The 288,358-nt window shown below is 33.4% G+C and overlaps 11 protein-coding genes across 15 annotated transcripts; 8 read left to right on the forward strand and 3 right to left on the reverse strand.

Moving 5' to 3' along the window:
- Positions 1-15,723: 15,723 nt before the first annotated feature.
- On the reverse strand, positions 15,724-100,891 carry LOC139510058 (G-protein-signaling modulator 2-like). Of its 2 annotated transcripts, XM_071296278.1 has the most exons (16): positions 100,782-100,891; positions 86,842-86,904; positions 39,878-40,098; positions 35,624-35,759; positions 34,102-34,121; positions 33,927-34,055; positions 31,366-31,489; positions 30,509-30,624; positions 29,488-29,752; positions 29,028-29,113; positions 26,729-26,766; positions 26,221-26,288; positions 24,843-24,968; positions 23,595-23,730; positions 20,089-20,276; positions 15,724-19,299 (listed from the first exon to the last, which is right to left on the reverse strand). In XM_071296278.1, the coding sequence occupies exons 2-16, from the start codon at positions 86,854-86,856 to the stop codon at positions 19,123-19,125; spliced, it is 1,845 nt and encodes a 614-aa protein (XP_071152379.1). In that variant the 5' UTR covers positions 86,857-86,904; positions 100,782-100,891; the 3' UTR covers positions 15,724-19,122. The 2 variants fall into 2 exon arrangements, with proteins under 2 accessions (XP_071152379.1, XP_071152381.1); XM_071296280.1 differs by lacking the exon at positions 34,102-34,121 and having other exon boundaries at positions 33,927-34,069.
- Positions 100,892-101,097: 206 nt separating this feature from the next.
- On the forward strand, positions 101,098-143,777 carry LOC139510057 (pre-mRNA-splicing factor SYF1-like). Its single transcript, XM_071296277.1, has 23 exons — positions 101,098-101,244; positions 104,357-104,505; positions 104,916-105,039; positions 106,676-106,873; positions 107,267-107,401; positions 107,816-107,980; positions 108,556-108,700; positions 109,424-109,496; positions 110,581-110,659; positions 113,141-113,260; positions 113,697-113,797; positions 114,263-114,338; positions 115,046-115,132; positions 116,983-117,183; positions 118,099-118,174; positions 122,362-122,471; positions 122,912-123,015; positions 124,358-124,457; positions 124,722-124,838; positions 134,434-134,494; positions 137,170-137,272; positions 141,320-141,426; positions 143,469-143,777. The coding sequence occupies exons 1-23, from the start codon at positions 101,206-101,208 to the stop codon at positions 143,531-143,533; spliced, it is 2,535 nt and encodes an 844-aa protein (XP_071152378.1). The 5' UTR covers positions 101,098-101,205; the 3' UTR covers positions 143,534-143,777.
- Positions 143,778-157,171: 13,394 nt separating this feature from the next.
- Positions 157,172-159,613, forward strand: LOC139511220 (E3 ubiquitin-protein ligase TRIM71-like). The gene has a single exon (XM_071297799.1). It carries the CDS (start codon positions 157,223-157,225, stop codon positions 159,548-159,550), a length of 2,328 nt encoding a protein of 775 aa, XP_071153900.1. The 5' UTR covers positions 157,172-157,222; the 3' UTR covers positions 159,551-159,613.
- Positions 159,614-164,134: 4,521 nt separating this feature from the next.
- LOC139511221 (E3 ubiquitin-protein ligase TRIM45-like) lies at positions 164,135-166,296 on the forward strand. Its single transcript, XM_071297800.1, has one exon. The coding sequence runs from the start codon at positions 164,162-164,164 to the stop codon at positions 166,139-166,141; it is 1,980 nt and encodes a 659-aa protein (XP_071153901.1). The 5' UTR covers positions 164,135-164,161; the 3' UTR covers positions 166,142-166,296.
- A 1,764-nt stretch (positions 166,297-168,060) lies between these two features.
- LOC139510400 (E3 ubiquitin-protein ligase TRIM33-like) lies at positions 168,061-169,416 on the forward strand. Its single transcript, XM_071296982.1, has one exon. It carries the CDS (start codon positions 168,061-168,063, stop codon positions 169,414-169,416), a length of 1,356 nt encoding a protein of 451 aa, XP_071153083.1.
- Positions 169,417-173,570: 4,154 nt separating this feature from the next.
- Positions 173,571-175,621, forward strand: LOC139511222 (E3 ubiquitin-protein ligase TRIM36-like). The gene has a single exon (XM_071297801.1). It carries the CDS (start codon positions 173,625-173,627, stop codon positions 175,227-175,229), a length of 1,605 nt encoding a protein of 534 aa, XP_071153902.1. The 5' UTR covers positions 173,571-173,624; the 3' UTR covers positions 175,230-175,621.
- Positions 175,622-177,715: 2,094 nt separating this feature from the next.
- LOC139510401 (E3 ubiquitin/ISG15 ligase TRIM25-like) lies at positions 177,716-178,969 on the forward strand. The gene has a single exon (XM_071296984.1). The coding sequence runs from the start codon at positions 177,716-177,718 to the stop codon at positions 178,967-178,969; it is 1,254 nt and encodes a 417-aa protein (XP_071153085.1).
- Positions 178,970-185,927: 6,958 nt separating this feature from the next.
- On the forward strand, positions 185,928-187,175 carry LOC139510402 (E3 ubiquitin-protein ligase TRIM56-like). Its single transcript, XM_071296985.1, has one exon. It carries the CDS (start codon positions 185,928-185,930, stop codon positions 187,173-187,175), a length of 1,248 nt encoding a protein of 415 aa, XP_071153086.1.
- A 2,567-nt stretch (positions 187,176-189,742) lies between these two features.
- LOC139511223 (serine/threonine-protein kinase Nek7-like) lies at positions 189,743-204,857 on the reverse strand. Of its 2 annotated transcripts, none has more exons than XM_071297803.1 (9): positions 204,748-204,857; positions 203,577-203,781; positions 202,709-202,771; positions 201,923-202,033; positions 201,245-201,353; positions 198,363-198,470; positions 196,317-196,411; positions 195,576-195,689; positions 189,743-194,181 (listed from the first exon to the last, which is right to left on the reverse strand). In XM_071297803.1, exons 2-9 carry the CDS (start codon positions 203,763-203,765, stop codon positions 193,921-193,923), a joined length of 1,050 nt encoding a protein of 349 aa, XP_071153904.1. In that variant the 5' UTR covers positions 203,766-203,781; positions 204,748-204,857; the 3' UTR covers positions 189,743-193,920. The 2 variants fall into 2 exon arrangements, with proteins under 2 accessions (XP_071153904.1, XP_071153903.1); XM_071297802.1 differs by having other exon boundaries at positions 204,739-204,857.
- A 2,368-nt stretch (positions 204,858-207,225) lies between these two features.
- Positions 207,226-247,967, forward strand: LOC139511224 (nuclear pore complex protein Nup214-like). 2 transcript variants are annotated; one of them, XM_071297804.1, is made up of 32 exons: positions 207,226-207,352; positions 208,021-208,147; positions 209,382-209,608; positions 211,089-211,272; positions 211,591-211,719; positions 211,994-212,097; positions 213,257-213,354; positions 213,949-214,018; positions 214,561-214,687; positions 215,307-215,462; positions 216,186-216,413; positions 218,857-219,561; positions 221,619-221,726; positions 222,070-222,113; positions 225,880-226,029; positions 227,834-228,099; positions 228,337-228,498; positions 229,168-229,328; positions 230,300-230,362; positions 231,278-231,438; positions 231,987-232,122; positions 232,927-233,109; positions 234,990-235,466; positions 236,069-236,203; positions 240,930-241,007; positions 241,831-243,394; positions 244,270-244,427; positions 244,754-244,894; positions 245,254-245,467; positions 245,777-245,934; positions 246,828-246,849; positions 247,754-247,967. In XM_071297804.1, the coding sequence occupies exons 1-32, from the start codon at positions 207,314-207,316 to the stop codon at positions 247,785-247,787; spliced, it is 6,609 nt and encodes a 2,202-aa protein (XP_071153905.1). In that variant the 5' UTR covers positions 207,226-207,313; the 3' UTR covers positions 247,788-247,967. The 2 variants fall into 2 exon arrangements, with proteins under 2 accessions (XP_071153905.1, XP_071153906.1); XM_071297805.1 differs by lacking the exons at positions 207,226-207,352; positions 208,021-208,147; positions 209,382-209,608; ... (4 more) ...; positions 213,949-214,018; positions 214,561-214,687 and adding an exon at positions 214,710-214,769.
- Positions 247,968-260,577: 12,610 nt separating this feature from the next.
- Positions 260,578-263,421, reverse strand: LOC139511225 (uncharacterized). Of its 2 annotated transcripts, none has more exons than XM_071297806.1 (2): positions 263,223-263,421; positions 260,578-262,418 (listed from the first exon to the last, which is right to left on the reverse strand). In XM_071297806.1, the coding sequence occupies exon 2, from the start codon at positions 262,416-262,418 to the stop codon at positions 260,739-260,741; it is 1,680 nt and encodes a 559-aa protein (XP_071153907.1). In that variant the 5' UTR covers positions 263,223-263,421; the 3' UTR covers positions 260,578-260,738. The 2 variants fall into 2 exon arrangements, with proteins under 2 accessions (XP_071153907.1, XP_071153908.1); XM_071297807.1 differs by lacking the exon at positions 263,223-263,421 and adding an exon at positions 262,896-263,129.
- Positions 263,422-288,358: the final 24,937 nt, after the last annotated feature.

Raw genomic sequence — 288,358 nt, forward strand, 5'->3', positions numbered from 1 at the left:
TAAACGACAATTATTATTTATTTAAACATCATACAGTTAGGGTTTGAATGAACATCATGAACATCATGGTAATGGAAGCTCTTAAACATTTTCAGCTCCGCAAAATTTAAAACTCGTTCTTTCTTTAAATTTCTATGAAGAATTAAAACAATAAGATTTCCTGTTTGCTCAAATTTTCTTTTTAAAAAATCTCTCTCAAAAACATTTTATTCGCGAAAATCTTAAAACCAGTCTCATATATATCTGATAGATGAATTATTTAATAGAAAATGTACGCTTAGTACCGCTTACAGTGTGGATTTTACATATTATACTTGTTTTGCCAAAGGGCATATGGCCTGAGAAAAAATATATTTTGGTCTTCAATGCTGAGTTTATCTGAGAAATGCTCGTGTAAACCTTTTTTAAGGCAAAGGCTTACTGACCAACTACACGGGGGAATACATACAGGGGTGTTTTCAACTTCACCATTTAGAACTTTTGATTTAATAGCTTCTTTGTGAGGATCAACCTTATATTATGGCAATCACGATAGGAAATACAAGCCTATGATTATAGTATTAATTGGGAGATATATGTATATACCAAATAAGAAGCGCTGCTGGAATATTGCTATAACAAACGGAAAGTTCACTGTTGGGAAACTGAAATCATCTCTTATGTCGTAAAGTTTTATGTTCAACCGACCCTCGTTAATTTCTAGATGTAAGTCATAATATTAGACAGACTTAACTGTAACAGCTGTATCCTTTTACTAAAATTCGACCGAATGGATGCGTTCATCATATTAAGAGTGCACACGCTGAAATGTCTCGCCATCTTTACTAATCATTAATATTATGTTGATAGTCCTAAATATAAAGCTTTATTACAACTGTCATATAAACTTAACATTAACCAAGAAAACTAAACATTGACCAATGAATCATGAAAATGAAGTCAAGGTCAAATGAACCATGCCAGGAAGACATGTACAGTTAACAATTCTTCCATACAACAAATAAAGTTGACCTATTGCTTATAGTTTTGGAAAAACAGACCAAAAACACAAAAGCTTAACACTGAGCAATGAACCGTGAAAATGAGGTCAAGGTCAAATAAAACCTGCCTGACTGACATATAGATCATAAAATAGTTCCATACACCAAATATAGTTAACTTATTGCATATAGTTTTAGAAAAAAGACCAAAACTCAAAAACTTAACTTTGACCACTGCACCATGAAAATCAGGACAAGGTCAGATGATACCTGCCAGTGGAACTTGTACACCTTTCAATCAATCCATACACCAAATATAGTAGACCTATTGTTTATAGCATCTGAGATATGGACTTGTGAACCAAAACTTAATATTGTTCACTGATCCATGAAATGAGGGTGAGGTCAAGTGAAAACTGTCTGACGTGTATAAGGACCCTGCAAGCTACGCACATACAAATATAGTTATCCTATTACTTATAATAAGAGAATTTAACATTACAAAAAATCTTAACTTTTTTTTCAAAGTCGCTGAACCATGAAATGAGGCCAAGGACATTGGACATGTGACTGACGGAAACTTCGTAACATGAGTATATACAAAGTATGAAACATCCAGGTCTTCTACCTTCTAAAATTAAAAGCTTTTAAGAAGTGAGATAACGCCGCTGTAATCGCCGCCGACTCCGCCGCTGGAGCACTATCCCTATGTCGAGCTTTCTGCGACAAAAGTCGCAGGCTCGATAAAAACCAAATTTTGATTTTGTATAGTGAGAAAACATCATCTATGTAACGGAAATTGAAGTAAACGAATACTGCTGACTTCTTTTCTTTATTCCTAAAATAAAAAGTTCCTGTATGACGTCAGCATCATAAGAAAAGTCGACAAGAGGGCAACAGTAAGTTTCCATGGGAAGGTCGATTGTTTTTTTTTAAAACACGTCCACCAAACGTAACAAATTTGATGTCAATCAAGAAATCAAACCTCTTGATAACGTCAGTTTCAGACTGTTTTGATTTGCAGAGTAGGTTTTATTCCTTCCTAAGACAGATACTTGTATCTACGTTGGTCATTCTTTTTATTGAAACAAAGCAAAACCAACTCTTTCAGCTTGTCGGTTAGAATGGAGAATACTTGTCAAAAGTGTAAGACAATTCAAAGTTTAAAGAGTCTTTGTTTGAATGTACTCTAAAAGATCTTTGAACTTTTTTTTGTATCCACATCTGATTCACGTTCCCACTTGATTAGGCAGTTTGACAATAACTTTAAAGCCCGGCTTTGATTGCTGATATAATTGATTAGAAAAAGGTTTAAATGAGCACTTTGAAGACACAGCAATATACTTTTGTTTGTAAAACCTTGAACTTAGTAGTTAAGGGATTCAATACAGTGATGGAAGATCCAGTTTTTCATCTTCAGTTGACATTCAAAAGGAACATAAAACAGACCTAAGATTATCCAGGATTTCCTCTTTGGTAAGTATCGTGGCAGTATATGAGTTTCCAAGTGAATTGTAAATACCTAATTCATTTATCAAGAGTCTAGTGATATCATTTACACACAAATACCATGTTTTTTGTTAATATATCTGCTGTGACAACATATTTGTCATGGATGTAGGACAATTGTTTTGCATCATTTAGATCATCTAAGATTGATGTAGCATGGATACTGATAGACCCATTCAGTTTCTTAGTTCTTATTTGTACCAAAGACCTCACAGCCTTAATTCATTCGGAAAGATTATCTACGTCTTCTTTTCTTGTCTAACCCATTGCTTGGCATAATCATCTACTGAATCTATCAGATGTGTTTCCGATTGATGGATTTAGGCTTACCATATTTCGGACCTTTAAAATACATTTTTATCAGGTAAGTATTATTGAAAATGTTGAGGACACCATCAAAAACGTCGCTAGCCAGATTATATATGAATTGGGAATTAGCACAGGCGCAATCTGGAGGTCGTCAATAATGAGATCCTGAGATACGTGTTTGTAATTGGAAATTTTAGTTTGGTATAGGTTTAGTTTACCAATCACATTTTCATACCTTTCTTTCCTGTTTACATGATATAATGACCTTAAACCATCATGTTTCCAAAAACCTTTAAAAATAAACACCAAATAAAACAAAGGTGCTTTAAACACATAAACAAATACAAAAATAAGTAGGCAATGAATGAGATTGTTGTTGTGCTTTTTTGTTAAATATGTAGGACTCAAATCTATGGTGGGTTCCAAATCTATGGCAGATTCCTAATCTACGGTAAATATTACGTCATGCCATCCCAGATCTATGGCAGATTTTTTAAAGCCCTAATCTATGGCAAGTTTTGTAATTTCCTAATCTATGGCGGATTTTTGTTGTTTCCAAATCTATGGCAGATTTTGTGCAAATGTAGAACAAGGCAGTACACATACGATCACTAACGTGTGTTAAATAAGTTGACATGTACGACAACGGGAGAATGTCTAAATCGTTTGTGAAATAAATATTCCATAATTGCGAACCAAATCGTGGTGTCAAACATAAAAAAAGTGTAAAAGTGATATACCATTATATCGAAAATAGCTTTTCTTAATTTGAGTACGATACCAGTCTAATCCATTGATTAAAACAACTAGAAACTGAAGTATATTTAACAATCAAGAAAGAAGTTTTTGTATATACAAAGAAAATGAAACGGGTTGACTTTTCACATATATTTATTTAAGCGTTAATCAATCTTTTGTAACTGGTGACGATTTAAGTCAGCTTGGTGGTATCCTGTTATTTCATTTTCTCAATTTTCTCAATTTAAGGACTTTGGTAACCGTAGACGCTAAATTATTTACTATAACTCCATTCCTAAAATTTCCCCAACTAAATCAGCTTTGCCTTTCTTCATCGCGGAATTCGAACGGTACATCAAAAAACTATTATCCGTCCTTTAAATAAAGATCACATCTTTCTTTCAAAAATCGGCAAATTGTTTTTGCAGGAAAACGGAAAGTGGTTTCCTGAGTATTTTAAACACATGACTTCAGGAAAATAGGAGAGCCTTAGCAAATGGAAGTGTTTAACGACCTTGACTGGCTATACAGCCCTTACACGGTCGGTAAACCTTTGCTGAAGTTGGCGAAGAATTATATGTGGCGTTATTTTATTGTGACGTAATAGTTTACTCTTTTTCCCAGAAATTAGGTAATTCAAAAATCTGCCATAGATTAGGAGAAAACAAAAATCTACCATAGATTTTACGGCTGTAACGTCATATTTGCCATAGATAAGGAATCTGTCATAGATTTGGAACCCGCCATAGATTTGAGTCCTACAAATATTTGTTTGTTTTTGTTGTTATAACGATTGAGACACGATGTTGACTGCTGTACCCCTGTGTTGACATTTTTACCTAATATGTCGGTTTGTTAAGTTCACTCATCGTTATCAATATAATATAATCTGATGCGACTGTCATACAAGTGAGAGATTTAGACTTTCCATTTTGAATTTTCCTCGGAGTTCAGTATTTTTGTGATTTTACTTTTTAAGATAAATGTTAAGCTAGGTTCACACGGCCGAGCAGACCAACTTGATCAATCTCGATCAAGACAAATTAAGCCATCGGGAGATTGGTCCGTCTCAATCGACAAGAATGTTCGGGGTGGTGTACCTTGGTCGTGATCGATCTGACTTTTTACCCGAGAGTTTTTGACATGTCAAAAACATTCGAGTAAGGATCGAGAAGCCAGTGACTCGAGAAGAGATCGAGAATTCGTCGAGTAGCGATCGAATTGATCGGGAAAGGATCGTGTAGAAATCGAGTTTGGTCGGAATACAAATAGTTTACCGATCAGTACTCGATCATTTCGATCTTCGCTCGACTAATATCCGATCAATTCCCGATCAACGACAACCTGTACGATATGTGGTAAAGATTAACTCGACTAGTACCCAATCGCTTAATGATCACTGCGACTTCTATATATTTTTCATCACAGATCAACTCGACCAATATCCGATCTCTACGCGACCACTTTTGACCATTTTACGATCTTTACTCGGCCATACACGAGTATACATAACTGCTACTCGATTCTCTTAACTCTCATAATTTTGCAAAAATATCTGTCACTATTTATTTTTAACTGTACACAAATTCCTCCATGTCCAGTACGCGTCTTAACTTATGCATGGAGGTGTAAAAGTTTAAAAAGAGAACACATATACCAAAGGATTAATCAAACCTAAAGCTCAAACCGACACAGCCATAGCGAAAACTACTGCTGACGAGAAGACAAACAAAAGTGAACATAACACAACACACACAAAAATAAAAACATAGCAACACGAAACACAATAAAACCAGGGATGATATCAAGTGTTTTGGAAGGGAAGTAGATTCTGCATTTTGGTCCCAGAGGATTTTTCAAAATGCTCGTCAGCTTATTTTTCTTTAACAGAAAGGGCACTAGACGTTTTAAATATCTAGTTTTGGGCAGAAATTCAGCTTACTTTGTGCAAAATCATACAGAGTCAAGGAAAAAATACACCGAATAGGATATCGCTGCCATGCTGGACTTTTTAATTGACAAAATATTTGTTGAATTTGGAGGTTTAATCTTCCAACAGACTATTGGAATCCAAATGGGAACCAACTGCGCTCCTCTACTTGCAGATTTGTTTTTGTATTTCTATGAAGCAGAATTTATCGAAGGGCTTGTACAGAAAGGAGAAAAGAAATTAGCCCAGTCTTTTAATTTCACCTTTCGGTATATTGATGATGTACAGTCTGTTAATAATAAAAGATTCACTGATCACTTACATTTAATATATTCAAGTGATCTTGAAATTAAAGATACTACCGACACAGATAAATCTGTTTCATATTTAGATTTTTTTTCTCGGAATGACTACTGATGGTAGGTTGAATACCAAAATTTATGACAAACGCGATGATTTTAATTTTCCTATAGTCAACTTTCCATTTCTGTGTAGCAACATCCCAGCGGCACCAGCATATTGAGTAAATGTGTCTCAATTGATACGTTACTCTAGAGCTAGCTCAAAGTACGTTGATTTTGTTGAACGAGGAATACTTCTTTCTCAAAAGTTGCTAAAACAGGGCTATGAATTAATCAAATTAAGGTCGTTACTCAAGAAATTTTACGGTCGCCTTCATGAGCTGATTGGCCATTATGACTAAAGTGTGTCAGAAATCATATCTGATATTCTTCCTCAGTCATACTAACCTTCATCATTACCAAACTGAACAAAGCAATAACACGACGGGTGCCGTATACGGTGCAGGAAATGCTTAACCTTCCAGAGCAATTGATTTTACTCCCGGTTTTTAGTGGAGTTCGTGTTGTTTCTTATTTATTATTTTTAACTGTTGATGTAAATGTCCTTTGGTTTTTTGAGTCTTTGTTTACCCCTTGGTTTTGATTGTTATTGTCTTATGATTTTGCTATTTTATTAGGGACTTTCCATTTTAAGTTTTCCCCCGGAGTTCAGTATTTTTGTGATTACTTTTAATACTGCCCACACAGTCTGGCCGATATCAGGCTGATATCGAGTATATTCGATTAGTGGTCGGGTTTGAGTCGTGATGGAGTCGTTAAGGGGTCGTGAATGGTCCGGTTAAGGTCGTGTATAGTCGGATATCAGTAGGGTGGAGGTCGTAAACAGGACCGATCAAGAATTGGGTCACGCTTGGTCGTGGAAATTTGGACAATCGGGATCATCGAGTTGATCTGATCGGCAGTGTGAACCTAGCTTTAATGGCTCAGAAATTTAATACAAAGAAAACGATATTTTTTATCTTTATTTTTTTTATTTTGTATAATGTACCTTTTTTTGCGTTGTATCAAATATGAAATATAGTTTTTTTCTATTATTTTGGGGGAGTTTTAATAGGTAACTGTTATTTTCTAATTTCTTTTTTATATGTGGAAAAATTTTGCATATCGGATATATAAATATTGGTTCCTTTTTTTCTGTAGGCAAATTTCGTGTTTCGCTGGGCACCTACAAGGTTATTAAAGAACCTATCTCGCGAGTGCCAGGTACTCTCTTATCAACGATACCAGGTTTATAAATGTGTGCGTCAGACACGCGATCCGTCTACATTTAACTCATCAGTGGCACTCATATTAAACATTTGAACCAAATATCTCAAAAAATAAACTGATTAGGACTCCAGACAACAGACTTTTAAATGTGATGACAGAAATTTTTGTGCGTATAACACTTTTTTTATACTAAGTATTAGATATGAAACAATGATCTAAACATATAAATATGTATATCTGTATATGCCATTAAGAGGAAAGTTACTAGATAATTTTTTTTCATTGTTGTGATTGACTAACAAGTAAGAGAAAAACTTCCAGTTTAAATGTTATGAGTTTCATATGTGGGAGTATTCTTGGAATTGTATGAATTCAATTCATTTTGAAGAAAACCCCAGTTACATCAACTCAATATAATCCTGATGTAGCCTTCAATGTTGTTTTGCTTGTGGAACTTTTGAATAGAATCTAAGTTATGTACAATTAGCAAAGCTTGCATGAATCTGTATTTTCCGACCCGAAATGTGCTTTTTTAGAGGGTTATATATGCCATTTTGTGCTTCTTTGTTACATATTTGTTTGTTTTTAAATTGATTTAGATTATAACAGAATGTTGACTGCTGTACCCCTATTTTTGATATTTTTACCTATTATGTCTGTTTGTTTTGTTCTCACATCGTTGTCAATATAGTGGAATTTGTTGGGACTGTCATACAAGTGAAACGTTTAGCGCTATAAAAGCAGTTTCAATCTACCATTTTCTACATAAGAAAATGTCTGTGCAAGTCAGGAAAGGACAGTTGTTTTCCATTCCTTTGATGTGTTTGTGCTTTTGATTTTGCCATTTGATTATGGACTTTTCTTTTTTAATTTTCCTCGGAGTTCAGTATTTTTGTGATTTTTATTTTTAAGATACATGTTAATGGCAAGAAGTTTTAGACTACAATGAAAATGATATTTTTGATATTTTATTTTTTAATTAGTATAATGTTGAGTTGTATCAAATATGAAATATAGTTTTTTTCTACTATTTTGGGGATTTTTTATTTTCTTTTTTCTCTTGCTTATATGTGGGAACTTTTTTTGCATATCAGATATATAAGAATTAATTCATTTTTTCTTTTGGCAAATTTCGTGTTTCGCTAGGCACCTACAAGGTTATACAATGACATATAAATGGTAATCTCACGATTGTCAGGAACACCTTCGTCAACAATACCAGGCTTATAAAGTGCATCAGACACGCGATTCGTCTTCATTTAACTCATCAGTGGCACTCACATTAAACATTTGAAGGCCAAAACAAAAACGAAGTAAATATACTGATAAGGACTCCAGACGAAAGACTATTGAATGTGATGGCAGAAGGAAATTTATGTACGTAAAACACAGTTTTTATATTTGATATGAAACAATGACTAACATATAAATAAAAATCAATGTTCCATTAAGAGGAAAGTTACTAGATAAAATCTTTTATTTTTGTGATTGACTAACAAGTAAAAGAATTTTTTCCAGCTTACATTGTATGAGTTTCATATGTGGGAGTATTCTCGGAATTGTATGAATTCAAGTAATTTTACAGAAATCCAAGTTACATCAACTTTATATAAACCTGACGTAGCCACTAGTGTTAGATTTGTTTTGCTTGTGGTGCTTATGAATTCAGAATGTAAGTTATATATATTTAGCAAAAACTTTTATGAATCTGTATTTTCTGACCTGAAATATGCTTCATCAGACAAGTAAACGGTATCCCATTTCTCAGCAGTAACTTACCCTCTGTCCCTTCGTATCGTATGGTGTCTTCATATCTCAATTGATACGTTATGGTCGTGTATGTTCACACTATACGGACTTCATATACAGGAGTGTTCTCCTAACACAGAAACTGCTTCAACAAATTTATGAGGATTCCTGTATTTAGTTTTGAGGTAATATTTGTTATTCTCATCGGATTTTGTCAAATGTCTTATCGTATGTAGTTGTAAATCTTATTTTGTTTCTGTTGTATTCGTGTGTTATGGTAGGAAAAATAAATCATTCAGTTCAATTATTAGATTTTAGTTTGGTTCAACTAAATTTATACGATATATTTGGTTTACAGTTTGATTTAGAAGAAAAACCGACATAGCTAGATAATAAATTAATTATCTAATTACTACCACAATTTTCATTGTTATTAATAAATGTTATAACAACATTACAAACCTAATCTTGAATTCTATCCTAGTGCTATCCTTTTTTTAGGGGAAATTTTTAAAAATTCAAATGTGACGTCACTTAAATTTTCTGCGTTTATCGATTTGGCTAACGTGGCTGTGAATTTTTATATGCTGGGTTAGGTTATTTATCTATCCATTTTTATTTTGAAGTTAGTCACCGGTTTTATCATTTATATATATCATATAGTCATTTTATAAAAATTTACTGTTTGCAAAAGTATGAATTATTCTAAATGATAAGGATGTTCTTGTCCCAGGCAGAAAACCCTAACCGTATTTGACTTTTTTGGAACTTTTTGTCCTCAATGCTCGTCAACTTCTTACTTTTTTGACTTTCGAACTTTTTTTTCATCAGAGCGTCAATGGTTAGTCTTGTGTGGACGAAACGTGCGTCTGGCGTATTAGGACAATAACAATCAAAACCAAGGAGTAAACAAAGACTAAAACCAAAGGACATTTACATCAACAGTTATAAATGATAATTAAGAAACAACACGAACTCAACTAAAAACCGGGAGTGAAATCAGGTGCTCCGGAGGGGTAAGCATTTCCTGCACCGTATACGGCACCCGTCGTGTTATTTCTTTGTTCAGTCAGGTAATGATGGAAGGTTATTATGGCTGAGGAAGAATATCAGATATGATTTCTGACACACTTTTGTCATAATGGCCAATCAGCTCATGATAGCGACCGTAAAATTTCGTGAGTGATGACCTTAATTTGATTGATTCATAGCCCTGTCTTAGCAACCTTTGAGAAAGCAGTATTCCTCGTTCAACAAAATCAGCGTATTTTGAGCTAGCTCTAGAGTAACATATCAATTGAGACACTTATACTCCATATGCTGGTGCCGCTGGGTATTGCTACACAGAAATGGAAAAAATTGACTATAGGAAAATTAAAATCATCGCGTTTGTCATAAATTTTGGTATTCAACCTACCATCAGTAGTCATTTCGAGAAAAAGGTCTAAATATGAAGCAGATTTATATGTGTCGGTAGTATCTTTAATTTCAAGTTCACTTGGATATATTAAATGTAAGTGATCACTGAATCTATTATAATTAAGAGACAGTACACCATAAATATACAGAAAGGTAAAATTAAAAGACTGGGCTAATTTCTTTTCTCCTTTCTATACAAGCCCATGGATAAATTCTGCTTCATAGGAATATAAAAACAAATCTGCAAGTAGAGGAGCGCAATCGGTATCCATTGGGATTCCAATAGTCTGTTGGAAGACCAAACCTCCAAATTCAACAAATATGTTGTCAATTATAAAGTCCAGCATGGCAGTGATATTCTAGTCGGTATATTTTTTCCCTGACTCTGTATGATTTTTCACAATGTAAGCTGAATTCCAGCCCAAAACTAGACGTTTATCATATTAAATACGTATCTTGCAGCCAGATATTTATCGACAGTAATATTACGTATATAGTTATCACAGGTATCAGGCTTATAATTTGATTAGCCAGACGCGCGTTTCGTCTACACAAGACTCACCAATGACGTTCAGATTAAAACAGTTGAAAAACCATAACAAGTATAAAGATAGACAATTGAGGACCCAAAATTCAACAAAAAAGTTTTTTACACTTTACACAAGTATTCCCCGTTCCAAACTAAAAGACAAATTGAAAGAGTTGCTATCGACCCAGTGGTGTAAAAAGTTAACAGGCTTATAATTTGAGACCCATCAGTGCAGCCCAGATCAACATAGTTAAAAAGGCAAATAAGTATTCAGTTAAAGAGCATTGAGGACCCAAAATTCCCAAATACAGCTAAGGTTATCTATACCTGGGATAAGAAATCTTTGGTTTTTCTAATAATTTATACTTTTGCAAACAGTCAATCTATAAAAATGACAAAATATTTGAAATTCATGTCAAAACTAGGAATTATTTCAGAAATATTCTCTGTTGCTAAATAGTTGTGTTGATAAATGATGAAGCTATACGGTAGTGTTTCAACCACCATGTTGGGTACTTGGGGACGACAGACTTTTTAATGTGATTGTATGAAAAAAAAATCCTTTCGTAGTAAAACACTTCTATATGACCTATGAAACAATCAATAAAAATATAGATAAATAGATATCTATAAATAAATAATAACGTGCTTATAAAGAGGAAAGTTACTAGATACGTTAAGTAAGAAAAATCTTCCTTATAATTTTAAAGTGTATTAGTTTCATATGTGGTCGTGTTTTACAAATTGTCAAAATCAAAATAAAATGTACACAAACTTTAAATAGTACCCAGATATAGCTTTGTTTTTGTTGTTTTGCTTGTGATGCTAGATAATTTCAATTCAGAATGTAAGTTATAAATAACAAGCTTGTTTTAAACTGTCAAACTTGTACTTTATTCCCGTTATGTAATGTTGTCATTTTAGCGGGAGCAGGATCTACTCAGTCTTTAGTTTTTTATTTGTTTCTGTACATTTTATTATTTTTGTTTTGATTCCCTGAAAGGATTGGGATACCTGTATTGATGAAAATCTCCTGTTTTCCTCCAAGTAAAATGAGTTGGAAAGTAACAGCAACAAGTTCCTTTAAAATCTTTGAAAATGTTATTCTTTACTATATCCAAAATTATTGAATAACTTAATCTTAACTTAGATTTAGACACAATTGGTCTCAATCCTTTTTGGATTCATGTTATTTCCTCAGTTTGTTTTTTGTCTTTATTTATTCATAAATTGGAACATTGTTGTACACTTAATTCAGACATTTATTCTTCAAATATTATGAGTCTTTGAGTATAAAGTACAATACTTGTATTATGAGATTTTAGTATGAAATTTTGGGTTAGTGCTGCTTTAAAACTAATTCTTGAATTTTATGAAAACATGACTTGATATTGAGATCTTTCTAATAAATTACAAAAAGCCATCATTAAAAATGATATTGCAACAGGTATAGATTTGAATGGGACTTTGTTTATTTATCAAAGGCCTTGGTAAAGAACTTATTTTACCACACATTAGATGTAGAATTTTTCATGTGATGTCAATTGGTTTTTTTTATATATCATTTTGACATTGCAGAAGATATTTAGACAATAACATTCTTGGAAGATTGTAAAATAATTTTTGAGTCAAATAAGCACTTTATGAAAATCTTTAGAGCAGGATCTGCTTACCCTTCTGGAGCACCCGAGATCAATCAAGCACATTTGTGGGATTAATCTAGTGCAGTTTTAGTTTTCTGTGTACTGATTTTCTTTTTTGTAATCCTTGCAATTCAGGAAAATGACAGTTGTTTTTCCTTCCTATGATAACTTTGAGCTTTTGATTTTGCCATTTTTAAAGGAACTTACCGTTTTTAATTTTCCTTGGAATTCAGTATTTTTATTATTTTACTTTTTGTTCTACGTCATGGAGTTTTGAATTTTCCCATAGTGTCTTCAGCCTTTTAAGTGTGTGGAAGATTTACATTTAAAGGGTTGACATCAAAAAATCAATGAAGCATAAAAAACTTAATTCAAATAGTTTGGGGGGGGGGGGGGGGGTCAAAATTGCTGCAAGTTTTTTTTAATTGACATCAATTTTATAAATATCCTTAATGGTCAAACAATTTTTCTAAAATTAATCAATTTAAGAGGGGGTAGGGGAGGTCAATGAGAAAACTATATTAATTAAGTTTTTTTTATCCTACATTGAACTTTTGATGTCGTCCATTAGTGTGTATTTGTAGCTGAATCGTCTTTAATCTCATGCTTAACTTCTCATTGGGTAGCAACCCAAACAATTACTCAAGACTAAGGCTTAGACCCCAACCTTTGAACAGAACATATAAGCAGAAGACCATACAGTTGGTTTAAAAATATCAATCATTTTTATTACCTTCTTAATATTTTGTCAGATATATCTAGATGAACCATTCATTTAATATGTTGGTTAATTTCATGACCTCAATAAGCCCTTTTTTCATTTTTGTGTCATTCCTCAATAACATAATGCATGCTATCTTTCAATAAATAAATTATGGAAACATATTTTTAGAGAAACAAGAGGCTCTCAAGAGCCTGAATCGCTCACCTTAATTTTTTTGGTTAAATCTCTCATCAATGATTATTTTGGCTTTTCAATTTATTTAAATGTTCTTTGAATCATCCTATTTTCTTCAAAAGCAAAAAAAAAATCATTTTCTCCTATGTTCTATTTTAGCCATAGGAGCTATGTTTCTGACATACAAGGAAATGAAATATAAAATTTATACTAGATACTCTGAAACTCATTTAGCCTAAGTTTGGCTGAAATTGATACAACAGTTTCAAAGGAGAAGATTTTTTAAAGTAAGTCAACATGATGAACAAATTGTGAAAAAAGTCTTTAAAGGGCAATAACTCCTTAAGGGGTCAATTGACAATTTTGGTCAAATTGACTTATTTGTTGATCTTACTTTGCTTAACATTTTTGCTACGAACAGTTTATCTGTATCTATAGTAATATTCAAGATAATAACCAAAAACTGCAAAATTTCATTAAAATCATCAATTCAGGGGCATTATACCTGAAAAACCAGTTACCCAATTCGGCTGAAAATTTCAGGACAGGTAGACCTTGACCTAATAAATACTTTAACTTCTTGTCTTATTTGCTCTAAATGCTGGAGTTTTTGAGATATAAGCCAAAAACTGCATGTTACCCTGTGTTCTATTTTTAGCCATGACGGCCATGTTTTTTGACGAAATAAAAAATAAAGCACAAACTTTATTTTATACACCCTACTGATCATTCAGTTGAAGTCTGGTTGAATTTGGTTTAGTAGTTTTAGAGGAGAAGATTTTTTAAAGTTAGCAAATATGATGAACAAATTGTGAAAAATTGTCATTAAAGGACAATAACCCCTTAAGGGGTCAATTGACAATTTTGGTCATATTAACTTATTTGTAGATCTTACTTTGCTGATCATTTTTGCTGTTTACAGTTTATCTTTATCTATAATAATATTCAAGATAATGATCAAAAACTGCAAAATTTCCTTAAAATTACCAATTAAGTGGCAGCAACCCAACAATGGTTTGTTTGAATATCTGAAAATTTCAGGGCTGATAGATCTTGACCTAATGAACATTTTTACACCATGTCAGATTTGCTCTAAATGCTTTCGTTTTTGAGATATAAGCCAAAAAACTGCATTTGACCCCTATGTTCTATTTTAAGTAACGGCGGCCATATTTTTTGACGGATCATAAATAGAAAAACACACTTTGTGCATGATAATCTAAGGAACAATCATGCTAAGTTTCATCCAAATCCATTCAGCAGTTTCAGAAGAGAAGATTTTTTAAAGTTAGCAAATAAGATGAACAAATTGTGAAAAATTGTCATTAAAGGACAATAACCCCTTAAGGGGTCAATTGACAGTTTTGGTCATATTAACTTATTTGTAGATCTTACTTTGCTGATCATTTTTGCTGTTTACAGTTTATCTTTATCTATAATAATATTCAAGATAATGACCAAAAACTGCAAAATTTCCTTAAAATTACCAATTAAATGGCAGCAACCCAACAATGGTTTGTTTGATTCATCTGAAAATTTCAGTGCTGATAGATCTTAACCAAATGAACATTTTTACACCATGTCAGATTTGCTCTAAATGCTTTCGTTTTTGAGATATAAGCCAAAAACTGCATTTGACCCCTATGTTCTATTTATAAGTAATGGCGGCCATGTTTTTGACGGATGAAAAATCGAAGCACACACTTTGTGCAGGATAATCTAAGGAACAATCATGCTAAGTTTCATTCAAATCCATTCAGTACTTTCAGAGGAGAAGACTTTTTAAAGTTAGCAAATATGACGAACAAATTGTGAAAAATTGTCATTAAAGGACAATAACCCCTTAAGAGGTCAATTGACAATTTTGGTCATATTAACTTATTTGTAGATCTTACTTTGCTGATCATTTTTGCTGTTTACAGTTTATCTTTATCTATAATAATATTCAAGATAATGACCAAAAACTGCAAAATTTCCTTAAAATTACCAATTAAGTGGCAGCAACCCAACAATGGTTTGTTTGATTCATCTGAAAATTGCAGGGCTGATAGATCTTGACCTAATGAACATTTTGACCCCATGTCAGATTTGCTCTAAATGCTTTCGTTTTTGAGATATAAGCCAAAAACTGCATTTGACCCCTATGTTCTATTTTAAGTAACGGCGGCCATGTTATTTGACGTTCAAAAATCGAAGCACACACTTTGTGCAGGATAATCTAAGGAACAATCATGCTAAGTTTCATTCAAATCCATTCAGTAGTTTCAGAGGAGAAGATGTTTGAAAAATTGTTAATGACGACGACGACGGACGCCAAGTGATGAGAAAAGCTCACATGGCCTTTTAGGCCAGGTGAGCTAAAAAGAGGCCCTTCGAACAAATTCTCTGTGTATTAGAATTACACAGATTATAAACCGTACAAGGCTAACTTCAACAGATAACAAGAAATTAATGTTTTAAATCTTTATGTAGTTTGTTTACATAATGTACTTCTACTATAACAATGAAACAATTCTTAGTTTTACAATATCCTTCTAATCAGAAAATAAATAAACAAATATATCTACATCTTTTCTGTATTCATTTAGGTGTACAGACATACAATTTGAAGTTTTTTGTAATTATTTCTTTTCAACATGCTACAAAAACTAATAGTTCCAAGTTAATTGTGGACCTGCTGTTCATAATCTGGTCTCTTGTTTTAAATTGTGTTTGCTATGATAGATTAAGAACCAGTCATCCTTTTCATCACTGCCTTTTATGATCATGGCAAATATTACTAATCAGTACAAATATTCTGACATAAAAAATATGTCCTAGTTCATGGTGTCCCAAACCTAGTTAAAAACTTAACTTGTGGGAGGGAACCATGCAAAGAACTGAAGCACACGTGTAGTCTCAAAATTAAACAATAAAACGTTATAATGGGCAATGAGATGACAATTCGTCACACCAATTGACTGGTTTGTTATCAAACAAACATGGTAAACAGTACAACAAAACCATCAAAGGTTACCCAAATTAGAAACGGGATATGGTTCATTTTATTATTCACACTATTACTGGTACATGAATTTTATTGCTTGGAAACAAAAAAAGTATATTTCTAAATACGCTTTCTGACCAGAATGCATTGAATAATGAATCATTCTAGATGTAAAGAAAAAAGGGAGTATGCAACAGATCTCTAATAAGTTTACTTGAAGTCATAATTCACTAAAACACTAAAATTTCTACTTTGTTTTACTTACTTAACACAATAAGCAGGAAATACATATTTACAATTCATAAAAATTTCTACCGTGAATATTGCACATAACATGAACTTTTGACTGATAAGAGTGTTTTACATGATTAATTCAATTTAAGTACTGAACACAAAGTTTTATTAAGTATTACTCCTTTCCTGGAATTTTGATAACAATAAATTATTATTTTCTAATCTTCAATCATAACATGTTTAAATATAACATTTAAAAATTCAAAGATGAGCGTATAATATTAAACAATATAAATATTAAAAGAGGCCCAAGGCTGTTCCATAAAATCATGCATGTGATCCATGAAAGTCCTTAGAGTTTTTATTTATAGGTAGATGTCAAATACTTTTTGTATACCAGGTAATAGAAATACGAGTGAAATATAAAATTGCCTGTTTTATTTCCGACCCCATTTTCATTGTGTCTTCCCTGGGTACCATGTATTTAAATGAAACAGCCCTTACATTATAATTCCTGGGGTTTTAAAATTACCATGTAAGTATTTCTATAGTTCTAAAGAGAATCAACAAAAGTATTCAATTGTTACAATGTTCTAAAGGTAATCAAAATACAACAATGTAATTTGAAGTGTTAAAAGTATATAGTTCATCCTTGTATAAACGTTCAGATTCATCACTACTTGAGAATTTTTTTTATTATCTAATTTGATTTGATACCTTAATTTTATCAATTGAGAGAAGATACATCTATTTTTTTTTTACAACTCCCTCAAGTATTTTAAATTATTACCTGTATTTATATAGAGACAGAAAAAAAACCATGCAGCAGATATTTTATTATTGTGTCTGTCATAACTGAAGTATTGTCATTAGTGTGTGATTTTATTCCTCCATTGAATATTAAATGTCAAAGTTCAGCTCTGTTTTAACAAACAATTAACTAATTATTGCTTAATGTACAATGATTGTCAACATCCTGAACAGTATGAACTAAAACCCTATTTTTAACTAGTTTTGTATATGTGTTTCCATGAAGACTAAATATAATATTTTGTGACTGACTTAACATTTAATACATGTAAAAATATACAAACTGTGAAAATCACTGTTATAAAATAAACAAGTCAACATAAAACATCCAAACATAATTTACCATGCAGTTTTAATGCTAATTTAAACAAATGTTTTTCATTTTTGTATCTTGTGATTTAGCAATACAACTATAAATCTCCATGTTGAGAGTTGCAGAGATTTATTTAACTACTTATCAATCACTTTCTTATTAAAACATAAGAAAAAGAAAAGATTTATTGAACAAAAAATCCTGTTACATACATATATATTTGTGAGATTCAATCCTTATTTGTAGAATTTTTATTTGTGTAGAAATATATTGTCAGATCTGGCACATTTCCCCCTTTATAGGGGATATCCCCAATGAGAGGGGTTGACCTGACCCTTATAAGTCTCAAATATTAAGACTAAATATTTTTAAAAAGGACTTCAGAATAGTGAAGATACATTCAGACACGTGCATACTGATTTAAAACAATTGATGTTCTGATTAGGTACACAGATGACAGGGGGAAGTATGCGTTAGGACCTCTTGTGTTTAAAACCCCTCATCTGATAACCCAAAAAATTCATTTTATCTCTAAGCAAACAAAACTAAACCCTCTTAAGCAAAAGCAGCAAATAATTTCCTTGATTGGATATTAAAGCAGAAAACTGTTTTTTTTTTACCTAATCACGAGAGAGTCTGTGTAAAGATGCTCAACATTATAACCTATTTTACTAACCAAATGTCCACTTAAAGCCTACCCTATTTATACAATTCAAAATAAAATGTAAAACTTCAAAAATTAACTTCCAAAGTTGCTAACCTTCATGAGTTTTTTAAATGATTTTTGTTCTTTTTCTTGAAACACTTACAAAAAATGTAAGTGGTATATATTACTTAATGAGACAGAACTTTTACATACCCAGAAGCAGATAGCACTAACAATCTAAAACACAGAAAATGGATTTGATAGGTTTCTTCCAGTTGTTGCAGAATCATAACCTTACTGCTAGCATTTAATTAGAAAAGTCATCCCAGGTTAAAAATGGAACGAACTATGTAACACTGAAGAATCATTCCTAGGGTACTATTTTTATTTTTCATATTTTGTAAATTGGTGAACTGCAAATTAAAATGTTAAATAACTTTTTGTGAGACCATGTGCTAGCTACAATACTGCACATGTCTAGGTGTATCATGTTGGTCATATTAAATGCTAGCACTTGATATGGCCATGGTTTACTTTTAGAGGACCAAGAAATTTATGAAGGCCCTTGATACAATGTTCCATGTTTCCAGGTCTTAACATGACCTACATTTACTTTTAAAGAAATCCAGAACAATATGTAGGCTTTTGATACAATGTTACATATTCCTAGGTCTTGACAAAGCCTTTGTTTAATTTTAAAGATATTTGGAACAATATTATAATACAATGATACATGATTATATCTAGCACTGAATACCACCTTCGTTAAAGGAACCTTGAAGTTACAATGATACATTTTCAAAGATGAAATCAACAAAAAACAAATGAAAAGATGATAACAAATTATATAAAAATAAATTATTTCTTTCGATTTTTCTTCCCTGGATCAGGAGGTTGTTTTGGTGCTTGAGTCCTTTGTTCGTCTAATCTACTGGATTGTACTTTCTGAATTAAACTGAAAAAGTCTTCATCTGGTACTGTAGGAGCTGGCCTTGAAACAGGGATTGAGCTTCTCTGATCCTCCATTCTGGTTCCCTGTTGAGAACAATGTAATGCACAATAAATCATAACCAGCTAGAAACAAGAGTGTTACCGTATTCAGTAATTTTTTATATATTTAAATGATCTAAAATGTTTGCAGTAAGGACGATTGTAATTTCAAGTTGATTTGAATTCTTCATTTATGACTTAAATTAATCAGACATTGTATGTACATTTCTGAAAGGTGTCTTTTAATTTTGAATTCTTTATTCATGACTAAAATTTACCCAATATTGCATTAACATTTCTGAAAGGTGTTGTTTTATTTTGAAATCTTAATTAATGACTATAATTTACCTGATATCACAATAATATTTCTGAAAGGTTTCAATTTAATTTTGAATTCTTATCATTTATGACTAAAATTTCAGCAATTGCATCTACATTTCCAAAGATTGTTGTTTAATTTTGAATTCTTAATTAAAGACTTATATTTACCTGACATCACATTACATTTCCAAAGATTGTTGTTTAATTTTGAATTCTTAATTAAAGACTTATATTTACCTGACATCGCATTACATTTCCAAAGATTGTTGTTTAATTTTGAATTCTTAATTAAAGACTTATATTTACCTGACATCGCATTACATTTCCAAAGATTGTTGTTTAATTTTGAATTCTTAATTAAAGACTTATATTTACCTGACATCGCATTACATTTCCAAAGATTGTTGTTTAATTTTGAAATCTTAATTAAAGACTTATATTTACCTGACATCGCATTACATTTCCAAAGATTGTTGTTTAATTTTGAAATCTTAATTAATGACTTAAATTTACCTGACATCGCATCAACATTTCAAAGAAGTTATCATCTGGGACATTTTCTTCTTTCTGTTGTAGAATTTGGTCAATCACATCCTGAGAATTTAATCCTGGGAATCGTAAATCTGCTCGCTGATCATCCATTCGAGAACTCTGGATCCCAGCTACCATATCTAAAAACTCTTGAGCACCAGGTGAGGACACTATAAATATAAGTCAATAAAAAAGGTTTAAAAAAAACTGTTTATAAATAATTTTCTGAGAAGTAATTTCATATTTCAGTCTGGAAAATTTTCTATCCTGTATTGTTCATTCTTATCAAAAATAAATCATTGGAAAGGTTTCTGTACTGTAATTTTCATTTTATAAAATAGTTGTTTTATCACTAAATTTTAGATTTAATTTTAAAGATAAAACAGACAAATAGGTTAGAGTTTAGAAATTGAAAAATGAGCTATTTTCTTCAAATTTAAACTCTAGAACAATGAATGACCTACTGCCAAATTTATACCCTGGCTGTGTGATGTGGCTCTCCTCATTGTGCATTGTTGTGTATGAGTTTCATAAAATTTTGTTATTTAAGTTAAAGTTAAGAGTTCAGAAACTAAATAAAATGATTTGCTGAGCACAGCCTAATACAACCGCAGAGGTCGAACCCTGAACAGTTGGGGCAAATTTGGATACAACATTCAAGCTTGATACAATCTGGATTTTTGATTGTGATCAAATTTTTTGACATAATATAGGTTTCTGACACAAAATAAATGTGGTCAAAGATCTTATAAATCTATTGCACAATACTGTGCAATTGAGATTTGTTCTTGAAACTTTTCAAAAATTTGACAATTTTTGAAAAAAATATGAATTCCTTTAAAAAATTGGGGAAAAAATTCTTTCCCCCCCTTTTTGAATCCCCCCTTGGAGCAATTACCCCAAGACTCAATCCAATTCTTACCTTTATAGTACAATTTCAGAGAGATCCATACACTTAAACACAAGTTATTGTTTGAAAACTAGAAAAATGCTTGTTTTTGGCCCTTAATTCCTACATGTTTGGGGCAATTACCCCCAAACTTAATCCCACCCTTTCCTTTGTGATATGGAACATTGGGGTACAATGTCAGAGAGATCCATACACTTACACACAAGTTATTATCCGGAAACTACAAAAATTGTTGTTTTGGCCCCTTTTAAACCCTTAATTCCTAAACTGTTGGCCCCATAACCCCTAATATGAGTCCCAACCTTCTACTTGTCGTATTAAACATTGTGGTACAATTTCAGAGCATTCAAAATACTAATACATAAGTTATTATCCTGAAATTAGAAAAATGCTTGTTTTTGGCCCCTTTTGTGCCCTTAATTCCATCATCCCCAAAATCAATCCCAACTTTCCTTTTGTGGGATTGTACCTTCTTAAAAACTTTCATAGAGATCTATTCACTTGTCTGGAAACCATTGTGTCTTCGGACCACGACAACATCATACCATTACCGGTATACGATCCCCAAAAAATGTTTGCTGTCGTATAAAAATAGGGCAAATAGTAAAGGGAAACCATAATGCCCCTGTTGCCTACATCAGTGCCAGACAAATAGTGCTTTTGATATGATTGTTTACTTTAATTAGTGAATAAATTTATATGAATGATGAAACTTTTGCTGAAAGAGAAACATAGTTTTAACTAAAAAATTTACCTGTGCAAGAATTAGCATAACAATTTTAGTGTAGATGTGGTACATAGTATGCTTATTAAGACTTAAGTGCTATCTTTAGACATAGGTTACTTCCATAAGGTCACGTCTCGCTAAAAGACTTTCAATATTGGTTTAAAATTTGCCCAGAGAAGTATAAATTGTACAATTCAAGTTATAAACATGATTCTCATGAAGTTAAACTTATTAAGAAAGACTTAGAGAGCTGTTAAAATTGAAAAAGTTTGATTAAATATATAAGGATTTGAATCGGTGGTGTGACACCTGAGAATATGACCAAACCGAGGGTCAAACTGACCACAGCTGATAGGCTGCTGTTTAAATTGTGAATACGTGACTAGCTGCCTTTATCCCTCAACACTATCTGGTTATACAACAGTACCTTGCTAAAATTAACATCTCAATATTTAAATAAGTGCTGTGAATATCAATATGAAACTACTGTGAAGTTGATTGCAGGAAAATATTCTACATTTATTGTGAACACAAGTTTTCAAGTGTCAAGGAAGCTTGGTTTTACATCAATTACTAGTTAATAATCTGAGTGACATCTAAATGTAACATTTATTTTTACCTTTTAGTTGTCTTATTAGTTTTAACATTTCTAGACGTGAAATATAAAAAAAAATATTTGACGAAGTAATTATTACAAAAGTCATTATCTAGACACATTAACAAAATTATATTCTAAATTTTTATTAAATCATTTTATATTTTCAACTTTATGCATTCATATTTGTGACATTGTTCGCATTAATAATAAACAGCTGCGCCATGAGCGCATAATACGCCCGACATCTTGTGTGGAAGTTTAATGCAATAATCATAAATAGTTTCTGAGAAAGTTTTAAGCAATTACCATTTATTGCTTTTGAGACATGGTGGGACATGTAAAACCCCCCTTCACCCTGTTTTTTTTTTTAAAACAATTATCACTAAAATAAAATTCTGAATCAAACCAAAAAGTATACAGATCTTTAGATTAATACAACAAAGAAGTGTGTACAGTTTCAAGCAATAATCATAAATTGTTTTTGAGATACGGCGCAACATGTAAAAAAAACCCTCCCCTTTTTTACAAAATACTCAATAACTCAAAAATAAAATTTTGAGTCATCACCAAAAAGTATACAGATCTTTAGATTAATAAAACAAAAAAGTGTGTAAAGTTTTAAGCAATAATCATAAATCGTTTTTGAGATACGGCGCGACATGTAAAAAACACTCCCCCTTTTATACAAAATACTCAATAACTCAAAAATGAAATTTTGAATCATCACCAAAAAGTATACAAATATTAAGATTAATATAACTAAGAAGTGTGTAAAGTTTTAAGCAATAATCAAGAATCGTTTTTGAGATAAAGTGTGACATGTGAAAAAAAACACACCCCTGTTTTAGTTGTTACAAAGTGCTGTAACTCAAAAAGTTTAAATCTTATTTTCACCAAAAAGTATACAGATCATTTGACCATCATAAAAAACAACTATATTAAGTTTCATGAAATTTAGATAAGTCGTTCTCAAGTTACGGTGCGACATGTTTACGCCGGACAGACGGACAGACAGACAGACGGACGGACACCGGACATTTGTATACCATAATACGTCCCGTCAAAATTTTGACGGGCGTATAAAAACAGAGAGTCTTCATTTACCCATATGTGTTTATGCATAATCAAATCATGACTATTGAACAGCAATATACTACCGTTGCCTTTATTTATTACCCCCTTTGTAACCTGATATTTTATATCATACTATTTATTTATAATATTTATATTAGTACTAATATTTTAGACCATACCTGTTACACGTTTACTGTTATCTGTACCAGTTCTCGGGGTAACAGGTTCTACTTGGATTGAACATCGTTGGTCATCGAGTCGTCTGCTTTGGAATTTTGACAACAAATCAAAGAAACTTTCATCATCAAAAGATACCTGAAGCAAATGAAAACTCATAAAAATAATATACCACCTCAGACGGTCCTTTTCATTGGCTGTGGTAGTAATGGATAAAAAGCTAATGTAGCTTTATCTAAGCATTGATCTCATATCCATTTTTTGGGGAGTGATTATTTCAATTTTGCTTGCTATCTGTTCAGCGGCAAACATTTCATGCATACTTGAATCTTGTACTCATATCCATTTTTTGTAGTGATTATTTGAGTTTTGCTTGCTAACTGTCACTGCTATTTCAAGCATACTCAAATCTTAAATTCATTGATAATAAAGTCAATAGCAAGGATGCTGACTTGAGAATATTCAGTTTCTTCTTTAAAAAGAGGTTACTTTCAGTAAAAGCCTAAATTTTACCATACAACAGGCCTTTTCACGATCCTTCAAATTGACATGGACTATTTTTGTCAGTAAATATCAGACATGGGCTATTTTTGTCAGATAGTAAATATCAGACATGCTCTATTTTGTCAGATAGTAAATATCAGACATGGTCTATTTTTGTCAGATAGTAAATATAAGACATGGACTATTTTTGTCAGTAAATATATTAGACATGGACTATTTTTGTCAGTAAATATCAGACATGGACTATTTTTGTCAGATAGTAAATAAAAGACATGGACTATTTTTGACAGTAAATATCAGCCATGGACTATTTTTGTCAGATAGTAAATAAAAGACATGGACTATTTTTGTCAGTTAAATATCAGACATGGACTATTTTTGTCAGTAAATATCAGACATGGTCTAGTTTTGTCAGATAGTAAATAAAAGACATGGACTATTTTTGTCAGTTAAATATCAGACATGGACTATTTTTGTCAGTAAATATCAGACATGGACTATTTTTGTCAGTAAATATAAGACATGGACTATTTTTGTCAGTAAATAAAAGACATGGACTATTTTTGTCAGTAAATAAAAGACATGGACTATTTTTGTCAGTAAATATCAGACATGGACTATTTTTGTCAGACAGTAAATAAAAGACAAGGACTATTTTAGTCAGTAAATATCAGCCATGGACTATTTTTGTCAGATAGTAAATAAAAGACATGAACTATTTTTGTCAGATAACTAGGAAGCCTTACTTGTTGTATTGACTGAAGTTTCTCTTTATTTCTGTTGTTAAGTGACAAATCAGACTCAGTGGCTACACTTGCAGCCTTCTGAAATTTAGGGACTTTTGGTCTTGCTCCACCATTCATTAACTCCGCCTAAAAAGAAAATCAAGTTAGTATATGTCATTGAATAAAATTAGTTTGATGTAACTCATGTTAAAGAGTAGATTGTCATTTTATTATATTTGTCGAGAAGTATTCAACAGACAATAACAAACCAGATTACCCCCCTTTGTCTCATGTCAGACAAATCTTTCAAAAGATCCCAGATCTTGCAGATTTTATATATTTGTAAGTTTTACAAGTAAATGATTGCCTTTAAAGTTTAACAAGTGAAACTGCGAGCTACTGCTCACTGATGATACCCCCACCGCAAGTGGATAATATTAATAGTGTAAAAATATGCAAGTGTTCGGTAAACAGGAAGTTGTCGAGTGATGAATCTGAAAACTCATCACACGGTATAGCTGACTTATAAAAATCCTGAAACCAAATTTCTGAAATCCTTGTATTGTAGTTCCTGAGAAAAATGTGACGAAAATTTTCAACTTGGTTATCATGTGTAAAATCATACAAGTGTTCGGTAAACAGGAAGTAGTCGAGTGATGAATCTGAAAACGCATCACACGGTATAGCTGACTTATATAAATCCTGAAACCAAATTTCAGAAATCTTTGTATTGTAGTTCCTGAGAAAAATGTGACGAAAATTTTCAACTTGGCTATCATGTGTAAAATCATACAAGTGTTCGGTAAACAGGAAGTTGTCGAGTGATGAATCTGAAAACGCATCACACGGTATAGCTGACTTATATAAATCCTGAAACCAAATTTCAGAAATCCTTGTATTGTAGTTCCTGAGAAAAATGTGACGAAAATTTTCAACTTGGCTATCATGTGTAAAATCAGACAAGTGTTCGGTAAACAGGAAGTTGTCAAGTGATGAATCTGAAAACGCATCACACGGTATGGCTGACATATATAAATGTTGATACCAAATTACAGAAAGGGTGGATGTGTAGTTCCTGAGAAAAATGTGACGAAAGTTTCATGGGACGGACTGACTGACGGACGGACGGACTGACGGACAGACAGAGGTAAAACAGTATACCCCCCCTTTTTTAAAGCTTTTTTAAAGCGGGGGTATAATTAGTTAGTTGTTTTTTGAAATAATGGGTATTTAACAATCATGTGCCTGTTTCATTTAACCTCAGTAACAGCTCTCTAGGTTCAGCAAGACTTTTGTTTAAAGCAATTCCATATCATTAAGTTTAAATACTCATAGAAGAGAGTTCTGAAAAACTTTTCATCTAGAAATATGAAAATAAAGGAAAATATCTAAATCCCACCTTCTTGTCTGGAGTCAATTTCATCAACTCCATATTTTCCATACTGTGTCGTCTAAATGGCCTTCTTGCTGTAAATATATGTATAGCATATAAATTTATCACAATTTTATGTCATTTTATAGTAAGCATGTAGCTTTATGTCTTTTCCTAATGGATGGTACAACTTTTCAGGGCCAATATTTTTCTGCTTTCAAAAGAGGCCACAAAAATGGGTCAAAACCCATAACTCCATAAAAATTGTCAAATAAAACTAACCCTATAGTATGGTCAAGTAATAGCCATAATAATCAAATAATTCTACCAGGTTTGCCAACTTTGGGTCAGATAGTTTGAGCATTGAAGTAGCACAAAAATACATAAATTGACTTTTTGAGTTCATTAAAGTATTTTAACTTTGATAGAATGAAATAAAACAAATCTGTTCTTGCCAGAAACAGACCAACTTCCTAGAAGATTTTGGAATCTTTATATTTATCCAAAATCAAAAATAATGTTGAACAATACTCACACAGTGGTAAGTCTGTTTCGTCTTTGGTTTGTAGTTTGCTGAAAAAAAGATAATTAGGTTATTTCTCTATTCCTCAATCTCCAATACAGGTATAAATCATGGCAAACATATTAAACAGCTTCTTGACAGGCAAATTATTACTGGTTTACGTTAATTCATTTGTTTATAATTACATTAGATGTATATTGTATTATAATACGTTATTCTGATTGGTCAACAGCATCTCACGGCTTGCTTAAATAAATCTTCATTTCAAAATGAATTGTAACATTCATGATGACATGAGCTTCTGCAGTAAAGTGCAAAGGTAAATAAAAAAAAAATTGATAGAAATCGTGTAGCGAAAAAATGTAATAATAATTATCACATATTTGTTATGAATGCGTCGGGTTTTGCATATGCAATTACCTCAAAATTGCCTCAAGGCCGATATGGGAGTCTCGGGATGATACCAGGGCCAATATGGAAAAGGGCATATTATAATCTATACATATTGAATGCTTCTTTAGTAATTTCATAGAGTTGCAAAAGCATTAACCATGCGCACATTCTATAATGAAGCACTTCTTCACTTCATACGAAATGTACTTTGGTTAACACTTTTACAACCCAATGAATTTACAAAAAGAAGCAGTCAATTCTTAAAAGGAAATTAAGTAAAATTAAATCTACATTTAAAAACTAAATGGAACTATTTAAGGACTAAAACATGTGTCTCCCTTTCATTTCTAGACATCACTTAAGTGAAGGAAAGGTCAAACACATTTAGTCCTAGAAAGGTATTATGTAGCAACTAAAAAAATCTTTTGGAAAATGTTGTTTGTGCTGTATTTAGACCCTTCTACAATGAAATTTGTTTTACATGCACACATATAAAAATTGCGGTTTTTATCCAACGCAATCATAGGTTTGAACATAGTTTTCAATTTAGACTTGCAACTAAAAATAATACATATATTGTATTTAGGGTAGGAATATATTACTAATATAGACGATAGGTGGGTAGGATCATTTAATTGCTTAACTTCTAGTATCTATGATAAGAGGGGAGAGGGTACGACCCTTGCCTCAACCCCTACAACCAACAAAATCTATGATGGATTCAAATGGTCTTATCATAGCAGTTCAGAATATTTAGTTTTGGGATTGGGATCTGAACAGTCTGTGATATATGTAACAAGCATTCTGTCAGCATAGCAATACATTGTTCCCTACCGGTTATAAATAAATAAATTGTATTGGAACAAAACTCAAACTTGATATATGACATGTTATAGCATCAACTATCAAGTCAATATCTTCAAGCATGACCAACAAAATGTGTTGAAACTAATTATTTAAGTGAATTTTTTAAGTTCAAGGACCATAATTCTACACAAAATCATCAGACCGGAAAAAAATTCACACTTGATCTGTAATTTAGCATGATAACACTATATACTCATTTTCAAATCAAAATCTCTAAGTATGAAGATAAAAAGTTTGGAAAACTGAATTGCCGGACTGACGGATGGACAGACAGATGGAGTACAAACTTAAAGACTAATTATAATTGAAGTGTAAGGGGACAAGAATGTATGGTGATTGTTTCTAGACAACATTTTTATCAGATCATTCTGTGGTAAAAAATGAACAGATAGATCTATACTTCTAACTTGTTGATGTTGATTCATCCAAATAATCTGAAAGGCTGAAGGGAGATAACTCAGATTTTTTTTCAAACATTTATAGGGATCCAGTACTAGTGTTACATCACTTTGCAACTGACTAATGCAGATTCTGACAAAGAAATGTTTATTATCTTTAAGATCTGGTAAAAACTTGATATTTTGAAATTTTGGAAAGGGAAAAATCTTCATTTTAACATGGGGAAAATTTTAAAAAAATGTTTAAGGTTAACTATGCTATATTAGCATGATTATTATCATTATCATTATTATTTACGGTGCTTATATAGAGCTTATTAAAAATAAGCACTTTACAATGCATAAAAAAAATAAAAATAATAATATTTAATATCAATTTGAGAAAATGATTATTTTTTATAATATCAAAGCCTTTAAAAGAGTTACATTAAAAACAGGATACAATGAATCTTAATCTTAGTTATAAAAAAGCTTTTCTGATTTTGAATACCTTATCTTTGTAATACAATATACAACGATTATCCTTTGTATAATCTATACACCATTTGTTGCACTTCATGCAGTTTTTGCTGTATTTATTGTGGATTTGTATTTTTTTTTTAAATATTTGAAATAGCTTTAAACTGAATCCTTTTAGTAAAGTAAACACTCACATATCATGTAAATCAGTGATACCTAAAGCTGTTTGTAAGTCAACTAAATTCATTTCTGCTGTTAACTGTCCAGTTTCATCTCCTATCTACAATCATATCATTGTACATAACCTTTTAATTCACAAATTTTTTGTCATTATCTTTTTGTTGCACTATTAAAATGACATTAATTGTATAAAAACTCATATTTTAAATTAAACATCAAAATTAATATGTAAATTACCAGAACACATATTAATTAATTTTGTATTTCATTACCATTCATCAATAATCTAACAAATGCTCGCGTGCTATTTCTACTTTAGACTTACCTCCCTTGATATCTGTAAGTGTTTATTTGCATATGGTAATGCCTCCTCATGGTGCCCCAATGCCTTGTGTGCATTTCCAAGACTCCAGCATGCACGACCTTCTCCTACTCTGTCCTCTAACTCACATGCTATTTCTACTTTAGACTTACCTCCCTTGATATCTGTAAGTGTTTATTTGCATATGGTAATGCCTCCTCATGGTGCCCCAATGCCTTGTGTGCATTTCCTAGACTCCAGCATGCACGACCTTCTCCTACTCTGTCCTCTAACTCACGTGCTATTTCTAAATGTCTTAAATGATATTCAATAGCTTTTTCATAGTCTCTTAGTAATGTATAAGTATTGCCTAAACTGTAACAAGCTTGGGCTTCTAAAGCTTTGTCTCCTAATTGTTTGGCTATCTGTAAGGATTTCCTGAAACATATTCAAATATATTAATAAAATTAAAATTGAGAATGGAAATGGGGAATGTGTCAAAGAGACAACAACCCGCCCAAATAAAAAACAACAGCAGAGGTCAAATATATTAGTTTACAAGTCCAATAGTTTCTTTGAGATAAAGGTTCAAAACTAATGATTGGTGCTCTTGTTGTAGAAACAAATTTAGGATAGACTAGATATAATTATCTAGATGTTAGCATTTAAAAGTTGCAAAATGGCCCAACAGATCAGTCAAAATATTTAGATAGTGTTGCACTAGTTAACACATCTTTATCCAATTTTTTTTACTTATGAAAAGTGCAATGAAAGCTGTTTAAAGGGACCTCTTTTAACTAAATATTATATAACTCTGACAACTGCTACCATTTCTAAGCTCCCCTAACTAAAAGTTAGGTGGCATATTGTTTTACCCCTGTTCGTCCAATTATGGGTTTATAGTTATTCTACATAACTCTCCTGTAGTCTAAATGCTAGAAAGTTTTCACTTAACTGGCTGTATCATTGGAAAAATGCCTGAATATAGCTATGATTTTGCACAACTTTTTGGAATTTTGGGTCCTCAATGCTCTTCATCTTTGTATTTCTAACTTTTTTTTATCTGAGCGTCACTGATGAGTCCTATGTCTGGTGTATCAAATTATATGCCTTTCATTAATACACATAATGATCATAACTCAGATGCTATTCTATCCACGAAAATTGGTACCCATACAAATAAATTACTTATACCTATAATCATCGCAGGCAGTCTCAAATTCATTGAGAAATATGTGAGCATTTCCTAAATTACTGTAAGCCCTTCTCTCTGCAGACTTGTCTCCAAACTCTTTAGCAATGGACAATCTCTGAAATATTAAGTTTGTTAAATAATGAATATAATTCGTTAACTGACTCAATATGTTATATTTTTGTTTATTTTTTGTTGGGTTTCTGTATCATTGATGTAAACACCACACCACTATTTATTCGCAATTTATGATTATGGTGTATAAAAGTATTTTTTTGGGGAGGGAGTTACACATTTTTATTTTGGCCAAATTCTTCATTTCAAATTAAATAGCTTGGCAGATACTGAAATTGTCCAATTGGTTGCAGTTTAAAAGTTGAAAAATTGTTAGGAAGAAAATAGTGAAACATGTCATTGCTGTAGTTACGATAAATACAAGGAATTTAAAATATGTTTGATCATTTCTTGTTTTCTAAATCAATTTAGGAACGATACAGTGATTGCTTGTTTAATTAGTGTTGAGAACCTAATATTCAAACTTGCACACAAAACCATTTTTGTTTATTTGTTAGTGTACATATTGAGTAACAGAAAATGTCCATAGTACACGGATGCCCCACTCTTACTATCATTTTCTATGTTCAATGGACCGTCAATTGAAGCCATAACTCTAATTTGGCATTAAAATTAGAAAGATCATATCATAGGAAACATGTGTACTAAGTTTCAAGTTGATTGGACTTAAACTTCATCAAAAACTACCTTGACCAAAAACTTAAACCTGAAGCAGGACAGACAGACAGAAAAATGAACAAACGGACACGCAGAATGAAAAAATTATAAAACAAGAAATACTTACTTCTTCATGGTAGCGGATCGCTAATTTAAAGTTACCCAGCAGGTAATGTGTGTTACCAAGGTTACCACATGCTCGACCTTGAGCAGCTTTATCACTAAGTTCTTTAACTAACCGTAGGTTTTCTCTGAAATAGATATACATAATCTGAAATGTTAACCTTAAAAAAACATTTTGCACATAACTTGTAGTCGATACATAACACATAACATGTAGTTTGTTGAGGCAAACTTAAGTTTGAGAATGGAAACAAAATAATTCAGTATTTTTCATGTTAAGACGGGGGGGGGGGGGGGGGGGGGGGGCATTACACTCTAGAACAGTTTAATTGACACCATTAAAATTTTAACTTGATCTTTGTTTTGTTTTTATAAGCATTGTATATAAAATTTCGTTTGATGCATAAAATTTAAGTTAGACAATGGAAACGAAAAATTCAGCAATTTTTCCCATTTGTAAAGGGGCATAACTCTAGAATGTGAAATGGCATGTGGGTGATGGAGCAGGATGCTTACCCTGTCAATGTAACTGGTCTTGCTCCTTTTAGAGTTCTTGCGATTCACTCATTTCTTTTTTTGTTTTGTTACAACGCATTGTCTCTTCCTTATGGATGAGATTTGAACATGTGTTAACTCCTGTAGAACTAATTTACCATATTTATATTCTGAAGAGTCAAAGCTATTTGTATAGGCACAGTAAAGGACTACTTGATTTGTATAATAGGATTAGTTTACTGGGCCACATCTAGGTTAGAATCCTACACAAGTCTATGGTGACAAGTGAGAGAACTAGAGGCTCTAAAGAGCCTGTGTCGCTCACCTTGGTCTATGTGAATATTAAAGGAAGCAGATGGATTCATGACAAAATTACTGAACATTCTTGCTGCTTAAAATCATCTCTATCTATAATGAACTTGGCCCATTAGTTTCATTGGAAAATGTTAGTAAAAATTTACAAATTTTATGAAAATTGTTAAAAATTGACTATAAAGAACAATAACTCCTAAGGGGGTCAATTGACCATTTCAGTCATGTTGACTTATTTGTAAATCTTACTTTGCTGAACATTATTGTTGTTTACAGTTTATCTCTATCAATAATAATATTCAAGATAATGACCAAAAACAGCAAAATTTCCTTAAAATTACTAATTCAGGGCCAGCAACCCAACAACGGGTTGTCCGATTCATCTGAAAATTTCAGGGCAGATAAATGTTGACCTGATAAACAATTTTACCCCATGTCAGATTTGCTCTAAATGCTTTGGGTTTCGAGTTATAAGCCAAAAACTGCATTTTACCCCATGTTCTATTTTTAGCCATGGAGGCCATCTTGGTTGGATGGCCGGGTCACCGGACACATTTTTCAAACCCTACTAACCCAAAAGATGATTGTGGCCAAGTTTGGATTAATTTGGCCAAGTAGTTTCAGAGGAGAAGATTTTTGTAAAAGATTACTAAGATTTACGAAAAATTGACTATAAAGGGCAATAACTCCTAAAGGGGTCAACTGACCATTTCAGTCAAGTTGACTTATTTGTAAATCTTACTTTGCTGAACATTATTGCTGTTTATAGTTTATCTCTATCTATAATAATATTCAAGATAATAACCAAAAAGAGCAAAATTTCCTTAAAATTACTAATTCAGGGCCAGCAACCCAACAACGGGTTGTCTGATTCATCTGAAAATTTCAGGGCAGATAGATCTTGAACTGATAAACAATTTTACCCATGTCAGATTTGCTCTAAATGCTTTGGGTTTTGAGTTATAAGCCAAAAACTGCATTTTACCCCGTGTTCTATTTTTAGCCATGGCAGCCATCTTGGTTTGATGGCCGGGTCACCGGACACATTTTTCAAACTACTAACCCAAAAGATGATTTTGGTCAAGTTTGGATTAATTTGGCCCAACAGTTTCAGAGGAGAAGATTTTTGTAAAATATTACTAAGATTTACGAAAAATGGTTAAAAATTGACTATAAAGGGCAATAACTCCTAAAGGGGTCAACTGACCATTTCAGTCATGTTGACTTATTTGTAAATCTTACTTTGCTGAACATTATTGCTGTTTACTGTTTATCTCTATCTATAATAATATTCAAGATAATAACCAAAAACAGCAAAATTTCCTTAAAATTACTAATTCAGGGGCAGCAACCCAACAACGGGTTATTCGATTCATCTGAAAATTTCAGGGCAGATAGATCTTCACCTGTTTAACAATTCTACCCCATGTCAGATTTGCTCTAAATGCTTTGGTTTTTGAGTTATAAGCCAAAAACTGCATTTTACCCCTATGTTCTATTTTTAGCCATGGCGGCCATCTTGGATGGTTGGCCGGGTCACCGGACACATTTTTTAAACTAGATACCCCAATGATGATTGTGGCCAAGTTTGGTTTAATTTGGCCAAGTAGTTTCAGAGGAGAAGATTTTTGTAAAAGTTAACGACGACGACGGACGACGGACGACGGACGACGGACGCCGGACGCCAAGTGATGAGAAAAGCTCACTTGGCCTTTTAGGCCAGGTGAGCTAAAAAAATAAAAGTCAAAATTCATTTACTCATAGTATTCAGCAGCTTTTTGTAAGGCTTCCTTGACCTCTAGAGGGAATTCCCCTGGATCTTGATCTCCACACTTCCCCATATGTTTGCCTTTTGCATGATAAACATTACCAAGGTTGTACAAAGCCCTGGCTTCTCCTACCTGTAATTAGATAAACATTACCAAAGTTGTACAAAGCCCTTGCTTCTCCTACCTGTAATTAGATAAACATTACGATATCACCAGCCGAGTTACTTATTGTCGTTTGATCATATAAAAGCTTCTGTCCAAATTTCATAAAATCCCCTGATGTTGGACAAAGTTATTGATGACAAAAAAACTTAAACTAAATTTGAATGTTAAAAACTTAAAAAAAAAAAAAAGAAAAAAAAAGTCCATTTATCAGTAAATTACCAAAAAAAAATATTTCAAAATATTTCTCCTGATTCAGTATTTTGGTTATAAACAAGCTTTCTTCCAAATCTAATGAAATTCCATGAAGGTTTGACAAAGTTATTGATGTGTAATTAAACTTTAACGTGAAGCTGTTGACAGAATCTAGGCTATGTCTTGCTTTCCCAACATAAATGTTGCAGCCTGACAAAAATTGCATATCAAGAAATTTCGCCTCCTTAAATCTAAATGAAAATTGATCGATGATTGTCATCCAATCAGATCTATTGATACAAAAACATTGCAATAGAATTATCATTGTCAAGTTATTTCGTGTCTGTTTAAGCAGGTGATGTCTTCATAAGACTTACCTTATCTGAAAGCTGTCGTGATATTTCTAGGTGTCTGTTACAGCAGGTGATGTCTTCATAAGACTTACCTTATCTGAAAGCTGTCGTGATATTTCTAGGTGTCTGTTACAGCAGGTGATGTCTTCATAAGACTTACCTTATCTGAAAGCTGTCTGGATATTTCTAAGTGTCTGTTACAGCAGGTGATGTCTTCATAAGACTTACCTTATCTGAAAGCTGTCTGGATATTTCTAAGTGTCTGTTACAGCAGGTGATGTCTTCATAAGACTTACCTTATCTGAAAGCTGTCGTGATATTTCTAGGTGTCTGTTACAGCAGGTGATGTCTTCATAAGACTTACCTTATCTGAAAGCTGTCTGGATATTTCTAAGTGTCTGTTACAGCAGGTGATGTCTTCATAAGACTTACCTTATCTGAAAGCTGTCTGGATATTTCTAAGTGTCTGTTACAGCAGGTGATGTCTTCATAAGACTTACCTTATCTGAAAGCTGTCTGGATATTTCTAAGTGTCTGTTACAGCAGGTGATGTCTTCATAAGACTTACCTTATCTGAAAGCTGTCGTGATATTTCTAGGTGTCTGTTACAGCAGGTGATGTCTTCATAAGACTTACCTTATCTGAAAGCTGTCTGGATATTTCTAAGTGTCTGTTACAGCAGGTGATGTCTTCATAAGACTTACCTTATCTGAAAGCTGTCTGGATATTTCTAGGTGTCTGTTACAGCAGGTGATGTCTTCATAAGACTTACCTTATCTGAAAGCTGTCTGGATATTTCTAAGTGTCTGTTACAGCAGGTGATGTCTTCATAAGACTTACCTTATCTGAAAGCTGTCTGGATATTTCTAAGTGTCTGTTACAGCAGGTGATGTCTTCATAAGACTTACCTTATCTGAAAGCTGTCTGGATATTTCTAAGTGTCTGTTACAGCAGGTGATGTCTTCATAAGACTTACCTTATCTGAAAGCTGTCTGGATATTTCTAGGTGCCTGTTACAGCATGCTATAGCTTCATCAAACTTTTGTAGAACTTTGAGCGTGTTGCCTAAATTGCCACTGGCTTTGGCCTCACCAATCATATCTCCTAAGGTTCTAAAAATAACAAAGAGCCCTTCAGTTGATTCAAAACAAATAAATGTGTTCACATATGATGCCTGGCTTGCATAAAACATTATAAAGGAGCATCACTTCAGAATGTATAAGTGACACCACCAAAAATCAAACTTGATCTGTGTGATTTGTGGTAATAAGCATTGTGTATAAGTTTCATAACACTTGGATGAGGCAAATTAAAGTTAAGAGAACGGAAATGAATTTTGAGAAGTCCATATAGACAGACAATGATTAAACGTAATGCCCTGCCTGGGTCATGACAGGGGCCTAAAATTTGGGTCTTTTTTTAAGCATAAAATTTCATAGTTATTTAATTTTTTCCATTATTCAACTACTTAAGTATCTGATATAATATGTAGAACATCACTTATCACGGCAGAATCTCACATAATGATTCAAAATTAATCTAATTCATAGCTATCTTCTTTTCTTTCTGCTTGCTTTACTCTTTTAATTGTTTGTTACATACTTCTAACATGCATATTTTAAATGACATACTTTTCATTGAAAACTGAGTATGTTTTTGCTAATTAATTCTGTTGGTGATTTTCTTAATAATGTTATCTATAGGTCATCCATTTTTAACAATATGTACCTTTTCAAGGGCTTATTCTCAGAAACTCTTTTTACGCATCGCAGATTAATACTAACAAGTGAAACTGCGAGCTACTGCTCACTGATGATACCCCCGCCGCAAGTGGATAATATTAATAGTGTAAAAATATGCAAGTGTTCGGTAAACAGGAAGTTGTCGAGTGATGAATCTGAAAACGCATCACACGGTATAGCTGACTTATAAAAATCCTGAAACCAAATTTCAGAAATCCTTGTATTGTAGTTCCTGAGAAAAATGTGACGAAAATTTTTAACTTGGTTATCATGTGTAAAATCATACAAGTGTTCGGTAAACAGGAAGTTGTCGAGTGATGAATCTGAAAACGCATCATAAGGTATAGCTGACTTATATAAATCCTGAAACCAAATTTCAGAAATCCTTGTATTGTAGTTCCTGAGAAAAATGTGACGAAAATTTTCAACTTGGTTATCATGTGTAAAATCATACAAGTGTTCGGTAAACAGGAAGTTGTCGAGTGATGAATCTGAAAACGCATCACACAGTATAGCTGATTTATATAAATCCTGAAACCAAATTTCAGAAATCCTTGTATTGTAGTTCCTAAGAAAAATGTGACGAAAATTTTCAACTTGGCTATCATGTGTAAAATCAGACAAGTGTTCGGTAAACAGGAAGTTGTCAAGTGATGAATCTGAAAACGCATCACACGGTATGGCTGACATATATAAATGTTGATACCAAATTACAGAAAGGGTGGATGTGTAGTTCCTGAGAACTAGAGGCTCTGTGTCGCTCACCTTGGTCTATGTGAATATTAAACAAAGGAAGCAGATGGATTCATGACAAAATTGTGTTTTGGTGATGGTGATGTGTTTGTACATCTTACTTTACTGAACATTCTTGCTACTTACAATTATCTCTATCTATAATGAACTTGGCCCAGTAGTTTCAGTGGAAAATGTTAGTTAAAATTTACAAATTTTATGAAAATTGTTAAAAATTGACTATAAAGGACAATAACTCCTTAGGGGTCAATTGACCATTTCCGTCATGTTGACTTATTTGTAAATCTTACTTTGCTTAACATTATTGATGTTTACAGTTTATCTCTATCTATAATAATATTCAAGATAATAACCAAAAACAGCAAAATTTCCTTAAAATTACCAATTCAGGGGCAGCAACCCAACAACAGGTTGTCAGATTGATCTGAAAATTTCAGGGCAGATAGATCTTCACCTGATTAACAATTTTACCCCCATGTCAAATTTGCTCTAAAGGCTGCGGTTTCAGAGTTATAAGCCAAAATCTACATTTCACCCCTTTGTTCTATTTTTAGTCATGGCGGCCATCTTGGTTGGTTGGCCAGGTCACGGGACACAATTTTTAAACTAGATACCCCAATGATGATTGTGGCCAAGTTTGGTTTAATTTGGCCCAGTAGTTTCAGAGGAGAAGATTTTTGTAAAAGATAACTAAGATTTACGAAAAATGGCTAAAAATTGACTATAAAGGGCAATAACTCCTAAAGGGGTCAACTGACCATTTCAGTCATGTTGACTTATTTGTAGATCTTACTTTGCTGAACATTTTTGCTGTTTACAGTTTATCTCTATCTATAATAATATTCAAGATAATAACCAAAAACAGCAAAATGTCCTTAAAATTACCAATTCAGGGGCAGCAACCTATTAACGGGTTGTCCAATTCATCTCAAAATTTCAGGGTAGATAGATCTTGACCTGATAAACAATTTTACCCGTGTCAGATTTGCTCTAAATGCTTTGGTTTTTGAGTGATAAGCCAAAAACTGCATTTTACCCCTATGTTCTATTTTTAGCCATGGTGGCCATCTTGGTTGGTTGGCCAGGTCATCGGACACAATTTTTTAACTAGATACCCCAATGATGATTGTGGTCAAGTTTGGTTTAATTTGGCCCAGTAGTTTCGTAGGAGAAGATTTTTGTAAAAGATGACTAAGATTTACGAAAAATGGTTAAAAATTGACTATAAAGGGCAATAACTCCTAAAGGGGTCAACAGACCATTTTGGTCATGTTGACTTATTTGTAGATCTTACTTTACTGAACATTTTTGCTGTTTACAGTTTATCTCTATCTATGATAATATTCAAGATAATAACCAAAAACAGCAAAATTTCCTTAAAATTACCAATTCAGGGGCAGCAACCTATCAACTGGTTGTCCGATTCATCTGAAAATTTCAGGGCAGATAGATCTTGACCTGATTAACAATTTTACCCCTTGTCAGATTTGCTCTAAATGCTTTGGTTTTTGAGTTATAAGCCAAAAACTGCATTTTACCCCTATGTTCTATTTTTAGCCATGGGGGCCATCTTGGTTGGTTGGTCGGGTCACCGGACACAATTTTTAAACTAGATACCCTAATAATGATTGTGGCCAAGTTTGGTAAAAATTGGCCCAGTAGTTTCAGAGGAGAAGATTTTTGTAAAAGCTAACGACGGACGACGACGACGACGACGGACGACGGACGACGGACGACGGACGCCAGACGCCAAGTGATGAGAAAAGCTCACTTGGCCCTTCGGGCCAGGTGAGCTAAAAATGTGACGAAAGTTTCATGGGACGGACTGACTGACGGACGGACGGACTGATGGACGGACGGACGGACGGACTGACAGACAGAGGTAAAACAGTATACCCCCCTTTTTTAAAGCGGGGGTATAAAAAGAGTTAAATCTGCTTACTTGACAGATTCAATGTGATCAACCTTTTTGATTATAAACAAATATGATCACAGAAATGGGACAAGGATATGTGTAGTTCAATCATCTAAATGTGCCTACATTGTACCATGTATCTACGAAATTATACACTAAATGGGCCTACATTGTACCATGTATCTACCAAATTATACACTAAATGTGCCTACATTGTACCATGTATCTACGAAATTATACACTAAATGTGCCTACATTGTACCATGTATCTACGAAATTATACACTAAATGTGCCTACATTGTACCATGTATCTACCAAATAATACACTAAATGTGCCTACATTGTACCATGTATCTACGAAATTATACACTAAATGTGCCTACATTGTACCATGTATCTACCAAATTATACACTAAATGTGCCTACATTGTACCATGTATCTACCAAATTATACACTTATCATTGTTTTTGTATGCACATTTCTTGACATGTATTCATTGATTGATTGATTGTTGCATGTTTAATGCCAAGTTTGGAATTATACGTTGGTAAATAAATGACATTTTGGCAGGACCTTTAAGTTTCCTTGCGTTCCCTAGAATTAGTAAGTGTAATATTACTATTTCTAGCTATAGGTATCTGCATGGTCTACAGGATAAGTGTGAGCTATTGCCCTCACTTAACAACAGTTGCTCATTTGTCTGAAACTTTTCTCTAATTCATCCTCTCCTACAAAATACAACTTTACAACTCCCCTTACCTGGCCAAAATGAGATCTAATTTGTGATAATCCAGTGCCTTGTCATACTCCTGGCTTACCTGGCCAAAGTGAGATCTAATTTGTGGTAATCCAGTGCCTTTCCATACTCCTGGAGGTAGAAATAAGCATTGCCAAGCTGACTGTATATGGCACTGAGAGTTTTCAGATCATCTGTTCCTGCCTGGACGGCTGCTTCGAAAAACTGGACCCCGGTCTGACAGTCTCCAGCCTTACATAGCCTCTCTCCCTCCAGGGCTAGTTCCATACAGGAACAGTCCATCTATAAAAGAGGAATTTGTGAAGATAAACATTTATTACTGAATCCTTTTACATTATTCACATTCAAGCACTTCTTGACAACACAATGATCATGTTTAATTACTTACATCTACTTCATGTGGTGTCTGGTGGATAGTTGTCTCATTGCCAACCATACCACATCTCCTTATTGTATAATTACTTGCATCCACTTCATGTGGCGTCTGGTGGATAGTTGTCTCATTGGCAACCAGACCACATCTCCTTATTTCTATTTATAACAAACTTTAGAGAAATACGTATTACTTTGTTGTCTTAAAGAAAAGGATGATTTTTTTCAGGGCTAGTTTATATACAGAAATTGGAACAAAGAACAAATAGGAGGGTTGCAAAAAATATTTCTGTAAACAACAGTGAATTGTACATAATGAAAGTTAAAAAAAAAAAAATACTGTAAGTTCTGAAATTATTGCGAGGTTTTTTGTAATGCGAAAAATGCAACTAGGCGAGAACTCACATTCTCACATTTGTTGCATATATCTGTATGACACTTTTTCTGAAGTCGCAAAAATTAATCTTGCATTGTATGTGACCATTCTTAAAATATCGCAATAATTAATGCACACAATGATATCTGTATATGGAAATATAAAATGGGAAAATGGGGAAAAAATATTTCAACAACTCAGTACAAGAAAGTTGAGAAAAATTTGTATGGGAACAAAAGGAGACTTGTATATCTCCAATATCTTTGTCCTACATTAAATTTTGTGTGTATAAACTGATAAAGGCTACATGAAGCCTGAATTGTTAATCCGGTAAACATAATTACCCATATTGATAATCAAGTTTACTGGTAATTCAAGGGGAAAATGATAAACAAAATCTTCAAAGCCTCCACCCCATCCCTTTGGATCACAGATATTGTCAGTTTATGTTATTCAACATTAAGAGAGGCTTTAAGCTAGTTATAAAAACAAGGTTAGGTCCACCATTTCCTACACAAGAAAATGCCTGTACAAAGTCAGGAATATGACAGTTGTTATCTATTCTTTTGATGTGTTTGAGCTTTTGATTATGCCATTTGCTTGGGAACTTTCAGTTTAAAATTTTCTAGTAGTTTGGTATTTTTGTTATTTTAATTTTCATCACTAAAGGGACTTAAACTATACACTGACAAAAATGTCACACATGTGAACATGCATGACACATGCATGGCATTTTTGCCCTAGAAAGGGGTAAATATTTGGTTACATATATATTGGCATTTTTGTAGATTGAAAAGACTACATTTGAAAGTTCATCTTATCTTTAACTTCCAGGCTGGACGTTGTATTTAAGGAACCAACTCAGAGAACTAACAATAAAAGTCCTCTTGTATGTCTTGGTTTTTGGTGTATTGACATTAGGTTGGTGTCATACTGAAGAATACTCCTATGTTCATAAGAAAAAAAAATTAAATGTCAGTAAACTTTTCTATTTCAGAATAAAAATGTCCACAGATAAAAATCTATCAACTAATTACTACAAGTACCTCTGTCAAAAGATTGGATCTGAGGAAGATGTAAAAGTCAGAAGATTGGCTAACATAATACATGACATTGGAACAGAGAACCATATAACTAGTGGTAGTAAAGGTGAAGGACTTAATCTTAGTGGCAGTGATTTAGATATAATGTTTGTTGATCTTATATTTAAAGTTTACGAGTCTGATAGACATTATAGAGAGGTTAGTTCCAATCATAATAACATTCCTCTGATTATGGATACAGATGACACTACACCCTGTTTCACATTGTTACGTCTTTTCAATAATATTTATGAGCAACATACTGAACTCAAACAAATGGTAGAAGATACATCTCAGGGAAGTCTACTTTCAAATGAACTATACAAAATGTATATTTTTAATGTACCATCATTGCCACGTAAAATTCATGGGCCTTGTTTATCAGACGAAAAGGATATGTATGATTTTGCATTTTGCCTAAAATGTGACCAATGGATATCTGAAGCTCAGCCATGGATATACAGACCACGTACAACATGGCCACCAGCAGACATCATTTCAAAAATAACCTCATGTGGTGTATTATTTGTTCCAATTGGCTTGAAAGGATCCTGCAATGAAAGTCTGCAATGGAGAATTTCGTTTTCGGTAGCTGAAAAATTTCTCATATTTTCTTTCAGCCATACCCAGTTGTTATGCTATGCTTTATTGAAAATCTTGCTCAAAGAAATTGTGGATAAAAATGAGGATTTGAAAGGTTTATTGTGTTCCTATTTTCTGAAGACTTTAATGTTTTGGATCTCAGAAGAATCAGACCCATCAATATGGAGACCAGACAACATCATACCATGCTTCATGGCTTGTTTAAAGAGACTATTATACTGTGTAGAATATGAGACACTGTTACATTATTTCATTCCTGACAATAATTTGTTTTATTTAAGATTCAATACTACAAACAAAGACAAATTAATTGGAATCCTGAGTAATTTAAATAAACAAGGAATTCAGTGTTTTAAATATTCACAAACTGTGAACGATTATAAAGGACTAACTAAAAAAATTGATTTAATGAAAGGAAAAATTAGAATAATATACGAAACACCAGAATGGACTTTACTTTCTAAGTATCATAGCCTGCTATATAACTTGCTACATCATTGTAAAACTGTTCTTTCACGAGATATATTTACAATACATCTGCCCAGGGCACACCAGATTGTTCCACAAAACCAACTTGTATCAAACAACAAAGAGAAGTACTACAAGTACAGACGTGACCTCAGTCATCTGGTGATAGGAACACAATCAGATGCATTATCAGGATGGCTGGTTCTAGCTTCCTTCTTCTATAGTCATAAACATTACTTGATATCATTAGATATCATTTATTATGCTTTAAGCAAATGCACTGATGATAAAAAACTTGTTCCAGTCAAAGAAATCCAGTTAAATCAAAACCAGATATCTGTGTTCAATTTCATGAATCAAGGCAACTGTTTCACAGCAATCAAATTAATAACAGTCCGATGGGTTAAATTTATTTCAAATCCATCATTTTTTCCACAAGAACTACATTTAATGTACCAACTGTTGTTTAAGAACTTAAATCTTCCTCATCTTCCTTTTTACTTTCCTCCTGTATTTTTTGCACATATGCTGCAATTATTTTGTTATCAGCATTTAGATGACTTATCATCATGTAAACAAAAGTCACAGCTGTTAACAAGGCTTTTACGAGATCATTTAAATAGTAAAGACTTATATGGCACCAACATACTTGAAGAAAGTTACAATCAATTATTTTTTCCAAAACAAATAATATAGCTAATTCCAGATGATGGATGATACAAGTGAAGCATCAAGACAGTGTCTACATGTAGTTGATATGAATGACAACAAGAGGCTGTCAGAGAGACAGAAAACCAGATTTCCTGCAGAGGTTGAACACTGAATAGTTGAGCAAGTATGGACACAACATCTAAGCTTAAAACAACCCTGAATTGGGATTGTGATTGAATATTTGATAAAGCATAGGTTCATGACACAAAATAAATATGGTCAAAGAACTGAAATGTAATGAAATGTATCCTTTAATAAAATAAATTATCTATATTATCTTATCAATTTGCAAATTTAAACCTCAAACAGAAGCAAGTAAAAATTAAAGTTAACACAACAAATATAGCATTCAGAAAATTAGTTTATACAGAATAACAAACAAACTACCACAAAATGACCTTCAATTTAACCTATTAGCTATAGGGATTGGTTAAGCATGCTTTTGTCAGTCATGTTCCATGTTCGATTTTGTTTACCAATTCCATCAATAAAATTTCATTCTAATATAGTACATATCTATACTATTAAACGAGAAGACCTCATTTTGGGTGTCGCTTCTCCTCTTTCCACAATAAATTAATCAACACGCCTCTGTGTCCTATAGGTATAGTACATAGTCTCATTTGTCATCTATTCATATGATTATTCAGATTGAGTTATTTTGGGAGAAAAACGAGAAAAAAGGCATCCGGATATTGTCCCGCCATTGGACGAAATTTTAGATTAGACTTCCGGTTTGCGTTTTTCTGTATACTTTGAACATACATATACAAAGAATAAAGTGTATTTTCAGAATTCTATCTGCTATCATTTTCAAGTTTACTACCAACGGCGGTCACAGAGTTTATTAAATAGAGAGGATCTGTATACTATATCAATGACCACCATGGACCGATTAGTAAACTTAGAATTGAAAGTAAATACACTATATTTATAAGTAATGAATTTTCATAATATACAGATAAGCGCTAAAAATATTCATGTGAACTTTTGATACCTTTTCTGAAATTCGCCAGTCATTAAATCTTTTACAAAAAAAAAGAAGATGTGGTATGATTGTCATGTTGAGACAATTCTCCACAAGAGACCAATATGACACAGAAATTAACAATCACTGTACGACCTTCAACAACGAGCAAAGCCCATACCGCATACTCAGCTTTAAAAGGCCCCGAACTGACAATGTAAAACAATTCAAACCAGAAAACTAGCGGCCTTATTTATGTACAAAAAATGAACGAAAAACAAATATTTGACACATAAACAAACGACAACCACTGAATTACAGGCTCCTTACTTAAATGTCCATAACATACTAAATGTACTAAATGTATGTTCATATTGAAATTGATAGAAAACCAAAAATTGGAAATTTGGAAATAAAGGAGGAGGGATGAAAATAAGCATTTTCCTATGACTTATGATACTTTTGCTGAAATTCTCCAGTCATTCAATATTTTACAAAATTCTTCCAACAACACTTTACTTTAAACTACGCTCTGAATGTCCGCGATTTCGCGGGTGTGTTCTAGTACAGGTAAAAATGAAGATTTACTTGGCTTTTTTTTTTTTAAACCAAAAACATGAAATCAAACAGAAATGAAAAGTCCAATTGCATGATGTTGCTTTATTTTCATATTAATGCTTATGTTTATATTGGGTTGTCACCTAAGGCAGTCTTCAGGAGGTCATCTCATTATATGTTATTTAGATGGCATCTAGACTAAAATATGCAAGCTAATGCCCCTTTAATAAACGTTAGCCATGGCGGCCATGTTTGTAAACCGATCAAAACTTGTGATACAATTTATAAACTAGATACCATAAGTAACATTCAGTTAAAGTTTAAAGGTTTTTGGCCCAGTAGTTTCAGAGGAGAAGATTTTTGAAATAGCTTATGAGGAAAACAGAAGACGGATGCCAAAGGGCCCTGGTGAGCTAAAAACTTGATGTGTTGATCGGGAAAGCCTCCCCTGCTATACACACCATAAGTACCCTGATGCTTTATTCTCTTAAGGATGTACTTCGGTGAGGTTTTGGAATTCGTGTTAAATGTTAAGACTCCTTGGTGTTTTTCCATACATAACAAGGTAAAATATTTTGCCCCATAACACCCATTTATTTTTTCATATAAGACTTTTAAATAGCTCATGAAAGATTATTTACCAAAATTTTAGAAGATTCTTGATTTTCTTTCTTTTGTTTTGAGACCCAAATAATACCAATACAAATATAAGATAAAAGTCTGAGTCAGCCTTTTCCCGCCATATTTTAAATCTCAAATATCTCGAAAAGCAGGTCCATGACCTATCAATATTTTTAGCTTATTCTTATCCTTAAAGAATGCTCTAACAGCTTATATATTCAATTTTAAATTCTTGATTTATTAATTTTCACCAAACCTCACCCAAGTACATCCTTAAGTGGTTCTATCTTGGAAGATAGTATAATAGAATGTAAAGGGGCCATGGTGCGTAATTTTTAGAATTTCCAGGGTGCTTTTTAAAAATTCAGGGGAGAACACTGCAGTATAGGTCTGAATTATCCAGTCATTTTTAAGAAATAAAATAGCTCGAAGAGGAGCTCCATAACCAAGTTCAAGTTTATTCTAATCTTACCACTATGTAACATACAAGAATAAACACAATATGACATATAATACACAATAAAAATTTAGAATGCATGTGCATTCTTAAAGAATTATGAGAGACTTTTATATACAGTATCAAAACATAAGAATAAAACACAGCAATATCACCATCCACCAGGGTAGTTCAAGGATAAAAATCATACATCTAGTCATAAAAGTATCATCTTCAAATTTCAATAATAAGAAAGTATTTTGTCGCAATAAAACATTATGGCAGGTTTTGGCAACAGAACTACAAACATTTCCTATTTTGAATAAAAATATAAATCAAACAATATTATTATATTTTTAGCTTAGTATTTATTTCCTTAAAAAGGGCACTAGCTACAAGATGTAAAAAAAATTTAAATTATGATTTTTTTTTTGTGCAATCATTAACGAAAGTGAAGTAATATAAATTTGCTTTTAGCAGCCTGTATGGTTTGATTTTGTCAAAATAAGCAAGTGAATTATCCTACCTCATTGAATCCTTATTCATGTGACCTCCAATTTAACCTCATAGCTTTAGATGGATTACGCATGGATTATGCGTGTTCAGTTATTAAAAGGAAAAGAATGTCATAATTGAAAGTGAAACAAGGGTGGTTCATTTGATTGACTGACACGATCCATAAAAACTCATTTTGGTAAAAACAATAATTAACTTATTTTTTATCCTATAACATAAAATCAAACAGACATAAAAAAAAATCGAATTGCACGAGATTGCAATTTATTTGTATTCATGTGTATGTTTATGTCTTGCTATGTGACCGTTGGTAGTTTTGGTAGGTCATCTTGATAGTTAATTAGATGGTGTCTAGACTGAAATACACACGAAATTCTGATATATATTATCTAGTATATGCATTGTTAACTGTTTATTTCAGACTTATTGTAATTTGAATATGTGTTTTAGTATACATGTTATAAATCAAATATGAGAATTTGAGTCAAATTAGTGAACATGATTTTGACAGCTAGTATTATTAACTCTATAACAGGTCAGGACCACTACCTTATATGGAAATGCATAAATTAGCATACTTATGTTCTCTCACATGTACCTGTTTATTTACATGTGACGCAATTTATTTTTACCTAGGTTTTTGACCAATCCAATAAATGAGTAACAATGCATGATGGACTACTACGTGTTTACAATCAACCGAGAACATGTGTTATTTACTGAAATACAACACATTTTTTCGTGCAATGCGGGATTCACAATTTCACTTAGTTTTTCATTTTGTTTATCCTCATTTATAGTTCGTGATACAAAGTATTCCTTCCATGCTCAGATTAACAAAGAGTTGTTTCTATGCGAAGAAAAAAGGGTTTGAATTACCCGATATATAGCCATTAATATGTTTGATGATGGCACGGAGATTTCATGTATTCGTCCACCAGACAGCAACGAAACAACAGCGAAAAACACAATTACCCATGAGACAAACTTACTAGTGTTAAGTAAGCCGTCGATAACAGCCGGTGCTAATATTCACGAGTGCAGCAATTTCCGTATAGACAATTAAAGGCAAATGTGTGATCCTTGAATTTTGTGTTCGTAAAAAAGGCGAAGAAATATTAACATACATGGCAGTGTTAACAAAATCTACAAGTATTTATTTTTGTCACATTTCAGTATACGAGACTTCCAAACTGTTCCCTTTTTTGTAAGGTAGTTAAGTCAGCAACTATAGTTTCATTTTGTTTTCGTTTTTTAACGGGCTCGGACATTAGCCAAACTGAATACAATCATTACAACTGATTTCCTAATGCTTGCAAAGTAAAACTTTGGTTGGCTTGCTTGCTTTGTGTGTATAGTTGTTTATACAAGCTTTGAAAATAAGATTGACATCTTTAAACAATATATATAGGCATAGTTTAACTCGTATATTTTATATTTGAATTTAATTGGTTGTTATCCTTATATGCTTGTACAATATACAAAGCAAGCAAGCTAACAAAATTTTGCTCTACATGCATTAGGAAATAAGCTGTAATGATGTTATCCATATGTATGTGCGACGAGGTGGAAAATTTGATATGTTTTGTGAAAATTACAGCATTGGATCTAATATAAAAAAAAAGTTGTGGTATGATTGACAATGGGACACAAGAGACCAAAATGACACAGAAATTAACATTTATAGGTCATCGTACGGCCTTCAACAATGAGCAAAGCCCATACCGCATAGTCAGCTATAAAAGGCCCCGATATGACAATGTAAAACAATTCAAACGAGAAAACTAACGGCCTTAACTATATAAAAAAATGAAAGAAAAACAAATATGTAATACATAAACAAACGAAAACCACTGAAATACAGGCTCCTATATATACAAACCTATATACATTTTTATTTATTAGATAGATTTCTTCTCCCTTTGTATATTATATTGGCCGTTTTTTTGGGGGATTTTTTTGCTGTTTTTTTTGTTTGGATTGTTTTCACAAGTAAATTTTGGGTTATTTATAGCGTACTATTCGGCATTTTAAACCTATGACTGCTTACTTTACTAGATTATGTCTTTTTTGGAAAAATGTCTCATTTGGCACTAATACCGCATCTTCTTATTTCTATATACAAAGCACGTTTTAGAAGAAAAAAAATGATAGGTAATATGGCACCCATTATGATCCAGAGACTTTTAATATTGTAGATATTTTACATATGTCAACAGGACAGCAGCCGAACGATAAAAAAACCTCTGAGGTATATTTTGTGATAAAATTAGCAACAAACGGATATTATCGATGGATGAATTTAAACTATAAAAAATTTATTGAGCTATATACCGTACCCGCTCAGTGGCGGATCCAGGGGCGGGGGTTCCGGCGGATGGACCCCCTTTTTTGGACGATCAGTGCATTTGGATGGGGACATGTATTTGGAACCCCTCCCCTTTTGTCCAGGGTTAGGACCCCCCTTTTTAAAATGGCTGGACCCGCCCCTGCCTCCTTCATAACACTTCTTTTTAGCATACTGAATATTATGATATTCTTACTATTAGTTCAGGTCCTGATAAAAAAAAAATACACATTCAGTACAGAAAGAAGTGTTTCAATGAAAGTTTCGTGTTTTTCTAGGCAGAAATGATTTTGCAATGACATTATCCAGGTTTAAAAGAGCTCAAATGATTTTCTTACTGGACAGTGGTCACTTCATTGGATATTTCACTGTGTCATGTCGTGAAACTAATGCAGGTTCAATTTATAACAATGCACAAAACCGGTTCAACTACTTTTGCAAGGCGAAAAAGAAAGTCGAATCGTGCAGCCAATAAACAATATTTTTTTAATCTGAGCATGCAAATTGAAGATTACGTTATATATTTTACATTAAATATATTTGCAGAATAAAAACTTTGGTAATGAGAGTCCCAGACAATGTATTAATTGACTGTTTTCCCACTAATTCCACGTGTTTTAAGTTGTAGTTTACTCGTAGTAGCCCACAATGCATTGTAGTTCATTGAGTCGATTGGTCAGTTTTTCAAGGCCATATTGGTCTTGTGTTTTGGAAATTACTATGCAAATATATTCTGACGTCAGAAAATCTAGAGTTCTCGACCTGTATAATATGCTCTACCAATTCATAGTATCAATTTTAAATTCTTGATTTTTAGATTTCACCGAAGTTCACCCTTAAGAATCAAAACTTATCTATTATGTAATGGACCTTGCATTGTAATGTTAACATTTAGATAAGATTTCATCACAAGTTTAAGTGAATACCAATACAAACATATTCTTCCAAAGTTTCGTTGTTTTAGCTTTCACAGACTACTTTCAGAAAATAATCTGCTCATAACATTCTGATAATGAAGGAGGACAAGTTCTAAACATGAGCCCTCTGAATACATATCCTTCAGATAATTCCCAAAAAAGAATTTTTCATTTTCATTTTTATTTATTTTTATAACATATATTATGCACAAAATACCCCCCCCCCCCCAAAAAAAAAAAATAACATTACTATTATCCATAAAATTTAATCCCTTTGAAATCAATTTCAGTTAAAAATAAAAATGTAAATACCAAAACTAAAATGTGAAATTAGCAAGATATATATAGTACTCACATTTACAGGCATTAAAACAATGAAAATATGTCCACAAAAGTGACCAAAGAACACATGTAGTCGTAGTTGATGTCATGGATCCATTAACAAGTTATACAAATTGATTCCCAATAATTCTCAATAATATTAGCAGGTATTAACACTCAAAATAATTACATTAAATGGGTGTAAATTACAAAATAATATAATTAATGGATTTTACTGTAATACAATCAATGGGTTTTACTGTAATATAATCAAGAGGTTTACTGTAATACAATCAATGGGTTTTACTGTAATATAATCAATGGGTTTACTGTAATACAATCAATGGGTTTTACTGTAATATAATCAATGGGTTTACTGTAATACAATCAATGGGTTTTACTGTAATATAATCAATGGGTTTACTGTAATATAATTAATGGATTTTACTGTAATACAATCAATGGGTTTTACTGAATATAATCAATGGGTTTACTTGTAATACAATCAATGGGTTTTACTGTAATACAATCAATGGGTTTTACTGTAATACAATCAATGGGTTTTACTGTAATACAATCAATGGGTTTACTGTAATACAATCAATGGGTTTTACTGTAATATAATTAATGGATTTTACTGTAATACAATTAATCATCATGGGTTTTACTGTAATACATTCAATAAGTTTTACTGTAATATAAAATCCATAGAAATTACTGTAATATAATCAATAGATTTTACTGTAATATAATCAATAAGTTTTATTGTAATAAAATCAATGGGTTTTACTGTAATATAATCAATGGGTTTTACTGTAATATAATCAATGAGTTTTACTGTAATAAAATCAATGGGTTTTATTGTAATATAATAAATGGATTTTAATGTAATACAATCAATGGATTTTACTGTAATACAATCAATGATGCCTTTTTTTCAGCCGTTTCTCTGGCGCCCTGTTGTTTTTATAGTGAAAATCTTGTCCTATGCCCCAAACTAGTGAAAAATTTATAAGGACTTATTAATATTTGCAAAACTATGTTTGGACACATAAGAAAAATGTTGGAATATTTGTCTATGGATTAAAAATTGGAAAGGATTTTGGTGCAGACTGCCCAAGGTATATGTTAATGATTCAGAAAAATTTTCAGCAATGAAATGCATGGTTAGTTAGGAGTTAACTGTATTGTATTTTAAGCTCCAACGGCATCAATTGGGGATTTGATGGTCGCAAATTAAGTTTACTGGCGACGCGTTAGCGGAGACAGTAAACGGTTATTTGCGACCATCAAATCCCGAATTGATGCCGTCGGAGCTTAAAATACAATAAGTTATCTCCATTCTAATGAAACTGACAGAAAACAACGTTTAAACATGTTTTTAAAATCTGTCATATGCCGTCTGCGCTTGAGCGTACGTCCCATAGCATCAATTGTCAATTGATGCCATGTAAGAAAGTGACTTTATCCAATCAAAATGAACGTTACAAACGTTGTTGCATTAGAATTTCCTATAACTGTCAGACACAAGGGAACTTTTTTTTGCTCAACCCGTAATTTGTATGAAACTGAATGTGACGTATCACATATTGGTGCTATTACAACTTGAAACCTTTAACATGAAACAAGATAATGGGGAACATATCATTGAGACAGCAACCAAACAATACAGATAACCAAAAGACGTTGGTGGTATTACACCTTGAGACCATAAATATGAAACAAGATAACGGGGAACAAGTCATTAAGACAGCAACCAAACATAAAACAAATAAGCAAAAGACTTCTAAGGTACACAGTCATCAACATTAGACATATGTCCTGAATAGATTTTTCATTCTAACAATCAAAATCTAATAAAAAAAATAGATGAAAATAGACGATAATTTTGTCTTTTCTTCTTTTTCACATTGTTTCGAGTAGCAACATCATGGGAATTCTGTTCAATATTTTAATTAAACTAAATTTTGTTTGACAATTGCACATATAGTCAGTCTATGGGTCTTCTGATGTCGTATTAAACTGCAGCCAATCAACTAATCAGTTGATCTCATAGAGATTGGTACACCCAATTTCAGTTTAATTCCAATTGAAGAATTTTTAAAATAAATTTGATCATCATACCTTTATAAACATCAGCAAACTTCAGAACCTTAATTAAGATAATCATTAAAACAACTAAATTGATACCAAAGTGTGCTAATGATAAAATACATTTAATTAAGTACTTCAATCAATACCAAAGTGTGCTAATGATAAAATACATTTAATTAAGTACTCCAATCAATACCAAAGTGTGCTAATGATAAAATACATTTAATTAAGTACTCCAATCAATACCAAAGTGTGCTAATGATAAAATACATTTAATTAAGTACTCCAATCAATACCAAAGTGTGCTAATGATAAAATACATTTAATTAAGTACTTCAATCAATACCAAAGTGTGCTAATGATAAAATACATTTAATTAAGTACTTCAATCAATACCAAAGTGTGCTAATGATAAAATACATTTAATTAAGTACTTCAATCAATACCAATCTTTAGGTTCTAATTATCTATTTATTTATATTAGATATGTTATTTCCTAAGAAGTATTGAACTTCAAAACTCCAAGAAAAGTTTTTATCATATTATTCATTAAATAAATTGACTTGTTTATTTTTGTTATAAAAAATCAATATCATTTAAAACTATCAAAGATTATGCTGGCCACCTCCCTAAGACTTTTGGTTAAGTTGTTGGGTTGCTGTTTCATTATATATAAACACACAATTCTGCTGATGACAATGTATAAGTATACTATGGATAGAATTTATCAATGTATCATATTGTCTTGCATTTTAAATATAAAAGGAGATGTTGTTTGATTGTTAATAAGACATTTCTCCACCAGAGACTATAGGACAAACATGTAACCAACCATAGGAGACTGACATGGCCTTCAAGGGAACAATTAGACATTTCTCCACCAGAGACTATAGGACAAACATGTAACCAACCATAGGAGACTGCCATGGCCTTCAAGGGAACAATTAGACATTTCTCCACCAGAGACTATAGGACAAACATGTAACCAACCATAGGAGACTGCCATGGCCTTCAAGGGAACAATTAGACATTTCTCCACCAGAGACTATAGGACAAACATGTAACCAACCATAGGAGACTGGCGTGGCCTTCAAGGGAACAATTAGACATTTCTCCACCAGAGACTATAGGACAAACATGTAACCAACCATAGGAGACTGCCATGGCCTTCAAGGGAACAATTAGACATTTCTCCACCAGAGACTATAGGACAAACATGTAACCAACCATAGGAGACTGCCATGGCCTTCAAGGGAACAATTAGACATTTCTCCACCAGAGACTATAGGACAAACATGTAACCAACCATAGGAGACTGGCATGGCCTTCAAGGGAACAATTAGACATTTCTCCACCAGAGACTATAGGACAAACATGTAACCAACCATAGGAGACTGCCATGGCCTTCAAGGGAACAATTAGACATTTCTCCACCAGAGACTATAGGACAAACATGTAACCAACCATAGGAGACTGCCATGGCCTTCAAGGGAACAATTAGACATTTCTCCACCAGAGACTATAGGACAAACATGTAACCAACCATAGGAGACTGGGGTGGCCTTCAAGGGAACAATTAGACATTTCTCCACCAGAGACTATAGGACAAACATGTAACCAACCATAGGAGACTGCCATGTCCTTCAAGGGAACAATTAGACATTTCTCCACTAGAGACTATAGGACAAACATGTAACCAACCATAGGAGACTGCCATGGCCTTCAAGGGAACAATTAGACATTTCTCCACCAGAGACTATAGGACAAACATGTAACCAACCATAGGAGACTGCCATGTCCTTCAAGGGAACAATTAGACATTTCTCCACTAGAGACTATAGGACAAACATGTAACCAACCATAGGAGACTGCCATGGCCTTCAAGGGAACAATTAGACATTTCTCCACCAGAGACTATAGGACAAACATGTAACCAACCATAGGAGACTGCCATGTCCTTCAAGGGAACAATTAGACATTTCTCCACTAGAGACTATAGGACAAACATGTAACCAACCATAGGAGACTGGCGTGGCCTTCAAGGGAACAATTAGACATTTCTCCACCAGAGACTATAGGACAAACATGTAACCAACCATAGGAGACTGCCATGGCCTTCAAGGGAACAATTAGACATTTCTCCACCAGAGACTATAGGACAAACATGTAACCAACCATAGGAGACTGCCATGGCCTTCAAGGGAACAATTAGACATTTCTCCACCAGAGACTATAGGACAAACATGTAACCAACCATAGGAGACTGGCATGGCCTTCAAGGGAACAATTAGACATTTCTCCACCAGAGACTATAGGACAAACATGTAACCAACCATAGGAGACTGCCATGGCCTTCAAGGGAACAATTAGACATTTCTCCACCAGAGACTATAGGACAAACATGTAACCAACCATAGGAGACTGCCATGGCCTTCAAGGGAACAATTAGACATTTCTCCACCAGAGACTATAGGACAAACATGTAACCAACCATAGGAGACTGGGGTGGCCTTCAAGGGAACAATTAGACATTTCTCCACCAGAGACTATAGGACAAACATGTAACCAACCATAGGAGACTGCCATGTCCTTCAAGGGAACAATTAGACATTTCTCCACTAGAGACTATAGGACAAACATGTAACCAACCATAGGAGACTGCCATGGCCTTCAAGGGAACAATTAGACATTTCTCCACCAGAGACTATAGGACAAACATGTAACCAACCATAGGAGACTGCCATGTCCTTCAAGGGAACAATTAGACATTTCTCCACTAGAGACTATAGGACAAACATGTAACCAACCATAGGAGACTGCCATGGCCTTCAAGGGAACAATTAGACATTTCTCCACCAGAGACTATAGGACAAACATGTAACCAACCATAGGAGACTGCCATGTCCTTCAAGGGAACAATTAGACATTTCTCCACTAGAGACTATAGGACAAACATGTAACCAACCATAGGAGACTGGCGTGGCCTTCAAGGGAACAATTAGACATTTCTCCACCAGAGACTATAGGACAAACATGTAACCAACCATAGGAGACTGCCATGGCCTTCAAGGGAACAATTAGACATTTCTCCACCAGAGGCTATAGGACAAACATGTAACCAACCATAGGAGACTGGCATGGCCTTCAAGGGAACAATTAGACATTTCTCCACCAGAGACTATAGGACAAACATGTAACCAACCATAGGAGACTGGAGTGGCCTTCAAGGGAACAATTAGACATTTCTCCACCAGAGACTATAGGACAAACATGTAACCAACCATAGGAGACTGGCGTGGCCTTCAAGAGAACAATTAGACATTTCTCCACCAGAGACTATAGGACAAACATGTAACCAACCATAGGAGACTGGTGTGGCCTTCAAGGGAACAATTAGACAATTCTCCACCAGAGACTATAGGACAAACATGTAACCAACCATAGGAGACTGTCATGGCCTTCAAGGGAACAATTAGACATTTCTCCACCAGAGACTATAGGACAAACATGTAACCAACCATAGGAGACTGGCGTGGCCTTCAAGGGAACAATTAGACATTTCTCCACCAGAGACTATAGGACAAACATGTAACCAACCATAGGAGACTGCCATGGCCTTCAAGGGAACAATTAGACATTTCTCCACCAGAGACTATAGGACAAACATGTAACCAACCATAGGAGACTGCCATGGCCTTCAAGGGAACAATTAGACATTTCTCCACCAGAGACTATAGGACAAACATGTAACCAACCATAGGAGACTGGAGTGGCCTTCAAGGGAACAATTAGACATTTCTCCACTAGAGACTATAGGACAAACATGTAACCAACCATAGGAGACTGGAGTGGCCTTCAAGGGAACAAATAGACATTTCTCCACCAGAGACTATAGGACAAACATGTAACCAACCATAGGAGACTGCCATGGCCTTCAAGGGAACAATTAGACATTTCTCCACCAGAGACTATAGGACAAACATGTAACCAACCATAGGAGACTGGCGTGGCCTTCAAGGGAACAATTAGACATTTCTCCACCAGAGACTATAGGACAAACATGTAACCAACCATAGGAGACTGCCATGGCCTTCAAGGGAACAATTAGACATTTCTCCACCAGAGACTATAGGACAAACATGTAACCAACCATAGGAGACTGGTGTGGCCTTCAAGGGAACAATTAGACATTTCTCCACTAGAGACTATAGGACAAACATGTAACCAACCATAGGAGACTGGCGTGGCCTTCAAGGGAACAATTAGACATTTCTCCACTAGAGACTATAGGACAAACATGTAACCAACCATAGGAGACTTGCGTGGCCTTCAAGGGAACAATTAGACATTTCTCCACCAGAGACTATAGGACAAACATGTAACCAACCATAGGAGACTGGAGTGGCCTTCAAGGGAACAATTAGACATTTCTCCACCAGAGACTATAGGACAAACATGTAACCAACCATAGGAGACTGGAGTGGCCTTCAAGGGAACAATTAGACATTTCTCCACCAGAGACTATAGGACAAACATGTAACCAACCATAGGAGACTGGAGTGGCCTTCAAGGGAACAATTAGACATTTCTCCACCAGAGACTATAGGACAAACATGTAACCAACCATAGGAGACTGCCATGGCCTTCAAGGGAACAATTAGACATTTCTCCACCAGAGACTATAGGACAAACATGTAACCAACCATAGGAGACTGCCATGGCCTTCAAGGGAACAATTAGACATTTCTCCACCAGAGACTATAGGACAAACATGTAACCAACCATAGGAGACTGGCGTGGCCTTCAAGGGAACAATTAGACATTTCTCCACCAGAGACTATAGGACAAACATGTAACCAACCATAGGAGACTGGGGTGGCCTTCAAGGGAACAATTAGACATTTCTCCACCAGAGACTATAGGACAAACATGTAACCAACCGTAGGAGACTGGCGTGGCCTTCAAGAGAACAATTAGACATTTCTCCACCAGAGACTATAGGACAAACATGTAACCAACCATAGGAGACTGGGGTGGCCTTCAAGGGAACAATTAGACATTTCTCCACCAGAGACTATAGGACAAACATGTAACCAACCATAGGAGACTGGAGTGGCCTTCAAGGGAACAATTAGACATTTCTCCACCAGAGACTATAGGACAAACATGTAACCAACCATAGGAGACTGCAATGGCCTTCAAGGGAACAATTAGACATTTCTCCACCAGAGACTATAGGACAAACATGTAACCAACCATAGGAGACTGCCATGGCCTTCAAGGGAACAATTAGACATTTCTCCACCAGAGACTATAGGACAAACATGTAACCAACCATAGGAGACTGGCATGGCCTTCAAGAGAACAATTAGACATTTCTCTACCAGAGACTATAGGACAAACATGTAACCAACCATAGGAGACTGGCGTGGCCTTCAAGGGAACAATTAGACATTTCTCCACCAGAGACTATAGGACAAACATGTAACCAACCATAGGAGACTGGAGTGGCCTTCAAGGGAACAAATAGACATTTCTCCACCAGAGACTATAGGACAAACATGTAACCAACCATAGGAGACTGGAGTGGCCTTCAAGGGAACAATTAGACATTTCTCCACCAGAGACTATAGGACAAACATGTAACCAACCATAGGAGACTGCCATGGCCTTCAAGGGAACAATTAGACATTTCTCCACCAGAGACTATAGGACAAACATGTAACCAACCATAGGAGACTGCCATGGCCTTCAAGGGAACAATTAGACATTTCTCCACCAGAGACTATAGGACAAACATGTAACCAACCATAGGAGACTGGCATGGCCTTCAAGAGAACAATTAGACATTTCTCTACCAGAGACTATAGGACAAACATGTAACCAACCATAGGAGACTGGCGTGGCCTTCAAGGGAACAATTAGACATTTCTCCACCAGAGACTATAGGACAAACATGTAACCAACCATAGGAGACTGGAGTGGCCTTCAAGGGAACAAATAGACATTTCTCCACCAGAGACTATAGGACAAACATGTAACCAACCATAGGAGACTGCCATGGCTTTCAAGGGAACAATTAGACATTTCTCCACCAGAGACTATAGGACAAACATGTAACCAACCATAGGAGACTGTCATGGCCTTCAAGGGAACAATTAGACATTTCTCCACTAGAGACTATAGGACAAACATGTAACCAACCATAGGAGACTGCCATGGCCTTCAAGGGAACAATTAGACATTTCTCCACCAGAGACTATAGGACAAACATGTAACCAACCATAGGAGACTGGAGTGGCCTTCAAGGGAACAATTAGACATTTCTCCACCAGAGACTATAGGACAAACATGTAACCAACCATAGGAGACTGCCATGGCCTTCAAGGGAACAATTAGACATTTCTCCACCAGAGACTATAGGACAAACATGTAACCAACCATAGGAGACTGTCATGGCCTTCAAGGGAACAATTAGACATTTCTCCACTAGAGACTATAGGACAAACATGTAACCAACCATAGGAGACTGCCATGGCCTTCAAGGGAACAATTAGACATTTCTCCACCAGAGACTATAGGACAAACATGTAACCAACCATAGGAGACTGGCGTGGCCTTCAAGGGAACAATTAGACATTTCTCCACCAGAGACTATAGGACAAACATGTAACCAACCATAGGAGACTGGCATGGCCTTCAAGGGAACAATTAGATATTTCTCCACCAGAGACTATAGGACAAACATGTAACCAACCATAGGAGACTGCCATGGTCTTCAAGGGAACAATTAGACATTTCTCCACCAGAGACTATAGGACAAACATGTAACCAACCATAGGAGACTGGCATGGCCTTCAAGGGAACAATTAGACATTTCTCCACCAGAGACTATAGGACAAACATGTAACCAACCATAGGAGACTGGCATGGCCTTCAAGGGAACAATTAGACATTTCTCCACCAGAGACTATAGGACAAACATGTAACCAACCATAGGAGACTGGCGTGGCCTTCAAGGGAACAATTAGACATTTCTCCACTAGAGACTATAGGACAAACATGTAACCAACCATAGGAGACTGGCGAGGCCTTCAAGGGAACAATTAGACATTTCTCCACCAGAGACTATAGGACAAACATGTAACCAACCATAGGAGACTGGCATGGCCTTCAAGGGAACAATTAGACATTTCTCCACCAGAGACTATAGGACAAACATGTAACAAACCATAGGAGACTGGCATGGCCTTCAAGAGAACAATTAGACATTTCTCTACCAGAGACTATAGGACAAACATGTAACCAACCATAGGAGACTGGCATGGCCTTCAAGAGAACAATTAGACATTTCTCTACCAGAGACTATAGGACAAACATGTAACCAACCATAGGAGACTGGCGTGGCCTTCAAGGGAACAATTAGACATTTCTCCACCAGAGACTATAGGACAAACATGTAACCAACCATAGGAGACTGCCATGGCCTTCAAGGGAACAATTAGACATTTCTCTACCAGAGACTATAGGACAAACATGTAACCAACCATAGGAGACTGGCGTGGCCTTCAAGGGAACAATTAGACATTTCTCCACCAGAGACTATAGGACAAACATGTAACCAACCATAGGAGACTGGAGTGGCCTTCAAGGGAACAAATAGACATTTCTCCACCAGAGACTATAGGACAAACATGTAACCAACCATAGGAGACTGGAGTGGCCTTCAAGGGAACAATTAGACATTTCTCCACTAGAGACTATAGGACAAACATGTAACCAACCATAGGAGACTGCCATGGCCTTCAAGGGAACAATTAGACATTTCTCCACCAGAGACTATAGGACAAACATGTAACCAACCATAGGAGACTGGAGTGGCCTTCAAGGGAACAATTAGACATTTCTCCACCAGAGACTATAGGACAAACATGTAACCAACCATAGGAGACTGCCATGGCCTTCAAGGGAACAATTAGACATTTCTCCACCAGAGACTATAGGACAAACATGTAACCAACCATAGGAGACTGTCATGGCCTTCAAGGGAACAATTAGACATTTCTCCACTAGAGACTATAGGACAAACATGTAACCAACCATAGGAGACTGCCATGGCCTTCAAGGGAACAATTAGACATTTCTCCACCAGAGACTATAGGACAAACATGTAACCAACCATAGGAGACTGGCGTGGCCTTCAAGGGAACAATTAGACATTTCTCCACCAGAGACTATAGGACAAACATGTAACCAACCATAGGAGACTGGCATGGCCTTCAAGGGAACAATTAGATATTTCTCCACCAGAGACTATAGGACAAACATGTAACCAACCATAGGAGACTGCCATGGTCTTCAAGGGAACAATTAGACATTTCTCCACCAGAGACTATAGGACAAACATGTAACCAACCATAGGAGACTGGCATGGCCTTCAAGGGAACAATTAGACATTTCTCCACCAGAGACTATAGGACAAACATGTAACCAACCATAGGAGACTGGCATGGCCTTCAAGGGAACAATTAGACATTTCTCCACCAGAGACTATAGGACAAACATGTAACCAACCATAGGAGACTGGCGTGGCCTTCAAGGGAACAATTAGACATTTCTCCACTAGAGACTATAGGACAAACATGTAACCAACCATAGGAGACTGGCGAGGCCTTCAAGGGAACAATTAGACATTTCTCCACCAGAGACTATAGGACAAACATGTAACCAACCATAGGAGACTGGCATGGCCTTCAAGGGAACAATTAGACATTTCTCCACCAGAGACTATAGGACAAACATGTAACAAACCATAGGAGACTGGCATGGCCTTCAAGAGAACAATTAGACATTTCTCTACCAGAGACTATAGGACAAACATGTAACCAACCATAGGAGACTGGCATGGCCTTCAAGAGAACAATTAGACATTTCTCTACCAGAGACTATAGGACAAACATGTAACCAACCATAGGAGACTGGCGTGGCCTTCAAGGGAACAATTAGACATTTCTCCACCAGAGACTATAGGACAAACATGTAACCAACCATAGGAGACTGCCATGGCCTTCAAGGGAACAATTAGACATTTCTCTACCAGAGACTATAGGACAAACATGTAACCAACCATAGGAGACTGGCGTGGCCTTCAAGGGAACAATTAGACATTTCTCCACCAGAGACTATAGGACAAACATGTAACCAACCATAGGAGACTGGAGTGGCCTTCAAGGGAACAAATAGACATTTCTCCACCAGAGACTATAGGACAAACATGTAACCAACCATAGGAGACTGGAGTGGCCTTCAAGGGAACAATTAGACATTTCTCCACCAGAGACTATAGGACAAACATGTAACCAACCATAGGAGACTGCCATGGCCTTCAAGGGAACAATTAGACATTTCTCCACCAGAGACTATAGGACAAACATGTAACCAACCATAGGAGACTGCCATGGCCTTCAAGGGAACAATTAGACATTTCTCCACCAGAGACTATAGGACAAACATGTAACCAACCATAGGAGACTGGCATGGCCTTCAAGAGAACAATTAGACATTTCTCTACCAGAGACTATAGGACAAACATGTAACCAACCATAGGAGACTGGCGTGGCCTTCAAGGGAACAATTAGACATTTCTCCACCAGAGACTATAGGACAAACATGTAACCAACCATAGGAGACTGGAGTGGCCTTCAAGGGAACAAATAGACATTTCTCCACCAGAGACTATAGGACAAACATGTAACCAACCATAGGAGACTGGAGTGGCCTTCAAGGGAACAATTAGACATTTCTCCACCAGAGACTATAGGACAAACATGTAACCAACCATAGGAGACTGCCATGGCCTTCAAGGGAACAATTAGACGTTTCTCCACCAGAGACTATAGGACAAACATGTAACCAACCATAGGAGACTGGCATGGCCTTCAAGGGAACAATTAGACATTTCTCCACCAGAGACTATAGGACAAACATGTAACCAACCATAGGAGACTGCCATGGTCTTCAAGGGAACAATTAGACATTTCTCCACCAGAGACTATAGGACAAACATGTAACCAACCATAGGAGACTGGCATGGCCTTCAAGGGAACAATTAGACATTTCTCCACCAGAGACTATAGGACAAACATGTAACCAACCATAGGAGACTGGCATGGCCTTCAAGGGAACAATTAGACATTTCTCCACCAGAGACTATAGGACAAACATGTAACCAACCATAGGAGACTGGCGTGGCCTTCAAGGGAACAATTAGACATTTCTCCACTAGAGACTATAGGACAAACATGTAACCAACCATAGGAGACTGGCGAGGCCTTCAAGGGAACAATTAGACATTTCTCCACCAGAGACTATAGGACAAACATGTAACCAACCATAGGAGACTGCCATGGCCTTCAAGGGAACAATTAGACATTTCTCCACCAGAGACTATAGGACAAACATGTAACCAACCATAGGAGACTGGCATGGCCTTCAAGGGAACAATTAGACATTTCTCCACCAGAGACTATAGGACAAACATGTAACAAACCATAGGAGACTGGCATGGCCTTCAAGAGAACAATTAGACATTTCTCTACCAGAGACTATAGGACAAACATGTAACCAACCATAGGAGACTGGCATGGCCTTCAAGAGAACAATTAGACATTTCTCTACCAGAGACTATAGGACAAACATGTAACCAACCATAGGAGACTGGCGTGGCCTTCAAGGGAACAATTAGACATTTCTCCACCAGAGACTATAGGACAAACATGTAACCAACCATAGGAGACTGCCATGGCCTTCAAGGGAACAATTAGACATTTCTCTACCAGAGACTATAGGACAAACATGTAACCAACCATAGGAGACTGGCGTGGCCTTCAAGGGAACAATTAGACATTTCTCCACCAGAGACTATAGGACAAACATGTAACCAACCATAGGAGACTGGAGTGGCCTTCAAGGGAACAAATAGACATTTCTCCACCAGAGACTATAGGACAAACATGTAACCAACCATAGGAGACTGGAGTGGCCTTCAAGGGAACAATTAGACATTTCTCCACCAGAGACTATAGGACAAACATGTAACCAACCATAGGAGACTGCCATGGCCTTCAAGGGAACAATTAGACATTTCTCCACCAGAGACTATAGGACAAACATGTAACCAACCATAGGAGACTGCCATGGCCTTCAAGGGAACAATTAGACATTTCTCCACCAGAGACTATAGGACAAACATGTAACCAACCATAGGAGACTGGCATGGCCTTCAAGAGAACAATTAGACATTTCTCTACCAGAGACTATAGGACAAACATGTAACCAACCATAGGAGACTGGCATGGCCTTCAAGGGAACAATTAGACATTTCTCCACCAGAGACTATAGGACAAACATGTAACCAACCATAGGAGACTGGAGTGGCCTTCAAGGGAACAAATAGACATTTCTCCACCAGAGACTATAGGACAAACATGTAACCAACCATAGGAGACTGGAGTGGCCTTCAAGGGAACAATTAGACATTTCTCCACCAGAGACTATAGGACAAACATGTAACCAACCATAGGAGACTGCCATGGCCTTCAAGGGAACAATTAGACGTTTCTCCACCAGAGACTATAGGACAAACATGTAACCAACCATAGGAGACTGGCATGGCCTTCAAGGGAACAATTAGACATTTCTCCACCAGAGACTATAGGACAAACATGTAACCAACCATAGGAGACTGCCATGGCCTTCAAGGGAACAATTAGACATTTCTCCACCAGAGACTATAGGACAAACATGTAACCAACCATAGGAGACTGGCATGGCCTTCAAGAGAACAATTAGACATTTCTCTACCAGAGACTATAGGACAAACATGTAACCAACCATAGGAGACTGGCGTGGCCTTCAAGGGAACAATTAGACATTTCTCCACCAGAGACTATAGGACAAACATGTAACCAACCATAGGAGACTGGAGTGGCCTTCAAGGGAACAAATAGACATTTCTCCACCAGAGACTATAGGACAAACATGTAACCAACCATAGGAGACTGGAGTGGCCTTCAAGGGAACAATTAGACATTTCTCCACCAGAGACTATAGGACAAACATGTAACCAACCATAGGAGACTGCCATGGCCTTCAAGGGAACAATTAGACGTTTCTCCACCAGAGACTATAGGACAAACATGTAACCAACCATAGGAGACTGGCATGGCCTTCAAGGGAACAATTAGACATTTCTCCACCAGAGACTATAGGACAAACATGTAACCAACCATAGGAGACTGCCATGGTCTTCAAGGGAACAATTAGACATTTCTCCACCAGAGACTATAGGACAAACATGTAACCAACCATAGGAGACTGGCATGGCCTTCAAGGGAACAATTAGACATTTCTCCACCAGAGACTATAGGACAAACATGTAACCAACCATAGGAGACTGGCATGGCCTTCAAGGGAACAATTAGACATTTCTCCACCAGAGACTATAGGACAAACATGTAACCAACCATAGGAGACTGGCGTGGCCTTCAAGGGAACAATTAGACATTTCTCCACTAGAGACTATAGGACAAACATGTAACCAACCATAGGAGACTGGCGAGGCCTTCAAGGGAACAATTAGACATTTCTCCACCAGAGACTATAGGACAAACATGTAACCAACCATAGGAGACTGCCATGGCCTTCAAGGGAACAATTAGACATTTCTCCACCAGAGACTATAGGACAAACATGTAACCAACCATAGGAGACTGGCATGGCCTTCAAGGGAACAATTAGACATTTCTCCACCAGAGACTATAGGACAAACATGTAACAAACCATAGGAGACTGGCATGGCCTTCAAGAGAACAATTAGACATTTCTCTACCAGAGACTATAGGACAAACATGTAACCAACCATAGGAGACTGGCATGGCCTTCAAGAGAACAATTAGACATTTCTCTACCAGAGACTATAGGACAAACATGTAACCAACCATAGGAGACTGGCGTGGCCTTCAAGGGAACAATTAGACATTTCTCCACCAGAGACTATAGGACAAACATGTAACCAACCATAGGAGACTGCCATGGCCTTCAAGGGAACAATTAGACATTTCTCTACCAGAGACTATAGGACAAACATGTAACCAACCATAGGAGACTGGCGTGGCCTTCAAGGGAACAATTAGACATTTCTCCACCAGAGACTATAGGACAAACATGTAACCAACCATAGGAGACTGGAGTGGCCTTCAAGGGAACAAATAGACATTTCTCCACCAGAGACTATAGGACAAACATGTAACCAACCATAGGAGACTGGAGTGGCCTTCAAGGGAACAATTAGACATTTCTCCACCAGAGACTATAGGACAAACATGTAACCAACCATAGGAGACTGCCATGGCCTTCAAGGGAACAATTAGACATTTCTCCACCAGAGACTATAGGACAAACATGTAACCAACCATAGGAGACTGCCATGGCCTTCAAGGGAACAATTAGACATTTCTCCACCAGAGACTATAGGACAAACATGTAACCAACCATAGGAGACTGGCATGGCCTTCAAGAGAACAATTAGACATTTCTCTACCAGAGACTATAGGACAAACATGTAACCAACCATAGGAGACTGGCATGGCCTTCAAGGGAACAATTAGACATTTCTCCACCAGAGACTATAGGACAAACATGTAACCAACCATAGGAGACTGGAGTGGCCTTCAAGGGAACAAATAGACATTTCTCCACCAGAGACTATAGGACAAACATGTAACCAACCATAGGAGACTGGAGTGGCCTTCAAGGGAACAATTAGACATTTCTCCACCAGAGACTATAGGACAAACATGTAACCAACCATAGGAGACTGCCATGGCCTTCAAGGGAACAATTAGACGTTTCTCCACCAGAGACTATAGGACAAACATGTAACCAACCATAGGAGACTGGCATGGCCTTCAAGGGAACAATTAGACATTTCTCCACCAGAGACTATAGGACAAACATGTAACCAACCATAGGAGACTGCCATGGTCTTCAAGGGAACAATTAGACATTTCTCCACCAGAGACTATAGGACAAACATGTAACCAACCATAGGAGACTGGCATGGCCTTCAAGGGAACAATTAGACATTTCTCCACCAGAGACTATAGGACAAACATGTAACCAACCATAGGAGACTGGCATGGCCTTCAAGGGAACAATTAGACATTTCTCCACCAGAGACTATAGGACAAACATGTAACCAACCATAGGAGACTGGCGTGGCCTTCAAGGGAACAATTAGACATTTCTCCACTAGAGACTATAGGACAAACATGTAACCAACCATAGGAGACTGGCGAGGCCTTCAAGGGAACAATTAGACATTTCTCCACCAGAGACTATAGGACAAACATGTAACCAACCATAGGAGACTGGCATGGCCTTCAAGGGAACAATTAGACATTTCTCCACCAGAGACTATAGGACAAACATGTAACAAACCATAGGAGACTGGCATGGCCTTCAAGAGAACAATTAGACATTTCTCTACCAGAGACTATAGGACAAACATGTAACCAACCATAGGAGACTGCCATGGCCTTCAAGGGAACAATTAGACATTTCTCCACCAGAGACTATAGGACAAACATGTAACCAACCATAGGAGACTGGAATGGCCTTCAAGGGAACAATTAGACATTTCTCCACCAGAGACTATAGGACAAACATGTAACCAACCATAGGAGACTGCCATGGCCTTCAAGGGAACAATTAGACATTTCTCCACCAGAGACTATAGGACAAACATGTAACCAACCATAGGAGACTGCCATGGCCTTCAAGGGAACAATTAAACATTTCTCCACCAGAGACTATAGGACAAACATGTAACCAACCATAGGAGACTGGAGTGGCCTTCAAGGGAACAATTAGACATTTCTCCACTAGAGACTATAGGACAAACATGTAACCAACCATAGGAGACTGGAGTGGCCTTCAAGGGAACAATTAGACATTTCTCCACCAGAGACTATAGGACAAACATGTAACCAACCATAGGAGACTGGCGTGGCCTTCAAGGGAACAATTAGACATTTCTCCACCAGAGACTATAGGACAAACATGTAACCAACCATAGGAGACTGGCATGGCCTTCAAGGGAACAATTAGACATTTCTCCACCAGAGACTATAGGACAAACATGTAACCAACCATAGGAGACTGCCATGGTCTTCAAGGGAACAATTAGACATTTCTACACCAGAGACTATAGCACAAACATGTAACCAACCATAGGAGACTGGCATGACCTTCAAGGGAACAATTAGACATTTCTCCACCAGAGACTATAGGACAAACATGTAACCAACCATAGGAGACTGGAATGGCCTTCAAGGGAACAATTAGACATTTCTCCACCAGAGACTATAGGACAAACATGTAACCAACCATAGGAGACTGGCATGGCCTTCAAGAGAACAATTAGACATTTCTCTACCAGAGACTATAGGACAAACATGTAACCAACCATAGGAGACTGCCATGGCCTTCAAGGGAACAATTAGACATTTCTCCACCAGAGACTATAGGACAAACATGTAACCAACCATAGGAGACTGGAATGGCCTTCAAGGGAACAATTAGACATTTCTCCACCAGAGACTATAGGACAAACATGTAACCAACCATAGGAGACTGCCATGGCCTTCAAGGGAACAATTAGACATTTCTCCACCAGAGACTATAGGACAAACATGTAACCAACCATAGGAGACTGGCATGGCCTTCAAGAGAACAATTAGACATTTCTCTACCAGAGACTATAGGACAAACATGTAACCAACCATAGGAGACTGCCATGGCCTTCAAGGGAACAATTAGACATTTCTCCACCAGAGACTATAGGACAAACATGTAACCAACCATAGGAGACTGGCGTGGCCTTCAAGGGAACAATTAGACATTTCTCCACTAGAGACTATAGGACAAACATGTAACCAACCATAGGAGACTGGCGAGGCCTTCAAGGGAACAATTGGGTCAGGATCCCTAATAGACCTTGAGATGAGGAACTCAGATGACGTAATTAAAAAAAATATTAGTCCGCCATACAATTGTGGATGCTGTGATTTTAAAAATGGACATAAATGAACAATAAGAACTGTTTTATAGAGCTGGTGTGATGAGAAAAGAAAGATGTAGATTTGACCTGAAATAAATTATTAGAAAGGACAATTTTTTTATTGAATTTTATGATCAGAATTTTGGGATTATTTCATGAGGAGAGTGACATTTTTCACCATCTTCCGGGGTCCATCAATTTGCGAAAAAAGTAATCTCACTTGCCACCCCGAAAATTTAACCAGACATGTATAAATGTATCAGCTTCGATATGAGCCATCATACATGTTCAAGTAAACGATATGGACTGAGCAACGGAGGAAAACGTTACCATTACGGCCTATGGAGAATTAATTGTAAATGTATACCCAATTAGACATTTCTCCACCAGAGACTATAGGACAAACATGTAACCAACCATAGGAGACTGGAGTGGCCTTCAAGGGAACAATTAGACATTTCTCCACCAGAGACTATAGGACAAACATGTAACCAACCATAGGAGACTGGCATGGCCTTCAAGAGAACAATTAGACATTTCTCCACCAGAGACTATAGGACAAACATGTAACCAACCATAGGAGACTGCCATGGCCTTCAAGGGAACAATTAGACATTTCTCCACCAGACTATAGGACAAACATGTAACCAACCATAGGAGACTGGCATGGCCTTCAAGGGAACAATTAGACATTTCTCCACCAGAGACTATAGGACAAACATGTAACCAACCATAGGAGACTGGCGTGGCCTTCAAGGGAACAATTAGACATTTCTCCACCAGAGACTATAGGACAAACATGTAACCAACCATAGGAGACTGGCGTGGCCTTCAAGGGAACAATTAGACATTTCTCCACTAGAGACTATAGGACAAACATGTAACTAACCATAGGAGACTGGCATGGCCTTCAAGGGAACAATTAGACATTTCTCCACTAGAGACTATAGGACAAACATGTAACCAACCATAGGAGACAGGCATGGCCTTCAAGGGAACAATTAGACATTTCTCCACCAGAGACTATAGGACAAACATGTAACCAACCATAGGAGACTGGCATGGCCTTCAAGGGAACAATTAGACATTTCTCCACCAGAGACTATAGGACAAACATGTAACCAACCATAGGAGACTGGCATGGCCTTCAAGAGAACAATTAGACATTTCTCTACCAGAGACTATAGGACAAACATGTAACCAACCATAGGAGACTGCCATGGCCTTCAAGGGAACAATTAGACATTTCTCCACCAGAGACTATAGGACAAACATGTAACCAACCATAGGAGACTGGAATGGCCTTCAAGGGAACAATTAGACATTTCTCCACCAGAGACTATAGGACAAACATGTAACCAACCATAGGAGACTGCCATGGCCTTCAAGGGAACAATTAGACATTTCTCCACCAGAGACTATAGGACAAACATGTAACCAACCATAGGAGACTGGCATGGCCTTCAAGAGAACAATTAGACATTTCTCTACCAGAGACTATAGGACAAACATGTAACCAACCATAGGAGACTGCCATGGCCTTCAAGGGAACAATTAGACATTTCTCCACCAGAGACTATAGGACAAACATGTAACCAACCATAGGAGACTGGCGTGGCCTTCAAGGGAACAATTAGACATTTCTCCACTAGAGACTATAGGACAAACATGTAACCAACCATAGGAGACTGGCGAGGCCTTCAAGGGAACAATTAGACATTTCTCCACCAGAGACTATAGGACAAACATGTAACCAACCATAGGAGACTGGAGTGGCCTTCAAGGGAACAATTAGACATTTCTCCACCAGAGACTATAGGACAAACATGTAACCAACCATAGGAGACTGGCATGGCCTTCAAGAGAACAATTAGACATTTCTCCACCAGAGACTATAGGACAAACATGTAACCAACCATAGGAGACTGCCATGGCCTTCAAGGGAACAATTAGACATTTCTCCACCAGACTATAGGACAAACATGTAACCAACCATAGGAGACTGGCATGGCCTTCAAGGGAACAATTAGACATTTCTCCACCAGAGACTATAGGACAAACATGTAACCAACCATAGGAGACTGGCGTGGCCTTCAAGGGAACAATTAGACATTTCTCCACCAGAGACTATAGGACAAACATGTAACCAACCATAGGAGACTGGCGTGGCCTTCAAGGGAACAATTAGACATTTCTCCACTAGAGACTATAGGACAAACATGTAACTAACCATAGGAGACTGGCATGGCCTTCAAGGGAACAATTAGACATTTCTCCACTAGAGACTATAGGACAAACATGTAACCAACCATAGGAGACAGGCATGGCCTTCAAGGGAACAATTAGACATTTCTCCACCAGAGACTATAGGACAAACATGTAACCAACCATAGGAGACTGGAGTGTCCTTCAAGGGAACAATTAGACATTTCTCCACCAGAGACTATAGGACAAACATGTAACCAACCATAGGAGACTGGAGTGGCCTTCAAGGGAACAATTAGACATTTCTCCACCAGAGACTATAGGACAAACATGTAACCAACCATAGGAGACTGGAGTGGCCTTCAAGGGAACAATTAGACATTTCTCCACCAGAGACTATAGGACAAACATGTAACCAACCATAGGAGACTGGCGTGGCCTTCAAGGGAACAATTAGACATTTCTCCACCAGAGACTATAGGACAAACATGTAACCAACCATAGGAGACTGGCGTGGCCTTCAAGGGAACAATTAGACATTTCTCCACTAGAGTCTATAGGACAAACATGTAACCAACCATAGGAGACTGGCATGGCCTTCAAGGGAACAATTAGACATTTCTCCACCAGAGACTATAGGACAAACATGTAACCAACCATAGGAGACTGCCATGGCCTTCAAGGGAACAATTAGACAATTCTCCACCAGAGACTATAGGACAAACATGTAACCAACCATAGGAGACTGCCATGGCCTTCAAGGGAACAATTAGACATTTCTCCACTAGAGACTATAGGACAAACATGTAACCAACCATAGGAGACTGGCGTGGCCTTCAAGGGAACAATTAGACATTTCTCCACCAGAGACTATAGGACAAACATGTAACCAACCATAGGAGACTGCCATGGCCTTCAAGGGAACAATTGGGACAATACCCCTAATGCGCCTTGAAATGAGGAACACAAAAGTCACGTGTAAACAAAAAATCTCTGTGTAGTGATATTTGACACATTTCTATGATAAACAAATGACTGAGCTGAACCATTAGTGTTAATTTAGAAAGTAAGGGAACACAGAATAAATGTGTAAAAACCATGGAGCTATGAAATGTGTTCAAAGTATTAAAATTTCAAAGAACTTATTGTGTTAAAATTGGGATTTTTTACCATGAGGAGCCACATCGCAAAAGGATACTCGGGGTTTGCTAAATTACGGAAAAATGAATCACACTTCGTACCCCGAAAATTTTACCACATATGTAAAAATGTCTCAGCTTCGAAACAAGCCATCATACATATACAAGTTTACGATATGGGCTGAGCAACAGAAGAAAACGTTACCATTACGGCCTATGGAGAAACAATTGCGCATATTGCCCCAATTAGACATTTCTCCACCAGAGACTATAGGACAAACATGTAACCAACCATAGGAGACTGGCGTGGCCTTCAAGGGAACAATTAGACATTTCTCCACCAGAGACTATAGGACAAACATGTAACCAACCATAGGAGACTGCCATGGTCTTCAAGGGAACAATTAGACATTTCTCCACCAGAGACTATAGGACAAACATGTAACCAACCATAGGAGACTGGCGTGGCCTTCAAGGGAACAATTAGACATTTCTCCACTAGAGACTATAGGACAAACATGTAACCAACCATAGGAGACTGGCATGGCCTTCAAGGGAACAATTAGACATTTCTCCACCAGAGACTATAGGACAAACATGTAACCAACCATAGGAGACTGGCGTGGCCTTCAAGGGAACAATTAGACATTTCTCCACTAGAGACTATAGGACAAACATGTAACCAACCATAGGAGACTGGCGAGGCCTTCAAGGAAACAATTAGACATTTCTCCACCAGAGACTATAGGACAAACATGTAACCAACCATAGGAGACTGTCATGGCCTTCAAGGGAACAATTAGACATTTCTCCACCAGAGACTATAGGACAAACATGTAACCAACCATAGGAGACTGGCATGGCCTTCAAGAGAACAATTAGACATTTCTCTACCAGAGACTATAGGACAAACATGTAACCAACCATAGGAGACTGCCATGGCCTTCAAGGGAACAATTAGACATTTCTCCACCAGAGACTATAGGACAAACATGTAACCAACCATAGGAGACTGCCATGGCCTTCAAGGGAACAATTAGACATTTCTCCACCAGAGACTATAGGACAAACATGTAACCAACCATAGGAGACTGGCGTGGCCTTCAAGGGAACAATTAGACATTTCTCCACCAGAGACTATAGGACAAACATGTAACCAACCATAGGAGACTGGCATGGCCTTCAAGGGAACAATTAGACATTTCTCCACCAGAGACTATAGGACAAACATGTAACCAACCATAGGAGACTGCCATGGTCTTCAAGGGAACAATTAGACATTTCTACACCAGAGACTATAGCACAAACATGTAACCAACCATAGGAGACTGGCATGACCTTCAAGGGAACAATTAGACATTTCTCCACCAGAGACTATAGGACAAACATGTAACCAACCATAGGAGACTGGCATGGCCTTCAAGGGAACAATTAGACATTTCTCCACCAGAGACTATAGGACAAACATGTAACCAACCATAGGAGACTGGCATGGCCTTCAAGAGAACAATTAGACATTTCTCTACCAGAGACTATAGGACAAACATGTAACCAACCATAGGAGACTGCCATGGCCTTCAAGGGAACAATTAGACATTTCTCCACCAGAGACTATAGGACAAACATGTAACCAACCATAGGAGACTGGAATGGCCTTCAAGGGAACAATTAGACATTTCTCCACCAGAGACTATAGGACAAACATGTAACCAACCATAGGAGACTGCCATGGCCTTCAAGGGAACAATTAGACATTTCTCCACCAGAGACTATAGGACAAACATGTAACCAACCATAGGAGACTGGCATGGCCTTCAAGAGAACAATTAGACATTTCTCTACCAGAGACTATAGGACAAACATGTAACCAACCATAGGAGACTGCCATGGCCTTCAAGGGAACAATTAGACATTTCTCCACCAGAGACTATAGGACAAACATGTAACCAACCATAGGAGACTGGCGTGGCCTTCAAGGGAACAATTAGACATTTCTCCACTAGAGACTATAGGACAAACATGTAACCAACCATAGGAGACTGGCGAGGCCTTCAAGGGAACAATTAGACATTTCTCCACCAGAGACTATAGGACAAACATGTAACCAACCATAGGAGACTGGAGTGGCCTTCAAGGGAACAATTAGACATTTCTCCACCAGAGACTATAGGACAAACATGTAACCAACCATAGGAGACTGGCGTGGCCTTCAAGGGAACAATTAGACATTTCTCCACCAGAGACTATAGGACAAACATGTAACCAACCATAGGAGACTGCCATGGCCTTCAAGGGAACAATTAGACATTTCTCCACCAGAGACTATAGGACAAACATGTAACCAACCATAGGAGACTGGCATGGCCTTCAAGGGAACAATTAGACATTTCTCCACCAGAGACTATAGGACAAACATGTAACCAACCATAGGAGACTGGAGTGGCCTTCAAGGGAACAATTAGACATTTCTCCACCAGAGACTATAGGACAAACATGTAACCAACCATAGGAGACTGGAGTGGCCTTCAAGGGAACAATTAGACATTTCTCCACTAGAGACTATAGGACAAACATGTAACCAACCATAGGAGACTGGCGTCGGCCTTCAAGGGAACAATTAGACATTTCTCCACCAGAGACTATAGGACAAACATGTAACCAACCATAGGAGACTGCCATGGCCTTCAAGGGAACAATTAGACAATTCTCCACCAGAGACTATAGGACAAACATGTAACCAACCATAGGAGACTGCCATGGCCTTCAAGGGAACAATAAGACATTTCTCCACCAGAGACTATAGGACAAACATGTAACCAACCATAGGAGACTGCCATGGCCTTCAAGGGAACAATTAGACATTTCTCCACCAGAGACTATAGGACAAACATGTAACCAACCATAGGAGACTGCCATGGCCTTCAAGGGAACAATTAGACATTTCTCCACCAGAGACTATAGGACAAACATGTAACCAACCACAGGAGACTGGCATGGCCTTCAAGGGAACAATTAGACATTTTTCCACCAGAGACTATAGGACAAACATGTAACCAACCATAGGAGACTGGCGTGGCCTTCAAGGGAACAATTAGACATTTCTCCACCAGAGACTATAGGACAAACATGTAACCAACCATAGGAGACTGTCATGGCCTTCAAGGGAACAATTAGACATTTCTCCACCAGAGACTATAGGACAAACATGTAACCAACCATAGGAGACTGCCATGGCCTTCAAGGTAACAATTAGACATTTCTCCACCAGAGACTATAGGACAAACATGTAACCAACCATAGGAGACTGGCGTGGCCTTCAAGGGAACAATTAGACATTTCTCCACCAGAGACTATAGGACAAACATGTAACCAACCATAGGAGACTGGCATGGCCTTCAAGGGAACAATTAGACAATTCTCCACCAGAGACTATAGGACAAACATGTAACCAACCATAGGAGACTGCCATGGCCTTCAAGGGAACAATTAGACATTTCTCCACCAGAGACTATAGGACAAACATGTAACCAACCATAGGAGACTGGCATGGCCTTCAAGGGAACAATTAGACAATTCTCCACCAGAGACTATAGGACAAACATGTAACCAACCATAGGAGACTGCCATGGCCTTCAAGGGAACAATTAGACATTTCTCCACCAGAGACTATAGGACAAACATGTAACCAACCATAGGAGACTGGCATGGCCTTCAAGGGAACAATTAGACAATTCTCCACCAGAGACTATAGGACAAACATGTAACCAACCATAGGAGACTGGCATGGCTTTCAAGGGAACAATTAGACAATTATCCACCAGAGACTATAGGACAAACATGTAACCAACCATGGGAGACTGGCGTGGCCTTCAAGGGAACAATTGAACAGAGCAGCCTGATTTATACTTCAATAACATGGACCATTGTTTTATATAAACTCTCTAAAATAATTTTTATGTATTTCCTTATTTCAATCAACATAGGAGATCTGATGGTTTAGCTGGAACAAATAGTTCAAGCACTAGTGCATGGGATATCAACAAAATTTGTGATAGAATTTTGTACATTTTTGAAACTCTACACAATTCTACATACATTTTCAAAAACTAAAATTTGCAGCTACCTAATTCATGTGTATTTCAGCAAAAATAATTTTTCTGGAGATGTGAAATACAGTTATTTCAGAAATTATTGTGTCTTTTTCATTTTTTTTTAATTATAAATGCTGATAACTGATACAGGGGTGGATCCAGCCAAAATAAAAAGGGGGTTCCAACTATATGTCCCCATTCAAATGCATTGATCGTCCAAAAAAAAAGGGAGTTCCAACCACCGGATCCCTCCCCCTGGATCCGCCACTGTAATACATTTATCTTTATGATGAGGTTTACCTCAAATCCACATATTAATCTTCCAAATATAAATATTAGGATTTACTATGGCACAACATGTGAAAATTAATAAAACAAATAAATACCTCTTCATTAGAGTCTGAATTAACTTCTAACATTTTTATGCATCCAGTTTGTTATTGCCTATGAATTCATTTTAATCCTAACATTTAACTTTTCATGAAATACAAAGTTCATATAATTGTTTGTTTTTATTGGAATTTCCTGTGATTTTAAAACTAAAGTCCTATTTCAGAAAATTCTAAAATAATTTTATTTTATTAATTATGCCATACAATATTGATTTTTTTTTAATATTGATTTTTTGTATGACTAATTTGATACAGAAATACTTTTAAACTTTTGATAACATTATATATCAAAGCCTTTAAAACATGTTAAATAAATATCATTATGAATATCGGAAAATATACATCATAAATTCAGCAACCCAACCCAACAAAATTATAAATCTGTTTTAACACATTGATATGCAACAGTTTAGATCATTTCAAACATTCTAGGATGACTAAATTGTTTGTTGTTAATGAATTTCAAGTCACATGAAAAAAACATTTTTAAGGGAGATTACTAACAAGTTGCTTTCTTTAAAAAAAGAAAAGCAATACATGAACCTAAGACCGCTGACTGCCGGGTCACCAAAAGATTGTTGCTGAATTTGTGTTTGCTTTTGAATTGAAATAATTGACTGTGAATAGAAGAAGCCAGTTGAAAGTTTATATTTACAGCTTCTATTTGAAAAGTTATTTTAAAGCTCGACTATTTTATTTATTACTTGGGAATGTACATATTTTTTCCGATTATAACCCTTTGGCAAATCCTAATTTCTACTAACCGCGAATGACTTATGCAAATTGCACAAACCTATCGCAATATAAATTTATGCACTCAGTTTGCTTTATAATCTGGAATTCTGGATGCAATTATTTTATCTATCACATCTTTATATTTTGTTTCCTACATGAATGCCTTTATATTCTCAACTCGTATTTGAAGCTGTCTTTACTCATGGTAGTTGTATGCCGTGAAACCTGTGGCATGCAATTGATTGGGACCTCTTATGAAAAGACTAATTTTGGTCTCATAAATCATCTCAAATTTTAAGGATTTCCTTATTTTACTTAAATCAATTCAAACATTCTACAGGGAAACTTAGTTTTGCCGAAGAATTTCTGAATTCAGAAGTTTATGAATACCTGTACACACTATCAAAATAACCAATTTATATAAAAAAGTATGTATATATAAAAAGATACCATAATTAAAATGATGTACGCCAGACACGAGTTAAGTCTACAAAAAAGCATCAGTGACGCTCGAATGAAAAAAGTTAAAAAGGCTAAATACAATTACAAAGTTAAGGAATCCTATTCCTTGGGTAGACAATCCTTAGCTTTTCGAAAAGGTCAAAGTTTTTAATAGGACAGTGACTCAAAAAAGAATTAAAAGAAACAACTCGGGGTTAGTATACCGTTAGTAATGATGACCGTGCTTGAAAGTCACATGTAAAGCTCTTTCTGCCGTGTCCTGAATTTAACAAAATAGAAAATAAGCTTTCACGAGTGAATTTAATAGTATTGCATGCAAGTTGTATTTTAGCGCATGAAATAGTAAATAGAAAGCATCTCACTGATACTCAGGAAAAGAATATGCATTTGCGTCATCACATATCTTAATCTAATAATTGAATTTGAATGTCAAACGGCCTACATTAAATGTTTTGACTCCGGATTCATTGACATTTTTCGGAATTTTTGAGAACGCAAACCGATAGAGTGCTTTTGAAATGTGATCCATAATGTGAATGAATCAAGACGTGAAGGATACTAGTAGTTGGTTAACACAATGAATACAATTTTCAAAACCGTACCATAGTACAACTATGTAGATGCTATAAGGTTAAACTATTAAAACAAACAAAACTTTTATAATAAAGTAACGTTCCTGTTAGTATTTTTTTTTCAAATTATATTGAATATATATATATAATATCAATAAACATGAACGTCAAGTATTTTATACGGATGGACAGTTTATTTATCGGATGAATCTATTTTTAAATTCTAACATTCCACTATGTGAATATATTACTATACAAAAATATAAGCAAAGACTTCTAAGTCCATACTAAAACAGTATAAAATAATCAACATTATGGTTGTAATTAAAGTTTGTTGTGATTATGGTAAATTATTTTTACGGTTGTTGTGAGCTGCAAGGATTTAAAATCATGCTTTAAGAATTGAAAACACACAAGTATTTTTATTCACGACCGTTTAAAATTTTAATATTTAATAAATTTATTTTACTTTCTGTTTTATGGATATATATTCAAATACAAAAAAATAAATAATAATTACTCATAAAACCTAAATACTAAATGGTATGAAATAATTAACGTAAATATATAATGATTATTGTTTATAAACAATTTTTTTTGTAGGATGAAAGAATTTATTTAGATTTAATGTTTATGCTTCCTTTACAAATGAATATTTAAAAATACCAAAACAGTCAAGAGTATCTTGTCATATAAAAAACTTATTTCTTAATTGCAACTCTGAAAATATTCTGATTTTAATCATTGTTAGTTTCTTCAGAAACACAAATACAGTTATATTTTGTATATATTTCTTCGATTCCAATTGAATTAAATACTTTTGATAAGAATATTATCTTTCTGTTTTCCGATCTAATAATAATATTTTAACCGGAATGTTCTCTCCCGTAAGTCTATGATGAAATACACAGTATCCCGTGGTTAAATCTTCAAACATAATTAGTTTACATGTTATCGAGACAACAGACAATACCACGTTATTATTGACCCAGATACACACAGTGTACAGTGGTCGTTTTAAAACAAATATAATTGCGTCGTCAAGGGCCATCAAGGGACCATATCAAAGACGTAGATAACAACCTGTTAAGACCTGTATAAATGACCTGAAAACTTTCAAGACGTTCCGAGAATTTAATTCTGACTTCCGGCCCAGAGATATCGAGTGGCCCAAAGACACATCCAAAACTCGCCAATATATAAGCATGAACCCCTCAGGGGGTTCATGCAAAAAACATCTCCATGGCAATGTATATATTACCAACAACTCTCAAGTGGTTCCACATTAAAAAGGACCTCAGGACTCAGGAATAAAGAGGAAAGATCCATCAGAAGGGAGTTCTAATATATAGGGGTACACATTGATGTCCAAACCATCAGAATTTAACTTGAAACTTCAGTCTATTTTGTAAGATGCCTGAGAACAAAGTGGACATTGTTGATCCTGATCATGTTTGTAGGGAGTCTTGGCCTCTATTTTTCTATAATTAATCATTCAGAACCTAAGGTCTAGGTTTCCTTGGCCTTAGTTTCTCTCAATAACTTTAAAGGCATATTATATTGTCTGTCAGTTGATCAAAAATTATGGTTTGGTTTAAAATGCGCCGAAATCGGTAGCATATGTAACAATTAACGTATTTTATTCATAAATATTGAAATTTTTTAAACCTTTAAAATTACATTTCGCTGATTTCGGTGTCTAAACCTTTAAAATAACATTTCGCTGATTTCTTGTCTAAGGATGATAAAAATTCATTATGTTACCGCCTTTATTCATATGAACTCCAGTTTTAACTTAATCGGAACACTTATTGCGCATGCTCAACCCGGTAAACATAAACAAAGATGTCGGAAAGTAGCAAAGAAACAGAGATCTAAGTTGCCTTGGCCTTTTAAATCAATAACTATACAGATATGTAAATTAGCTATTATTTTATGATGTACAGCAATCTGTTCTAACTGAATTCGAAAAGACTGCATCAATAAAATGACTGCTAAATTCCATTAAAGTTTCCCAGACAATGACAATTCCTGCTTGTCCATTGGGACTTTTTTGTTCATTTATTGTTTTTTTTCAGAATCTAGACTATTTTACTACTTTGCTCTGTTCTGTTCCATTTAACAAAAAGACATATTTGTTAGTGAGATTACTTTTTAGAGTAAATACCCAGAGGAATATTTCAGACTGCAATTCTAATAACAGTTTGCTTCAAAATAAACAAATATTAATTACCTACTCAGATGAACTCTGTTTTTGTTAAAAGGGAAATAGTTGATTTTATCTTGGTGAATCAGCTGATTAATTTGGCAGTAAGTATACCCTCTATTCATACACTATATATATTGCTTTATATGTGTATTATTGTATCAATCTTCATTTAGGGACAATTACTCATATAAGGATCAACATTTGAGGGCAATAACTCCTATTGGATCAATCAACATTTAAGGGCAATAACTCCTATAGGATCAATCAACATTTAAGGGCAATAACTCCTATAGGATCAATCATCATTTTGGGGCAATAACTCCTATAGGATCAATCATCATTTTGGGGCAATAACTCCTATAGGATCAATCATTATTTAAGGGCAATAACTCCCATAGGATCAATCATCATTTAAGGGCAATAACTCCTGTAGGATCAACCATCATTTAGGGGCAATAACTCCTATAGGATCATTCAGATCAATCTTCATTACAGGGCAATAACTCATATAGGATCAATCATCATTTAAGGGCAATAACTCCCATAGGATCAATCATCATTTAAGGGCAATAACTCCTATAGGATCAACCATCATTTAGGAGCAATAACTCCTATAGGATCATTCAGATTAATCTTCATTACGGGGCAATAACTCCTATAGGATCAATCATCATTTAAGGGCAATAATTCCCATAGGATCAATCATCATTTATGGGCAATTACTCCTATTGGATCAATCATCAGTTAAGGGCAATAACTCCTATAGGATCAATCATCATTTAGGGGCAATAACTCCTATAGGATCAATCATCATTTAGGGGCAATAACTCATATATAGGATCAATCATCATTTAGGGGCAATAACTCATATATAGGATCAATCATCATATTCTTTTAAGGACAATTACTCCTTTAGGATTAATTATCATTTAAGGGCAATAACTCCTATATGTTCAATCATCATTTAAGGGCAATAACTCCTATAGAATCAATCATCACTTCTATGAGGATCATCAACCAATGTTAGCCAAACAAACAAATTCCCAAATTAATCATTACAACATTTATTTTTTATTTCCAAATGACCACAATATTGCATAAACACTTTGAGAATGGAACTTTCTCATCTAGAATCTTATCTGTCATAGTGTCATATATACTTAAAGTGAGAACAGATTGTATAACAATCTTTATAATTGTCCATTTCCTGTGTTATGACTGAGTATTGATCTGACTTTCCTGTTAGACAGATGACATGAAACTAATCCTAATTTTGTGTTGAAGTCAATTAACCATTGGCCTCACAGAATTTTTATCTGTTCCATCAATGATACATGCATTGTATCCAAAAGTCTGCCGAAGAAATGCCGAAGAAATTTTAATGTCAATCTGTTATTATAACATAAGAACTATATCATATACATCATGTACATGTTTTATATTTCTTACCAAATATCAGGAAAGTCGTTATAGTGCCTGAGAAAAATGTAAACCAGTAACCCCTCTACTTCAGGGGAGTGTATTATAAAAGGAAATATCAGGTTAAAGTTTATGTGACAGCAATCTAACAGTCAGTGTACTCCCTAGACATTTCATATAGCATCTTGGTAAAAAATGAGACTTGAAATACCATCATGTTTCTCAAAATTATAGCATCAAATCCATAACACAATCTATAAGAAAATCATTTCACAAAGCATCACATTACCATGATGACTCTGGGAAGAATAGTTATCAAAGGTACCAGGATTATAATTTAGTACGCCAGACGCGCGTTTCGTCTACATAAGACTCATCAGTGACGCTCAAATCTAAAATATTTATAAACCCAAACAAGTAAAAAGTTGAAGAGCATTGAGGATCCAAAATTCCAAAAAGTATTTTTTTAAAAAGTATTTAAAAGAACATTGAACAGTACAATACCAACTAAAGGACACCAAAGATTTCATTTATTTGTCAGACAGTTTATATAGCACTATAGTACAGCATGGGATTGTTTCTGCTAGGTCTCAATCAAAATGATTCTATTTTCTGTTTGCTGTAAAAATTTATAAATCTATAGCTTTCAAAACCAGTATACAAAATCACTATACAAGAGATAAAACATATTGGTTTAAAGAAAATAAAACACATTGAAATTCTTTTTACAATCCACTGAATTGATTTTTTAATGAGTCCATATTTAAGGAGGAATAATGAAAAGGTCTCTACAAGAGTGTTGACACTGTAACACAAATTTATATTGTATCATGATATTTAAAGTTTTTTCAAAAACACTTTTTCTTAGAGTTTATGCAATCAATTTAAAATGGGAAAATAAATAAATAAAAAAATCTGCATGTTTTTAAACATTTTTTAAATTTTAGAAAATCATGTATAATTAAAAATATTAAACACTGTTAATAAAGTCATTGAATTGAATGCTAAAGCAAAGCAGTTTACATTTAAGCTCACTGCTAAAGATTTCATGTTCGACTTTCAGTAAATGTTTTATCCTATGAACTGGGGACTTGAAAGACAAGCTTCTTGTGACAATTATAAACATGATAAATATCTGTTCAGTTTTTTTCAAGTATCTTTAGAAATTTTTTTTTCCATTTTTAACATCTATTTGCTCAGTTGTTCTAAACAGTTTTCAAAGTAGACAAAGATACAAAGATGATAAATTCCTTAAATTGATAAATGGTCGCATGTCGAGTATAAAGCAGATATTGTAGAGAAAATAACTTACATGACTGACATATAAGTAACCAAAATCCTGCATCGTAGAAGATGATGATATTGATTTATTAGGCAATCATATCTGGTATAGGATTTATTCCATTGCTGTTCGTTCCCCCCAAAATCTCAGTCAACCAATCAATACCACTGTTTAATTAGACTGTATGCTTAATTACAACAATCTGATGTTCGTCACAAAATGTTAATATCAAAAATGTAAATACATCTCCAAAATTGTCAAACAAAGAAAAGCCTTTAAGAACACACTGTTGCAGAAATAGATGAATATTCCATTAGTAGAGTTTGTTTTAATCAATTGGCGACAGAAAAATCAATAACAGTCCCTTCACCATGTTCACATACATCAAATTTCAATCCTAATCATTCCAGGGAGAATCAAGCTTCCTTTGTGTTGTCAACCAGATATTCTTTAGTATTTTATATATAAATAAAAGATGTCGGGTATTAATTATCAATGACAGCAACCTGATGACACAAACAAACATAAAGATCAACAAATATTCTTCAATAATCAACAGCTGACTGAACAATATGTCAAGCTCTAAATTGCCCCATGATATTAACAGTTAGTATCATAAGTTATAAATTGTCCTTTGTCATTATCATGAGCTTTAAATTGTCCCATGTTATTAACAGTCTAAAAGCATATACGTTAATACTACCGCTTGTATTCGTTTGAATGATACTTTGACGGATTGGTTTAGTTGTAATTCCAGTGTTCGACAAGGCGATAATCTTTCGCCGACACTTTTCTCCATTTTCATTAATGATTTAGTGCAGGAAGTTAAAGACCTTGACCTTAGTGTTAGTGAAAGTTGCTACAAATGGTGATGTTGGATGGCTGCCATGTAAAGAAAGACACTGGTACAATATAATTAGACTATGGAACAAGCTTATTGGAATGGACGATTCACGCGTATGTAAACAGGTTTTCATCTGGGACCTTGAACGGTGTTTGAACAATTGGTCATCAGATATAAAACTTATTTTGTCACACATTGACTTGGAAGATTATTTCCACCAAAAAAGGCAAAAACAAACTTGATATTTCTCTTGTAAAAGACAGACTTTTCATGTTGTGTTCCACTGAATGGGAAAACTCTATTACAAACTTTCCGAAATTTCAGACATATAAAACATTCAAATCAGAATATAAATGTGAAACATATGTTGCACTGAACCTCACTCATACTGGGCGTTCTATAAGTGGCACAATTTAGATGCAGCATACTTTCTTTGAGGATCGAAACCAGACGGTTCGTCCGAGAAGCAGAAGCTGACCGCATTTGCAAAATGTGTGACTCACGTGATGTTGAAAATGAACGCCACTTCTTGATGGACTGTGCTTTTTACCGATATCTAAGAAATCAACTTATATTGGATATAGAACACTTTTTTGAAAACATTTCTAAAGATGAACAATTTAAACTTCTTATCTGCAAATATCCTAGAAAAACTGCTAAATTTTTGAACAATGCATTTAATAAGAGAAAAAACTTTTTGTATAGGAACAATCAAACATGAATTCTAACTTTGTCCGCTGTTAAATGATTATTATTTTTTATGTATAAATGTTTAAAGTGACTTATAGGTCCAAAGGGCCGGATGTTGATACATGTAATTACAACTGCTTATTGATATATTGTATATTGTCATAAAACACATGTAACTATTTGGTATTGGTATTGGTATTATATTAACAGTCAATATCATAAGTTTTTAATTGTCTCATGTTATAAACAGTCATCATAAGTTTTAAATTGTCCCATGTATATAATTAACAGTCAGTATGAAAGTTTGCAATCATCAAAACATTCCATAACAGAAAGAATCATAAGGTTCTTGACTTGAGACAGGCACAATGAGATCTCGGTAAACATGTTTGCGCCCGTCCCAAGCCAGGAATGCCTTTGTTAGTCTTGTATGATATTTTTAAAATTTTAGTTCTTTTATATATTTGGGAGTTTAGTGTGACATTCTAGAAGACATAATTTGTGTGGCCAACACGATGGATGTTATATGATTTAAGGAATGTGGATGGCATGTATATATGTCAATGAGGCATAAACGTGTTCAAACAATTATTACCATAGGATTCTTCATAATATTTACATTAATATTTATTTTTTAAATATATATTACTGTACCAAAAAGCTTTTCACTTTCAAATTTATAAATATTCATGCAGATATTGAGGCTCTGAAATTTACATAATTATCCAGCATATATGCATGTAAATATTTCACCAGATGTAATATAGATGTTCTAAAGACAGTAAAGAAAAAGAACATATATATATGTGTTTAATATGCATGATATGTACTTACAGCAATGTAGATATAAAATTGGTTGTCACAGACAACAATATTGATTACATTATTTCAGATGGGAAGATTTTGGAATGTCTTTTTGTCTGACATGAAGTCCCAGAGAATATTGATGTAAAACTTGTTGTATACATAGAACCATTTCATAGCAGGAAAAAATCACATTATTTCTTTTGAATTTAGCAAAACTTTCAAAATACAACTTTTATGTCTACTTTCAAGTGGGTAACTGTAACCTACTTTTTTTAATTGTGTACTTAGTTCAAAGCAAACAACTAAGATATATATGTCAGATAAAAAATTGACCTAATATGCAAATCAATATCAATACATCTGGTAATCAATTGTGCATTGAAAAATATCTATCAGTGGCGGATCCAGGGGGGGGGGGGGTTCCGGGGGTGCGCACCCCCCTTTATTTTTGCCGATCAATGCATTTGTATCGGGACATATGTTTTGCACCCCCCCTTTGCCCTGGGTGCCCTGGGTTAGCACCCCCCCTTTCGAAAATTCCGGCATCCGCCCCTGTCTATGCACAGTATGTGACGGTTTGAAAATTGTTTTGATATAATTAAACTTCAAAAATCCGATACAGCTACAAAACAGACCAATTCATTCATCTTTTATATTGTATTTGAATGTTCCAAAATCAAGTCTTCTACATGAACATATATGTATAAGAATGATTTCTATCATCCTAAGTTCATACATACATGACATATAGATAGATAGATATATTTTATTTCCAATAGTGGACCCATTACGGGCATAATCAGTACATTGATTTTTTATCACACAATTGCAATAGACAATAAACAAAAATAAAAATAGAAATACGTTTGACAAAAAAACATTAAAAATAAATTAAGTTAATAATACATGTAGTCACATATCGAAACCTGTATGTTTAGTGATTATTGACCATGCACCAGAAGCAGCATCACATCCATTATAGAAAAAAAACCAAAAAACTTTGAGTTAAGTCCTTCCTTGTGGCTGATGCATATGAACACATAGTATTGTTGTTCATATGCAGGAGTCACCAAGGGCAGGTGCTTTAAGGACACTCAAGCCTCATAGAAATCTAAAAAATTTAAACATTTTACAACACAAGCATAAACTAATACTTAAAAAAGAATAACTATATTATAGTCCTCCTTGTGGCTGAAGCACATAAATAAGATTAATATGTAGTTATCCAAATACAGGAGCCACCAAGGGCAGGTGCTTAAAGGACATATATAGTAATATATTGTGTAAAATTTCTGTGTAAAAATATTTGGATTTGATGATACATGATCTTATCAGCATGAAGCAAGTATATGTGTATACCTGTACTGTACAACAACCAGCAGATCATTCTTGTCTGCCTTTTGCCAAGATGAGACAATTGGGGAATCAATGATTTGGGTTGGCAAAAAAACTTTTGATGTCCTTTCAGAATCAATTTTTTCATACAATATATTATAACATGTATACAGATAACACTTTTACTTATATATACATGTATAAATAAGTTTCCGCTTGTTATTTGTAATGATTCTTTTCACAATCTTGATCCAAATTATCTCTGAATAATGCATGAATCTTATTGGATAAAATAAGAAACCTTTACAATCTATTTGTAAAAGAAAGCACTTACCATTTTAGATTCCATGGACTCTATCCCTGTTTGTTTAGTTCTCTTCCAGTCATTTCAGATATCCTACAAAGAACCAATCAATATTATAGATTGCTATGGTCTATATATTTTCATAGCACTTCCTTTATATCCATGTTAAATAGTGACATTGTTTTAATTTTATAAAGACAGAAAAACATAATGTGTACAAGATATTATCTTTCTGTTTTGGTTGAAACAAAATCAGTTTCATTGATCAGATTTCGGTATGATGTCAAAATTTACAAATGTTTCATGTTTTTAGTCTACTTATACATGTTATAGCAGAGTTCAAAAAATGTACAGGTCACTGAATATTCGCAATATATTTCAGATCGTCTGTAGTTTTAAGGGGGTAGGCCTTGGTAACACAAACATTTTCCTCTCGTTTAATTTTTCTTTTATTTACATCATTGAAAAGGTAGAGGTCCATGCATCATCTGCCGAAGTCTTGGTGAAATTCACGGTTTCATTTTGTGTGTAGAGTATATTAAATATGACCAGTTTTGATGTGACATTTAAACAACAGTTAAAAACACTAGTAGTATGTATATAGCATTGTGTATTTTTGCACATACAATGTATGTAATCAGAATACCCATGACTCTTAAAATGCATAGAAGAAACATATTTTAAAATAAATCTAAAATACATGTATCATGATATTACTAACATGACTAATACATGTAATAGACAGAATGTAAAAAAATAATTTTATTACTGATAAGGCAAAAATTCTGGCAAGCTCTGATAACTCATTTATTTTTTAAATTTTGCCAGAAAAAAATTGCTAAAATATTTTTTAGTTATTAATCTGGAAAATCACAAACTTGTATCGAATTTGACCATTTGAAATTTTCAAAATCTTTTATGTAACAAGTTGCCTTACAGGGCACAAGAAAATAAGAAAATTTTGGGACAAAATTCATTTTCCCAACAAAACTTTCTACAGACTGTCTTTGCAATCTTTTTATGTGCATATATAAGTCAAAATTGTATACTGTCCAAAAATTAGCTGAAATCAAGTTTATAAGGAAAAAAAGTAATATTCAATATGGGACTAGAACTCTTGGGAGGAATTGACATATATATATCACAATTATGTATTAGTTTCTCTCCCCAGACTACCAAATGCATCTTTAGCAAAGCCAAATGTAAATATTTTTTCCATAACATAACAAATATAAGTTAACCAGTCTGAAAAGACATGGTTATATGGATTTTAATTCTGAAAAGCTCAAACAGCCCTCAATGCAGCTTTCTGAAATGGTTGCCTGGGCAACTTTAAAAGCTGATTGGCGACTTAACATTCATAACTGTTTGCCAATTGGGCTAAAAGAAAAATGAAGTCCTGGCTACCGTAAATTTGCGGAAATTTTGCCCTGACTTGAGTCAGGTTTAAAAAAATTGTCTAAGCACTTAACAGTAACACAAATTTATATTGTTTTTCAAGCGCCGTTTATATTTAAGCTTGATCTTGTCAGCGCTTTATTAAATCAGGTAATTGTAGGTCATTTGTATTAAAGCTAATGGCCCAGATCTATCTGTCATCATGTTTTAGCCCACTCAGTCACAACTATGACTATTAAGTGCCGTTAGAAAGAAAACCATCATGACCATTGTCATTTATTGCTTATGTTTATTGAAAGCACATTGCCAAGCTTCATTCTGGATTTGGTCAATAAACAGATGAAACAAGGTCGGCAACAATTTTGTAACTTGTTCTCAGCGATTCAATAAAATACCGGCAACAATTTCGCTAACGATTTCAGGTGTTCATGTTGACTGATGGGGCAATCACCAGTGCTTCTGCACAAGTGTGATGAGAATTTTTCTTGACTTGGGCTCCAGACTACCGCTAAAGGTCACAAATTGTCAATAAACATACATGTACAATATAATAAAAAAAAAAAAAAAAAAATCATGTGGTTATATATATGTTGCAGTATAAAAACACAACAAAAACATTTATTTCACAAGAGTTTTTTAGCTAGACAAAAAAATGTAGGCAACCTGAAATCATTTCCTAGCGACTGAAATTTTGAGTTGGCCACTAAATTTTCATGTCTGGCGGCCAATTGGCAACTTCATTTCAGCTGCTACTTTGAGGGCTGTCAATGTGGTTTATTAATTCCTTTATTATATCCATCATAATCAGAAACAAGCTACATGTATAAGGTATTTCAAACATATAGCATTGCCTTTATTAAAACATTCAAGACTATTTATAAGTAAAAATGTATGTACCTGTAGTAAAAATAACCTGGTAGAGCCTAAAAAATGTCTACTGGGCCTTTGAAAAAACTTTTGGGATCCAGGCTGGCCTTTGGAAAAAATGTTAACTATTGTTCCTGTTGCAGATTTATGGTGAAGTTTTTAAACTGACATGCAAAATTCATTTCACTAGTGTAAAAAAACAATTCTACAAAACAACGCTGCGCTCCACATTGCAATTTCACAATAGACCCACCATGCATCAAAAATTTTCTAGGGAAGACACGAATATAGATACGAGTGTATAATACACAAATTATACACAAAACTACAATTTTTATTTCAATCAGGAAAATTAGTATCCATGGAAAAATAAATGAATCCACAGTATATGTGTGTAGTCAGTCTGTCTGTCCTGTAGATTAAAGTGATTTAGAAATTTTGAAATAGTCAATGAGACAAAAATTCAACAAAATAAACAGCTAGGGTTTAAGGTCAGATTGAACACAATAGTGCTGCATCTTGTCTGAAAAAGGGGTTTGTAGACCCAAAAAGAGTACACCAGTGGAAGTGTCTAGCCAGCTTTACTGACCTAGATTAATTTAATGTTGAAAAATAGAAAAAATAAAGGTTTTACTACAAGTATCACATAAACTTAACATAATCAATGATCTATGACAGTAAGGTCAAAGTCAAATAAACCATGAAAAACAGACAGGTTACCATGGTTACAATAATTCCATACTCTTAATATGGTGTTTCTTTTGTGTATTGTATCAAAGATACAAACCAAACCAAGAAAACTTCACATTGACCAATAAATTTGCTGATGAACCATTAAAAGGTGGTCAAGGTCAGGTGATGACAGACATGTGCACCATCCAATTATTCTGGCCCCCAAGGGTGACTGTGGATAGGAAATATGGTCCCTTGGTCTTCTTCCGACCAGCAGTACAACGCTTGCCACTGTCATTAGTGGGGCGTCCGTTTAGCTGTGCAGCCACGTCCGGTCAGAATTGGGATGTTAATAAGAACCCTTGCAACAACTCTTTGAGGGGTGTTATATATCAGTATGTATGGTCAGAGTATGTTTCTGTGTGTAAGAGAGAGTTGTTCCCCTTTAGTCAGTAATTTGTATTTTTGTTTGTGACGTCATCTTTGTCTGATTAAAATGTAGAAATGTAAGCAGATTTGTTTTTATGTGTCCTGATGTAATTGCCTCCATCCATGCTACCAGAGCTATTCCCCTAGTCTGTAATATGGTGGAAGACCCGGTGTCATATGGTATTTTGAACCCCCTAAAAAGTGAACCCGGGGTCAAAATACCATGCGGTAAAATGACCCCGTGGTCATTATACCGCATGGTATTTTGACCCCGGGGTCATTTTTCACATATGGTATTTTGAACCCCCTGCGGTATATTGAACCCCCCTGTTTTTGAAAAATAGTATTGCAGATAATCTAATTTACAATTTATTGGCTATCATTTTTTTTTAATTTGTGGTTTTAAGTAGGGGGTTCAATATACCGCAGGGGGGTCAAAATACCATGGCTAAGCAAAATTTTCAAAATATCTTTTCCAGCATGTTTAACACATACAAACCACTTATTGGAGTATTATAACTATGTTAAGGACTTAGAATAGCTTGAATTTTTGAACTTCAAGGTCTATAGTAGGGGGTTCAATATACCGCAGGGGGGTCAAAATACCATGGCTAAGTAAAATTTTCAAAATATCTTTTCTAGAATATTAAATACATACAAACTACTTATTGGAGTATTATAACTATGTTAAGGAGTTAGAATAGCTTGAATTTTTGAAATTCACGGTCTATAGTAGGGGGTTCAATATACCGCAGGGGGTTCAAAATACCATGGCTAAGTAAAATTTTCAAAATATCTTTTCCAGTATATTATATACATACAAACTACTTATTGGAGTATTATAACTATGTTAAGGAGTTAGAATAGCTTGAATTTTTGAAATTCAAGGTCTATAGTAGGGGGTTCAATATACCGCAGGGGGGTCAAAATACCATGGCTAAGTAAAATTTTCAAATTGTCTTTTCCAGTATATTAAATACATACAAACTACTTATTGGAGTAATATAACTATGTTAAGGATTTAGAATAGCTTGAATTTTTGAAATTCAAGGTCTATAGTAGGGGGTTCAATATACCGCAGTGGAGTCAAAATACAATGGCTAAGTAAAATTTTCAAAATATCTTTTCCAGTATATTAAATACATACAAACTACTTATTGGAGTATTATAACTATGTTAAGGAGTTAGAATAGCTTGAATTTTTGAAATTCAAGGTCTATAGTAGGGGGTTCAATATACCGCAGGGGGGTCAAAATACCATGGCTAAGTAAAATTTTCAAAATATCTTTTCCAGTATATTAAATACATACAAACTACTTATTGGAGTATTATAACTATGTTAAGGAGTTAGAATAGCTTGAATTTTTGAAATTCAAGGTCTATAGTAGGGGGTTCAATATACCGCAGGGGGTTCAAAATACCATGGCTAAGTAAAATTTTCAAAATATCTTTTCTAGAATATTAAATACATACAAACTACTTATTGGAGTATTATAACTATGTTAAGGAGTTAGAATAGCTTGAATTTTGAAATTCACGGTCTATAGTAGGGGGTTCAATATACCGCAGGGGGTTCAAAATACCATGGCTAAGTAAAATTTTCAAAATATCTTTTCCAGTATATTATATACATACAAACTACTTATTGGAGTATTATAACTATGTTAAGGAGTTAGAATAGCTTGAATTTTTGAAATTCAAGGTCTATAGTAGGGGGTTCAATATACCGCAGGGGGGTCAAAATACCATGGCTAAGTAAAATTTTCAAATTGTCTTTTCCAGTATATTAAATACATACTAACTACTTATTGGAGTAATATAACTATGTTAAGGATTTAGAATAGCTTGAATTTTTGAAATTCAAGGTCTATAGTAGGGGGTTCAATATACCGCAGGGGGGTCAAAATACCATGGCTAAGTAAAATTTTCAAAATATCTTTTCCAGTATATTAAATACATACAAACTACTTATTGGAGTATTATAACTATGTTAAGGAGTTAGAATAGCTTGAATTTTTGAAATTCAAGGTCTATAGTAGGGGGTTCAATATACCGCAGGGGGGTCAAAATACCATGGCTAAGTAAAATTTTCAAAATGTCTTTTCCAGTATATTAAATACATACAAACTACTTATTGGAGTATTATAACTATGTTAAGGAGTTAGAATAGCTTGAATTTTTGAAATTCAAGGTCTATAGCAGGGATCTCCATGGATGAAAATTGAACCATGGAGGAACTTTCACCATTACAAACCGTGTATACGCTGTACAGTGTAGCGCGATCGGAAGTATGTTATCCCTCCATACAAGGAATGGTGAACATGCTAATTCATTGCTTATTGAAATTATATTTATTTGAATTTTCATTATAGAATTAGAAGTGTCAATATGTTCATTTATTGCCGTTTTTAACCATTCAAATACCAAGTCTTCATGGTCCCCCCTTAGTCGAGAATGACCAAAAGCTGTCATGAAGGTCCCCATGTAGACCTCTTGTATTTTTGGTAATTGTTATGGGGGTCAAAAATCATATGATGTGGAAGCTTATTTTTCATGGACACTGTCAAATTCAGAACCCATTACCGGTATGGCTGATTTGCAGCAACAACAAAACGATTCGTACGGGTTATGTAAAAGGTTAAAGAGATTTGTAAAGCAAATGAAAAGGTTTTTAATGACTTTATCTGACAAATTGATGCTGTGCAACATGCATCTTTCGAGTCTGAATAGAAACCGGAAACGCGGATGTATCAATTTGATTGTAATATACGAAATGAATTCGGAATTACGATACGATATTTCTTTACAGGAAATATTTATAAGTTTTTACTTTTAAACTTTTAAAGTCATTTTAAATTATCGTTACAGCAGTACTCGAGTTATTTGTGATGAAATAATATTTACTGTTTTGCGTCTTATTTTGTACTTCTTAAAAAAGGGGGGATGCTGATTGCGTAAGTCAAAATAAAGCACGTGTTCAACTTGTTAAACTGTTTTCTTTGTAACTGGATTATTAATTTATTTATTTAATCCAAATTATCATAATCATTTGCTGAAACTTAGTTGATTAATTCGACAAATGGATCGTCTATCCTCAGATAGTATTCTCCTGTCTGGTTTGTTGATCTACCTGTACAAGCTCAGGTACAAGTGATTAGCGATCTTAATCCGGATATCCCTCAGGCGTTAGAACTGTGTTGGATTATAACACAAAAAGCCTGAGGGTTATGCAATTACATGCATTTGATTATAATTGATAAAAAAAAATGGCGTCGGGCTACAATGATGAAGTTTTGAACGATGGCGGAAGACAATTTAACGATGGCGCAAGATAATTTAACGATGGAGCGAGTCATTTGACGATGGCGCAAGACATTTGAACGATGGCGGGGCGCCATCGTTAAACAGGCCATGGAGATCCCTGCTATAGTAGGGGGTTCAATATACCGCAGGGGGTTCAAAATACCATGGCTAAGTAAAATTTTCAAAATATCTTTTCCAGTATATTATATACATACAAACTACTTATTGGAGTATTATAACTATGTTAAGGAATTAGAATAGCTTGAATTTTTGAAATTCAAGGTCTATAGTAGGGGGTTCAATATACCGCAGGGGGGTCAAAATACCATGGCTAAGTAAAATTTTCAAAATATCTTTTCCAGTATATTAAATACATACAAACTACTTATTGGAGTATTATAACTATGTTAAGGAGTTAGAATAGCTTGAATTTTTGAAATTCACGGTCTATAGTAGGGGGTTCAATATACCGCAGGGGGTTCAAAATACCATGGCTAAGTAAAATTTTCAAAATATCTTTTCCAGTATATTATATACATACAAACTACTTATTGGAGTATTATAACTATGTTAAGGAGTTAGAATAGCTTGAATTTTTGAAATTCAAGGTCTATAGTAGGGGGGTCAATATACCACAGGGGGTCAAAATACCATGGCTAAGTAAAATTTTCAAATTGTCTTTTCCAGTATATTAAATACATACAAACTACTTATTGGAGTAATATAACTATGTTAAGGATTTAGAATAGCTTGAATTTTTGAAATTCAAGGTCTATAGTAGGGGGTTCAATATACCGCAGGGGGGTCAAAATACAATGGCTAAGTAAAATTTTCAAAATATCTTTTCCAGTATATTAAATACATACAAACTACTTATTGGAGTATTATAACTATGTTAAGGAGTTAGAATAGCTTGAATTTTTGAAATTCAAGGTCTATAGTAGGGGGTTCAATATACCGCAGGGGGGTCAAAATACATATAAACTACTTGTTACTTTGGTATTTTGACCCCCCTGCCGTATATTGAACCCCTTACTCTAGACCTTTAATTAAAAAAATTCTGGCAATTCTAACTTTTTTATATAGTTAGAATACACAAATAAGCAGTTTGTATGTTTTAAACTTGCTTGAAAAGTAATTTTTAAAATTTTACTTTGCCATGGTATTTTGACCCCCCTGCGGTATATTGAACCCCCTACCAAAGGCCTTTAATTTCAGAAATTCTAGCAATTCAAGCTCTTTAATGTAGTAAGAATACACAAATAAGTAGTTTGTATGTATTTAACTTGCTGGAAAAGATATTTTGAAAATTTTACTTAGCCATGGTATTTTGACCCCCTGCGATATATTGAACCCCTTACTCTAGACAATTCAAAAAATTCTGGCAATTTTAACTCTTATATGTAGTTAATATACACCAACAAGTAGTTTGTATGTATTAAAACTTGATGGAAAAGATATTTTGAAAATTTTACTTTGCCATAGTATTTTGACACCCCTGCAGTATATTGAACCCCTTACTCTAGACCTTTAATTAAAAAAATTCTGGCAATTCTAACTTTTTTATATAGTTAGAATACACAAATAAGTAGTTTGTATGTATTTAACTTGCTGGAAAAGATATTTTGAAAATTTTACTTAGCCATGGTATTTTGACCCCCTGCGATATATTGAACCCCTTACTCTAGACAATTCAAAATATTCTGGCAATTTTAACTCTTATATGTAGTTAATATACACCAACAAGTAGTTTGTATGTATTAAAATTTGATGGAAAAGATATTTTGAAAATTTTACTTTGCCATGGTATTTTGACCCCCCTGCGGTATATTGAACCCCTTACTCTAGACAATTCAATTTTTTTTGGCAATTTTAACTCTTATATGTAGTTAATATACCCAAATAAGCAGTTTGTATGTATTAAACTTGCTGGAAAAGTAATTTTTAAAATTTTACTTTGCCATAGTATTTTGACCCCCCTGCGGTATATTGAACCCCCTACTATAGGCCTTTAATTTCAGAAATTCTATTAATTCTAACTTTTTTATATAGTTAGAATACACAAATAAGTAGTTTGTATGTATTTAACTTGCTGGAAAAGATATTTTGAAAATTTTACTTAGCCATGGTATTTTGACCCCCTGCGATATATTGAACCCCTTACTCTAGACAATTCAAAAAATTCTGGCAATTTTAACTCTTATATGTAGTTAATATACACCAACAAGTAGTTTGTATGTATTAAAACTTGATGGAAAAGATATTTTGAAAATTTTACTTTGCCATGGTATTTTGACACCCCTGCGGTATATTGAATCTCTTACTCTAGACCTTTAAATAAAAAAATTCTGGCTATTCTAACTTTTTTATATAGTAAGAATACACAAATAAGCAGTTTGTATGTATTAAACTTGCTGGAAAAGTTATTTTGAAAATTTTACTTTGCCATGGTATTTTGACCCCCCTGCAGTATATTGAACCCCCTACTCTAGGCCTTTAATTTCAGAAATTCTGGCAATTCTAACTCTTTTATGTAGTTAGAATACACAAATAAGTAGTTTGTATGTATTTAACTTGCTGGAAAAGATATTTTGAAAATTTTACTTTGCCATGGTATTTTGACCCCTCCCCCTTTTTTTACCATGGAAAATCAAAACTACCCTTATATATTGAACAGATATATCATGTTAAGAAGGGGTATTTGCGAAAAATACCAGTCGAGAGAATGTTAAATTTCACGAGCCGTAAGGCGAGGGAAATTCATTCTCAAGACTGGTATTTTTCGCAAATACCCCTCAATAACATGATATATCTGTTTAATTACACCGAACGTTAATGTACTAAAACGCATTGATGATCGTGACGTTACAAGCGTCCAGTCAGATAGAGTATTTTTTGGCCACGGCAGAGAGGGTAAAAAAGGCATATCCTTTTAGCAAATACCCCGGCGGCGTTAAAAATGAACGATATTCATTTGATAACAGTAAATTGGTGAAAAATACACTGGCTATTAACCAATCAAAACCCCGGATTCTTACATAAGGTGTAATTAATATATATATATACATATGTTATAATAACAAATAATTAAAGCATTCAAGCTACATATGGTCTAGTTATAATGTGTCAATAAGTATTTTGAATGACATTTTTTTGGTAAAGACTTCAGAGCACTTATACCAAGCAAAGATATTTCTTTAAATTAAGCATGGAAAATGTACCTCCCTTTCTTGTATGAATGATTTTTTAATCTATGATAAGCTTTAGAATAATGAAAAATGTTCTAATATTCATCTAGGATGAAAAAAACAGGGGGGTTCAATTTACCATGGGGGTTCAATTTTCCATACAGGGGGGTTTCAATTTACCATGGGAGGGTTCAATTTACTATAGCGGTATTTTGACCCCGGGGTCAATTTACCATGGGGTTCAAAATACCATATGACACCGGGTATTTTTGTTTGTGATATCATCTTTGTCTGATTAAAATGTAGAAATGGAAGCAGATGTGTTTTTATGTGTCTGTATGTAATCGCCTCTGTCCATGCTACCACAACTATTCCCATAGTCTGTATTAGGGGGTCTGTAGCTATAGGTTGCCTGTTGCAAAGCAAAAGTTCTGTCCCTATCTAATATACATGTACCCTTATTTTCTTGTTTTCACAAGCTTTTGAATTTTTGGTTCTATATTTTCTCTTATTAGTCTTATGTTTATGTATTAAATAATGAAATCTAGTAATTAGATTTTAAATTCGAGACAAATCCTTTCTGAAATACAAAAAAAGTTAGCATTTTCATTTGGTCCTGTCAGAACTTTATTTTCACTTTTGGTATTCAGCTAAATTTTGTCTTCGAATGACCATATTAAGGAATTCGAAGCGGGAGAAAGATACCAGAGGGACATGTACAGTCAAACTCATAAATTGAAAATAAACTGACAACGCCTGGCTTAGTCCTATAACATATGACCTCTGGGGCATTATTTACTATTTCTATTTACTGTTCTGATATTTTTCACATTAAAAAAAAAATATGAAAATATCAGTATAAAAACGTTAAAATTTGAATAAGAATGCGAAGTCATATGTTATAGGACTGACTATGCCTTGCTTAAAATAAAAGAAGACAAACAATAGAGCACATGACACAACATAGAAAACTAAAGAATAAGCAACACAAACCCCATCAATCAAAGAGCTGAAAGCTCTGAAGAAAAATGACGCCACTGTCTCTAATATTGGGATAGTTTTTATGCAAGTCTTGATTTTCACATACCGTAATTAGTTTAACAATGCAACATGTCTCGTAAGCATATAATTAATATTCGTATATGTGTGTGTGTGTGAAGTGAAGGTGACAACTGGCTGTTTTTTTAAGACAAATGAATAGGTCAAGACTACCTGAATTGTACAAATAAATACCGTAGAAAGGCTTGTATATTTCTCACTGGTACATAGTCTGAATCCGGGTCCGTTCGCGCCCACTCATGTTCGCCCCTTTCACTTTCACACCCTACATGTTCGCACCCAATCTTAATTGGTTTTGTGTTTAATAACTCTGTAAGCAAGTGTTTTCTTATAAGTATAATTGTTGTCATTGTCTCAAAATAAAGTGAGACAGCATTTTTTTTTGTGTTGAATAAATCTTAATCATGTTTTAGATAGCGTATTGTTAAAAATTATAATAATCCTTTCTAAATAAAGTGGTATTTTGTCAACGTTTTATTTTGTGTTGAATTACTCTTAATCATGTTTTGGTTGCTTTGTTTTGGTTATAATAGTGGATTGCTATATTTTGGTTCCTATATTTTATTGTTTCGTTGTTTCAGATCAAAGGGACCAAGCTGTTAAAAACAATTATCTTTTGTGTTTTTCCTTTAAAATCTTCAATGTTTTACTCATACCAAGCTATAAATACATTCAGTATTAACACCAAAGCAATTTAAAACAACAATCATGATTTTCCAATTATTCAACTTGAATTTGAATTAAAATTGGGCGCGAATGAGTAGAGTGCAAACGGACCTTGGGTGCGAACGTGCGAGGTGCGAACGTGTAGGGTGCGAAAGTGTATTGGGCGGGAACAGACATGATACCACATAGTCTGAACCCCCTTCTCCCACAAAATATTAAGTAAATAATCTTTTTGTTACTGTTATCAAAGGTCTTATGAAACTCAGGTAATTTCAAACATTTGTCAAAGAATTCTAGTCAAACCGGCACCTGGTTAAATTGGCACCTGGACAAATCAGCACCTGGTTAAATCCACACCTGATATAGTCAATTCGTCACCCATGTTAAATATAAATTTTAACAGTATTTTAAGCAAAAAGAGTAAAAATAAGTAAGGGGTTGCCAGAATTTTTTTCAGTATTTAAGCAAAAAGAGTTAAATACTAACTTTCACATTTTTGGGTGTTCATGTACATTTTGTATATATTTATTTTTCTCAACTTAATGACTTTTTTGGTGTATTTTTAATGATATATATATGAGTAGTCAAAATAATTATTACGTCTGGCAAGGCTTTTTTAATTTTATTCTGGGACACCTTTCTATGACCGCAAGGCTATGTTAATTTTTTTCTGGGACGCCTTCCTACGAACTTCGTAGGAAGACATCACAGAAAAAAAATAAAATAGCCTTGCCAGACGTCATAATTATTTGGACTAATACATGAGATATTGGATATTTTTATGCATTATTTAAACCAGTTGAGCATTTTACAGGATTGTTTGTTTAATGCTTTTTAAACTTTACTGAAGAAAAAAAACACCTTAAATTTGCTTATTATTTGGCATGAAAGTTTGATTTATTGAAAGGGACTCATAGTTTTCCATTTTATTTTAATAATTGTCTAATTGTTAAAACAACAGCTTGGGTAAGGGCTTCGTTGTTTACCTTTATACACAACAACATAATTTCACTTTGGTTTCGTTGTTTACCTAACTTCACAACAACATATTCACTATGTACTTGGTAACAGTTATTAATTAATTGAATAGAAAATATTATAACAAATATTATTGGATGCCGAATTGACGTCAAATAGGTGCCGATTTGACTAGATGCCAATTTAACCAGGTGCCGACTTGACTTGTACGTTTCAATTCCTCTGCGATCGTTTGCGGTATTTTCTTGAGAAAAACATATTTTCCATCATCAAAGAGAAGAAGAAACTGCTTGAAAATGATTCTGGAACGCTTCATGATTGTTAAAATAAGTTAAATTCACTCAAAAAACAATTTTAAAACTTGCGATGTTTAAACAGGAAGTTTCAAAAGCACGTGTAAAAGAAGAAATTAACCGGTGAGAGTGGAAATCCGTACATAACAGATATCACTATAGTACGATTTGAAAGCAAAACAGTTCCATCCTTTTGTAAAACAGTCTTTAATATACCTATCACATTAATGTTTGAAGGGTCTTAAGCTTATTCAAACCATAAAAGTCGGTATGAAACACCAAAACGGAATGAACAATAACCGATTACGTTTTGTAGTTTACAAATTCTAAACTGGTTCCCGTCAAACTACAACACTTTGTTCGAGTGTAGTGGAATACAAGCAGAAACCAGTTAGTTTGTAAACTGGTTCCTGGCTGATTACTACACAATGACCTCTCATGCATAATGATAACACAAGCAAATTCCAGTTTGTATAGAAAATAGTAAATACGAAACCAAGCGCGGTAGGCAGAGAAATGCAATGAAGTTCAGGTCGCCAGTAATGGAACAATGACTGCGTCATTTTCCAAAAACTAGGGGTGATCTCAGGTGCTCTGATCTGCTTAAGCTTATTAAGCTTAGATCTGCTCCAAATTACATTTTGACGTCAAATCTTTTGAATTGTGATGTCAAAGTTACGGAACATAATGGGGGACAAATTAGTATATGAGTGTAAATATTTCTATTGTCGGCTTTGGTCAGGTCATGTTTTTTCAAAAGCATGTATTTATTTTTTTCTTCTATATTTTTTTCTCAAGTATAAAATTATGAGAGAATCTTATTATCATTATATTTCACAATGTTTCAAATTTGTTATTAGCATATTTTTTTTTTATTTTGGTTCTTTCATTGTTCTGTCAATAGGGCCAATCATCACTGTAACCCACAGATATCAAAATGCAGCTGTATGCAAATTTGGATTTCAATTTCACAAAAAAAAACAGACAAAAATATCAATTGCAATATATATTGATCTATAAATTAAATATACTATAATGAAGCGTAACTGTCAAATTGTGACACACATAAAAAACAAAGACATCTACAATTTGGGAATGACAACACCTAAATACCTACCATTTATATTTTTACCGACAATCTCCTAATCCTCTTAGTCTTTTTTTCCAGAATTGTTTAGATGGAGGGAAGTTTAATCATTTCTCGTAACAAACGAGATTAATGTAGATGGGATATTCCATATGATACTAAGGGGGGCTAGGTTCCTATATTAAATTCTTAATTTTGATGCTTATCTTTAGAATTAGGAAAATGTAATTGTAAGATACAGTTTGTTTTCATTATTAAACAAATATTTGCTTGTATATCAATTTGGTCTCGATATTTTTTTTTAAATATTTTGCCTCACAAATTGATACACCCCTTTAAAATTTCACACAACGCATTTTATACGATCCAATATGTCAGCGCCCATGAAAACTTAAAACTAAAAGAAAAGAAATACTGAGAAAATATTATTCAACTTAAGACATTAAAAGAAAGGATGCCAGTACTGATGGAAAAACAGAAAGATATTTTCTTTGTAAATAACCCTTTTCAAGTTAATATGAGGCAGGCATTACCTGTACTGAAATGGGGACGAAGTCTGTATGAATTGTTTTTTTGTAACTTAAATATTTGTTAAAAAAAAGAAACGGAAATACCGTAACGTTTCCGATTTTGGTTCTGTTGTTAGGGATTTTAGTTGTGACGTTATTTAAATTATGACGTCATATGCAATGTAAACAAAGAAACGCTATCATCAGGTAACGTTTTTTCATATCAAGGAATTATTAAAAATGAAATTGGTATTGCGCGTTCCTTCCTATTTTATACTAGACTGATAAATATATATTTTACTTAAAGTTTCATACAAACGAGACCGGAAAAAGGAAGTACATTTCTGCGCAGGTTCGGGATTTCAAAACACGACAAAAAAATTTGAACGATTTTGAGTTCATTAGTACAATGAAAAAATTTTTATTGAATTTTCTACTGTTATTGGGGACTTCGTCCCCATACAAGCGGTTGTTGGCACTTTTGAAACGACGACCACACTTTAGAAGTGTCTTTTTTTTTAAATTATGTATTTTACATTATCAATATGCGAGTTTCGAGTTACAAATTATCTACTGGCACACTACATACAGTGTGTCTAATCGGCAGCAGCGATTGCAGCTTTTACCATAGAGGTGACGGTAAAAAAAATAAATGTTCCGAATACAAATCAAAATAAAAAATTTGAAACAAATTTTAATGTCGTTACAAAACTGTTGGAAGACGGGTTCTTTAAAGAGAAAAAAAGATTAAAAGGGTAACTCATGAGTATAAACACCCCCTATAAGTATGCTGGCTTATTACTTGGTTTATTTTTAAATTGATAAAGCTATAGTTGCTAATGTTTACACTATCAACTCACTGAACAACAAATAACAGGCTATTATTTGAACTTGGAATTATTTTTAATTATGGAATTTGCATAATTTCTTGTGTTTAAAATTTTTAATAAATTCCATGTTAATGTGGTATTAAAATCTTTTTAGCGGTTAATAAAACTTTCCATACAATGTATTTTGGTTAGATAGTGTTGTGCGCGGCACAGTACATTCTATTGAAAATATAGTATTTTCTTTGTAATAGAAAGTGTTGTGCGCAGCACAGAGCATTTCAGTACAGAATAAACATGGAATTTATAAAAAAATTCAATAACAAGATATCAAGCAAATTCCATAATTAAAAATAATTCCAAGTTCAAATAATAGCCTGTTAAATGTTAATCGATAAAATAATTCATTGACCAAAAAAATAATAATTATTTATAATTAATTTAAACAAAATCATGAAGCGCGTTTTCTATGGAAGTCTTTAATGAATAAGGCAGTTCATGATTTTTATTTATCTTTAATAAAAGTATGAAATATATTTTTGGTATTGTTTGAAAATATTTTTTTTGTGGTTCTTTTTCTGATTATGATCAGCATTGTCTTGTTGTTTGCTAGCGTGCTACTGCGGTAGGTCGTGGGTTCAAACCCCGGTAGGTCAAACCAATGACTTATAAATTGGTAGAATAATGTGGCCAGGTAAAAATGTACATGTAGGTTGATATGTCTTCCAGCGGAATGTTTACAGATAACTTGTGATCACTTGTGACATTAGAACGTCAAAAATCCGGTTAAGTAACAATATTGATCTAGTCTTCTCTACCTATTCTTATGGTTAATGATTATGTATAATAAATATATCCTAATTGATGCTTATAACATGTTCTAGTCTTTAAGAAGCTTATAACTTGCTGTTGGACATAAATAAATATATATACATAAGAACGTGTGTTGAAGCTTTTCGATAGTACAGGTCACAGGAGAATCGGAAAGTTTTGATTGACCAACATAGATTAACTTTAATATGAAACTTGTTTTGTTACTCACTAGGCTAGCTAATATAAAACAAACCCGCATTTTTGTTATTTTTTTTTTGTTTTTTTATTTTAAATAGTAATGCTGAAATAAGCTTCTCCCGTTTCAGGCACCCAGAATGCCCCTTAAAAAAAGGCAAAAAAATTGGTCACCTCGCTCCGCTAGGCGATTTGCCTCACTTTAAATAGACAGGCGCTACGGCCTTGACATCTACATCTACATGGGTAATCCGTAAAGAGTTGGTTGACTCATCACACGAATGTGTTAAAGCTTTTATAACAGACACAACGATAGGCATACATTTACACAATATATATACAAAAAGGTGTGTAATAACAGAATAAAAAATTGGCAAATGGACTATTTCAGATTTTCAAAGATTTTCAAAGTCTTTTCAAAAAGGGAAATAGCTTGAATTGAATTATAGCAAAGAAAATAATCAGTCAGGGGACTTATTCAAAAAAGTGATTTTTAAATCACTTATTTGAGTAGCAAATTCAAAATTTTGTGTGATTTTGTAGTTTTACCAAAATTTTTAACACATAGGTTTAAATAATATCTTTTCATTAGTAAAATTGAAAAACATGAATTTTTTGCTTCTTTTTAGTAGCAAGGTTTATGCCTTTGATGCTATCATTTAGTTGCAAATTCTATTTTAGTTGAAAAAATGCTATAATGACGGCTTTAAATAATGAACTGATACTTTCTAAACAGATTTTCCCCAGCAGTGGGAGTATTTTTCCTGTAAAGTTCAAGGTTTCATCTTTCAGATTATGTAATAAAATTCTACTGTTCGCGATAAAAATTTCACTGTTCAGAGGTGTTGAAATTAGTGGGGGTTATCAAAATATGATATTTTGGAAGAAAATTGAGGTATGATACTTAAACAGATGATTTTTATGTCATTATCCTAGATTCAGTACAAGGTCATCACCTGAAATGACCTGATCATCCTAGACAGCACAGATGATTGTTCTGATAAGTTTAGAAACATAATTAGTCCCTGGATCATTAGTATTCTATATTTAAAGCTACAATGAAATTAAATCACTTAGTCTAGTGATAAATTTGTACTACTTAAATAGGTGATTATTAAAGAAAGACAACTCTTGCTTCCAACCTTTATGGAAATAATGTTACTTGAACCAGTGATTTAGAAAATCACTTATTTAAGTAAGTCCCCTGACTGATAATATAATATCAAAAATTGCAAATGTTTTAGTTTGGTTTTTTTTCTAGGAAGAAGATGATCTACCATATGAAGAAGATATTTTACGAAACCCATATTCTGTTAAATGTTGGCTTCGTTACTTAGAGTTTAAGAAACTAGCTTCAAGAAATGTTGTTAATATGATATATGAAAGAGCTCTGAAAGAATTGCCAGGAAGGTAAATGATTAACAATTAATAATATCATTAATTACTAATTACTTATATATCTTACTTCATACCCAAATCATTTTGGATAACAGGCAATTTTTTCATTCATGTTTTTAGCTAATTTGATGGTTGATTTCTCAATAAGAAGTTTGATATATTTTCGTTAGCAAAAAGAGTGAATAAATTATGTTGTTCATCTACTTAAAAATTATTAAAAAAAAAGTACATAATCTCTAAGCAAGACTTCAACTTATTAGACCTCTTAAGAAAACTTCAGTTGTAACAGTCTCTTGTGATATTTTGTTACTGAGAAACAACTGTAAATGGACAATTTGACATGTACTGTATACTCTTCATGTAATTTGTTTTCATATATTTGTATGACCCTTTATGACTACCTTTGTTTATTTACATTGCAGCTACAAATTATGGTACAATTATTTAAAACTACGGAGACGACAAGTGAAAGGGAAGTGTATAAATGACCCAGCCGTAGAGGATGTATGCAATGCCCACGAGAGGGCGCTAGTGTTCATGCATAAGGTATGCTAACTGGTGTTAATGAAATTGACAACTGTATTGAATGTGGAAGATCCTCAAAGAGGATTTTCTTTAACAAAAAATAAAAATTATTTTATTAAACGTTGAAGAGAAAGATTCTTACATAGTTACTTGTGGATTATTGGATATATCCAATCTTGATAGTTAAATTATAAATTTTAAAGTCCTCGCCAGGGTTTGACTTTAAAATTGATAATTTAACTATCTCGATTAGATAAATCTGATAATCTATTGATATCATTGTAAGAATCTATATGTTACTGGCATTTTATGAATTTGGGCATTTAGTGAAATGCCAGGGGGAAAATGTCTCCATGTATGATTCAGGCTTTTATCATGTTTATGAATTAACAAATAGTTTACAGCATTTTATAAAATGTCTAGAAAAATTGATAGACATTTAACAAAATGCCTGAAATCGCTACGTAAAATTGAGCCAATGAAATTAGAATAACAAAGAAGTTTATTTTTTGATAATTACTGAATGCAACACCATGCAAACATTTTATGTGAGAGGTTTAGCTAGCTTTAAATCCACCATTTTTTAACTTAAGAAAATGCCTGTACCAAGTCGGGTATGTGAAAGTATGTGAAAGCTGTTATCCATTCGTTTGATGGGTTTGAGCTTTTGATTTTGCCATTTGATTAGGGACTTTCTATTTTGAATTTTCCTCGGAGCTCAGTATTTTTGTGATTTTACTTTTAACAACCAATAATTGAATATACTCTCACACTGACCTTGACCTTGACAATTATTTATTTATTTCATTTTACATTCTTATTCTAACAAAACACTTACGGTTGAAAAAGAAAGGTCTTGGCAAACAACTCATAAATCAATATAAAAGGTTCAAAGAAACTTATGGCCTCAAAAGCCGAGTGTTCTAAGTAGTCGAACTACTGTATCACTGTCAGATAACACTGAGCTTGTGAGTTCGAACACATGGCAGGTGCACTCAACACCAATCTTAATTGACTAGGATTTTCTTCTGAAGGTCCAAAGTTCTCTATGGGTGCTCTGGCTTCCTTGGCCAATAAAAACTGACCGCCAAGAAATAGAACAATAGAGTTTAAAATTGTGTTGAACACTAATCAATCAATCAATCAAAGAAACGTATGCACCATAAGGTCAACTCAGATCATTCAAAAGCTAAATCAAATCTTCATCAGATTGTAAAGACACAATTATCTCCCTACACAGTGAAATCCAGATAATTACAACTGCATCAAAAACAAACAGGGCTTTGTATGGTGGTCTATAAATATTTTTCATCACAGTTTTTATTTGAGACTTTATAAACATTTACTGATAACTTTGATGTTCGTAGAAAGATGAACAAACAGTAATGTTAAACTATTAGCTCCTTTCAAAATGTTTTTTTTAATCCATCCACCAAAATAGATCTTGTTTTCTGTTGAATTTACTACATATATATCATTGACTGATGTCGTTCAATTTAATAATAATAATTACACATGTATAAAAGCTGCCATGAATTTACAGATGCCCAGAATATGGTTGGACTATTGTCAGTTTTTAATTGGCCAGCTGAAGTTTAACCTTTGAGACAGCCCTCAAATCTTTCCCATATTTACAAGTTCATACTTTTCATTACAGATGCCCAGAATATGGTTGGACTATTGTCAGTTTTTAATGGACCAGTGTAGAATAACTAAGACAAGACGTACTTGTGACAAAGCCCTAAGAGCTTTACCCATAACACAACACTACAGGATCTGGCCTTTATATTTGAAGTTTGCAAAAATGTATGATCTGCCAGAGAGTGCAGTTAGAATATACAGGAGAAATTTAAAGGTATATTTATTTAACATTTATTTTAAGAAATCAGCTAGTATAAATAGGTCCTTTGGTTATACATAATTTTTTATTTGGACCAAATTTGTTTAGATAATGTACGTAGATTTTAATCTGTTAGTAGCTGTGTATTACCATACTTGTAAAATATATACATAAATAGTTCATGGTGCATGAATCTAGAATATCTTCTTTGAATATCATTGATTTCATTGTAAAAGTGATATTTAAAATGGGGGGGGGGGATCTTTTTATGTCCATAATTGAAATGTTTAGTTTTATATCCCATTGCAAAATGAATGAATGCAATCTTTACTGTTCAGTTCTCACAAGCACTTTGATTGTTAACGCTATGGATCAAAGTTGTTCATATATTTTTCTTTTTGTTTTTAGTTACAAAAGGAGAATACAGAAGATTATATAGAATACTTAAAATCCATTGACTGGTTAGATGAGGCAGCTAAACGATTGGTTAACATTATTGACGACGATAGTTACATCTCTAAAGAAGGAAAATCAAAACATCAGGTACGACAAACAATCTACATTAGGGAGAGGAAAAAACATATACATCTGGTAGGGGGGTTTACTTCACACCTGTCATTGGGAAGGTAGAGGATAATCTGCACACCTGGCTGAGGGAAAAACCTATCACATCAGGTTGGGATAATCTGCACATGTGACAATTTTTTTTCTTCCAATCAGGTAGAGGATAATCTGCTAACCAACTTGAAAATTTTCGTCACATTTTTCTTAGAAACTACTATACAAAGAGTTCTGAAATAGGGTTTCAGGGTTTCAGAGTTAATATAAGTCAGCTATACCGTGTAATGTGTTTTCAGATTTATCACTCAACAACTTCCTGTTTACCAAAATATTTTGGCAGGGGTATCATCAGTGAGCAGTATCTCACAGATTCACTTGTTTATTTATTTATTTCAGCTTTGGAATGAACTCTGTGAACTGGTTGCTAAGAATCCAGACAAAGTGACATCATTGAAAATTGAACCAATCATAAGACAGGGATTGAAACGCTACACTGATCAGATTGGTCTATTATGGAATTCTATGGCTGATTATTACATTAGAGGAGGACATTTTGAAAGGGTAACTATGATAGTTGTTGTCATGGCTATTTCCTTTGATCTTTCTTTATGATAATTTTCGTATCATGCTACTTGCTTGAGATAGAAAATTATCATCAGAAACTAAGGGCACTTACCTTGGGAAGTTGTCAATGTTAACATCAACGATGTCATAAGCAATATAGCAATAAACAGATTATCAATGGTCGTCAAACTCTAGGATGTTTCTCTGCAACATCTCATTTCAGGGCCATCTATAATCTATAATTCTTACCAAGACAGGGCATATACTATAATGAATCTGTTGAATCAAAGTGAAGATACTCATCAAAATGACAAAAATCTAATAATACAAATGAACCAAAAGACATGTGGGTCACCTTACTTTCTTCAACAATAGGCAGGTGTCTGCAGAATTTGCAATCTTCTTAATTTCTCTAAAACAAACTGATCTGTCATTGAGATAAGTTATCCATTTTTTTTTTTAATAGTTTAATGTATGTAACTATCATACCTAATAATATTGTAATATGCTTGAAAGATTTGCAATTGGATATTAAGCAAGTATCAATTAATTAATCAATTATAATATTACAGGCTAGAGATATATATGAAGAAGCTATAGAGACAGTTTTAACAGTCAGAGATTTCACACAAGTTTTTGATGCATACGCAGAGTTTGAGAAAAATGTAATTGGTGCTAAAATTCAGACCATGGAAGAAACTGGAGCTTCGGAGGAAGGTATTTGTTACAGCTGTATAAAAATAAGATGATGTGGTATGATAACCAATGAGGCAACTCTCCACCAGAGACTGAATCACATAGAAGTTAATAACTATAGATCACTGGTTATATTTACCATACATATCGTATTCCAATAATGTAAATCAATTAGAAAAGATGTTGGGTATACATTAAGAGGCAGCAACCAAGCAACAATATTAACGGAGACACATCAACATACATTCTTCAACATTAAACAGTGCCTTATCAATGTATTTAAAGCTCTAAAGAGTCTCAAGTCTAAAAAAAGTTTAATAAAAGGTATGTCTTCTTACAATGAGCGATTGTAAATGAATTTTGAATTTGAGGTACACCCAAGTAGAAAAATACTTTGAATAGAATAAACAGATACTATATCTTATCTATTGCCTGTTAGTTCTATTAGTTCTGTTCTAGTGGAAATGAATTTAAGGTCCATATACCATATCTCTTATAAATTTGATTCATCCAATCAAAACAATGGAACAAAATCCTCAGGTTTACTCGAAACAATAAAATGGTAACATATTTTAAACACATAACTTTTCGTCTTTTCTTCATTTAGTACCATACGAATTCTGATTTCAAGTTTTGCAATTATTTTTCCACACAAATATAATTTTTAATGGGAAATTTGAATATGTATTTACATTATAATTGGGAATTGGATGACGTACTTCTAACCATGTTTCTCATTTTCAGATGATCTTGACCTTGAACTTAGATTAGCGAGATTAGAAAATTTAATGGACAGACGATTACTTCTATTAAACAGGTATGGTGTTTTTTGCTTATCTACTTCTTATATATTTTAATGGTTTTCAAAAACAATGCACGAAAAACATGTTGTTGTTTAAATAATAAAAATTTAAATTTGATAAAGTCTAATTCTGTCTGTGAGTCTAGCTTTTTTGTTGTGTGTAGTTCTCATAGGTATAAATATATAGCAACAACAAAAATCACAAGTTTAAATGTGTATTTATAAAAGAGGGACGAAAGATACCAAAGGGACAGTCAAACTCAGAAATCGAAAATAAACTTACAACGCCATGGCTAAAAATAAAAAAGACAAACAGAAAAACAACAGTACACATGACACAACTTGGAAAACTAAAGAATAAGCAACAGGAAACCCACCAAAAACTAACGGTGATCTCAGGTGCTCCGGAAGGATAAGCAGATCCTGCTCCACATGTGGCACCCGTCGTGTTGCTCATATTATAACAAATCCGGTAAATAGTCTAATTCAATAGGTCACATTCCTGAAAGGGAAGGGGATTGTAGTTACGTCATAAGGAACATATCCAATGTCATTTGAGAAACAGTTATTCCATAACGCTCAACCAACTCTGTGGCGTCTGTAAAATTTACAAAGAGATGATTTCAACTTCACCATTTGGAACTCTTGCTTCCTTGTGAGCAGCAACCCTCTATCAAGAAAATCATGATAGGAAATGCTAGCATGGAAATATCGTATCAATTGGGAGATATATAAAAGAACAACATTGGTTAGTTAGTGGTTAAAAAAATATGTTGGATGTATTTCACAAAAAACTACATTGAACAAACAGTTCATGCTTAATAGTAACATAAGTGCAATTAATAATAGCTGTTACGAAGACACAACCATCACAATATAGAAATAGCACAAAAGAGAATCATAATTTACACTTCAAAATGAACGATAGTATGCTAATGAGACAGAATCCACACTTTGTACACAAATGGCACTAGCAAGTCATTTTATTTACAAGTAAATCTGTTTATGAATAACAATGTTTTATTAAGACTTGATCCACACAATGTACATAAATATTACAATCTAGTCATATTATTCATATTTATACTGTTATTGACAGTGTATTATTACGACAAAATCCACACAATGTACATGAATGGCACAAAAGAGTAACTTTATTTAAAGACAAACCAAGAGAGGTAAGCAATTCAATAAATATTCTTTATTGTTTTAATTATCTATCTCATATTAAAACTTCTTTATCCTTTTAATTATCTATCTCATATTAAAACCTCTTTATCGTTTTTATTATCTATCTCATATTTAAACCTCTTTATCGTTTTAATTATCTATCTCATTTTATTAAAACCTCTTTATCGTTTTTATTATCTATCTCATATTAAAACCTGTTTATCGTTTTAATTATCTATCTCATATTAAAACCTCTTTATCGTTTTAATTATCTATCTCATATTAAAACCTCTTTATCATTTTAATTATCTATCTCATATTAAAACCTCTTTATCGTTTTTATTATCTATCTCATATTTAAACCTCTTTATCGTTTTAATTATCTATCTCATTTTATTAAAACCTCTTTATCGTTTTTATTATCTATCTCATATTAAAACCTGTTTATCGTTTTAATTATCTATCTCATATTAAAACCTCTTTATCGTTTTAATTATCTTTCTCATATTAAAACCTCTTTATCGTTTTAATTATCTATCTCATATTAAAACCTCTTTATCGTTTTAATTATCTATCTCATATTAAAACCTCTTTATCGTTTTAATTATCTATCTCATATTAAAACCTCTTTATCGTTTTAATTATCTATCTCATAATTAAAACCTCTTAATCGTTTTAATTATCTATCTCATAATTAAAACCTCTTAATCGTTTTAATTATCTATCTCATAATTAAAACCTCTTTATCGTTTTAATTATCTATCTCATATTAAAACCTCTTTATCGTTTTAATTATCTATCTCATATTTAAACCTCTTAATCGTTTTAATTATCTATCTCATATTAAAACCTGTTTATCGTTTTAATTATCTATCTCATATTAAAACCTCTTTATCGTTTTAATTATCTATCTCATATTAAAACCTCTTTATCGTTTTAATTATCTATCTCATATCAAAACCTCTTTATCGTTTTAATTATCTATCTCATATTAAAACCTCTTTATCGTTTTAATTATCTATCTCATATTAAAACCTCTTTATCATTTTAATTATCTATCTCATATTAAAACCTCTTTATCGTTTTAATTATCTATCTCATATTAAAACCTCTTTATCGTTATCGTTTTAATTGTCTATCTCATATTAAAACCTCTTTATCATTTTAAAACCTGTTTATCGTTTTAATTATCTATCTCATATTAAAACCTCTTTATCGTTTTAATTATCTATCTCATATTAAAACCTCTTTATCGTTTTAATTATCTATCTCATATTAAAACCTCTTTATCGTTTTATCTATCTCATATTAAAACCTCTTTATCGTTTTAAAACCTCTTTATCGATTTAAAACCTCTTTATCGTTTTAATTATCTATCTCATATTAAAACCTCTTTATCGTTTTAATTATCTATCTCATATTAAAACCTCTTTATCGTTTTAATTATCTATCTCATATTAAAACCTCTTTATCGTTTTAATTATCTATCTCATATTAAAACCTCTTTATCGTTTTAATTATCTATCTCATATTTAAACCTCTTTATCGTTTTAATTATCTATCTCATATTAAAACCTCTTTATCGTTTTAATTATCTATCTCATATTTAAACCCCTTTATCGTTTTAATTATCTATCTCATATTAAAACCTCTTTATCGTTTTAATTATCTATCTCATATTAAAACCTCTTTATCGTTTTATCTATCTCATATTAAAACCTCTTTATCGTTTTAAAACCTCTTTATCGATTTAAAACCTCTTTATCGTTTTAATTATCTATCTCATATTAAAACCTCTTTATCGTTTTAATTATCTATCTCATATTAAAACCTCTTTATCGTTTTAATTATCTATCTCATATTAAAACCTCTTTATCGTTTTAATTATCTATCTCATATTAAAACCTCTTTATCGTTTTAATTATCTATCTCATATTAAAACCTGTTTATCGTTTTAATTATCTATCTCATACTAAAACCTGTTTATCGTTTTAATTATCTATCTCATATTAAAACCTGTCTATCGTTTTAATTATCTATCTCATATTAAAACCTCTTTATCGTTTTAATTATCTATCTCATATTAAAACCTCTTTATCGTTTTAAAACCTGTTTATCGTTTTAATTATCTATCTCATATTAAAACCTGTTTATCGTTTTAATTATCTATCTCATATTAAAACCTCTTTATCGTTTTAATTATCTATCTCATATTAAAACCTCTTTATCGTTTTAATTATCTATCTCATATTAAAACCTCTTTATCATAATAATATTACTCTGAAACGTAATGAATTGCTGTTATGATTTTAAGTACATCAGGTAGAGTTATCTTTCTGTATGATGAAACGCCTGTAACAAGTCAGGAATATGAAAGTTGTTTTCCTTTCAATTGTTGTGTTTCAGCTTTTGATTTTGTCACTTGATGAAGGATTTTCTATTTTGAATTTTCTTTGTAGTTCAGTATATTTATTATTTGACTTTTACAGATTATAAACACCTACACTGAGGCAGTGCAGACAGTGGATCCAAAATTAGCCACAGGGAAGCCACATACATTGTGGGTGGATTTTGCTAAATTTTATGAAAAAGCTGGGCAAATTGAAGATGTAAGTATATTTTAAATATTAAGTTTAATAAGTGAATCAATATTTACATTGCATATAAATGAGTGGACTTATCCTGAGCATGTTTTTGTGACTATTTTTAATGAGTAGGCACTATAATGGCCTAAAATGGCCCCAGATTTACAAAATGATAAAAATTGAAAAAGAGCAGATTTTTCTCCATAAATTATTAGAACATGAGTCAATGATTTATGAAAAATGTTTTTATCTAATCAAATAAAGGATGAATATTCTCTGTAATGTGATGTACAAAACTTATGATTTGTTGCTTATCTGGAGTTTGTGATGCCTTCCACAATAAAACATGTAACAGGTTCTTTTTTTTAACTGATCTATATAATGATTTGATACTTTTGAAATGATTTCAGTAATTACTTTTATAGATATGTAATATTTACCTTTTGACGACTCATTTTAGGCAAGAGTTATATTTGATAAAGCAGTAAAGGTTCCGTATAAACATGTGGATGATTTAGCATCAGTATGGTGTGAATGGGCTGAAATGGAAATCAGACATGAGTAAGTCATTAAAATGTTTGTATAACCTGTTTATTCTTGCATTGATTCAAACACATAGATAATTTAGGCTATTTATAAGATTGAGAGTACACAGCTGTAAAGGCACATTGACATTATTAGTTTGAGGACTGGTTTTAGTATTGGGTTTTACAACTGGGGCAATATGCTCAATTGTTTCTCCATAGGCGGTTATGGTAACGTTATCTTCTGTATTTCAGTCCATATCCATATATTTGGATATAATCTAGTCTAATGGGTCGGAAATTGAGGTTTTTGGGGTAATTTTAGAGAATTTGTTAAATAATGCATATTTAAAGTGATTTCAATCTTAAATTGTTAACTTATGCAATGAAGTTATTTTAAATACAGATATAAGGAACACAAAACTTTGCAAGGTAATATCTTGATATCTATGTAGAATAATAAATAGTTATCTCAATTTGAAACTTTTTTATTTTATTTCAGCCATTTTGATGAAGCACTGAAGTTGATGCAAAAAGTAACAGCACCTCCTACACGTAAAGTTTCTTATCATGACGAGGTAATCACTTCTGTATTAAAAATGTTTCCACATATGACACATCTTTCAGCCCAATTTTTAAACATCCCTTTACAGGAAGTATAATGATATACCGTTGTCCGTCTGTCCTGCCGTCATCAACTTGTCAGACAATAACTCAAAAACGCCTTTACCAATTTGTATGAAACTTTGGTGAATTGTTTATATTTATTGAAGTGAGCTCCCTTTAGATTTTTATAAATTTTAAATTTTAATGTTTCTGAGTTACATGGTATTTTTCATTGAAAAAGGGGAATTTTCATGATCATTGAAGTAGATTTGGTTGTCTATTGTCAACTTCCAATTTAAAGTGGTACCTAACACTACAGGGAGATAACTCTGTGAAATCAGCTAAACATTTTAATTACGTTGTGTTGTTAAGGGAATATTAATCTTCTCAATGATCAAAATAAGTGTTTGTCAAACTGCAATATAACCAGTGTAATTTTTCTGATAAAACGGTTAGTTCAAATTTTTTAAAATATTTATATTTATGTCAAAGGGTCAAAGTAAATACTTTGTCAAAATTTTATGAAAATTAAACGAGCCAAATTAATTTTAGTTAAAGTGTTGGGTACCTCCTTAAGATATGTAAATGTTGATCAATATTTACATTATTTACATAACATTACAATATATTGAAACAACATCAGAAGTTTTTCAATTATTTACAATATTTTATTTTTCAGTCAGAAACAGTGCAAGACAGAGTACATAAATCTTTGAAAGTCTGGTCATTATATGCTGATTTAGAGGAGAGTTTTGGTACATTTAAGGTAAATTTATAAAGGGGAAAGGTAAATACAATACCATTCACTGTTATTTGCCTAGAGTTTACAAAATTGTGACTGAATTTAAAGAGACTATCAAAGATCTACCTTAAACACAACATTTCCTGGAGGACAAACACTATAAGATATAACCTTGAACACAGACATCAATGAGACTTCAATCAGGCACATGTTACCCTTGATATTCCTTCAATAACCAAATCCTTTTAATCTTTTGAAATGGAACAACATTAGTTCATAAAAAAGTCAAAGAAAAGTGCGGGAAAAGTACTTATCATATGTTAATTTGATCAGTTACAATAAAACCTGTTAATATAAGAGATTACTTTTATAAACAAGTTACATGGAAAGAACTAATGATTCAATAACCATATGTAACAAGGGAATTAGTCACTTTCAAAAGCTTACTGAGTCATACTGACTTCTGACCAAATTACAAAATATTGAAAACAAATTTAAAAAATGCCTCCTGAAATGAAAAACATAATTTGAGTGGATGTCCACTAGAATATTGTACAGATCAGATCAACAGGATACTGTGGTTGCATATATTTTTGTGGATATCAATTTTTGTGGATTGAGGAAAACTTGCGTGTATGTGTATATTTAAATTCATGATTTTGCTGAAGTTTGCATACAAGCCTAAATTTAATCTGTTATTTGTTTAACATTTAATTTTGTTAAATTACATGTGGTGAACCAACGCCTGTGTGAATCATTTCGTTAGAGTCCCTGAAGTTGATACCTTGGTATGCAGGGTTGTCAGGCGTTGGTTCACCACATGGGATTTAATTTAATATTATTTATTCGTGAACCCTTACATCCTAAAGGAACTGCCTTGCTACACGCGCCAATCTACAGGCCACCAGCATATACATGGACCGAGGAATATAACATACTTGCGACGAAATAACAACTGAACCCAGATGACCAAGATGTCCGATACCACCTTAACATCTATAAATGATAGCAGATATAAATGATAGTAGAAGAAATGTACCACAGGCGCCGATCGTAAAGGAACTAGGAATTCACACCCATGCCTTCAATCAAACCAACCACTGCAGACGATCCAACAATTATGTAGAATCAACAAATAATTTTAAACACGAGAGCATTTTTGACAATTTTATTTTCCATAGCGGCGACCATAATCTTCCTATTGTTGCTGACGCATCAGGAAGCAGTAACCTCCAACAATGGCCAGGTTGGAAGAGAAGCCTTGCGAAGTAGTACGTAGGAACCATGGGAAGTTCGTCCAATTAGATACCAAGCCTTCAGAACAATTTCATGTATCATATAATAGTAAAACGAACTCAAGTTACATTGTAAACAAACTTTAATTTTCTTAATTTTCTATATTTATCTTATCTATTTATAACTCTGTATTGCTACTTTCACTTTTCATTGTTTCTCTCACCATGACGACGTCAAATTGCACCACTTTGAGTACTTCAGGGAAGAATTTCTGTATAAAAATTGTCCTGATGAAGCCTGCTTTGCAGGCGAAACATGTAGACCATAGCAAATAAAATTGCAGACCATTCGAAGAGTTGTTGTCAATTTGGAGTATTATTTAATTTTGTTGTTCACCTGTACCCACAAAAACCACAAAAATTGGTATCTAAAGAATAATACTGAATCCACAGTACTCAATAATGGTTTACTATGTGAAAATTCATAGTCTCCCCATGATATCCAACCAGATTCCCTCCAGTCAAACTTCACTTTCTTCAAATTTTTTGTCACTGTCTCGTCAGATTTGAGTTAATGAGAGTCACCTGTATATAATTACATCTTTCTTCTTGACAATATATGTATGTGTATTTTTTCAGACGTGTAAAGCTGTTTATGACAGAATTATAGAACTACGGATAGCCACACCACAGATCATAATCAACTATGGATTGTTTTTAGAAGAAAATAATTATTTTGAAGAGGCTTTCAAAGGCTATGAGAAAGGAATTGCTCTATTTAAATGGCCAAATGTGTACGACATATGGAACACTTACTTGGTTAAGTTTATAGAACGATATGTAAGTCAATAGTGAATGATAGTTTGTTGCAGGTATTTAGGTTGTCTTCACAAAATCATGTTAAAAAAATCATCCAAGACTGGTGGAATGAATGTAACATGAGGTACCCATATTACACCTATTTTGACAGTTTTTTCAACTGCCTTTATTAAAAAAACAGACAAAAATTCAATTATGTGTTTAGTTTGTAAATTGTATACTATTTACCTATTTGTTCCACAAATGTCAGTTTTAGTCCATACTAAATCCCAGAAAAATGGCTTTCAACCAAACTCAAAATGCCCCAAGATTCTGTATAAATGAGGAGAAGCTAGATTGCACCAATGCTTAACTACACTGCTTTTAAAAACAAAAACTGATGCTTTATTTTGTTCTTCGCTATAAATTTAAAACATGTTTACAATAGTCCATGCTTTCTATGACCTTTATAAGAAATGGATGCACGTGACATGTTTAAAGTGACATATATAAGTTGACAATTTGTGGACGTCACAGTTTTCCATAGAATTTCCTGGTTACTGCATCAGACCCATCTGTTCTTGAATCTCATAAAATCTTCTCTACAGCTTCTATGAATTATTTTGAATCGAATAGGACACATTCAGTAATTTTGTCAACCATGAAAGACATGTTAAGGTAATACTGTTTTGTCTGATCCATTTACTCACAATATAATGATATAAATAACATTGTATTACTCAGTGCCAACTTGTTTATTCACAAATGACAATAGAATAATTTCGTTGAATTTTTGTTTTTTATGATATTTTATACTGAAATAATAAATAAAATGGACTGATTTGTTTATTTTGCATTTGTATAGAGATAACTGTATTGTATTTTTTATGGATTTTTTTTTAATAGAAGCTAGAGTATAAATGAATCATTGGAATTTCATACATTTTTTTTTTTTAGGGAGGAACTAAATTAGAAAGAGCCCGAGATTTGTTTGAACAATGCTTGGAAAACTGTCCGGAGAAGTTTGCTAAAGGTATGAACCACTACTTTGTTGTTATTCTTCTCATTAATATAACGCTTGTTACATATCTTTTATTGTTTGTGTATTGCATATGTTATTGTTTATAATAATATTGTCTGTATGCTATATACCCTCCTGGGGCCCTAATTGGGTAAATATTCTATTCTATTCTATTCTATTCTATACTTGCTTTATATATATACCTATTTTGAGACTTGATTTAAAGCTTTGACTATTGTGCTGACACTTGTATCAGAATAAAGATAAATGTTGACCCCTAGATGACTTTTACTTTTAAATGACCGCTAAAATAAAAAAAAATTGTCGTATAATGGTATCACGTCGGCGTCTGCGTCGTCCGAAGACGGATGGTTTCCGGATAATAACTTTAGTATAAGTAAATAGAAATCAATAAAATTTTAACACACTGTTTATAGCTGCAAAAGTAAGGTTGGGATGGAATTTTGGGGTTATGGTCCCAACGGTTTAGGAATAAGAGGCACAAGTGTCTTCTAATAAAATTTTTCTCAGTTCAGATTTCAGAAATTAAAAAGATTTTTTTTTGAGGGGATTATTATTCAACAGCAAAGTGTGTTCCTCAAATTAAGCAACAAAAAAAATTTAAGTTCAATAGACCTAATTCATTCTGTGTAAGAAACCTTTTCTGTGTCAACTTTTTAATCACAATCCAAATTCAGAGCTGTATCAAGCTTGAATGTTGTGTCTATACTTGCCCCAACTGTTCAGGTTTCGATCTCTGTGGTCCTATAAAGCTGTGCCCTGGGGAGCATTTGGTTTGTTCATGGATTTATGTTTCATCTTTTTATACGACCGCAAAAATTTTAATTTTTCGTCGTATATTGCTATCACGTTGTCGTCGTCTTGTGTCGTCGTCTTGCGTCGTTGTCGTCCGAATACTTTTAGTTTTCGCACTCTAACTTTAGTAACAGTGAATAGAAATCTATGAAATTTTAACACAAGGTTTATGACCACAGAAGGAAGGTTGGGATTGATTTTGGGAGTTTTGGTCCCAATATTTTAGGAATTAGGGGCCAAAAAGGGCCCAAATAAGCATTTTCTTGGTTTTCGCACTATAACTTTAGTTTAAGTAAACTGAAATCTATGAAATTTTGACACAAGGTTTATGACCACAAAAGAAAGGTTGGGATTGATTTTGGGAGTTTTGGTTCCAACAGTTTAGGAGTTAGGGGCCAAAAAAGGGCCCAAATAAGCATTATTCTTGGTTTTCGTACAATAACTTTAGTATAAGTAAATAGAAATCAATGAAATTTAAACACAAGGTTTATGAACACAAAAGGAAGGTTGGGATTGATTTTTGGAGTTTTGGTCCCAACAGTTTAGGAATTGGGGGCCAAAAAGGGGCCCAAATAAGCATTATTCTTGGTTTTCGCACCATAACTTTAGTATAAGTAAATAGAAATCTATGAAATTTAAACACAAGGTTTATGACCATAAAAGGAAGGTTGGGTTTGATTTTGGGAGGCTTGGTCCCTACAGTTTAGGAATAAGGGGCCCAAAGGGTCCAAAATTGAACTTTGTTTGATTTCAACAAAAATTGAATAATTGGGGTTCTTTGATATGCCGAATCTAACTGTGTATGGAGATTCTTAATTTTTGGTCCCGTTTTCAAATTGGTCTACACTAAGGTCCAAAGGGTCCAAAATTAAACTTAGTTTGATTTTAACAAAAATTGAATCCTTGGGGTTCTTTGATATGCTGAATCTAAAAATGTACTTAGAATTTTGATTTTTGGCCCAGTTTTCAAGTTGGTCCAAATCGGGGTCCAAAATTATTATATTAAGTATTCAGCAATGGCAAGAAATCTTCAATTGCACAGTATTGTGCAATAGCAAGCAATTTTCAATATCTCAGTATTGCGCAATAGCAAGAAATCTTTAATTGCACAGTATTGTGCAATAGCAAATATTTTCAATTGCACAGTATTGCGCAATAGCAAGAAATATCTAATTGCACAATATTGTGCAATAGCAAGAAATTTTCAATTGGAGTTATCTTTCTTTGTCCAGAATAGTAGTTGAATCAACTTAAATCATTGTTTTATACAATATACAATGTATATTCACTTTTACTACCAACTGATAAATTAAAACAATCTTTACCATTCAGTGATAACAAGCACTTTATTTTACATTTTAATATTTTATGATGTATTTAAATGAGTAGTTATTGTTGCAAACTCCATTAGGAATTTGAATTGAGATCAGTTTTGGAAAAAGGGAAATGTGAAAAAAAATATGGGGGGGGGGGGTTAAATTTTTCTCATTTCAGATTTCATAAATAAAAAGAAAATTTCTTCAAATATTTTTTTGAGAGGATTAATATTCAACAGCATAGTGAATTGCTCAAAGGCAAAAAAAATATTTTAAGTTCATTAGACCACATTCATTCTGTGTCAGAAACCTATGCTGTGTCAACTATTTGATCACAATCCAAATTTAGAGCTGAATCCAGCTTAAATGTTGTGTCCATACTTGCCCCAACTGTTCAGGGTTCAACCTCTGCGGTCATATATAGCTGTGCCCTGCGGAGCATCTGGTTTATTGATTAATAGAATTTATTATTTTCAAGAAAATTTATCAATTTTGCTGTACTGAAATACAAACATATATTAGTATACAGAGTTTTTTATGCCCCACCTACGATAGTAGAGGGGCATTATGTTTTCTGGTCTGTGTGTCCGTTCGTCCGTCCGTCTGTTCGTTCGTCCGTCCGTCCGTCCGTCAGTCCCGCTTCAGGTTAAAGTTTTTGGTCAAGGTAGTTTTTGATGAAGTTGAAGTCCAATTGACTTCAAACTTGGTACACATGTTCCTATGATATGATCTTTCCAATTTTAATGCCAAATTAGAGATTTTACCAGAATTTCAGGGTCCACTGAACATAAATGATAGTGCGAGTGGGGCATTCGTGTACTGAGGACACATTCTTGTTTTGTACAGATGTTTATTGGAATATCATACTATACATTGGATAATTTTTGTATAGGCTTTTATTGACATATATTGACAATAAATATTTAGGCCATATTTTTAAGCTGAGTTTATAATTCACAATTACAAAAGATTAACAATGTCATGAACAGAGATGGTGGATTTGCCACAAGTACATTTCTCCACTGAAATATGCCTGGCATCTATACATGTAATTACAACCGTTTCAAGGAACTGAATTAGATTGTAATTAATTTCTTCTAGTTGTCTCCCATAGACAGTTATTTGTTTTCCCGCGCTTCATGAGATATAGCCATTCAGCACGACAGGGCCAACTCGACTAGACGTGTTTCTCAGTTGAAATTTTTTATCTTGCTTATGTGAATTTATTTGATGTTATATGAAATGTTTTGATTTCAGTAGTAATTATAAATTACTTGACTATATTTTTTCGACATAATATTATGTATCATAATGTGCAATTAAAATCAGCACATGGCACTGTCGTGTGGGTATTCTATTTGAACTTTAGTTTGGTTTTTATTAGTCTTATGTGCTTAGAGTTGGGTAGTCTATGGGCGTAGTAATTGTAGAAGAATAAAATTTAAGACACAGCCTTAAAAATACTCAATATATTATATATTATTATGCGTAGAACACAATACAGGAATCACCTTAACTCGTGAAAGTTTTGAATAAACACATTAAAGACTCATTAAAGTTCTTTATTTTAAATGCAAATTGTCGAAAGTTTTTGATGAAAATTTAAATCAAATATGACGAAAATGCCTTCGAATGACGAATCTACGACAAACGAACTTCAGATTGTGATCGTTTGAGAAATACTGAATTCCCGGGTTGTTACATTTTTGATTAAATGACGAAACTATACTCCTGGTTGTCGAAATGCTGACTGACTGATTTTCCTAAGGAAATAATTATGATGGTCTTTCGATTATGGGGTTTATTAATAATTAACAGATAAGTGACCCATCTGATGGTGATAAGTGGATTAGTTGTAATCACAACTTGTAACACCTGTTGAAGATGTTAATTACCTGGAGGTCATAAACTTGTCAAAAACTTGAAGTGATGAAATTGATTTGAAATACTTTCGTCAATGAGAAAACACTTTTGTAAAATATGAAAGTGACGAGCGCTAGCAAAATCACTGATATGTATAGTATTGTGTCTTCAAAATTGATTGTTTCTTTTTCTTTCCCGTTGTAGCTATCTTTTTATTATATGCCAAGTTAGAAGAGGAACATGGGTTAGCCAGACATGCAATGGCCGTGTATGACAGAGCTACAAAAGCTGTACTGCCAGAGGAAAGATATGAGGTAACATTAAAGATCTACAAGACATTTACTCATCAATTTAGTTTTTGCAAGAATTGATAAAATGTCATACTTGGTTTAAGCATGATTGATTTAGGGTACATGTATAGGCTTCAATCTAAAACCAATGAAAGCCTATGAGAATTTCTTTACCTTTTCTTCATCCCCACTCAACCTTGTGCACATGATTATCTTACTCACTCAGAAATCAACGAGATCAAAATACCGTATTTGGTGTTTGAAGCACAAATTTTGCATTTGCAATAATTTTTGTTATACCATATAGTCTTATCCTTGATTTAATATTTTTTCCATCCATGGCTATTTGAATGAGAAAGTCTTAAACAGCAAGATAACTTGACATTTTAATGATTTAAAACTTGTATTTACTATGCAGAAGATATACCATTACCTTAAAAACATGATAACATTTCTATTTATAGATGTTTAATGTGTATATAAAAAGAGCAGCTGAGATTTATGGTGTAACTTATACACGACCTATTTATGAAAAAGCTTTGGAAGTGTTACCTGATGAACAAGCAAGGTAAGTAACAGGTCTATATTCTAAACTCTTCAACAGGAAGAATAGTACATGCACATTGTTTTTAATAATCAATTATATTTTTGCACTCGAAGAATTAATTAATTTTAAGATTTAATTCTGTAAATTCAGATTTTTATGCCCCACCTACGATAGTAGAGGGGCATTATGTTTTCTGGTCTGTGCGTCCGTCCATTCGTTCGTTCGTCCGTCCGTCTGTCCCGCTTCAGGTTAAAGTTTTTGGTCAAGGTAGTTTTTGATGAAGTTTAAGTCCAATCGACTTCAAACTTAGTACACATGTCCCCTATGATATGATCTTTCTAATTTTAATGCCAAATTAGAGTTTTTACCCCAATTTCACGGTCCACTGAACATGGAAAATGATAGTGCGAGTGGGGCATTCGTGTACTGAGGACACATTCTTGTTATGCCCCACCTACGATAGTAGAGGGGCATTATGTTTTCTGGTCTGTGCGTCCGTCCGTCCGTTCGTCCGTCCGTTCGTCCGTCCGTCTGTCTGTTCGTTCGTTCGTCCGTCTGTCCCGCTTCAGGTTAAAGTTTTTGGTCAAGGTAGTTTTTGATGAAGTTTAAGTCCAATCGACTTCAAACTTAGTACACATGTCCCCTATGATATGATCTTTCTAATTTTAATGCCAAATTAGAGTTTTTACCCCAATTTCACGGTCCACTGAACATGGAAAATGATAGTGCGAGTGGGGCATTCGTGTACTGAGGACACATTCTTGTTTTGTGATGCTTTTATTATTATTTCAACATTTGCAAATGGAATAAGTTTCCAAAAAACAAAATGCACACATTTTAAATTTTTGATAACCTTTTCCACACTAAAATCATTCAAAATATGCTGTGCATATTGTATTGTTTCTCTTATTTAAATGGATTTATATTCAGTCCTAATGATAAATCTCTTGTTAAAAAGGTTATCAAAAATTGACTATTGAAATTTTTTATTCTTTTAACAAACTAGTAACAGGAAGCAACCAGTGCTAATTTCATTATAATTTAAGCAGTTATTCCTATATACATGGAGTGATCATGTAATGTAAATGGTAAATAGAATATTACACAATGTATCTTTTTTTAAGGAAAGTATAAGAAAATTCTACATTGTAAATAGTGAAAATTTCTGCAATATGGTTATCCAATAGTTCCCGTCATTGATGTCCAGTTTCAGGACTTAGGACTTAACATATTTGTAACTATGATTATGAAAGCATCTATAGTAACTTTGCACACCTCTTAAATCTTCACATTGTATTGATAGACAGTGTGAAGTGCTAACTTGTAATATGGTATTATATACTTTATATTTAACTGTTTACAGAGAGATGTGTATAAGATTTGCTGATTTGGAGAGGAAGTTAGGGGAGATTGACAGAGCTAGAGCTATATATTCCCATGCATCACAAATCTGTGATCCTCGAGTTAGTACTATAATATAGCTAGAACTTTTTTTTCTGAATAAATAAACTTTTTACAACAACAAAAAACGATTTTATTTATGAAATACAATTTTCAATATTGGCTTGAAATTAGACAAGATAATTTTCTGCTTTACATCCAAGCACAAAAATTAAGTAATAAAATGACAAAAACAAAAAAATGCATACATATCATTTTTTTGCTATTTCAATTTATTCTCATACATGATATTTCATATTATTGATTTGTAATTATGTATTTTATAGGTAGCTCCTAACTTCTGGCAAGTGTGGAAAGAGTTTGAGATCAAACATGGTAATGAAGATACTGTCAGGGAAATGTTACGTATAAAGAGAAGTGTACAAGCTATGTATAATACACAGGTGAGTGATGTGTTTAATAGACAGGTTAGATACGTCAGGGAAATGTTACGTATAAAGAGAAGTGTACAAGCTATGTATACCGTAGCTACTCGCTTATAAGTCGATCCGACTTTAAGTCGGATGCCCTTTTCAGCTCCAAATTCTGAGGATTTAGTCTTGACCCTCGTATAAGTCGGACAAAATTTGGACATTTTTGTTTGCAGCTGACAGTTACTGAACGCCGGTAAAACCAATGCAAATCCAGGAATTATATTCATTTTCTGCATGAATGTTTGTTTGGTTTGAATTTAGTTGATGTTGATGTTGATTATGATAATTTATATAGCTGTTTAATAATAAAGATGTATTTATTCCTGTTGTTTTGTTCACTGTTTGATTACAGATTAGCCATGTGTTGTTTACGTAATGCATCAATGATTTTGTAGGGTATGACTAACAACCTATTGTTTGAGAAAAGCGAACATAAACCAATATGAACCTGAAAAAAATTAAAGTCGATCAATATTTTCACAGCACACATAACTCAGTGTTAAAGGAGCATGTACACTTCATAATTCTCATTATATTGTGATGATTTATAAAGGATTAAAAAAATTAAGTGAAGCTAATCAACTTTATATTAAAATAACTCCCAACTCATTAGTGTCATCTGTTCACCTATCACTGATGTTTTTCACACCTTTAGTGAATACAACTCTTTGTCTCTTAATTAGGGGTTATCAATGGATTATATTGGCTTGCCAATCAATTTTGTAATCTTTGTGTTTACCTGAGACATTTTAATGAATAATATTTTGATCTTGGGAATGAATCTTAAAATTATTTTTGATTATTGTATGATTTATAAGTATTGAATTGATATCATGATATCACAATAATGACACAATAACTCCGCTGAATACATCCTTTTACATAGTTGGTACATTGTTATCTCATTTTCATTTTTGGTTCTTGGCTTTTTCTTTTGGGTTTATGCACAAACCATTTGACCATGAAAATCAATAGGCCCAAGACCACAATTAATGACCCAGCTTTTCGTTGTCCACGAATATAGTTCCTTTTAATTAGAGTGTATTTTTCCTTAATTTTTTTTCTTTCCTTTCCTCACTCATTCCTTAAATCTTTTTGGATGGAAATGAAAGAAGAGAGGTCAAATAAATTTTTGGAGGTTGTATTTTAACTGATTTTGATATGGAATGAGTGATTAGGTCAAGTGCAAAAAGGTGATATTTACAGTTTTCGGAACATCTCTTGACTTGTCAATAGGGGTATGGATGTGTATTGGCTAAATTTGTAAAAGTGATTGCTTCAATCTTTCTGAATTTTGGATATATATTTGGACTAGGACAATACATTACACACAAAAAAAAATTGGACAAAAGTGCATGGTGCAATTTTTTTAATGATGCAAAAGGTTATAAAGAACTGATAGAGGAATTAATTGTGGTCTGTGGCCTAAGAGGTGCATTTCAGCAAATTTAGAATTTTTACTTTGGCATCTTTTCTGAATGATCTATTGGTATTGATTTGTCAAACTATATGAGAAGAAATGATTTTCACTTTCATTTGATAGAAATTTTGTGAAAAAGTCACTTTTCAGGTTAAATGCCTAAAATGTAGCTTTTTCACTTTTTTCACTATTTTTTTTCAAAAACAGCATGTTTAATTTCTCTCTGACAGTTTTTTTCTGATATCTATTTGTGTTTGTGGTATTTATTTCAGTTGTTTAACTTATATTTGTGAACTCTGAACACAAAAAAAAGTAGATAAAAACATAAAAAGAGTGCAAAATGTGCTGTTTTAATAGTCTAAGTCTAACGGTCAGTATACACAGCAGGTGAAATGTGAAGTTCTATGCACTTAAAAGTTGTATTCCAAAACAGATTGCACTTAACCTACATCAAAAACACTTATTACTGGTTGCTTAACCATTTCTGTTTCACAGACTACCTTTACTTTCTTCTGTTGGATAGCTAGTGGTTTAAATATTGGCCTTTTGAGGCTGACATTTCATTCAGTTTTTAAACAGTAAAGTTAATAAACTTTGCATCAGACCATACTGTCTGCATATATAGTTGAAAGTGACAGTCTTGTTACATCCAGGCTCCATGTTTTATCATATCTGAGCACAGATTTTAGCAAAAAGAAGTATATCTCCATCTCCCATATCATTTATATGCTTTTAAATATGCAAATGTGGGGAACGGCCTTAACTGGCAATCTGTTTTTTTAAGCATAACATTGCTAAAGACCATTTTATCCACATGCGTTATGCTATTTGAAACTTATATTTCCATCAAAAGTACATTTATAACCTGTTAAAGTTTGTTTGATAACTTAACAACTTCAGAAAATTGTGGTAAGTGAAAAATATTACATTTGATATAAGGCCTCACCCTAATTGAAAACCTCTATTTTTTGGCACAGGCTCATATAAAATTAACTTCTGGCCATTTTGCATAAGTCTGATACATGAAATATGCTTTCTGTTGCTTTAAATAGATGTTAACTTATACATAGAGACATTAAAAAGTGTTAGTTTTGGTATCTTTTGGTTTTTAGAAGCTCAAATTTGATAGTTTTAATTGTTCTAATTCAACGCCACAATTCAGCACCCAAAATTCAGATATAAAAAATGCCACATTTTTTTTATTTGGTATCATATGGCTTTGAAACTTTGTAACCTGTTTTATAATATACTAAGCTTGAATCATGCCAAGTTTTATTAGAATTGGTCAAGTTTTAGGCCCCTAATAGGTGCATTTCAGCAAATTTAGAATTTTTACTTTGGCATCTTTTCTGAATGATCTATTGGTATTGATTTGTCAAACTATATGAGAAGAAATGATTTTCACTTTCATTTGATAGAAATTTTGTGAAAAAGTCACTTTTCAGGTTAAATGCCTAAAATGTAGCTTTTTCACTTTTTTCACTATTTTTTTTCAAAAACAGCATGTTTAATTTCTCTCTGACAGTTTTTTTCTGATATCTATTTGTGTTTGTGGTATTTATTTCAGTTGTTTAACTTATATTTGTGAACTCTGAACACAAAAAAAAGTAGATAAAAACATAAAAAGAGTGCAAAATGTGCTGTTTTAATAGTCTAAGTCTAACGGTCAGTATACACAGCAGGTGAAATGTGAAGTTCTATGCACTTAAAAGTTGTATTCCAAAACAGATTGCACTTAACCTACATCAAAAACACTTATTACTGGTTGCTTAACCATTTCTGTTTCACAGACTACCTTTACTTTCTTCTGTTGGATAGCTAGTGGTTTAAATATTGGCCTTTTGAGGCTGACATTTCATTCAGTTTTTAAACAGTAAAGTTAATAAACTTTGCATCAGACCATACTGTCTGCATATATAGTTGAAAGTGACAGTCTTGTTACATCCAGGCTCCATGTTTTATCATATCTGAGCACAGATTTTAGCAAAAAGAAGTATATCTCCATCTCCCATATCATTTATATGCTTTTAAATATGCAAATGTGGGGAACGGCCTTAACTGGCAATCTGTTTTTTTAAGCATAACATTGCTAAAGACCATTTTATCCACATGCGTTATGCTATTTGAAACTTATATTTCCATCAAAAGTACATTTATAACCTGTTAAAGTTTGTTTGATAACTTAACAACTTCAGAAAATTGTGGTAAGTGAAAAATATTACATTTGATATAAGGCCTCACCCTAATTGAAAACCTCTATTTTTTGGCACAGGCTCATATAAAATTAACTTCTGGCCATTTTGCATAAGTCTGATACATGAAATATGCTTTCTGTTGCTTTAAATAGATGTTAACTTATACATAGAGACATTAAAAAGTGTTAGTTTTGGTATCTTTTGGTTTTTAGAAGCTCAAATTTGATAGTTTTAATTGTTCTAATTCAACGCCACAATTCAGCACCCAAAATTCAGATATAAAAAATGCCACATTTTTTTTATTTGGTATCATATGGCTTTGAAACTTTGTAACCTGTTTTATAATATACTAAGCTTGAATCATGCCAAGTTTTATTAGAATTGGTCAAGTTTTAGGCCCCTAATAGGCCCAAGACCACAATTAATGACCCAGCTTTTCGTTGTCCACGAATATAGTTCCTTTTAATTAGAGTGTATTTTTCCTTAATTTTTTTTCTTTCCTTTCCTCACTCATTCCTTAAATCTTTTTGGATGGAAATGAAAGAAGAGAGGTCAAATAAATTTTTGGAGGTTGTATTTTAACTGATTTTGATATGGAATGAGTGATTAGGTCAAGTGCAAAAAGGTGATATTTACAGTTTTCGGAACATCTCTTGACTTGTCAATAGGGGTATGGATGTGTATTGGCTAAATTTGTAAAAGTGATTGCTTCAATCTTTCTGAATTTTGGATATATATTTGGACTAGGACAATACATTACACACAAAAAAAAATTGGACAAAAGTGCATGGTGCAATTTTTTTAATGATGCAAAAGGTTATAAAGAACTGATAGAGGAATTAATTGTGGTCTGTGGCCTAAGAGGTGCATTTCAGCAAATTTAGAATTTTTACTTTGGCATCTTTTCTGAATGATCTATTGGTATTGATTTGTCAAACTATATGAGAAGAAATGATTTTCACTTTCATTTGATAGAAATTTTGTGAAAAAGTCACTTTTCAGGTTAAATGCCTAAAATGTAGCTTTTTCACTTTTTTCACTATTTTTTTTCAAAAACAGCATGTTTAATTTCTCTCTGACAGTTTTTTTCTGATATCTATTTGTGTTTGTGGTATTTATTTCAGTTGTTTAACTTATATTTGTGAACTCTGAACACAAAAAAAAGTAGATAAAAACATAAAAAGAGTGCAAAATGTGCTGTTTTAATAGTCTAAGTCTAACGGTCAGTATACACAGCAGGTGAAATGTGAAGTTCTATGCACTTAAAAGTTGTATTCCAAAACAGATTGCACTTAACCTACATCAAAAACACTTATTACTGGTTGCTTAACCATTTCTGTTTCACAGACTACCTTTACTTTCTTCTGTTGGATAGCTAGTGGTTTAAATATTGGCCTTTTGAGGCTGACATTTCATTCAGTTTTTAAACAGTAAAGTTAATAAACTTTGCATCAGACCATACTGTCTGCATATATAGTTGAAAGTGACAGTCTTGTTACATCCAGGCTCCATGTTTTATCATATCTGAGCACAGATTTTAGCAAAAAGAAGTATATCTCCATCTCCCATATCATTTATATGCTTTTAAATATGCAAATGTGGGGAACGGCCTTAACTGGCAATCTGTTTTTTTAAGCATAACATTGCTAAAGACCATTTTATCCACATGCGTTATGCTATTTGAAACTTATATTTCCATCAAAAGTACATTTATAACCTGTTAAAGTTTGTTTGATAACTTAACAACTTCAGAAAATTGTGGTAAGTGAAAAATATTACATTTGATATAAGGCCTCACCCTAATTGAAAACCTCTATTTTTTGGCACAGGCTCATATAAAATTAACTTCTGGCCATTTTGCATAAGTCTGATACATGAAATATGCTTTCTGTTGCTTTAAATAGATGTTAACTTATACATAGAGACATTAAAAAGTGTTAGTTTTGGTATCTTTTGGTTTTTAGAAGCTCAAATTTGATAGTTTTAATTGTTCTAATTCAACGCCACAATTCAGCACCCAAAATTCAGATATAAAAAATGCCACATTTTTTTTATTTGGTATCATATGGCTTTGAAACTTTGTAACCTGTTTTATAATATACTAAGCTTGAATCATGCCAAGTTTTATTAGAATTGGTCAAGTTTTAGGCCCCTAATAGGCCCAAGACCACAATTAATGACCCAGCTTTTCGTTGTCCACGAATATAGTTCCTTTTAATTAGAGTGTATTTTTCCTTAATTTTTTTTCTTTCCTTTCCTCACTCATTCCTTAAATCTTTTTGGATGGAAATGAAAGAAGAGAGGTCAAATAAATTTTTGGAGGTTGTATTTTAACTGATTTTGATATGGAATGAGTGATTAGGTCAAGTGCAAAAAGGTGATATTTACAGTTTTCGGAACATCTCTTGACTTGTCAATAGGGGTATGGATGTGTATTGGCTAAATTTGTAAAAGTGATTGCTTCAATCTTTCTGAATTTTGGATATATATTTGGACTAGGACAATACATTACACACAAAAAAAAATTGGACAAAAGTGCATGGTGCAATTTTTTTAATGATGCAAAAGGTTATAAAGAACTGATAGAGGAATTAATTGTGGTCTGTGGCCAATAGGTGTAACACCACTAATTCAGGCCCGGCCAGAAAGCACATACCAGAAAGTAGTACATATTTAACACAAAATAGTTCCTACGCATGAGTGTAACTTTCAAAATATGTAGAAAATTTAGGTATTTTTGGTATCAAATGAAAGCTGAAGGACTGGTGATCATTGTAGAACACTTTTGGACTTTTAATTTTGAATAGTAAAAAAACTGCACCAAATTTTAAAAAGAGGGTACATTTTGTCTGTTTGTCAGATCTGAAGTACCTGTTTTGGTACATCTGAAGTTCCGGGAACCAGTTCTTTCTTATATGCAATGTAAGGTATGTTGATTTTTTCAGTACAAGACACCATAAAGTGTTGCTTTGAAATGCAATGATTGCCACTTTATTTGAACTTAAAATAAAAGAGGTGTGCCTGCTTGAAACGGAGGAATTTAACATAGAAAGCAATGGGACCATGAATTAGTGGTGTACTTCCTATTACAGAGAATCACCAGAAATCCAATTTTTAGAAGTTGTACCTATTCCAATGAAAATAAGTCAAATAGGATGTTAGTAATCATGTCTAATCATCTTTTTTGGGTCAACCGTCCTGCTTATGGGAAATTTAAGCTCTTAAATTGGCATACTCAAATATGTTAGCCTTTTATGGTCATACAACATGCATGCAGTTAAGACTTGACTCCAAGTTCTCATTTTTGCATTTTTTCTGATTCAAATCAATAAAACATGTATTTTATGACTTGTTTATGGAACAAAATAGCTCTTAGTCAAAATAATCTCATGATTTTTCAAGTTTTTTTGTTTTTCTTATGGTAGCCTTTTACAATCTAGGCAAATGGTATATACTCATATAAGAATTCTTAAATCTCACTGTACATGCAATTTTGGACCAGTTTAGCAAGTTATCTAGCTGAGGGATATATAAATTGCTCTTATTAATCTATGTTTTACCACAGAATTATAATTCATGCAAAAAAAAAGCCTTTTTTCAATTTCAAGAAAAAAGGGGGGATAATTTCTCATTTATGTCTTAAGTTTGGACTAATGTATTGTTATTTAATGAAGAACCTCTGATAAAAATATGACTATTAGTAAGCACATAGCTTTCCTAATAGAAATTAATAAATAAAACAATGATATTGAGAATAAAAAAAATATATTGGCCAATGGTAATATACATATGCAGTTTTCTTTGAATAACCCATATGTTACTACCAGTCCAATTTGAGCTTTAAATTAATAAAATAGTATTTGGACTAAGGCTTTATATGTTTTTTATTGCTTGAAATAGATCATAGAATGAAATAAAGTAATGCTCAAGTCAATATAGCAAGTTTGGTTCTGTTATAGGTGTAACACCACTAATTCAGGCCCGGCCAGAAAGCACATACCAGAAAGTAGTACATATTTAACACAAAATAGTTCCTACGCATGAGTGTAACTTTCAAAATATGTAGAATATTTAGGTATTTTTGGTATCAAATGAAAGCTGAAGGACTGGTGATCATTGTAGAACACTTTTGGACTTTTAATTTTGAATAGTAAAAAAACTGCACCAAATTTTAAAAAGAGGGTACATTTTGTCTGTTTGTCAGATCTGAAGTACCTGTTTTGGTACATCTGAAGTTCCGGGAACCAGTTCTTTCTTATATGCAATGTAAGGTATGTTGATTTTTTCAGTACAAGACACCATAAAGTGTTGCTTTGAAATGCAATGATTGCCACTTTATTTGAACTTAAAATAAAAGAGGTGTGCCTGCTTGAAACGGAGGAATTTAACATAGAAAGCAATGGGACCATGAATTAGTGGTGTACTTCCAATACACAAACCGGAAGCAGTCGGAAATTCAAAACAAATTGACAGAAAAATGTTAACAGAGAACAAATAAAACACAAAGACAGTATTGTAGTCATTTATTTTCAACAAAAACTTTTAATTTAGGGATTTATGTAGGTTTGGCAATCACCGACGTAGTTTTGACCAGGAAATTCACTCCTGACCACTTCTCTCGAGCTTGGATTTTTCCTCTGGTCGCTTGATCTCGCTTATAAGTCGGTACCCCTCTCTGGATTCTGAATTTTACTCCCAAACTTCCGACTTATAAGCGAGTATCTACGGTAATACACAGGTGAGTAATGTGTTTAATAGACAGGTGAGATACGGTCAGGGAAATGTTGCGTATAAAGAGAAGTGTACAAGCTATGTATAATACACAGGTGAGTGATGTGTTTAATAGACAGGTTAGATACGGTCAGGGAAATGTTGCGTATAAAGAGAAGTGTACAAGCTATGTATAATACACAGGTGAGTGATGTGTTTAATAGACAGGTTAGATACGTCAGTAAAATGTTGCGTATAAAGAGAAGTGTACAAGCTATGTATAATACACCGGTGAGTGATGTGTTTAATAGACAGGTTAGATACGGTCAGGGAAATGTTGCTTATTAAGAGAAGTGTACAAGCTATGTATAATACACAGGTGAGTGATGTGTTTAATAGACAGGTCAGATACGTCAGGAAAATGTTGCGTATAAAGAGAAGTGCACAAGCTATGTATAATACACAGGTGAGTGATGTGTTTAATAGACAAGTTAGATATGGTCCGGGAAATGTTACGCATAAAGAGAAGTGTACAAGCTATGTATAATACACAGGTCAGTGATGTGTTTAATAGACAGGTCAGATACTGGACGGCACAACATTTTAGTTCTTTAATCAAAAGAGCTACAAGTACAGCGTAATAGAAATTGTATAGAAATGACAATATCCATTTTTTCTGTAAAAGTCAACAAATCGTTTTTGTCTAGCCTGCATTGAAAGTTGCAGAATGTAAGACATAGGGATTATAAGCCAGCAGTGACTGTGTAAATTATTTCTATTAAGCTTTTCAGAGGGTAGAAGACCTGGATGCTACATATCTAGTATACCAATGCCTTATGTTACAAATTTTTTGTGTGTCATATGTCTGTTGTCCTTGACCACATTTTCATCCTTGTATTAAAACTTTATCTTAAGGTCTATCAGCATAAAATCAATCATGGTTAGTAATTAGTAAGACAATTTGTCTTTTACACAAAAGTTGAACATGCAAACTTTGTGAAAGAGACATTGTCATAATCTACCTAAGATGCAGTGGTGTATTAGGTTCTTTGTTGTTGTGTTAACTTTATTACAGTGTAATTAAATGAAATTTGTTGTGTTAACTTTACTACAGTGTAATTAAATGAAATTTGTTGTGTTAACTTTATTACAGTGCAATTAAATATAATTTCTTGTGTTACATATTCTTGTTTACAAATTGTTTAAAAGATGATCTAATAATAATTCTATGATTTTTTAGGTGAACTTCATGTCATCTCAGATGTTAGCTGCAGCAGCAGGGTCCAAGGGAGATAATCCAGGTTAGTTTTGCCAAAGACAGCATACATTTTGTACTTTGTTGAACATTTAAAAGAGAGGTAAAAGATACCTAAGGGATATTCAAACTCTTAATATCGACTGACAATCACATGGCTAAAGAAACCAACATAGAAAACTAAATTTGACCACAAAATCAAGGAAAATTTATATCTAATGGAGGATACTTAATCTTTAGTATACCGGGTATTCAGATATTGTCGCATGATAGTTAGGGCCCCGGCGACGGCGGGTCACCCTATAGTGATCAGTCTGTCCGTCCGTCCGTCCGTAACACTTTCGTGTCCGCTCCATATCTAGAGAACCGTTATGATTTCATACTTAATACTTAACATGATTATTAACCAACACCAGAGGGTGTGTCATGTTGTATGTACAACTTCCTAGGTCAAAGGTCAAGGTCAAAAACTTTGGTTTCAGTTGACAACCCCGTGTCCTGTGGTGAAGATCGTGTCCGCTCCATATCTAGATAACCATTATGATTTCAAAGTTTATACTTGACATCCATTTTAACAACCACCAGAGGGTGTGTCATGATGTATGTACAACTTCCTAGGTCAAAGGTCAAGGTCAAAAACTTTGGTTTCGAGTTGACAATCCTGTGTCCTGTGGTGAAGATCGTGTCCGCTCCATATCTAGATAATCGTTATGATTTCAAAGTATATACTTGTCATACATTTTAACCACCACCAGAGGGCGTGTCATGATGTATGTACAACTTCCTAGGTCAAAGGTTAACGTCAAAAAAACTTTGGTTCAGTTGACAACCCTGTGTCCTGTGGTGAAGATTGTGTCCGCTCTATATCTTGAAAACCGTTTTGATTTCAAATATTATACTTGACATCTATTTTAACCAACACCAGAGGGTGTGTCATGATATATGTACCACTTCCTAGGTCAAAGGTCTGTCTGTCTGTTGGTCTGTCCATCGCTAACAAATTTGATCCACATTATATTTTGAGAGGACAGCTGTTATTATTTCATACTTTATACCTGACAAACATTTTCAACTTAACATATATATTAACCAACACAAGAGAATGTGTCATAATGTATGCATCCTAGGTCTAAGATCAGTCTGTTGGTCTGTCCATCTGTTCGTTGTTCTTAACAAATTGTGTCCGCTCTACCTCTCGAGAACCATTAATATTTCATACTTTATACTTGGTGGGTCATAATATATTGAAGGCATAATTCTAAAAATATGTGACAAATATCAATTGGGCAGCACCTTTAAACATATTGTTCAAACATCAATCCATATTTCCAGAAGTCACCTTAGAGTAGTAAACAATGAGTTCACATCATGCAGTCATATCACTATTATACTATGAAAGTAAGATGAGAATATTTATCAGTTTTAACTTAAAATCTTAGATCAAAATCACACATGAGACTATGTAATAACTTCAAATAATGCTTCATATCAGATTATCCATACAACTTATTTACCCCACGTTATTGACAGCGGGGCCCACAGAGATGGCTCCCATCTCAATGATATCTAGTTTGTGATACAATGGGTATTCAGATATTGTTGCATGATAGTTTGTGATACAATGGGTATTCAGATATTGTCGCATGATAGTTTGTGATACAATGGGTATTCAGATATTGTCGCATGATAGTTTGTGATACAATGGGTATTCAGATATTGTCGCATGATAGTTTGTGATACAATGGGTATTCAGATATTGTCGCATGATAGTTTGTGATACAATGGGTATTCAGATATTGTCGCATGATAGTTTGTGATACAATGGGTATTCAGATATTGTCGCATGATAGTTTGTGATACAATGGGTATTCAGATATTGTCGCATGATAGTTTGTGTTTGTGATACAATGGGTATTCAGATATTGTGGCATGATAGTTTGTGATACAATGGGTATTCAGATATTGTGGCATGATAGTTTGTGATACAATGGGTATTCAGATATTGTCGCATGATAGTTTGTGATATAATGGGTATTCAGATATTGTCGCATGATAGTTTGTGATATAATGGGTATTCAGATATTGTCGCATGATAGTTTGTGATATAATGGGTATTCAGATATTGTCGCATGATAGTTTGTGATAATATGAGGCAGGCATAACCTGTGAATGGGGACAAAGTCTGTATGATTTTTTTTTATAAATCAAACATGTTAAAAAGAGACACGAAAATATCGTAACGTTTCCGATTTTGGTTCTGTTGTTAGGGATTTAGTTGTGACGTTATGAAGTCATATTCAATGTAAACAAAGAACGTAACGTTTCCGATTTTGGTTATGTTGTTAGGGATTTTAGTTGTGACGTTATTTAAGTTATGACGTCATATTCAATGTAAACAAAGAAACGCTGTCATCAGGTAACATTTTTTTTTTTTATAGCAAACAATTTTTAAAAATGAATTAGTATTGAGTTCATTTCTTAGACTGATAAATATACATTTTATTCAAAGTCTCACGCAAACAAGACCGGAAACGGAAGTAGATTTATGCGCAGATCCGGAAATTCAAAAACGCGATTTTGAGTTCATTAGTACAATGAAAATATCGGGAAAATTTTCCCGATTTTATTAAAAAAAAAATTATTGAATTTTCTACTGTTATTGGGGACTTCGTCCCCATATAATGGGTATTAAGATATTGGCATGTGTTTTTCTATTTATAGAATCAACAGATGACATGAAGAGATTAGAAGAGAAAGCTAAACAATTGGCAGAGGAATCCTTACGAGATCAACCCAAACCAGATAAAAATATTCTATTTGTCAGGTATTATTATTGTACTTAGGGATTTGTATATGAAAACAGATTAGCAGGGATTTGTATATGAAAACCAGATTAGCATGTTTTTCTGTCCCCCATTTAGAACTCTGATCAATCAATAATTACATTAGATGTATGTTTCATTATAATACGTTATTCTGATTAGCTATCTGCACATCACATGTTATTCCTTAAGCTATTGCATTACACAACAAAACTTATCATTCATGATAACATGAGGTCCCACAATAAAGCAAATTAAATAAAAAATTGATAAAAATCGTGTTTTCATGATCCTAGCTAAATAATGTAAATATAAGTATTGAATGCTTCTTTTTGTAACTTCAAAGGGGTGTAAAAGTGTTGACTGTGCACACATTTTTTGAATGAAGTGCTTCTGCGCTTCAAACAAAATGTACTTCGGTCAACGCTTATACACCCCAATGAATTTACAAAAAGAAGCATTTATTCTTAAATATAAATTCCTATTCTGATGTTAAACATGTACTAGTAGTCTAGTACAATGTTAAATTAAAGCACTTGAAGGTTACAATACACCATTAGATTTTATGGGCGCAGCCATTTTATGAGCATAACATGGTATTCAGAATTAAGAGTATGGCTAATCCTGATTGGTCGATATGTGAGCCCATTATTATACGACCGCAAAAATTTTAATTTTTCGTCGTATATTGCTATCACGTTGGCGTCGTCGTCGTCTTGCGTCGTCCGAATACTTTTAGTTTTCGCACTCTAACTTTAGTAAAAGTGAATAGAAATCTATGAAATTTTAACACAAGGTTTATAACCACAAAAGGAAGGTTGGGATTGATTTTGGGAGTTTTGGTCCCAAAATTTTAGGAATAAGGGGCCAAAAAGGGCCCAAATAAGCATTTTCTTGGTTTTCGCACTATAACTTTAGTTTTAGTAAATAGAAATCTATGAAATTTTGACACAAGGTTTATGACCACAAAAGGAAGGTTGGGATTGATTTTGGGAGTTTTAGTTCAAACAGTTTAGGGGCCAAAAAAAGGCCCAAATAAGCATTATTCTTGGTTTTCGCACAATAACTTTAGTATAAGTAAATAGAAATCAATAAAATTTAAACACAAGGTTTATGACCACAAAAGGAAGGTTGGGATTGATTTTGGGAGTTGAGGTCTGAACAGTTTAGGAATTAGGGGCCAAAAAGGGGCCCAAGTAAGCATTATTCTTGGTTTTCGCACCTTAACTTTAGTATAAGTAAATAGAAATCTTTGAAATTTAAACACAAGGTTTATGACCATAAAAGGAAGGTTGGGTTTGATTTTGGGAGTTTTGGTCCCAACAGGTTTTTAGGAATAAGGGGCCCAAAGGGTCCAAAATTGAACTTAGTTTGATTTCATCAAAAATTGAATAATTGGGGTTCTTTGATATGCCGGATCTAACTGTGTATGTAGATTCTTAAATTTTGGTCCCGTTTTCCAATTGGTCTACATTAAGGTCCAAAGGGTCCAAAATTAAACTTAGTTTGATTTTAACAAAAATTGAATCCTTGGGATTCTTTGATATGCTGAATCTAAAAATGTACTTAGATTTTTGATTATTGGCCCAGTTTTCAAGTTGGTCCAAATCGGGGTCCAAAATTAAACTTTGTTTGATTTAATCAAAAATTGAATAATTGGGGTTCTTTGATATGCCAAATCTAACTGTGTATGTAGATTCTTAATTTTTAGTCCCGTTTTCAAATTGGTCTACATTAAATACCAAAGTGTCCAAAAGTAAACTAAGTTTGATTTTGATAAAAATTGAATTCTTTGACTTTTTTGATATGCTGAATTTAATCATGTACTTCAGATTTTTTATTATGGGCCCAGTTTTTAAGTTGGTTCAAATCAGGATCCAAAATTATTATATTAAGTATTGTGCAATAGCAAGAAATTTTCAATTGCACAGTATTCAGCAATAGCAAGAAATCTTCAATTGCACAGTATTGTGCAATAGCAAATATTTTGAATTGCACAGTATTGTGCAATAGCAAGAAATATTTAATTGCACAGTATTGTGCAATAGCAAGAAATTTTCAATTGATTGGAGTTATCTTTCTTTGTCCAGAATAGTAGTTGAATCAACTTAAATCATTGTTTTATACAATACACAATGTATATTCACTTTTACTACCAACTGATAAATTAAAACAATCTTTACCATTCAGTGATAACAAGCACTTTTTGTTACATTTTAATATTTTATGATGTATTTAAATGAGTAGTTATTGTTGCAAACTCCATTAGAAATTTGAATTGAGATCAGTTTTGAAAAAAGGGAAAGGGGGATGTGAAAAAAAAATGGTGGAGGGGGGGTTTAAATTTTTCTCATTTCAGATAAATAAAAAGAAAATTTCTTCAAACATTTTTTTGAGAAGATTAATATTCAACAGCATAGTGATTGCTCAAAGACAAAAAAAAATATTTTAAGTTCATTAGACCACATTCATTCTGTGTCCAATACCTATGCTGTGTCAACTATTTAATCACAATCCAAATTTAGAGCTGAATCCAGCTTGAATGTTGTGTCCATACTTGCCCCAACCGTTCAGGGTTCAACCTCTGCAGTCGTATAAAGCTGCGCCCTGCGGAGCATCTGGTTTTTTATTATTAGAGACTTTGTGCACTCTGCTTTATACAAAAGGCAAAATAAAAATTATTCCGTAGCCCTAAAGGCACTGAGATGACTTTTCAACGCTAGGACAAGACATATTTTTAAGGGCAAAATTGATAGGCATGGGAGATAAGTACAAAATGCGCTAAGAAAAGTGACGCTAACCTATATTTTTTGGACCAAAAAATACTGTCCTAATAACTTTTCTTTGATTCTAGCAAGGTTTCGTTAAAAAAATCTACTTTCTAAAGTCTGTATCTCAAAAAAGGCTACCATTGTCGCCCATGGGGAAATTAATTGTTTATTTCAATCGGAATTATCCCTGAAATTCCAAATTCAATATTGCAATGTTGCTGCCATTGACTAGAAGCATTTCTCAGTTCCTGACAGTTTGTTAAAACCAAAAACAACTAAAATTAAAAACCAATTGTTCAGAGAACAATTGAAGGTCTTTCCACCAGTAAATATCTATTTTGATATTAAAATATTAAAAATCAGTCTAAAAGTCAGTTCCTATGGCTTTATGATGTATAGATATGAATTTTAACCAAAGGTCATAATCTAAAACGCCAAATTTACCTATGACCTTGACCTCAATTTCAAGGTCACAAACTGAGGATCTCAAATCAAAAGACCCTAGGTCTCTAATATGTATGGTTAATAAGTAATATCACTTTACGCATAATTTTAGATGTGGTAGGGGCTAAAACTCCCATTTATTGTCTACGCACCCTTTCAACCAAAATTATTATGTTACGACATGTCGCAACTAACAATTTAGTAAAAATAATTTGTCGATATCTGATAAGGTTAATGAAAATGAGTGAAAATAAGCCAACATCAAAATTTAGAATATGACCTTGACCTTTGACCTTGACCTAATTTTCATTTTTTTGGACCAAGGATCTCAAATCAAAAGACCCTAGGTCTCTATCACTTATGGTTTTCCAGTTTAAAATACATTTCAAAATTTCAAATACAAAAGGGGAAATAACTCTCATATGGAATCTCTATACGGCTTCGGTCAAAATAAAACAGCACATCCTGAAGATGTAATGAGCAATTTGCAAAAATAAATTTGTCGGTTTCTTATACGGTTGTGAAGATTACGTGATAACAAGAAAAACAGTGTTCGGGGAGATAACTCTTATATGGGAAAGATTTTGGTTACACGGTCAGTTACAAAAGTGTAATAACTGTTCGATATCATATACCATATGTCTAAGCGACATCTTGCGAAACAAAAAAAATTGCGGAGGAACAAAAAGTTGGCGGAAGAAAAAAAATAATAATAATAATCAGAAGAAAACCAATAGGTCTTTCCACGGAAAAGTGGAAAGACCTAATAAGAGAAATCCTGTTAGTCAATTATTTAATGGAACACAATTAATTGGAAACTTTTTTGTGTCTTAGGAGTAATACTACAGACGAAGAGTTAGGAGAGATGACTAAAACAACAAATCCTGATGAAATCAACATTGATTCTGATTTCTCTAGTGATGAGGATGAAAATGTTGAAGGTAGAGTATTATTGTACACAACTTCATACAAACCAGAAAAGAAAAAAATTCTGAAGACAGTGTTTAAGTAAAAATCAGATGAACATTTTGAATAATCACATATTGTTACAAAAGACAAATCAAGCTTCATAATGATCAAATTTTTTGTTTGTTAAAAACTGCTATATTTCTATTGAAATGATTCCTGTTTTTTGTGTAGTTCAAATTTCTTGTCAACAGGTCAAAGTAATTATTTTGTTATTAATTTTTATGAAAATTAAACTAGCCAAATCTATTTAAGTCCAAGTGTTTAGTACTTCGTCAGCTTTCTTTGTCTTTACCTTTGTAAAAGAATTACAACTTTCTGTACATAATTTTTTAATATAAATTATGATATTTTTAGTGATTGTAATAATCATAGTTTGAATACATATAAAAAAGAAGATGTGGTATGATTGCCAATGAGACAACTGTCCACAAGAGACCAAAATGACACAGACATTAACAACTATAGGTCACTGTAAGGCCTTTAACAATGACCAAGGCCCATACCACATAGTCAGCTATAAAAGGCCCCGATATGACAATGTAAAAAAATTCAAATGAGAAAACAAACAGCCTTATTTAAATTAAAAAATGAACGAAAAACAAATATGTAACACAAAAACAAACCACAACCACTGAATTATGCATATATTTTACCATATAGGTTTAGGTAAGAGACATTAGAAATTCATTTTTAATCTAAGAGCATAAATTAGACAAAGTCTATTTATAAACTACATGTAAAATAAAGGCTTCTACTATCTATTTATAAACTACATGTAAAATAAAGGCTTCTACTATCTATTTATAAACTACATGTAAAATAAAGGCTTCTACTATCTATTTATAAACTACATGTAAAATAAAGGCTTCTACTATCTATTTATAAACTACATGTAAAATAAAGGCTTCTACTATCTATTTATAAACTACATGTAAAATAAAGGCTTCTACTATCTATTTATAAACTACATGTAAAATAAAGGTTTCTACTATCTATTTATAAACTACATGTAAAATAAAGTCTTCTACTATCTATTTATAAACTACATGTAAGATAAAGGCTTCTACTATCTGTTTATAAACTACATGTAAAATAAAGGCTTCTACTATCTATTTATAAACTACATGTAAAATAAAGGCTTCTACTATCTATTTATAAAATACATGTAAAATAAAGGCTTCTACTATCTATTTATAAACTACATGTAAAATAAAGGCTTCTACTATCTATTTATAAACTACATGTAAAATAAAGGCTTCTACTATCTATTTATAAACTACATGTAAAATAAAGGTTTCTACTATCTATTTATAAACTACATGTAAAATAAAGTCTTCTACTATCTATTTATAAACTACATGTAAGATAAAGGCTTCTACTATCTGTTTATAAACTACATGTAAAATAAAGGCTTCTACTATCTATTTATAAACTACATGTAAAATAAAGGCTTCTACTATCTATTTATAAAATACATGTAAAATAAAGGCTTCTACTATCTATTTATAAAATACATGTAACATAAAGGCTTCTACTATCTATTTATAAACTACATGTAAAATAAAGGCTTCTGCAGTCTATTTATAAACTGCATGTAAGATAAAGCCTTCTACTATCTATTTATAAACTACATGTAAGATAAAGCCTTCTACTATCTATTTATAAACTACATGTAAAATAAAGGCTTCTACTATCTATTTATAAACTACATGTAAAATGAAGGCTTCTACTATCTATTTATAAACTACATGTAAAATAAAGGCTTCTACTATCTATTTATAAACTACATGTTAAATAAAGGCTTCTACTATCTATTTATAAACTACATGTTAAAGGCTTCTACTATCTATTTATAAACTACATGTTAAAGGCTTCTACTATCTATTTATAAACTACATGTTAAATAAAGGCTTCTACTATCTATTTATAAACTACATGTTAAAGGCTTCTACTATCTATTTATAAACTACATGTCAAATAAAGGCCTATACAGTCTATTTATATCTTTATACAGAAGTACAAGTGCAACATGTACCGACAGAAGTTTTTGGTGGATTAGCACCAGAAGAGGAGGATTGAAACATTCGTTTATAATTCAACCAAGGGAGATAATTGTGTAGACATTGAATTAGTGGAAGTTATTTCATCTCATTTATATCTGAAAATGTTGTTTCTTATTCAACAAACAGAGATATTATTCATTATTTCTAAATGTTGGTAACTGCGTCACCATTATTTCAAGATTGTTGGACTTAAGTCTTTAATTACTGATGAGATACAGTCATTAATTGTCTTAAGTATGATTAAACATTATGTAAACACAGTTCATGTCTTTTTATCAATACTTTCCCGGTTGAATGGAAAAGAAAAGAATAAAGCGTATTTAGTCTTGACACAAAATTTCTACTGCACTTGACAGTATCAAAAAGCAACATAAAAGATTTTTATTGCTGTTTTTCATCTATGAGTATTAGTCAGACATTCAGTGTAGAGGAAAGGCTTACTACCAGTTCCATAAGCCACATGAAATTTATAATGTCTTTTTTTCTGTTTTTATGTACCTTCTTTTCTTTTCTTCATATTAACAAGAAGTTAAATGTTTTATACATTTGATAAGCTGATAGTAATACACAAAAATTTGTAATGGTTCCACGGAACCCAGTGTCTTGCTTTCTTTTGCTGTTGTCTATGTTTTCAGTATGATAGGGAAATGCCCATAATAGATTTACAGTTAACAAAAATGGGGGGAACATTATAAAAAACTTTCCTCTAGATATTATCTTTTGATTGTAAGAGAAGATTCTGTCAAAGTTTGGTATAAATCCAGGATGGTTTGTGAATCTTATAAATTATTTTAAAAATTTAACTGCAGACTATGTAATATAATGTTAACTGGCAGACAAACTAAGCCCATTTATAAATTCATGTAAACAGAGTTTTTTGTTTTACAAAATTTACTTCTGTTTACTATCTTATGATCATAAATAAGCTTCTGTCAGAGTATGGTAGAAATCTCAGGATAGTTTAAAAAGTTATTAAAATTTCAAAAATTTAACCAGAGTGAATGTTATGTTAACTGGCAGAAATCCAGGAAAGTTTTAAAAGAATCATTAAAATTTTAAAAGCTTTAACCACAGAGTGAATATAATGTTAACTGGCCTAAAATCTAAGTCCATTTATAAATGAAATTCAGATAAACAGGATTTTTTGTTTCATAAAATTTATTTCAGGATTCTATCTTATGATCATAAACAAGCTTACCAAGTTTGTCCAAAATCTAGAACAGTTCAAGAAAGTTATTAAATTTTTAAAAACTTTAACCACAGAGTGAATATTTGTGGATGCTGCCAGCATCAATGACAAGGAAAAGTCGCAGGCTCGAGAAAAAGGTTGTACAACAGTTGTCATCCCCAAATAATAACCAGCTCCTCACAGAAATGGATGTATAAAGAAAGGCAAATATTAAAAAACAAAATGGGCTCCTGTATGCGTGACTTTATATAGGCAAGAAATATGTTGAATTTAACCAGCCCAAAAGGTACACAAGCATCCCCCTCCCCTTTTTCACCCATGTGTCACATGTCATAAACTGCTATAAATAGAATTATCACTTAAAACCAGGGTTCCAGTTATTATCACATCTGAAATGGTTGGATATAACCTTCAATGATTCTTTATCCTGAATATTATCAAATAATATAGCACTGGTTATACAGAAACACACAATTTATGAGGGTCTGGATTCTTTAATTTTTTTTACCATTTTTCCTTATTTTCTTTATTTAATTTGTTAAACACAAGGTTCATAACCTCAAAAGGAATGTTGGGATTGATCTGGGGGTTATTGTCCCAACAGTTTAGGAATTGGGGGCCCAAATAAGCATTATAGTAGTTTCCAGACAATAACTTGTGTTTAAGTGTATGAATCTCTCTGAAATTATACCACAAGTTTTCATACCACAAAGGGATGGTTAGGATTGACCTTGGGGGAATATGGCTCAAACCATTTAGGAATTGGAGGCAAAAAAGGGGGGAAACAAGGGTTTAACAATCAAGACAATATTAAAGAAGTCTAAGGGAGGTAATCCAATCTCATTTAAAGTACAATGTATTTAAATGGGTAATTATGGTTGCAAACTTCATTAGAAATTTGAGATTATGTAATATGACCATATCTTGAGGGAAAACAATTTGAAACGGCATAGTGTATTGCACAAAAGCAAATAGTTGAATATAAATTCAAATCATATAACCAATTCTAAGTTCTTTGACTACAGGTATCCTGTGTCAGAATCATATAACCAATTCTAAGTTCTTTGACTACAGGTATCCTGTGTCAGAATCCTATAATCAATTCAAAGTTCTTTGACTACAGGTATCCTGTGTCAGAAACCTATAACCAATTCTAAGTTCTTTGACTACAGTTATCCTGTGTCAGAATCATATAACCAATTCTAAGTTCTTTGACTACAGGTATCCTGTGTCAGAATCATATAACCAATTCTAAGTTCTTTGACTACAGGTATCCTGTGTCAGAAACCTATAACCAATTCTAAGTTCTTTGACTACAGGAGTACAGGTATCCTGTGTCAGAATCATATAACCAATTCTAAGTTCTTTGACTACAGTTATCCTGTGTCAGAATCATATAACCAATTCTAAGTTCTTTGACTACAGGTATCCTGTGTCAGAATCATATAACCAATTCTAAGTTCTTTGACTACAGGTATCCTGTGTCAGAATCATATAACCAATTCTAAGTTCTTTGACTACAGGTATCCTGTGTCAGAAACCTATAACCAATTCTAAGTTCTTTGACTACAGTTATCCTGTGTCAGAATCATATAATCAATTCTAAGTTCTTTGACTACAGGTATCCTGTGTCAGAATCATATAACCAATTCTAAGTTCTTTGACTACAGGTATCCTGTTTCAGAATCATATAACCAATTATAAGTTCTTTGACTACAGGTATCCTGTGTCAGAAACCTATAACCAATTCTAAGTTCTTTGACTACAGGTATCCTGTGTCAGAAACCTATAACCAATTCTAAGTTCTTTGACTACAGGTATCCTGTGTCAGAATCATATAACCAATTCTAAGTTCTTTGACTACAGGTATCCTGTGTCAGAATCATATAACCAATTTCAAGTTCTTTGACTACAGGTATCCTGTGTCAGAAACCTATAACCAATTCTAAGTTCTTTGACTACAGTTATCCTGTGTCAGAATCATATAACCAATTCTAAGTTCTTTGACTACAGGTATCACGTGACATAATCATATAATCAATTCTAAGTTCTTTGACTACAGGTATCCTGTGTCAGAATCATATAACCAATTCTAAGTTCTTTGACTACAGGTATCCTGTGTCAGAATCATATAACCAATTCTAAGTTCTTTGACTACAGGTATCCTGTGTCAGAATCATATAACCAATTTCAAGTTCTTTGACTACAGGTATCCTGTGTCAGAAACCTATAACCAATTCTAAGTTCTTTGACTACAGTTATCCTGTGTCAGAATCATATAACCAATTCTAAGTTCTTTGACTACAGGTATCACGTGACATAATCATATAATCAATTCTAAGTTCTTTGACTACAGGTATCCTGTGTCAGAATCATATAACCAATTCTAAGTTCTTTGACTACAGGTATCCTGTGTCAGAATCATATAACCAATTCTAAGTTCTTTGACTACAGTTATCCTGTGTCAGAATCATATAATCAATTCTAAGTTCTTTGACTACAGGTATCCTGTGTCAGACACCTATAACCAATTCTAAGTTCTTTGACTACAGGTATCCTGTGTCAGAATCATATAACCAATTCTAAGTTCTTTGACTACAGGTATCCTGTGTCAGAATCATATAACCAATTCTAAGTTCTTTGACTACAGGTATCCTGTGTCAGAATCATATAACCAATTCTAAGTTCTTTGACTACAGTTATCCTGTGTCAGAATCATATAATCAATTCTAAGTTCTTTGACTACAGTTATCCTGTGTCAGAATCATATAACCAATTCTAAGTTCTTTGACTACAGGTATCCTGTGTCAGAATCATATAACCAATTCTAAGTTCTTTGACTATAGGTATCCTGTGTCAGAATCATATAACCAATTCTAAGTTCTTTGACTACAGGTATCACGTGACAGAATCATATAATCAATTCTAAGTTCTTTGACTACAGTTATCCTGTGTCAGAATCATATAACCAATTCTAAGTTCTTTGACTACAGGTATCCTGTGTCAGAATCATATAACCAATTCTAAGTTCTTTGACTACAGTTATCCTGTGTCAGAATCATATAACCAATTCTAAGTTCTTTGACTACAGGTATCCTGTGTCAGAATCATATAACCAATTCTAAGTTCTTTGACTACAGTTATCCTGTGTCAGAATCATATAACCAATTCTAAGTTCTTTGACTACAGTTATCCTGTGTCAGAATCCTATAACCAATTCTAAGTTCTTTGACTACAGTTATCCTGTGTCAGAATCCTATAACTAATTCTAAGTTCTTTGACTACAGTTATCCTGTGTCAGAATCATATAATCAATTCTAAGTTCTTTGACTACAGGTATCCTGTGTCAGAATCATATAACCAATTCTAAGTTCTTTGACTACAGTTATCCTGTGTCAGAATCATATAACCAATTCTAAGTTCTTTGACTACAGGTATCCTGTGTCAGAATCATATAACCAATTCTAAGTTCTTTGACTACAGGTATCCTGTGTCAGAATCATATAACCAATTCTAAGTTCTTTGACTACAGGTATCCTGTGTCAGAATCATATAACCAATTCTAAGTTCTTTGACTACAGGTATCCTGTGTCAGAATCATATAATCAATTCTAAGTTCTTTGACTACAGGTATCACGTGACAGAATCATATAGCCAATTCTAAGTTCTTTGACTACAGGTATCCTGTGTCAGAATCATATAACCAATTCTAAGTTCTTTGACTACAGTTATCCTGTGTCAGAATCATATAACCAATTCTAAGTTCTTTGACTACAGGTATCACGTGACAGAATCATATAATCAATTCTAAGTTCTTTGACTACAGTTATCCTGTGTCAGAATCATATAATCAATTCTAAGTTCTTTGACTACAGGTATCCTGTCTAAGTTCTTTGACTACAGGTATCCTGTCTAAGTTCTTTGACTACAGGTATCCTGTGTCAGAATCATATAACCAATTCTAAGTTCTTTGACTACAGGTATCCTGTGTCAGAATCATATAATCAATTCTAAGTTCTTTGACTACAGTTATCCTGTGTCAGAATCATATAACCAAATCTAAGTTCTTTGACTACAGTTATCCTGTGTCAGAATCCTATAACCAATTCTAAGTTCTTTGACTACAGGTATCCTGTATCAGAATCATATAATCAATTCTAAGTTCTTTGACTACAGTTATCCTGTGTCAGAATCATATAACCAATTCTAAGTTCTTTGACTACAGTTATCCTGTGTCAGAATCATATAACCAATTCTAAGTTCTTTGACTACAGGTATCCTGTGTCAGAAACCTATAACCAATTCTAAGTTCTTTGACTACAGGTATCCTGTGTCAGAATCATATAACCAATTCTAAGTTCTTTGACTACAGGTATCCTGTGTCAGAAACCTATAACCAATTCTAAGTTCTTTGACTACAGGTATCCTGTGTCAGAATCATATAACCAATTCTAAGTTCTTTGACTACAGTTATCCTGTGTCAGAATCATATAACCAATTCTAAGTTCTTTGACTACAGTTATCCTGTGTCAGAATCATATAACCAATTCTAAGTTCTTTGACTACAGGTATCCTGTGTCAGAATCATATAATCAATTCTAAGTTCTTTGACTACAGGTATCCTGTGTCAGAATCATATAACCAATTCTAAGTTCTTTGACTACAGGTATCCTGTGTCAGAATCATATAACCAATTCTAAGTTCTTTGACTACAGGTATCCTGTGTCAGAATCATATAACCAATTTTAAGTTCTTTGACTACAGGTATCCTGTGTCAGAAACCTATAACCAATTCTAAGTTCTTTGACTACAGTTATCCTGTGTCAGAAACCTATAACCAATTCTAAGTTCTTTGACTACAGTTATCCTGTGTCAGAATCCTATAACCAATTCTAAGTTCTTTGACTACAGTTATCCTGTGTCAGAATCCTATAACCAATTCTAAGTTCTTTGACTACAGTTATCCTGTGTCAGAATCATATAACCAATTCTAAGTTCTTTGACTACAGGTATCCTGTGTCAGAATCATATAATCAATTCTAAGTTCTTTGACTACAGTTATCCTGTGTCAGAATCATATAATCAATTCTAAGTTCTTTGACTACAGTTATCCTGTGTCAGAATCATATAACCAATTCTAAGTTCTTTGACTACAGTTATCCTGTGTCAGAATCATATAACCAATTCTAAGTTCTTTGACTACAGGTATCCTGTGTCAGAATCCTATAACCAATTCTAAGTTCTTTGACTACAGGTATCCTGTGTCAGAAACCTATAACCAATTCTAAGTTCTTTGACTACAGTTATCCTGTGTCAGAATCCTATAACCAATTCTAAGTTCTTTGACTACAGTTATCCTGTGTCAGAATCCTATAACCAATTCTAAGTTCTTTGACTACAGTTATCCTGTGTCAGAATCCTATAACCAATTCTAAGTTCTTTGACTACAGTTATCCTGTGTCAGAATCATATAATCAATTCTAAGTTCTTTGACTACAGTTATCCTGTGTCAGAATCATATAACCAATTCTAAGTTCTTTGACTACAGGTATCCTGTGTCAGAATCATATAATCAATTCTAAGTTCTTTGACTACAGTTATCCTGTGTCAGAATCATATAATCAATTCTAAGTTCTTTGACTACAGTTATCCTGTGTCAGAATCATATAACCAATTCTAAGTTCTTTGACTACAGGTATCCTGTGTCAGAATCATATAACCAATTCTAAGTTCTTTGACTACAGGTATCCTGTGTCAGAATCATATAACCAATTCTAAGTTCTTTGACTACAGGTATCCTGTGTCAGAATCATATAACCAATTCTAAGTTCTTTGACTACAGGTATCCTGTGTCAGAAACCTATAACCAATTCTAAGTTCTTTGACTACAGGTATCCTGTGTCAGAATCATATAACCAATTCTAAGTTCTTTGACTACAGGTATCCTGTGTCAGAATCATATAACCAATTCTAAGTTCTTTGACTACAGGTATCCTGTGTCAGAATCATATAACCAATTCTAAGTTCTTTGACTACAGGTATCCTGTGTCAGAATCATATAACCAATTCTAAGTTCTTTGACTACAGGTATCCTGTGTCAGAATCATATAACCAATTCTAAGTTCTTTGACTACAGGTATCCTGTGTCAGAAACCTATAACCAATTCTAAGTTCTTTGACTACAGGTATCCTGTGTCAGAAACCTATAATCAATTCTAAGTTCTTTGACTACAGTTATCCTGTGTCAGAATCCTATAACCAATTCTAAGTACTTTGACTACAGGTATCCTGTGTCAGAATCATATAACCAATTCTAAGTTCTTTGACTACAGGTATCCTGTGTCAGAATCATATAATCAATTCTAAGTTCTTTGACTACAGTTATCCTGTGTCAGAATCATATAACCAAATCTAAGTTCTTTGACTACAGTTATCCTGTGTCAGAATCCTATAACCAATTCTAAGTTCTGTGACTACAGGTATCCTGTGTCAGAATCATATAATCAATTCTAAGTTCTTTGACTACAGTTATCCTGTGTCAGAATCATATAACCAATTCTAAGTTCTTTGACTACAGGTATCCTGTGTCAGAATCATATAACCAATTCTAAGTTCTTTGACTACAGGTATCCTGTGTCAGAAACCTATAACTAATTCTAAGTTCTTTGACTACAGTTATCCTGTGTCAGAATCATATAACCAATTCTAAGTTCTTTGACTACAGTTATCCTGTTTCAGAATCATATAACCAATTCTAAGTTCCTTGACTACAGGTATCCTGTGTCAGAATCATATAATCAATTCTAAGTTCTTTGACTACAGTTATCCTGTGTCAGAATCATATAACCAATTCTAAGTTCTTTGACTACAGGTATCCTGTGTCAGAATCATATAACCAATTCTAAGTTCTTTGACTACAGTTATCCTGTGTCAGAATCATATAATCAATTCTAAGTTCTTTGACTACAGTTATCCTGTGTCAGAATCATATAACCAATTCTAAGTTCTTTGACTACAGTTATCCTGTGTCAGAATCATATAACCAAATCTAAGTTCTTTGACTACAGTTATCCTGTGTCAGAATCATATAACCAATTCTAAGTTCTTTGACTACAGTTATCCTGTGTCAGAATCATATAACCAAATCTAAGTTCTTTGACTACAGTTATCCTGTGTCAGAATCATATAACCAATTCTAAGTTCTTTGACTACAGGTATCACGTGACAGAATCATATAATCAATTCTAAGTTCTTTGACTACAGTTATCCTGTGTCAGAATCATATAACCAATTCTAAGTTCTTTGACTACAGGTATCCTGTGTCAGAATCATATAACCAATTCTAAGTTCTTTGACTACAGTTATCCTGTGTCAGAATCCTATAACCAATTCTAAGTTCTGTGACTACAGGTATCCTGTGTCAGAATCATATAATCAATTCTAAGTTCTTTGACTACAGTTATCCTGTGTCAGAATCATATAACCAATTCTTAGTTCTTTGACTACAGGTATCCTGTGTCAGAATCATATAACCAATTCTAAGTTCTTTGACTACAGGTATCCTGTGTCAGAAACCTATAACCAATTCTAAGTTCTTTGACTACAGTTATCCTGTGTCAGAATCATATAACCAATTCTAAGTTCTTTGACTACAGTTATCCTGTTTCAGAATCATATAACCAATTCTAAGTTCCTTGACTACAGGTATCCTGTGTCAGAATCATATAATCAATTCTAAGTTCTTTGACTACAGTTATCCTGTGTCAGAATCATATAACCAATTCTAAGTTCTTTGACTACAGGTATCCTGTGTCAGAATCATATAACCAATTCTAAGTTCTTTGACTACAGTTATCCTGTGTCAGAATCATATAATCAATTCTAAGTTCTTTGACTACAGTTATCCTGTGTCAGAATCATATAACCAATTCTAAGTTTTTTGACTACAGGTATCCTGTGTCAGAATCATATAACCAAGGTATCCTGTGTCAGAATCATATAACCAATTCTAAGTTCTTTGACTACAGGTATCCTGTGTCAGAATCATATAATCAATTCTAAGTTCTTTAACTACAGGTATCCTGTGTCAGAATCATATAATCAATTCTAAGTTCTTTGACTACAGGTATCCTGTGTCAGAATCATATAATCAATTCTAAGTTCTTTGACTACAGGTATCCTGTGTCAGAATCATATAATCAATTCTAAGTTCTTTGACTACAGGTATCACGTGACAGAATCATATAATCAATTCTAAGTTCTTTGACTACAGGTATCCTGTGTCAGAATCATATAACCAATTCTAAGTTCTTTGACTACAGGTATCCTGTGTCAGAATCATATAATCATTTCTAAGTTCTTTAACTACAGGTATCCTGTGTCAGAATCATATAATCAATTCTAAGTTCTTTGACTACAGGTATCCTGTGTCAGAATCATATAATCAATTCTAAGTTCTTTGACTACAGGTATCCTGTGTCAGAATCATATAATCAATTCTAAGTTCTTTGACTACAGGTATCACGTGACAGAATCATATAATCAATTCTAAGTTCTTTGACTACAGGTATCCTGTGTCAGAAACCTATAACCAATTCTACGTTCTTTGACTACAGTTATCCTGTGTCAGAATCATATAACCAATTCTAAGTTCTTTGACTACAGGTATCCTGTGTCAGAATCATATAACCAATTCTAAGTTCTTTGACTACAGTTATCCTGTGTCAGAAACCTATAACCAATTCTAAGTTCTTTGACTACAGTTATCCTGTGTCAGAATCATATAACCAATTCTAAGTTCTTTGACTACAGGTATCCTGTGTCAGAAACCTATAACCAATTCTAAGTTCTTTGACTATAGGTATCCTGTTTCAGAATCATATAACCAATTCTAAGTTCTTTGACTACAGGTATCCTGTGTCAGAATCATATAACCAATTCTAAGTTCTTTGACTACAGGTATCCTGTGTCAGAATCATATAACCAAGGTATCCTGTGTCAGAATCATATAACCAATTCTAAGTTCTTTGACTACAGGTATCACGTGACAGAATCATATAATCAATTCTAAGTTCTTTGACTACAGGTATCCTGTGTCAGAAACCTATAACCAATTCTACGTTCTTTGACTACAGTTATCCTGTGTCAGAATCATATAACCAATTCTAAGTTCTTTGACTACAGGTATCCTGTGTCAGAATCATATAACCAATTCTAAGTTCTTTGACTACAGTTATCCTGTGTCAGAAACCTATAACCAATTCTAAGTTCTTTGACTACAGTTATCCTGTGTCAGAATCATATAACCAATTCTAAGTTCTTTGACTACAGGTATCCTGTGTCAGAAACCTATAACCAATTCTAAGTTCTTTGACTATAGGTATCCTGTGTCAGAAACCTATAATCAATTCTAAGTTCTTTGACTACAGTTATCCTGTGTCAGAATCATATAACCAATTCTAAGTTTTTTGACTACAGGTATCCTGTGTCAGAATCATATAACCAAGGTATCCTGTGTCAGAATCATATAACCAATTCTAAGTTCTTTGACTACAGGTATCCTGTGTCAGAATCATATAATCAATTCTAAGTTCTTTAACTACAGGTATCCTGTGTCAGAATCATATAATCAATTCTAAGTTCTTTGACTACAGGTATCCTGTGTCAGAATCATATAATCAATTCTAAGTTCTTTGACTACAGGTATCCTGTGTCAGAATCATATAATCAATTCTAAGTTCTTTGACTACAGGTATCACGTGACAGAATCATATAATCAATTCTAAGTTCTTTGACTACAGGTATCCTGTGTCAGAATCATATAACCAATTCTAAGTTCTTTGACTACAGGTATCCTGTGTCAGAATCATATAATCATTTCTAAGTTCTTTAACTACAGGTATCCTGTGTCAGAATCATATAATCAATTCTAAGTTCTTTGACTACAGGTATCCTGTGTCAGAATCATATAATCAATTCTAAGTTCTTTGACTACAGGTATCCTGTGTCAGAATCATATAATCAATTCTAAGTTCTTTGACTACAGGTATCACGTGACAGAATCATATAATCAATTCTAAGTTCTTTGACTACAGGTATCCTGTGTCAGAAACCTATAACCAATTCTACGTTCTTTGACTACAGTTATCCTGTGTCAGAATCATATAACCAATTCTAAGTTCTTTGACTACAGGTATCCTGTGTCAGAATCATATAACCAATTCTAAGTTCTTTGACTACAGTTATCCTGTGTCAGAAACCTATAACCAATTCTAAGTTCTTTGACTACAGTTATCCTGTGTCAGAATCATATAACCAATTCTAAGTTCTTTGACTACAGGTATCCTGTGTCAGAAACCTATAACCAATTCTAAGTTCTTTGACTATAGGTATCCTGTTTCAGAATCATATAACCAATTCTAAGTTCTTTGACTACAGGTATCCTGTGTCAGAAACCTATTATGTGTCAAATACTTAATTACAATACAAATTAAGACCTGTATTAAGTGCTATTATTGTGTCCATTTTTGCCACAACTGTTTAGGGTTTCAGCTCTGCGGTCGTATCCAGCTACGCTCAGCGAAGCAATTATTATTTTTTTATACTCGGATGACAGTTGGTGAATGCATAGCAATTTGTCAAAAGATATGGTAATACAACGTTTTCATTTATATTTTGTTAGAAGATATGGTAATACTCTGTTTGCTGTTCATTTTTGCCTTAATTCCATGTCTGTTTGAATTTATCTGAACAGTGGGTTGGGTTGTTTATTGTTTGCTCAACGTCCAGTGAAAAATAGTTAAAACATATTCGGGACGATTTGCGAGAACTTTTCGATACATAGTGCTTTGTCCGATGTTTCGAAGACAAGACGGAAGATGATTTTAATTGTCTTGTTCCATTATCTTTCTGATAAAACTCCGATAACGGTGATACATTCATCCTCATGTTCCATTCTTTGTCTGATTGAACTCCGAAATAATAAAAAAAAAGTCACCATTTAGTTCTATTCCTTATCTGATAAAAGTCCGAAAACAATGATAAAATCACTGTATAGCCCGTCAAAGTCGTTAAATACTTCCATATATATAAAATCATGAGCAAGAATTTAAAAAAAAATGAAAATTAAAGAATTAATTTACAATAAACAAAAATATATTTGTGAAGTCTTACAACAGCGAGTTTCATTTAAAAATAGGAAATAGTAAAATTTTCTCTTTTATTTATATTTAAAATTGCCTTATGAGAATGGTTTTATTCAAGAGAGGGTAGTTATAGTATATTATTTTTTTTCAAGTGTTAAATATATTACTTCTTTTATTATAAATTTTAAATCTTGACTAGTAATTAATACGCAGTAACATTGAATTATATTAAAACAATAGACACATGATGATCTAGATTAATGTGCACAATCTGGTTTAAAGAGGTCCAATCTGTATTTTGTATCCAATGACAAACTTAACGATGGTCTCACGTTTTAAATTTTAAAAAAATAGATCGACTTTGGGGATAAAAATGTGCACGATAAATAAGCCGTAAATATTCTAAATAGAGTTATTTAGAACGGAAATAATGACATTATCTAGCATATGAAGAAAGTTAACTGAAGTCAAATCAAATTAGCCTTTCCTTTTTGTCTTGGAAATATCTAGATATGATCTATTCATTTCAGTCCATATGATTACTGCCAGCAAACTGGGATAAAACATAGGTGCTTGGGGGACCTGACACTTTTCTATACCTCATTTTTTTCCCCAAAATCCATTATATATTTTTATTTTTGTTTACTTTTTTTTTTTTATTCATTTTTGCGTTTTTCTGTAATGTATCAACATAAATGTAATACAGTGGTCACTGATAGATCATTACTAAATACAGTGGTCACTGATAGATCATAACTAAATACAGTGGTCACTGATAGATCATTACTAAATACAGTGGTCACTGATAGATCATTACTAAATACAGTGGTCACTGATAGATCATTACTAAATACAGTGGTCACTGATAGATCATTACTAAATACAGTGGTCACTGATAGATTATACCGATAGATTACTAAATACAGTGGTCACTGATAGATTATACCGATAGATTAATTAACTTAATTCAATGTATTTCATGAGTTTAGATGAACCACGAATTAAAATGTTTCTTGTATGCAGACTTTTGAATAAACAACAAAATCAAATATCTACGATTTTAACAATTTTTCTCCAATCCACGAAAATAAATTCACAGTATTTTCATACTATAAAATGGCTTTTATATGCTTGTGTGTGTGTGTGTTTTGTTCTTCTCCTTTACGTTGTTTTTTTTTTTTATTGGATCAACGTTGGTACAAACGGAACGATCAGGTTTGATTGATCACGATTAAAGTATAGAACAATAAATCGTGATGGTAATCTAATTTGCTCTATGTATGACAATATATTTGTCAAATGTCGCCTTTTAAATCAATCTAAGGTACACACATATTTGATCGCCAATTAGTTACTGTTTCCATGTTCCAATATGTCTGCCAGCATTCGTCCTCCAGATAAGACAGAAATTGGTGGTCCTGCGCCATTCCCTGCGAATCCTGGGAACGTGTTAAAGACATCAGAAAATAGCACGAACAGTATGAGTAACCAAACAAATGGAACCATGTCTGTTAATGGGACGAAACAGAATGAGACAGGATCGGCAACGAACATGCCAACAAATGTAGGGGAAACCACCGGAAGTATGGATTTAAAACCATCATTTGAAGAGAAACCAGGACACACTCCCGACAAAATGACACCAAATGGATCTAAATCAGTTTCATATCCAATAGGAGGTATCAGTCCACAACACGATAATAGGACAAACAGACCAGTGAGACCGATTTCTGCAAAATCAATGGCCGACGTTTTAAAATCAGATTTAATGGTCTGTCCAATATGTGACAAGGAGATGACTGCGCCAAAGCAATTTCCATGCCTTCACGCGTTTTGCGAGGGTTGCATTTCCTCCAATGTGGCTAACTTAAAAGATGAGGATCCCCATTGTCAAATTCGATGTCCAGTTTGCGAAATTCCGGTTTCAAATTCGCGCAATAACGTTGACGCCAAAGTGTTTGCTGAAAGTTTACCACCGAGTCTTTTCATTTCGTCTTTGTTGGTACAGAAACAGATAAAACAAAAGCAATGTAAACCTTGTAATAATACTGGAAAGAAAACATCAGCCGACTCATGGTGTTCTTACTGCGCAGAAACTTTGTGCCCTGAACATTTGTCTTACCACAACGCTCTGACGTCACCTTCAATACATCATGTGTTTAAGATGTCACAAATTGAGAAAAATCCTCAGATAGCGGAAACTTCCGGGAAATGTAATGTTCATGAATACGAAAGAATTAAATATTTTTGTCAAGATCATAAGTATCCTTGTTGTGAGATCTGCTGGAAATCAAGTCACGAGATATGCGATGTCGAATCTTTGGAATTGGCCGCATCTAGCGTAAAGAACAAACCCGAAACAACCAGGCTGATTGGGGACTTAGAAATTATGGGATCACATTCAGAACATATTCTCCAAGACAGGAGGAGAAATATAGATGATCTTGAGCACCAGAAATCAGAAGAGAAAAAAGCTGTTAAAAAAATGCGCGAACAAATAAATGAACATCTGGACAAACTCGAGACTAGCATGATGGATGATCTTCATAAAATTCATCGTCAAAAGACAAAAGAGATTGAAAAGGAAGTCCAACTTTTTGAACATAAACAACAAAGTGTTTCCTTTTATAAGCTATTATTGGAGAGTGTCTTAAAAAACTCATCAGATGTATTAGCGTTGACGGAGCTTGCTAAAATTAGACACCAGTGTAAAATCCTGGACGAAAATTTGCATCATAGAATATCGAAACTGAAACGCACAGATTTTGTTGTTGTTTCCAACAATTTAGCTGGAAACATGGGAAAGCTCGCAGAAGTAGAAATCAACCAAAGGCCGATCACTCCTCCACCAGCATTTGAAGCAAGACCAAAACACAGCGGAATCCTAACACCAAGATCTAAACTTCTCCATCCGCGGCGGGAAAAGGGCAGTACCTTTCTTGTTCTAAGATATTCCAGCAGTAAAATAACAGGAGGGTGTTCATTAAAGTCGTCACTTCTTCTGGTTGATAATCGCGGGAAAGAAATACGCGGTTATTCAATAGAAGGTCACAGAGAAGAAAAACAGGTTTTCTCGTTTAAAGCGGAACAGGAAGGAAATCCGTTTGACGTCACGGTTCTGCCACCACGACGCTCGACTATCATGGTGATCGCCACGATTCCTCTGAAAAATCGATTGCAAGTTCTGGAATTCGGGGATGACCACAATACAAAAGGAGCTTATTACAAGACCAATGGAAAATGTTACGGAATATCTTATATGGATGGATATATCATAGTTGCATGTCATACAAAGCTAGAAATATGGCGAATGGACGAGGACTATAATTTGATGTTCGAGAGAAGCATTTTGACCAAAGGGGATCACGTGAACTACGTCTGTGCAGCAGACAACAGGATTTATTATTCTGATTCAGCAGACAAAGGTTCTGTTGTTTGTACAACTTTAGATGGCACCAATATATTTGCTTATAGTCATCATAATCTGCGGATGCCAATGGGGCTAGTCTTAGATCAAAGTGGGAATGTGTATGTCGCTGCATACTACTCAAATAATATACACCTGATAAGTCCCGAGGGTGTTCTTATGAAAGTTACAACGCCTAAAGATTCGCACTTTAATAAACCATTATTTCTCATTGAAATAGATGGTAAAATCTTTGTGACATATGACAAACACAAAATTACGTCATTACATTGATACTGTACTCTCTCGATTGGTGTGCTGTGTATATATGTTCAAATAAAAAGATTACAAAATCAAGTGTAGACCTAAGTATATATATATAGATGTACATTATATATCATGATATTACCGTCGCCGTTAGCTCTAAACTCTTTATAAACTCTGCCATTCCGTCCGTCAGAAAGACCTTGGGTAGAAAAATTGTCGTCAAAGTTTTCATGGCTTCTTTTAAAGGGAATGATTTTTGAATTTGGTCTGCAGCTTGGTAATGTTATGCATGTTATAAATTTGAGTGTAGATCTGCCTCGAAGCGTCTTTCTATTTGCCAATAGTTAGAAAACTTACATTCATTATACATTAAAATTGTGTGTCCAACTTTTCAACTTACATTCATTATACATTAAAATTGTGTGTCAAACTTTTCTCTGAAAGTGAATAATTTAATGTTTTGGTTTGAAGGTCGAAGCGTAAAGGTATCTTGGTTTAAATGAAAGGACATTATGTTTGTTGCATCAGTTATGCTTCAGTTCATATGTTAGCTAAATCCATTACATGCAGCCACGAATGTTCAGACTCGGGCTTACCTAGTTCATATACTACTAGAACAAAAAATTCTTCACGTATTTTAATGGTTGAAATACTGGATTTAAATTCTGACTGCTATTTATTTTTGTTATCAATTTTTACTGAGACTGTTCTTTCTTTTCAATGATTTGTTCTGTTCTCATTCGATATAATAGTTACATCGGTAAAATATGAAACCACAAAAATACCGAGATTCAAGTAAACTTCAAAACGGAGAGTCATTTATAAAATCAAAAACTCAAACACATCAAATGAATAGAAAATAACTGTCATATTCATGACTTGGTACAGTCATTTCTTTATGTAGCAAATGGTGGAATAAACCTAGTTTTATAGCTAGCTAAACCTCTCACTTGTATGTCAGTCGCATTAAATTCCATTATATTGACAACGAAGTGTGAACAAAACAACCAGACATAATAGGTAAAAGTGTCAAAAATAGGGATACAGCAGTCAACATTGTGTTATAATCTTAATCACTATAAAACAAAATAAATATCTCAACAAAGAAAGCCAACAAAGCATATAGACAAAAGCACACTAGCAAAAAATAATACAAAAATATACCATAGCACAATAACACAATGACGCGATGCATAATTACCGAGCCATGTCAAATGGATCTAATCAAAAATAGACTAAAAAGTACAAATACTAATTTACAAAAATAAATAAAAGAACACTTTAATACGTAATTAAGATGATAAACAACATCAGAACCTCAAGACTGCAATGCCATCGTGTATTATTTGTGAAGTTAAAAGGGATATTTAACAAGGTTTTGCTATCTTCCGATGTACCTTTTTAGAAAAAAGACGTCTCGTTCTTTGACATAACACTGGTTCATCAACTTTTTGCTCAAAAACTGGAGACCTTTTACAAAGTCCGAGTAGCAGCTGTAAGGTCTTGAATACTGAATGAGTTGGAAATGTATATCCCATATGCAGGTAAAGTTGGCATATTGCTACTAAAGTGGGGAATATTAATAATTTCAAAATTAAAATCGTCTCGTATGTCGTAAATGTTGGTAGAGATGACCGCTTCTGTCAAATTCGAGGTATAAGTCTAAAATTGAGACAGAGGGTTTCGTCTGTTGTTTCTTTAATTTCTAATTCTGGAGGACATGATATTGGAATCCAATCAGAACAGTTTGGATTGAACAACGTCAATATATCAGAATGTGAAATTAAATGATCTGCATTCTTTAATCTTCTTGTTTTTGACAAGTGTCGGAATAAACTCGTATGATATAAGAAAAGGTTGGCAAGGAGAGGTGCATATCATGGTAGACTCGTATGATATAAGAAAAGGTTGGCAAGGAGAGGTGTATATCATGGTCTGAATTTTTGGTTTGACATATAAGCTCATCATTTTACTTGGCCAGTTAGTAATAAGAAAGTCCAATGCATTTTTATTTCTAGTTCGTTCTTGTATTAATTGAGTTAATCCATTTTCACCAAGAATATAATATTCTTCTGCATGTTTGGTTCCTTGGTAGACTGTTTTGTTTGTCCAATTCTATCATGTTAGTTTGAAGACATCCCGATCATTAAGCATGTATTGTTTTGTGAAGCTCTACTGACACTGTTTTGAATTCAGCGATACTCTCTTTGTTCTGTTTTTTTTGGGGGGATTACGTATGAGCATATGTACCTTTTTTTGTTGGATTTGTGTTCAGTTTAGTTCATAGCTGGTGTTTAGTTCTGTATTTCAGAGCTTACAAATGTGTTGTGTATGGTCATAAAGACTTTACATCTAGTTTTCTCTTTCTTTGTGTCCTTGTGATAGATGTTATATTCTGGTGGGTATATTTAGCTGTTGGTAATTGACAGTATAGGACAATCCACAAACTTTATCTCGTCACCTGGATGTTGCTCATTAATGTGTAGTGTTCTTTTTTTATTCTACGAGTATGGTATTGTTAAAAAGATATAAGAAGATGTGGTATGAGTGCCAATGAGACAACTCTTATTATAGTTCACAGTATAAATTAATCGCAGAACTATCAACTTTATAACAACACGATAGTAGCTGTTGAACCATAGTTCTGTCAGCTGATTTCTAATTTGTGTAGACGATGGGTCAACATATTCCCCATAAAAACATCAAGGACAATTAAAGTTATGATCTCTAGACTTGCAAGGTGTACTAGTATACCGGTGTTCAAAAGTCATAGATCGATTGAGAAAAACACAAATCCGGGTTACAAACAAAAACCGAGGTTAATGGAACAAAAGCATCGAAATGCAACAAAAACAAACACCAACACACATAGACACGGCCAATTTGATAACAACTACCATACTCCTGACTTGGTACAGGATGTTTCAACCTGGTGTAATGACATGCCAAACCTCCCGCTTTATGACAATGTTAAAAACATACTGCTGAAACACTACGTATCAGAAATACAGCACAAACACACGCAAGAACATTCATAACAGAGAAGCGCACAAACAAATCATATATAATAGTCGAAACATCATGAAAACTGCAGAACAACAACGAACATATTCCACCAACGACAAACACCTCAGGATATCAAAAACAGTATACGCTTACATAACTAACATGCAATCTCGAACTTTATACAATTAATTTTACAATTTTTGTACAAAAAATTTTTCATGACAATGATAGCATGGAAAATAAATTTTATAATTATTTGAACTACAAACTATAACACAAAACAGATTATCCAAAACGAAACCATAACAGAAACAAAAATAAATCCACGGATGTGCAAAATTCGTTCTTGGGGACTTTTTCACTTGAAAGTAAGTGGATTAGGATCACCTACAATTCCGAAGGACATGAGTTTATTTTAAGTGTTTTGTGGGTTTTCTTAATGCTTAATCTCTTAGTTTATTTGTTTTTAAATAATAAACAAAGATAAAATAAAGTGTGCACGATGATTGATTAATTAGTTGTTTGGGACATTTTCACATTAAAATATGCTGTATGGTATGAAATATTTTTTTTATTGTGAGAAACTATGAAATAATCAATAAGACGTTGTTTTTTATCTTTCTTTCATGAAACAATACAATACATTTATGTTTATGACCAGTATATAAATTTGTATATAAATTAAATGTTTAAATGTTTAAGGTTAGAGGGAATTGAAGTCACGATAGACCTTTTACAAGATTAGTCGTCTGTCAAACTACATTTTAATCATTTTAATGGTATATACAATAGGTATTATATTACCAAGCCTTTCAAAAATAATACATGCTATCTTCTCATCACAACATTAACTGTACTTTAAATTTAAAGATCTGAATGACAGATCAACAATGCTATACTCCGTTAAGGTTCCATCTATAACTGTTGCATGGCAAAGGTTTGTTATATATCTTCCAGGCTTGGTTGCATTAGAGGGGATCTGTATGTCGATACAGATTTATCGATTAAGTAAATTCAATTTGAATACCGTTGAAAATATTTGTATGAATCCTTCAAATAAGTAAATGGTAGTTGCATTGTTGTTTGTTTTTATTTCACTTTTGTGTTTTATTATTTTGTTGTTTTCCTCTTATAGTTCATGTGTTCCCCTCGGTTTTAGATTGTAACCCGTATTTTTTTCTCTAACAATCGTTTTATGACTTTTGAACAGTGGTATACTATTGTTGTCTTGATTTATATCAACTATGATTAAAACGAATTTTCATCGGAGTTAGGTATTTTTGCAATTTTACTTTTTATTAATTTATTATAATAGTAGCTACGAAACGCGCGTCTGGCCAGGATAGAAAATTTAATCCTGGTATCTATGATGAGTTTATTTGTTTATTACACAGTTAGGCGACTATGTACTGTTCTGCATTGATATATTGAATCGTCTCATATAGACCCTCAATAAAGGAGATGATATTGAATCAAAACGTATTCAAAATGTATAAGATGACGTAGATAAAACGGGAGCTGATTGTTTAAACTATTGTTATTGTATATATACTAAATTACAACGAAGAATTTAACTTCATATAATGACTTAGGTAAAATACCAAATTGTATTTTGAACCTGGTATTTTCAAAATGGCAGCTGATGTGTCGAGACCAACTACTGTTTCTGTGAATGGTTCGAAGTCCAAAGCAGGACAGGGAATAGACTTGACCAAATGTCATCTTTGCAAAAACACGTACACAGCTCCGAAACAGCTACCATGCCTACATTCCTACTGTGAAGACTGTATTATTAAGAATCTGAAATCAGCTTTAGATACAGATTCTACGGCGCAGCTGAAATGCCCTATCTGCATAGCTCCACTTCCTGACGCCCGTACTAAGGATGTCAACAGTTTGGTCAACAAACTTCCCACGGATCACTTTATATCGGCATTAATGGTACAGGATGTACTGAAAACAAAGGTTTGTAAAACTTGCCAGATAAACAATAAAAAGACAGACGCTGCATCATGGTGTGCTTATTGTGCAGAGGCCATGTGCGAGGAGCATGCTGTCCGCCATAATGCAATGACACCACGTGATACGCACAAAGTGAACGCGATTTCGGAAATTGAGAAAGACCCGTCGTTAGTGTATCCCCCAACTTTTTGCACCAAACAAAAACATGGACGTAAAAAATTGGAGAAATATTGCATGGATCATAAAAAACTTCTCTGTAGTGACTGTCGTTCTTTACACCATAGTGAGTGTCGGGTAGCAGACATTAAACATGCTGTAGATGCAATGAAGAATACATTCGGTGTCACGGCAGTTGACAAGATGAAAATGGAAGTAGCCAATATTATCAAGAATAGAGAGCAAAATATAACAGATCTAAACAATCAAAAGACACAAAAAGAGGCCGCGATCAAGACACTGCGAGACGTAATTAATCAACATCTTGACAGTTTAGAGGTTACACTGAAGGAAGAGCTTAGTAAAGCACATGCGGCAGAGATAGAAGATATGAATAAAGATATCAAAAGTTTTAAAGACAAAGACGCAACACTCGACCATTACAAAATTCTAGCCGAAGCTGTTGGTAGATCGACAACCGATGCACAAGCTTATCATCAAGTAGAAAAACTTATTGAGCAGGTCAAAATATTAGATGAACATGTTTACCATAAAAAATCAATGCTTTCCAAAAGTGAGGTGGATATAATTCCACTCGACGTGACAGGTAATATCACCCAGCTTGCCGAGGTGAAAGTGAGGCAAACAAAACCTAAAATCGAAGGCAAAGAAGAAAGCAAGGTTAGTGTACATACTGCACATAGTACAATGATTGAAAGAGAAAGACGAAACAAGTTTTTAGCTCTGAAATTCCAATGTAGTTTCATTTCTGGAGGAATAAGTTTAAATTCCAACTTGTTCTTGGTTGACAACAGGGGGAAAGAACTTCGTTCCTATACAGAATACGGAAAGAGAGACACCACTTTGACATTTTCACTTCCAGGTAATCCTTTTGACGTGGCACTACTTCCCCAAAAGAAGAATCGTGATGTCGTAGCTATTACTTTTCCGAAGGACAATCAAATTCAACTTATTGAAATAGGAAACATTTCCTTAGAAAAGCAGTTAAAGCATTTCTATAAAACAACGGATAAAGGATATGGTCTCGCAAGTACAGGAACAAAGTTAATCGTGGCTTGCAAGTCCAAGCTAGACATATGGGATATCACAGAAGAGCATAAACTTATGCACGAAAAGTCAATACCTACAAAGGGAGATAAAGTAAAGTATGTTGCCGTGGCAGACGACAGTCGTATCTACTACACCGACTCATCCGAACGCGGAACTCTCAATTGTGTCAATATGGACGGAGTCAATATTTTCCAATACTCACACAAACATCTCAAACTTCCTATGGGTGTTGCTATCGATTCTAAAGGTCACGTGTATGTCTGTGGATTTCATTCAAACAATGTTCATCAAGTATCCCCCGAGGCAAACCTGTTAGAAATAATGACACCCGAGGATCCACATTTCCGGAAGCCAATTGCATTAATTCCGAACGCTGGAAAGATGTTCGTGTCATATGAAAATAATGCCATAACATTGCTATAACATTTCTAAGATGTGTTGCAGTCTCTTGTTATAAATAATTGATTTTGTTTGAAAATTTTAAAAAAAGGTAGTTTTTATCGCTGATTTTAACTGTAGATCTAGGACATGTTTGCTTGTTAGATAAGATCCAAATAAAACTATGTATATTGCTTTTATTTAGGAATTGCTTCTTTCAGTATTTTGATGTGTTCAAACTTTTTGACAAATGTACGTTAATTTTGTATGAAGCGATAAATTACATGCAGTCATGAATGTTGTAAAATAATTGTCTTTTCGAAATAACATGAAAAATGTGGTAATTGGTTAACAAAGAGATATGATATGATTGAAAACAAAACAACTTTGCCGTTTGATAACGGACTTTTCATTTCGAATTATCCTCGGAATTTGGTATTTTAGTTAATTTTTTTTCTACCAAAGACCACAGGACAAGAAATAAAAACAACTTCACTTCACAAAATATTCATAGTTACATACAGGAGTGATATAGGAAACGGGTGGAAGATATCAAAGAAATAATAAAACCTATAATATAAAGACAATCAAAGACGACGAAAGTACAAAAAAACATTGAAAAGAAAAGACTGAGCTACACGAATCTCATAAAAAAACGAAATGATTGCATCCACCCAACATGTCAAATCCACAATTCAAACAGGACACACAAAAAAAAAACGAAATGATTGCAAGTGCATCCACTATACATGTCAAATCCACAATTCAAACAGGACAAAAAATAAACGAAATGATTGCAGGTGCATCCACTATACATGTCAAATCCACAATTCAAACAGGACAAAAAAAAGCGAAATGATTGCAGGTGCATCCACTATACATGTCAAATCCAAAAATATAAACAGGACATAAAAAAACGAAATGATTGCAGGTGCATCCATTATACATGTCAAATCCACAATATAAACAGGACATAAAAAAAAACGAAATGATTGCAGGTGCATCCACTATACATGTCAAATCCACAATTCAAACAGGACAAAAAAAAAACGAAATGATTGCAGATGCATCCCCTATACATGTCAAATCCACAATATAAACAGGACATATAAAAAAACGAAATGATTGCAGGTGCATCCACTATACATGTCAAATCCACAATATAAACAAGACATAAAAAAAACGAAATAATTGCAGGTGCATCCACTATACATGTCAAATCCACAATATAAACAGGACATAAAAAAAACGAAATGATTGCAGGTGCATCCACTATACATGTCAAATCCACAATATAAACAGGACATAAAAAACGAAATGATTGCAGGTGCTTCCACTAAACATGTCAAATCCACAATATAAACAGGACAAACAAAAACTTGTACTATTTATAAAATTTAGAAATTTATTATTTCGTTTAGTCTGAGAGAGGCTCACGTGAAACCTAAAAAGAAAGAGCCGTTTTAATTTAATTTTCTTATATTGCAATACTAGAACATTACGTTTCTTACACATAATTCCTAAATAGAAGAACTTTAATATATTCTTTATCAATCTTATTCACGCATCTCACATTTCAACAAATATTTCTTTCTTTTATAATGAATGACGAGAGAAGGCTTGTTTGGAACAATTGAATACATCATGTTTAACGACACGGTCAATGCTTAAAACCGATAGGACACCATGACCATTCTATACATTACTTTTGTTATAGTCATTATATACACAGAAAGTTTTCTATTGTTTATTGTGTATTCAAATGAAATGAGGCATCCAGTGTATATGGCTAAGAACAATACATAAGTATTAAGTAAAGACATTAATATATTAAGATACTTTGTAAATCATTGGCGACAAAGTAATGTATCACTTTCACTTCAAAGCAGTATAGTGATTTTATAACAGTACTGGTATTCAATAGTACGCATTTTCTGGCTGTTTATATTAATGCCATCAGAAAGATGTCTTCTGTTAAGAAGAATGACGTTATCAAACAGAGTGAAAAGTTGCCAAAGACTACTAAATTGGAAAAAGGATCAGCTAAAGCACAAGATCTGGGGAAAGGAAAGAAAAAGGATTCGAGAAAGAAATCGACTGCATCTGAAGGTGACAACATGGATTCTGCAGAGGTGAATGACCTTGTGATATGTAACCTTTGCAAGCAAGACATGTGCTCACCGAAGCATTTGCCCTGTCTTCATACGTTTTGTGAAACATGTATTACAAAGCACATAAAACAAAAAAAGGCGCAATCGACCAACATGCACGTGGTATGTCCAACATGTGAGTACCATATATCAGTACCAAGGGCTTCAGACGAAACAAAAACCTTTGCGGAAAGTTTACCTGTCAGTACATTAGTTTCGTCACTTCTAAGTAAGAAAGATTTACTCCAGAAAAAGTGTAAACGCTGCAAACAACACGGACGTGATACTACGGCCGATAACTGGTGTGCGTATTGTGCGCAGACTCTCTGCGATGAACATTTAGAATACCACCTTTCGTTGACTAGCAACCGACATCCCGTCTTTGATGTCGATGAAGTAATTAAGAACCCGGATATTGGATTTGCATCTAAGAAGTGTAAATATCATGAAAAAGAGGACATGAAATTATTTTGTAATGACCATTGGAACATTTGTTGCAATATATGCTCCAAACGACTCCACGGAATGTGCAACACTTGTCTGATCGAACACGACACATCAACAATCAAAACTCACAGCGAGATTACTAACTTGAAAAGAAAACTAGAATCCATATCGACACATACAGAGAAGATGAGGCAGGACATATTAAGCAATATCGAAACCATGAACAAACAAGTGAGTTTGGAGAAAGAAAACATCAAAGAGTTCCGTATTCAGATCAACAAACAATTAGATGATCTAGAACAACAACTGTGTAACGAGGTAGACCACGTGCACAGTGAGAAATTAAAGGAACTGGAGCGCGAAGCCCATATAGTTGACATGAAACACCAAACGTCTTTGATGTATAAAACCATGCTTTCTGTTGTTCTAAAAGATGCTTCCAACATACAAACGCTTTCTAATCTGGCGGATATCCGACACAATGCGCACAGATTGGAAGATGAGTTAAGACTAGATAAATATAAACTTCAAAAGATTGCCATTCAAGTTAGTCTTAGTCACGAGACTTTTAAGAACATTTTCAAGATAGGAGTAGTTGCGCCTAAATATTCTAGATTACGTAATTCCCAGTCGCCATCACGTCAAATGAGCGTTTTGTCAAAAATGTCATCGCCTCGTGCGGGTGTAAAGTTCAACATATCTCCACGAATATCACAGCAATAGGATATTTGGATGTTCACATTGCGGAGTTACACATATATTGAGATTAACAATTTGTTTTCTCTTTACAATTCTTTTTTTTCAGTATGTTCATAACTTGTAAGACTGAATATGTATTTTCTATAAAACAGTTATTTTACTATTTTATGTTTTTCCTTCTAATCATATTTTCTTGCAGAAAAAGAAAATTCATAATCAGTGTTAAAATAACAAAGTTAAAATGCAACCACAATATGCCCAAAAGACCGAATAAAATAACTTAAGAGATGTGATATGATTTCCAATGAGACAAAAACCCAATAATACCGAACGAAAAAGATTTGAAAAGTTAGTGGTCATACACATTACGGTTTTCAACAACAAGCAAAACCGAACCCGTATAGTAAGCTATGAAAGGCCCAGACCTGTAAAAGTGTATATCAATTCAACAGAGGGCACCACCAGCAAGATTTAAATTACATCAATGAGTAACCAACAAATATGACAGAAAGCAACCAATTACATCCCCCCTCAATGTAACAGGCACATACACCCTGGATGTAACAGGCACATCCACCCTCAATGTAACACCAACTACATCCACCCTCAATGTAACACCAACTACATCCACCCTCAATGTAACACCAACTACATCCACCCTCAATGTAACACCAACTACATCCACCCTCAATGTAACAGGCACATACACCCTGAATGTAACAGGCACATCCACCCTCAATGTAACAGGCACTTTTGAAGATTGGATCTATGTTTGTTGACTGTCCCTCTAGTATCTTTCGTCCCCCTTCGTGAGTAATAACATCACTCACCCCCAATTCTCGGATAGTGGTGAACCAACAAAACATAACAACTGAGTGTATATTTGTAGGTTGACTTGTCAAATCGGTGCTTAGCAACAAAATAAATTTAAAGAAAACGTTCCTTTCTCGGAGTAGTCTCAATAACTGAATGCCACCGTAGTTCAAAGCGTTTCAAACTACACAGCCATGTTCTCTCAAACTAAAATGAGAACACATCCAACAGCTTAATTGTAAAGTCTGCGATAACCCATCTTCGCTAGCCAAGAGTTACAATCCATTCCCCTGGCCTCATCTACCTTCTTAAGCTGTACGCAAAATAGTTAACGCCGCCACCACCGCCACGGAATACTAATCCATATGTTATGATTCTGATCCTAAGGTCAATACATTTTTGTATTTAGTTTGACACAACTGGTCTGTGCTTTCTTGTTTTTACTTGGTAAGTTATAGTTTCTCTAGGTAGTGTCACATTTTATACTTTGGTTAAATTGTTTAGTTGCAGGATCGGATTTCTGCAGGGCTTAGTGTATCTTGTAATCGCCCTGAACTCTTTAAATAATCTCTTATTATATTCGCTGTTCTCTCGTTTGTCTCTTATGAAGTATATTTCTCGAATTCTGCAAATTTTGTTACAGGCGAGACAAAGCTAAAGAATAAAAAGATGTGAACAACTATAGGTCATCGCAGGGTAGTTAACATTTATATGATTGTTTTCGAAAGAACGCCAACAAGGACTCCAAATGTTTTCTCTTTGTGAATATATATCAATATCTTTCATAGATGTCAACAGTTACATCACAGGCGAAAATCCGTCATCTTTGTTCGTGCATGGCATCAACAAATGTGATTTATTTGGGTTCCAAGAGGTTTTTGTCGCTAGCGTACATAATGAAATGATTGTCATACGTTATATGTCACCCGAAGTCTACTATACGAGTCTCAATACGGTTGTCATAAGTGGTGGTGGAGTAAGAACTGAAACACCAAAGTTTCATTATGCTATTTAGTTTGGTTAGTTTTATTTATTCAATATTTTAGTTTCTGTGTAATATTTTTCGTATGTTGTTTTTTTTTATTTTCTTAATCTGTTATATATGAGTTTGAATTTTGTCAGACAAATTAAGTATAATTTAGGAACTATATACAGGTTGCACTTTGTAAATACAGCTCTTTCTCAAATCACGCCTCTTTTGGGGAAACTATTCATAGATAACTTGATTTATTTACGTTCTGGTTCCCGGATATGATCTCTATGTTTTATCTAATAGAGACAGTATTTGTGACTGTCACCAGTATATACACATATTGTTGCAGTGTAAAGTGATTTCTAAAGTAGACACACTGTGGAGGTAGGGGTAGTACAGAATTTTAGTATAAGTTTAAACTCGAACAAGTTCAGGGTATATAAATGTTGAAAATATTCCGCACAGCCCTATGCTTTGAACTTGAAATAAAAGTTGTGCATATATCAGATTTCCATACTAGGATATATATTTTTTACAATAACTCATTTTTTTTAGCCGCAAACGGAGTTCCTACGAGAAATGCATTGTCTATATCACAGAAATGCAACCTATAATTCAACTCGAGCGCAAAATATCTAACTTACTTTTGTTTTATTTCTTAATTGAAATATCAGTATTGCAATGTTACTACCTTTATTCTGCTTCAGTTGTTTCTTTATCAAAGGAACACTTTTGTTGTCTATGTGTGTATGGTCCCTCTGATCTGGTGATGTTATACTGAAGGGATGTTTCAGTAGAATTGTCGATTAAATAAATTATCCTATATATGAACCTGTAATAGATTAAAGAACACAACAATGTAAATAAATGGTCATGTTTACTAATGAATCCAAGATAAAACATCGACAAAAACTGATAAACGTAAAGAAATGCTGCGACGTTAACGCACAACACGCGGATCTAGCTTCGTCGGGTGCATTCGAGACGTTCGGCTTCATCGGGTGCATTCAAGACGTTCGGCTTCACCGGGTGCACTCGACACGTGCAGCTACAAATAGTTCATGAACAATATTTACTGATACTAAAAAAAATAATTGAACACTGAAAGGAAAATGAAATCATTACTATTTTTAAATTACAGCTAAAAAAAATCAGCATCCCCTTAGAAAAGTTTAAAGTTATGAGATGAACTGTTTTAATCATAGTGCTAGCAATATTTTGTATGTGTTGACTATCATGTGCTCTAGCGAAGTAAGCAATTAAGGGAGATCCCGCTTACTATTTTGTCAGATTCCCGTATCCCGCTTACACTATGTACGTAAGCAATTCTCTTTTTTTTGTCATTTCCCGGGTCCCGCTAAACCTTATTTCCCGTTTTCCCGACACAATAATTTAACTTTCACGTTTCACGCTTACAAAAAATCGGCAATCCCGCGTCACGCTTAGACCCCAATGAGACCCACAATTGAGTCACATCCAGCTTCACAATTGAAACCCTTTGTGCCATTTCAATGATAAAGGTACATTTATCAAAGATAAACTGGAAAATAACTCATTTTTACGTTGAGGTCTTCCCAACCAACTTCGCTGCGAATAAACTCATCATAGATACTAGGATTGAAATTTTATATTTACAACAGACGCGCGTTTCGTCTACAAAAGACTCATCAAAGACGCTTGAATCAAAAAATGTTTAAAACAGCCTAATAAAGCACGAAGTTGAAGAGCATTGGGTACCAAAAAATCCTAAACGTTTGGCCAAATACGGCTAGTAAGGTAATCTTCCATTTATTCTTCGTGATTTTATCATTATGTTGACATATTGGTTACTACATTATATATAACATATTTATACTGATCTATATTCATGTTTCAACTAGCGAAAGTCGTGTCAATAAATAGCTCGAAAAAAGTAAGTAAGTGTAAAGTATTAGTTGCGCTATTCATATTCAATTTGTAATGGTGACGTTTATTATCCGTAACACTGAAATGCCGTTAATCTTTATTTTTTTGTCTTTGTTGATTAAACTTGCATTCATACCTGTTTTTAAATAAAACAATTAAATACCTTTGTTCCAATTAATTACTGAAATGGAAAATAGTTTTTGAAAATATTTTTGTTCTTGATAGTACCTTGTTTTTGACGACATATTACTAATGGATACTAAAGAGGGTCGTATGGGAAGTTAAAATTTGTTTTGAATTTGATTAGAAGTATATCTGCACGTTTATGTCGACAAAACACATTTGATACAAATGCATTTTCATTCTCAATTTTATTGTTGTCTTTAAGGGAAATTAAATCAAGTATTTTTTTTTTCGCAAATTCATTTGAAGGGTTCTGTAAATTACCTTCACAGTTCCTCATACCCATGATCTGCTCTTAAGATCCGGTAAAAACTGTTTCTTTTTAACAGGTTTGAAATATTGGACTAAGCTATAAAAAATGGCTGATGGAGTACAGCAAGATATTATTCTTAATCACCAAGAAACAGTAGCAGATCATTTGGAGAACAATCTGTATGAGCAAGTCAGTAGCAAGCATCAAGATAACGGAGCGGATCTGCAACAGTTCAGAACATCTAGTCAGAACGGTGAATCCCGAAATGCACAAGATCCACCAGAAACAAACAAAGAAGAACCAAGTGAAACGAGAGATGATGAGAACACGGAGCAAACGAGGAATTCTAGTGTAAACGAAAATGTAGAAGAATTAAAAGATTCAAAATTAAATGGTGATATAAATAGCAAAGAGAATTCCCCTAGGACTGACGGAGATAGAAGTGGCACATCATTATCACGTGCAACGACTGAGGTTTCGTTAGAACTTGAACTCAATGGACCTTCTCATGACCAAAAAGAGGCTCAGTTCCTCCTAGTCAAATGTCCACTCTGTTCCGAGAATATGCGAATGCCAAAAATCTTACCATGTTTGCATTCTTTTTGTGAATCTTGCTTAGAAACATATGTAAAAAAGTTGATTGACCGTTCGAAAACCACTACGATCACGTGTCCATTATGTCATGCTGTAGTTCTTGTATCAAGGAACAGAATTAATGCTCGGGAATATATCGAATCTTTGCCTACAAGTACCCTGATTTCAACGGTTCTTAGCAAAAAGGCAGCAAGGACTAGACTTTGTAATGTATGTAACAGTGATTTGAATAAAGCAGTGTCTTGGTGTGGCTACTGTGCACTTGCATTTTGTGAAGAGCATGTTCAATACCACAAACAATTAACTTCAATAAAACAGCGCCATCCAACGGTGAGCCTAGATGACATTAGTGGAAAATCAAACACTTTAATGTTCCCTTATCAAAAATGTCATTTTCACAAGAAAGAAGATCTGCATTTATTTTGTAAGGAGGAATGGACTCCGTGCTGCCATGTTTGTCGTAAGATGTTGCACAAGATATGTGACAATCAGAAAGGAAGTGTCGTACCGCTTCCGGTCGCTGCAGCAAGAGTAAAAGACAGTAAACATGCTAAAACATTAAAGAAACGACTAGATACGTTACGTGAAGAAGCCGAAGAAATTTCTGATGACCGAATAAAAAATCTTGATGAACTTGAGTTACAGCTGAGGTTAGGTCGTGAAAGTATTTCTACCATACGACAAAACATCAACGATCACCTTGACCAACTGGAAGATGACCTTCATGACGAGCTTACCGAGATTTACGAGCGCACACGAATAGATTTAGAAGAAGAAAGAGATAAAGCGGAAATAAAACTAAGAACTGTCGTTCACTATCAAAACCTGATGGAAAACATAACCATACACTCGCCAGATACTCAAGCAATAACTGAAATGTCGCAGCTTAGAGACCAAACTAAAAACGTTGAAGGTGATATCCATACCTTTAAAAGAAAAGCCAAAACATTTGAAGTATCAATTACAACCTACGCGGAATACTTCAAACAAATCAATAAAATGGGATCGCTACAAAGGCGGGAGATATCAGCCTACAAACTAGCACCCGTACCGCCACCCATCAGATCTAAAACCAACCTATTTAAGGGTACATCACTATCAAAATCCACTCTATAATAAATTTGTTCAGCTTGTGCAGCACATATGAGCATCAGACTGCATTAAAGTTCCTCAAAACTAAAATTATTAAGAGATATTTATCTAAATTATGTAGAAATATTATGAAATGTTTAGTTTTGTTATTTTAGTTTGTCTTTACCATTGATCTTAATTAAGCTTAGAGTCTTGGTCCAAAATACGCAAGTAATGCGTCAAACAGATTTAATTTTAAATGTGAAATCGAATTCGATGCATCATTGTGTAGTAAAGTTCCATGATTTTTTACATCGGGATATAGATGGCAGAAAATGTTGTGTATACATAAGACAACAATCCAACAAGGTAAAACTATAAGAAACTCTATTTTATTATATAAATCGAAATTTCACGATTAAATTTCAAAAAGGCTAGCATTACCACATTTCTTATAGAAATAACAGTGAAAGTTCATGTAAGACAAACTCTGGCGTATACCTACATCGCTGTCGGAGCAATAAATGACTAGCACTGACGAGGCTCCTGATTTAGAACAACTTCTTGTTGGTATAGATAAAAACAAGAAGAAGATGTGGTATGATTGCCAATGAGACAACTCTCCACAAGGGACCAAATGACACAGAAATTAACAACTATATGTCACCGCACTGGTTTCAACCATGAGTTAAGGCCATACCGCATAGTCAGCTTTAAAAGGCCCTGAAATGATAATGTAAAACAATTCAACTGAGAAAACTAACGTCCTAATTAATGTACAAAAATAAACGAAAAACAAATATGTAACACATCAACAAACGAAAACCACCGAATTACAGGCTCCTGACTTGGAACAGGCACATACATACAGAATGTAAATCTGTTTCTAGAATATTCTTCTTCAGATATACTCTAGGGCACACGTTTTGAAAGCCATATGTGTGTGTGTGTGTTCAACGTCAAAAATCACAAAGGAACTAACACAATAGGAGTAATGCAAAAACTGCGATAGCAGCCTTTTTGAGATCTTGTCATTAAATAATATTGACATACAAACAAGAAAGAAAAATAATTGAGTATATGTTACTTAAGCTATTTTAAGCATGAGCCTAGTTAATAACAAAAGAAATCATTTCAACACATGCACATCGACTAAATCATGTGAATACTGCAAAGCGTAAAGCCCATACAGCCTAGTCAGCTATAAAAGGCCCCGAAATGCCAATTTAAGGTAGATATGGTGTCTTCCTCCATCTTGGATTTTGAAATACTAGAAAACAAGGTCTAGATCTTTGATGAAATGTGCAAATTTTTATAGCAGTAGGTAATTTATGTGTAAGAATTTTCATTATAATATAGAAAATGCCATGTTTGATCATATTTATGATTGTATTTTACAAAAATAAGAATTCTTTTGTTTGATTCATTTTTTTCTGACTTTGTCAAATAAGGGGAGACAACTCAAATGCAGGGGCAGATAATCCAGATAGTGTTACTTTTACAATAGAATGTGCTAGGAATTTACCCATTTTTACATGTAGTAAGAAAACGAGTCCGGTGACCCCATTTTTTCTTTTTCTTATCTGAAAGCATAATATTGAAGCTATCTTCTCATATTTTATCTCAAAATTCTATGGTGTGGTTTGCGTTTTATGGCGGAAAAATGGGTTTTCCATGCATAATCTATACAAAATCTTGACAATTTTGAACAACCTGTAGCGTGAAAATAAGTCCGGTGACCCAGGATATGAACTACATTTTGGCAAATTATTAAAAGATTCTATGGATTATAATTTAGACACCCCATCTACCTTAAACCAGAAAACTAACGGCCTAATTTATGTTCAACAAATGAACGAAAAACAAATATGTAACACATAAAGAAACGACAACCAATGAATTACAGGCTACTGACTTGGGAAAGGCACATACATATTGAAAATGCAGAAACCTCTGGATGTTTTGCAGAAGGACTGATGTCGAATGCAGAAACCTCTGGATGTTTTGTAGAAGGGCTGATGTCGAATGCAGAAACCTCTGCGTGTTTTGTAGAAGGGCTGATATCGAACCATCATTTACCCTTCACGTGTAATTCATATCAAGAAATATTCTATATATTTCCAACAAAAAATAATGAACTGTTAATGTAAAGGTATAAAAGGCATTAACCTTAGTTATAAATATTTATTTCCAATGCATTTCATCGTTACATGAAACGAGGTATAATTAATTCTTTTGTAATTTTCGAATATTAAATAACATTAAATACCTGAAGTTAATTTAAAATACATTTTGAAATATCATATGTCAGTTTAGTTCGTGTCTGGTATAGAAAACGTTTACTGTTTTAAACACCAACCGTTTACTAAATTACTAAGGACTATGTAGATAACATTTAAACAATTCATCAAGTTACAATGAAGACCTACATAAAGTCAAATAACCATTAATACGAAGAGACCTTTATCGTTCATCAACATTTCTGTAAACCTAAATGGCAGTATGCAACATAACCATTGGTTACGTCCAACATGGCGTCCAAGAAGCCGAAAGACGAACCTCCAAAAGAAGAACCTGTAAATATTGTGGCTGAGGAGCCGGCCATTACTGATACAGAAGCAGACGATAAAGCGAAAGTGGTGGATATTCTACTCTGTATCCTTTGCGACAAACAAATCCGTGTACCTAAGTGCCTTCCTTGTTTGCATTCGTTTTGTGAACCATGTCTGACAAAATATGTGGAGAAAATTATCAAGGATTCCCCGGGGAAAATAGAAATACATTGTCCAGAATGCAAAATGATGGTGTTCCAAACATTAGGCAAACTAAACGCTAAATCGTACGCAGAGAACTTACCGATAGGGACCGTTTGTTCCACACTGTTATGTGAACCAGCCATTGAACAAAAAGTTTGTCACTTTAATGATGGTTGCACAAGAGAGGCTGTGAAATGGTGTGGATATTGTGCAAATGCGTTATGTTTCGATCACATGGATTTGCATCGACAGCTCACTACAATGAAGATCTACCACCCTACAACAGATCTACAAGATGCCACAAAGCTAAGATTCCCTTACCAAAAGTGCGTTCATCATCCAAAAGAGGACATGGCGTACTTTTGTCCTCGTGACTGGACAACAACGTGTAACATATGTGGGAAAATACAGCACAGAACCTGCTATTTCCTTAACAAAGGCGTGCTACAAATATCAGAGGTTGCACCGGAAATTAAAGGAAATCACACTACAAAGGAATTAGATCCGAAACTAGACTTTCTTGAAACTGAATCTCAAGAGCTTTCAGATGATAGAAAACGCAATTTGCAAAGATTAGACGAACAACTCCAAGCTGGGAAAGATAACATTTCAATTTTCCGAAAAGTTATGGACGAATACCTTGATGAAATAGAACAAAACTTAAATGGAGAACTAGAGTCAAAATACGAAAAAGTTAAAAGCGATTTAGAAAATGAGAAAATGATCATTGATACAAGATTACGGACAGTAAAATATTATAAGCTAATGTTAGAAGCTATTCATTCAAAATCAACTAGCCTCCAATCCGTTACAGAGTTGGCTAAACTGAGAGAACAGACAGAAAGTATTAACTGTGATATACAGCAGAGAAAGAGAACCTTGAAACGTACAAACTTATCTGTTCAACCGGTACATGATTTAGAAAAAGCACTGCCAAAAATGGGTTCCGTCCATATTAAAGAATTTGGTCGTAATTTAGGACTAGGACACTGGTCACTCAGAAGGTCGAAAAGTACTCTTTATAATTAGATATATAATGTTGATATATGCTTTAAATGATTACTGCCATATAATTTAAAGTTTATAAAACTGCCATTATTTACGTTAATCAAAGCGAATTAAAAAATAAACGATTCACTTAACCAATGATGTGAGAAGGAGTTTTTATAAAATGGAACTTTTGAAAGAACCAAATACTGTTACAATGTGACAACGTAAAGGAACACCGCTTCTTTTTATTTCAACTTGTTTTCTGTCTTATTTTTTTATGAATTTTGCTGGTATTGGAATTGATTTAAATTTCTTAATTATAACTTTATTTCAAACAAATATTGTGATGAAAAAATATGGTAGTTGCAGTTTATAATTTTTTTAAAATATAAAACTGTGCGACTAAATTTAGTTTTTATTGGTTGATGTGTTTTTTTATCTGTTGTGTTAATTTTTAAGAAAAAAAGATTAAATAGTAATGTTTTCTTTATACTTACCCGAAAGTCTTTTTTATATTTATTTCTTGTGAAATTAAGAAGATGGATTATGATTGCAAATGAAACAACTATACACACGAGTTCAAAAGAGGTGGATATAAGCACCGTACGGCCTTTAAAAATTAGGAAAGCCCACAGTTTAGACAGCTTTACTAGGCACCGGCATGAAAAATTTGAAACTTTTCAAATTGAGAAAATTCACGGCTAAACTTATAGACGAGAAAAGACGAGAAAAGATACCAAATGGACAACTCCTAAGTCGACTGAAATAAACTGACATCGCCATGGCAACAACAATACAAAGAAAACGACCGAAAGACAGCAACGATATCATACACAAAACATACATAGAGAACAAAGTACTTAGCAACACAAACCCCACAGAAAACTTGGGTAATATCAGGTGCTCTAGAAGGGTAATCAAATCCTGATCCACATGTTGCACCCGTCATGTTGCTTATAGCAGTAACAACTCTGCGATGAGTCTTATTCGGTAGGTCACATTCGGGAAAGGCGGACGGGATTATGGTAACGACGATTGGAACATATCCGTCGTCATCTGTGAAACAGGTATTTCATAATGATCAACCAACTCGTTATGGCGTCCGTATATTTTTTTTTCGAAAGGACGATTTAATCACAACCAATTAGAATTTTTGGTTCAAAAGTTTACTTATTAGCAGAAACCCTCTATGAAGCAAATTATTATAGGAAACGCCAGCTCTGGCATATTGAATCAAACGGGAGATATATACTTCATATAATATATGCAGGAGCTACTGGAATGTTGATACATAGAAATAGAAAGTTCACAATTGGGAAACTAAATTCATCTCTTTTGTCATAAAGTTTTGTTCTCAAACGACCCTAATTTTGAGTTTCTAGATACGTCAAGATTTTGGGCAAACTTAACTGAATTTGTTGTATCCTCTATTTCAAGGAAGATGGGATAATTGCGTTCAGTATTATAACCAAACTTAGAATTATTTAGTGAGAGGACACCATCTATATAGCGGGAAGTGCAATTAAAAGATAATATTAACTTTTCATACTTTCTAAGAAGCTGCTGTATGAAGTTAGCCTCATATGAGCAAAGGAACAAGCCCACAAGAAGAGGAACACATTTGGTTCCCATGGGAACACATATTTGTTGTCCTAAAACTTAAAAAAATTGTAAGGGTTCCGCGGAACCCAGTGTCTCGCCTACTTTTGCTGTAAATTGCAGGATCAACAAAAATGAGGGAAAAATCGATAAAAATATTCCGCTTGATACCATGTTTGGATTGTAGGAAGCTTCTGTCCAAGTTTGGTAAAAAATCCTGGGTAGTTTATGAATGTAATAAATGTTTTAAAAACTTTAACTGCAGACTGGATGTAATGTTAACTGGAAGAAAAACTAAGTCCATTTATAAGTAAAATACAGATACACCGGTACAAAATATTAACAAAATTTCCTTCTAGATACTAGCTTTTGATCATAAACAAGCTTCTGTCTTAGTTTGGTACAAATAAAAAATAGTATAAGAAAGTTATCAAATTTTTTTTAAAATTTAACCACAGAGTGAATGTGTTATTTCCTGGCAGAAAAAAAGTCCATTTAAAGTAAAATATGGAAAAAATGGATTTGTCATTTTACAAAATTTACTTCTGGATACTATCTTATGATCATAAACAACCTTCTGTTCAAGTTTGGTACAAACCAAGGATAGTTTAAGAAAGTTATTAAATTTTAAAAACTACAACCACAGAGTGATGTAATGTTTTCCCGCAGAAAAACTAAGTGCATATATAAGTAAAATACGGAAAAAATGGAATTTTATTTTCACAAAATTTACTTCTGGATACTATCTTATGATCATAAACAAGCTTCTGTCCAATTTTGGTAGAAATCCAGTATGGTTTAAGAAAGTTATTAAAATTTCAAAAACTTTAACCACAGAGTGAATATTTGTGGACGCCGCCGACGACACCGACGACGACGGAATGTAGGATCGCTTAGTCTTGCTTTTTCGACTAAAGTCGGAGGCTCGACAAAAATATATTAACAATAAAGAAACAATGCATCTGACAAAACATGCACACACAGAATATCCATGTACAGACTGACAATCCATGTACACACTGACAATCCATGTACATACTGACAATCTATGTACTCACTAACAATACATATACACGCTGACAATCGATGTACACACTGACAATCCATGTACACACTGACAATCCATGTACACACTGACAATCAATGTACACACAGACAATAAATGTATCCATGTATAAACTGACAATCTATGTACACACAGGCAATCTATGTACAGACTGACAATCCATGTACACACTGACAATCAATGTATACACTGACAATCCATGTACACACAGACAATCTATGTACAGAATGACAATCCATGTACACACTGATAATCCATACACACATACAATCCATTAACACACTGACAATTCATACACAGAGACAATCCATGTACACACTGACAATCCATACACATACTGACAATCCATGCACACACTGACGATTTATGTACACAATGATAATCTATGAACAGGCAGACAATCTATGTACAGACTGACAATCCATGCACACACACCCAATTCATGTACATACTGACAGTCCATGAATACAATGACAATCCATGTACACACAGTTAATCCATGTATACACTGACAATCCATGTATACACTGACAATCTATGTTCACACTGATAATCCATGTACACACAGTTAATCCATGTTTACATTGACAATCCATGTATAGACTGACAATCTATGTACACTGTCAATCCATGTGCACACTGACAATCTATGTACACACTGACAATCCATGTGCATACTAACAATCTATATACACACTGACAATCCATACACACACTGACAATCCATGCACACACTGACCATATATGTACACAATGATAATCGATGAACATACAGACAATCTATGTACAGACTGACAATCCATGCACACACAGCAAATTCATGTACACACTGACAATCTATGTACAGACAGACAATATATGTACAGACTGACAATCTATGCACACACAGCCAATCCATGAACACATTGACAATATATGTACAACAGCCAATCCATGTACACACTGACAATCCATGTACACACTGACAATCAATGTACACACAGACAATCTATGTATCCATGTATACACTGACAATCTATGTACACACAGACAATCTATGTACAGACTGACAATCTATGTACACACTGACAATCCATGTACACACTGACAATCCATGTACACACTGACAATCAAGGTACACACAGACAATCTATGTATCCATGTATACACTGACAATCTATGTACACACAGACAATCTATATACAGACTGACAATCTATGCACACACAGCCAATTCATGTTCATACTGACAATCCATGTACACACAGACAATCTATGTACAGACTGACAATCCATGTACACACTGATAATCAATACACTAATACAATCCATGTACACACTGACAATTCATACACAGAGACAATCCATGTACACACTGACAATCCATACACACACTGACAATCCATGCACACACTGACGATTTATGTATACAATGATAATCTATGAACAGACAGACAATCTATGTACAGACTGACAATCCATGCACACACAGCCAATCCATGTACACACTGACAATCCATGAATACAATGACAATCCATGTACACATAGTTAATCCATTTATACACTGACAATCCATGTATACACTGACAATCCATGTATACACTGACAATCTAGTTCACACTGATAATCCATGTACACACAGTTAATCCATGTTTACATTGACAATTCATGTATAGACTGACAATCTATGTACACACTGTCAATCCATGTGCACACTGACAATCTATGTACACACTGACAATCCATGTACATACTAACATTCTATATACACACTAACAATCGATGCACACACTGACGATTTATGTACACAATGATAATCTATGAACAGACAGACAATCTATGTACAGACTGACAATCCATGCACACACAGCCAATTCATGTTCATACTGACAATCCATGTACACACTGACAATCTATGTACAGACAGACAATATATGTACAGACTGACAATCTATGCATACACAGCCAATCCATGTAGACACTGACAATACATGTACAACAGCCAATCCATGCACACATTGACAATATATGTACAACAGCCAATCCATGTACACACTGACAATCCATGTACACACTGACAATCAATGAACACACAGACAATCTATGTATCCATGTATACACTGACAATCTATGTTCACACTGATAATCCATGTACACACAGTTAATCCATGTTTACATTGACAATTCATGTATAGACTGACAATCTATGTACACACTGTCAATCCATGTGCACACTGACAATCTATGTACACACTGACAATCCATGTACATACTAACATTCTATATACACACTGACAATCCATGTACACACTGACAATCCATACACACACTGACAATCCATACACACACTAACAATCGATGCACACACTGACGATTTATGTACACAATGATAATCTATGAACAGACAGACAATCTATGTACAGACTGACAATCCATGCACACACAGCCAATTCATGTTCATACTGACAATCCATGTACACACTGACAATCTATGTACAGACAGACAATATATGTACAGACTGACAATCTATGCATACACAGCCAATCCATGTAGACACTGACAATACATGTACAACAGCCAATCCATGCACACATTGACAATATATGTACAACAGCCAATCCATGTACACACTGAAAATCCATGTATACACTGACAATCTATGTTCACACTGATAATCCATGTACACACAGTTAATCCATGTATACACTGAAAATCCATGTATACACTGACAATCTATGTTCACACTGATAATCCATGTACACACAGTTAATCCATGTTTACATTGACAATCCATGTATAGACTGACAATCTATGTACACACTGTCAATCCATGTGCACACTGACAATCTATGTACACACTGACAATCCATGTACATACTAACAATCTATATACACACTGACAATCCATGTACACACTGACAATCCATACACACACTGACAATCCATACACACTGACAATCCATGCACACACTGACGATTTATGTACACAATGATAATCTATGAACAGACAGGCAATCTATGTACAGACTGACAATCCATGCACACACAGCCAATTCATGTACATACTGACAATCCATGTACACACTGACAATCTATGTACAGACAGACAATATATGTACAGACTGACAATCTATGCACACACAGCCAATCCATGTACACACTGACAATGCATGTACACACTGACAATATATGTACAACAGCCAATCCATGTACACACTGACAATCAATGCACACACTGACAATCCATGTACACACTGACAATCCATGTACACACTGATAATCCATGTACATAATGACAATCCATGCACACACTGACAATCCATGAATATACTATTGACTGGGAAAATGACAATTATGAACGCAACAAACAGGAGACAAATTTTCCCACCATTATTTTGACATAAAGTGCAAGTTCATTTTAGGCCGCATATTCAAGTGCAATATTTGTCACTGATTTAAGGTGATTTTCGAGTCATTTCCTTAATTCATACATAATTCATACATATTTCAATTCTATTCATTTTAACTTTTAAGTGCTTGTAATACTTTGTGCGGGACAATGGGTGTCATAGGTAGGTACGAATAAAAGACATTTAGGATGCTACTATTTCTGTATAAGATGAAGTGATAATTTTTTGCTTTTGATGTTGAAAAATGTCCCAAGTTAAGGTTGATTTTCAAACGCAACTTACATTCATTATTTAATGATGCACATTTTAGGTTCTGTTGGCTTCGATACGATACGAAAACTTGAACATAGAAAATGTATAAACTAGGCTGACATTTTAAACTGAACTGAAGTGATAATGAACAAATATTTTAAAGTATCAGATTTATTCATCCAATTAAATGTTTTTTTGGTGGTTACAGAATATCGCAGATTTTCGCCATTATTCACAACAAGATTTATTTACAAATGTGATAACTGGCTTTGAACACTACGTAACATAATTTTGGACTATTTAAAAGTTTTAACTTCACTTTATATCTGGTCAAGATCAATATTTACATCATTTTGATCATACCATTAAAAGTAAGAAATACACATATTGACAATCATTTATGTAAAGAAACACAGAAGTAAAATAAAATAAAATTCAAAACAAAGGTATCAATGTTTTAACAATATCGAAAAATTAAATTCCACTTGCTCATATCACTCATGGGCAACGAACTAATTCAATATTTGTATTTGTTACTCTTAATATGGATCAGTAATTTATGAAAGGCTAAAAGTTGTGTCTACGTAGATATAATGCTGACACCTTGTTGATATATTAAAATCAAAAAGGAAGATTTTGAGGACCGAATTACAGTAAGTTTGTTTCAAAATAGGTGGACAGCAAGATAAAATGTCGAGCTCAATCTTCACAACTCCAAAAGGACCACATCTGAAGAAGAGGCAACATTCGTCTGCTTCTGTCCAAAGCAGGAAGTCTGAGACGCCCTTTGAGTCTATTCTCAATCTTACAACATGCCATTTATGCAAGAAGGACATGTGTTGTCCTAAACATTTGCCGTGCATTCATTCGTTCTGTGAAGCTTGTATAGAGTTTTATGTTCAACAAATAAAGGATACAAAATCTTCTTCGCACGTTTCATGTCCGGTCTGCGAAATGCCTGCAGCCACTGTTTCGAATATGTCTGCTAAAGAATTTGCCGAGAATCTTCCAACTAGTACATTAATTTCTACATTGATGAGTAGAAAATGTGCGTCTTCGCCATCTTGTAATCGTTGTAAGGAACGTGGAAGGGAATCAAAGGCTTCTTCATGGTGTGGCTACTGTGCTCAGGCTCTGTGTGATGAACATGCCGACTATCATAAAGATTTAACAACAACTAAACTCCGACATCCGGTTGTCAAACTTAAAGAGATGCTAACTCCTGGAAATTTTGAGTTCGTTCGCAAATGCAAATATCATCATAATGAAGAAATGACTCATTTCTGCAAAGAGGAATGGACGCCATGTTGTCCAATTTGTGCTAAGGTCATGCATAAAGGTTGCACTGTAGTACTTTTACATCAGGTTGCTATCAATATAAAAATGGACCCTAGTACTATGAGACTGCGTAAAGCCGTAGACACTTTAGAAACTGAAACGGAGAAACTCTTTCAAGGTCGAATGCAAAATAAAAAGAAACTGGATGACCAATTGAAATTTGAGCAGGGAAGACTTAGAGAATTTAGAGAAAAGATAAATACCCATTTAGATGAATTGGAAGATAATTTGGCCACAGAACTCGATGCTTTCCACACACAAAAACAAACAGAACTGGAAAAGGAAGCAAAGGCATTCAAAACAAAGAATAACACATTGAATTTCTATAAAATGCTCTTGGACAGCATACAAGAAAATTCGGGTAATACTCAGGCAGTGCAAGAACTAGCAGCCATTCGCACACAGACAAAGACCATGGAGGACGAGATCAAAATGGTATCAGCTAGATTAAAATCGATTGATATATCTGTTGAATATCCGTATGATTTAGTAAAATCTACAACTCGCCTGGGATCAATTCAGCAAAAAGTGGCACACATTGGACGCGTTGGAACACCAAAATCTACTGCAAGATCCACACCAAGATCATTTAAAAGTTAAATCGATTATATTTTAATAGAACTTTATTCTGTTGGGTACATGTATTAGTATTGTATTGTATTAACTAAAGTTTAATACTGTATTGGAACTAATTAACTTCTTAGTCACACAACTGTCAGGATTATTTACTCATTTTTACAAAAAAACGTTTGAAATAAAAAATTAATAATGTTCTGATTTATTTGAACAACATTAATAAAAACAACATTCTTGGAACTGAGCATGCTGTTTTCTTTCAAGTTCTGAAATTGCATTTTATATGTCACCTGAATGCATCACTGTATGCAACATTTTCAGTGCTTAAACTAAAATATTTTCTGACACGAAGAAAGAAGTTTGAAATTTCCCCAGGTAAAGTTTGCTTAGACAATGGAGAATGATTCTTCATTGAACATTTAGATATATGGAAATCTGAAAGGGCACAACCTCAAAACTCGATGAAGTTCTAAAAGAGAGGTGAAAGATACCAAAGGGACAGTCAAACTCATAAGTCGAAAATAAACTGACAACGACACAACTAAAAAAGAAAAAGACAAACAGACAAACAATAGTACACAAAACACAGCACAGAGAACTAGAAACCTGAACAGTTGGGGCAAATTCGGTCACAATATTCAAGTTTGATACTGTCTGAATTTGGATTGTGATTGAATTTTTGACATTATTAAGGTTTTTGTCACAAAATAAATGTGGTCAAAGATCTTACAAATCTATTGCACAATACTGTTTAATTGAAGATTTCTTCTTGAAACTTTTCAAAATTCGAAATTTGAAAAATTTTGAAAAAAAAGGAATCCCTTAAAAAAAATGTAAACAAAAACCCCCCTCCCCCTTATTGAAACCCCCTTTTAGCAATAACCCTTAAACTCAATCCCATCCTTTCCTTTGTATTATGGAACCTTGTAGTACAACTTCAGAGAGATCCATACACTTAAACACAAGTTATTGTTTGGAAACTAGAAACATGCTTCTTTTAAGCCCTTTTTTGGCCCCTAATTTCTACATATGTGGGGCAATTAATCCAAAACTTAATCCAAGCCTCCCCTTTGTTATATGGAACATTGTGGAACAATTTTAGAGAGATCCATACAATTGCACTAGTTATTGTCTTGAAACTAGAAAAATGCTTGTTTTTGGCCCTTAATTCCTAAACTTTGGACCCATAACCCCATAAATGAATCCAAGTCTTCTACTTGTGGTTTTAAACATTTTGGTACAATTTCAGAGCCATTGAAATACTTATACACAAGTTATCTATACTTTTAAACGAGAAGACCTCATTTTGGGTGTCGCTTCTCCTCCTTCCACAATAAATTAATCAGTGTCCTATTGGTAACATGTATAGTCGCATTTGTCATCCATTCTTATGATCATTCAGTTGGGGTTATTTTGGGATAAAAACGAAAAAGAATGCGTCCGGATATTTTCCTGTCATTGGACAAAACTTTAAGTCAAATTAGACTTCCGGTTTGTGTTTTTCTGTACTTTGAACATACAAAGACTATGAATAAAGTATATAAATTTGCTTTCTGCTGTCATTTTGAGATCTAGCATGTATCATCCTTGCTTAACGTGTTTCATTTTTGGTTATTTTGGGAGGAAACGAAAATGAATAATATTGGCTATTTACTATCAATTAGTTTACAGTGGCGGATCCAGAACTTTTCATAAGGGAGGGGGGCACTGACTGACCTAAAAGGGGAGGCATTCCTCTCATGCTCCAGTGATTCCCCATACAATCAACAAATTTTTTTCAACGCACACCCACCCACCCCCCCTGTATCAACGGTGGTCACTGCGGATATATTTCTGTATACATACATTTACTATGAATAACTGTATTTGTTATAATTTACTATAATTTCCAATGGTCATCTTGTGGGGGGGGGGGGGGGGTGCTCTTTACTATTCATGGCGTTCACTGATGTGTATATATATATATGTAAGTACTTTTGACTTTTGACACCTCTCCTGAAATTCTCTGTATAGTAATTAAAGTATATATGCATGTTCATAGAGTACAGAAAAACAGAAGGTATAAAAATCGGTATTTGGAAAATAGGGGGAGGGCAAAAAAAGTGCCCAGTCCCTAAGTACCTTTGACTTTTGATATCTCTCCTGAAATTCTCCAGTCAGTATAATTTTTTTTACAGTTTACATACACTCTATTTCCCCGCGATTTTGCGGGTGTGTTCTAGTTATCCTTAAACTAGAAAAATGCTTCTTTTGGGCCCCTAATTCCCTAATACAGTTAGGACAATTATCCCAATAATCGATCCCAACCTTCCTTTTGTGGTATTGAACCTTCTGAAAAAATTTCATATAGATCTATTCACTTAAACTAAAGTTATTGTCCGGAAACCAGTGTGTCTTCGGACAACGCAGACAACGCAAATGTCGACGACATCATACCATTATATGATCCCAAAAAATTTGTTTGTATTTGTATAAAAACTAGCCACCTTGATATGGCAAAGGTCACTGTAAGTGTTAGTAGCATTAAGTACCAACAAAACAATCGAAACAATCCTGCTTCTAGTAAATGAAAAAACAACAAAAAAACTGCATCAGGGAATCTTATATCTGTTTTATTCACATCTAATGTTATGTGTCATATTTACAAAATTGCACAAATTTACCAGAAATATATTACGTACTGTGTACATGATAACAATTCAAAATAAATAACAAATCATCAAAGGAATGTTCAACTTCTCCACTCTCTCATAACAAAAACAAAATAATATAGAGAAAATCTGTTCAAGCTGATAACAGGAGAAAGTTTACATCAATACTGGCGGGTAATTCATATTTTTTTCTGATTTTTCTTTTTTACATTATCCAACCCAAATTTAAAATGTACCAAAAACCCTGAAAAAAGTAATTCCTCATCTATCATCCCTCATGGTAGGATTCAGGACTGAGTAGAAAGATACACCTTTAAACTTAGGTTTTCATTATTTTATGAACAAAATGCTGAGATTTTTACATAGGACATTATTTTAGAACTTTAATTGGCATTTTTTTTAATTTCAGGCTTAAATAAAAGCCGTTGTCATTCTTACAAAGCAGATCAGTATATTATAAAGTGTAAAAAAAAATAGTAAGCCCTAAAGAACAAAAAACACATTTTGAAGCTATCAGTACTTTCCTTGGAAAAAGGGGGATGGGTAATAAAAAAGAAGAAAAACATAACTGGATCGGATGCATGCAAATGTACAAGTCTTGTGATGATTATGATTATTTTTTTATGAAATTAACTTTTCAACGAGGAAGAAATGGATGAAAAAAAATCTATGTTTAAAACAGTAAGAGGTAAGAATGAAAAAAGAAGAAAGAAGATCTCTATTGTAGATCTTAACAATAATTTTAAAAGATGGTATTAAAAATATCTGATAAAATTCATGCAAAAATAATAAAGTAGAAGTTATCAAAAGTCAAACTGGACGGATTTCATCACATGTTATTCCTTTTTTTCTGACATTGATTCACGTAAATAATTTTATACAAGAGTTGAAAGAGAGATAATGTGCTGTACTTTAACATCATGCATGGTTCAGTAATGTATAGTGATGTAAATTCATAAATTATTGCAAGGTTTTTATACCAATAATGCGACTGGATGAGTATCACAATAATAAGAACTTGCATTATATCTGACTTGTTATATATAACTGAATGCAGAAGATTTAAAAAATCACAATTAATAATCTCACATTTGAGTCCATTCTACAAAACTTTCAATATCAAATGCAAGCAATAATTATTGAATTTACAGTAAGTGCTGGTAGAAATAACTTATCACAAGTAAGTTGAGTTTAAAAACATGTTCAAAATCAAATTTAGCCTATAGGCATAAAGCTAAATAGAAGACACTCTGAAATCGGTTAAAAATACAAGTTCAGGTGCTCTTCAGATGCCTTCAAGTATTGTACATTGGTTAAAATAATGCCCCATACACCACAAAAAACAATCATAACTACGTCATGCAAACATAGTATGCATAGACAATGATTTATCTTGATTGAGTTAAGGTAAAAACTGCTTTTCTCATATAGACGCTGTATAAACATATTCTAAATTGCCCAAAATGTGTAAGTAAAAGGACATAAATGACATCCATTAAACAATTAAGGTATATAGAATGATTTTTACTTTGAACAATGACATATGTTTGTTTCAGATAAAAGAATTGTACAAATATATGCTATCCAAGTTTTTCCTTACATATACATCAGTTTTTCATCAACAGGGAAATTAAATGAGAAAAACAAATTACTTTTTTTAATATCTACACTTCTATAAAGGTCTGTCTAAAAAAGTGACATTTAATACAATAGTAACCATATCCTTTACAATAAAATCTGTTTATACTGGGGTTTTGTTCTTGAAATAAATTTTAATAAATTTATATTAACACACATATATAATAACAGTCAATTGTAGTTAACATTAATAAATTACTATGTCTTACAATAAATTACTATGTCTTACAATAAAGATTTAACAACTACATAACATACTCTTTCAACAATCAACTGACTCATAGGTACATTTGATAAATATAGTATACAGTGAAAACTAATTATTAGACTGCAATATGACACAACACAGGTATGTTAACATAAAAACTATCTTTGATATGCCAGCAGTAACCAAGCATTTGCCTGATATTTGTGGTACAAGCAAACAAGAGTTTAACTGGAGTTACTGGTACATATTTTTTGTGCAACAATAAAGTTTCCATGATAGTCATTCTTAAGACTTAACAACATGGGGTTTCAACCCAGGTTTAAAGGGGGGTTTCAACTATATGTCTTAATTCAAATGCATTAATCGTCCAAAAAAAGGGGGTTTAAAACCCCCTCCCCCTTGACCTGCCAGATAAATTAAAACCCAATGACTATAAAATCACTTTTTTGTTCTGATTTTTTTTCCAGTTTAACTTGATAATAAATCTTTACACTGTTTAATTGGATCTCATATTTTTCAAGTAAAAACAATGCTCTGCCCAGAAATTTTATCAACAAGATTTATTAGAATATTGAATACAATAGCTGGACCCATTTCTTTTGAAGGTGTTGTATAACGAAACAAAAGAAATGGAATGTCAATTTGATAGGATTGGTACCATATGCATTTAGAATATTATCGACTCTGACAACCCCCCATGGCTGAGAGGAAACGTAAAAAATCCATCTATATTTAATAAGTGGTACTAGAAAGTGTAAACAGTAAAAATACATACATTTATTATCTCCCTTAAATGTTAAAATTATTTCTACATCAATATAAAGATAAAATAGATAGATGCCAGGAATTCCTTGGCTGAAAAAAAATCCTGGAAGAATGCATAAAATCTAACATGAAATACTACTTCTGTGACTTTTTAAAATAACAATGATTAAGTCAATCACAATAATCACTTAAATGTTTCACACTACATGAAGATAATATATGAAAAATATTGTGATAAATGGGACCTTCAACTACACACTCACAATGAGATACCATTTCAATCACACTCTAGGGGGTGGGGGTAAAATTCTACTCACAATGAGATACCATTTCAATCACACCCTATGTGGTAGGGATATAGTTCTACTCACAATGAGATACCATTTCAATCACACTCTAGGGGGTGGGGGTAAAATTCTAATAATTGGGAAGGACACAAACTTTTGGCAAAACAACAACCTCTAAAAATTATATTTTAAATCATTTCAAAATCTCATGTGTGACCTGAAGTTTGCTATTTGAGAAAACATATAAAATATGAATTCAAACTAGGTTTTATGGATCAAGATGTTTTTATATTTCTCTGCACTCTGCAGTATATCTATCTGACCTTTTTCAGCATTTACACAAAGTTAAAAGGTCACAAATGATTTTTTGAAATGACATTTTACAACTGTAGTGTATAACATTAATACAACAAATTTTTCTTGAATGTCTTCTTCACTAAGATCATAATAATACAAAAGCTACTAAATGTTGATATTCCAAAGACCTACTTCCTTACTAAATAAATCTTTCTATGATTCTAAGGCTTTTTTTCAAAACTTCTTAAAAGACATATTTTTTGTTTGTTTGGTGAGAAAATCACAGTGATTAAAGAAATGCCCAATTCTTAGAACTTGTTTGGTTTTCATAAAAAAAAAAAGAGTACATAAGACCAGTTAAAAATGTATGGTTCTCAAGCCCCACCCGTACCAAATATCAAACATTTTGGTAAAAAATACCGCTTTAATTATTTTTCTTAACATTTTTACCTTCTTTGAAAATCTGTACAGTATAACCAAAAAGGTAAGTATAGAGTTACTTCCCTTGAACCTAACAAAAAAAAGTTTGAAAAGTTATTTTTAGCTTTCATGTATATTCTAGTATTGAGACAACAAGATTTTCAAGGGGCAAACATCTTTTTGCCAGAATGAATTTGAACACCATGCAAACTACAACCAAATTGTACCAACACAATTAACATGAGGGTTTGAGTAAAACATTTGAATGGATTAAATAGGTTTTGATTTGAATAAAAAAAACAGCAATACACAGAAATAAGTATCTAACATGTATAAATAGTTAAACAAATTTTGTCCATATGCGTTTATATTTTGTTGTTCAAAAATATCTTTAAGCTTCTTGCTTTTATCATAATTAATTATCTTTCATGATTTCAAAGTTCTCAATATCAATCAAAGATAATTTATCAAAAAAAATCACATAGACCGTTAAAAACACCCACTTAAGCTACTTGTTTTTGTTGTTCAATTTGTTGTTGTGACAACTGTTGCTGTGGTAACTGTTGCTGAGGAAACTGTTGTTGTTGTTGTATCTGCTGTTGTTGTTGAAGTTGTAACTGTAATTGTTGTTGGTCGACGGGGGATGGATTCAATGCTGGCTGTGTGTAATGGTCATACATCATCTGGGCCACATTGTATACATATGTTATGTCTGGACGCTGGTCAGGTATTGGGTTAATACATAAGGCTACTACATTTCTAAGCTGTAATTATACAAATATCGACTTGTATTTGTGCTCATAAATAAAAAGATTTGAAATAAATGACAATGAGACAGCAATCGAATGACACTATAAAAACCCCGGACACAACTGAAGTTTAGATATTTGCGGGGTTTGTGTTGGTCAGTCTGTAGTTTTATATGTTGTGTACTGTTGGATTTTTTCTTCTTTTTTTTAGCCAGGGCATCATTTTTTTTTCAACTTATGATCTCATGAGTTTGAATGTCCTTTTGGTATGTTCGCCTCTATTATACAGTTAACAACAATAGACAGGTACGTGCATTAACAATTTGTGAAAATTCTCCATAACAAGTGAAACTGCGAGCTACTGCTCACTGATGATACCCCCGCCGCAAGTGGATAATATTAATAGTGTAAAAATATACAAGTGTTCAGTAAACAGGAAGTTGTCGAGTGATGAATCTGAAAACGCATCACACGGTATAGCTGACTTATAAAAATCCTGAAACCAAATTTCAGAAATCCTTGTATTGTAGTTCCTGAGAAAAATGTGACGAAAATTTTTTAACTTGGTTATCATGTGTAAATTCATACAAGTGTTCGGTAAACAGGAAGTAGTCGAGTGATGAATCTGAAAACGCATCACACGGTATAGCTGACTTATATAAATCCTGAAACCAAATTTCAGAAATCCTTGTATTGTAGTTCCTGAGAAAAATGTGACGAAAATATTCAACTTGGCTATCATGTGTAAAATCATACAAGTGTTCGGTAAACAGGAAGTTGTGGAGTGATGAATCTGAAAACGCATCACACGGTATAGCTGACTTATATAAATCCTGAAACCAAATTTCAGAAATCCTTGTATTGTAGTTCCTGAGAAAAATGTGACGAAAATTTTCAACTTGGCTATCATGTGTAAAATCAGACAAGTGATCGGTAAACAGGAAGTTGTCAAGTGATGAATCTGAAAACGCATCACACGGTGTGGCTGACATATATAAATGTTGATACCAAATTACAGAAAGGGTGGATGTGTAGTTCCTGAGAAAATTGTGACGAAAGTTTCATGGGACGGACTGACTGACGGACGGACGGACGGACTGATGGACGGACGGACTGACAGACAGAGGTAAAACAGTATACCCCCCCTTTTTTAAAGCGGGGGTATAATTAAAACAAACATCTAACATATATAGTTTTCCTTGGCCAGCACCCTTTCTTTTCAGTTTCCACTACTTTTTGAAGATTAATGAGATTTTATTTGTTTTTTTGTTATGACCAACCATTAAGTATATACTTCATATTATAATTTCAATGATTGGCACTCTGCCCTTATGAAATCCTGGCTGTAACACAGGATAGCAAACACAAAAATGTCAAAGGGAGATAAACTATAAAGGGAAATAACTCACCTCATCGCTATAAACATCAGATGGCAAGGGGGGATAATCACATTGGTCTATTTTCTTGCACAAAGAGTATAAATTCATCTTGTCTCCATAGAAAGGTGACTGCAGAGCTGCCATCTAAAAAAAGAACAATATATATTTTTTTCCAGATATCAACAGAACAAGATCTTTCTGAGTTTTTCTGCATAATCTCACTTGAGATGAACACAAACTGATATTTTTCTAAATTTTGCTGACATTTAATAATTTATAGACATTGCTGTATGGTGACCTATAATTGTTAATTTCTATGTCATTTGGTCTCTTTTAAAGAGTTGTCTCATTGCCAATCATCATATCACATCTTCTTTTTAATATTTAATTTACCATTTTTAACTTTAAAAAATTAAGCAAGGATTCTGATGGCTTTAGTCACCGATTTTATTTAGTTGGTAAACAGCATAAATCTAGGTCAGTTGTTATATAGACCTAATAACATGCAAAAACATGTTTACTGTATTCTTTTCAAGCTTTTCAGAAGCATACAAATAAATATAAACAATATGATTAAAACATATTGTGACACCTGTCATGACAGTTGATTTGCTTTGAGTCAGTCTTAAATTCGTTCTAAATATGTAGATTTATGTGCAAATATTTTTTTTACTTTGATCAATTTGAAAATCTTATCGTAAATGATGTAAATAAAAAAATCACTTCAGGTGAATGATAATTTTTTCTTCTTCAGATGAATGATAATCTTACCTCGTAGAGTAAACATCCAAGTGACCACATATCAGACTTGAAGTTATAACCTGTCTCATGTATTCTCTCGGGAGACATATAATAGGGGGTACCAACTGTAATCAAAATACCTCATTATCAATTGTCTTTGTACACTGTGTGTTTTACTTTAAACACTATAATCAAAATGTGCAAAGCTAGAGATTTGTGCTCTCGTAACTGGTTTAACCCAAACACATTTCCAAATTAAAATCTTGAGCTGTACAACATAACAGCATCTGTATACATTACCGTTTATGTTTTACAAGTATATATTGTTTTTACTCCTATTAATGTTTATATTGAGTTTTTGATAGCTAGTTTCTTGCTGGTAAATGATTGTCCATGTTTTCTTTATTTTAGAACATCTGACAAATGAACCTGGATTTTCTTAATAGTAATATTCAGTCATAAATCAAAAAAAAAGGTATGAATACTTCCCTTTCTAATCTTTTAACTTTAATTTCCCCAAGGGTGATGGAGAATAGAATATGGTCACTTTTGTCTTCCTCCGCAGTAAAACCCTTGCTAAAGTGGGGAGACCATTGGCTGTTAGGGCAGTAAAACCCTTGCTAAAGTGGGGAGACCATTGGCTGTTAGGGCAGTAAAACCCTTGCTAAAGTGGGGAGACCATTGGCTGTTAGGGCAGTAAAACCCTTGCTAAAGTGGGGAGACCATTGGCTGTTAGGGCAGTAAAACCCTTGCTAAAGTGGGGAGACCATTGGCTGTTAGGGCAGTAAAACCCTTGCTAAAGTGGGGAGACCATTGGCTGTTAGGGCAGTAAAACCCTTGCTAAAGTGGGGAGACCATTGGCTGTTAGGGATGTTAAAGTAACCAGACCTTCTTCCACAGTAAAACCCTTGCTAAAGTGGGGAGACCATTGGCTGTTAGGGCAGTAAAACCCTTGCTAAAGTGGGGAGACCATTGGCTGTTAGGGATGTTAAAGTAACCAGACCTTCTTCCGCAGTAAAACCCTTGCTAAAGTGGGGAGACCATTGGCTGTTAGGGCAGTAAAACCCTTGCTAAAGTGGGGAGACCATTGGCTGTTAGGGATGCTAAAGTAACCAGACCTTCTTCCGCAGTAAAACCCTTGCTAAAGTGGGGAGACCATTGGCTGTTAGGGCAGTAAAACCCTTGCTAAAGTGGGGAGACCATTGGCTGTTAGGGCAGTAAAACCCTTGCTAAAGTGGGGAGACCATTGGCTGTTAGGGATGTTAAAGTAACCAGACCTTCTTCCGCAGTAAAACCCTTGCTAAAGTGGGGAGACCATTGGCTGTTAGGGATGTTAAAGTAACCAGACCTTCTTCCGCAGTAAAACCCTTGCTAAAGTGGGGAGACCATTGGCTGTTAGGGATGTTAAAGTAAGCAGACACGTCCAGTCACCTTTAATCTGATGCCTTCCGCAGTAAAACCCTTGCTAAAGTGGGGAGACCATTGGCTGTTAGGGCAGTAAAACCCTTGCTAAAGTGGGGAGACCATTGGCTGTTAGGGATGTTAAAGTAAGCAGACATGTCTGGTCACCTTTAATCTGATGCCTTGTGTAGATAGAGTGCTATGATGTGTATTTTGAGAATCCTTTTGAGAAGCTTGCAACAACTCTTTGAGGGGTCCATTAATGGCCTGTTGCAAGGATTGTTTTGTGCCTATCCAATAAACCCTATTTTTTTTATTGGCTGTCAATATTTCCATCCCTGACAGCATCTATACACGACTATATATTGTATTTATTGCTAATTTGTTAATTTGTTCTTGTCCTGGACATGCATGAAATATTTGCCACTGGATGTTAAGTTTTATGAAGATGACAAACTTTATCACTTAGTCTTTGGTGAATATTTGTCCCTCTAACAATTATACTGCATCACCTTATTTTCATAAAGAACCATGGTTTTTTACAAGCTATGGCTTCAAGATGTAAGCACTATAATTGTAAGGAACAAGACTGCCCTATGAACTAAGAGTTTCATTAACTGACACGTTCAATACATCACATAAAACTGATAAACATTATTTGAAAAAAAATCTTACCCAAGGAATGAGCTGCTGTGGTCTTTGAGCTAAAAAATCTTCCAAGTCCAAGATCTCCCAACTTAACCACACCCTGACCAGTTATAAATACATTAGCTGGTTTTATATCTGAAAAAGATCATTTTGAGGTAAGTACAATGCTAGTGTTTTATTTTAAAAAAAACTAGTGACATGTTTTATTACTTTATGAAGTTCAGTGGAGATAAATTATCCTCACACATAAACAGATGACTAGAAAATTGTTGTTCCATTAAATCATTTTTCACATTGAACCAAAATTTGTTTGCATTTGCTTTCATATATTCTGTGAGTACTGAAAATTCAAAAATTATTGTGTGCATTTTTTATTACGATTTTTCAAGACAACTATATATATATTGTGAAGTAAATCATTGTGATTTTAAGTAAAGCTACACACAAATATATTCATTTGATATCAGAATCACAGAATGCAAATTCTTATTAGGCCAATTAAAATTAATTGATAGATTTTCATCCCCGCCTGCCCCGATTTTTTTTATTTTTGAAAAAATTACGATTTCCGGATTTTGTTCATTTCCGTTACCGGTAATCGTCGATAATTTTGTTTCATGTAAAACTTCCTGTTTCAAATTTCGGTTTTCGTATTTCTTAGAGTATTCTACTGAATGATTAAGTCGATATATTCTGCTGATCTATGATGACAACATCATTTACCGAGAATAGAGATTGATTTTGAAAAGGGCATGAAATATTTGGATTACGAGTAATATGCTGTGTCCAAGAATGCAAATCGCTGTATGTCACAAATGACACAAATGTTTGTGAGTAAAACACCTTGGATTTATGTTATTTATACAATGACTTTGTGTCAAGAAATTTGGACTGTGAATGAAACCCAAAAGTGTAAGAATCGTGGAACACGTTTGACTGGAATAAAGAAATTGACACAAGCATGAACTATTTAAAATTGGTGATCGTATATTGAGTTCAGAAAATCGACAAATATACGCATTTTTAATTTATTAATTTCTAGCAAGCTCTTAGATATAAAGGAGTAAGTTTGGTAAGTGCCATATTTGGCCCCAATTATAAAGTTCATGGTTACAAGACAAAAATTGTTATAAGTTGCCTTAAAGACATGTGAAAAAGTTAAACAAAGCTGTTTTTGTCAAAGTTTAATTCTAGCACAACGATTTTTACATTCCAAAACGGTCAAGATAAGGGATTTTTGTGAAATTTGACAAAATAAGCGGGATTTCAACCAAATAAAGGACCAGGAAACATAGAGCGCAGGCGTCGACAAGCTTAATATTCAAATAAGACATGTTAAATGGCTTCACAAACATTATTTTAAAAGATCTTTGTTGTCGACGTATGCGCTCTATGTTTCCTGTCAAATAGTCTTTGGAAATTTACCCATTTTCATTGATTTTTTCGTGAAAAATCAATATGAGTACAACTTGTGACGTCATAATGAAACGCAGAAACACAAAATTTTAAACAAAATTGCTTATATCCTATCTAGTCAATGTATTAGCTATAATTTATTGTGATATTGGTCAATAAATCCGAATTTGAAATTTACGCTAAAAAAGTGGGCCATTTTAGGACCTTATCGAACATACTCCTTTTAAATAGCCATGCCTTTCGTTTTTTGTAGAAAAACAGCAAACATCCTCTGTCCCAATACCCACGATAGAGTCATTAAACAACTTTATGTTCTACATTGTAATTATATTTGCATCTTGCATATTAAGGACCCACCCTATTATTTCAACACTGTTTGAGTTTTTAATTTTATTCTGTACTTATCGTACTCATGTTGCATACCAATGCAAACATTGCTTAGAAAGCAAAATACATTTGATGTAGGTAGTCCAACTGAAGAGATTATTTCTCCACATTTCAGTTTTTTACTATAAAATAGGTTTCTAAAGTGGCAATTACATGTAGAACAGTGGTTGCCAATCAGAGATATATATTTACGAATTTGAAAAAGCAGCAACAGCATATGGAGTATATGTGTCTCAATTGATACGTTACTTTAGAGATAGCTCAACGATTTTGTTGAACTAGGAATACTGCTTTCTCAAAAGTTGCTAAGACAGGGCTATGAATCATCCAAATTAAGGTCATCATTCAAGCAATTTTATGGTCGCCATCATGAGCTGATTGGCCATTATTACAAAAGTGTGTCAGAAATCATATCTCAGTGATATTCTTCCTCAGTCATAACAACTTCCATCATTACCGAACTGAACAAAAAAAATAACATGACGGGTGCCGTATATGGTGCATGAAATGCTTACCCTTCCAGAGCACCTGATTTCACTCCTGGTTTTTAGTGGAGTTTGTGTTGTTTCCTACTTATTATTTGTAACTGTTGATGTAAATGTCTTTTGGTTTTATGAGTCTTTGGTTACTCCTTGGTTTTGATTGTTATTGTCTTATACAAGATACCTTATGGATGAATTTAAATGATATAAGCTTATTATTACACTTGCATATATGAATAACACGCGACAAGAAGGTTTCATATGAAATAAAATTTAAAAAATAAAATCCTCCCACCCGCCCCATTTTTTTTCAAAAATTTGGATGAAAATCTACTAATTATAGTAATAGTGTATCCTATTGATGGAGTGGTAGAATCTATATATACACTGCATCTAAACATATCACTGAAAATTGATAATCATAGTAAAGAATAAAGATTAATACAACTGATCGTAATTTTAATTCTAATAATTATAAGATTCCCAAATATTTTTTTTGGTACCAAACTAATTTGATGAGCATTCCATGAGATATTGTTTTGATGACAAATCTGTCAGTATACAACACATACACAAACTTTCAATGGCATTTTTAAATGCAGTGTGAATCCCTTAAGAACTGACCTCTATGCATAATTCTCTTGGAATGCATATGTTCTAAAGCACTACAGATCTGTATAAAGTATTTCCATATAGATTTCTCTGGAATTAATCGGTTCTGTTTCTTAAAATGCTGAAAATTATAAAAACAGTAGAGCATATTCAAAATCTATAAATGTGACCAAAAAGAACTTAATAGGTTGTTATGTAATAAAAAGAAAGTGATTGTGGCCAAATTCAAATGTCTTCCATACATATAACTAAATAATAATTATAGAATATTTTGTATATTTTCTTTAGCTTTGAGTTATTATGGCAATCATTACAAACACTTTGTGTTAATTATTACAAAATGTCGAAATGATTCAAAGTTGAGCGAGTTATAATTTCTTTTCTAATCCTTTGTTACATTGTACATTCTAAAATAATATACTTTTGAAAACTTTAGAATGTTATTCTACTGGAGCTCAATTTGATTATTCTGAACAGATCACAAATGTCGGCCAATTTTAACACAATATGAATATCATTATTCTACTGGAACTCAATTTGATTATTCTGGACAGGTCACCAGCATCAGCCAATTTTAACACAATATGAATACCATTATTCTACTGGAACTTACTTTAATCATTCTGGACAGGTCACCAGCATTAGCCAATTCTAACACAATATGAATATCATTATTCTACTGGAACTTACTTTGATCATTCTGGACAGGTCACCAGCATCAGCCAATTCTAACACAATATTCAACTCATTGTTTTCAATAAATGAAGACAAGTACTTTATCACATTTGGATGATTCAGTTGCTAAAAATATAGTAAAGATGATTTTAATAATATAAACATGTAGTGTCTGATAATGAAAATAACTTGTCATGATAAAACTATATATACCAATTATTAAATCAATTTCTTCAAGCATGACAAAATAAAGTGTGGAAAACTGATTGTGTGAGTGAATTTCTAAGTCCAAGGACCATAACTGCTCAAAATCATCAGACCGGAACATAATTTGAACTTGATCTGCAACTTGTCACTATAAAACCATATATGCCATAATTCAAATCAATATACCTTCAAGCACGATGAAAAAAAGTGTGGAAAACTGATTTGCCGGACTGACGGACAGACCGACGTAGAAACAGATGGTTGACAGACAGTCAGACAGATTAAATTATTCATAGATCACATTGCAATCCATTTTCAATGCATTATATAAAGTAAAACTTTATTATCAAAACATTAAAGAACAATCTATAAAGATATTATTTGATAAAGTAGTATCCATTTTGAATATTCCTTGAAGTTCAGTATTTTTGTTTTTGACCTTTACCAAAGCTAGTTTAATAAATAGTTGAGTTGAATGTCAAAACAATAACAGAACAGGAATACAGACTTATGGTAATTTGTATACTATTGATGTCCAAATGAAATACTTCTCACATTTCCTTTATTTCACATACAGAAACAAACTGATGTTACCTTTAAAAGACCTATTTCCTTTATACAGTCCTGTCTGGCTTTGGCGTCCATCATTTCAAATATCTGAAATATAAAGGTTTTACTGTAAATTCTGCATATTGTACATAAAAACAGTAACAGTTCAATCACATGTTTACTTCAACATTATCATATAAGTTGAAAACAAATTGTATTTAGGATTCTAAAATGTGTAGTTCATTGATGATACAATCGTCATATAGTATAACTAAAACTAAACATGCTCAAAGATGTATTATGTGTAACTTATTTTCAAATCATTCATTTATTAGTTTATCATCATGATCATGCAGTGTTAATTGAATTAATTTGAAAGGGATATAAACTGTCAGTCTTGATTAGATAAATGTCAGAAACCTGCTGGTTGTAGTTTGTTACTGTCTGTTATTTATGTTTTCCTGTAAATCATGTACATGTATATTGTTTGCCATGAATCTTAGATCTTGCCAATGGTTTCATATTTTGTCATGTTGAGGATTTTAACAAAGACCATACTGTATTATTCTGCTCACTATTGAAGGTTTGTACAGTAACCTATATTTGATTACATCCACACCTTTTGGACACAGGTGGATAGCTGTCTCATTGGCAATCATTCCACATTTTCTTATTTTCATGCTTTTCTCTCCACATCAATACAATTTTGGGCTGTTTGAGCTTTTTGGATGGGTTGTTGTCTCTTTGACATGTTTGACCAAAACCTAGTATTCATTTTCTATCCCAATCTACTAACAGTTTAATCACCAGTGGCTCTTTACATATAAAAATTGTATGACTGAATTGTACAAGTATTTTTTTTGAAAGATTTTTTGTGAAATGAGTGTCAGTTCTACATTTTATAAATATTTACCTGAACTTTCTTCAATGCTACAACACTGCCATCTATTTTATTAATAGCTCTATATACTTCAGAAAACTGTCCCTTTCCTATCTTTTTATCTATTTTAAAATTAGCAAGGCAGCCATATTTACTGTCCTGTTCATCAGTAGGGGAGGGGTTTCCTTCTAAGTCCATTGGCTCCATACCCCCGGCAGCCATATTGGTAGCCTTTAACCTAATGAGAAATGAACTAAATATTGTAACATACAATGTACAGTGACCTACATGTATAGTTATTAATGTCTGTGTCATTTTGGTCTCTTGTGGACAGTTGTCTCATTGGCATCATACCCTTTTTAAAAATGTATGTTTACATTAAATTGCCGTAATCAATATTTTTAGAAAGAATTACAAGTTCTTCTTTCGTCAAATTGCTGTCATCACTAATTTTCAGAAAGAATTTAACTTCATTCATCAAATTCAGTCCATTTACTTTTAATCAGCAAGCACCAAAAATTACTATTAAATTATCAAATTATTGCATTAACATGATTAATGTCATATCGCGCATTTGGCAAAATAATTTACTGTTATAAATTCGTCCCCCATTACAACCATAGAGGATACACTTATCACTATTTGTCGGCCATTACTGGGTATCACAAAAGTTCCCTTAAAATTCTGACATCATAAAAGAAAATATCTGACGCCACAATGGAAAAGTGATTGTAGTATGACGTCAAAATTCAAGTGGGCCAGATTCTTGGGTCAAACGCTGAAGCGGGAACAGCGATACGGTCTATACACCTTAATGCTAATACCAGCTGCGACGCATACAACAATCACTTTTCCATTGTGGCATCAGATAGTTTGTTTTATGAACCTGTGTAATATCCAGTAATCAACAGACATATATATATAGCGATAAGGTGTACCTATTGATAGAGCAGTTGATTATTACTCTTTCAATTGAACAAGAGATTGGTTGAGGGCATCCAGTACCAGTGTATTTTATGCTGGAAAGAACATTTTTTTTTATTATAATATACATGTATCTGTATAAATTTATCTGATTGGTTGTTGTTGTTTGATCTGGTACCAGGTAGGAAAATGTGGAAAAATTTCAACAGAGTATTCATAGATGAAGTACAATTAACTGCCGCATTCTATCGATAACAAAAGAATGGTTTACCTTGTTTACCTTCCGTTCTAGTTTTTTTTGTACCGAATAGTATAGGAATTTAATGGAAGTGTTTGGTGCGCATGAGTTAATTTTTCCTGACAACGTCATTCGGTTATCCTCTCGATTTTAGTTCAAAATAAACGAAAACATCGAAGAAATTAAATCAAAATCTTTTGTACGTTTTAGACAAATTGCGAAATAATGAGATATTAAAGATTAAATTTCAAATCAAATCAAATCAAATATGTTTATTGGATAATCAATATATATGTACAGTGCACAATTGATGTCTTCCACACAATGAACAGATATTAAAACAATTAATACAAAATAAATGCATATACATTAGAAATAATATCTGGACAGAGCTAATATAAGTTGTAAAACATTAATATAGTTCAAAAGCTTTTTCAATAAAAGTACAGATAGCTTTTGTATCAATTTTATTTAAAGGATACATAATGTTATGTAGAATAGTAGATTCCTTTTCCCTTTTATTTAAATCCGAGGGGTCGATATTTAATTTTTTGAAGAGATCTTGTCTTAAAATTGAAAACTTTTTACAGTATAAAATGAAGTGTTTTTCATCATCTAATAAATCACAAGTCTGACAAAGTCTTGAGTTATGCGGAATTTTTGGTCTATGATAACGACCTTTTTCTATTAAAAGAGAATGTGCACTAATTCTTAACTTAGTCAAATTTTTACATAGTGCTTTTGGAATATTAAAGTCAAGATATTTTTGAAGAGAAAAATTTGTGTAACAAAATGAAAAATATTTAAGCTTTGAGTCAGAATTGTAATTAGAATAATTTTGAAGCTGTTCTTTAATTAGTTGGATGGTTTGATCGTGTATTTTCAATTCTAGATTTTCATTTTCCAAATTCTTTACATCCAATTTAAATTTTTTGCAACTATAATCAATAAATGAATACCATGATTTTGACCCCTCTTTGAAAAGTCCTCTATCTACTTTATACACTTCAGCAAGAAATCTATCAGATGGAAGTTGTTGCAGTCTTATGAAATATTTAAAAGCCAATTTAGTAATAAAATTAATAATTGGTAATCTTCCTAATCACACCTGGAGGCTAAATTTGATGCCTTTTTATGTACTCCAAGTAGATATTTACAAAATTTATTATGTATTTTTTCAAATGGTATATTATCTTTATTTAAATCTTTTAAAGTAAAATCGGATATCCAAACTTCTGATCCATAGGTTGTAATAGGTCTAATTAGAGAATCAAATAACTTTAGCTTAAGCTTGGTACCAGAGTAATTATAATCTAGAATATTTGATTTAAGACTAAATACTGCTTTAAGAGCTTTATTATACATATGTTCTGCGGCATGCTTTAAATTGCCATTAAATGAAATCAGCATTCCAAGATATTTATATTTATCGACTGTTTCTATATTTTGACCATTAATTTTAAATTTGATGGCAGATTTTTTCTTGCCCTTACTAAAAATCATAACTTTAGTTTTAGTAATATTGACTTTCAACTTCCATCTGTTACAATATATTCCCAGGCTGTCCAGACAAGCTTGTAAACCCTTTTCACTCTCTGACAGTAGAATTAAATCATCTGCATATTGTAAACAATTAAATTGTGTTGTAATGAGTGACACAGGAAATGTTTTTGAAAAATCAAATATTTTTGGCAGATCATTAGTGTATATATTAAATAACAGAGGGCTAAGACCATCACCTTGTCTAACACCCCTATTGGCTCTATGAGCTTCTGAAATAAAGTTTTCTTTTTTTACCACAAACTTTGAATTAGAGTACATATGTTTAATTATCTTATAGAAATTTCCTCCAATTTTAAGATTTAATAGTTTTTTAAGTAATCCTGAGTGCCAAACAGAGTCAAAAGCTTTAGAGAGATCTACAAAACAAGCAAAAATAGGCTTTTTTAATTTGTGTAAATATTTATTTATCAAAGTTTTAATAGTGAAAATATGATCTGCAGTTCTATAATCTGGTCTGAATCCTGCTTGAAAGGGATTATAAAGATTATTTTCTTCCATATATTTATGCAGTCTTTTCTGTAATAATGAGGTGAAAAGCTTGCCAAGACAGCTGGTAAGGCTAATACATCTATAATTATCGCATATGTTTATGTCACCATTTTTGTGTAAGAAGGAAGTACAAGATAAATTCCAAGCATCTGGAAATTTTCCGCTTGATAAAATTCTGTTAAATAAATTAACAATAGGTAAAAGTAATAGGTCTTTTCCATATAAAAGGAATTCATTATATATAAGGTCTATTCCTGGTTGTTTATTCTTCTTAAGTTTTTTAATGCCATCTCTGACTTCTTTACAAATGAATGCATAATCTAAATGTTTATTATTAATATTTTCAATTTCTATCTTCGAGATATCTAAATCAGTATTATTTTCTTCATAAAGCTTTTTTAAGTAATTTGACATTTCAGATAGAGGTATAGGATTTTCTTCTCTATTTGTATTTTTCTTCAGATTATTAAAATTTAACATTGAACGAAATTTTGCAATATTTACAATTTGGGGCCAAATTTTGCAATATTTAAAAGCGAAAGTTTAGATTTAGATTATGGCAACAGCTGACGAACCTCCGGAAAGAGACGTGAAGGTATGTTGTGTTTGTAATGTGTAATAGTAGGCAGGTGTTACAATGTCGAAGAAATGACTATTTTGAAACTCATTTTTATAAAATTTTTGCAACAAAAAACAGTATAGACCTACTTTACATTGCATACCTGCCAACTTTTCAAAATGCCCATGGGTGTTTTACGTGCAAAATGGCTCTCCAAGTCCTACACAACCTGTAAAGGGGCCTTCAAATTTATTTTAATGATGTTTATTTGCTTCCTCATACTTGCATGCATACTGTATACAATCCTATACCAATGATTAATTGTTTGATTTGTTTTAAATTTTGGACAAAATTGCTCTTTCAAAATTTCAAATTGGAAGCCTCTAAAGGGGGAAACCCTCGCAAATAGTGACAGTTGGCAGGAATACAGTCTATGATTTTTGGAAACAAGACTTATATATGTTTTTAAGTTTAAACACACTTTCTTGTTCAAAATGACAAATGGGATAGACACAAGTTTTTCAACTAAGTATTGTCTTCTCCAATTATAGTTTATAGGTCAGGGAGCCAGTGCGGCCATGTAATAAAGTTATTTTAAGTTTTACTTCTATTTGATATTGAATCATATGTTGTTGTATTTATAAAGACTTCAGATAAATGGAAAACAGATCACATATTAATTGTCCATTAATTTGTTTAATCAGGATTTCAGATATCAGCAGCTATGCAGGTTTCAGATAGATGATGGCAATTCACCAGTAAGGGGGAAGAGTCCTCAGTTAGTTGCAGCTTCCTCAAAATATGGAGTAGTCTTTGTTGGTACAAGTAACGGTAAGTCATTTGGGGAAAAAAAGCAGTTCAGGGTTCAATGCCAGACATATTTTTAGAAGACCTGCCTGGTAGAAGAGGTAAATAAATAAATAAGCTTTATTTAGAGTCGGCAATGTATACAAACATAAACAACATAAGCTCTAATGAGCTTTTAACTGACATACAAGACATTTATAACAATACAACATTTAAAACAATACAACACATAATACACAAGCAATAAATTACGCAGCACAAAATGAAGGACTAAAAGCATAGTGGTAATAAGCAGAATATAAGCATGCTAAGCTAAGTATTAAAGCTAAAAGCATATAAGTGTAAACTATACATGATTAAAAAGCTGGTAAAAATGCATAGCATTAAATATTTAAAAAAAGATGTATGATCTAAACAATGGTAAATAATTTTCATGATTTTAGCATAATTTTAGGATAAAATCTGCACAAACTGTAAACTGTAAATGTAATGCATGAATATGATTAATAGTAATTGAACCAATGAAAGGCTAAAATCTCTATTGCATTGCAGTCTTATCTAATTTTTGTTGAGCCTTAGACTTTTGTCGAAAAAGCGAGACATAGCGATCCTACATTATGGCGTCTACGTCATTGTTGTTGTTGTCAGTAGCGTCCACAAATATTCACTAGATGACTGATGTGGTTAAAGTTTTTAAAATTTAAATAACTTTCTTAAACTCTCCTGAATTTGTACCAAATTTGGACAGAAGCTTGTGTATAATCATGATCATATGATAGTATCCAGAAATAAATTTTGTAAAAAAAAATGCCATTTTTTCCCGTATTTTACTAATAAATGGACAATAATGGACTTAGTTTTTCTGCCAGGAAACATTACATGTACATTCACTCTGTGGTTTAAGTTTTTAAAATTTTAATAACTTTCTTAAACTATCTGGGATTTGTACCAAATTTGGACAGAAGCTTGTTTATGATAAAATGCTAGTATCTAGTAGGAAATGTTGTTAAAATTTTGTTCCTGTTTCAGTATTTTACCTGTAAATGGACTTAGTTTTTCTTCCAGTTAACATTACATCCAGTCTGCAGTTAAAGTTTTTAAAATATTTATTAGATTCATAAACTACACTGAATTTTAACTAAACTTGGACAGAAGCTTCTTACAATCAAAAGATAGTCATGATAGTATCGAGAAAGATATTTTGATTAATTTTTTCCTCATTTTTGGTGAGCCTATGTTCTATTCATCATATTTGTAGGATTTAAAGTGATACAGACATCTGAACTGAGTAGAATTGATAGAGAACATGCTAAAGACAGAACAAAAATAATTGTGAAAGAATATCCTTGCCAGGCGTCAATAGAGTTATCTGCCCCTCCATCATTGTTGGCACTTAGTTGTGACAGTCTTAGCTTGGCTGTGGTTGTAGAAAGTGCAGATTTGTCACAAGTCTACATATATGATACTAGAAGTTTTGTCAGTCAGGTAAATTATATAGACATAAAGTCTTTATTCATAGGTTTGATTAAAGAGAATTTCTCCAGAGAGAGCCAGTATCTGTTTTTTTTTCCATGGAGCTGATGTATTCTTGCATTGTTAACCCTTAGTATCCTTTAAAAGTGTTTTTCTAGGTACAAACTCATAGATTTGATTTTTTTCTAATAAACATGATAAATACTACACAATGCACTAGTTTCTTTTTCTGTGTATTTCAAGCAATTAAACATAATTTCAAATAACAAGAGTTGTGATCAGAAGCTGCATACCACCAACATTTTAAAAAGGACTGGCAAAATTTTTGAATTTATGGTATTTTGCAACAGAAATAACAATAAGTACCACCAGATTTTCTCCAATGACATACATCAAAAAATGTTTTAATAACTCTTAAATAATATTGATGAGTATTAAACATGGTTAGTTGGAGTGGTATTTAGCTCAGAATTTGGTGGTTAGTGGAATAATAAATTTTTAAAAAAATGTTTGAAGATATCTATTTGTTATGTTGCAATATTTTAAATGAATTTATACTGCACTCGTTCTATTTGAGCAGTCAAAATGCGTTGACTGTATATTTCTATGCCATATACAGTCACTGACCTGATATTACTTTTCCTCATGAATATTTAAATAGAAATTGTCAAAATTATGTTTAATTATTCATACGACCTCTTCAACCTGTTCTTGTTTCCAATGTAAACAACGATGCGTTTAACGACTCAAACTTGTTTCTTTTGCAATTTTTGGGAAAACATATTTCACTTATTAATTATTTTTTGTTTGCAACCTATAAATCATTATGTTTTATGCTTATTGTTGATATTTTAGTCTGCAACGAATTCGTTCATCATTGATTGCGGTAATGATGTACATTTCATCGTGTTTTATATCTTTCAGTCTGTGTGATATGAGGCCTTTTTAAAGGGGGATTTTCCCCAATATTTAAATCAAATAAATAACATTAACACAATAAACAACAATTGAAAATGTTTTTTTAGATTGCAGTATAAAGACAATAATAGTGCATTGACTTGACATTTCCCTGTTTCTAAGCCTCATCCTTATATCGTTGATACAATGTATGTCAAGTCAATGTACTGTTATTGTCTATATATATATATCTTCCTTTTTTCACAATTAATAAAAATAAAAATTGGTGTTGTATAAAAGCAGATACCATTTCCTGAATGTCTGGAAAAAAGAAAGTACAGGAATGACACTGAATTTTAAAGTTAACAATCACTGCTGCATCAGGCATGGGAAATTTTGTAATGGGCATGATGGGTGATCCATGAATGTTATTTTATTTTAGTGTTAGAAAGAATTGCAATCCTATAATTATTGTTTAAATAAATATTCTGTATACTATATGCTAGTCTGACTGAGAAAAACATTCTATTATTTGGTCAGATTAAATTTAGGTCTGACAACTATTTGTCTGAAATCTATATTTATCTTGTTACAGGGTAATCAGTCTCAACCATTTTTGAGGATAAGATTGAATTGTGGTCTGTCAGATTTAGCATGGAATCCAGAAAACCCTACAATGCTTGTATGTGTAATGGAGGATGGCAGTGTGTCTATATTTGAAGCTGGCGACAATCTTTCTATTAAGGCAACTATACCTGCCCAGGCAAAGGCAACATGTGGTAAGAACAACACTGTATTGTTATTTGTATCATTTTTTGTTGTTCAAACAAAACTTTGAATTTATAGTCACTCAATCTTTATTTCTTATTGGAAATGGAGTGATTTTTTTAAGCCAAACAGTATCAAAGCACACAGATTTTTGTGCTATGAACAGAATTCTATTTAATTTTATGATATAAAGGCACACAATTTCTGTATTTGGCACAAATTAAAAAAAAAAAAGATGTAACAAAGTTGTCAGAGTCAAAAAGTCAAGTCTTGCACTTATATGAGTACCTAACATTTGAGTTCATTTAATTATTTTTTTCATATTAAAGTATGCTGGAGTCCAAAAGGAAAACAGTTAGTTGTAGGACAGAATGATGGACTTTTAGCCCAGTATGATCAAGCTTTAGTGAAGAAGAAGGAATGGACGTGTCCAAACATATTATCTGGGCAACAGAGAGGTAAACTATTATAAGGAAAGTTACCTATTAGATATTGACTATAGCATGTATAGTGATCTATTCAGCTGTTGAACTTTATTAACAAGTGTACTCAACAAAATATTAAGGTGACAATTTATTATATATATAACAAACTATATTAACAAATGTTAACATCAGTATATCGCAAAAATGGTAAAATAGATTTATTGTGTCACCTAGCACAAAATTTGCTGTATTTTTCTTGTAAATAGATATATGCAGTAGACATGGAAAATGTTTTTGTATTTTACAGTGGTTGGTATAATTTGGCTGTCAACTTTTAGTTTTATGGTGGCGTACATTGCTGAGAATGCTGATGTCAGTGATCAACCAACAGTTGTCCTAATCACTGGAAGTGTGAGTATAACTATATATGAGTTACTTCCCTTTTCTATTAAGCTGAAGGGGGATAACTAACAGAATATCAATAGCATGTCAATACTTAGGTTGTTATAGCAGATGCTCATTCCTAATTGACGAACGAAGGTCAATAGTTCTCTGTACTGGGACTTAAATTTTCAAAACCTTTCAGCCAGCCATATTTGTTTATGTTCTGAAATCTCCTTGAAAATCTTTATAATCGTATTTTGATAAAAAGAAATGATCTTTTTGGGGTCCGATCTCAAACCATGATAACACTATATATAGCTATTACCAAACTGATAACATTACAAGAATTGAGATATTTATTTTGGTATTTATTTAAAAAAAAATTCCATATAGAGGCATTAGCTATAAGTGTGGTATTATCAGTTTAATTTTTGTCGAGCCTTTGACTTTTGTCAAATAAAGCGAGACATAGCGATCCTACATTCTGTCGTTGTCAGTGGCAACCTCAAACATTCACTCTGTGGTTAAAGTTTTTGAAATTGTATTAACTTTCTTAAAATATCCTGGATTTCTACCAAACTAGCACAGAAGCTTGTTTATGATCATAAGATAGTATCCAGAAATAAATTTTGTAAAAAAAGATCCAGTTTAAAAAATAAATCTTGTTTTCCGTATTTTACTTATAAATAAGACAAAATCAGAAGATGGTATCCAGAAGTAAATTAAAAAAAAAAAATCCTTTTTTTCCTATTTTACTTTTTAATGATCTTAGTTTTTCTGCCAGTTTCTATAACATTCACTCTGTGGTTAAAGTTTTTGAAATTTTAATAACTTGCTTAAACTATCCTGGATTTCTACCAAACTTGGATAAAAGCTTGTTTTATATGATCAAACGCTAGTATCTAGAAGGACATTTTGTAAAAATTTATTTCTTGTTTTTCCGTATTTTACTTAATTATGTACACAGTTTTCTTCCAGTTAACATTACATACAATCTGAAGTTAAAGTTCTTAACACATTTATTAGCTTCTTTAAGTAGGCGAGACACTGGGTTGCGGGGAACCCTTACAAATTTTTATTAGATAGTCATTTACATTTTTGTAATTTATACTTTCCACAAACTATTATAATTTTTATTGAACATTTAAGATAGATTTTATAGGAAGTATTATGATGTATCTTTCAGAAAGAAGCGCCTCCTAGGTACACTTCACTAGAAGATCCATGTTATGGCGGAGGCGAAGAAAGACTGAAGAAATTTTTCTTCCATTATATTCCTGCCTGGTAAGGTTTTTTTTAAAAGATTTAAGTGTCATTAGAAATCTTGTTCCACAAAATCTGCAGGACTATTGGAATATCAAAGAATTAGACCTGATTTTTCATTTAATTATACCTGCAGGGCCATATGAAGTACAGGCCAATAAAAAATATTTGTTGTTCTTCATCTCAAAGTTACAAAGCCTTCAACTTGGTACAAAAATTCTCACCTCACTGCAAGTTTAATATGGTCCCTAGCACCAGCTTGAGTAGAATTCTCTGTAAACTAATGATAATGCCACAACTGTGAATTGAAGTAATATCAATAAAATAAATCTATGTTTTTATGCGTAGGAAATGGAGATAAGTAAAATGGAGGACCTTTTTTAATTAAAAACATATTAAAAACTGTGCCAGCTAAAACATGTCCTTAATAAATAGACTGTTTTGTTGATAGAAATGAGATTTCAACCAAAGTCCAAACACTTTAGATAATGAAGTAGTTTGGTTTATTCCTATTTTATTGTGTTTTGTATCGTTTATACTTGCAGTGAGATGTAAGTGGTTTAATCCTATTTTATTTTATTGTACTGTGTATCATAATTCTGTTTATACTTTCAGGGAGATGATAACTGCAACATCCAGTACTGCAATAGAAATAGCTGTGTTGGGGAAACACTTTGACAACAAGGTATACTGCCAATTTATTCACTATTTGACCGAAAATAGACAAATTTGGTCCATTGTCATCAAGAGATAGTTGTCCTTGCTTTTATCTATATCTATAATTATCCACTTATATATTATTTTAACTCCCGAACTAGAATCGGATGTTTATCAGTTAAATTGAATACTTTGACAAGACCACTGACAGAATGATGTATCTGAAGTATCCATAACCCCAAGCACCAAACATTTTGGTTATCATTTTTGAAAATTGTTTTGAAGAATTCAATAAAGGGGCATTTCTTCTCTGAAACCACTGGACCAAATTCAGAAATTCAGCCAAAATTTTTAGGGTAACAAGTATAAAGTTTGTGGTTTTTTTTTTCTTTTACTAATCAAACAACATGACCACCATGGCTATGGTGTTGACTTACATTTCAGTCTGGAGCCTCTAGATGTTAATGAAAATGTGTGATCCCCTTTTAGGACTTTATATGCCATCTTTGAGGATACTTTTGTTATTGATGTTAAAATGCTATAATTTAAAGGATATTTTTATCATTTTAGACCAGTATGGAGAGATGGAATCTAGAAGATTCAGCGAGGGCTGAGATTCCAATGACGGCCGATCATTGTGAGGCTTACACTATGGGTGTAGCTATAGACTTCTCATCTCAGATGCCTCTTCCTCTTAGTAAGTATATGCTAGAATCATTGTGAGGCTTACACTATGGGTGTAGCTATAGACTTCTCATCTCAGATGCCTCTTCCTCTTAGTGAGTCAAAATATTTTATAAGTAATCATACAGTACAATGTTATGCACTTCTGTGCATTTATTAACATGATTATATTGATTTTGTTAGGAAAATCAGAATGTTGAGTTCTTATATATTGTTGGATACTCGCACAGTCTCTTTACTCTCAATGATTTAAAACTCATAATTTTTCTGAATTTACAGTAATTTGCAGCTCAGGTAACAATCCCTCAATTTAAAAGATATCTCATACACCACAAAAAAGTCATTTCAGATGTAAACATGGAAAGGATTTATAGATCAGTCATACAATTTATTCTTTTCTATTCTATTTCTAAAAAGAGAAGGAAAAAATTGAAAAATTAAACCTCTTGTAATGAATCAAAGCAAAAGAACGATAAAATTCACAGCTATTGTAAGATCAAACAATTGACTGAATAAGAAATTACAGATGCAGTAAATTTCTAGATAATGTCAAAATTAACTGTCTAAAAAGGAATCCATTGGACCTTCAGTGTAGCACAATCATGAATTGAAATTAAGTACTTTTATTTCAGCTGAAGAGACAATGTTGCCACCATGCCCAATTTTCCTGGTCTTATCATCAGAAGGCATCTTAATTCCTTTCTATATGGTTTACACACATCCAGAAACTCCAGTATTGACATCAGCACCTGCTGTTTTGTCTGCTGATGGAGCCAGGCAGTCTAAAGGTATGTCTGTTAATGGAGCCAGGCAACCTAAAGGGTTTTTCTAAGGGTCAACAGATGATAATTAATCTACACACATTTAGACGTTAGCACCTGACAACTTAGAAACTCTAAGTAATTAGTTTACAATGTTCCTTAAGCTTGATAGACAAAAATAAGATATTGAATAAATGAAGGTAAACATCACACTTAAAATTTGTTATGATTGTTAAATTAAAACAAATAATTTAATTGGTATCTTTAATGTTGATGCATAAAAGTGGCATTAGTGTGAAAATGTGGATTTCATTTATTCATGGAATGAGGTAAAATTGAAATTTTAGTAAATACCGGATTCACTGGTATTACAAATTCTGCAAACCAGCAGATAGGAAATTTGTAGTTTTTTAGCAACTAAATATAGTGTACTTATACCCACCAATTAAATCTGAAGGATAGAAATGAATCCTTATAAAGAAAGAATATGACTGTGGTGTGATTGCCAATGAGACAACTTTCCACAAGAGACCAAAATGACACAGAAATTTACAACTATAGGACTGTACGGCAATGAGCAAAGCCCATACCGCATAGTCAGCTATAAAAGGCCCTGAAATGACAATGTAAAACAATTCAAACGAGAAAACTAACGGCCTTATTTATGTACAAAAAATGAATGAAAAACAAATATTTAACATATTGATAATCTTGACTTAAAGTAAATCACTGATATATTTTTTCGCCTAGCATCACCAGTAGTTACAGGAACACAGTCATCAGCAGGTATTCAGCCTACCCAGCCATTAGCACCGGCCGGACCAAGTTTCCAGTTTGTATCAACTAAACCAGCGCCCACAGCTACAGCATCGCCGTTTAGTTTCACATCGTCCACTACAGCGCCACCTACAGTGACACCAGCTGCATCTCAAGCAACATCTACCACAGGGTTTGGAATTTCATCATCTCAGTCAACAGGTATGACCCTAAATATGTAGGTGTAAAGCATCTTTATCTAATAAAAAGATTAAATCCTTTTAGAAATTATATCAAATATTTACAAGTGTGGTTTAAAATATGAAACATAAAAATAGTAGCTAAATTTATGTAAACAAACCTACAGAATTGATATCTTTCCAAGGATTGCTGATAACGCATTTCCGCTTATTTTCATTAGGGTTCCTTTAATGTGGTTGTTAAGTAATGAATACACTGATGTATGCAAAAGTATAGCTAAGTATATAAACATGTGTTTTTTGCTTAGAATATAAGTGTGAAATTTTTGTTTGCTGCTTATAATGTAATATAATTACTTATATTTTTACACTAGAGTTACTCCCCTTGGAACACATATGTTGTATTAATTTTAGTTAAGGGGGCTCGCGGGTCTAAATCATTTTTTTGTCGAGCCTGCAACTTTTGTTGCAGAAAGCTCGATATAGGGATAGTGATCCGGCGGCGGCGGCGGCGGTGTTAGCTAACTTCTTAAAAGCTTTATATTTTAGAAGGTGGAAGACCTGGATGCTTCATACTTTGTATATAGATGCCTCATGTTACGAAGTTTCCGTCAGTCACATGTCCAATGTCCTTGACCTCATTTTCATGGTTCAGTGACCACTTGAAAAAAAAGTTCAGATTTTTTGTAATGTTGAATTCTCTCTTATTATACGTAATAGGATAACTATATTTGATATGTGCGTACCTTGAAAGGTCCTCATGTCTGTCAGACAGTTTTCACTTGACCTCGACCTCATTTCATGGATCAGTGAACAAGGTTAAGTTTTGGTGGTCAAGTCCATATCTCAGATACTACAAGCAATAGGGCTAGTATATTCGGTGTATGGAAGGACTGTAAGGTGTACATGTCCAACTGGCAGGTGTCATCTGACCTTGACCTCATTTTCATGGTTCAGTGGTTATAGTTAAATTTTTGTGTTTTGGTCTGTTTTTCTCATACTATATGCAATTGGTCTACTATATTTGTTGTATGGAATGATTGTAAGGTGTACCTATCTAGCGGGGAGATGTCATGTGACCTTGACCTCATTTTCATGGTTCAGTGGTCAAAGTTCAGTTTTTGAGTTTTGGTCTTTTTATCTAATACTATATGCCATAGGTCATCTATATTTGGTGTATAGAAATATTTTATGATCTTTATGTCAGTCGCGCAGATTTTATTTGACCGTGACCTCATTTTCACGGTTCATTGCACAGTGTTAAGTTTTTGTGTTTTGGTCTATTTTTCTTAAACTATAAGTTATAGGTCAACTACATGTATATATGTTGTATAGAAGCATTGTTAGCTGTACATGTCTGCCTGGCATGGTTCATCTGACCTTGACCTCATTTTCAAGGTTCATTGGTCTTTGTTTAGTTATCTTGGTTAATGTTAAGTTTATGTGACAGTTGTATTAAAGCTTAGCTTTATACTTAGAACTATCAACATAATATCAATGATTAGTATAGAAGGCGAGACATTTCAGTGTGTGCACTCTTGTTTTATTTAATATAAGATTTCCCTAATTTTTTCTTTAAATGAACTTTATCTTATACCTAATAGAAAAATAAAATAAAAAAGAGGGGTCACCGATCATTTATGCTCACAATCTGCCTTCGAAAGAAGCATACATTTTTGTAAAGGTACTTTTTTTCTGTTGAACTAATAGGAGAAAAAGAGGTAATATCGAAATAAAAAAAGAACTTAATTACAGAAATCGCTTAAATTTTACAATTATTTAGTTAATGTATAGCTTATTCGAAAACTATAATAAAAAATATAGGTCACTGATGAGTAAAAAAAGATATTTCAATTTTAATGCCAAAAAATTGCATTTTTGCATCAAAGGGAGATAATTTGGAGCTTTTTCAATGATATAAACATTTTCAAAGTCATCTGGGGCCAAATCTGATCGATTTTTTTGGTTAATTTTTGCATCATATCATAAAGTAATAACTAAAAGTTTAATAAATAAAATTTGTTATGAAAAAAACAAATGTTTATTTTTTGCTGAAATTTTTGTACCCGCAAGCCTCCTTAAGGTTATTCTTTGTTGTATCTATGCTATTAATGATCATGTTCATAATTGAGCTTTCTTTAATAAAATATTTCGTATTTCGTAATTGTATAACACTTGTCAACAACTAGCAATATGGCACAAATTAAGCTTAATATTTCTTTCAGATGTTATTTAGATACTATATACATGTATGTACTGCTTTGATTTTTTATGGCAATCTTTTATATATATTGTCAAAAAGATATAAGATTGCTTTTTGGAACAAACTGCTAACTGGTTTTTTTTCAACATTGGAAAAACAGTCACATAGTACAACTATATTATCACTTGATAAAGAAAAAAATGTTTTAAGCACTTTTCATCAATTCACATTCATTATTTTTGTGCTTTTATATTTTCATTAGGTTTTAATTTTGGCGCTAAACCTACCAGTACTACAACTAGTGAATCTTCCTCTACTAAACCAAGTATGTTTGGTACACTGTCAAGTGAACCAATATCTACAAAACCAAGTATATTTGGTACACAAACTAGTGGTGCATCTCTTTTTGGAAGTAAACCATCGAGTGATTCATCAGCCCCTAAACAAAGTATGTTTGGTGTGCCAGCTGGCAGTGGGTCTGTCTTAGGAACTTCTAGTATAGGAACTAGTGAACCCTCATCCACAAAACAGGGACTATTTGGGACATCTGTTGGCGGAACATCAAGTTTTGGAAGTACACCAAAAACAACTCCTACAGCAGCCCCTACATCTATTTTCTCTGCAGCCCCTACTGGAACAGGAAGTGGATTTAGTTTTTCTGCAACTCCAGCTGGTAATTCTACATCCTCAACACCAGCTTCTAGTTCTACATCCTCTACACCAATCTCGTTTAACTTTGCTAAGCCCTCAGGAGGAACTGTATCATCATCAGCTCCACCTGCCAGCAGCAATGTTCAGACATCTTTATTTAGTACTCCAGTGGCCAGTAAATCATTTTCCACCACAACATCATCTAACGAGACAGGATATAAACCTGGACCTGGACTGGGTGGTGTTACACCGGGTAATACTCTCCCACAGAGACAACCTACAGGAGGTACAGGGAGACCTGAGGCTTCAAAGCAAGGTTTGTATCTGTATTCAAGTATGATCATCATAATACACCTTATTGCTATTGTTCCTTTTGAAATATTCTCTTTTTAGCTCACCTGGCCTAAAAGGCCAAGTGAGCTTTTCTCATCACTTTGCGTCTGTCGTCCGTCGTCCCTCGTCCGTCGTCGTCGTTCGTCGTCGTCGTTAACTTTTACAAAAATCTTCTCCTCTGAAACTACTGGGCCAAATTAAACCAAACTTGGCCACAATCATCATTGGGGTATCTAGTTTAAAAAATGTGTCCGGTGACCCGGCCAACCAACCAAGATGGCCGCCATGGCTAAAAATAGAACATAAAGGTGAAATGTAGATTTTGGCTTATAACTCTGAAACCAAAGCATTTAGAGCAAATCTGACATGGGGGTAAAATTGTTCATGAAGTGAAAATGTATCTTAGTAATCTATTTCAAAAATCTTCTCTGAAACTACATGGCCAAATTAATCCAAACTTGGCCACAATCATCTTTGGGGCATCTAGTTTAAAAAATGTGTGGCGTGACCCCGCCAACCAACCAAGATGGTCGCCATGGCTAAAAATAAAACATAGGGGTAAAATGCAGTTTTTGGCTAATAACTCAAAAACCAAAGCATTTAGAGCAAATCTGACAGGAGTAGAATTGTTAAACAGGTGAAGATCTATCTGCCCTGAAATTTTCAGATGAATCGGATAACCCGTTGTTGGGTTGCTGCCCCTGAATTAGTAATTTTAAGGAAATTTTGCTGTTTTTGGTTATTATCTTCAATATTATTATAGATAGAGATAAACAGTAAACAGCAATAATGTTCAGCAAAGTAAGATTTACAAATAAGTCAACATGACTGAAATGGTCAGTTGACCCCTTTAGGAGTTATTGCCCTTTATAGTCAATTTTTAACCATTTTTCGTAAATCTTAGTAATATTTTACAAAAATCTTCTCCTCTGAAACTACTGGGCCAAATTAATCCAAACTTGGCCACAATCATCTTTTGGGTTAGTAGTTTGAAAAATGTGTCCTGTGACCCGGCCATCAAACCAAGATGGCCGACATGGCTAAAAATAGAACATGGGGTAAAATGCAGTTTTTGGCTTATAACTCAAAACCCAAAGCATTTAGAGCAAATCTGACATGGGTTAAAATTGTTTATCAGGTCAACATTTATCTGCTCTGAAATTTTCAGATGAATCGGACAACCCGTTGTTGGGTTGCTGACCCTGAATTGTTAGTTTTAAGGAAATTTTGCTGTTTTTGGTCATTATCTTGAATATTATTATTGATAGAGATAAACTGTAAACAACAATAATGTTCAGCAAAGTAAAATTTACAAATAAGTCAACATGACCGAAATGGTCAATTGACCCCCTTAGGAGTTATTGTTCTTTATAGTCAATTTTTAACAATTTTCATAAAATTTGTAAATTCTTACTAACATTTTCCACTGAAACTAATGGGCCAAGTTCATTATAGATAGAGATAATTTTAAGCAGCAAGAATGTTCAGTAAAGTAAGATGTACAAACACATCACCATCACCAAAACACAATTTTGTCATGAATCTATCTGCTTCCTTTAATATTCACATAGACCAAGGTGAGCAACACAGGCTCTTTAGAGCCTCTAGTTTTGTTTAGTTATAGAATACATTTAAGAAAGCCTTAATTGAATATCTTCATTTACCAGTTTTTATTTGTCAAACACAAAAAGACAAATTTAAATAGGAACAATGGCGAAAATTTATTATAATAAATAAATAAAACATGAATGCTGTTCTTGGATTATTAATACATGAATTTTCAACAAGTTAGAAGACTTTTTTTTACTCAGGTACATAAATCGATGAGTGATAGATTTCTCCAAGAAGAGATTTAAAGGTCTGAGTGAATAAACTACACAGAGAACAATAGCTATTGTATTTATTCAATGGGACAATAGAACTGACAAAAGTTTAGATACCTTGACTCTGTGAAAAACTTTCATTTGGTTTGCAATGATTTTTCTTCACCAATACATACAATCTATTTTTATTGTATACATATTGAATTTATATTTGTAGGTTCTCAACAAAGTCAGCCACAACCAAATGTTTCTCAGGAAGGATCAAAACACAAAACAGTGCAACCCCGAGTAGCTTCTTCTCAGTCTCAACAATCTCAACAAGAAGGTAAGGCCTGTTCTATTAGATATTGGAGGGTTAGAGTAGAGGCCTCCAATATTCCTTATTATTTCCACCAGAATGTCAGATCAGATTCATTAAAATAGATGCAGGATTATGGGAGGTAACTTCAAATCCATCAAATTTTATTTCGTGAAAAAAAATAAGTGCCATATCTTGGCACAGCGGTTTATTTTTTTGGAGGGATTGACAAAAAACAGGAGTGCCTTCCTGTCTGAACTATACAATTAATTAGTCAACTTTTTACTTTTTAATTATTTGACCATAATAGATTCAAAATTGAGAGTGTCATATGTCATTTCTGACCATACTATATTTAATAATTTTTCAGAAGAGACAGTTGACAGCACCTACACAAAAAGTATTATGGAAGAGGTAGGTTTAATAAGTTTTGTCAGATTCTTTGATTCCATTTGTTTTACTAGGTGCCAATTTTATGGATTGATGTAAAATAAGGAGATGTGTTATGATTGCCAATGAGACAACTATCCACCAAAGTTCAGAGTATACTTGTCAGACCTGTGAAATCTCTTTTTATTAGATCACCTGGCATGAAGAGTATCTAGTTTAAAAAATGTGTCCGATGACCCTGCCCACCAACTAAGCAGTTTTTGGGATACGATTGCTTTTAAGCAATCTGTAGACTTTTACCGTTGACTCAGGGCTCATTCCCTCACGTCAACCGTTTTATTCTAAACATTCAGCAACATCTCAGATTCTTATGATTGTCTTGCTTTAAAAGGTAAAAACAAGCAAAAGGATTGAACATAAACAACTTTCATGTAATGTTCTTCTCATAATCTTCATGTTTGATTATATCCTTGACTTATATGCGTGTTTTTAACAACACGGAAAATCAGAATTAAGCAGTATTTATATTTAGTGTTTTTATAAATTTAGAAACACGTCAGAGGGAATTCCCCAGTTTTGATAAATGCGAGAGTTCTTTGAATTCCGATAATTCTATTTCTGTCATATAAGAACTGAAGTGGAGTTTTCTATATTTTACCGTTATGAAACTGATACTGTACTCTCATAAAGAAATTGAGACTCATTCATCATATCATAAATTAAATAAACGTTCTTGTTCCAAATCGCAAGTCGCGGGTTTGTTTATGTATTAATGCGCATGCGTATAGTTTTCTTGATTTCAAGGGGTATCAGATTGAGTGGTTTTTCTGGATTCCCCGCTTATTAATTAATTTGAAACTCATTGGATTCTTTCTATGTCTGCCTGCTATTGAGGGTTTAATATTGTTGTTGCATAATTTAAAATCATATGCATAATTTAAATTAAAATCAATGAAGTTTTACCTATAACACCCCTTTAGCCGAAATGGAGTCTTCCATATTATCGTTTCGAGTTGTCTCCCTTTCAGAAGTATTTCCCGTCAAGAAAAAATTAACTCGTTAGATGTCGATAAACGTCGTATTATATTAAGAACGATCTCAATTTAAACAGAGGAGTGTGTACGGAAGGATTCATGCCCACTGACCCAAAGAAAATTAATAATTAAAGAGTTAGAAATGGGGTTCCTCCTAGAATTAACGGTGATAAGATACGAAGTGAATAGTCCGAGATTACTGGGTACAAGTCAAATCGGCATCTAGTCAAATCGGCACCTATATTTAAAAGTCAATTCGGCATCCAATAATATTTGATATAATATATGGGACTGGGAAATGGGGTTCCTCCTAGAATTAACGGTGATAAGATACGAAGTGAATAGTCCCGAGATTACTGGGTACAAGTCAAATCGGCACCCATAGAAAAAGTCAAATCGGCACCTAGTCAAATCGGCACCCAAAGAAAAAGTCAAATCGGCACCCAAAGAAAAAGTCAAATCGGCACCTGGTTAAATCGGCATCTAGTCAAATCGGCACCTATTTAAAATTTAATTCGGCATGCAATAATACTTGATACAATATATGGGACTGGGACTATTTAAGTTTGTAATACACCTTATCGCTATTTGTCCGCCATTACTGGATATCACACAGGTTCCCGTAAAATTTTGACGTCATAAAACAAAATATCTGACGCCACAATGGAAAAGTGATTGTTATATGCGTCAAAAGTTCAAGCGGCCGGGTCAGCAAGGATTTGCGATAAGGTGTATTTAAGTATACTAGCATAAAAGTCCCCCACGGTCCCAGCTTGTCTGGCAAATTCGCCGTTGGACATCCGAGTAATCTCGAACTATGAAGTGAAATACCTTGGCTCTCTCTCTCTCAGTGACTGCTGTGGAAAGTAAACTTGGAATTGATAGCACACAAATAAAACACAATAAGTACATTGCTCGTACACTTGTATCCGGGATTAGCTATTTTTAAAGTTGAGTGACTATTCAGATTTATATTACCTTTGCATGTGCAGTTGAATTAGTTTGAAAATAATACTATCTAGCTGTACCTTGCGGTCATAAAACTTTGGAGTCAGTTTTTTTGTACTCATACTCGAAAATCAACCAATGAAATTGCTTGATTTCTTGTTTCGAGCATGATTTTTGTGCTCCAAGCACTGAGCAAAGTTTTATGCCTTCAAGGCCATAGTCCAAATAATTATGACGTCTTGGAAGGCTATTATAATTTTTTTCTTTGAAGCCTTACTTCGACGTCGAAGTAAGGCGTCAAAAAAAATATAATAGCCGTTCAAGACGTCATAATTATTTGGACTATCAAGGCCAGGGCTGCCAAAAATGCGTGAGACTCACGCATGTTCATGCTTTTTTGCAGCAGTATCCTTGGATCAATTTTTTCCTCTTTGATCTTTTCTATTTTGGCCAAATCTCACGAATTTGCTTAATGAAAAGTTGGCAGAACTGCTATACATGTGTCAATGAAAACTATATGGCAATCGTATCCCTCAGAGCATTCTGCTCTTTGATTGGATTATAACTCTGAAACCAAAGCATTAAGAGCAAATCTGACATGGGGTAAAATTGTTTATCTAGTCAAGCTAGATCTATCTGCTCTGAAAATTTCAGATGAATCGGACAACCTGCTATTAGGTTGCTGCCCCTGAATTGGTAATTTTAAAGACATTTTGCCATTTTTGGTTATTATCTGGAATATTATTATAGATAGAGATAAACTGTAAACAGCAATAATGTTCAACAAATGAAGATCTACAAAATGGTCAGTTGACCCCTTAAGGAGTTATTGCCCTTTATAGTAAACTTTTAACACAGAAATTAACAACTATAGGTCAAGAAATGCATTTTTTCATCAAATTCTTACAAATCAAGAATCAATATATAAATCAATCAGAATTTCTATTTGTATCTTTGCGTAATCGAAAAATGCAGTTAACAATTATTTTCGTAAATTTTTGTTATCTTTTACAAAAATCTTCTCCTCTGAAACTACTAAAAAATTTAACCAAACTTGTCCGCAATCATCATTAGGGTATTTAGTTTAAAAAATGTGTCCAATGGCCCACAAACCAAGATGGCTGCCATGGCTAAAAATATTACATAGGGTAAAATGCAGTTTTGGCTTATATCTCTGAAACCGAAGCAGTAAGAGAAAATATGACTACACAAAATTATTCATTAGGTCTAGGTCTATCTGCCCTTAATTTTTCAGACCATTCAGGCAACCCGTTGTTGGGTTGCTGCCCCTGATTTTGTAATTTTAAGAAAATATTGCAGCTTTTGGTTATTATCTTGAATTTTATTATAGATAGAGATAAACTGTTATCAGCAATAATGTACAGCAAAATAAGATTCTAAAAATAGGCAACATGAACAAAATGGTCAATTGACCCCTTAAGGAGTTATTGCCCTTTATAGTAAATTTTAAACAATTTTCATAAATTTTGTAAATTTTTACAAAATATTTTCCACTGTAACTACCAAGTTCATTATAGATAAAGGTAATTGTAAGTAGAAAGAATGTTCAGTTAAGTAAGATCTACAAACACATCACCATCACCTAAACACAATTTTGTCAAAAAAACATATGTGCCCTTAGTTTGATATGCACATAGACCAAGTGTGAGACGTTATGTTCACAAAAATGAATTTCTTATATTATACTTTGAAAAATTAATCCTCATGCAATTTGTTCTAGAAATTATTTTTTGTTATTTATTTATCTTGATACATTAGTAATAGCTTGATTGATTATTGTATTTAAGATGACCCATTTTGAAGAAGAACTTAAACAGTTTCGAAATAAGACTTTATCTAACAAAGTTGCTGTTGGTGATATAAGAGAAATGGAGAAATTAAAGAAAAAGACAGAAGAAATGACAAAGTTTAATGAAGAAGTTAAAAAGTTGACAAAGGTATACGTAAATATACATAGACTACAAATTATCTTTTAAATATGGCCAATTTCTGTAAAATTTATAGTCATATTACTTATGTAGCTATTATATTACATTTTACTTACAGTGAAGGATAACATATTGAATCAGATTAAGTTTAACACATAATTTATCTGCATTTTGTCACCTTGATAGAGTTAAAAAGTGAGATATAGGTATGCTGTTTCCTGGGTCAGTGGCAGCTTTAATAATGTATTATATTTTATTAGGTCAGTTTATGGGGAACCACTAGTTGAAGGTCAATAACATTTAGTATGCCGTAGTATTATCAATGGCAGATCTCATGTCCATGGAGATTATTTGACCCTGTACCTTCAGTCATTATATATTGACTTTGAATATTTTGAATAACTGACATGTTAAATTATTGCTACTTTAAATTCAAAATTTGCATTTTACCAACAAAATAACAAAAAGGCGTGCCATATCTTTGTGTTAACAGTTTATTTTTCAAAACTAACAATAATGCAGTAAATAGAATTACCATAACTTTTGATACATTAATCAGATGTACTCTACCTTTTTAATGAAAAGCTTTTGTATTACTTGATAATGCATATATTTTATTGAAAGAATCAATGATCTGAATATACTGTAAAAATATTAATTTTCATTGGTGCTTTATTTTCCAACTTTCTTAAGGAGAAAATTAATGCTAAATAAGAACTGTTATGAATAAGTCTAACTATGACGACTAAGATATGTTGCTACAAATATTTTTGTATTTAGATGACTTTCAAGCTTCCTCATAGGGTTTTTGATCAGGGGCGGATGCAGGAATTTTCGAAAGGGGGGGTGCTAACCCAGGGCAAAGGGGGGTGCAAAGGGGTGCAAAACATATGTCCCGATACAAATGCATTGATCGGCAAAAATAAAGGGGGGGTGCGCACCCCCGGAACCCCCCCCCCTGGATCCGCCACTGTTTTTGATAATGTTATAACTTGTCTGTTTTTATAGTGATTATTTGATTACCAGATCAAATATTTAATGATTAATTGATTGTTTCTTAATCTAGAACTGTATTTTTAATTATTTGATTTGAAAAAAATAGTTAATGATTGTGTGATTATATTTGAAAAATATTTGTGATTATGTGATATCTTGGACACCACCATGTGGGGCCTTACTTTCTGACCATTTTATAATATTTTACATAGGATCATGTGATTATGTGATATCTTGGACACCCCCATGTGGGGCCTTACTTTCTGACCATTCTATTTTATTTTACATAGGATTATGTGATTATGTGATATTTTGGACACCCCCATGTGGGGCCTTACTTTCTGACCATTCTATTTTATTTTACATAGGATTATGTGATTATGTGATATTTTGGACACCCCCATGTGGGGCCTTACTTTCTGACCATTCTATTTTATTTTACATAGGATTATGTGATTATGTGATATTTTGGACACCCCCATGTGGGGCCTTACTTTCTGACCATTCTATTTTATTTTACATAGGATCATGTGATTATGTGATATCTTGGACACCACCATGTGGGGCCTTACTTTCTGACCATTCTATTTTATTTTACATAGGATCATGTGATTATGAGATATCTTGGACACCCCCATGTGGGGCCTTACTTTCTGACCATTCTATTTTATTTTACATAGGATCAAACAAAGGAGATTGAGGAAACCAAGTCTTTGTTGTTAGATTCCTGTCACTTTTACCGTTCTTTAGTTATGCCCCTTTATAAACATATTTATATTTAGATGACTTTTTGACCATTCTGTTTTATTTTACATAGGATCAAACAAAGGAGATTGAGGACACCAAATCTTTGTTGTTAGACTCCTACAGTATGATTGAAGAATGTAAGATGAGAGAACAGAGAAACACAGACCCAAAGTATATCCACTTGTTACGATCTAAAACCCTGGACCCCGCTAACCAAGAAAGGCTTCGGGCCCTACAACAGAAGTACCAGATATTAGACCGTGGACTAAGGGAATGTGATACTATCCTAGATAATCAGTGGCAGGAATATCAGAATAAGAATAAAAAACATGCAAGGTTTGTTTATATATGTGTTCTTTTTGTATAAATATTATTTTGAGTAAACCCCAACGTAATAACTCGTACACTTTTTTTTTGTGGGAAACTATTACAAATATAAATGACTGAATTTAATGATTGCTTAATATTTTTAAAATTACTTCAGAATTTCTTATGTTATTTATATTTTCTCACATAATAAGAAAATATCTTTATTTTGCATTATTCCTTAATATTTTGCTCGTTTCATTACAGAATATCAACGCCAACGACAGATTTGATCTATCGTAGTATCAAAAGTAACAGAAATGTAATTCTTCATCAGAATCTAGAACTTAGTGACCTGGAAAGTAAATTAAAACAACTAAAGATTTATAACAAGACCTCATCTTGGCAGGATACTTTTAATGAGTCAAGGTGAGTCTATGATATTGTGCTGTGTTTTCTACAGAAGGTATGGAAGTAAATCTAGATCCATATACATTTTAGGGATAGTAGAGAAAATTAATCTGTGAATTTTACTGTACAGGTAATTGAAGACACTCTTGATAAGATATTTCAAAGCTAAACACTACCTCAACTTTGAGAATGGATGCAATATTGCATGAAGCTGTTCATTTGTCTGTCTGCCTGTTCATCTGTTTTTCCAACAAATTTCAGTCACACTTTTCTTCATTACTGCTTAACAGAATGTCTTTTTATTTGGTCCTCATCTTAAGTGATAGTGATGAGTAGGAATATGTGTGAGCACGTTCTTGCAGATACCTCTTTGTCAATAGATTTAATTTTTTATCGCACATTTCTCAATCACTTCTATACAGAATGTATCTTCATTTTTAATCAACAGTAAGGCAGATATGAGTTTGAGAATTAAAAGTGGAGGTATGTTTAGTGCAACAGGGAAGCATTCTTGTTCCAAAATGTATTTCTCAAAAATGTCATGCACATGAAAGAAATGTTTTTCACATTTTTTAAGCCATTATAATATATATTTTCTATATATATGAGTGGTATTATTGAGCATGGTCAAAGAACATCTTGTTTTTGACACAGTAAATTAACTTTATTTATGACTTATATTTATAGGAGTGCTGAGCTTTCTTCTTTAGCGGATTCTCTACTAGAGTCAAAATCTGCTCCCCTGTCTAGTAGTAAGGTCACAGAAACAACAAGTCCACAGAAGATGGCTCGACTTCGGGAACATTTGTCCAGGAGATCTGTTCCCAGGATTAAATCTACTAGGCCAGGTAATTTATTATTCATCAAATGATCTAATATAAACTGCTGAAGGGCATATATTGTTGAAATTTTTAAAGATGAATATAAAAATAAGTTTTTTGGGATACGATTGCTTTGAAGCATCTGTAGACTTATACCGGTGGCTCAGAGCATTGCCCTCACGTCAATCGTTTTATTCTAAACATCTCAGATTCTTATGATTGTCTTGCTTTAAAAGGTAAAAACAAACAAAGAGATTGAACTTAAACAACTTTCCTATAATGTTCTTTTCATAATCTTCATGTTTGATAATTCCCTTGACTTATATGCGTGTTTTTAACAACACGGAAAATCAGAATTAAGCAGTATGTATATTTAGTGTATTTAGAAATTTAGAAACACGTCAGAGGGAATTCCCAGTTTTGATAAAATGCGAGAGTTCTCTGAATTCCGATAAATCTATTTCTGTCATATATAAGAACTGAAGTTGAGTTTTTCTTATATGTTACCGTTATGAAACTGGTATTTGAGATTGTAATTCCATAAAGAACTAGAGAACCATCTAGGTCGTTTAATAAACATTAATATACGTTCTTGCTCCGGGTTTGTTTTGGAAATTATGCAGTGACTGCTGTGGAAAGTAAACTTGGAATTGATAGTACAAAAATAAAACAGAATAGACATAATTACATTGTTCATACACTTTTATCCGGGATTGGCTATTTTGTAACTATTTTACATACAAGTGCAGTTGAATTAGCTTTGAAAATAATATTATCCAGCTACATGTATACATGTGTCAATGAAACAACGGCAATCGTATTCTTCAGAGCAATCTGCTATTTGATTAAAGTATTATGTCAGATTGTTTTTGGTTTGCTGATAACTCAATATTATATGACTTAAGAGTTATTTTAGGATGTAACATTGATAGACAGAAACAATCATCATTTCATACTTTACGCACTCACATGAACATTTGGGATTTATATATTTTCAGAGAATTTATCAATGTCAAGGATTGTGACAGCCAGTCCAGTTGCCAGCAGAACACAACAGAGAGGTATATTTAATTTTAGAAATTGCATCAATCAATGTATGCTTGCTTGTTATGATTCATAGATTGGTGCTACAAAAGAAAGGCTAAAGGTACCAACATAAACCTGATCACTATTTATGAATCTGTGACACTTTTAACGTCCAACAACAATCACTTTCCTTTGTGGTGTCAGATATTTTCTATTGTGACGTCAAAATTTTATGTGAACCTTTGTGATCTTTAGTAATGAGGGACAAATAGCAATAAGGTGTATTTCAACTTACAATGCAATGGCTGACAAAAAAAGACTAACAGATAAACAACAGTATACAAAACACAACATAGAAAATTAAAGACTGAGCAACATGTACCTGGTGATATCAGATGCTCTGGAAGGGTAAGCAAATCCTGCTCCACATTTGGCCCCTGTCGTGTTGCTCATGTTAGTACAAACAAAGTGATAAGTATAATTGGATAGGTCATTTGTGGACTACGTATACTTACAGAGCAGGAAATTGCTAACCCTTCCAGACCATCTGAATTCACTCCACAGATTTAAATGATTAAGTGTTTCTCATCCAAGTGATCTGGTATTAGTTCTATTGTATAAGAGAGTTAAATTAACACCAAAGCTTTCCAAATTGTAATTTCAATATTGTGAAATGTTGCATCACACTTGAAGCAGTGATGTAATCTATATCATGCTTTTGTTCTATACAAAATAAGTAATCATGCTACCATTGTTATTGGAACGATGTGACTCAGATTGATTGGACATAGAAAAGGATATGCTTTATGATCATGTGATCAGGAATCAGGAAGGAAAACACAGTAAAACCTGCTTCAAACTGATCCTGTTGTAAGCAAACATTTGTTTAAATTGGAAAAAATATGTTTTGTCACTTTTCATGTCATTACTTATTTTTATATTTTTTCCAGCATCAGCAGTGCAAAATGAGGCCCCAGTGACAAATGGGTTCAAAGGTCAACAGCAATTTGGCCAGCCTAATGTGAGACCTCAATATCAGACTTCATCAATACAACAACAGGCCAGGAGCCTTACAGGATCGTCTATTAGATTCCAACAGACTAAACCTGCTGTAAGTTAAAATAAACAACATTTTAGGTTTACAGTTACTTTACAGTTAAAATAGACCATTCAGACAGATTAAACCTCAGGTGATTGAATCTGAGGTACTTTTATTAGTTTAGATGTAAGCATATAGTTTAAGTTTCTTCTATTTAGAGTTCTCACCCTTTCTTGAAAAGGGAAAAAATAAAAAAGTTTTTATTAATCTGATGCAGGCCTGGAGATGTTGATATTTGAAAAAAATGATGAACATCGTGGAAACAAATAAAATAATGTGGAATTTTGGTGAAATTTTGAATGGATTGTTTACCTAAATCCTCTTGTTGAATTTTCACTAAAAATTTTCTATGATGTAGGGCATTATCACCAAGGAAAGACATCACGGATTTAAAGCTTTATCTGCACAAATGCAGAATGATATATTATTATACACTAACTTTTGGTTACACACTGTTTAAAACATATGCTGTTTACATAAAATAATTTGCTAATTCTATGTATTTGTCAGCGTGTTATTTATATTAGTCTGCACAATGTATTTGTTATTTATCTTTACAGTATATGAATGTTGGTCAATCAGGCATGACTATATCAGGTGACAGAAATCAGTCAGGTGGAAGATTTGAAGGTCAACCAAGAATGACTGAAGGATTCAATGCAGTGAAACGTTCCTATGGTGTACTACCTCCTGATGGTAAGAATGATAATGAGTACTCAATGTTTGGAGTACACATCTCCTAAACAAAAGCTTTAACAATACCATTCTTGTAATTTTGGTGTAGTTGCCATCTTTATAAAGCTTTATTCTTGTAGATTTGTATTCATATGTTTTGGAATTGCTGTTCATTCCATAACTAATATATTTAGCCTTTACAAAATCATTTGAAATTTGTAGATGTTGTAAGGACTTTAAACGCATGTGTCATTAGATTTGACAGTTTCACATTTGTCATGTTAGAAACTAGCTCAAATTAAAAATCTTACACATTTAACTATCTGTTGTGCTAGAGTTAACTCCATTTATAATGAAGAACAGTAAACAAAAATTATGATTTCAGTATCTGATTAGAAGTAGGAAAACAAAGGAGCTAGGTCATTTTAAAATTTGACTCATTTGAATACCAGTAGCGTTATGTCCCTTAAAAATGCAATTCAAACACAAAATGGGAAACCTGTAAGCATAAGTATAGATATTTACATTTTGAGATCTTTTATAATAATATAAATTTTATGATATTCAAGTTATACTCCCAAAAATACAAAGAATATACAGATGATTGGGTTTTCTTTATTTTATGTAATAGTATGTCTTGTCAAAATCACCCGAAATGTGAAATATTTAAACATCATGTTTTAAAACAACTAACACAAGTTGAGAAAGGAGTTTTAATATAGCCAAACCCTGTAACATATGATGGGAGTATTTGTATGCATGTATACATTCTAGTTTTATTTCTAAAAAGGTCCACTTCTCATGTCTAAAATAAAATATTTTCAGATTTGAGACAGACCCTGAGTGGGATAGAGGACATAACACCTCCCTCCTCTACGGGATATGAAGAGGATGAGGAGGATGATGAGACCGAGACAGAAACTAACGATGATGAGGAGGGATTTGGATCACAGTACAACATTCCATCTCAAGAATCCAGTGATAGTGAAACAGAAGTCCAGGGCTCTGGTAAATACAACTTAGGTTTCTTACTAATTTCACAGATCATTCCTTATGGCTGTGCAGTCATTTATGATCAGAATGGAGACATTAATTCTAATGCCAAGGGTAGAATGGGTGCCATTCTTTATGCACACTTAAGAACTCTTGCAACATATATGAGGGGTCTGTAGGTGGCTAAAGGAGTAGGTCCAGTAAGACCCCTTTTTGGCCCCAAATTATAGCAGTTTTACAAAATTGTTAAAATGGAAAGTTTAAGTTATTTCTTAGAAAGAAGAATGCTGTTGCTGCATTAATATTGGCTGTTTTTGACAATACAATGCACATAGAGCTGATACTGACATCATTAAGTCATGCTAAATTACTGAAATCTTCACAATTTTAGCATTTTATGTAAATTTTAGACGGTTTCTGTCTTAAATGAAAGTGGCCCATTTGTGTTCATTCTTAATATTGAAATGTAAGTTGTATTTGATGATAATACATAACATACATAAAGGTTGAGGATGAACATGGATGTGGCCACCTTCATTTTTGACAAAAACGATCTGAAAAGTGACACATTTTTTGCATATTTGATAGATTTTTCGTATTTAAATTTGAATCATAGCGTTTTTAATGAGTGAATCAGTTAAAATCCTTCACTTTAAGTAATTGAATCAACTGAAATTGACACTAATAAGTGTTTAAAAAGTGTCCAAAATTTTTCGTCAGATGGACCTGAAATTTGAGGCCAAAATCGGCCCTTACCGGACCTACTCCTTTCTGTCCTTATACAACTAACTATGATTTTTTAATAGCATTCTAAATTTCTATGCCCTTGATGCTAGCCCTTCCTTTGCATTACCAATCTATAGTATGATTAATTCATTTGTTCTAGTCCTTGAAATAAAGGCCATTGGATGTTAAATTGCATAACCTATGTATGGAGTGAATGCAACCTTTCCCCAAAACAAGTACTGTAAATTCCGAAGTCATCAAGCAACTAAAGTTGACCTTAGATATATTTTGCTTTTTCTCTATTTGCTTTTGATCATCAAGCTATTTAACAGTTTCGGTTCTTATACATCTTTGGCTTTAAAATATTTGGCTCTTTGAGTGTTCCAGAGGAAGAGAATAGAGAAAAGTGTTTTGGATGCTTGAAATTTATAAACTTTTGTTTACATTTTTTTAACATGATGATAATCTGAAAGTGAAAGTGAAAGTGAAAGTTGTACTTTATAAAGAATAAAAATGAAAGTAAAAATGTATTAAAAGCAAAAGTGAAAGTCAGATAATTATACATGGCATAGCGTAGTAAAATAGTTAAAGAAATTTGAAAAATTAAATTGTAGATAAAATAGATATACCTGTATGTATTTTACTTTAATTGGAAAAAATATTCCAGGAAATTCTCAACAAACATTCTATAATATAAAAGTTACTATAAAACTGAAAGTAAAATTTTCTACAAAATTATTTTAGTTTAGAAGTTGTGAATATACAATGAATTTTAAATGTAAGTTATTTATAAACAATGAGTTTAAGTTAACTAAAGATGAAAACTTCAACGGTAGGTTTTAAAAGCTTAAACAAATCAATTACCATGATTACAATGCTGAAGTAATTATTACTTTTAATTGGTATCGTTTATGTTATTGGTATCGTTTGTGTTATTGGTCCTGTTAATGGTATTAGTATTGTTGATACTATTTGTGCCATTGATGTTATTATCTGTTAAACATGTGTAGGAGTTAAAAAGTTTTTTTTATAACTGACAAGTCTGACATTTCCTATTTTATTCTCATCAATGGAATAAAAAAAGGTACTAAGAAAAACTGGATAAAGAAATCATTTACTTAAATCCGTCTTTTGTATTTTCTACTTACATCCATCTTTTGTAATTTCAGGGAAGGTAACATCAACTCCATTATCCTCTGTAAGACCTGACATGCCCAGATCAAGCCCAGTGGTAACAAGCAGAAATTTGTTTGGGTCTCCAAAACCATCGGACGGCAGCACAACAGCCAAATCATTTTCATTTGGAGGCACAGATACAACAAAAGGATTCTCATTTGGTGGTAGCACAGATTCAACTGGTGGAGCCATTCCCAAAAGTTCAAATGGATTTGCCTTCAAATCAAATGCAGCCACGGCAACAAATTTAGCAGAAAAAGTGTCGTCTGCAAGCAGCAGCAAGACTAGTAACACCCACTCTACTGGTTATAATTTTGGACAGACTGGTACCTCTAAGTTTGGACAAACTGGTACCTCAACCTTTGGTTCTGAATCTTTTTCTACAACCACAGGTTCCTCTGCAGGATTTGACTTCACAGCTGGGAGGAAGACAGATGAAACAAAGAAAGATAATAGTACTTCAGATTTAGGTACAACCTGTCTTAACTAAATCAAAATTATCAGATGGTTTTATATAAACATAAGATTACAATTGGATATAATGTACTTGAGTTAGCTAACTGACTAAATGAATCATGAACTGATTCAAAAACTGATAAAAAAAAATGTTGGATGGAGGGGTCAAATTTTATATTTCCCAATCTACTTTGTATTGTGCAGTAGGAAACTAGGCAATTGTTTTAGGTATTTTAGATACAAAATCACAGTTCAAACTTTAACAAACTTGGCATCCGCCGCATGCCAAGGCCCCATAGGTAGAGGAAGACCTATATTGAATTTGGGGTCAATAAGTAAAAGGCCAAGGTCATATCAGCTATTGTTAGACTAAAGATAGGGAAAATATTTGATTTTTGGTTGTTATCTTTATCTGTATTGGCAACTATTTCTATTACTATATATTGCTTCTATACATTTATTTTATAACATCACACGCACATAGCATGTGATTTGTTTCGGAAAAATTTAAGAGTTAAAACTCTTAAAGCAGATTTGTTTTAAAGAAAATGAAATGTTCTTTAATCATCACATTTGGACAGAATTGTTAAGAAATATATTTTTTCTCTGTTTATAGGGGGTGGAGAATCAACAGCTGATGTTTCTAAGTCAGCATCAAAGTTGTCACTAGATGGCACCACTTTCACAGCTAAGCCAACTGGTTCTTCTTTTTCCTTCTCTGGAGGAGCATCCAGTTCACAAAACATAACAGGTAAACACTAAGTTTCATCATTGAAGGAGGGGAGGGACTTAGACAGACTTTTATGGAAGTTATGATTTGATCAGTTAAATGGGAACCACTCGTATTCAGTAATAATTACTGAACATTGCTATTAAGAATGGTACATCCTATTTCCCTGGTGATTATGTGGCCTGCATACCTGTTATTCTATCTGATGAACAGCAAAACATATCCTTGTGTACCTTTAAGCAAATTGAATTTTTGGTGTTTTTCCTGTTGTTTAGAAACATTTACTAGGTAGAGAGAAAGTTTTAAAATGAAAGAATTATTAATAGGACAAAATCTACTATAAATCAAGCTCATGTCAACAAATATGTTAGTGGAAATGGTCAGTAAGTATTTCTTGCCATGGAATGATGATTTTTATGCCCCACCTACGATAGTAGAGGGGCATTATGTTTTCTGGTCTGTGCGTCCTTTCGTCCGTTCATCCGTCCGTCCGTCTGTACCGCTTCAGGTTAAAGTTTTTGGTCAAGGTAGTTTTTGGGGAAAGACGGCTTCAAGCCGTCAATCCCCTATGGGGTTGACCAGAGTGACACTCCCTCACATCATTCATTTTGTTTTTATACATGTTATAGTGTGGGAAAACCCCCAACAAATCTTACTTAGATTGAAGAGAAGGAGACCCAGAAATGAATAGTTTGACTTTAAACACTTTTTTACACATTTCCCTTCTGTTTCTCACGAAATTATCGTATCTTGAACTCTCCTTTACACTATTTACGTTTATTTAACAATCCGGAAAAATTAGTATGACGAGATATTCTAAATATATCCAACCTACATTGTATTTTATAGTGACGTCATTCTTGGAAGAAGCAGGGATATCCTTCACCAGTTCACTGGTTATTTAAATCATTCTTAGAGATCGTGCACTAATCATAAATTTGTATTTGTTAAATCTAAACATAATATTGTTTACTGTAGATGATTTAAACATCAACATGCAATACTTTAATTTGTAGGTCAACAACTTTCAAAATAAACAAAGATCGTGGGGTTACATGACACAGGGGAAAGAAACGATTTTGGCCAAGTTCGGATGGATATCTAGAGTAGATTGAATTGACATGGTCATATATAACACCTGTTATGATTGGATAAAGCTTTTCCGCCATTAACACTCGAGGAACCCTGGTTGAGGCAGGGTTCCTAGAGATCGACTCGATATCCCGGATGTTATGACGTCAATCCAATCAAATTTGAATGTAAACATATTCAGAGTAGGGGCCTTGTACTTCCGGTAATCTAGAGACCTTACTCTTCAAAATTATTTACCGTTCATATGGAACTCTAGTCAGAACTCTAGTTCCATCCGAACTTGGCCTTTATTACTTTTTTCGGGTCTCACTAATTAGAGACAAGAAGCGTCAAAAAGCGACAAGAAGCGTCAAGAAGACTATTTAGCGACAAGAAAAACATATTCTTCTTGTCGCTTCTTGTCGCTAAAATTCTTTTTGTTGTTAATTAGTGAGACCACTTGTTTCTGTAAAAATTCTGAGAATCTTCCTCCAATTCAGGAGCACCTCAATTGATGAGTAATTATCCACTTAAATAAAAGTTAAAGTATTTAAACACTTCAAATGTGACATTTCATTGGATTAGTAGTCTTCTATTAAAACTAAATTTTTGTGTACCTACATAATCATTGTAATGGTAAAAAAAAAAAAAAATTGCATTTTTATAGTTTTAACATATTTATATTTACAAATATTTCAAAATTATGATTTGGAAACAAGCTTCACACAGTTTACATCACTCATATTGTTTTTTTTTATTAGTACCTGTTTCCCTGTGATGAGAGTTGAAACTAAGAACTTTAACAATGGAAATTTAAAACTGAATAGATTTTTCAGTCCACACTTTCTAAAGAAAAAACTTTAAAATCCAAGAGTACTGTCACAAAAAATGGAAAATGGCCCTAGCCTGCAGTTCAGTGGTACACAATCAAGATTTCAAAAAATATTGTAGTTGTTGTGTAATGACAGAATTCAGTTGAGTTTTAGATAATTAGCTATCAACTTTAATCAAATATAAAATTGAGAAAGGAAATGGTGAATATGTCAAAGCGACAACCACCCGACCATAGAGCAAACAACAGCCGAAGGCAACCAATGGGTCTTCAATGTAGCGAGAATTCCCGCACCCGTAGGTGTCCTTCAGCTGGCCCCTAAAATATGCATAATAGTACAGTGATAATGGACGTCATACTAAACTCCGAATTATACACAAGAAACTAAAATTTAAAATCATACAAGACTAACAAAGGCCAGAGGCTCCTGACTTGGGACAGGCGCAAAATTGCGGCGGGGTTAAACATGTTTATGAGATCTCAACCCTCCCCCTATACCTCTAGCCAATGTAGAAAAGTAAAAGAATAACAATACGCACATTAAAATTCAGTTCAAGAGAAGTCCGAGTCTGATGTCAAAAGATGTAACAAAAGAAAATAAATAAAATGACAATAATACATAAATAACAACAGACTACTAGCAGTTAACTGACATGCCAGCTCCAGACCTCAATTAAACTGATTGAAAGATTATGTCTTCATCATATGAATATCAGGTACAATCCCTCCCGTTAGGGGTTTAGTATCATACTATCATAAAATATATGAGAAGAACATAACCCGTGTCATGCCAACAACTGTTTTTTTTTAGAAGTAAATGTGTTTAGTTCCGATGCAAAGACCCTATCAGTGAATCAATGTTAAAGCCAAAATATGCAATCTTTAATGACCTGACAACAGTATCGTAACTATATCCCCTTTTAATAAGTCTATTTAAAGGTTTTGTTAGTTTCTGAGGAGAATACTGACATTTTTGTGCTTTATAAAGAATATTTCCATAAAATTTTGGATGTGAAATACCTGAACGTATAAGATGTCTGCATGTTGAGTTATATTTACGAATTATTTCCTTATACCGGTGATAAAATTTAGTAAATGTTTTGACCAGTTTGTGATATCGAAAACCCTGGTGTAATAATTTTTCAGTAATACATAAATTTCTCTCGCTAAAATCTAATACATTGTTACATACACGAGCGAATCGTACAAGTTGAGATATATAAACACCATAAGATGGTGACAAGGGAACGTCACCATCTAAAAATGGATAATTAACAATAGGAAATGAAAAATCATCTCTTTTATCATAAATTTTTGTATTAAGCTTCCCGTTTATGATATAGATATCAAGATCGAGGAAAGGGCAGTGGTCATTGTTATCATTAGCTTTATTTAAAGTAAGTTCTACAGGATAAATTTCTTTAGTATACATACTGAAGTCGTCATTATTTAGAGCCAATATATCATCCAAATATCTAAAAGTATTGTTAAATTTTTGTATCAAATGTTGTTTTGATGGGTCTTTGCTAATTTTAGTCATAAATTGTAACTCATAACAATACAAAAACAGGTCCGCAATAAGTGGTGCACAGTTAGTCCCCATTGGAATTCCAATAACTTGACGATATACGGAATCTCCAAAGCGAACAAAAATGTTATCAAGTAAAAATTCAAGTGCATAAATAGTATCAAAGCATGTCCAATTGACATAGTTCTTTTGTTTATTGCTACTAAAAAATGATCTAAAAGAGTTTGAACATATGTACTCGCATTCCGACTTTTTAAATGCCCAGTTAATTAGGGATGTGAATTTTTTCTTAATAAGAATATGAGGCAAAGTGGTATATAGGGTAGAAAAATCAAAACTTTGAACAGATTCAAAATCACCAATATATGCATGCAATTTATCAAGTACTTCCAACGAGTTTTTGACACTCCAAAAGTAATTAATTCCACTATTTTCAAAGGCCTTATTTGAACAATTTATTATCAGATGTTTAGATTTAGAAGATGCAGATCACTTCCATTGGTCCAAATTGAATCCTAAACTAAGGAAATGAAATTACATAAACAACAATTGATTTCAATATTGTCAACCTTTCTACATGTTCTAGCGGTTCTCTTTTTCATTCTTCATATGTAAACTATCAAAAGATACCCCCCCCTTTCCAAAAACATAATAAAATAGAAACAAGGGCCGTCTTTCCCCTCAGAGCTATTCAGCTCTTTGATTGATGAAGTTGAAGTCCAATCAACTTCAAACTTAGTACACATGTTCCCTATGATATGATCTTTCTAATTTTAATGCCAAATTATAGTTTTTATCCCAATGTCACGGTCCACTGAACATAGAAAATGAAAGTGCGAGTGGGGCATTCGTGTACTGAGGACACATTCTTGTTAAATATTTTTTGTGTTATCAACTAAAAATAGATTTTAATGATGAATTATAATCTAGTCTAAAATGTAAGAGAGTGGCAAGTCAAAGATGCTTATAGATCAAGGGAACCAACACAGGCTCTATAGAGCCTCTATTTTTATTAAATGAATTTAAATAAGATCCAAATATTCCCATGTCTTATGTTTTTAAGCAGTAGTTTGTTTTCATGTAATATTTCACTAAATTACTATTATACTTTGCATGAATTAAAGTATCTTATGCAGTCTGGGTTATATTTTCACAAGCCTACACCAAAGTGGGTTGAATGGTCATAAGCAATGGAACTGACCAATGGTGTGACATTGTTTTCAGTTTGGTGTACAAATAATGAAATTACTCACAATTGATCTAAATCTGAAATCATGAATTTATCAAGAAAGCTTTGTAACTTATATATATTGTAGGACTATTTGGTAGTAAACACAATGTTCAGAAGACTTCATCTAGTGACAGTACCACAAAGTCAAAGGAAACAGTTGAAGGTAGTTAGAACCATAATAGCAACTCAAGCACAACATTTATATTAATTTTGTAGCCAAATTTCTTTTTCCAGCTACAGGTATTTTCTAACATTTGACTTTTGTTCAAATTTTAATCCATTGTTACTATTACCAATTAATTATTTATAAAAAAAAAAAGGATTTGAAATTTATGTGAATTTTATCTCCTAGCTATGCTTTATGCTATTTTATTATTATTGACAATTATATGCACCTTTCAGTGAACCTATGAGCCTCCCCTGGCCATGATTACACACTAAACGTTTCTAAATAGGAATAGATACAGAACTCAAGAGCTACTTACGAATGTCATTCAAGAACATAAGGTTATGACATTGGAACCCTTATTGTGGCGAGATGTACTTTAATAATAATGTTCATGGATAAGGATATGAAAATTGTAGTCCGACTTTGGTTCTTCATCTCATTCACAGATAAATATTGGCCACCCTGATTGCTGAATGTGGCATTTAACACCAACAAACAAATGAGACCTGTTTCTATGAAGAAAAAAAACATCTAGTCATATTTTCAATATAAGTAAATGATATAAATTGAGTTTCCATTGAAATCAGAAGGTGTTTTAAAAATGAAAAACACAAAAAAAATTCTGTAAGTTTTTGATTGAAGTTGAAAAGTTAGCTTATCTGTTGACGCACAATGCATTCAATTCCTGGACAAACGATGAATGATAGGTGTCTTATTGCCTTATAATGTGATTTTATGTAGCTAATGCATAATAACTTTTACCTTTATACATTATAGAAACAGAAACCAAGATTTAACATAAACATTTGTTTTACAGGTCCCACCAATGAAAACAAACCAGCCAGTGGATTTTCTTTTTCCCAGTCATTTGGTTCTATACCACCAACTGGCAGCAGTGGAGTAGACACAACACCAAAGACTTCAAAAGATACAGGAAGTGGACAAGGGGTGACAACGCCAAACCAACAGCCAAGCTCTTCAGTTTCCAGAAGTTTATTTGGTTCTCCTACTACAGGAGCACCATCACCTGTTATAAGTCATGCTACATCTTCAGATGATCCTAAAATATCTTCAACAGGAGTATTTAGTACCAGTTCTTCAAGTGAAACAGGTCTATTTGGGAAACCAGCAGTCAGTCAAAGTGTATCAAGTACTTCTAACAGTACTGGTCTCTTTGGGAAACCACAGGTCAGTCAAAGTGTATCAAGTACTTCTAACAGTACTGGTCTATTTGGGAAACCAGTAGTCAGTCAAAGTGAATCAAGTACAACTAACAATACAGGTCTGTTTGGTAAAAAATTGTCAACAGATGGACAGACACCAACTGTTACGAGTTCAGAAACTACTGCCAGCAGTGAGACCTTAAACCAACAAAAAGAGAAAAGTGAAGAAACAGTGACAAGTTCATCAGGTGTGACAGATGAGGTCAGTGGATCAAATGTGCCACCTAGTAATGCCACTGGAGGTGGATTATTTGGGCAAACATCAAGTGCAACAACTGGAATGTTTGGACAGACAACTTCAGCCGCAGGAACAGGTTTATTTGGTCAGACCACTACAACAGGAGCCTCGTTTGGACAGTCCAGTAGTGCAGCCTCTACCATTGCTCCTTTTGGTCAGGGAACAACAACATCAACTACAAGCCCATTTGGACAAACATCCACAACAACTGATGAAAATCTGTTTCTGCAACAACCCTCTTCTACTCCATCTAGTCTGTTTGGACAGACCCCATCTACCACTAGCTCTGGGGGATTATTTGGCCAAACTACAACTAGTTCTGCAGGACTGTTTGGACAACCTTCTTCTAGCTCTAGTGGTTTATTTGGTCAGCCAGCATCATCCTCTGGAGGATTGTTTGGTCAGACAACATCATCAACAAGCTCAGGCGGTCTTTTTGGTAAGCCAACCTCTACTCCTAGTTCTGGAGGACTTTTTGGTCAGTCAACTTCAACTCCTACCTCTGGTGGCATGTTTGGACAGACTACCTCCTCTCCTGCTGGAGGATTATTTGGCCAACCAGCTTCATCAGCGGGAACCAGTGTATTTGGGCAAACAGCTTCACCAGCTGGAACCAGTGTTTTTGGGCAACCAGTTTCCTCAACTGGAACCAGTGTATTTGGGCAACCAGCTTCATCTGGGAGTAGTGGATTTGGGCAACCAGCTTCACCAGGTGGAACCAGTGTATTTGGGCAAACAGTATCATCTGGGAGTAGTGGATTTGGGCAACCAGCTTCATCAGCTGGAACCAGTGTATTTGGGCAACCAGTATCATCTGGGAGTAGTGGATTTGGGCAGACATCAGGATTTGGTCAGAAGACAACAGCTCCAGGATTTGGTCAGACTGCATTTGGTCAGACTGCATTTGGTCAAACATCAAGGTAATAAATGGCTACATGTCTAGAGTTGTTAAAATGACTGTAATATGGTTTAAATTTATAATCGTATCATAATCTATTATAACTGTAAATCTGGAAATTATTGGGAGTTTTGTAATAATGGGAATAATGCAGCTGGGTGAGTATTGCAATAATAAGAACTGGTAGTCTGATATCTGATGCAGTTATCTGTATTCAGCTTTTTCTGTATTACGAAAATTGAGATCTTGCATTTTTATGCATTCTAAAAAAATGCAATGATAAATGCATGCAATAATTTCTAAATTAACAGTATTTATTTTTCATTTAAGAAATTTAAAACTTTTCATGACTGTTTCTGAATGAAGACTCTTGATCATTAGTGTGCAAACATAAAATTGTTTATATATTTTTCATCAATATTTAGTGTCATTGTTCAACAAAAGTCTGCAATAAAATCTTCAGTAAATATTTACTTCACTAAAAAAAAATTAGAAAATTTGAAGTTCCCCTGTACTTAACAAATCAACGAAAATTGGAATACCACAAATAATGATAAATCCATAGTATTAAATGCATTAAGCTTGATACTACTTACGTCCTCCTTGGATGAAAATGAACACTTTACAGAATAGATTTTCATCAGAGGAAGATTTTTATCCTGTAAGACGTTATGCATTAGACAATTGACAGGTTTGAGTTCCTTGATTATTTCTGGAAATTTTATAGTCTTTCAATTAGTATGAGGTAACTTTTATGCAAATCATTGAATCCTGAAATATTCTGTTTTTAAAATATTTGGAATTTCACTAATTGGCAAAGCCATTTAAATCTTTTTATTCAGATGAATTTAAGCTGTTATAGATTAACTTATTAAGCCATGTATATGTATGTTTCAGCTCATTTGGTGGGACAGCGACCACATCCAGTTCCGGTGGAGGTGGTGTATTTGGTGGATCTAGTTTCGGTGGCCTCGGTGGCCAACCCAGTGCAGAGAGAGCTAACACCAATGTATTTGGTTCTTCAACCTTTGGTACTACTACAACAAGTTCTGCAGGTAATATTTATCACTTTTTTTTATTACACAGTAATATTATGATAATGTCAACATCAATGTGACAGCAACCCAACCACATACAAAACCAAAAAGAAATCTTGAAGTTAACCTATGGTCTTCTGCAACACTACTAGGTAGAGAGGGAGAACAAAATATTTCTAGCTTCAGATAGTGAAGTAGCAAGAAATATGGTTTTCCCAAATATTGTTAGATTGATTTTCTAATAAATATGTTTGTGTGTGTTAACAATTATTGAAAGGTAACACATTGAAATTTGTTGTTGTAACTTGGACCTAATAAAACTCTCATTATTTTTTTTTCTTCAGGTTCCATCTTTGGTAACCAAGGTAGTTCCACTTTTGAGGCCAAGAGTACCAGTGGTTTTGGAGGGGTAGGAGGTTTTACTAGTGGGGGAGGTAGTGTAGCTGCCTCAGGGTTTGGTGTCGCAGCACAACAGACCAGTCCATGTAAGTCTCTAGACATTACGTAATATAAACTAGCTTTCAAATCCAACAGCCCTTAAACAAATTACAAAAGCAAGCTATAAAAGCCCTCAACCTGAAAAATGTGAATCAACGAAAAAGGATTAAGTAGAGGACCATCTGAACTTTATTAAAAGAAGGTTATCCAGGGTCATCATTGTGGGTATATGTTAGGAAGGAACATGGAGCTGATATTTTTCATCCAATGTTTAGTGGGACTCTCAGCAATACCAGTACACAGTATTCATACATATTATCAATATTTATTGTGTATTTTAATAACTATTATAAAGTTTCTTACTGACTTATTATATGTCTTTGTATATATATTGAATGTATTTCAGCTGGATTTGGAGCTCCTGCTGCTTTTGGGGGAAGTCCTTCCTTTGGAACTGCTCCAGCTTTTGGTACCAGTCAAGCCTTTGGGAGTAGTCCCACAACATTTGGTGGCAGTGGTGGAACAGGATTCGGCAGCCAACCAGTTTTTGGTAATCCAGTCGGTGGTAATACTATGTTTGGAGGATCTCCACAGCAGGGGCAAGCAGCTGGATTTGCAGGGTAAGGCATTTTCCTGCTAACTTTCCATGTTAACACACTCACAATGATTCAGATTTAATTTTCGATATTAATCAAACTTGCAATGATTCAGAATTTCTTTTCCAATTAAGAAATTCACATTGCTTCAGATTTTACTTTTGATAAACAAACTCACAATGATTCAGATTTTACCTTGCAATTAACAAACTTTCAATGAATTAGATTTTTAGATATTGTGGTAAAGAAAGCAGTCCAACATTTGAGGCTCTAGCAGGAAGGAGTTATGTTTATATTGTTGGTTCAGAGTTGCTGTATACATTTATATTTTAGATATGGTGGTACAGGAAGCAGTCCCACATTTGAGGCTCTAGCTGGGAGTAGTAATGTTCCAACATTTGGTGCTTTGTCACAACAACAAAGTCCTGGAGGTGGATTTGGAGGGGGAGGAGGAGGGGGAGGGGGGTTTGGATCAACTCAGCAACAACCAGGTAAATATAACTTAACATACATGAGATTGTGAAGTTTGTTGAAAAAGTCCAAAATTCTGCAAGCTCTGTATAAAAGCTTCAAGAATGTTATTCAAATACATACATCAACATTTCAAGAAAACAAATAACTTTAGATTTGTTTTTGATTGATTGGTGTTTAATATTGGGGTCAAGAGCCTGTAAGATGACCTATAGAATGTAACTTCCATGTTAATTTGGTCTCACTAGCAATCATTCCACATCTTCTTCTCAAAAGGAACACCTTGCTTAATAGTTGTTTTATTAATTTGAAAAAAATTAAACTTCATGTGGTGAACCAACGCCTGTGTGAATCATTTCGTTAGAGTCCCTGAAGTGGATACCTTGGTATGCAGGGTTGTCAAATTATGCAAATAAATGCAACATTAAAATAATACCCAAAATTGACAACAACACTTCGAATGGTCTGCAATTTTATTTGCTATGGTCTACATGTTTCGCCTGGAAGGCAGGCTTTATCAGGACAATTTTTATACAGTAATTAATCCCTGAAGTACTCAAAGTGGTGAAATTTGACGTCGTCATGGTGAGAGAAACAATGAAAAGTGAAAGTAGCAATACAGAGTTATAAATAGATATAAAGATAAATATAGAAAATTAAGAAAATTAAAGTTTGTTTGTATTAATTTGAAAAAAGTATTGAAAAAGGGTTTTTTTAACTCAAAAACTGAAATATTTGAAAAGTATGTCATGAAGGGATAGTTTTCTCTACATAATTGTAATGTAATAGGACTTTTAATTAATACAGATTTTAAAACCAATTTTATTTTAATGTAGACATTCAATAAATAAAAATATCATAAATTCTTGTTCAGTATATTCATTATATTATTTACTCTGTTTATACATTGCAGGTTTCGGCCAAACAACTCCACCGTAAGTATGATATATATATACATGATAAGTCAATGTTCAATTTTTTTAAATAAGGAAATTTGAATTAAACTTGTGACAAAAAAATTATGAAATTAGAATTAGTGATATTCAGATTTTTGTATACAGATAAAAGAAAAATTAGATTAAAAAGAGGAATAAAAATGCTCTTAGAACAAGAAAAACCCCCAAAGTTCAATACACATTCAAGTCATATTGAAAGGCTTTGGGAAAATTTTACAAACAAATCAAAAATATATGTTTAAAGTAAAAATGTAAGCACCTATCACACCATAATGTGCGTTGATGTACTCCCAAAGGTCACACTTGTCACTTGTTTATGGCAACTTTGATATTTTTACAAAAAAATTAACATTGTCTGATTTAAGGATTTTACTTCCAAACAAATGTAAAACAAATGTTTTAAAACACATGTAAATGAAAATACATTTTCCTTCCACATAACTAATGTTTAATGGATGTTTTAACATGTGTTTAACATATCTACTAACATACATGATAAAATATACTGATCAAATTATGTAAAAATTATAAAATAGGTATTAAATTTAATTTCACTCTGCAACAATGATGTAATCATTCATACGTCTTATCTGTTATGTTTTTAACACATGTTTTGCAGATTTTTATAAGTTGTTTAACATATATGTATATCAAAATCTCATACATGTACTAAAAATATATCCTATGTTTTGATACATAACTGCAAAGTTAACTAGACATGGCTTGATTGGTAATATTAAGGGGGAGGGGAAATCAAGATACTTTACAGTATGGCATCAGTAATATGACTGCCAATCAGATTTCTGATTGATTTTGGCTGCAAAGCATGTGTAGCTAGCCTGTATTTATAATTTATTTAATTCAAATATTTATTCATTTTCAGAAGTAATCCATCTTTCTCTGGATATAGGTCTTAATTGTGAGATAAGCAGGCTGACAACTATAAGACCTGAAACAAATTACTGACAAACATTGATACCACCTCCTGAGAAGGATTTATATACAGTGATTCACATTAAAGACTTTACACAATGTTATAAAGACAGTTGTTAAACAATGTGTTGATTTTGTGATTTATTAAAATATATCAAGCAATATATTTGAATTTGAAAAATAAATTATGAAGACATTTATGCAAATGCATAGTCTAAAAAGTATTATTTGCGACTCAAACTTGTTTTTGGATGGATTTAGGAATCAAGTCTCTCTGTTCCTCCAGACCAATTATAGTAACTAGTAGTCAAATTTGAAAGTAGCTTTGTATACATTTAGAGGATATCTAGAATTACCAAAGATTGAAAGAATAATACACCTATTTCCTGAGAAAGATACAGTTACATATGTATATATCTGTTTTTGGTTTTGATCTTATAAGCATAAACTCCAATATAGATTCATAATTCTGCCAACTTCTTTTTCCAGTAACATATCATTTGCCATAAACTTTGGTATAGAGCCTGTTGATCAGTAGTTGTTAATTGTTGGTGTGGAAAGTTGTGGAGTGTTTCCTCGTTTCTTGTTTTTTATTTAGATTAGATAATTGGTTTTCCAGTTTGACTTATTTTACACTAGCCAATTTAGGGCCCTTCATAGCTTGGTGTTTGGTGTGAGCCAAGGCTCTGTGTTGAAGGCTGTACTTTAACATATTATTGATTACTTTTTGTACGTTGCGACAGATGGAGATTTGTCTCATTGGCACTCATACTATATCTTCATGTTTATAAAACGTCTTACAGAGTTAATTGCAGAGTGTAACTAGATTGGCTCAAATAATTTCTATTTTATTCAATAAATTGGCTTTATTTTTTTATTTTTGTAAAAAGAGATGTCTGTCCCACTTTAAGTAAGGGTATCTGATTCTCCCTCTTCCTCTTCATAGCTTACAAAAGAGGATTACAAGTCTCTGGTTCATCTAACCTTGATCTCATTTATATAGTTGGTTAAAGTTCACTTTTCCAAAATAGGTCTAATAATCTGATACTATAAACAATAAACAAGATATATTTTGTATATGGCATGATTGTAAGGTGTTCATGTCTGTCTAACAGGGTTCATCTGACATCATTTACTCTGATCAATGATAAATTTAAGTATACTTCTTATACTTGTAATTAAATTTTCTTATGACATGCTTTCTAAATAGCCTTAGATGGATTTGGCTATTTTTTATGTCCTTTTTCGTCTTATAGCTCTCAACTGTTTTGTTTCTTATACACCCTTGGCTTGTCAAATATTTGACATTAAGTGCTCCTGATCAAGGTAAATCCTAAAAAGCGCTTCAGAAGCATGAAATTTATGAAGTGAAGTTTTCATTTTCTACATATATTAAATAGTGATAAGTAAAGTAGGCAAGACTATTTAGCATGTGCATTCTTCTTCGGATACTTTAAACGTCACTATATTTGGTATATTGAATGATGGTTTGGTGATCATGTCTGTCGGGCAGGTTTCACTTTCATTTCCTGGTTAACTGCTTAAATAAAGGTTTTTTAAGATAATATAAGTTTCTTAAATATTTCAAGCAATAGGTCAACTATAATAATGCATCAGATTATTGGAAGCAGCCTATATTCTGGCAGGGTACTTATTATCTTACCATATTTTCATGGATCTTGATAGTTTTATGTATGAATACTGTCTTGATCTAAATGGCTTTTCACATCAAATTTATTATGATCAGAAAGTCATCTCAGCTATTGTAATGGGCGATGAGTTGTCCATCATCTTGGTGGCAATTTTTGTTTTATCATAGCTTTATTTTTAGGACATACATTAACATATTAACTTAGAGAATAATTTGAAAGTTGTCTCCGTGGTATGATTCTGTTGATATCAGCTCTCTTCTTAAACCAAAAATTCATTTCTTTCCATAGAAGTTCACAGCTTATTTTCAATCAATAATGGAACTTCAGGAGCTGATTTTTTTCTAAGAGAATAATATCTGTTCTTCTTTCGCTTGCTATGTAAAATGAAATTTCTATGACTTTCAGTCCACCAGAAAAATGTCTATTCCAATGCTTACTTTTTGTTTTGCAATGCAACAATTTCACATCAATGGTGAGCAATACATTCAGGTGTACGGAAACATCATGGGTTCAAAGACGGCTATACATCATCTTTTGTGTAGGAGAATAATATGAATAAGGAAAACAATTATCAACTATAAACTTCGCTTTCCAATATTTTCTTGTTTCCGTTTCATTGATGATATGAATTCCGATAAATCAAAAAGAGAACTTGAGTCTGTCTAACCATAACCATAACCCTAACCCATGGCAAGATTGTCATACAAGTGGAAGGTTGAGCTAGGTATAAAACAAGGCTTTTCCACCATTTTCTACATTAGAAAATGCCTGTACCAAGTCCGGAAGATGACAGTTGTTATCTAATCGTTTGATATCTTTGAGCTTTTGATTTTGCCATTTGATTAGGGACTTTCCGTTTTGAATTTTCACCAGAGTTCAGTATTTTATTGAATTTACTTTTTCACAATGCAAACCATTTTTTTTCTTGGTTTATTTTCGTTGGTGATAATTGACACGAATTCGGGTAAATCAAAGGTAGAACTTGAGTATTTCTGTTCACCATGCAAATTATTTTTTTCAAGAAAACCGGGAAAACCAGGTGTTAGTCTTACGACTATATCACCTCAATTAGGTTGGAGCATTGTATTTCTCTCGTTCAATTTCAAATGGTGTTCAAAAACACCAGAAGCAATTTCTCATAGGCACTGGCTACGGTTACATGGAAATGTAACAATAATAAAAATATTATTGTTACATTGGAGACTAATTGACGGAATGCAAAGTTGGGTAAGGAACCGATTAATTACTAATGTAACAATAATTATTGAGGCTACGGTTACATTGCGTTATTGTTACATGAAAAACGGGAATGTACGCTAGATTATTAAACTTGTTATTAAACTTAAATCTTCTATATAGTTTTGTTGCTTAATTCATTCATGTCTACTAAATAATACTTGTTATAATAATAAATAATAAATATTATTATTCAACAAATGGTGTTTAAATAGTTTTAAGTATTAATGGATTGATACTACTTCAAATTAGTAGTGCCAAAGACGAAAAATATAGTTGAATGGTTTGTTGTTGAAAACTCGGGCTGAGAAAACTGTTCACTTTTAAGTATTTAACTGCACACCTACACGTATTACTGTCATTACATCCCAGCTCCTTTGTTCTAACAGGGGTGATCTGAGCCGGATCACCCCTACCAGATCACCCTAGTTTGAGTTTCTTTGTTATGCATGCTTTCCTTTGTTCTGCAACATTTTGGCGGGAATGTCAAATCCACTATAAAACTTATAATTAAATAATGAGGCCCCTCATGGGGGGTCCTAGTAATCACATAATCACCATTTTTTTGCCAATATAATCACATAATCATTAAATATTTGCTTATCTTTAGTAATCAAATAATCATAAACTAAAAATACAGTCCTAGGTAATCAAATAATCATGAAATATTTGGCTTAATAATCAAATAATCATTAAAAAAACGGCCAAGTAATCACATAATCAAAAACCCCATGAGGGCCCTTAATAATACACGGAAACGACTATCTATCAAAATTCACGTAGAAAAAATCCAGTATATATGCTGGGATTCGAACTCAAGACCTTTAGCATATCAAGCCACGACACATCCACTACACCAGGACGACTGGATACGAACTATCAGTAATTTAACATACTTAAAGGAAGCAAGATATTTTTATAAGTGGAGCGAGTTATTCAGTGGGGTTTAAACCCTTTTCGTTAATAAGTGAGTTGTCAGATTTTGTTAAGTTTGATTATACACTTTTTCAAAAGTGGGGCGAGTCGGTAAACAAAAGTGGGGCGATTTTTTTCATAAAGTGGCGATATAGGTTGGGCCGATTGGCCAGTGGGACGAGTTGACATTGTTTGATATCTACTCATCGTGTTCGGGGGTCAAAAAGGGTATAAATAATCTATTAATGTATAAAGTATATTATAATGGTTGTGTGACGTTCTAAATTAGATTTTATGAATTGTAAATGGTTTTTCGTCTAATCTAAAACAGCTGGGATGTAAAATAGTTATCCCACTCGGACTTGGTGTGTCAGTGTTAGATCACCCTCTGGCCTCCGGCCATCGGGGTGATCTTACACTGACACACCGCGTCATCATGGGATAACTATTAATTATACTTTGAACAAAAGATGAAGAGATTCCTATTACCAATTTTGTTTGGGTGAAAAATTAAAAACTTGCATGGGATGCGTTTGAAACGAAACTGAAACAATATCAAGACACACATTTCATACAGCTATACAAACGCACTTACCAAAAATTGATACATCAAACGCAAGGTTTGTTAACTGTGAACTAACACTGTGAACTTCTGTATACATCACTGGTATTAAAGAGATAATCGTAACTGCAATTACGATTATCCCAATATGGCGACGGTAGATATAGGTAAAATCTTTACACTCATTTGTCTTAATTGTAGCATGTTTTTGTCAATAGTTACTCAGCTGCAAGGTTTATCTATACCATTTCATCATATTTGAATAGTAACGGTGCACTGGAATTGTCTAAGCGCTTTGAAAATAGCCGTTGAAAAATTCGGGATGATAATCGTAACTCGGAAAAAAGATAATCGTAATTATGGTATTTAAAAATAAAAAAGATAATCGTAACTGGATTGATATTGACACTAAAAACGTATATCTGATAGCATATTATGAAATTATGGCGATGAATTATTTACGAAACGTCCCAACATCTTATGACATTTCTTTTTATGCATATATAATTAATTGTTCTTATGAAAACAGCTACATACTAGTATATTATAAAATTGGAAGGGTGAACAAGCTTCAAGAAATTTGGAAATGGGAAAACACGAACTTTGTTAATATACAGAAATTTATTAAACTAGGTATGCCACAAAACATGTGAATGAGCGATGGAAATTATGATACATGACAATAATTGTCAGGCGACACGCATGTGTCACCTTACATCAGATTTCTGATTAAGACAGTAAACAAAAAATAATTTATCCTGAAGTAAATAGTAAATATAGTTAATATTGTTTAAATTATTTTATTGTAGGTGGTTATATGTGCTATTTCTGCCCCCGGGAAGCCACTGCTGATTTAATTCTAGAACATACCCTATTATGCCATAACGAAGTAGGAAAGACATTTAGTATTCGTCAAAAACCGTTTGACGAGAAATTAGTGGCTACAGTATTCATGTCACTTCGATCATTTTTCATGGATGATATCACAACTTAAAAGTTATGATGAACAAGGGATAACTTTAAAAAGTGTTTTACAGTGTCATTTCTTTTATAGCTGACTATGCGGTATGGGCTTTGTTCATTGTTGAAGACCGTACGGTGACCTATATTTGTTAATTTCTGAGTCATGTTGGTCTCTTGTGGAAAGTTGTCTCATTGGCAAACATACCACATCTTTTTATTCATATTAGCTACTTCATGACTGTCACTGAAATTTCAGTATCTCAGATATAAACTATAAACAAGACAAATTCAATTTTGAATTATGATAATATGACATCCTTAAAACATTTAATGCTATATAAGACTAGAGAATGTTTGGCCCTAAATGGGATTCTTTGTGTATTATGAAATTAAGTAACGTGGAGTTCATTGACAAACATGGATTTGTGTTCTTTTATAGTTTGGCCAAAAGCCCGAAAATCAAAAAATAAAATTGATGTAGCTTTAAATTTTCTTACAAGAAATACTTATTCAAAGAATGACTGCAAAGATGAGAATAAAATAACGCATATTCCGCAAAATTAGAAACAAACTTATTAAAAATTCATAAATACTCGGTATATGAAAAGTATGCTGCATACATATGCATGGAAGATATTGTAGAGAAAAATATTGAAGGTACTAAACAAGGAACATTTTTGTATTTGCATACTTGCCATATAATTAGTACTTTTCTATTAAATGAAAACATAAATTAGCCTATCCTAATTTTCATGCATTTTTCTGAAGCACAAAATATTTGTTTTAAAATCTATAAAAATCTTTGTAATTAAACCAGTTCCGACTGTGATAATCTACATGTTTGGCCCTTTGATGTAATTTATCAATATACATATTTGTGTTTTTTTTCGTCTGTCAAATGCTTCGTAAGACTATAGGTAAGGCTAATAAAAACAAAAAATAAAAGTAACAATAAACAAAAGTAACAATAAACAAAAGTAACAAAAAACAAAAGTGACAATAAACAATAGTAACAATAAACTGGTAACTATTCTAGATCCTTTACCATCCACACTGTTTAAAGAAACGTCCTAAAATACATGGGAATTTGATCAAAACATTTGAATTTAATTTTTAAAATCATATATCAGTATAAAATAGAAAAAAGTGAATCCAAAGGAAAAATATGGACGGCTGAATTTATTGATAAGAACTAAATCATCAGCGTATAACAGATATGATATATCATTATCATTTAACATGGGTGGTTCACATGTTGAGTCAAAAATAGATGGTAAATCATTAATATATAAAGAAAATAATGTAGGGCTTAAAATACACCCTTGTTTTACCCCAACTGAGGAATTAAAAAAATCAGTGATACCTTCCGAGATCTTTACCAAGTACAAAACCTCTTTATACATATCTTTCATTATACTAAAAAAAAGGGACCATTTATGTTGTAATAAGACAATTTGTAAAAGAGGGCATCTCTATTAATAGTATCAAATGCCTTCCTGAAATCAATGAAACAGGCATATATCTTTTTTGACATATGAAAATGTGGTATACGTGACTTTCATTTTGAGCAATGAATTGAAAGGATTGCACTTTTGGAATATGGGATATAGCTAATCCATCCTTTTTCTCATCAATTAGAGATATATAGGTAAATTTATCCTAGATATTAACCAGTAAGTTTCTTCATTTATTTTTATATGCGTTTATGTCATCGTTTAACTGGGCATTTACATTTTTAACCCACAAAATACCATTGAAATGCTGAAAGACACATTTATTATGTTTCAGTTACTATTATCATATAAAGAAAATTACGATTATCAAAGAAGAAAAATACCATAGAGTTACGATTATCATCCCGAATTTTTCAACGGCTATTTTCACAGCTCTTAGACAATTCCAGTGCACCGTTACGATTCAAATATGATGTAATGGTATAGATAAACCTTGCAGCTGAGTAACTATTGACAAAAAACATGCTACATTTAAGAAAAACGAGTGTAAAGATTTTACCTATATCTACCGTCGCCATATTGGGATAATCGTAATTGCAGTTACTATTATCTCTTTAATACCAGTGATACATGTATAAAATTGAGAATGGAAATGGGGAATGTGTCAAAGCGACAACGACCCGAACATAGAGCAACAATTCGGAGTTTAGTATGACGTCCATTATACTGAACTAGTACACATATTTGTTTAGGGGCCAGCCGAAGGTCACCAATGGGTCTTCAATGTAGCGAGAAACTCCCGCACCCGTCGGAGGCGACCTTCAGCTGGCCCCTAAACAAGTATGTGTACTAGTTCAGTATAATGGACGTCATACTAAACTCCGAATTATACACAAGAAACTAACATTAAAAAATCATACAAGACTTACAAAGGCCATGCAAAGGATCCTGACTTGAGAAAGGCGCAAAATTGCGGCGGGGTTAAACATGTTTATGAGATCTCAACCCTCCCCTTTACCTCTAGCCAATGTAGAAAAAAACAAACGCACAACACTACGCATAGTAAAACTCACCCGTTTAAGAGATGTCCGAGTCCGATTTCAGAATCTATGGAGGACGTACTATAAAAAAATCAAAAAATTGTATGTTATACTTGTATGCATTGTAAATATAAGATAATGTCTTCAACTTTAATTATTTAGTACATATTACTAGTCCCATCGAACATTGCTGTTTTTCTTATTACAATAACGCAATGTAACCGTAGCCTCAATAATTATTGTTACATTCGTAATTAATCGGTTCCTTATCCAACCATGTATTCCGGCATTTAGTCCCCAATGTAACAATAATATTTTAATTATTGTTACATTTCCATGTAACCGTAGCCAGTGCCTTTCTCATATATATATAACCCCGCCCCTTGCGCCTGTCCCAAGTCAGGAGCCACTGGCCTTTGTAAGTCTTGTGATTTTTGTCGAGACTGCGACTTTTGTCGCAGAAAGCTCGACATAGGAATAGTGATCCGGCGGCGGCGGTATTAGCTAACTTTTAAAAAGCTTTGTATTTTAGAAGTTGGAAGACCTGGATGCTTCATACTTTGTATATAGATGACTCATCTTACGAAGTTTCCGTCTGTCACATGTCCAATGTCCTTGACCTCATTTTCATGGTTAAGTGACTACTTGAAAAAAAGTTAAGATTTTTTGTAATGTTAAATTTTCTCTTATTATAAGTAATAGGATAACTATATTTGGTATGTGCGTACCTTGTAAGGTCCTCATGCCCGTCAGACAGTTTTCACTTGACCTAGAACACTTGAACAAGGTTAAGTTTTGGTGGTCAAGTCCATATCTCAGATACCTTAAGCAATAGGTCTAGTATATTCAGTGTATGGAAGGACTGTAAGGTGTACATGTCCAACTGGCAGGTGTCATCTGACCTTGACCTCATTTTCATGGTTCAGTGGTTATAGTTAAGTTTTTGTGTTTTGGTCTGTTTTTCTTATACTATATGCATTAGGTCTACTATATTTGGTGTATGGAAATATTTTATGATATAATATATATGTCAGTTGCACAGGTTTTATTTGACCTTGAACTCATTTTCACGGTTCATTGCTCAGTGTTAAGTTTTTGTGTTTTGGTCTGTTTTTCTTAAACTATAAGCAATAGGTCAACTATATTTGTTGTATGGAAGAATTGTTAGCTGTACATGTCTGCCTGGCATGGTTCATCTGACCTTGACCTCATTTTCATGGTTCATTGGTTGATGTTTAGTTTTCTTGGTTTAATGTTAAGTTTATGTGACAGTTGTAATAAAGCTTTATATTTAGTACTATCAACATACTATCAATGATTAGTAAAGAAGGCGAGACATTTCAGCGTATGCACTCTTGTTAATTTTAGTTTCTTGTGTATAATTCGGAGTTCAGTATGACGTCCATTATCACTGAACTAATATACATATTTGTTTAGGGGCCAGCTGAAGGACGCCTCCGGGTGCGGGAGTTTCTCGCTGCATTGAAGAGCCATTGGTGGCCTTCGCCTGTTTTCTGCTCTATGGTCGGGTTGTTGTCTCTTTGACACATTCCTCATTTCCATTCTCAATTTTATATACTAGTATAAGAGACATATAATAGTATACATTAATTACATCGTCAATATTTACCTCGATTTTCTTGATTAATTTTGGTGTTCAATATCAGATACTGGTTAAAAATATCATAAAAGTATTAATAAAGGAACTGGCTATGGTTAAAATGAAACGTAACAATAATAAAAACGTTATTGTTACATTGGAAACCAATTGCCGGATTGCAGGGGTTGGTAGGGAACTAATTAAGTACGAATGTAACAATATTACGTGTGTCTCCTATCATCAAACCTGAAAATAATGATACAGCAGACACTGTTAAGTTATGTATTTGGTTTTGATGTTATATTTGTTATTCTCAACGGATTTTGTCTAATGCTTAGTCCGTTTCTGTGTATGTTACATTTTAATGTTGTGTCGTTGTTTTCCTCTTATATTTAATGCATTTCCCTCAGTTTTAGTTTGTTACCCCAATTTTGTTTTTTGTCCATAGATTTACGAGTTTTGAACAGCGGTATACTACTGTTGCCTTTATTTAAGTCTGCTTCATTCATTGACTACATATAAAAATTGACAAAGAGGTTCGGTTGAGAACAAAACTTTACAAAAGTGACACAATTGTGAACTTTCGATTTCTATGTAGCATTATTCCAGTAAGCCTATATATGGAAATTTACTGACGCCATCACGAGTTGATGACGTCAAGTTGGTTACTTATTCCTTATTCCTTATTCGTTACTTAATCCCTATTCCCTATTCGTTACCTATATATAATTATTCGTTACTTATTCCCTATCATATGGTGTTGATTGACCGTTATGGAATATCTGTTTTGATATTTTTCAATTCCTTTTGTATGATGGAATTGGATTGGAGAAACATTAACCCATTTCTCTGACGTTAGTCTACTGAAATAACATTAGATTATTATTTTTTTAGAATGCACTGACCACTGCACATGTGTGAACGTTATCGTTATCATAACTTAAAATCTAACTCTAAACCTTCAACTTTTTACCTCTTAAAAACGAACTACGCAATGAATGTTCGAACGTGTGCCTAATTTTTCACTAAGGTAGCAAACCACAATCTTGAAAAAAAAAATCAAAGTGACTCTCATAATTTTTAACCAACCCCTTTCCCCTTCGAACAGATATGGCTTTATGTTTGTGTTATACACGTGCATATGTTCGGAAACATCATTTTCCATGTATTTACTTTTGTTAAAATGGTAAAAAACAATCTCTTTTTTGGTGTAACCATGGCTTTAAGTTGTATTTATTTGATACAAAATACTGCAAAAAAGGCAAATGAAAATGTAGCAAAAGTCCCCGAAATTTGGTCCGAAGAAGAATCTCAATCCATTAATGAAGGCAACAGTAGTATACCAGTGTTCATAGGTCTTTAATAGATTGAGAGAAAACAAATTCGGATTACAAACTAAAACTGCGGGAAACACATCAACTATACTGAAGATCAACCTCCCCCCTCCCAAAAAAAAACCAAACAAAAACAAACAACCAACCAAAACCCGTAAACATACCATGAACTATTTGATAACAACTGCCATATTCCTGACTTGGTACAGGACTTTTTTTTATAAAAAAATGGTGTATTAAATTTGGTTTTATAGCTAACCAATCCTCTCACTTGTATAAAAGTCGCATAAAATCCCAATAAATAAACACAAAAAGGCATATAAACAAGGCACATTAGAAAAAACGAAAGACAAGAATATAAAATTTTTACCACAGCAAAACAACACAACGATTGGAGGTATAAGTACAAAGCCACATCAAACGGATATAACCATAAACAGACTAAACAGTTGAAGGATATTCATAAAGACAAATCGGGGAATACTATAATACGCTACCAAAAAGACAAATTTAGGAATACTATAACACGTTAGCAAGAAGACGAACAACGTCAGTACCCAGAATTCCCACCTCAAGACCATCGAGTATCACATGTGAAGCCGACACGGAATACCTATGAACAAGGTCTTTGCACCTTCCGATGAAACTTTATAGAAAACTTACGAGACTTTCTTTGACATACCCTTGGTTCACTAACTTTCTGCTCAGACAGTGGTGACGTCTTACAAATTGTGAGTAGCAGCTTCATGCTCTTGAATACCGAATAAGTTGGGAAATATCCCATATGCAGGTGAAGTTGGTATATTGCTACTAAGTTGGGGGAAATTAATAATTTCAAAATGAAAATATTCTAGTGGTACCTTTTCTGAAACCATAGACATATTTTTTCCAGGAAGTTAAAAAAAATATCATGTGCATTTCACCTCATAATATATATATTTTCTCCATAATATTGAATTGAAAAGTTCAAGGGTCAAATATATTTATTTAAAATTGTTTATCCGAGCGTCACTGATGAGACTTTTATAGATGAAGTGCGTGTCTTAGGTACAACAATTTAAACTTGGTATCTATGGTGAGTTCATCGTAATTATCAACTTTAAACAATAATAATCAATAAAAGAGGGGCGAAAGACACCAGAGGTACATTTAAACTCATAGATAGAAAATAAAATGACAACGCCATCCATGGCTAAGAAAAATCCGATAAACAGACAAATAATAGTACACAAGACACAACATAGAAAACTAAAAGACTAAGCAACCCGAACCCCACCAAAAACTAGGGATAATCTCAGGTGCTCCGAAAGGGTAAGAAGATCCTGCTCCACATGTTGCACCCGTCGTGTTGCTCGTGTTATTACAAAGCCGGCAATTAGTCGAATTCGGTTCGTCACATTCGTTGAAAGGTAGTTACGACATTAGGATCATATCCGATATCAGCTTTGAAATGGATATTCCGTAACGGTCAACCAACTCGTGATGGCGTCCGTAAAATTTACGAAGGGATAATTTCAACTTCACCATTTGGAAGTCACGGTTTAATAGCTTTCTTATGAGCAGCGATCCCCTATCAAGGAAATCATTATAGGAAATACAAGCCCAGGCATATCGTATCAATTGGGAGATAAATACTCCGTATGCACGCGCTGCTGGAATGTTGCTACATAGAAATGGAAAGTTCACAATTGGGAAGCTGAAATAATCTCTTTTGTCGTGAAATTGTGTTTCAACCGACCCTCATTTTTAATTTCTAGATGTAAGTCAAGATATCTGTTGTATCCTTTATCTCTAGTTAGATGATTTTAACATAGTCACCAAATTTTGAATTATTTAGTGAGAGAACATAATTTTTTATAGCGGAAAGTAAAGTTAAAGGATATTGCTAACTTCTTTCCTTCTAACTAAGAAGTATTTGTAAGTCCGCCTCATAAGATTGAAGGAACAAGCCGGCAAGAAGAGGGGCACAACTGGTTCCCATAGGAATGCCGATAGTTTGTTGAAAAACAAGTCCTCCAAACGATTAATGATTTATAAATCATAGGACATTCTGATCTGGTTTATTGTACGTGTATCTTGTCATGAATTCATTAATTTAATCTTTTTCCGACTTTATCTTTATTGACATTTCAATATATTATTATCAGGAAAGACCCCTTATAATGAAAATTTGATGAATTCAATACAAGACATCATATATCTCTGCCATCCTAGTTTTGTCTTTAACTAAGAGTAGCTTGTTTCTTTTCATGTCATAGTTGATTGCATGTGGTTCGTGTAGGCCGTTTTCTTCATTCAGTAGCTCCCTATGATGTGTTCCGTCTGGTGAAACAACTAAAAGTTTTCTTTCATTTTCTAATACAACGAATAGGAAACCATATTTTCCAACTGCGATTCCTTTTGGTGCTCCATGACCAACCAGCGGCAAATGCCATAATTCTGTTCCGTTAAAGTCACAACAATGTATAACATCAGGGGTGTGTTCTGTGTAAAACAGCTTCCCGCCTAGACTAGTTATATGAGTGATATAACCATGTACCGGGATTGTTTTGTGAATAGCCCCGGTTAAATCTAGACAATGAATCCCTACGGAATATTCTCGAACAAATAATTTATTTTCGGAATATGTGATACCCCAGACTCTGTTTTCAAATGTAACGTGTATTTTCTCCTGTTTAGATTTCAAATTCAAAACAGCGACTTGTTTCGTGTCTGGAAATGTCAACGCAATACAGCCATTACCGATATAAACTACATCAAATGCTCTTTTATCCAGAATGATATTTCTCAAAATGTTCCCATGTTCATCAAAGACTAAGAGTTCCTTGTTCTCACTCCAATCGGTTAACAACATTTGGTCATTTTCTAGGAATGTACAACCTGCTAGATTTCTAGTCGCGGAACCTTCTTTTATCCTAGACTGCGAATTGGTTCGAATTTGAACGGAATTAATGTCATGAAACACATTCAGCGGTAGTTTTGTCTCAAAACTTGCATTTTTCGCAAAGGGAATTTCACAATCGACCTCCTCCACTTCTAACGTTCCAAGAAATCTGTCCTGATGGAAAACTTGACCTGGTGTAAACTTTAAACATACATTCTTTTGTCGTAATTTGTGATCATTTTCAAAATATTTACTTAAACTGTTCATTTCTTTTTCAAGTTTTGAATTGATTTTATGAGAACCAAGAAAAATCTGATAGTCTGAAGCGAAGTCTCTCATTTCTTTGATATTTTTCTGTATAAATTTTATTTCAACCTTTTTTCCTTGAAGTTCACCAACCATAGTTTCAAAATTATCCTTATACTTCGAATGAACAACCGACAGTTGATGGAGGATACTCTTTTCGTTGCTGTCAAGTTTTTCTCTTATTTTCTCTGCCGTCGTCTTTATATTATTTGCTATATTCAAAATTTTATCATCTAAATTTTTCAATGCTCCTTTTCGATTATTAAAAACTTTTTCAATGTTAATGCTTAATTCATCAATCGTACATTCTAAATTTTGAAATTGTTTTGAGGAGTGTTTAATTAAACTGTCCAGCGTTTGAAATCCATGACATGTCTTGTGCTTTGTTGTTGTACACTTGTAACAACATGGCTCCTTGTGAGTAGGACAGTACAATGTGAAATGTTCCCCATGACTGTCACATGTCTGCTTCAAGGACGAAATAAATGTTGGTAAATGTTTATGCACATCTAATGCTGTGACTTCATGGCTGCTGCTGGTCTTTAAATATTTGTGGACTTCATTGCACGACAGGCAAAATCTTTCCTCACACACGGCACATAACACGATTGCAATATTACTTATGTTTCTCTTTGAACATAATGTACACGTAATATCAGAATTGCTCATCTGAAATAAAAGAAAAGTATGAGATCCTAGCAATAAAATAACATGTAAGTACTAGTAGTTTACAAATGTTTGTTACTGAAGTGACCTATTTTGGTCAGAACATAAAGATTTTGTATCGATATAGATAAACTACATTGTAACTACTTACATATTATATTATACAATAAACTTGTAAAAATAAGTGAAAAACTATCAACATTATCAGTAATAATTTATCAGTCCTTCTACCATTTGAGAAAATGATGTAAAATTGATAAATTTCCATGATAACGTTCCATATCTAGATATTCACATTTGATTGATTGGTGTTTAATGCCCTTTACAGTACTATTGTGCTAATTAGTGGTGGTCAGTTTTTTTTTTGTTAATGGATGAAGCTGGAGTGCCCAGAGGAAATATTCGGTTGGAAAATGAGATTTGTTACTTGATTTCAAAGTTACATATTCTTTGATTTACAAAGTAAAGTAATTGAATTACAATTATAAGTCTTCTCTATTTCTTTTAGTTTTCTTCAAATTTTGGAAACAATATTCAGACTCAGATTTGACTGCATCCTTACCCCCATCGTACAATGCTAATTAAACATTTACCTACAAATTAAATAAAATGACAGAGAAGATATCAATAGAGTAAAGAATGAAATAAAAATAGAAAACACAGTGGAAAAAGAGTAAACAGATCAACAACAATAATAAAGCTCATCTCAATAAACTGAAAAAATGAGCAACACGACACCCTCCAAAAGTAAATTAGAAATTCAACAAAAATAACTTTAAAATTAAAATGACTTGATGTTTAACCTACCTTAATGATGTTATGTCATCCCATTATATGTTATCTATGGTACATAACAAGTTAAGTTATAACATCTGTCTACATGAGAACACAAACACATGTTTCTTCCGAATAGATGTTTTAGTTAATATGCATACACCATTCCGTTATAATATATATTTATACTTTATGGGAAGTCATGCATTAATACCGTATGCAATTAGAATTTTCCTCATGTCCTCTTTTTTTCCCCCGTATTATGATTTAACTGTTCCTTGTTTCATAGATGCACTAATAATATGACCGAGGTTATCAGTCGACAGCCAGAACACATCTAGATAAATAATGAACCATTAACATGTTAAACATGTCTCAGATGCACAAAGGTTGATGATAAGGTCTATTTAAATCTGTCAAGTAATTTTAAAAGTACTACTCCACCTTAGAAAAGATTAAATGTTATAAAAAAAATATGTAAAACAAAATTAAGGATAAAATACATTACACATGGATGAATATGCTCTTTCGCCTATCTCCTCATTGGCATTACCACTAAGTCTTTAGTTTTCTATGTTGGTTTTTGTGTAAATTTGTTCGTCTATTTGTTGTTTTCTTTTTTATCCATGGCGTTGTCTGTTTTTATTCAAACAAACACATGAGTTTGAATGATTCTCTTGTATCTTTCGCCCCTCTTTTATTGCATTTATTGTTCCTTTAGTATCTTGACACTTCTATGTATGATTTTAATACTTCATTGCCATCTAGCTTATATTCATGGCTATTTATCATGCACATAGTGTTCAAGGCCAAAATCTTTTTTTAGATTAGTTTGTTTTTTCTTCTCTGATTTTTTGTAGGTCCACATTTTGTTATACTGCGGCTATTTATACCGCTATGTGTTCTGCATTAGGTCATATTATCTTAGTGATTGTTGATGTTCTTTGTCCTCTACTTTTTGTTTATTTTTCCCTTGGACGCTTCTCTTTTCTCCCCTTTGTGGTTTCTGATACTGAGTATCAAGGGATGACAATTAAGTATGTTTAGTCGAGTGGAAACATCTTTCGACCACTTCAAAAAAATTATACAAACATGGGATCCAAGTAACAGCTCCTGCCAGTGCAGTGCGTGCATATAGTGTGTATGCCTGTTTTATTTTACTTTTATTTTTTGTGTGACTACATGATTTGTGCAATCTTATTATTAACTTGTGCTATGTTTTAAGTGTACTATATGCTTTTAACTTATATATGTCATTATGGTATCTTACTATGCATTATATGTTTAAAATTGTGTTGTTTTCATGACTTTTGTATGTGTGTATTGTATTGTGTGAGTGTGTTGTATTTTGTTATAAGTCGATTTGAAAAGCTCACTAGAGCTTGTGTTATGTAGTTTATTGAATATCGACTCTAAATAAAACTTTGAATCTTGAAAAAGCATCTGATTATATTCAATTTGTTGTAGCTTTGATTAGCCACTTTAACGCAGTAAATTTCTGATGAGAAGACCAAATTTCAACTGGATTCAATACATTTTGTAGCAATTGTAACAAATATGTATGCAAAGGCAGAACTGTCAGTGTCTGACAATTATACGTTCATTTATATCAGATGCTCAGGCAGGGTAAGCAGTTGACCAAACTAAACCAGTTAGAACAATTAAACAGACAAAAGGTTATCGGAAACCATCACGAGCTGGTTAAATATTGGAATATCTGTTTCACAGATGACGATGGATATGTTTGAATTGTCGTAACCATAAACTAGGCCTATTTACATCGAATGTTACCTATCGAATCAGACTTATCAACGTGTTTTTATTCACTTGACTTATCGAATCAGACTTATCAACGTGTTTGTATTCACTCGACTTATCGAATCAGACTTATCAACGGGTTTGTATTCACTTGACTTATCGAATCAGACTTATCAATGGGTTTGTATTCACTTGACTAATCGAATCAGACTTATCAACGGGTTTGTATTCACTTGACTTATCGAATCAGACTTATCAACGGGTTTGTATTCACTTGACTAATCGAATCAAACATATCAACGGGGTTGTATTCACTTGACTTATCGAATCAGACTCATCAAGAGGTTTGTATTCACTTGACTTATCGAATCAGACTTATCAACGTGTTTGTATTCACTTGAATTATCGAATCAGACTTATCAACGGGTTTGTATTCACTTGACTAATCGAATCAGACTTATCAACGGGTTTGTATTCACTTGACTTATCGAATCAGACTTATCAACGGGTTTGTATTCACTTGACTTATCGAATCAGACTTATCAACGGGTTTGTATTCACTTGACTTATCGAATCAGACTTATCAACGGGTTTGTATTCACTTGACTTATCGAATCAGACTTATCAACGGGTTTGTATTCACTTGAACAACACGACGAGTGAGACAAATGTGGAATAAAGTCTACTTATGTTTTTCTATTTGTTTATTTCTAAAGAGCAGATTCTGTTCAATATGTGTCAACTAATTCGTGATGGCGTCTGTTCAATTTTCTGTTTTTTTAATTGTTCTGTTTTAATCTTGGCACCACCGATCAAAATGTGTATACAAAACGGGCAACATTTGATATTTTTTACGACTTTGGGAAATCGGAAGAGAATGTTTTAAAAGTATAAAGTTCTTACTCACATTTGTCTAAAGAATACTGATACGTATTTCCCTTTAGACACTATTTGTCTTCAATGAGGAGTACATACCTTTAGAACTGACGAAAAAACATTGTGATCATATAAACATGTCAAAGTAACAAGCACTAATTCTAAAATATGAACATATACTGTAGATTCATTTATTTTCGTGGGTACCAATTTTCGTAGTTTGCAGAAACCTTGCATTTTCGAGGATATGTGAAAATTAATGAATCCACAGTATATTAAAAATTGGCTTATGAAAATTTATATTGTAGAAAGTAAACACGCGCTGTTATTTCAAAATTGAAACAGTTATTCAAAAGTTATCGACAACGAGAAAATATGCATGACATTGAAGACAGGAGATAGAAAAATCTAAATATGATTGTTTTGTCTGAAGTGGCAATGCGTCGGAAATTTTAAAAAGTAATAAAAGAAACTGATGAAATATAACAAAACGACTGATTTTGTCATTAGATTTGTACTTGTATAAGAAACTCAATACCGGATTAACGGATGGATAAATAAACTCATCATAGATATCAGGCTTATTATCCTTATGCAACTGAGTGGTTTATGGTGTTCTATTAGAAGAGAACGATGAGACAATCTACTGCAAGACGGTAACGAATTGATTTACAAAACCAACTGACAGATAAAGAACAGCAATACAAGTGATGTTTCTTTGACCTAAACATCTTATCCTTCTGTTCAAGGTAAGACAAGTGTTTTAAACATTATTTTCACCAGACGAAATAAGCTTTTGACCCAACTATTCAGGGAAACAGAGATAAATTAAATTAAAGTTTCTACTGAAGGAAGTACACACAAAATTGATATCACATATCCAAGACTAGGATGGTTAAAAAATAAAATAACAAAAATACCGAACTCCGATGAAAATTCTAAATGGAAAGTCCCTAAGTAAATGGCAAGATTAAAAGATGAAAAACACCTAACGAATGATAACAACTGTTATATTCCTGACTTGGTACAGACATTTTCTTTTTTAGACAATGGAAGATTAAACCTAGTTTTATAGCAATCTTTACCTCTCACTTGTATGCCAGTCCAATAAAATTACATTATATTGACAAAACAAACGTGCATAATAAGTACAATTGTCAAAAATATGGGTGGAGTAGTCAACATTGTGTTGTTATCTCATGTACTTTAAAAAAAAACAAATATGTCAACAAAGAAAAACAAAAAGACATTTAGACAAAGCACATTAGCAAAAACGAAAGACAAGAACACAAAAATGTACCATATCACAATAAATTCATGTCGTGATGTATAAATACCGAGCCACGTCAAATAGATATTACAAAAAAAAAAAACCAGTTAAAAGTAATAATTTACCAAGACAATTAAATAATATTATCAATTATTAAGTCAGTACTTATAATCTATTATTCTAGACCATCGTGTATTATTTGTGAAGTTGATACGAAATATTTATCAAAAAGGTCTGTATATTTCAATACACACTTTTAGAAAAAGGACGATACGTTCTTTAACGTTCTTTGACAAACCCATGGTTCATTAATGTTTTGCTCAGACACTGGTGATGTTTTACAAAGAGTAAGTAGAGGTTGCAAGCAATCGAATACAGAATAAGTTCAGAAATGTATGCAGGTGAACTTGTAATATTGCTACTAAGGTTGGGGAAATCGATAATTTCAAAACAGAAATCGTCTCGTTTGTCATAGATTCAAGTACAGAGATCGTTAAAGTCAAATTCGAATTATAAGTCTAAAAATGAGGCAGAGGAAGCCGTGTATGTTGTTTTTGTTTGAAATTTCTAGTTCTGTTGGATATATTAATAGAACCAAATTAGAAAAGTTTGGATTGTTAATATAAAGAACATCTCCAATATATCTGAATGTGAAATTAAATGATCTGGTTTTTGACAAGTATCTGAAGGAACTTCGACATCTGAAAATAAGAAGAGGTCGCCTATGAGAGGCACACGGTTCGTTCTCATAGGAATGCCGACAATTTGGGGGGGGGAAGTTACCATAGCCATATTTGGCACAACTTTTGGAACTTGGGGTCCTCAATGCCCTTCAACTTTGTACTTCATTGGCTTTTTAACTGTTTTGATATGAGCGTCACTGATGAGTCTTATGTAGACGAAACGCGCGTCTGGCGTATTAAATTACAATCCTGGTACCTTTGATAACTATTTTACACCACTGGGTCGATGCCACTACTAGTGGACGTTTCGTCCCGAGGGTATCACCAGCCCAGTAGTCAGCACTTTGGTGTTGACATAAATATCAATTTTATGGTCATCTTAAAAGTTTCCTGTTTACAATATATATTGTTCAACAAATTGTCGGCATGCTTTATGATGATTGTTTATCTTATTGCTTTCTGTGAAGCACTCTCAGCATTTCCGTTTTGTCTTCATGTCACACCAACACCACATTGTTGGCTGCTTTAAAATAAATGTTAAGCTAAGTAAGCTCTACAAATCAGGAAAAATGACAAAAATTGTCAATTGACTCCCTAAGGAGTTATTGCCCTTTAAAGTAAATTTTTGGTTTATTTTATAAATATTTTCCTTTGAAAATACTGGGCCAAGTTCATTATAGATAGAGATAATAGTGTCACTGATGAGTCTTATGTAGACGAAACGCGCGTCCGGCGTACTAATTATAATCCTGGTACCTTTGATAAATATTATGAACAGCAAGAATGTTCAATTAAAGAAACATGTCACCTTCACTAAAACAGAATGTTGTCATGAATTCTATCCTTTTCTATAATGTATGTGCTTTGTAGCCTCTAGTTTAATTGATATTTGTTTTCTAAAATGTAATATTTCAATATTTACAACTTTCGTACGTTTATCAAGAATCGAGAGGTATCAATTTAATTAAACCCCAGTTTCATTTTTACTAAGATATATCAACGAAAAGTTTAAATGCATTGGACTTTGTTTACAAAACAAGTTTCCTATAATGCAAAACTAAGAGAATGTTGTATGATTGCCAATGAGACAACTATCCACCAAAGTTCAAATGGTGTAAATATAGTACAATTTCTAAATGTTTAATAATTGCAGGCAAAATCAGGAGAACCAACTTTAGGAATATGGAAATTACAAATCAGATCAATATTCAAAGAAATAAAAAGAAAGGTTATATGGAACAATTGGCGCTGCGCACAGAATAGGGTGCATGAGGTTAAGGAAAGTCTGGAACATATCCAAGCTTCAATAGATACTTTCTTTATTATTTTGTAATTGCTTTATTATTTCTTCATATGTTTGGGACATTATCAATCGGAGTATATTGCAACATGTCAAATATTTTTGCTATGATGGTTATTTGCAGGAAAATACTTTTTCATTATTTGTTACACATTGCATTTCAGGGTGTTGATTATTTCCTCACCAGACAAATTGACAATTATGATTTTACCGTATTTGCATTGTGGATAAACATAATATTCGTTTTTGTTGGTAACATTGTATTTCACTGAGTAAATTTTTGGAATTATATATGTATTCATGGTGTGGTCTTTTCTTTTATTCTCAATCTGTATAACCTCAGTTGATAATTAAATATATGGATACCATTTTTTTATTTTTTTTTATATTAATGTTTTTTTCAATTCTACTATATCGTTAACCATGCGTTCAAATCACTTAATTCTCTGATCTCATAACTTTTTGCCCTTCTATGTCAATTTTGAAGATTTTTTCTGCGGAAATAAAATTGAGATTGGAAATGGGGAATGTCTTTAAGAGACATCAACCCGACCATAGAACAGACAACAACAGAAGGTCACCGATAGGTCTTCAATGCAACGAGAAAACATATTTTAAATAAAGTATTTAGTAATGCCTTCGTTCTTTCAACTCGTTATTTTTATTCTGGTTACGGACATGGATTCATTAATAGTTATGCCACAAGGACGCAGTGTGTCAGTGTAAGATCTAACACTGACACATCAAGTCCGAGTGGGATAACTATTTTACATCCCAGCTGCTTTAGATTAGACGAAAAACCATTTACAATTAATAAAATCTAGTTTAGAACGCCACACAATCATTACAGTATACTTATATTACTATATGATGTATACCCTTTATGACCCCCAAACACAATGGATAGATATCAAACAATGTCCACTCGCCCTACTTGCCAATCGGCCCACACTATATCGCCACTTTATAAAAAAAAATCGCCCCACTCTTGTTTACCGACTCGCCCCAATTTTGAAAAAGTGTAAAATCAAATTGAACAATCAGTCTGAAAAATCACTTATTAACGAAAAAGGTTTAAACCCCACTGGATCAAGGTCTGACAACTCGCCCCACTTATTAAAAGATCTTGCTTCCTATAAGTTTGTCAAATTACTATAAGTTCGTATCCAGTCATCCTGGTATAGTGGTATGTGTCGTAGCTTGATATGCTAAAGGTCCTTAGTTCGAATCCCTGGATATACACTGGATTTTTTCTACGTGAATTTTGATAGATGGGTCATTTTAAAAAAAATGTCGAATTTTGAAACTGAAAAATTTATTAAAAGTTACTTATTCAAACAACCCTCTACATAAGCAAATCAAAACAGACAGTACTTTAAGAACAACATTTCAACGACATTTTTCTCTACAGTTGTCTATCCTGTTACTGTAACCATAGCAACCATATTAACAGGATAGACATAACAGGATAGACAAATTTCTTCGTTTTCGATTGCTGTTGTGAAATAACTACTCCCTTTGGTTAAGTCATTATGGTTTTCTTTTGTGAATTTGGTTTCCAACACGTATTGCACTTTTTACAACCATACTGTTGGTGTAATTAATCAAAATGGTTGGTAACAGCATAGACATGAAAAAAAAGTACACTCTATTTTTTCACTAAATGTCTCGAAATTTCTTTTCTCTACACTGTCGTTCATTAAACGAGGCGTTTTAAATGTAAATATGACTTTGCTCTTTTGAAATGAACACTGACTGATTCAATATTTATAGGGAGAATAATTTAACGACTGATTTAAGTAGCGGTAACAGGATAGACATAAACCTCCCGTACGCTGATTGAATTTAGTTTGTAAATAATCTGTTGCATACAATGATAAAGAAGCTATGATTTTTTGTTAGAGTAATAATAAACGTTCTTAAAAAGTCCCTTTTGCAGATATCAAGGTGATCACTGTACGCACACAAATACCCCCAAAATCGGGCTTAAATGCAGTTTAATCTTATCAAAATAGATGTAAGGTGTGTTTATTATTAATGTTCTGAATCACAAATTCAACAAGCTTTCATTTAAACCATTACAACTGAAATTTCCATTAGAATTTTTTTTAGCATGGGTGTACTGAAAATTTTAAAAATGACCAAGATAGTTTTTTCTTCCGTATAATTAATTATAAGTTTTATAGTGGATTTGACATTCTCACCAAAATGTTACAGAACAAAGGAAAGCATGCATAACAAAGAAACTCAAACTGGGGTGATCTGGTAGGGGTGATCCGGCTCAGATCACCCCTGTTAGAACAAAGTAGCTGGGATGTAAACGTTATTAACACTCATGTGATTAGGATTATTTGTAGATTAAGTTTACGTTGAAGGTTTTATTACTTTGTGATAAAAATATTATTGTGTTAAACCCGAAGGGTATGGACTTTTGACCAGTTGCATAAAACATTCAAATCATGTCTCAAGAAATTGTTATAAATTAATATTGTCATTGATATACAATGTTGACTCATCAAAATAAACACATGGAACCGATATTCAGCAAGGTTTATCTTTGTTACTCACGGGATGCGCATAACTCAAAACCATTTAGATATTATTTGAATGCAACAGTAAGCCAATTGCTTAAATTTATATGCACATTGTCAGTAGGTTTTGCTATAAACAAGCAAAAAACAAGCTACTGACAATTTTCAAAATAGATTTAACAAGTGTTGTGTAACTTTAAAGGAAGTATTCAACGTTATTAAGACAACAAATGAACATGAACTGTTAATTTATTGTCAGTTTTTGTAAAAACCGTTTGGGTGCAGTTTGGTCGTATCTGTTGATAAATTTTATACAATAGATGATTTACATTGTAATAGAATTAAAACATACCCAGTACAGTTTACTTTCCAAAGTAAAAATACAGCTTACATTGAGGGACAACCATTTCCGGTCCGTGTCAGCAGTTTTCATCTATATCTTATCTTCTGTACCTAAAGAGTCGTTTTGGGGCAAAGGCATGACAAACGTGGTCAGCTTATTAAATGATAAAGAAATTGGAATTAAAGAAATAGGACCGAAGCCACATAAACCGCTAAAAGCAGGTAAAAATCCATATTCGGCATTATGATGATCATGGTTATGGCAAGTAAGGCATGCAAAAATTAAAATAAAAAAAACTCCGAATAAAACTCTAAACGGAAAGTCACTAATTATCAAATGACAATATCAAAAGCTCAAACACATGAAACGAATAGATAACAACTGTCATATTCCTGACTTGTAACAGGCATTTATTATGATGAAAATGTCGGACCTAAACCTCTCACTTGTATGACAGTCGCATTAAATCCCTTTATATTGACAACTATGTGTGAAAAGGACAAATAGATATAATAGGTCAAATGTGAACAACAGGGGTGTAGCAGTCAATATTGTGTTATCCTCTTTAAACAAATATGTTAACAAAACAAAACAAAATCTACCATATCACAATAACACAATGACGGGATGTATAAGTACAGAGTCACGTCATATATAACAAGGAAACACAAAAATTTATATGGACAAAGCACAATAGGTAGAAAGAAAGACAAGCATAATAATAACAGCACAATAACACAATGCCTAGATGTATAAGTACTCGTATTAATTAACTTGTTAGTCAAAACAGTATCTCACCCCTTTGGAAAGATTACCATTTTAAAAACTTTGGTCATAGCTAAATTAAATCATCTGTTTCTATCTATCCCTAGTCCAGATGAGAATATATTACGTAATTTAACAAATAAAATGTATGCTTTTATCTGGGATAATAAACCAGATAAGGTCAAGCGAGATCTTTTATGTCAAGATTATTATAAGGGTGGTATAAAAATGCTAAATTTAAAAGCATTTATACAGGGACTAAAACTTACATGGGTAAGACGTCTGTATAATTCGAACTCAAAGTGGGTGAGATTAGTCTCTATTGTGGAGCAAATAAATTTTATTGAAACAAGTTATATTGGGCCTATCAAAAGGTCAACAAATTAATTTTGGCAAGAAGTTTTTGATGCTTGGAAAACCCTTAATCAAATTAGAAAACCAAGATGTATTGATGAAATTCTATCGTATTCTTTATGGGAGGTAGAAAACTTTAAAATTGGTGGTTCAAGAGTCTACTATAAAAACTGGGCAAATGCGGGAATTTGGACAGTACAAGATTTGTTAGATGACCAGGGCAAAGTTATGTCATTTCAAAATTTCCAACAATTATATCAATTTAGGCCAAATATTTTACATTATTAGGGAATAGCGCACTCGCTTAATGAGTGGTTAAACACGATTAATATTGAAATAAAGGAGAAAAAAATTCATGCAATACTACCTTTTAACATAAGTATCTTTTTTGAATAAAAAAAAGGTTCAAGGGAAATGTACAAAGTATTGAATGAAAAATATGTTACATTTGCTGCAAAGGAAAAATGGGAGAACCATCTTAATATGACTGGTATTAACTGGAAAAAAATACACACTTCGTGTACAAAATATAGTACAAGCACTAAGCTTTGCTGGTTCCAATATAGAACTATCCATAGAATTTTGGGAACTAATTCATTACTTTACAAGATGAAAATAAATAGCAGCAACATATGTACATTTCGTAAAGAAGGACCAGAGACCATAGAACATTTATTTCGGAGCTGTCCGATGGTTGCCAGTCTCTGGCATGCACTTAACATCTGGATTTTTGAAATGACAAATATTGAACTGCCTTTGAATATTATGATTATTTTATTTGGTATCTACGAAAATGTTAAATTGAATTTTGTTAAAAATAAGATTATTCTACTTTCAAAATACTACATTTACAGAACAAAACTACAAGAAGTTTTGCCAAATCTAAATGCTTTAAAAAACCATTTAAAGGAACACTTGAACTTAGAAAAATACATTTCATTTAAAAACCTCTCTGTAGAGAATATAACAAATACTGGAGTCCCTGGGCCCCTATCATAGAATAAATGATAAATGTTAAAATTTGATTGAAACACCACTTAGGTATATTGCAAGAACACATAAGATTTCAATGTTATAAGATATTTATTTATTTTCAACCTATTATTGCACCATCATATATATTCAACTGTTGTTTTATTATTTAATACTTCCTTTGTGTGAAAATGTCATTCTATATACCTTTGTTCATACATGTTGTGCTAATCTAATTGTTACAATAAAGAAAATTCATTATAAAAAAAAAAACTTGTTAGCAATGCACTAAGTCACATCTACCACAAATTAAGCAGCATCTTCTCATTCTTCAGGAGGATATGAGAACATCCTTTTTTTGGAGTAGGTCTTGTTGCTCAGACTCTAGTTTCTATTTTGGGTTTTGTATAATGTTGTTTATCATTTCTTTTTCTTTTCATAATACTAGTATAGAATTGTCTGGTTTCCATGACTGGTGGATTTTAAACCTGTTTCATCTCCATTTGGTTTTGTTTTCGTCTATAAAATCATGTATATCAATTACAATTGATAATTGCCGTGTAACTAAGGTTTCTCATCCCAGGCAGAAAATATTAGCCGGATTAGGTACAACCTTTTGGATCTTTTGGTCCTCAATGCTCTTCAACTTTGTACTTATTTTGGCTTTCGAACTTTTTTTATCTGAGCGTCACTGATTAGTCTTGTGTAGACGAAACGCACGTCTGGCGTATTCAATTAAAAACCTGGAACCTTTTGATAGCTATTATTTGTGTGTTTCTCTATCCTATATGTTCTTCAATTTATTTGTATTGTAGTCCTGTCATGTAGTGTTGTCATTATAGCGTTATATTTAACATTGCCATAAAAGCGTGAGGTTTGGCTAGCCACATAACCAGGTTCAACCCACCATTTTGTTCTTAAATTGTCCTGTACCAAACCAAAAATTTTTTGAATTTCGAACAGCGATATACTACTGTTGCCCTCATTTAAGAATAAACTTTCTATTTTTCTTTTGACTGTATTTTGCTCTTTTCGCTCAATCTATCGGATGAATTTTGATTGGTGTTTAAGTATTAGATACCTGATTTTTTATTAGTTTTATTTGCATTTATCTAGCTTTTATTAAGTACGGAAACTTTCATTAATAGCCAACCTTTTCAAAAGGGGCAAGTGAGCTTTTCTCGTATCTTGGCGTCCGTCGTCGTCTGTAAACTTTTACAAAATCTTCTCCTCTGAAACTACTTGACGAAATAAAACCAAATTTGGCTCAAATCATTTGAAAACCCCGCCCATCAACCAGGATGGCCGCCATTGCTAAACGTGGCGGAAAAATGCATTAAGAATAATCTGACATGGAATAAATAAATGCAAGAGTAGTATACCGCTTTTCGAAATTCATAAATCGATTGAGAAAAAAACAAACAAATCCGGGTTACAAACTAAAACTGAGGGAAACACATCAAATATAAGAGACAACTAATTCACAACAGAAACACAACACTAAAATGTAGCACACATAGAAACGAACTATTGTAAAACAATGGTCATCTTTCTGACTCTGTACAGGAATTTTTAAGAAAAAAAATAGTAGGTTGAACCTGGTTTTGCGGCTACCCAAACCTCGCAATTTTATGGCATTGTTAAATATAACATAAAAATGACAACATTACATGACAGGACTAAGGTACAAATAAATGCAAGAACATTCAGGACACAGAAATACACAAATAAACATTACAATAGGACATTTCGACATGCTAATAGTTTAATACATGTAAAAATGTTCATTAGGTCAAGATCTATCTGCCCTGATATTTTCAGACGCATCAAACAACTTGTTGTTGGGTTGCTGCCCTGAATTGGTAATTTTAAGAAAATTTTGCAGTTTTTGGATATTATCTTGTATATTATAATATATAGAGATATACTGCGAATTGTTTAACAATGTAAGCTCTACAAATAAGGCAACATGACTAAAAATTTTAATTGAGCACTTTCCGGAGTAATGGCCCTTTAAAGTAAATTTTTCATAATATTTCGTTAATTTTTGCAAATTTTTACAAAAATCTTTTCCTCTGAAACTGATGGGCCAAGTTGAAATTATAGATAAAGATAATTGTAAACAGCAACAATGTTTATTAAATTAGGATCTACAAACAAGTCACCATCACCAAAACAGAGAATTTTGTGATGAATTCTATTCTATTATTTTTTGTAGCATAAACATGCATGTGGAACAGGATCTGCTTACCCTTCCGGAGCACCTGAGATCACCCCTAGTTTTTGGTGGGGTTCGTGTTGTTTATTCTTTAGTTTTCTATGTTGTGTCATGTGTACTATTGTTTTTCTGTTTGTCTTTTTCATTTTTAGCCATGGCGTTATCAGTTTGTTTTAGATTTATGAGTTTGACTGTTCCTTTGGTATCTTTCGTCCCTCTTTTAGTTTGAATTGTCGGTCAATCAGTGTCAGCTACATGAATTGTACACTAATTGTACTGTTTAACTTATAATTATATTACATTAAAGATAAACGATTGTTATTTCGTTTGTTCTGTTTTCAGTTTGTAGCGACTTAATATTTCCACACGTAGATAACATCAGCAAAAGACATGATTTTGGAAATCAGACTTTAATTTCGTTTGAGGTCTAAGTCCGAGTAATTGACGTTCAATTTGTGTCGACTTTAACATCGAATTTCAGCTTATATTATCTTAATGAAGTTAATAAAACATTCATGCAGTTGGACATCGCACCAGCACAGAAACTTGTTATTGGACCTCTGAAATCATCAGTAAATACCAAAGCAATCAATATAAGCCTTACTAGCAAGTTAGGAAACAACACTTGTATTACTACTAAGGTCGATAATGAAACTAATGAAGTTAATGAAAAATTTAAGAAAAAGGATATCGAAACAGCTCAGGATAATGTTATTCGAAAATGGTCTCTGAAATCACCAGTGTATACCAGAGCAATTAAAATAAGCCTTACAAGCAAGTTAGAAAACAACAATAACATAACTAACATGGTCTATAATGTAACTATTAGTGGCTTTCCATATATATTAAACACATGTAAACTAGATGCTGTCAGTAAAACCTGGACAATGGAACCTAGTGAAAACGTACTCAAGACCAGACCGTATCTTCATGTCGTGGCAATGTCAAACCTCGATTCAGTTACACTTTTCAAAGATATTCAAACTAATTCAACTTTCCAAAACTATTTCTTTTACATATCAACTACTGGAACATCAGTTCGACTGTGCGTTTACTATTGAATCGATGAAAACAAATATACAGGATAGTGAGCTCAGTTCAATATTATTAACATTACTTAAATATCCACGAAAGATGGTCAAGACCTCACTTTGACAATTGACATCACATCATCAAAGAAAAATGATCTTAATCGTGAAATTATGTCATTGGACAGTACCTACAAGGCGGCCATCAAAAGCACTGTATGTTCTGGTCAACAATTAGAATTTCATTCCGGTTCACCAGCAAAAACAATAGAAAAATCGTCTTCCTTCTTAACGTCTAATGCCTGGATCATTTTCAGCATTTCTATGGTCGTTCTTCAAATTATAACCTTAATTGTTTTGTGCGTAAACACGTGTAGGGGTTCTCATATGATGAAAGGTAATTATAGAGCATGTTTATGAATCTAATGAATTAATTTGACATTCCATAAAAACGTTTTAGGGCAAAAGTTTATAAAACATTTTGTGAAGAAGTTATAATACGTATAGATTATCGTTGATCATCTTATCGAGATTGATTTTCTCGCTTGAGCCGGTACAGCGAAACGTGAAAAGCAATCGAGTTGAGATGGCCAATGATAATCTGTTTATCGCTATTTTACCTATGACGACGTTGTCAATTTCATCCTTAGATTATAGCGATAATTTTTCATCTCGAGCGAGTAGCATGATTTGAAAAATTATCACACAAAAAGATCAAAGGAAAAATGCACAAAATAGCGATAATGTCATATACTATCATCAATCTATTCAATTTGGTTTGGTATCTTTCGCCACTCAAATAAAGTTCGTACGAAGCGTAATTACTTGAATTGACCTTTATCAAGAACGCATAAATCTAATTTGAAAACCGGGGATATGGAATTTGAAGCAGATTAAACCTTAGTTTCTTTATAAATAGGTTTGTGAAACCGACTCCTTGCAATAATCAGGTTGTTGTACATCATAAATTATACGTTGCAAATTCTTATGAATGAAAAATAAATATTAACGAGCAATAATAGATCTTCCGTGCATTGGTCGTTTAATCAAACATAAAAAAAAACCATCAAAGGTACCGAGAGAAAAAACAAGTCTACTCGGTTTTATTATCATTTTAGCAAATTCTACTCAACGGTGTTAAAAGGTCGTCATTATTAATAATTTGTTGAAACTATTTTCTTTCGTTGCGAAGATTTCTTATAGTTTTGCTTGGCAGATAACAAGACTGGTTCTGTGCATGCTTATAATATGATTCAAATTAAACATGTTAAAGGAAAAAGCTTTTCTCTGTTAAAAACGATACCAAGAAACAATAGAAATTCAATGGTCGGTTAAAATAACGTCACGACAAAAAAAAAGAAACATGACTAATAGAAAAACAAAAGTAAAATAACATTAATACCGACTTCCAAGGAAAATTCAAAACAAAACACTACATACAAAACGTAGGTCTGAGAAAAACGAACCGAACTAAAAAAAGGGGAGTAATCCCATGCGCCTGAAAGGAATAAGAATATACTAGTTTCATGTAAACTAAATGTAAAAACAACATTTTCATTCGTTTGACAACTTTGTAAATATAGTTTCACCTATTTAATTAAAATTTAGTTACACATTTATCTTTTTGATGAGCTCATTCAATTTTTGATTTAAAAAATCATATTTATGATGCAACTTATATATTACCATCATACACAGTAGTATAGTTTGTCTATTTTTAATGTTATATATAGTTGATGTGTTTCTCTCGGTTTTTGTTTTTAAAACGTATTTGTTTTTTCTCAGTCGATTTATGACTTTTGAACACCGGAATACTACTGTTGCCTTTTTTTATGATATGAAAACATTGTTTATACCTTTTATGGAATTAAAAAAAACATCATAATAAATCTATCATATATTTATTGCTTTTATGAAACGTATACACACCGCATTGCAATAACATTTACTTGTTTCTTTGCAGAAGAAAGTTCAGTCCGTCTGTTGAGGTTCAATAACGTTGAATGAAATATATGATTGGAAAGCAGAAGTGTCAAATAAGAAAATGATGGATTTAAACACATATGAATATTGCTTAATTTCCTAGATGTGTATTTCAGAAAAATTTATGCCATGTGTCAATTGTATTTCAAAAACACTATCTTATTTTCTTTATAAATAGATTTTTTTGTAAGCGTCAGTAATCTCAAAACAAGGTAATTATCACATATATACCAAAAGGGGTTGAGGTTGCACTTTGTAAATACAGCTGTTTCTCAAAACACGCCTCTTTTGGGGAGATCTTGAATATTCATTGAAAATTAATTTTGTTTATATACTGGTTCCTAGTTATGCTCTCTGTGTTCCATCTCACAGAGACATAACTTGGGAATGTTACCAGTAAATAAACATGTGCATATTGTTTACATTGAAATCTGTGGTAACCTTTCATTCGAGGTAGGGGTAAGTAAGAAAATTAGTGTTAGTTTAAACTCTGAGAAGTTTAGGGCATATAAACGTTGAAAATATGCCGCACAGCCCTATATTTTGAACTTTGAAAAAAATTGTGGTGCATATGAACTTTCAATTCTAGGATAAGATTTTTTTCAAAACTTTATAGTAAAAGTGGTACAGTTTTAGCCGTAAAAGGAGTTCCTATGGGAAATTGCATTGTCAATATTTACAGAAATGCAACCTATATAGGGTGAAAAAGGGGACATTCAGAATTTAACCAAATTTACTTTATTTCACAGATTTAAAAAAATTTAACTCAAATATGAAGTTTTATAAATATTTAATGAAGATTGATAGAATCCTGGGCCTTAAATATGATGACTCAGCATAAATTCACAGTTTACAGTATGTATAGTTTACTTAAAGTCCTGGATACAAAATTAATTCATGATATTTGCATATTTGTAAGTTAAATTGTTAAGAAGTGCTTATATTTACTCTTCACAGTCATTGAAACTCATTGATCCTTCCTGGATATTATTTATGGGGTATATGTGTCCTTTCGATAACCCAAAAGTAATCCGCAACACCTAAATCTGCTTTTTTGTCACCACGGCATAATAAATACAAGCTAGAAAAACAAAAATATCTCAAGAAAACTTACAATAGTGTGTTCTATCCTGAATATGTACTAAATATTCCAAATTGTTAGAAACAGCAGAATGATTTAGGAAATTTGAGGTCCCAGGAGTCAGAAAACATAGAAAATTGCCTTCCCCCTGGGTCATAAAACAAATAATTTAACTTGTAAATGCTATGATTTTACGATTTTAAAGTTCTTGATATAGAAAACAATAACTATGCTTGGAAGTTATGCAAAAATCAGATGTTAGCAGTCATCTCTACAAAATTTTAAGTGAATTTACATCTCAGACTGGTATCTGCATACATACAACTATTGCAAATATGGCTTTGTTTGAACACTTCTAGTATATATATTAGCTAAATTGAGTCAGATATATAGTTACAGATGATACTGTTGTGACAAGAATTCTAAATTGACCATTTGAGGCAGAAAATGTGTTCTTTAATTGACAAATAGGCATACAGTAAGATGTGGACTGGAGACAGAAGCTGGATTGGATACTTTATATAATCTTGAATGTTGTAATGATTGACTGCTAAACATTACATTTATAGTATTCTGATATGCTTTCAATATGTTATCAAAACAGTTTTAAACAGGTTCTATGCAATTTTTATCAGAAAATATGCAAATAGGATAAGCTGGCAATAATTACAGTCTTGTTTACAAATTCTTTAAAAAATTGAAACAGGGGAGGGGGTATAAAATGTATAGTAAAGAAAAACTTAGAGTATACGCAGTGATTTCTTTAAGACTATAATTCTGATAAATGAGTATACATGTGAGAAAAACTGATTTTAGAGAGTTTTCTATTTTAATAAATGTCTGTATAGGTTGCACTTTGTAAATACAGCTGTTTCTCAAAACACGCCTCTTTTGGGGAGATCTTGAATATTCATAGAAAATTAATTTTGTTTACATACTAGTTCCCAGTTATGCTCTCTGTGTTCCATCTCACAGAGACATAACTTGGGAATGTTACCAGTAAATAAACATGTGCCTATTGTTTACATTGAAATCTGTGGTAACCTTTCATTCGAGGTAGGGGTAGTTAAGAAAATTAGTGTTAGTTTAAACTCTGAGAAGTGCAGGGCATATAAACTTGAAAATATGCCGCACAGCCCTATATTTTGACCTTTGAAAAAAATTGTGGTGCATATGAACTTTCAATTCTAGGATGAGATTTGTTTCAAAACTTCATAGTAAAAGTGGTACAGTTTTAGCCGTAAAAGGAGTTCCTATGGGAAATTGCATTGTCAATATTTACAGAAATGCAACCTTGAACCAAGACAGTACAGCATAAACTTGCGACCTATAAGTGTTTTAAACACATTCAACAAACTTGGGTCCAGCTGCATGGCAGAGCGATTAAAGTCTATCTTAGCATTTTATTATAGATATATTGGAAAATATATTGGTGAAAATACTAGATTAATTTATAATATTTCATAGTATACAGAAGAAATGATATACCTTGTATTCTCCTCCCTATCGCTTTTGAAAAGGCGTTTGACTCAATTTCTTGGGGTTATAATATAATTTTAGGCGCGAATGAATTTCTATTTGAAATAAAAGATAAAGACACAAATAAATGTAGTGTATGGTGCTGAAGGGTCGAAGCAAAAACACATATACTCTGGACTTTTTTCTAAATTATATGAATTTAATATGTTGTATATCCTTTGTCGTATATATAATATTATGCATAACATATGACTTAGCATATTTACCTAACAATATCTGGATATAGGTATTTAGTCAAATCTTAGCCGGGATTTGTGATACTTTTTTTTTTAATTTTAAAGATGGATTTGAATGTATACAAAGTTCAAATGTTTAGGCTTTTAATAAATACATATTTTGGAAAGATGATGCAAGCATAATAGGTTATATTATATCTTACCCTGTAAGAGGTTTATAACGTTTAGCAACCATATTATATATAATATCAATGTGTAAACATGTTAATTATGAGCTTTGTAAATCAAATAGTTCGTGCATTTTTCCGAGTAGGTTTAAAAATATTTCAAACAAATATCTTTCACTGTGGGGTAGGAAAAGGTTGCCTTCCCTTGAACTATGTTCAATTCCCACAAAGTGTTGATTCTCTACCTAAAACCGGTCATAATTCTATCTTTACGTCTAGTTATTTTATTGAGTTTTCAATCGTTACATAACATATAAATGTACTAGATCTTAGCGTTTTTCATTGGTTTATTAAAGACATTTATTTATATCTATAATTTCATTTATTTGTTTTGTAATGTTTAAAATTAATCTATACCAATATAAAGAATTAATTCATTATCTTATGAATATTATTTTGTTAAATTTGTGTACACTGACCATGAAAGGCCCTCATGGATGCGCAAGGTCGCTTAGAACTAACCGCGTCATCATTAAGTTTTCAAGTGAGATGAGACAAGTTTGCTCTAGAATCAGAGATACATTACTCGCGAATCAGAGATAGAGTATCTTATTCTAAGTACTCATGGAATTGTTCTCCTTAAACGCCGTATTCTGGTAATAATTATTATAAAAATAGTTTTTTGTCTTCTTTAAATAGTACCATATGCAGGTGCATAATACATGTTTAATTCTGCTGTCAATAATACAATGTTTCAAGTTGTTGTATGCAGCATATAATTTCAAACAGCATTGACCCTGCTACTTGTAAAATCATGTGGTTGCTTTAATATGGTATATACAATAATGTAGGAACTCAAATGAAACAGATATGCTGTCTTAATTCAGCTGCATTTCTCGACCCCTACAGACAAATACACGAAAGAAGTGTAACACTCCTAACAAAAACACACATACGCGCAAACATAAAAACAGGACACCATTGCCACCACTTTATTCCAGAAACTTTAAACTTATCCCAAATGTTAGTTAGTGAAAAATCATAATTGCAACCTACATACACATAAAACATTTTCAACTTTTTTGAAAAAGACTATCAATGAAAACCGCGAATTATAGTAACTCCCCATAATGATAGAATGTTGGGAAAATTAACCAGAGTTACCTTACATTAATCACAGAGAGGGGTTAGCAAACAATTTTAAATTATAGCCTAATAAACGTTAAAACAGTTTTCCACTGAAAAAGAATGTTACTTTATTCAAATATAAGGACTTTGTTAGCTAAATCTACTAATTCTATTAGAAATTATGAAATTTTATGTAAGGGATATAAGCCGATAACAGTCCATTCTATAAAATATTGGACAGTTCTGAGGCCGCAGGCCGAAGACCTGTTCAATATTTTACAGAATTGACTGTTGAAGGCTTAAATCTTACTTAAAACATTGTTTAACATGTCGAAAAAGGTTAAACAAAAGAAAATGCTAACAAAGATTTATTTTCATCAAGTATATACATTTGTTTTGTGAATAAACTTTCATTACATTAAAATATATCCTACATGTTGGCCCCTTTAGACAATAGCTCAACTCAAAAAAACAAAAAGAAAGTACAGCTGAAGGTAAACAACATTTATTGCTAGCCTACATGAATAATAAGACACAGTGTATGCGTACCATGAGTTATGCGTGCGCAAGGACTACTCATACTTTCCGCTCATAGTTTCCGTGAATACCTTTACATGCGTTTTGTGTTTCAAAATGGATAAAGTGGTCAAAGTATATTCTTAATTAATGCAAAAACGAAGAAATAGATGTCGTTATTAGTGATTTTTTCAAACTTTCAGAATGTGAATATATATGTTCAAAATCTTTTAGGTCATTTTTTAGTAGCAATAAACAAAAAAAACTATGTCAATTGGACATGCTTTGATACTATATATGCCCTTGAATTTTTACTAGATAACATTTTTGTTCGCTTTGGGGATTCCGTATATCGTCAGATTATCGGAATTCCAATGGGGACTAACTGTGCACCACTTATTGCGGACCTGTTTTTGTATTGCTATGAGTTACAATTTATGACAAAAATAAGCAAAGACCCATCGAAACAACATCTGATAAACAAATTTAATAATACTTTTAGATATTTGGATGATATTTTGGCTCTCAATAATGACGACTTCAGTATGTATATTAAAGAAATTTATCCTGTTGAACTTACTTTAAATAAAGCTAATACTAACAATGACCACTGCCCTTTCCTCGATCTTGATATCTATATCACTAACGGAAAGCTGAATACTAAAATTTATGATAAAAGAGATAATTTTTCATTTCCTATCATTAATTATCCATTTTTAGATGGTGACGTTCCCTTGTCAACATCTTACGGTGTTTATATATCTCAACTTGTACGATTCGCTCGTGTATGTAACAATGTTTTAGATTTTAACGAGAGAAATTTATGTATTACTGAAAAATTATTACACCTGGGTTTTCGATATCACAAACTAGTCAAAACATTTACTAAATTTTATCATCGGTATAAGGACATCATTCGTAAATATAGCTCAACATGCAGACTTCTTATACGTTCAGGTATTTCACATCCAATTTTTTATGGAAATATTCTTTATAAAGCACAAAGGTGTCAGTATTCACCTCAAAAACTAATCAAACCTTTGAATAGACTTATTAAGAAGGGATATAGTTACGATACTGTTGTTAGGTCATTAAAGATTGCATATTTTGGCGTTAATATTGATTCACTTATAGGGTCTTTGCATCGGAACTAAACACATTTATTCAAAAACCAGTTGTTGGCATGACACGGGTTATGTTCTTCTCATATATGTTATGATGGTATGATACTAAACCCCTTACGGGAAGGATTGTGCCTGATGTTCATATGATGAAATCATAATCTTTCAGTCAGTTTAATTGAAGTCTGGAGCTGGCATGTCAGTTAACTGCTAGTAGTCATTTGTTATTTATGTATTATTTTCATTTTGTTTATTTTCTTTGGTTACATCTTCTGACATCAGACTCGGACTTCTCTTGAACTGAATTTTAATTTGCGTATTGTTATGCGTTTACTTTTCTACATTGGCTAGAGGTATAGGGGAGGGTTGAGATCTCACAAACATGTTTAACCCCGCCGCATTTTTGCGCCTGTCCCAAGTCACGAGCCTCTGGCCTTTCTTAGTCTTGTGTTATTTTAATTTTAGTTTCTTGTGTACAATTTGGAAATTAGTATAGCGTTCATTATCACTGAACTCGTATATATTTGTTTAGGGGCCAGCTGAAGGACGCCTCCGGATGTGGGAATTTTTCGCTACATTGAAGACCTGTTGGTGACCTTCTGCTGTTGTTTTTTTCTATGGTCGGGTTGTTGTCTCTTTGGCACATTCCCCATTCCATTCTCAATTTTATTTGGATTAAAATCAAATGTGTATTAAGAATCTATTCAGATACATTATTTCAGTGTGGATTTCAAAGAGGATATAGTCAAAGCAGCTAATAATGGCCAGTTTTATATATATTATATTTCAAAATGTAGTCCTCTCCTATTAGTTTCTTGTTTCTTCTCCGGTTTTATTTTTTACAAGGTGAATGAGAAAAAAAAAGAATACCATATGAAGACAGGTTCTTGTTGAACTATATCGAGTGCACCGCAGTCGACTTAATTTTCAAATATATAATTAATATGAGCAAATGAAGAGACAACAACATGCAATCAGTTTTATTCTTTAGTTTGAAGTGACAAGGAACTGTTTACCCAAACGGTACCACCTGAATATCCCCTCCCCATTTCTGTTTGTTTTTCTTTCTGCAAGGTCGTCTTGCTCTTTTATTGTTTATTTGTGTATTGAGTCCCTTGTGGTTTTTTTTAATGGGTCTCAAATCTAAAAATATTTAATCTTAAACATGTGCTGTAGAGGAAGGAGGTGTTATGTCCTCTATACCACTCAAGGCGGGTCTCAAATCTGAAAATATTTAATCTTTGACATGAGATGTAGAGGTACAACGTGTTATGTCCTCTAAACCACTCAGGGCGGGTCTCAAATATGAAAATATTTAATCTTTAACATGAGATGTAGAGAAAGGAGGGATTATGTCCTCTATACCACTCAGGGCGAGTCTCAAATCTGAAAATATTTAATCTTAGACCTGCAATGCAGAGGATGGAGTGGTTATGTCCTCTATACCACTCAGGGCGGCGGGTCTCAAATCTGAAATAAGTTAATCTTAGACATCACATGTAGAGGAAGGAGGTGTTAAGTCCTCTATACCACTCAGGGCGGGTCTTAAATCTGAAACTATTTAATCTTAGACTTGAAATGTAGAGAAAGGACGTGTTATGTCCTCTATATCACTCAAGGCGGGTCTCAAATCTGAAAATATTTAATCTTAGAGGTGACATGTAGAGGAAGGAGGTGTTAAGTCCTCTATACCACTCAGGGCAGGTCTCAAATCTAAAATAATTTAATCTTAGACATGAAATGTAGAGGAGGTGGTGTTATGTCCTCTTTACCACTCAAGGCGAGTCTCAAATCTAAAATATTTAATCTGAGACATAGGATGTAGAGAACGGAGGGGGAGGGGTTATGTCCTCTATTCCACTCAGGGTGGGTTTCAAATCCGACAATATTTAATTTTAGACATGAAATGTAGAGGAGGGCGGGGTTATGTCCTCAATACAATTCAGGGCGGGTCTCAAATCTGAAACTATTTAATCTTAGATATGAGTTGTAGAGGAAAGAGGTGTTATATCCTCTAAACCACTCAGGGCGGGTCTTAAATCTGAAACTATTTAATCTTAGACTTGAAATGTAGAGAAAGGACGTGTTATGTCCTCTATATCACTCAAGGCGGGTCTCAAATCTGAAAATATTTAATCTTAGACGTGACATGTAGAGGAAGGAGGTGTTAAGTCCTCTATACCACTCAGGGCAGGTCTCAAATCTAAAATAATTTAATCTTGGACATGAAATGTAGAGGAGGTGGTGTTATGTCCTCTTTACCACTCAAGGCGAGTCTCAAATCTAAAATATTTAATCTTAGACATAGGATGTAGAGAACGGAGGGGGAGGGGTTATGTCCTCTATTCCACTCAGGGTGGGTTTCAAATCCGACAATATTTAATTTTAGACATGAAATGTAGAGGAGGGCGGGGTTATGTCCTCAATACAATTCAGGGCGGGTCTCAAATCTGAAACTATTTAATCTTAGATATGAGTTGTAGAGGAAAGAGGTGTTATATCCTCTAAACCACTCAGGGCGGGTATCAAATATGAAAATATTTAATCTTTGACATGAGATGTAGAGAAAGGAGATGTTATGTCCTCTATACAACTCAGGGTGGGTCTCAAATATGAAAATATTCAATCTTAGATGTAGAGGAAGGAGGTGTTATGTCCTCTTTACCATTCAGGGCGGGTCTCAAATATGAAAATATTTAATCTTAGATGTAGAAGAAGGAGGTGTTATGTCCTCTATACCATTCAGAGCGGGTCTCAAATATGAAAATATTTAATCTCAGATGCAGAGGAAGGAGGTGTTATGTCCACTATACCATTCAGGGAGGTTCTCAAATCTGAAATTATTTAATCTTAGACATGAAATATAGAGGAAGAAGGTGTTATGTCCTCTATACCATTCACGGCGGGTCTCAAATCTGAAAATATTTAATCTTAGACGTGAGATGTAGAGAAAGGAGGGAACCTGATTGGTTATGTCCTCTATACCACTCAGGGTCCGTCTCAAATTTTGAAATATTTAATCTTAGATCTGAGATGTAGAGGAAGGAGGTGTTCTGTCCTCTATACTACTCAGGGTGTGTCTCAAATCTTAGATTATTTAATCTTAGACCTGAGATATAGAGGAAGGAGGTGTTATGTCCTCTATACTACTCAGGGTGGGTCTCAAATCTGAAATTATTTAATCTTAGATCTGAGATGTAGAGGAAGGAGGTGTTAAGTCCTCTATACTACTCAAGGCGGGCCTCAAATCTAAAAACATTTAATCTTGGACATGAAATGTAGATGAAGGAGGTGTTATGTTCTCTATACCACTCAGGACGGGTCTTAAATCTGAAAATATTTAATCTTAGACATTAAATG

Source organism: Mytilus edulis, chromosome 2, assembly GCF_963676685.1.
Source record: "Mytilus edulis chromosome 2, xbMytEdul2.2, whole genome shotgun sequence".
In the NCBI taxonomy this organism is placed as follows: Eukaryota; Metazoa; Mollusca; class Bivalvia; order Mytilida; family Mytilidae; genus Mytilus; species Mytilus edulis.

Bases quoted from the DNA above. Each gene is read 5' to 3' on its own strand.
- LOC139510058 (XM_071296278.1), bottom strand. The intron at 24,969-26,220 runs GTGGGATTTAGA...TTTTCTTTTTAG, and splicing joins AATTGACTCCAGACAAGAAG to GCGGAGTTAATGAATGGTGG. The intron at 20,277-23,594 runs GTATGGTCTAAA...TTATATTTATAG, and splicing joins TAACAGTAAACGTGTAACAG to TGTCCTCACCTGGTGCTCAA.
- LOC139510057 (XM_071296277.1), top strand. From the start codon at position 101,206: ATGCCAGTACTGATGGAAAAACAGAAAGATATTTTCTTT. The intron at 101,245-104,356 runs GTAAATAACCCT...TTTTTTTTCTAG, and splicing joins AACAGAAAGATATTTTCTTT to GAAGAAGATGATCTACCATA. The intron at 124,839-134,433 runs GTGAGTGATGTG...ATGATTTTTTAG, and splicing joins AAGCTATGTATAATACACAG to GTGAACTTCATGTCATCTCA.
- LOC139511220 (XM_071297799.1), top strand. From the start codon at position 157,223: ATGTCTGCCAGCATTCGTCCTCCAGATAAGACAGAAATTGGTGGTCCT.
- LOC139511221 (XM_071297800.1), top strand. From the start codon at position 164,162: ATGGCAGCTGATGTGTCGAGACCAACTACTGTTTCTGTGAATGGTTCG.
- LOC139510400 (XM_071296982.1), top strand. From the start codon at position 168,061: ATGTCTTCTGTTAAGAAGAATGACGTTATCAAACAGAGTGAAAAGTTG.
- LOC139511222 (XM_071297801.1), top strand. From the start codon at position 173,625: ATGGCTGATGGAGTACAGCAAGATATTATTCTTAATCACCAAGAAACA.
- LOC139510401 (XM_071296984.1), top strand. From the start codon at position 177,716: ATGGCGTCCAAGAAGCCGAAAGACGAACCTCCAAAAGAAGAACCTGTA.
- LOC139510402 (XM_071296985.1), top strand. From the start codon at position 185,928: ATGTCGAGCTCAATCTTCACAACTCCAAAAGGACCACATCTGAAGAAG.
- LOC139511223 (XM_071297803.1), bottom strand. From the start codon at position 203,765: ATGGCTGCCGGGGGTATGGAGCCAATGGACTTAGAAGGAAACCCCTCC. The intron at 202,772-203,576 runs GTAAATATTTAT...TTTATATTTCAG, and splicing joins TAGCATTGAAGAAAGTTCAG to ATATTTGAAATGATGGACGC. The intron at 198,471-201,244 runs GTCAGTTCTTAA...GATCTTTTTCAG, and splicing joins CAAGAGAATTATGCATAGAG to ATATAAAACCAGCTAATGTA.
- LOC139511224 (XM_071297804.1), top strand. From the start codon at position 207,314: ATGGCAACAGCTGACGAACCTCCGGAAAGAGACGTGAAG. The intron at 211,273-211,590 runs GTAAGAACAACA...TTCATATTAAAG, and splicing joins CCAGGCAAAGGCAACATGTG to TATGCTGGAGTCCAAAAGGA. The intron at 243,395-244,269 runs GTAATAAATGGC...TGTATGTTTCAG, and splicing joins GCATTTGGTCAAACATCAAG to CTCATTTGGTGGGACAGCGA.
- LOC139511225 (XM_071297806.1), bottom strand. From the start codon at position 262,418: ATGAGCAATTCTGATATTACGTGTACATTATGTTCAAAGAGAAACATA.